Source organism: Mustelus asterias, chromosome 3, assembly GCF_964213995.1.
Source record: "Mustelus asterias chromosome 3, sMusAst1.hap1.1, whole genome shotgun sequence".
Taxonomy (NCBI): Eukaryota; Metazoa; Chordata; class Chondrichthyes; order Carcharhiniformes; family Triakidae; genus Mustelus; species Mustelus asterias.
In genome coordinates this window covers 159,508,054-159,785,915 of record NC_135803.1, presented here as the reverse complement: position 1 = coordinate 159,785,915, position 277,862 = coordinate 159,508,054, and the positions used below count along the sequence as shown (strand labels likewise).

The following is a 277,862-nucleotide window of genomic DNA, read 5'->3' as shown; positions in this document are numbered from 1 at the left end:
GCAGCTTGTTTGCGAGCTGTTGGCGGGCTTGCAGGCATCTTCCATGGTCATCAACCCTCAGATTGCTGTCGGTGACAGTGTCGGGCGGTGGGGGGTTGATCTGCAGCGGTCGGCGGGCTTGCAGGAGTCCTGCACGGGCATCAACGTTCAGATTAGTGTCGGTGACAGTGTCAGGCGGTGCGGGCATGACCAACAGCCACTGGCAGGGTTACAGGAACCTTCCACCAGCCTCGACGTTCAGATTAGTGTCGCTGATGGTGACAGGCAGTGCGGGCACGATCAGCAGCCATTGGCGGGCTTGCAGCAGTCGTCCTAGGGCATCAACTCTCAGAATAATGTCGCTGAAAGTGTCAGGCGGTGCGGGCTCGATTTGCAGCGGCTGGCGGGCTTGCAATCATCTTCCACGGGCATCAACGTTCAGATCGGTGTCTGTAACGGCGTCAGGCGGTGCGGGGAGAGCATTGACCGACGGGACCTAGTTCCTGGAGCAGCGGGGAGAACATTAACCAGTCGGAATTAGTCTCTGGTGGAGCAGGGAGAACATTAACCAACGGGACTTAGTCCCTGGAGCAGCAGGGAGAACATTAACCAACAGCGGGGAGAACATTAACCAGTCAGACATGGTCTCTGGAGGAGCAGGGAGAACATTAACCAATGGGACTTAGTCCCTGGAGCAGCGGGGAGAACATTAACCAACGGGACTTAGTCTCTGTAGCAGCGGGGAGAACATTCCTCAGGCTGTGCACACCATTTCTCTGGCAAGTCCGAGGGCGGCGGTGGCAGCACCACACACGTCTGGGCACTGTGGCAAACTCCTTCTGTGTGCGTGCCTGCCCCACCGCCAATTTTGTTAGTACCCGTTTGTTGCACCGAAATACAAAGAGCGGAACCGAGCACCGGCTTCCCTGTCAGGGGGGGAAGACCTGTGTGCAACACTTTACCCCTGAGGGTGACACAGCCCCGGCCGGCTTTGTCTACCGTGCCATTGGGGGAGTGGAGAGGGCCGCTCCCACCTACCCGATCGCAACCATACGGCTTCACTGACGCCGGCACGCCGCGTACTCGTCCTTCCTGCAAAGTCGCACGACCATGTTTAAGAACAAGGGCAATGAGCAAGGCCCACGACAAACCGCTCAGAAACAGGAAAGGTGCAATCACTATGCTGGGGGTGTACTACAGGCCACCCAACAGCCCACGGGAAGTGGAGGAATGGATATGTCAGGAGATTCTGGATATGTGCAGAAAAAATAGGGTTGTTGTAGTGGGAGACTTCAATTTCCCTGGTATAGACTGGAAAGTGCTTAGGGCTGGGGGTCTGGACGGGGAGGGATTTGTAAATTGCATACAGGAAGGATTTATGGAACAGTATGTAGATAGCCCAACTAGAGAGGGGGCTATACTGGATCTAGTTCTGGGAAATGAGCCCGGTCAGGTCGTCAAAGTTTCGGTAGGGGAACATGTGGCAAATAGTGACCACAACTCTGTTAACTTTAGGATAGTAATGGACAAGGACGAGTGTTGTCCTAAGGGTAGGGTGCTAAATTGGGGGAAGGCTAACTATAGCCGGATTAGGCAGGAATTGGTGGCCGTTGATTGGGAGAGGCTGTTTGGGGGTAAGTCCACGTCTGACATGTGGGAGTCTTTTAAGGAACAGTTGATAAGGCTGCAGGACAGGCATTTGCCTGTAAAAAGGAAGGATAGGAAAGGTAGGATTCGAGAGCCGTGGATAACCAGGGAAATTGAGGATCTGATCAAAAAGAAAAGAGAGGCGTACGTTAGGTCCAGGCAACTGAAAACAGATGGAGCTCTGGAGGAATACAGAGTAGGAAAGAACTCAAACGGGGAGTTAGAAGGGCAAAAAGTGGTCACAAAATGTTCTTGGCAGACAGGATTAAGGAGAATCCTAAGGCATTTTATTCATATGTTAGGAACAAAAGAGTTGTCAGGGAAAAAGTCGGACCTCTCAGGGACAAAGGAGGGGAATTATGCTTAGAACCCAAGGGAATAGAGGAGATCCTAAATGAATACTTTGCATCGGTATTCACAAAGGAGAGGGACTTGTTGACTGGGAGTGTCTCAGAGGGAGGTGTTGACCCATTAGAGAGAATCTCCATTACAAGGGAGGAAGTGTTAGGTTTTTTAGGTAACATTAAAACTGACAAATCCCCAGGGCCTGATGGCATCTATCCTAGACTGCTCAGGGAGACAAGAGATGTAATTGCTGGGCCTCTGATGGAAATCTTTGTCTCTTCATTGGACACAGGTGAGGTCCCTGAGGATTGGAGGATAGCGAATGTGGTACCGTTATTTAAGAAGGGTAGCAGGGATAACCCGGGTCATTATAGGCCAGTGAGCTTGACGTCCGTGGTAGGGAAGTTGTTGGAGAGGATTCTTAGAGACAGGATGTATGCGCATTTAGAACGGAACAATCTCATTAGTGACAGACAGCATGGTTTTGTAAGAGGGACGTCGTGCCTTACAAATTTGGTGGAGTTTTTTGAGGAAGTGACAAAAACGGTTGACGAAGGAAGGGCCGTGGATGTCGTCTATATGGATTTCAGTAAGGCATTTGACAAAGTCCCTCATGGCAGGTTGGTTAAGAAGGTTAAGGCTCATGGGATACAAGGAGACGTGGCTAGATGGGTGGAGAACTGGCTTGGCCATAGGAGACAGAGGGTAGTGGTCAAAGGATCTTTTTCCGGCTGGAGGTCTGGACCCTTACTCTTTGTGATTTTTATAAATGACCTGGATGGGGAAGTGGAGGGATGGGTTGGTAAGTTAGCTGATGACACAAAGGTTAGAGGTGTTGTGGATAGTGTGGAGGGATGTCAGAAGTTGCAGCGTGACATTGATAGGATGCAAGACTGGGCGGAGAAGTGGCAGATGGCGTTTAACCCAGATAAGTGTGAGGTGGTTCATTTTGGCAGGTCAAATAGGGTGGCGGAATATAATATTAATGGTAGGACTCTTGGCAGTGTGGAAGATCAGAAGGATCTTGGGGTCCGAGTTCATAGGACGCTCAAAGCAGCTGTGCAGTTTGAGGCTGTGGTTAAGAAGACATATGGTGTACTGGCCTTCATCAATCGAGGAATTGAATTTAGGAGTCGTGAGATAATGTTGCAGCTATATAGGGCCCTGGTCAGACCACACTTGGAGTACTGTGCTCAGTTCTGGTCGCCTCATTACAGAAAGGATGTGGAAGCCACAGAAAGAGTGCAGAGGAGAATTACAAGGATGTTGCCTGGGTTGGGGAGCATGCCTTATGAGGATAGGTTGAGTGAGCTCGGCCTTTTCTCCTTGGAGAGACGAAGGATGAGGGGTGACCTGATAGAGGTGTATAACATGTTGAGAGGTATTGATCGAGTGGACAGTCAGAGGCTTTTTCCTAGGGCTGAAATGGTTGCCACAAGAGGACACAGGTTTAAGGTGCTGGGTAGTAGGTACAGAGAAGATGTCAGGAGTAAGTTTTTCACTCAGAGGGTGGTGGGTGTGTGGAATGGGCTGCCAACAACGGTGGTGGAGGCGGATTCTAGAGGGTCTTTTAAGAGACTTTTAGATAAGTACATGGAACTTAGTAAGATAGAGGGTTATAGGTGGAACAAAGAAGAACAAAGAACAGTACAGCACAGGAAACAGGCCCTTCGGCCCTCCAGGCCTGTGCCGCTCATTGGTCCAATTAGACCATTCGTTTGTATCCCTCCATTCCCAGACTGCTCATGTGACTATCCAGGTAAGTCTTAAACAATGCCAGCGTGTCTGCCTCCACCACCCGACTTGGCAGCGCATTCCAGTCCCCCACCACTCTCTGTGTAAAAAACATCCCTCGATTGATGAAGGCCAGTACACCATATGTCTTCTTAACCACAGCCTCAAACTGCACAGCTGCTTTGAGCGTCCTATGAACTCGGACCCCAAGATCCTTCTGATCTTCCACACTGCCAAGAGTCCTACCATTAATATTATATTCCGCCACCCTATTTGACCTGCCAAAATGAACCACCTCACACTTATCTGGGTTAAACGCCATCTGCCACTTCTCCGCCCAGTCTTGCATCCTATCAATGTCACGCTGCAACTTCTGACATCCCTCCACACTATCCACAACACCTCTAACCTTTGTGTCATCAGCTAACTTACCAACCCATCCCTCCACTTCCCCATCCAGGTCATTTATAAAAATCACAAAGAGTAAGGGTCCCAGAACAGATCCCTGGGGCACTCCACTGGTGACCGACCTCCATGCAGAATATGACCCATCTATAACCACTCTTTGCCTTCTGTGGGCAAGCCAGTTCTGGATCCACAAAGCAATGCCCCCTTGGATCCCATGCCCCCTCACTTTCTCAATAAGCCTTGCATGGGACACCTTATCAAATGCCTTGCATATATACTACATCTACTGCTCTTCCTTCATCAATGTGTTTAGTCACATCCTCAAAAAATTCAACCAGGCTCGTAAGGCATGATCTGCCTTTGACAAAGCCATGCTGACTATTCTTAATCATATTATACCTCTCCAAATGTTCATAAATCCTGCCTCTCAGGATCTTCTCCATCAACTTACCAACCACTGAGGTTAGACTCATTGGTCTATAATTTCTAGGGCTATCTCTACTCTCTTTCTTGAATAAAGGAACAACATCCGCAATCCTCCAGTCCTCCGGAACCTCTTCTGTCTCCATTGATGATGCAAAGATCATCGCCAGAGGCTCAGCAATCTCCTCCCTTGCCTCCCACAGTAGCCTGGGGTACATCTCATCTGGTCCCGGTGACTTATCTAACTTGATGCTTTTCAAAAGCTCCAACACATCCTCTTTCTTAATATCTACATGCTCAAGCTTTTCAGTCCACTGCAAGTCTGCTCTACAACCACCAAGATCCTTTTCCATAGTGAATACTGAAGTAAAGTATTCATTAAGTACCTCTGCTATTTCTTCCGGTTCCATACAAACTTTCCCACCATCACACTTGATAGGTCCTAAGGTGGTGGTGAGCTGTTTTCTTGAATCGCTGCACTCCATGTGCTGTGGGTTGTCCCACAATGCCGTTAGGGAGGGAATTCCAGGATTTTGACCCAGTGACTGTGAAGGAACAGCGATATATTTCCAAGTCAGGATGGTGAGTGGCTCGGAGGGTGTTGGTAAGGTAACCGAGGTGGCAGATACTGCCTTAACTTTAGACAATACAAGACTCATGAAGCCAACATCTCATCTTAAAGACATAACTTTATTAGACCTGCAGCTGCTAGGAGACCATCAAAGGGTCAGGGCAGCTCTGAGATAGAGCAGTGAGACCTCTCTGATCAAAACCAAAAGCAAATCAAAAAAGACAAGAATGCCGACCTTTTAAAACAAAGGGAAAGGAAAGAATCCAAAACAAAATAAAGGAAATATCCCACCACTTAAGAAGCAAACAGCCTCGTAGACAGAGATGAACCTCTCCCCAACCCCCACAAACAAAAGGATTCAATAGATCCCCGAAAGCCCAACACAACCAATCCAGATGGTACGAGTTAACCCCCCCTTAATGGCCCCCCCATAACACTACACGTACCCAAACCTATCAAAAAGACCCCCTGTCCCAGAAATAAAACCTCTCTATCCAAGACCAACACCATTACCAAAGTCCCCCCACCAACCCCCTGCCTGACCCACCCTCGACCCTCCCACTGCCCCCCCCCTCCCCCCCAGATCAATAAAAAAAATCTGAAAGCCACTTCTTTCCCTTACTCCCCACGTGCCTCCCCATAACATACACAAGAACATAAGGCACCCAGACTTTAGTTGGGACTCAACCAGGGAGGAAAGGTAAGAATGGCCAGACACTATCCACAGCCAGCCGCAGACATGGGACAAACGGGAGCTAAATGAACCTCAGCTGGACCTGGTATCGACCTTCAGCAGCCCTAAGGTGAGTGAATCTTTTACATCCACAGAAAAATAAAGACATTTGACAGTGTCCCAGACACGGTCTGTGGGTTCACCTTAATCAATGGGGGTAATCCGAAACACATGGGATCCTATTAGAATGGTCGAAATAATCCACTCGGACAAGTGTAAACCCCTAAAACAAAAATTTAAACCTGTAAATTTTCAAACAAGATATAAAATAGAGGACACACTGGCCACATGGTGACTATGTACACTCCACAGGCAGGCCTCGGAAAAATATAAACCTTTAAGCATTCGATCACCAGAAACAATAGGAGAAACCTGGGCCAGGTTAATTCATTACAACTTTTGCAAATGTCTATACTCCCTGAATCACCTCGAGCAATGGAAAGAACCCTGGACACAGGGTAATTCGCCATCACTGACAAAATAAATTCTCCTAAGAAGCGCAGCAACTAATCCTCTGGATCACTTTAAAATAATATATGCGAAATCATTCATTTATGGGCCAGCATGGTGGCACAGTGGTTAGCACTGCTGCCTCACCGCATCAGGAACCTGGGCTGGACTTGGACCACTACCTGTGCGGAGTCTATATGTTCTCCCCGTGTCTGCGTGGGTTAACTCTGGGTGCTCCGGTTTCCTCCCACACTCCAGTTAGGTGGATTGGCCATGATAAATTCTCCCTCAGTGTACCCTTCCACCGTAACTTCATTACATTGCTAATGTAAGCCTACCTGGAACACTAATTAATTAATTATTTACTTAATGGTCAAAGAAGTCATCTTTATACTGCCGATAAAAGATTCTTGGCTCATGCCAAACTCATAAATCATCCTGATAAATGAGGATGTCCCTACATGCCCTCACTCCGTCAAGCAATGTCCCCATACCAATCAGCTCTTTTGTCCATGTTTGAACTAGTGTTGTGATGAGGTCAGGAGCTGAGTGGCCAAACTGAATGTCTGCAAACAGGTTATTGCTGAGTGAGTGCCACATGATAGCACTGTTGAAGACCCTTTCTATCACTTTACTGATGGACAATTCACTAATGGGACAGCAATTGGCTGTGTTGGATTTGTCCTGTTTCTTGAGTACAGGATACACCTGGGCAGTTTTTCAAATTGCCGGTAGATGCCAGTGTTGCAACTATACTGGAACAACTTGGCTAGGGTACTGCAAGTCCTAAAGCACAAGTCTTCATGACTATTTCTGGAATATTGTTAGTGCCCATAACCTTTGGGGTATCCAGTGCCTTCACCCATTTCTTAATATGAAGTGGAATGCATCAAATTAGAACATAGAACAGTACAGCACAGAACAGGCCCTTCGGCCCACGATGTTGTGCCGAGCTTTCTGAAACCAAGATCTAAGAACAAAGAACAGTACAGCACAGGAAACAGGCCCTTCGGCCCTCCAAGCCTGTGCCGCTCCTTGGTCCAACTAGACCAATCGTTTGTATCCCTCCATTCCCAGGCTGCTCATGTGACTATCCAGGTAAGTCTTAAACGATGTCAGCGTGCCTGCCTCCACCACCCTACTTGGCAGCGCATTCCAGGCCCCCACCACCCTCTGTGTAAAAAACATCCCTCTGATATCTGAGTTATACTTCGCCCCTCTCAGCTTGAGCCCCATGACCCCTCGTGATCGTCACCTCTGACCTGGGAAAAAGCTTCCCACTGTTCACCCTATCTATACCCTTCATAATCTTGTACACCTCTATTAGATCTCCCCTCATTCTCCGTCTTTCCAAGGAGAACAACCCCAGTCTACCCAATCTCTCCTCATAGCTAAGACCCTCCATACCAGGCAACATCCTGGTAAACCTAGGGGCGGCACGGTAGCACAGTGGTTAGCACTGCTGCTTCACAGCTCCAGGGTCCTGGGTTCGATTCCCGGCTCGGGTCACTGTCTGTGTGGAGTTTGCACATTCTCCTCGTGTCTGCGTGGGTTTCCTCCGGGTGCTCCGGTTTCCTCCCACAGTCCAAAGATGTGCAGGTTAGGTTGATTGGCCAGGTTAAAAATTGCCCCTTAGAGTCCTGAGATGCGTAGGTTAGAGGGATTAGCGGGTAAATGTGTGGGGGTGGGGCCTGGGTGGGATTGTGGTCGGTGCAGACTCGATGGGCCGGGTGGCCTCCTTCTGCACTGTAGGGTTTCTATGTTTCTATGTAAATGCGCATACATCCTGTCTCTAAGAATCCTCTCCAACAACTTCCCTACCACGGACGTCAAGCTCACCGGCCTATAATTTCCTGGGTTATCCCTGCTACCCTTCTTAAACAACGGGACCACATTCGCTATCCTCCAATCCTCAGGGACCTCACCCGTGTCCAAAGAAGCGACAAAGATTTCCGTCAGAGGCCCAGCAATTTCATCTCTCGTCTCCCTGAGCAGTCGAGGATAGATGCCATCAGGCCCTGGGGCTTTGACAGTTTTAATGTTCCCTAAAAAACCTAACACTTCCTCTCTTGGAATGGAGATTTTCTCTAACGGGTCAACACCTCCCTCCGAGACACTCCCGGTTAACAAGCCCCTCTCCTTCGTGAATACCGATGCAAAGTATTCATTTAGGATCTCCCCTATTCCCTTGGGTTCTAAGCATAATTCCCCTCCTTTGTCCCTGAGAGGTCCGATTTTCTCCCTGACAACTCTTTTGTTCCTAACGTATGAATAAAATGCCTTAGGATTCTCCTTAATCCTGCCTGCCAAGAACATCTCGTGACCTCTTTTTGCCCTTCTAACTCCCTGTTTGAGTTCTTTCCTACTCTCTCTGTATTCCTCCAGAGCTCCATCTGTTTTCAGTTGCCTGGACTTAACGTACGCCTCCCTTTTCATTTTAATCAGATCCTCAATTTCCCTGGTTATCCACGGCTCTCGAATCCTACCTTTCCTATCCTTCCTTTTTACAGGCAAATGCCTGTCCTGCAGCCTTATCAACTGTTCCTTAAAAGACTCCCACATGTCAGACGTGGACTTACCCCCAAACAGCCTCTCCCAATCAACGGCCACCAATTCCTGCCTAATCCGGCTATAGTTAGCCTTCCCCCAATTTAGCACCCTACCCTTAGGACAACACTCGTCCTTGTCCATTACTATCCTAAAGTTAACAGAGTTGTGGTCACTATTTGCCACATGTTCCCCTACCGAAACTTTGACGACCTGACCGGGCTCATTTCCCAGAACTAGATCCAGTATAGCCCCCTCTCTAGTCGGGCTATCTACAACTGTTCCAAAGAACCTTCCAGTACGCATTTTACAAATTCCTCCCCGTCCGGACCCCCAGCTCTCAGCACTTTCCAGTCTGTGCCAGGGAAATTAAAGTCCCCCACTACAACAACCCGATTTTTTCTGCACATATCCAGAATCTCCTGACATATCCTTTCCTCCACTTCCCGTGGGCTGTTGGGTGGTCTGTAGTGCACCCCCAGCATAGTGACTGCACCCTTCCTGTTTCTGAGTTCCACCCACAGCGACTCAGTACATGACCCCTCTAAGTTGTCTACCCTCTGCACCGCGGTAATATGCTCCTTAACTAATATCGCTACTCCCCCACCTTTTTTAGCCCCTCCTCTGTCTCGCCTAAAACACTTATACCCCGGAATATTCAGCTGCCAGTCCTGTCCTTCTTTTAACCAAGTTTCCGTCACCGCAACCACATCCAAATTCCGCATCAAGCTATCCCACTCCCTATCATCCTGGTGTGCTCCATGTGCCTATCCAATAACCGCTTAAATGTTCCTAAAGTGTCTGACTCCACTATCACTGCAGGCAGTCCATTCCACACCCCAACCACTCTCTGCGTAAAGAACCTACCTCTGATATCCTTCCTGTATCTCCCACCACGAACCCTATAGTTATGCCCCCTCGTAATAGCTCCATCCACCCGAGGAAATAGTCTTTGAACGTTCACTCTATCTATTCCCTTCATCATTTTATAAACCTCTATTAAGTCTCCCCTCAGCCTCCTCCGCTCCAGAGAGAACAGCCCTAGCTCCCTCAACCTTTCCTCATAAGACCTACCCTCCAAACCAGGCAGCATCCTGGTAAATCTCCTCTGCACTCTTTCCAGCGCTTCCACATCCTTCTTATAGTGAGGTGACCAGAACTGCACACAATATTCCAAATGTGGTCTCACCAAGGTCCTGTACAGTTGCAGCATAACCCCACGGCTCTTAAACTCCAACCCCCTGTTAATAAAAACTAACACACTATAGGCCTTCTTCACAGCTCTATCCACTTGAGTGGCAACCTTTAGAGATCTGTGGATATGAACCCCAAGATCTCTCTGTTCCTCCACAGTCTTCAGAACCCTACCTTTGACCCTGTAATCCACCTTTAAATTAGTCCTACCAAAATGAAACACCTCACATTTATCAGGGTTAAACTCCATTTGCCATTTTTCAGCCCAGCTTTGCATCCTATCAATGTCTGACAGGCGTTTCTGCGGAGGTAGGCGGGAGTCTCGCATGGTGGTCTGCCTCCCTGGGGCCGGGATCCAGGATGTCGCTAGTCGCATCCCGGAAATCCTGAGGTGGGAGGGAGAGGAGCCTGAGGTAGTGGTACATATTGGTACCGCTGATGTGGGTAGGAAGGGAGAAGGGGTCATGAAAAGGGAGTACAGGGAATTAGGGAGACAGCTGAGAAAGAGGAAAGCAAAGGTAGTAATCTCAGGATTACTGCCTGTGCCACGGGAAGGTGAGGGCAGGAATGGAGTGAGGTGGAAGATGAATGTGTGGCTGAGGGACTGGTGCAGGGGGCAGGGATTCAGGTTCCTGGACCATTGGGACCTCTTTAGGGGCAGGGGTGATCTGTATACAAAAAACGGGTGGAACTTGAATCACACGGGGACCAATATCCTGGCCGGTAGGTTGGCTAAGGCTACTGGGGAGAATTTAAACTAGATAGGTTGGGGGGAGGGGAGCTAGAAGAGTTGACTAGGATCAAGGAACTAATTGATGGGGGGGAGGATGCAGGGGTAAGGGGAATTACAAAATTAATGGTAGAGGAGAGGGTGCAAGTGAATGAAGACGGTAATTTAGATAAGGGAGTAGAGGGAGAGGGTGTTCGCGACTCATCAAAGCGGGTCCAGATAAAAGCTGGAATAAGGACACTTTGCCTGAATGCACGAAGCATTCGGAACAAGGTAAATGAGTTGATGGTGCAAATCAGCACAAGTGGGTACGATCTAGTGGTCATTACAGAAACGTGGCTGAAAGGTGACCAGGACTGGGAGATGAATATCCAGGGGTATCAGGCGTTTAGGAAGAATAGACAGGAAGGAAAAGGTGGTGGGGTCGCGCTATTAATAAGAGATAATATCAGGGTAGTACTGAGGGATGACATAGGCTCTGAGGAACAAAACGTGGAATCATTATGGGTAGAGATGAGGAATAGTAGAGGGAGAAAGACACTCGTAGGTGTGGTATATAGGCCCCCAAATAATAATGTTGAGGTAGGGAGGGCTATAAACAAGCAGATAAGGGATGCGTGTAAAAACGGAACGGCAATAATCATGGGGGACTTCAACATGCACATTGACTGGCAGACTCAAGTCGGTAAGGGTGGAATGGAGGAAGAGTTCTTAGAATGCTGTCGGGATAGTTTCCTTGAACAGCATGTTACGGAACCGACGAGGGAACGAGCTATTTTGGATCTGGTATTGTGTAACGAGGTAGGTAGAATTAAGGATCCTATTGTGAAGGACCCTCTTGGGTCTAGTGACCACAATATGGTCGAATTTCTGATTCAGATGGAAGAGGAGAAAGTTTGGTCCCAAACCAGTGTCCTCTGTTTGAACAGAGGGAAATATGATAGGATGAGGGATGAATTGGCTAAGGTAGACTGGGAGAGCAGGCTGGCAGGTAGGATAGCTGAGGAACAGTGGAGGATTTTAAAGGAGATCCTTTTCAGTTCTCAGCAAAAATATATTCCAGCAAAAAACAAGGATTGTAAGAAAAGGGAGAACCAGCCGTGGATAACGAAGGAAATAAAGGAGAGTATTAAAATAAAAACAGCTGCGTACAGAGTGGCCAAAAATAGTGGAGAAACAAGTGATTGGGAAAAAGTTAAGAAACAACAAAGAGAGACTAAGAAAGCGATAAAGAAAGGAAGGATAGACTATGAAGCTAGGCTAGCAATTAATATAAAAAATGATAGTAAAAGTTTTTATAAATATATAAAAAGGAATAGAGTGGCTAGAGTGAATGTTGGACCCTTGGAGGACGAGAGGGGGGAGTTAATAGTGGGAAATGAGGATATGGCTGAGTCTTTAAATAAGTTTTTTGTGTCGGTCTTCACGGTGGAGGACACAAATAGTTTGCCAAATATTAACGATAGAGGGTTGGCAGCAGGAGAAATACTTAATACAATTAATGTTACCAGAGAGGCAGTGCTGGGTAGACTAATGGGACTGAAGGTGGACAAGTCCCCGGGTCCGGATGGAATGCATCCCAGGGTATTGAAAGAAATGTCAGAGGTAATAGTGGATGCGTTAGTGATTATTTATCAAAACTCGTTGCATTCTGGGGTAGTGCCGGTTGATTGGAAAACGGCTAATGTTACGCCGCTGTTTAAAAAAGGAAGGAGACAAAAGGCGGGTAACTATAGGCCGGTCAGCTTAACGTCTGTAGTAGGGAAAATGCTGGAATCCATTATTAAAGAGGAGATAGCAGGGCATCTGGATAGAACATAGAACATAGAAAGCCACAGCACAAACAGGCCCTTCGGCCCACAAGTTGCGCCGATCACATCCCCACCTCTAGGTCTATCTATAGCCCTCAATCCCATTAAATCCCATGTACTCATCCAGAAGTCTCTTAAAAGACCCCAACGAGTTTGCCTCCACCACCACCGACGTCAGCCGATTCCACTCACCCACCACCCTCTGAGTGAAAAACTTACCCCTGACATCTCCTCTGTACCTACCCCCCAGCACCTTAAACCTGTGTCCTCTCGTAGCAACCATTTCAGCCCTTGGAAATAGCCTCTGAGAGTCTACCCTATCCAGACCTCTCAACATCTTGTAAACCTCTATCAGGTCACCTCTCATCCTTCGTCTCTCCAGGGAGAAGAGACCAAGCTCCCTCAACCTATCCTCATAAGGCATGCCCCCCAATCCAGGCAACATCCTTGTAAATCTCCTCTGCACCCTTTCAATGGCTTCAATATCTTTCCTGTAATGAGGTGACCAGAACTGCGCGCAGTACTCCAAGTGGGGTCTAACCAGGGTCCTATAAAGCTGCAGCATTATCTCCCGACTCCTAAACTCAATCCCTCGATTAATGAAGGCCAGTACGCCGTACGCCTTCTTGACCGCATCCTCCACCTGCGAGGCCGATTTAAGAGTCCTATGGACCCGGACCCCAAGGTCCTTCTGATCCTCTACACTGCTAAGAATGGTACCCTTCATATTATACTGCTGCTTCATCCCATTGGATCTGCCAAAATGGATCACTACACACTTATCCGGGTTGAAGTCCATCTGCCACTTCTCCGCCCAGTCTTGCATTCTATCTATGTCTCGCTGCAACTTCTGACATCCCTCCAAACTATCCACAACACCACCTACCTTGGTGTCGTCAGCAAACTTACCAACCCATCCCTCCACTTCCTCATCCAGGTCATTTATGAAAATGACAAACAGCAAGGGTCCCAGAACAGATCCCTGGGGCACTCCACTGGTCACTGACCTCCATGCAGAGAAAGACCCCTCCACAGCCACTCTCTGCCTTCTGCAGGCAAGCCAGTTCTGGATCCACAAGGCAACAGCCCCTTGGATCCCATGCCCTCTCACTTTCTCAAGAAGTCTTGCATGGGGGACCTTATCGAACGCCTTGCTGAAGTCCATATAGACCACATCCACCGCTCTTCCTTCGTCAATGTGTTTGGTCACATTTTCAAAGAACTCAACCAGGCTCGTAAGGCACGACCTGCCCTTGACAAAGCCGTGCTGACTACTTTTGATCATACTAAACTTCTCTAGATGATCATAAATCCTGTCTCTCAGGATCCTCTCCATCAACTTACCAACCACTGAGGTTAGACTCACCGGTCGGTAATTTCCCGGGCTGTCCCTGTTCCCTTTCTTGAATATAGGGACCACATCTGCAATCCTCCAATCCTCCGGAACCTCTCCCGTCTCCATCGACGATGCAAAGATCATCGCCAAAGGCTCCGCAATCTCCTCCCTTGCCTCCCACAGTAACCTGGGGTACATCCCATCCGGTCCCGGCGACTTACCAACCTTGATGCCATTCAATAGTTCCAACACATCCTCTTTCTTTATGTCCACATGCTCGATCTTTTCTGTCCACCGCAAACCAGCAGTACAACCACCCAGATCCCTTTCCACCGTGAATACCGAGGTAAAGTATTCATTAAGCAGCTCTGCCATCTCTAACGGTTCCGCACAAACTTTTCCCCCTTCACCTTTTAAGGGTCCTATGCCTTCACATCTCATCCTTTTACTCTTGACATATTTGTAGAAAGCCTTGGGATTCTCCTTAATCTTACCCGCCAAGGCCTTCTCATGACCCCTTCTCGCTCTCCTAATTTCCTTCTTAAGCTCCTTCCTACATCCCGTATACTCCTCTAAATCCTTAACACCTCCTAGCTCTCTGAACCTTCTGTACGCCTCTCTTTTCTTATTCACCAGGTTCATCACAACCTTCGTGCACCACGGTTCCCGTACCCTACCAACACCCCCCTGTCTCATCGGAACGTTGTCATGCAGAGCTCCAGACAAACATTCCTTGAAAATCCTCCACTTTCCTTCGGTACTTTTCCCCAAGAATGCCTCCTTCCAATTTACCCGTCTAATTTCCTCCCTGATGACACTGTATTTCCCTTTACTCCAGAGAAACACTTTCCTAGCCTGCCTGATCCTATCTCTTTCCAATGCTATCGTGAAGGAGATAGAATTATGATCGCTATCCCCAAGATGCTCACCCACCGAGAGATCCTCCACCTGTCCAGGTTCATTAGCCAGCACCAGATCAAGTACAGCCTCTCCTCTAGTAGGCTTATCCACATACTGTGTCAGGAAACTCTCCTGGACACACCTAACAAACTCCTCTCCATCCAAACCCCTAGCCCTAGGGATATTCCAATCTATGTTTGGGAAATTAAAATCTCCCATCACGACAACTCTGTTATTCCTACATCTCTCCAGGATCTGTTTCCCCATCTGCTCCTCAACATCTCTGTTACTATTGGGCGGCCTATAGAAAACACCCAGCAACGTTACCGACCCCTTCCTGTTCCTAACCTCCACCCACAGAGACTCCGTAGTCAATCCCTCCACGGCGTCCACCTTCTCTACAGCCGTGACACTATCCCTGATCAACAGTGCCACTCCCCCCCCTCTCTTGCCTCCCTCCCTGTCCTTCCTGAAACATCTAAAACCCGGCACCTGAAGCACCCAGTCCTGTCCCTGAGACATCCAAGTCTCCGTAATGGCCACCACATCACAATTCGAAGCAGCAATCCACGCTCTAAGCTCATCCACTTTATTCACTACACTCCTGGCATTAAAATAGACACATCTCAGACCTTCAGCCTGAGCACTTCCCTTCTCCATCACTCGTCTAACCTCCCTCTTACCCTGTTTACATTCCTTATCTATTTGTGAGCTAACCTCCTCGCTCTCAGTCCCCTCATTTCGATTCCCTCCCCCCAACCTTTCTAGTTTAAAGTCTCTCCAGTAGCCTTAGCCAACCTTCCCGCCAGGATATTGGTCCCCCTGGGATTCAAGTGCCACCCGTCTTTTTTAAACAGGTCACACCTGCCCCTAAAGAGGTCCCAATGATCCAAGTACCCAAATCCTTGTCCCTTGCTCCAGTCCCTCAGCCACGCATTCATTCTCCACCGATTCCTGTTCTCACTCTCCCGCGGCACAGGCAGCAATCCCGAGATTACTACCTTTGCATTCCTCTTTCTCAGCTGTCTACCTAACTCCCTATATTCTCTTTTCATGACCCCTTCCCTCTTCCTACCTATGTCAGCAGTACCTATATGCATCACGACCTTCGGCTCCTCTCCCTCCCCCTTCAGGATTTCTGGGACTCGACCAGAGACATCCCGGACCCCTGCACCAGGGAGGCAAACCACCATCCGAGAGTCCCATCTGTGTCCGCAAAAACGCCTATCTGACCCCCTCACCGTAGAGTCCCCAATTAGCACTACCCTCCTTTCTTTACCCTTTTGCACTACTGGGCCAGGCTCAGCTCCAGAGACACTGCCACCGCTGCTTCCCCCAGGTGGGCTGTCCACCCCAGTAGTACTCAGACAGGAGTACTTATTATTAAGGGGCACATCCACCGGGGTGCTCACCATCAACCGAGCTTTCTCCTTCCTCACTGTTACCCAGTTACCCTCCTCCCGTGGTCCCGGTGTGACCACCTGCCGATAGCTCCTGTCAATGACCTCCTCACTATCCCTAACCCGGCGAAGGTCCCCGAGCTGCAATTCCAGTTCCCTAACATGGTCCCTTAGGAATCGCAGCTCAACACACCCAGCACAGATATGGTCGTTCGGGAGGCGAGGAGCCTCCAGGACCTCCCACATCCTACATTGGGAACAACATACTGGCCTCACACTCATAATTGCCCCTTTAAACACACAGGGAAAAAAAAAAGTGAATGAAAATTTTTTAAACTTACCTTTCCTCCTCCTGTTTTCTCCAAAGCCCTGCTCTCACTGGGTCTTTTTTTTTAGGTTAGAGGAGGAGGGAGGGTGGGATACTCTACAAGTGTAGAGTATCGGGATTCCTCTCTGTTCCAATTTATTGGGGGAAAAAAAATCTCTCTCCCAGACCTCCCTGCGCGACCACTTCCGGGTTTAGATATTTTTTTTAAAAAACCCGCGAAAAAGTAAGTTAAAAAATAACAGCGCTTACCCGCAGCACTCCTCTCGCGAATCTCTCCCTCTCTGCTGCACTTCCAAGAAGCAATGAGTCCCTTACATGGTCCCTTAGGAACCGCAGCTCAACACACCCAGCACAGATATGGTCGTCCGGGAGGCTAGGAGCCTCCAGGACCTCCCACATCCTACATTGGGAACAACATACTGGCCTCACACTCATAATTGCCCCTTTAAACACACAGGGAAAAAAAAAGTGAATGAAAATTTTAAACTTACCTTTCCTCCTCCTGTTTTCTCCAAAGCCCTGCTCTCACTGGGTCTTTTTTTAGGTTAGAGGAGGAGGGAGGGTGGGATACTCTACAAGTGTAGAGTATTGGGATTCCTCTCTGTTCCAATTTATTGGGGAAAAAAAAAAATCTCTCTCTCCCAGACCTCCCTGCGCGACCACTTCCGGGTTTAGATATTTTTTAAGAAAAAACCCGCGAAAAAGTAAGTTAAAAAAATAACAGCGCTTACCCGCAGCACTCCTCTCGCGAATCTCTCCCTCTCTGCTGCACTTCCAAGAAGCAATGAGGTTAGAAATGGTTCGATCAATCAGACGCAGCATGGATTCATGAGGGGAAAGTCGTGCTTGACGAACATGTTGGATTTTTATTAAGATGTGACTAGGGCGGTTGATGGAGGAGAACCGGTGGATGCGGTGTTTTTGGATTTCCAAAAGGCGTTTGATAAGGTGCCCCATAAAAGGCTGCTGAAGAAGATTAGGGCACACGGAGTTGGGGGTAGTGTGTTAAAGTGGATTGGGGACTGGCTATCCGACAGGAAGCAAAGAGTCGGAATAAATGGGTGTTTTTCCGGTTGGAGGAAGGTAACTAGTGGCGTGCCGCAGGGATCGGTACTCGGGCCGCAACTGTTTACCATTTATATAGATGATCTGGAGGAGGGGACGGAGTGTAGGGTAACGAAGTTTGCAGACGACACAAAGATAAGTGGAAAAGTGAATCGTGTGGAGGACGGAGAAGATCTGCAGAGAGATTTGGACAGGCTGAGTGAGTGGGCGAGGATATGGCAAATGGAGTATAACGTTGATAAATGCGAGGTTATACACTTTGGAGGAAATAATAACAAATGGGATTACTATCTCAATGGAAACAAATTCAAACATGCTACCGTGCAAAGGGACCTGGGGGTCCTTGTGCATGAGACGCAAAAGCCCAGTCTGCAGGTACAACAAGTGATCAAGAAGGCAAATGGGATGTTGGCCTATATCGCGAGGGGGATAGAATATAAAAGCAGGGATGTCTTGATGCACCTGTACAGGGCATTGGTGAGGCCGCAGCTGGAATACTGTGTGCAGTATTGGTCCCCTTATATGAGGAAGGATATATTGGCATTGGAGGGAGTGCAGAGAAGGTTCACCAGGTTGATACCGGAGATGAGGGGTTTGGATTATGAGGAGAGGCTGAGGAGATTGGGTTTGTACTCGTTGGAGTTTAGAAGGATGAGGGGGGATCTTATGGAGACTTATAAGATAATGCGGGGGCTGGATAGGGTGGAGGCGGAGAGATTCTTTCCACTTAGTGAGGAAGTTAAAACTAGAGGACACAGCCTCAAAATAAAGGGGGGTCGGTTTAAGACAGAGTTGAGGAGGAACTTCTTCTCCCAGAGGGTGGTGAATCTCTGGAATTCTCTGCCCACTGAGGTGGTGGAGGCTACCTCGCTGAATATGTTTAAAGCGCGGATGGATGGATTCCTGATCGGTAAGGGAATTAAGGGTTATGGGGATCAGGCGGGTAAGTGGTACTGATCCACGTCAGATCAGCCATGATCTTATTGAATGGCGGGGCAGGCTCGAGGGGCTAGATGGCCAACTCCTGCTCCTATTTCTTATGTTCTTATGTTCTTATGTACAAGTACCCATAGTGCTAACCATCTATGGTTCAGTACCCATAGTGGTAACCATCTATGGTTCACCACATTCACCCCTCTTTTAAAACAAAGGCCAGTGGGGCAAAAAAAACAGTACTAACTGTCCATATATTCACAAGTTCAGTCGTATCGGAGGGCCGCACCGTCTCTGCGACCTCCTCAACACTGGCGGTAGCGCCGGTTCTGGTGACCGTGATGACCCTCTCTCCAAGGCGGTGTCCAGTGACTCCTCCAGTTCCTCACGGACAGATGGATCACGAGGTGGCGACAATCTCCTGGACGGCATGGTAGCGCAGTGGTTAGCGCTGCTGCTTCACAGCTCCAGGGTCCCGGGTTCGATTCCCAGCTCGGGTCACTGTCTGTGTGGAGTTTGCACATTCTTCTCGTGTCTGCGTGGGTTTCCTCCGGGTGCTCCGGTTTCCTCCCACAGTCCAAAGATGTGCGGGTTAGGTTGATTGGCCAGGTTAAAAATTGCCCCTTAGAGTCCTGGGATGCGTAGGTTAGAGGGATTAGCGGGTAAATATGTGGGGTGGGATTGTGGTCGGTGCAGACTCGATGGGCCGAATGGCCTCCTTCTGCACTGTAGGGTTTCTATGATTTCTATGACTCGAGCACGCCCCGAGGTGGCGACAATCTCCTGGACTCAGGCAAGCTGTACACGGGAGTAAGAGGATTAAGTGGTGGTCCCGATACTGCCCGCGGTCAGGAGGGGAGATAAAGGTCAAGGGGTCCCTAACCAGGGGTGCGGGAGCGACAGGGGTTTCCAAGTCCCCTGCAGGCGCCAGATCTCGAATAGAGACCGTGTCCTCTCGCCCGTCAGGATATGCCACATAGGCATATTGAGGGTTGGCGTGGAGGAGATGGACCTGTTCAACCAAAGGGTCGGACTTGCGGGTCCTAACATGCTGCCGCAGGAGGACAGGTCCTGAGTACATCAACCAAGACGGCAGTGAGGTCCCAGAGGAAGACTTCCTAGGGAAGGTAAACATCCGCTCATGTGGGGTAGCGTTAGTTGCCGTACACAGGAGGGACCGGATTGAATGGAGCGCATCAGAAAGTACCTCTTGCCAACGGGAGACTGGAAGACCCTTAGACCTCAACGCCAGTAAGACAGCCTTCCAGACTGTAGCGTTTTCTCTTTCAACCTGCCCGTTACCCCTGGGGTTGTAACTCGTAGTTCTACTTGAGGCAATTCCTTTTGAGAGCAGGTATTGCCTCAAGTCGTCACTCATAAACGACGAGCCCCTATCACTGGGGTAACCAAACAGGGTGAAAAGTTCCCGCAATGCTTTGATAACCGTGGCAGCGGTCATGTCTGAACAGGGAATGGCAAAAGGGAATTGGGAGTACTCGTCAACCACGTTGAGGAAGTACACATTCCGATCTGTCGAAGGAAGGGGGCCCTTGAAATCCACACTCAGTCTTTCAAAAGGGCGAGTGGCCTTAATGAGTTGTGCCCTGTCAGGTCGGTAGAAGTGCGGCTTGCATTCAGCACATACCTGGCAGCTTCGGGTTATTGACCTGACATCCTCTACTGAGTAGGGCAGATTCCGGGCCTTTACGAAATGGAAGAGCCGAGTGATCCCCGGATGGCAGAGATCATTGTGGAGGGCCTGTAACCGATCCTCCTGCACACTGGCACATGTTCCATGCGAGAGGGCGTCTGAGGGCTCATTGAGCTTCCCCGGACGGTACATGATATCATAGTTGTAGGTGGAAAGTTCGATTCTCCACCTCAAGATTTTATCATTTTTGATCTTACCCCGTAATGTGTTGTTGAACATGAACGCCACGGACCGCTGGTCCGTGAGCAGGGTGAATCGTTTTCCAGCCAAGTAATGGCGCCAATGCCGGACGGCCTCCACAATGGCCTGAGCCTCTTTTTCCACCGTGGAGTGCCGAATTTCAGGGCCTTGGAGGGTGCGAGAGAAAAAGGCGACGGGCCTGCCCGCCTGGTTAAGTGTGGCAGCAAGGGCGAAATCAGATGCATCACTCTCCACCTGAAAGGGGATGGACTCATCGACAGCATGCATCGTGGCCTTCACGATGTCAGCTTTTATCCCTTCAAAGGCTAAGCGAGCCTCTGCTGCCAGGGGAAAAGAGGTAGACTTTATGAGCGGACGGGCTTTGTCCGCATAATTGGGAACCCACTATGCGTAATATGAAAAGAAGCCTAAGCATCTTCTCAGTGCTTTGATGCTAGTGGGTAGGGGAAGTTCAAGGAGGGGACGCATACGGTCTGGATCAGGGCCAAGGACCCCGTTTTCCACCACGTATCCGATAATTGCTAGGCGGCGCTTGCTAAATACACACTTCTCCCTGTTGTAGGTCTGATTCAGGCGAGACGCAGTGCGTAAAAACTTTAGGAGATTGGCATCGTGGTCCTGCTGGTCATGGCCGCAGATAGTGATGTTGTCCAGGTACAGGAAGGTAGCCCGTAGCCCGTTTTGGTCCACCATTCGGTCCATTGCACGCTGGAAGACTGGGACCCCATTCGTGACGCCAAAGGGGACCCTTAAGAAGTGGTAGAGAACGACCATCCGCCTCGAAGGCCGTATGTTTTCGGTCCTCTGGGCGAATGGGGAGCTGGTGGTAAGCTGACTTCAAGTCAATGGTGGAGAACACCCGGTACTGCGCAATCTGGTTGACCATGTCAGATATGCGCGGGAGAGGATACACGTCCAGCTGCGTGTATCTATTAATGGTCTGACTATAGTCTATGACCATCCGGGGTTTGTCTCCAGTTTTAACCACCACGACTTGTGCTCTCCATGGGCTAGTGCTAGGTTGAATGATCCCTTCCCTGAGGAGCCGCTGAAGCTCAGATCGAATAAAGATCCGATCCTCAGCGCTGTAACGCCTGCTCTTAGTTGCGATGGGCTTGCAGCCTGGCACGAGATTCTCGAATAAAGATGGCGGGGTGATTCTGAGTGTCGAGAGACTGCACGTGGAGCGCGCTGGGCAATTTGGAGGCTGCTGTTCTCCCACTGAAAGTGGAGGGAGTGGCCCATCGTACTGCAGGGTTACACTCCTCAGGTGGACCATAAAGTCTAGTCCCAGGAGTATCGGAGCACAAAGGTGCGGTAACACGAGGAGCCTGAAGTTCTCATAAACTGTGCCCCGCACCGTTAGGTTGACCACGCAGCTCCCAAGAACGGTAACAGATCGGGACCTCGACGCCATAGAAATTGTCTGTCTGACAGTCTGTACTCGAAGACCGCACCGTTTCACGGTGTCAGGATGAATGAAACTCTCCGTGCTCCCGCTGTCAAACAGACAATGTATTAGGCGTCCATTTACCTCTATGCCCATCATGGACTTGTCGAGTCTGTGAGGCTTGGCCTGGTCCAGGATGATTGACGCCACCGTTGAGTCTTGAGTGCAACTGCAGGCAGCTGAGATGGTTGATGATGATGATCCCTGCTGGTCGTCTGCGGTCGGTGCCGACAAAACCGGCTGCGCCCATGGATCGCACGTGGTCGGTGGTGCTGAAAGTGGCGGCACCCGCAGGTCGCACGTGTCTTGCGTCGTCGTCGTCAGGAATGGTGGCGCTCGTGAACCGCACGTGGTGGAAGACCTCGATGAAGCCGGAGACAAGGAGACAGATTCTGGAGAATCACACGCCGCACTGCTTGGCTTCGAGGGTGGTTTAGCTCTGCACACTTTGGCATAGTGCCCTTTCTTCCCACACGCGGAGCAAAATACCGTTCTGGCCGGACATCGCTGCCGAGGGTGTTTCGCCAATCCACAGAAATAGCACCGCGGGCCTCCTGGAGCTGCCGCCGTCGTCAGGTCCGAGGTTGAAAGCACGATCGCGCAGTTTCTTGGAGCCGCTGGGTAGAGTTGAGTCGGTGGCTGTACTTGCCACGATGTTCCCACGTGGTCGGTGGGGTAAGTTTCTAGACTTCTGGAGGCCGTTTCCATCGTGTCAGCCAATTCCACCGTCTTAGCTAGGTCTAAGTTACCTTGCTCTAGCAGCCGCAGGCGAATATAGGATGAGCCGATTCCCGCCACGAACGCATCTCGGACCAAATCGTTAGTATACTGGGTCGCCGACACTGACTTGCAATTGCAGGCTCTGGCTAGCTGCTGAAGTTCGCGCAGGTACTGTCCTGTCGTTTCACCGGGCTGCCGCCATCGAGTGGCTAGAAGGTGTCGAGCATGAATCTCGTTTGGCGGTTTGTTGTACAGTTTCTTAAGTAGTTCGATGGCCCCTTTGTAGTCTTGGGCATCGCGGATTGATGAATATACAGTGTCGCTTACCCTTGCGTGGAGGACTCGCAGTCTATCGGCGTCGTTTTGAATGGCTGTTGAGGCATCGATATAGTCTTGAAAACACTTCAACCAATGGTCGAAAGTGTTCGACGCTCCAGCTGCACGCGGATCTAAGGTAAGCCGATCGGGTTTTAACATTTGCTCCATGTTTTTTTTTTAAAACCAAAATTGTTACTAATAAAACTGATGCGCGATTAAATCACTCGGGAGGCTGGATCGTACCCGGGAAATAAAGGCTTTTATTAGTAACAAGAATGGAGCATACTGCTTAACAATACAATCCCAGACTAAAGGGTCACCAGGCAGTGCAGTGACCTTTATACTCCTAGGTAGGCGGAGCCAACCGGAGTGTACCACAGAACAATACCAACAGGTAGAACACCCCAACCCTAACCCCAACAGTGACAACAGTAACATATGTACAAGTACCCATAGTGCTAACCATCTATGGTTCAGTACCCATAGTGGTAACCATCTATGGTTCACCACACTGCCCTCATCTACCTTCGTGGTTACCCCTTCAAAAAACTTAAATCAAATTTGTGAGACATGATATAGTGCCGAATGAACCCTAGATCATTCATCATTGGAATAGTGTAGATTAGAGGGGCTTTAGATTGGTTTCACTGGTTGGCACAACATTGAGGGCCGAAGGGCCTGTACTGCGCTGTAATGTTCTATGTTCTATGTTCTGTGATTTTCCACTCACAAAGCCTTTTGTGAAGTACTTTGTGTTATGCCTTCTGGAATCCATATACAACACAGCTACTGGTTCCTCCCTATCCACTCTGGTTGGGACTTCCTCGAAAAAGTTTAATTAGTAATACATGATTTCCCTTTCAATCAGCCATGCCGACTCTGCTTGATTAGATTATGATTTAGTATAGGGAATGCAGGGGGTATTTAACTGTGTACAGTTCTGGTCACCCTATTATAGAAAGGATATTATCAGACTAGAAAGAGTGCAGAAAAGATTTACAAGGATGCTACCAGGACTTAAGACCATAAGACATAGGAGCGGAAGTAAGGCCATTCGGCCCATCGAGTCCACTCCACCATTCAATCATGGTTGATTCCAACTCCATTTACCCGCTCTCTCCCCATAGCCCTTAATTCCTCGAGAAATCAAGAATTTATCAATTTCTGTCTTGAAGACGCTCAACGTCTCGGCCTCCACAGCCCTCTGTGGCAATGAATTCCACAGACCCACCACTCTCTGGCTGAAGAAATTTCTCCTCGTCTCTGTTCTAAAGTTGATGGTTAGTGTTATAAGGAGAGGCTGGATAGACTGGGACTTTTTTCTCTGGAGCGTAGAAGGCTGAGGGGTGATCTTATAGAGGTCTATAAAATAATGAGGGGTACAGATCAGCTAGATAGTCAACATCTTTTCCCAAAGGTAGGGGAGTCTAAAACTAGAGGGCATAGGTTTAAGGTGAGAGGGCAGAGATACAAAAGTGTCCAGAGGGACAATTCTTTCACACAGAGGGTGGTGAGTGTCTGGAACAAGCTGCCAGAGGCAGTAGTAGAGGCGGGTACAATTTTGTCTTTTAAAAAGCATTTAGACAGTTACACGGGTAAGATGGGTCTCGAGGGATATGGGCCAAATGTGGGCAATTGGGATTAGCTTAGGGTTTAAAAAAAAAAGGGCGGCATGGACAAATTGGGTCGAAGGGCCTGTTTCCATGCTGTAAACCTCTATGACTCTCAAAACAATTTTGGAGTGAAGAGGGGGGCATGAAAAAACACAGGCAGGCAAAATAAAGGAAAGTCCAGAAGTATTTTCTAAGTATATAAAGGGCATAAAGGAAACCAGAGAAAGAGTAGAACCCATTAGGAACCAAAGGGGCAACTTCTGTGTGATGCCAAAAGGCATTGGTGAGGTATTAGATGAGTATTTTGCATCTGTGTTCATTATGGAGAAGGACGATGTAGGTATAGAAAGCAGGGAGGGGGGGGGGGGGTTGTGATAAGGAAGCGGTGTTTGCGGTTTTTGGGAAAAAAATTCTGAGGGACAGAATTACTCTTCACTTGGAGAGGCAAGGATTGATCAAGGATAGTCAGAATGGCTTTGTCAAGGGGAGGTCATGTTTGACAAATTTGATTCAATCTTTGGAGGAGATGACTCGGGGTGTAGAAGAGGGCAGTGCAGTTGATATAACATAGATTTCAGTGAGGCCTTTCACAAGGCACTGAATGGGAGACTGATCAAGAGAGTAAGAGCCCATGGGATCCAGGAAAATTTGGCAGTTTAGATCCAAAATTGGTTTGAAGTTTAAAGTTTATTTATTAGTGTCACAAGTAGGCTTAGATTAACACTGCAATGAAGATACTTTGAAAAATTTCCTAATCACCACACTCCGGCGCCTGTTTGGGTACACTGAGGGAGAATGTAGCATGGCCAATCATGGAGTCACAGAATCCCGACAGTGCAGAAGGAGGCCATTTGGCCCATCGAGTCTACACTGACCACAATCTCACCCAGGCCCTATTCCCGTAACCCCACACATTTACCCTGCCAGTCCCCCTGACACAAGGATCAATTTAGCATGGCCAATCAACCTAACCTAAATGCGTAGTGGTACATTTTGGCAGATCAAAGAACAATACAGCACAGGAACAGGCCCTTCGGCCCTCCAAGCCCGCGCCGCTCCCTGGCCCAAACTAGACCATTCTTTTGTATCCCTCCATTCCCACTCTGTTCATGTACTAGATAAGTCTTAAACGTTCCCAGTGTGTCTGCCTCCACCACCTTGCCCGGCAGCGTATTCCAGGCCCCCAGCACCCTCTGTGTAAAATACATCCTTCTGATATCCGTGTTAAACCTCCCCCCCCCTCACCTTGAACCTATGACCCCTCGTGAACATCACCACCGATCTGGGAAAAAGCTTCCCACCGTTCACCCTATCTATGCCTTTCATAATTTTATACACCTCTATTAGGTCACCCCTCATCCTCCGTCTTTCCAGTGAGAACAACCCCAGTTTACCCAATCTCTCCTCATAACTAAGCCCTTCCATACCAGGCAACATCCTGGTAAACCTCCTCTGCACTCTCTCCAAAGCCTCCACGTCCTTCTGGTAGTGTGGCGACCAGAACGGGGCGCAGTATTCCAAATGCAGCCGAACCAACGTTCTATACAACTGCAACATCAGACCCCAACTTTTATACTCTATGCCCCGTCCTATAAAGGCAAGCATGCCATATGCCTTATTCACTACCTTCTCCACCTGTGACGTCACCTTCAAGGATCCCTCTGCGTATTTCATTTTGGTAGGACAAATTGGTGATTCATTTTGGTAGGACAAATTTAAATGTGGATTACAGGGTCAAAGGTAGGGTTCTGAAGACTGTGGAGGAACAGAGAGATCTTGGGGTCCATATCCACAGATCTCTAAAGGTTGCCACTCAAGTGGATAGAGCTGTGAAGAAGGCCTGTAGTGTATTAGCCTTTATTAACAGGGGGTTGGAGTTTAAGAGCCGTGGGGTTATGCTGCAACTGTACAGGACCTTGGTGAGACCACATTTGGAATATTGTGTGCAGTTCTGGTCACCTCACTATAGGAAGGATGTGGAAGCGCTGGAAGGAGTGCAGAGGAGATTTACCAGGATGCTGCCTGGTTTGGAGGGTAGGTCATATGAGGAAAGGTTGAGGGAGCTAGGGCTATTCTCTCTGGAGCGGAGGCGGCTGAGGGGAGACTTGATAGAGGTGTATAAAATGATGAAGGGGATAGATAGAGTGAACGTTCAAAGACTATTTCCTCGGGTGGATGGAGCTATTACAAGGGGGCATAACTATAGGGTTCGTGGTGGGAGATACAGGACGGATATCAGAGGTAGGTTCTTTACGCAGAGAGTGGTTGGGGTGTGGAATGGACTGCCTGCAGTGATAGTGGAGTCAGACACTTTAGAAACATTTAAGCGGTTATTGGATAGGCACATGGAGCACACCAGGATGATAGGGAGTGGGATAGCTTGATCTTGGTTTCAGATAAAGCTCGGCACAACATCGTGGGCCGAAGGGCCTGTTCTGTGCTGTACTGTTCTATGTTCTATGTTCTATGTATCTACACCCTTTATGGTTCTGCCATTTATCGTATAGCTCCCCCCTACGTTAGTTCTACCAAAATGCATCACTTCGCATTTATCTGGATTGAACTCCATCTGTCATTTCTTTGCCCAAATTACCAGCCTATCTATATCCTTCTGTAGCCTCTGACAATGTTCCTCACTATCTGCAAGTCCAGCCAATTTCGTGTCGTCCGCAAACTTACCGATCACCCCAGTTACACCTTCTTCCAGATCGTTTATATAAATCACAAACAGCAGAGGTCCCAATACAGAGCCCTGCGGAACACCACTAGTCACAGGCATCCAGCCGGATAAAGACCCTTCCACAACCACCCTCTGTCTTCTGTGACCAAGCCAGTTCTCCACCCATCTCGCCACCTCCCCCTTTATCCCATGAGATCCAACCTTTTCCACCAACCTACCATGAGGGACTTTGTCAAACGCTTTACTAAAGTCCATATAGACGACATCCACGGCCCTTCCCTCGTCAACCATTCTAGTCACTTCTTCAAAAAACTCCACCAGGTTAGTGAGGCATGACCTCCCTCTCACAAAACCATGCTGACTATCATTAATGAGTTTATTCCTTTCTAAATGCGCATACATCCTATCTCTAAGAATCCTCTCCAACAACTTCCCTACCACGGACGTCAAGTTCACCGGCCTATAATTTCCCGGGTTATCCTTCCTACCCTTCTTAAATAACGGGACCACATTAGCTATCCTCCAATCCTCTGGGTCCTCACCTGTGTCCAGTGACGAGACAAAGATTTGCATCAGAGGCCCAGCGATTTCATCTCTCGTCTCCCTGAGCAGCCTTGGATAGATTCCATCAGGCCCTGGGGATTTGTCAGTCTTTATATTCCCTAAAAAACCTAACACTTCCTCCCTTGTAATGGAGATTTTCTCTAACGGGTCAACACTCCCCTCCGAGACACTCCCAGTTAACACATCTCAAATGGGATGAAGGAGTATAATGGTCCTTCAGGTCAAATGGGATGAAGGAGTATAATATCAAGGGTAAGACTCTTAGCAGTGTAGAGGATCAGAAGGACCTCGGGGTCCGCGTCCATAGGACTCTTAAATCGGCCTCGCAGGTACAGGAGGTGGTTAAGAAGGTCTATGGTGTGCTGGCCTTCATCAATCGAGGGATTGAGTTTAGGAGTCGGGAGATAATGATGCAGCTTTATAAGACCCTCGTCAGACCCCACTTGGAGTACTGTGCTCAGTTCTGGTCGCCTCATTACAGGAAGGATGTAGAAATTATTGAAAGGGTGCAGAGAAGATTTACAAGGATGTTGCCCGGATTGGGTGGCATGCCTTATGAGGATAGGTTGAGGGAGCTCGGTCTTTTTTCCTTGGAGAGACGAAGGATGAGAGGTGACCTGATAGAGGTGTACAAGATGTTGAGAGGTATAGATCCGGTGGATTCTCAGAGGCTTTTTCCCAGGGCTGAAATGGCTGCTACAAGAGGACACAAGTTTAAGGTGCTGGGGAGTAGGTACAGAGGAGATGTCAGGGGTAAGTTTTTCACTCAGAGGGTGGTGGTTGAGTGGAATCGGCTGCCGTCAATGGTGGTGGAGGCAAACTCGATAGGGTCTTTTAAGAGACTTCTGGATGAGTACATGGGACTTAATAGGATTGAGGGTTGTAGGTAAGCCTATATATAGGCCTAGGTAGGTAGGGACATGACCGGTGCAACTTGTGGGCCGAAGGGCCTGTTTGTGCTGTAGTTTTTCTATGTTCTATGTTCTAACCCGCCCATCTTTGCAGTGTGGGCAGAAACCGGAGCACCTGGAGGAAACCCACGCAGACACAGGGAGAATGTGCAAACACCACACAGACAGTGACTTGAGGCTGGAATTGAACCTGGGTCCATGATGCTGTGAAGCAGCAGTGCTAACCACGGTGCCACTGTGCCACCCCAACATAACCAGCCTGTCTTTCGGACTTGTGGGAGAAAACCGGAGCACCTGAAGGAAATCCACTCGGGGAGAACCTACAGACTGCACAGTGACCCAAGATGGGAATCGAACCCGGGTCCCTGGCGCTGTGAGGCAGCAGTGCTAACCACTGTGCCACTGTGGCAGGAGGCAGAGGATGATGGTCAAAGGTTGCTTTTGTGACCGGAAGCCTATGATCAGTGGTGTGCCGGAGGGATTGGTGTTGAGTCTCTTGCTGCTTGTAGTTCATATTCATGATCTAGATGGAAATGTGCAGGGGTATGATCAGTAAGCTCGCAGATGACACACAAATTGGTGGTGTGGTAAATGGCGAAGAGGAAAGCCTTACATTATAGGGCAACATAGACAGGTTGGTCAGATGGGCAGAATAGTGGCAAATGGAATTTAACCCTGAAAAGTGTGAGGTGATGTATTTTGGGAGAAATAACAAGGCCAGGGAATACACCATGAATGGTAGGACGCTAGGAAGTACAGAGGAACAGAGGCAACTTGGGGTACATGTCCATAGGTTCCTGAAGGCAGCAGGACAGGTAGATAAAGTGGTTAAAATGACATTTGGGATTGTCACGATTGCAGTTGATGTTACAACTGGATGGGAAGATCTCAGAATGGAACCCTGGCTCAAAAGACCGTCACGATGTGGAGATGCCGGCGTTGGACTGGGGTAAACACAGTAAGAAGTTTAACAACACCAGGTTAAAGTCCAACAGGTTTATTTGGTAGCAAAAGCCACACAAGCTTTCGGAGCTCCAAGCCCCTTCTCACCTGAAGAAGGGGCTTGGAGCTCCGAAAGCTTGTGTGGCTTTTGCTACCAAATAAACCTGTTGGACTTTAACCTGGTGTTGTTAAACTTCTTACTGTCAAAAGACCGTAACATTTTTAAAAATCAAACATGGACGAACAGAGTTAAAGGACCACTAGTTATTTTCAACAGAAAAATGATTTAATTGGAACAATTGGATTATACCACAATATTCCTTTACTCCCCACTTAGTTTAACAAATACACAGGTTTTACGATTAATGCAGATGACAAAATACCTTTGAAGTTACAATGGTCTCATTGAAACCCAAAGTCACTTTGACGCACACTGTTGTCAAATACACACTCAGAATCATAAAATCTCTACAGTGCAGAAAGAGATAATTTGGCCCATTAAATTTGCATCAACCCACCAATTTATCTTACCCAGGCCCTATTCAAAGGTAAAGGAGAGGGTACGAGTGAAGGACATTCATCTAGTTAAAGGAGTCAAGGGCTCAGGCAGAGTAAAAAAGGTGACAAACACAAGAAGGGAGGTGGTCAACGCAGTGCAAGGAGATGGTCTGGGGAAGGATAACCAGTTTGCGACAGGTAGGGACAGAGCGTGCAATCAAAAGAATGCACTAACAAATCGGGTCCATATAAAGGCTAGCATAAAGACACTTTACCTGAATGCATGTAGCATTTGAAACAAAGTGAATGAGTTAGAACATAGAACATAGAATAGTATAGCACTTCGGCCCACGATGTTGTGCCGAGCTTTATCTGAAACCAAGATCAAGTTATCCCACTCCCTATCATCCTGGTGTGCTCCGTGTGCCTATCCAATAACCGCTTAAATGTTCCTAAAGTGTCTGACTCCTCTATCACTGCAGGCAGTCCATTCCACACCCCAACCACTCTCTGCGTAAAGAACCTATCTCTGATATCCTTCCTATATCTCCCACCATGAACCCTATAGTTATGCCCCCTTGTAATAGCTCCATCCACCCGAGGAAATAGTCTTTGAACGTTCACTCTATCTATCCCCTTCTTCATTTTATAAACCTCCATTAAGTCTCCCCTCAGCCTCCTCCGCTCCACAGAGAACAGCCCCAGCTCCCTCAACCTTTCCTCATAAGACCTACCCTCCAAACCAGGCAGCATCCTGGTAAATCTCCTCTGCACTCTTTCCAGCGCTTCCACATCCTTTATAGTGACACAATATTCCAAGTGTGGTCTCACCAATGTCCTGTACAGTTGCAGCATAACCCCACGGCTCCTAAACTCCAACCCCCTGTTAATAAAAGCCAACACACCATAGGCCTTCTTCACAGCTCTATCCACTTGAGTGGCAACCTTTAGAGATCTGTGGATATGGACCCCAAGATCTCTCTGTTCCTCCACAGTTGATGGCACAAATCAGTACAAATGGGTATGATCTAGTGGCCATTACAGAAACGTGGTTGCAGGGTGACCAGGACTGGGAACTGAATATCCAGGGGTATCAGACATTTCGGAAGGATGGACAGGAAGGAAAAGGAGGTGGGGTAGCTCTGTTAATTAAAGATAATATCAGGGCGGTAGTGAGAGACTATATAGGCTCTAAGGAGCAGAATGTGGAATCGTTGTGGGTGGAGATAAGGAATAGTAAGGGGAGAAAGTCACTGGTGGGCGTGGTCTATAGGCCCCCAAATAATAACTTTGAGGTGGGTCGGGCTATAAACAAGCAAATAATGGATGCGTGCAAAAACGGAACAGCAATAAGCATGGGGATTTTAACCTGCATGTTGATTGGTTAACTCAAGTCGGACGCGGTGGACTTGAGGAAGAGTTCTTAGAATGCTGTCGGGATAGTTTCCTCGAACAGTATGTTACAGAACCTACGAGGGAGCGAGCTATCTTGGATCTGGTCCTGTGTAATGAGACAGATAAAATTAATGATCTTCTTGTGAGGGATCCTCTTGGAATGAGTGATCACAATATGGTTGAATTTCTAATACAAATGGAGGGTGAGAAAGTAGGGTCCCAAACCAGCGTCCTCTGCTTGAACAGAGGGGAGTACAATAGGATGAGGGCAGAATTGGCTAATGTAGACTGGGAGCGCAGACTAGTTGGTAGGACAGCTGAGCAACAGTGGCGGATTTTTAAAGAGATTTTTCTCAGTACTCAGCAAACATATATTCCTGTGATAAAGGAGGAATGTAAGAAAAGGGATAACCAGCCGTGGATAACTAAGGAAATAAAGGAGAGTATTAAATTTAAAACCGATGTGTACAGAGTGGCCAAAACTAGTGGGGAATTAGAAGATTGGGAAAGCTTTAAAAAACAACAAAGAACTACTAAGAAAGCGATAAAGAAAGGAAAGATAGATTATGAAATTAAACTAGCACAAAATATAAAAACTGATAGTAAAAGTTTTTATAAATATATAAAAAGGAAAAGAGTAGCTAAAGTAAATGTTGGACGCTTAGAAGACAAGAATGGGGCATTTAATAATGGGAAACGAGGAAATGGCCGAGGCCTTAAACAAGTTTTTTGTGTCGGTCTTCACGGTAGAGGACACAAATAGCTTACCGAAAATTGATGGTCATGGGACTGTAGAGGGTGAGGTCCTTAAAAAGATTTCTATTACTAAAGAGGTAGTGCTTGGTAGGCTAATGGGACTAAAGGTAGACAAGTCCCCGGGCCCGGATGGAATGCATCCCAGGGTACTGAAAGAAATGGCAGAAGTAATAGCAGATGCGTTGGTTGTAATTTATCAAAATTTGCTGGACTCTGGGGAAGTGCCGGCTGATTGGAAAACAGCTAATGTGACACTACTGTTTAAAAAAGGAGGTAGACAAAAGGCGGGTAACTACAGGCCGGTTAGCTTAACGTCTGTAGTTGGGAAATTCCTGGAATCCATCATTAAAGAAGAAATAGCAGGACACCTGGAAAAAAATGGTTCGATCAAGCAGACGCAGCATGGATTCATGAAGGGAACGTCGTGTTTGACGAATTTACTGGATTTTTATGAAGATGTAATGAGTGCAGTTGACAGAGGGGAACCGGTGGATGTGGTGTTTTTGGATTTCCAGAAGGCGTTCGATAAGGTGCCTCACAAAAGGTTGCTGCAGAAGATTAGGGTACACGGGGTTGGGGGTAAAGTGTTAGCGTGGATTGAGGATTGGCTATCTAACAGGGAGCAGAGAGTTGGAATAAATGGGTGCTTTTCTGGTTGGCAGTTGGTGACTAGTGGCATGCCGCAGGGATCGGTGCTGGGGCCTCAACTGTTTACCATATACATGGACGATCTGGAGGAGGGGACCGAGTGTAGGGTAACAAAGTTTGCGGATGATACAAAGATGAGTGGGAAAGCGAATTGCGTGGAGGATGCGGAAAGTCTGCAGAGAGATTTGGATAGGCTATGTGAGTGGGCGAGGATCTGGCAGATGGAGTATAACATTGACAAGTGTGAGGTTATCCACTTTGGAAGGAATAATAGTAAAATGGACTTATATTTAAATGGTGAAAAATTACAACATGCTATTATGCAGAGGGACCTGGGGGTCCTTGTGCATGAATCGCAAAAACTCAGTTTGCAGGTGCAGCAGGTGATCAAGGCGGCAAATGGAATGTTGGCCTTTATCGTGAAGGGGATGGAGTATAAAAGCAGGGAGGTCTTGCTACAATTGTACAAGGTACTGGTGAGGCCGCAACTAGAGTACTGTGTGCAATTTTGGTCCAGTCTGAATCTAATTATAGGTCCTTCCATGCACAGAAACATTAAATTAAACCCAGTTAAAACTATACCTTATTTCTATTGCTTACCCATCCTCTGATACTGGTGTACCTTTAAGAAATTTCTTTTTTAAATCATGTTCTCTGCAGCTTGTAAACTGGCATTTTGGATTCATTGTGGCACCAACTATCTGTTAAACGCCCTTTTATTGCTGCTTCAATGGTTTAAATGGGATTTTGTTTACTTTTACTCTGAACCTCTGGTACTTTCTGGGATTTGCTTTGTGATCCTGCATCGTTAGGGGAAGACAGGGTGACAAGTCATGTGTTTTGAACAGATTTTTTTCAAGGTTTCACTTTCACCTTTCGGGCTGCGAGCTGCTGGTTTAGTTAAAAGCTGTCTTGGTTGTCAAGTGGAAAGCAGTGTTTTTCTCTCTCTCTTCCTGGTATTATAGATTCTGCTGGCTAGCTGGCAGCAGGTCTCCTGGCCTTTTTGGAGTGGAACATCTGTTGTTGATGGTTGGCTTGCCTAGAGTCTTTCTCTCTCTCTGGTGTTTTGGGAAGCTGTTCTGACTTTAGCTGTTCAGGGTGTATATCAAAAGAGCTGCTAGGAGTTACAAGGCTGGGAAGTCAGAGTTTTAATTCTCCACACAAAGGACTAAGTTCCAGCATCACATGGGCATTCGTATTTTCTGTGCTAAACCTGTGGCAAGGGTTTTGTATAGGGAAGTTTGTTTGATTGGAACATTTTGTATACTGGTTAAGGTTATACAATATCATGATTGTATTTTTTTGTTTGTAATTGGTAAAGGTTATTGCTCATTTTCTTTCTATACACGTTAACTGTAGACTTAAATAAACTTTGTTTGCTAAAAGCTCCTCAGTGGGTCATTTGAATCATACCTGAAGTGAAGTCATGTTCATCTCAGCCAAATTCAAAGTGCAAAACTTATGATCCAGGCAGACTTCAGAAAACGCTTTGGAGTTTCTGACCTGAATTATAACAATACAAATATAACTCCTTTAAAATTACCTTTGATTTCCTAGCAGGATACTTGTCTTTAATTGCCAAGCTTGGATTCAAGAGCAGGGAGATTATTATGGAGCTGTATAAAATGTTCATTCAGCCACTAGAAGACTGTGTGCAATCCTGGTCGTCACACCGTCAGAAGGATGTAATTGCACTAGAAAGGGTGCACAGAAGATTCACCAGGATGTTGCCCGTGCTGGAGCGTTTCAGCTATGAAGAGAGGCTGGTTAGATTGGGGTTGTACTCCTTAGAGCAGAGAAGGCTGAGGGGGACCTGATTGAGGTGTACAAAATAATGAAGGGCATAGATAGGGTAGATAAAAAGAAGCATTTTCCTTTAGTAGGGGATAACCAAGGCATAGATTTAAGGTAAGGGGCAAGTGATTTAGGGAGGATTCGAAGAAGGTTTTCCCACAAAAGCTGGTGGGAATCTGAAACTCACTACCTGAAAGGGTGGTAGAGGTGGGAACTCTCACAACATTTGGAAAGCATTTAGATGAGCACTTAGCATAGTATACAAGACTACGGACCAAGGGACCAAGTGCTGGAACAATGCATTAGATGTTTGATGGTCAGTGCAGACACATTGGGCCTATGGACCTCTTACTGTGCTGTAAAACTCTATAGGTGGGATTTTACGGCCTTACTTGACCCGAGACCAGAAAATCCCGCCCGCAGTCAACAGATCTTTCAATTGTCCGCCCCTCGCCCACTCCAATTTTTGTGACGGGCAAGGGGGTAAAATTAATAGAACATAGAACAGTACAGCACAGTACAGGCCCTTTGGCCCTCAATGTTGTGCCGAGCTTTGTCCGAAACCAAGATCAAGCTATCCCACTCCCTGTCATTCTGGTGTGCTCCATGTGCCTATCCAATAACCGCTTGAAAGTTCCTAAAGTGTCCGACTCCACTATCACAACAGGCAGTCCATTCCACACCCCAACCACTCTCTGAGTAAAGAACCTACATCGGACATCCCTCCTATATCTCCCACCATGAACCTTATAGCTATGCCCCCTAATAACAGCTACATCCATTCTGGATGTATGATTCTATTTCTCCAAGTAAGAAGTCTCACAACACCAGGTTAAAATCCAACAGGTTTATTTGGTAGCACGAGCTTTCGGAGCGCTGCTTCTTCATCAGGTGACTCACCAGCTGAAGGAGCAGCACTCCAAAAACTCATGCTACCAAATAAACCTGTTGGATTTTAACTTGGTGTTGTGAGACTTCTTACTGTGCCCACGCCAGTCCAACGCCAGCATCTCCACATCATGTCTGTTTCTCCTAATTTCTGCATTAAAAATACCTCTTATAGCCCCCAGAAGAGGAAACATCCTTTGATTACTCACCCTATCAAGTCCCTCAGCATCCCATATTTCTGGAAGATCTGGCTCTCTTACAGCTTTCAAAATCTACTCAATTCCGGCTAAATATTCCTGACATCATTTTCCGCTGGTCCAATAGCCATTTCATAGCAGTCAGAGACATATAGCAACCCACAGTGAACAATCGGCCTTCAATTTTATTTTAAGTATTTAGAGACGCGCTTTGGGAATATTTTATGTTAAAGGCGCTACATAAATGCAAGTTGCTGTTGTGCTCTGTTAGATGCCGTGGGGCACTATGGACGCTGCAGCTGCGCAGAACGGACCGGAAATAGCGCGTGCACAATCCACTGCGGCCGGAACTACAGCTCCCAGAATGCGTTGCGGGCGGACTTTCAGTAACTGAGGCCGCGGCTGGGCTGAGGCCTCAGGCCGGAGCCGAACCCATGGCCAGCAGTGAGCTCCGGCCGCCGGACACTGTCCAGCGGCTCTTCCGCGGTACCAGCGCCGCTTCCAACATGAGTGTTTCAGTCGACACGTCCGGCCACCCACGGCACGGATCTCGAGGGTGCGAGAACGGCGCCTTGATGGGAAACTTCGGGATGTTCATCCAGGCCCTGCTCGGGGTCGTGGCCTTCAGCCTCTTGATGCGTGAGTACCGGCGCTGGGTGGGGCGAGGCTGCCAAGAAACAGCGGTGCAGCCGCCAGGTGACTGTTCAGCCAGAGCTCGGAACAAAGAGTGAGATTCAGTGGAAGGCAGGGCGGCAGCTCAGACAAGTGTCGGTGCCGAGTGATTGGTTATTGACTGAGATAAAGGCCAAACACCGCGGATGCTGCAACCAGAAACAAACAGCACGCCTGACAGCCTTTAGAGAGAGAATAGAGACAACGTCTCGAGTCTGGGTGACCCTTCAGTGTGGTTATTCTCACTGGGTGTTCACAGCTGGGAGGGGCTGTCAGTATAAAAGTTTCCCATTGACAAATAAAACAACTGACCCAGAATGGGAGTAGCCTGGGAGCCAGTGTAGCTCACTGGGCACAGGGATGATGAGGGACATGCTTTTAAAGTTTATTTTTTAAAAGTTTATTATTAGTGTCGCAAGTAGGCTTACATTAACAGTGCAGTGAAGTTGCTGTGAAAATCCCATAGTCGCCACACTTTGGTGCCTGTTCGGGTACACTGAGGAAGAATTTAGAACGGCCAATGCACCTAACCAGCTCGCCTTTCGGAATGTGGCAGGAAACTGGAGCACCCTGAGGAAACCCGAGCAGGCACAGGGGGAACGTGCAAACTCCACACAGACAGTGACCCAAGCTGGGAATCGAACCTGGGTCCCTGATGCTGTGAGGCAGCAGTGCTAACCACTGTGCTGCCCCTGTGCCACCGTGGTGATGGGCAGCAGAATTTTGGATGAGCCGAAGTTGATGGAGTTTCAATTAATGCTCCATTTTCACTAATGTTTTGATTGTAAATTGCATTACGTGTAATATTTTGTGAGCCTGAATGAGTTTATCTTCCCCATCTCCATGTACTGTTGCCCTGTAGACTATCGATTTTCAGTTTAAACATTTTCATAAAAACAAAGTACTGTGGGATACTGGAAATCTGAGATCGAAAACAAATCTCAGCAGGTCTGGTGGCATCTGTGGAGAGAGAAACAGTTGCTGCTTTAAGTGCTCATACGAACTCAACACATTAACTGTTTTTCTCCCGACCTATAGTTTTTCCAGTATTTTCTGTTCTTGTTTATTGTAAATGTTTTGTAGTTTGTCACCTCTACACATCCTGGTGCCTTGTGAACCCAAATATAGGCTTTTCAGTGCAGTGACTAGAATTACTCTATACACCAAGTGATGCTTGACCCAAGCCTGTGCAGGCTCAGGGATGGACACTAGATTGGCCTTGTCCAGTTTTTGACAAGTTATGTGGGCAACACTGGCTAGGCTGGTATTTATTGTCCATCCCTAATTGCTCTTGAGAAGGTGGTGGCGAGCTGCTTTCTTGAACTTGAACTGGAGTCATGGAAATCATAGAAACCCTACAGTACAGAAAGAGGCCATTCGGCCCATCGAGTCTGCACCGACCACAATCCCACCCAGGCCCTACCCCCATATCCCTACATATTTCCCACTAATTCCTCTAACCTACACATCTCAGGACACTAAGGGCAATTTTTAGCATAGCCAATCAACCTAACCCGCACATCTTTGGACTGTGGGAGGAAACCGGAGCACCCGGAGGAAACTCACGCAGACACGAGGAGAATGTGCAAACTCCACACAGACAGTGACCCAAGCCGGGAATCGAACCCTGGTCCCTGGAGCTGTGAAGCAGCAGTGCTAACCACTGTGCTACCGTGCCGCCCCTGTGGTGTAGATACACCCAAAGTGCTCTTGGGGAGGGAGTTCCAGGATTTTGAGCCAGTGACAGTGAAGGACCAGTAACCTAACTGACGAAGTCAGGATGATGAGTGGCTTGTACCCTGTTGGGAGTTTTCTATAGGCCTCCGAAAAGTTCCAGAGATGTAGAGGTAAGGATTGCAAAGATGATTCTGGATAGGAGCGAAAGTAACAGGGTAGTTGTTATGGGAGACTTTAACTTTACAAATATTGACTGGAAAAGCTATAGTTCGAGTACTTTAGATGGGTCAGTTTTTGTCCAATGTGTGCAGGAGGGTTTCCTGACACAGTATGTAGGCATGGAGAGATGTAGTAATAACAGGTTGTCGTGATGGGAGACTTTAATTTCCCAAACATCGATTGGAATATCCCTAGGGTAAGGGGTTTGGATGGGGAGGAGTTTGTTAGTTGTGTTCAGGAGGGTTTCCTGACACAGCATGTGGATAAGCCTACAAGAGGAGAGGCTGTACTCGATCTGGTACTGGCTAATGAAAATCCCCTAGTCGCCACACTTTGGTGCCTGTTCGGGTACACTGAGGAAGAATTTAGAACGGCCAATGCACCTAACCAGCTCGTCTTTCGGAAGGTGTTGGATCTCTCAGTGGGGGAGCATCTTGGAGATGGTGATCGTAACTCTATCTCCTTTACGCTAGCATTGGAAAGAGATAGGATCAGGCAAGCTAGGAAAGTGTTTTATCTGGAGTAAGGGGAAATATGAAGCCATCAGGCAGGAGATTAGAGGCGTAAATTGGAAGGAGGCATTCTCGAGGAAAAGTACCAAAGTAAGGTGGCAGATTTTCAAGGAATGTTTGTCTGGAGTTCTGCATGACAACGTTCCGATGAGACAGGGAGGTGTTGGTAGGTTACGGGAACCGTGGTGCACGAAAGCTGCGCTGAACCTAGTCAAAAAGAAAAGGAAAGCAGACAAAAGGTTCAGAGAGCTAGGCGATGATAGGGATCTAGATGAGTATACGGCTTGTAGGAAGGGACTTAAGAAAGAAATTAGGAGAGCCAGAAGGGGTCATGAGAAGGCCTTGGCAGGTAAGATTAAGGAGAACCCTAAGGCGTTCTATAAATATGTGAAGAGTAAAAGGATGAGATGTGAAGGAATAGGACGTATAAAATGTGAAGATGAGAAAGTCTGTACAGAACCGGAAGAAATAGCAGAGGTGCTTAATGAATATTTTACCTCGGTATTCACGGTGGAAAAAGACCTGGGTGGTTGTACTACAGGATTGAGGCGGACTGAAAAGATTGAGTATGTGGACATTAAGAAAGAGGATGTGTTGGAAACTTTGAATAGCATCAAGATAGATAAGTCGCCGGGACCGGATGGGATGTACCCCAGGTGACTGTGGGAGGCGAGGGAAGAGATTGCAGAGCCTCTGGCAATGATCTTTGCGTCATCGATGGAGACAGGAGAGGTTCCGGAGGATTGCGGATGTGGTTCCTATTTTCAAGAAAGGGAACAGGGATAGCCCAGGAAATTACCGACCGCTGAGTCTAACCTCAGTGGTTGGTAAGTTGATGGAGAAGATCCTGAGAGACAGGATTTATGAACATTTAGAGAAGTTCAGTATGCTCAAAAGTAGTCAGCACGGCTTTGTCAAAGGCAAATCGTGCCTTACGAGCCTGGTGGAGTTCTTTGAAAATGTGACTAAACACATTGACGAAGGAAAAGCGGTAGATGTGGTTTACATGGACTTCAGCAAGGCGTTCGATAAGGTCCCCCATGCAAGACTTCTCGAGAAGGTGAGAGGGCATGGGATCCAAGGGGCTGTTGCCTTGTGGATCCAGAACTGGCTTGCCTGCAGAAGGCAGAGAATGGTTATAGATGGGTCTTTTTCTGAATGGAGGTCGGTCACCAGTGGAGTACCCCAGGGATCTGTTCTGGGACCTTTGCTGTTTGTCATTTTCATAAATGACCTGGATGAGGAAGTGGAGGGATGGGTTGGTAAGTTTGCCGACGACACGAAGGTTGGTGGTGTTGTGATAGGTTGGAGGGATGTCAGAAGCTGCAGCGTGACATAGATAGGATGCAACGCTGGACGGAGAAGTGGCAGATGGACATCAACCCGGATCAATGTGTAGTGGTACATTTTGGCAGGTCAAATGGGATGAAGGAATATAATATCAAGGGTAAGACTCTTCGCAGCGCAGAGGATCAGAAGGACCTTGGGGTCCGGGTCCATAGGACTCTTAAATCGGCCTTGCAGGTAGAGGAGGTGGTTAAGAAGGCGTATGGTGTGCTGGCCTTCATCAATTGAGGGATTGAGTTTAGGAGTCGGGAGATAATGATGCAGCTTTATAAGACCCTCGTCAGACCCCACTTGGAGTACTGTGCTCGGTTCTGGTCGCCTCATTACAGGAGGGATGTGGAAATGATTAAAGGGTGCAGATAAGATTTACAAGGATGTTAAGAACATAAGAACATAAGAACATAAGAAATAGGAGCAGGAGTAGGCCATCTAGCCCCTCGAGCCTGCCCCGCCATTCAATAAGATCATGGCTGATCTGACGTGGATCAGTACCACTTACCCGCCTGATCCCCATAACCCTTAATTCCCTTACCGATCAGGAATCCATCCATCCGCGCTTTAAACATATTCAGCGAGGTAGCCTCCACCACCTCAGTGGGCAGAGAATTCCAGAGATTCACCACCCTCTGGGAGAAGAAGTTCCTGGATTGGTTGGCATGCCTTACGAGGATAGGTTGAGGGAGCTCGGTCTTTTCTCCTTGGAGAGACGAAGGATGAGAGGTGACCTGATAAAGGTGTACAAGATGTTGAGAGGTATAGATCGGGTGGATTCTCGGAGGCTTTTTCCCAGGGCTGAAATGGCTGCTACGAGAGGACACAGGTTTAAGGTGCTGGGGAGTAGGTACAGAGGAGATGTCAGGGGTAAGTTTTTCGCTCAGAGGGTGGTGGGTGAGTGGAACCAGCTGCCATCAGTTGTGGTGGAGGCAAACTCGATAGGGTCTTTTAAGAGACTTCTGGATGAGTACATGGGACTTAATAGGATGGAGGGTTATAGGTAAGCCTATATATAAGCCTAGGTAGGTAGTACATGACCAGTGCAACTTGTGGGCCGAAGGGCCTGTTTGTGCTGTATCTTTTCTATGTTCTATAGGCCAACAAGAGGCGAGGCCACATTGGATTTGGTACTGGGTAATGAACCAGACCAGGTGTTAGATTTGGAGGTAGGGGAGCACTTTGGTGATAGTGACCACAATTCGGTTAGGTTTACTTTAGCGATGGAAAGGAAGAGGTATATACCGAAGGGCAAGAGTTATAGCTGGGGAAAAGGAAATTATGATGCGATTAGGAGAGATTTAGGATGCATAGGTTGGGGAAGGAAACTGCAGGGGATGGACACAATTGAAATGTGGAGCTTGTTCAAAGAACACCTACTGGGTGTCCTTGATAAGTATGTACCTGTCAGGCAGGGAGGAAGCAGTTGTGTGAGGGAACCGTGGTTTACTGAAGAGGTTGAATCTCTTGTGAAGAGGAAGAAGGAGACTTATGTTAAGTTGGAGTGTTATGGTAAGGTTATATAAGGCATTGGTGAGGCCGAATCTGGAGTATTGTGTACAGTTTTGGTCACCTAGTTACAGGAAGGATGTAAATAAGGTTGAAAGAGTGCAGAGAAGGTTCACAAGGATGTTGCCGGGACTTGAGAAGCTGAGTTACAGAGAGAGATTGAATAGGTTGGGACTTTATTCCCTGGAGCGTAGAAGATTGAGGGGAGATTTGATAGAGGTGTATAAGATTTTGATGGGTATAGATAGAGTGAATGCAAGCAGGCTTTTTCTGCTGAGGCTAGGGGAGAAAAAAACCAGAGGGCATGGGTTAAGGGTGAAAGGAGAAAAGTTTAAAGGGAATATTAGGGGGGGCTTCTTCACGCAGAGAGTGGTGGGAGTGTGGAATGAGCTGCCGGATAAAGTGATAAATGCGGGGTCACTTTTAACATTTAAGAAAAACTTGGACGGGTTCATGGATGAGAGGGGTGTGGAGGGATATGGTCCAAGTGCAGGTCAGTGGGACTAGGCATAAAATGGTTCGGCACAGACAAGAGGGGCCAAAAGGCCTGTTTCTGAGCTGTAATTTTCTATGGTTCTATGGTATGAGACGTGAAGGCTCAGTTAGGGCGCTTGAGAGTTACAAGTTAGCCAGGAAGGACCTAAAAGAGAGAGTTAAGAAGAGCCAGGAGGGGACATGAGATGTCTTTGGCAGGTAGGATCAAGGAAAACCCGAAAGCTTTCTATAGGTATGTCAGGAATAAAAGAATGACTAGGGTAAGATTAGGGCCAGGCAAGGACAGTAGTGGGAAGTTGTGCATGGAGCCTGAAGAGATAGGAGAGGCGCTAAATGAATGTTTTTCGTCAGTATTCACGCAGGAAAAAGATAATGTTGTCGAGGAGAACACTGAGATACAGGTGTTTAGACTAGACGGGATTGAGGTTAATAAGGAGGAGGTGTTAGCAATTCTGGAAAGTGTGAAAATAGATAAGTCCCCTGGGCCGGATGGGATTTATCCCAGGATTCTCTGGGAGGCTAGGGAGGAGATTGCTGAGCCTTTGGCTTTGATCTTTGTCGTCATTGTCTACAGGAATAGTGCCAGAAGATTGGAGGATAGCAAATGTTGTCCCCTTGTTCAAGAAGGGAAGTAGAGACAACCCAGTAATTATAGACCAGTGAGCCTTACTTCTGTTGTGGGCAAAGTTTTGGAAAGGATTATAAGAGATAGGATTTATAATCATCTCGAAAGGAATAATTTGATTAGGGATAGTCAACATGGTTTTGTGAAGGGTAGGTCATGTCTCACAAACCTTATTGAGTTCTTTGAGAAGGTGACCAAAGAGGTGGATGAGGGTAAAGCAGTCGATGTGGTGTATATGGATTTCAATAAAGCGTTTGATAAGGTTCCCCATGGTAAGCTATTGCAGAAGATATGGAGTCATGGGATTGAGGGTGATTTAGTGGTTTGGATCAGAAATTGGCTAGCTGTAAGAAGACAGAGGGTGGTGGTTGATGGGAAATGTTCATCCTGGAGTTCAGTTACTAGTGGTGTACTGCAAGGATCTGTTTTGGGGCCACTGCTGTTTGTCATTTTTATAAATGACCTGGATGAGGGCGTGGAAGGATGGGTTAGTAAATTTGCGGATGACACTAAAGTCGGTGGAGTTGTAGACAGTGCGGAAGGTTGTTGCAGTTTACAGAGGGACATAGATAAGCTGCAGAGCTGGGCTGAGAGGTGGCAAATGGAGTTCAATGCGGAAAAGTGTGAGGTGATTCACTTTGGAAGGAGTAACAGGATTACAGAGTACTGGGCTAATGGTAAGATACTTGGTAGTGTGGATGAACAGAGAGATCTCGGTGTCCATGTGCATAGATCCCTGAAAGTTGGCACCCAGGTTGATAGGGTTGTTAAGAAGACGTACGGAGTGTTAGCTTTTATTGGTAGAGGGATTGAGTTTCGGAGCCAGGAGGTCATGTTGCAGCTGTACAAAACTATGGTGCGGCTGCACTTGGAGTATTGCGTACAGTTCTGGTCGCCGCATTATAGGAAGGATGTGAAAGCATTCGAAAGGGTGCAGAGGAGATTTACCAGGATGTTGCCTGGTATGGTGGGAAAATCGTATGAGGAAAGGCTGAGGGGCTTGAGGTTGTTTTCGTTAGAGAGAAGAAGGTTAAGAGGTGACTTAATAGAGGCATACAAGATGATCAGAGGATTAGATAGGGTGGATAGTGAGAGCCTTTTTCCTTGGATGGTGATAGCTAGCATAAGAACATAAGAAATAGGAGCAGGAGTAGGCCATCTAGCCCCTCGAGCCTGCCCCGCCATTCTATAAGGTCATGGCTGATCTGAAGTGGATCAGTTCCACTTACCCGCCTGATCCCCATAACCCCTAATTCCCTTACCGATCAGGAATCCATCTATCCGTGATTTAAACATATTCAACGAGGTAGCCTCCACCACTTCAGTGGGCAGAGAATTCCAGAGATTCACCACCCTCTGAGAGAAGAAGTTCCTCCTCAACTCTGTCCAAAACTGGCCCCCCTTTATTTTGAGGCTGTGCCCTCTAGTTCTAGCTTCCTTTCTAAATGGAAAGAATCTCTCCACCTCTACCCTATCCAGCCCCTTCATTATCTTATAGGTCTCTATAGGATCCCCCCCCTCAGCCTTCTAAACTCCAACGAGTACAGACCCAATCTGTTCAATCTCTCCTCATAAGCTACACCCCTCATCTCCGGTATCAACCTGGTGAACCTTCTCTGCACTCCCTCCAAGGCCAATATATCCTTCCGCAAATAAGGGGACCAATACTGCACACAGTATTCCAGCTGCGGCCTCACCAATGCCCTGTACAGATGCAGCAATATTCTATCCCCCTTGCAATATTGGCCAACATCCCATTTGCCTTCTTGATCACCTGTTGCACCTGCAGACTAGGTTTTTGCATCTCAGGAACAAGGACCCCCAGGTCCCTTTGCACAGTAGCATGTTGTAATTTTTTTCCATTTAGATAATAATTCAATTTGCCATTATTTCCTCCAAAGTGAATAACCTCGCATTTGTTAACGTTATACTCCATCTGCCAGATCCTCGCCCACTCACTCAGCCTGTCCAAATCTCTCTGCAGACCTTCTACGCCCTCCACACGATTCACTTTTCCACTTATCTTTGTGTCGTCTGCAAACTTTGTTACCCTACACTCAGTCCCCTCCTCCAGATCATCTATATAAATGGTAAATAGTTGAGGCCCCAGTACTGATCCCTGCGGCACGCCACTAGTTACCATCCGCCAACCAGAAAAGCACCCATTTATTCCGACTCTCTGCTTCCTGTCGGATAGCCAATCCCCAATCCACGCTAACACCCTACCCCCAACTCCATGTGACCCAATCTTCTTCAGCAACCTTTTGTGAGGCACCTTATCAAACACCTTTTGGAAATCCAAAAACACCGCATCCACCGGTTCCCCTCCGTCAACCGCACTAGTCACATCTTCATAAAAATCCAACAAGTTCGTCAAGCACGATTTTCCCCTCATGAATCCATGCTGCGTCTGCTTAATCGAACCATTCTTATCTCGATGGCCTGCTATTTCTTCTTTAATGATGGATTCCAGCATTTTCCCAACTACAGACGTTAAGCTAACCGACCTGTAATTACCCGCCTTTTGTCTATTTCCTTTTTTAAACAGCGGCGTAACATTAGCCGTTTTCCAATCCGCCGGCACTACCCCAGAATCCAACAAATTTTGATAAATAACCACTAACGCATCCGCTATTACCTCTGACATTTCTTTCAGTACCCTGTGATGCATTCCATCCGGGCCCGGGGACTTGTCCACCTTCAGTCCCGTAAGTCTACCAAGCACTGCCTCCCTGGTAACATTAATTGTATTGAGTACCTCTCCTCCCACCAATCCTCTATCATTAATATTCGGTAAACTATTTGTGTCTTCCACCGTGAAGACCGACACAAAAAACTTATTTAAAGTTTCAGCCATTTCCTCATTTCCCACTATTAAATCCCCCCTCTCGTCCTCCAAGGGTCCAACATTCACTCTTGCCACTCTATTCCTTTTTATATATTTGTAAAAGTTTTTACTATCATTTTTTATATTTAGAGCTAGCCTCGCTTCATAACCTATCTTTCCTTTCTTTTTCGCTTTCTTAGTCATTCTTTGTTGTTTCTTAAAGTTTTCCCAATCTTCCGATTCTCCACTATTTTTGGCCACTCTGTACGCATCGGTCTTTAATTTAATACTCTCCTTAATTTCCTTCGTTATCCACGGCTGGCTATCCTATTCCTTTTCTTACAGTCCTTCTTTATCACCGGAATATATTGATGCTGAGTACTGAAAAAGATCTCCTTAAAAATGCTCCACTGTTCCTCAGCTGTCCTACCGACCAGTCTGCTCTCCCAGTCCACCTTAGCCAATTCAGTCCTCATCCCATCGTACTTCCCTCTGTTCAAACAGAGGACAGTGGTATGGGACCCTACTTTCTCCTCTTTCATTTGTATCAGAAATTCGACCATATTGTGATCACTTGACCCAAGAGGGTCCTTCACAAGAACATCCTTAATTCTACCTACCTCGTTACACATTACCAGATCTAAGATAACTTGTTCCCTCGTCGGTTCTGCAACATACTGTTTAAGGTAACTATCCCGACAGCATTCTAAGAACTCTTCCTCCATCCCACCCCTTCCAACTTGAGTCAGCCAATCAATATGCAGGTTGAAGTCCCCCATGATTATTGCCGTTCTGTTTTTGCACGCATCCATTATTTGCTTGTTCATAGCCCTCCCCACCTCAACATTATTATTTGGGGGCCTATAGACCACGCCTACTAGTGTCTTTCTCCCCTTACTATTCCTTATCTCTACCCATAACGATTCCACGTTTTGTTCCTTAGAGCCTATGTCATCCCTCAATACTACCCTGATATCTTTTATTAACAGAGCCACCCCACCACCTTTTCCTTCCTGTCTATTCTTCCTAAATGCCTGATACCCCTGGATATTCATCTCCCAGTCCTGGTCTCCCTGCAGCCACGTTTCTGTAATGGCCACTAGATCATACCCATTTGTGCTGATTTGCACCATCAACTCATTAACTTTGTTCCGAATGCTTCATGCATTCAGGCAAAGTGTCTTTATTCCAGCTTTTACCTGGACCAGATTTGATGAAACGCTATCAACCTCTCCCTCGCCCTCTACTCCTTTAACTACTTGAATGCCCTCATTCACTTGCACTCGCTCCCTCTCCTCTACCATTGATTTCGTAATTCCTCTTACCTCTGCACCCTCCCCCCCATAAATTAGTTTAAAGCCCTATCTGCAGCCCTAGTGATACGATTCGCTAGGACGGTTCAAACGGAGACCATCCCATCTATACAGGTCCCATCTGCCCAAATACTGGTGCCAATGCCCCATGAATTCGAACCCATTCCTCCCACACCAATCCTTGAGCCACGCATTCGTCTCCTTAATCCTATTAACCCTGCGCCAATTCGCGCGTGGCTCAGGTAGTAATCCAGAGATTACCACCTTGTTGGTTCTGCTTTTTAATTTGCACGAGGGGACATAGCTTTAAATTGAGGGGTGATAGATATAGGACAGATGTCAGAGGTAGGTTCTTCACTTGGAGAGTGGTAAGGGCGTGGAATGCCCTGCCTGCAGCAGTAGTGGACTCGCCAACATTAAGGGCATTTAAATGGTTATTGGATAATCATATAGATGATAGTGGAATAGTGTAGGTTAGATGGTCTTTAGATTGGTTTCACTGGTCGGCGCAACATCGAGGGCCGAAGGGCCTGTACTGTGCTGTAATGTTCTATGTTCTTGTACAGCAACTTTCAGATGGTGATGATCCCATGTGACCGCTGCCTTTGTCCTTCTAGAGCAGCAGTTCTGGGGTTTGAAGGTTCTGCCTAAGCTGCACATTACTGCCACTGTTCCTCTGTGGGGGAGGGAGTCCATGTTTGTGGAAGGCATTTAGAGATATATCACTGTTCCTTTACTGCCACTGGATCAAAATCCTGGAACTTCTTTCCCAACAGATGGTGTCAATCTTCTTGTACGTCCTTGGAGCTGCACTCATCCTAGCAAGTGGAGACTATTCCATCACACTCCTGATTTGTGCCTTGTAGATGGTGGACATGCATTGGGAAGTCAGGAGGTGACTCCTGCAAGATTCCTAGCCTCTTGTAACCACCATATTTATTTAGCTGGTCCAATTCAATTTCTGATCGAAGTTATAACTCCTCAGATGATGATGGTGGGAGAATAAGTGATGGTAATGCCGTTGAATGTCAATGGGCAATTAAGGGTTCGATTCGTGCTTGTTGCAGATTGTCACTGTCTGGCAACTTGGGTGGCATGAATGTTACTTGCCACTTGTCAGCCCAAGCCTGGATATTGCTGCACTTGCAAATGGACTGCTTCAATATCTGAGTAATATCTGGAGTACTGTGTACAGTTTTGGTGTCGTTATCTGAGGAAGGATGTTCCTGCAATGGAGGGAATGCAGCAAAGGTTTACCAGGCTGATTCCTGGGATGACTGGACTGTCATATGAGGGGATATAATAGAAACTTATAAAATTCTAACGGGATTCAACAGGATAGATTCAGAGAAAATGTTCCCAGTGATGGCGGTGTCCAGAGCTCGGGGTCATAGTTTGAGGATCAGGGGTAAACCTTTTAGGACTGAGGTGAGGAGAAATTTCTTCAACCAGAGTGCGGTGAATCTGTGGAATTCACTACAATAGAAAGTAATCAAGGCCAAAACATTGTGTGCTTTCAAGAAAGAATTAGATATAGCTCTTGGGACTAAAGCGATGAAGGGATATGGGGGGCAATCAGGAAATTTAATTTGATGATCAGCCATGATCATAATGAAGGGCTGAACAGCCTCCTCCTGCTTTTATTTTCTACGTATGTTTCTATGAATTTTGAATGCAGCTGAATATTGTGCAATCATCAGTGAACATCCCCATTCCTGACCTTATGATGGATTGATGAAGCCACGGAGGATGGTTAGGCCTAGGACACTACCCTGAGACACTCCTGCAGTGACAAGAACAAAGAAAATTACAGCACAGGAACAGGTCCTTCGGCCCGCTAAGCCTGCACCGACCATGCTGCCTGACTTAACTAAAACACTCTACCCTTCCGGGGATCATATCCCTCTATTCCCATCTCATTCATGTACTTGTCAAGACGCCCCTTAAAAGTCACCACCGTATTCGCTTCCACTACCTCCCCCGGCAATGAGTTCAGGCACCCACCACTCTGTGTAAAAAATCTGCCTCGTACATCTCTTTTAAACCTTGCCCCTTGCACCTTAAACCTATGCCCCCTAGTAATTGACTCTTCCACCCTGGGAAAAAGCTTCTGACTATCCACTCTGTCCTTGCCCCTCATAATCTTGTAGATTTCTATCAGGTCTCCCCTCAACCTCCATCGCTCCAGTGAGAACAAACCAAGTTTCTCCAACCTCTCCTCATAGCTAATGCCCTCCATACCAGGCAACATCCTGGTAATTCTTTTCTGTACCCTCTCCAAAGCCTCCACATCCTTCTGGTAGTGTGGTGACCAGAATTGAACACTGTATTCCAAGTGTGGCCTAACTAAGGTTCTATAAAGCTGCAACATGACTTGCCAATTTTTAAACTCAATACCCCGGCCGATGAAGGCAAGCATGCCGTATGCCTTCTTGACTACCTTCTCCACCTGCATTGCCACTTTCAGTGACCTGTGTACCTGTACACCCAGATCCCTTTGCCTATCAATACTCTTAAGGGTTCTGCCATTTACTGTGTATTTCCTATCTGTATTAGACCTTTCAAAGTGCATTACTTCACATTTGTCCGGATTAAACTCCATCTGCCATCTCTCCGCCCAAGTCTCCAACTGATCTATATCCTGCTGTATCCTCTGATGGTCCTCATCGCTATCCACGAATCCACCAACCTTGTGTCGTCCGCAAACTTACTAATCAATCCAGTTATGTTTTCCTTATATATATTACAAACAGCAAAGGTCCCAGCACTGATCCCTGAGGAACACCACTTGTCACAGCCCTCCATTCAGAAACGCACCCTTCCACTGCTACCCTCTGTCTTCTTTGACCAACAGTAAGAAGTCTCACAACACCAGGTCAAAATCCAACAGGTTTATTTGGTAGCAAATACCATAAGCTTTCGGAGCGCTGCTCCTTCGTCAGATGGAGTGGAAATCTGCTCTCAAACAGGGCACAGAGACACAAAAAATCAAGTTACAGAATACTGATTAGAATGCGAATCCCTACAACCAGCCAGGTCTTAAAGGGACAGACAATGTGGGTGGAGGGAGCATTAAACACAGGTTAAAGAGATGTGTATTGTCTCCAGACAGAACAGTTAGTGAGATTCTGCAAGTCCAGGGGACAAGCTGTGGGGGTTACTGATAATGTGACATAAATCCAACATCCCGGTTTAGGCCGTCCTCATGTGTGCGGAACTTGGCTATCAGTTTCTGCTCAGCGACTCTGCGCTGTCGTGTGTCGCGAAGGTCGCCTTGGAGAACGCTTACCTGAAGATCCGAGGCTGAATGCCCGTGACTGCTGAAGTGCTCCCCCACAGGAAGAGAACAGTCTTGCCTGGTGATTGTCGAGCGGTGTTCATTCATCCGTTGTTGTAGCGTCTGCACGGTTTCCCCAATGTACCATGCCTCGGGACATCCTTTCCTGCAGCGTATCAGGTAGATGATGTTGGCCGAGTTGCAAGAGTAGGTACCGTGAACCTGGTAGATGGTGTTCTCACGTGAGATGATGGCATCCGTGTCGATGATCCGGCACGTCTTGCAGAGGTTGCTGTGGCAGGGTTGTGTGGTGTCGTGGTCACTGTTCTCCTGAAGGCTGGGTAGTTTGCTGCGGACAATGGTCTGTTTGAGGTTGCGTGGTTGTTTGAAGGCAAGAAGTGGGGGTGTGGGGATGGCCTTGGCGAGATGTTTGTCTTCATGCAGAGAAGGTTCACCAGGTTGATACCGGAGATGAGGGGTGTGGCTTATGAGGAGAGATTGAACAGATTGGGTCTGTACTCGTTGGAGTTTAGAAGGATGAGGGGTGATCTTATAGAGACATATAAGATAATGAAGGGGCTGGATAGGGTAGAGGTGGAGAGATTCTTTCCACTTAGAAGGGAAACCAGAACTAGAGGGCACAGCCTCAAAATAAGGGGGGGCCGGTTCAGAACAGAGTTGAGGGGGAACTTCTTCTCTCAGAGGGTAGTGAATCTCTGGAATTCTCTGCCCATTGAAGTGGTGGAGGCTTCCTCGTTGAATATGTTTAAATCACGGGTAGATAGTTTTCTGATCGATAAGGGAATTAGGGGTTATGGGGAGCAGGCGGGTAAGTGGAACTGATTCGCTTCAGATCAGCCATGATCTTGTTGAATGGCGGGGCAGGCTCAAAGGGCCAGATGGCCTACTCCTCCTATTTCTTATGTTCATCAATGACATGTTGAAAGCTCCGGAGGAGATGCCGTAGCTTCTCCGCTCTGGGGAAGTACTGGACGACGAAGGGTACTCTGTCCACTGTGTCCCGTGTTTGTCTTCTGAGGAGGTCGGTGCGGTTTTTCACTGTGGCGCGTCGGAACTGTTGATCGATGAGTCGAGTGCCATATCCTGTTCTTATGAGGGCATCTTTCAGCGTCTGGAGGTGTCTGTTGCGATCCTCCTCATCCGAGCAGATCCTGTGTATTCGGAGGGCTTGTCCGTAGGGGATGGCTTCTTTAACGTGTTTAGGGTGGAAGCTGGAGAAGTGGAGCGTCATGAGGTTGCGGTACAGTGAGGTGCTGAGGTGACCGTCCTTAATGGAGATGCGTGTGTCCAAGAATGCAACCGATTCCGGAGAGTAGTCCATGCCAGTTTTTTATCCACTTGCCAGCTCACCTCTGATCCCATGCGACTTCACCTTCTGCACCAGTCTGCCATGAGGGACCTTGTCAAAGGCCTTACTGAAGTCCATGTCGACAACATCCACTGCCCTTCTTCATCAATCATCTTCGTCACTTCCTCGAAAAACTCGATCAAGTTCATGAGACACGATCTCCCCTTCATAAAACCATGTTGCCTCTCACTAATACGTCCACTTATTTCCAAGTGGGAATAAATCCTATCTCGAAGAATCCTCTCCAATAATTTCTCTACCACTGATGTAAGGCTCACCGGCCTGTAATTACCTGGATTATTCTTGCTACCCTTCTTAAACAAAGGAACAATATTAGCAAATCTCCAATCCTCTGGGACCTCCCCTGTAGCCAGTGAGGATACAAAGATTTCTCTCAAGGCCCCAGCAATTTCCTCTCTTTTTCTGGGGTATATCCCATCAGGCCCTGGAGGCTTGTCTACCTTAATGTTTCTCAAGAACCCCAATACCACCTCCTTTTTGATCTCAACATGACTTAAACTATCTAAACATCCTTTCCCAGACTCATCATCCACCAAGTCCTTCTCTTTGGTGAATACAACGCATAGGACTCATTTAATACCTCGCCCATTTCCTCTGGCTCCACACATAGATTCCCTCCCTTGTCCTTGAGTAGGCCAACCCTCTCCCTGCCTACCCTCTTGCTCTTTATATATGTATAAAAAGCCTTGGGATTTTCCCAAGGCTTTTGAACATCTTGGAACTGAGATGATTGACCTCCAAACATCACAACTATCTTGCTTTGTGCCTGTTATGATTCTAACAAGAAGAGAAATCTCTCCTGATTCCCATTGACTCCAGTTTTGCTGGGTATGTTGATAGTACACTTGGTCAACTGCTGTTTTGATGTCATGGAAAGTCAGTCTCACCTCTGGAGTTCAGCTCTTTTGTCCATGTTTGAACCTGTTAGCACGAGTGGGCGAACATGACCACTTCGGACTCAGAGTCAGGTTCAACAGCGGTACAGCTTTATTAACGTCGACGGAGGTGCAATCAGGACATACAAACAGCACTGTCCCGAAAGCACTCTGAAGGCCCGCCAAAACGGGTTATAGTTATTGTGGTATTCTGTAGTTGATGTGTAAATGGTTTGTTTATGGTTTTCTGCTATGGTCACCCTGTTTCATGGGTTTTTAGGTGCGGAGTTGATGTGTTAAGTCTGGTGATTGCCCAGTCTAGGGAGGTGAGAATTGTCTGAGATCTCCGGAGTTTCTTATACAATAGGTGTTTAATTGGATACCAGGAAGTCTTCCAGGTCTCAGAGACCTTCTGAAGTGTTTGATAAGGGCTTCCTGATATCCTTGGAGCCAATTTAATTAAATGGAAGCGTATGCTAATATGAGTTCCTGAGTTCTTTTGTCAGCCTTGTTTCTGCGTTTTAAAAGACCTGCTTGTCTGTGCACACTTTGTGCCTGGGTGCTGCTTTGTCCTGTTTCATTTATTTGATTTTATTCTAAGAAATATTTAGTCTAAGGAATCACAGAAATTTGTGTCCGCTTACAGTTCCCCCATGTCGGTCAGGAGTGGACTTGTTCCACCTCCCTCAGACCGATTTTCCACTTTCACATATTTTGTGTCCGGTGCTCCCTGCATTTGCACGCTGCAGTCATGCAGTTTAGGGGAGCCCCGAGGTTTGTCAGATTAGGTGTACGCAGGAGAAATCCTCCTGATTTGTTAACTGTCCGACCACGCCAATTGTCCTAACTAAGGTTTTACGTGATTTTGTTTTCTTCCGCTGGCGGTATGTGTAGCATGTCACTACTCCCCAGGAAAGTGCTAAGATGAGTTGGATGACAACCAATGTATGTGAAATGATTCGGATCCAGGGGTGAATGTTTACGTTTAGGCCCCAGTCCCATAACCTCTGTGCCCTGTTTGGCTCTGTAGGGCTGACTCTGTGTCGTGCTCTAGGGTTTTGATGTGTGACTGTAATTGGTGGTACAGCCGAACGGAGTGTCCCACTTTGAGGCGGAGCTCCCTCAGCACTTCGGCTAGGTGTGGGATGGGAGCCTGTTCTGGCTCTCGGTAGTATTTGAGGTCATCTCTCAGTGGGTCTGTGGCATTAAGTGTCAGAGTCTGCCTACTTCGAATGTTGGTGATGTGGGTGGGCCTGGCCAATGGTGACTGGTCTGCGGGGGGTGAAGCTAAAGTTTGGGCTGGGGATTGGACATGTCAGCCCGTTATATACAAAGGATGCCTTTGTTGTGGCTACGCAGTACCTGCCTCGTCCTCCATATCCTGCCCGGGCAAAGTGTGGATCTGTCGGTATGATTTCTAGAGTGCAGCCCTGTGTTTGATTAAACCCACATTCAGCTGCCTCTCCTTGTCCCAGTGGGTGAGGGCAAATGGTTATCTCTCCCCTTTGTTTGCATCCTGAGAGGGAGGCGCTTGACATCACGCCATGCCTTGAGATGGCCGTGACTTCGGTTAGGTGGTAGCGGAGGGAGGTATTGCCCCTGACAACGCCAGTGTTCTCGATCTGGAAGATGGGGAATGGTCCCGAGTCTGGTGTAACTATCGGAATCAATAGGACCATCCCTACTCCTGTGCCTTCGCTAACCTCGCAGTCGGGATTACTGGATACACCCACGTCATTCCTTTCAGGGTCCAGTTATCCAGCACCCCTTCTGATCTGCGAGTTGTGCTAGCTGGGCGCTGTGAATCCAGTCGGGCACCTCCCCCCTGTGTACCTGGTCCAAATTATGTTGTAATTGGGTTATCATCCACAGACCATACGCATGGCACAGCTGTCCCTGTTGTACCCGGGCCGTGTTCTCTCTCTCTCTCTCTCTCTATGAGGCGGTTAATGGTACAGGCGTGCGCTTCCAATATTGTGATCCCATCTAGTTGGATATGGGTGCCCTCCTCCCCTAAAAGAGCCTGCTCGGCCTGTTGGTCTAGTGACCGCTGCAGGATATCTTTCATCACCCCCTTTAATTGTTCGATCTTATCATTGAGGCTCTGTATGTCAATAGAGTTGACCACTGTGGATCCGGTGTTTATTCCTGTGAAGATGTCGTTGACTATGTCCCTTTTGTTTCTGTGTGTGTGTGTGTTGTCTCTATAGTGTGTTGCTCCCATTGCATCTATGGCCCGCTTTATGGTTTCCCCACCCAGCATCTGATACATATTTTGTGTCTGTTCTAAACAGTATCCCGGCACCCGGATCCCTGAGATATCGATCAGAACAGGCACGACCTCGTATCTTACATTGTCGTACACAATTTCCCCCTCGTTCCACAGCGCCAGTCCTCCCCCCGGCCCCCTGCTCTGCTAGGGGCAGGGTAAGATTTTGGGCACTGTGGTCGTGGGGGCCCGCGTTGTAGGAAGCGTAAAACATACATACAGTGAGACTGCAGAAGCCTCAGCTAGTCCATAATATCCGCAAATGTCAATGTCTGGTTTAAGAATGTCACTTTGTAGTGGGGTCTGTGGATCTTCAGGGAGGGCGCAGATGGTCCCGAAGGTGCAGCCAGTGTTGCTCAGAGAATCCGACCGTTGGATGCATGCTTGATGCATATCTAGTGTGCAGGTGAGGCAGATCACATCAATGCCTGGATAGACCTGCAGCCACGTGTTGAAATGCGTCCTACTGTCCTCGAGATATGGTGCGGCCGGCACGCACAACGCCTCGGATGTGTTGAACATTATTCTGTGGGATTGTTGATAGGCGGTGTAGCCCCGGAAGGCAACACTCATCAGGAAGGTCGCAGTGAGGATCATCCTCCAAGTGGTCCACATGGTCCTGGAGAGGGGGTTGGGGGAGGGTATATAAAACCTGGTGGCCACCAGACGTTAGATTGATATCAAATGACTAACTTAATCTATTTATCTAGTCATGTTTATATTCCTATATACATATATACATCCGTGCCATGGTTGGCGCACGACTCCTTTGTGCCAAAAATAAAAGTTGTTATTCCGACCTCCGCTGTATGGACAAAGATGGTTAGGGGCCAATACGTGGAGTGGTTGGAGCATCCCTGTCTTTACAGTCAGTCTGTCCTATCTCTTTCCCGTAGTGGTAGGATTTTAATTGTGACCAATGTTTCCAGCGGCCCTTTTCCTTAACATCGACACAGGCACATGTGTCGCTGGTAAGGATAATCTCGTGGGGTCCTATCCATTTTGGTACAAACCCGGGTCGGTCTGGGGCAACCCGAATTAAAACTTTATCCCCTACTTGGGTGGTGGTGTGACTGACATTTTGATCTCTAGCCTGGTCTCTAATGCCTTGCTGGTCTCTGGCTGCGTGGTGCAAATCTCAGAGCTGTAAGTCTAGTTGCTGTACATATCTCTTGATTTTGTCCCGAAGGGGTGCCATTTCTTCCCCCCCCCCCCACGGCAATGTTTTCTGGGAGTCGCATTGCCCTCCCGGTCATTAGCTCAAACAGGGTGAGCCCTACGGTATGACCTGGGGTGGCCCGTAGGCGCATCAAAATACAAGGAAGGACATCTACCCACCCCTGACCTGTCTCTGCGATGGATTTGGCTATCGCATTTTTGAGAGTGCGGTTCATCCGCTCTACCATTCCAGCACTTTGAGGGTGGTATGGGATGTGGAATCGCTGTCGGATTCCTAGGGCTTTGCAAGCGTGCTTCATCACCTTGCCTGTAAAGTGTGTCCCCTGGTCGGAGTCCAGTTGCAGCGGGACTCCCTACCTTGGTATTATTTCGTATGCCAGGATGCGGGCTACAGTGGTCGCCCCGCAATCCCGAGTTGGAAAGGCTTCTACCCACCGGGTGAACTGGTCAATGAGGACTAGGCAGTATTTCTTCCCGCGGCTGGTGGGTAGGGGGCCAATGAAATCAATTTGGAGGTTTTCCCAAGGTCCCTTTGGTCTGGGTTGGTGAGCTAATTTAACTTTCAGGGGCCGACCGGGGTTATGCTGAGCGCATATAATGCATCTTTGGCAGTGCTTAGCTACATCTCGCCCCATCCCTGGCCACCACCAATCAGCTGATATGCGGGCCAGGGTCCCATCCCGGCCAGAGTGGTCCGGTTCGTGGTGGAGTCGGAGTAGTTCAGCCTGTATGAATGAAGGGGCAACTACCTGGTGCCCTCTGTGCCATACCCCATTCTTATCTAGGGATGCCCCTGCCTGCTCCCACCGTGCCACCTCGCCCGGGTCAGCGCTACCCTGGAGTTTACAAATGTCCACCTCTTCCATGGGTGGAGTGGTGATGGCGGCTCCCTGCGGGAGGGCTTCCCCAGCTGCAGCTTTGGCAGCAGCATCTGCTAGTTGGTTTCCCTTTTACTCCGCAGTCCTCGCCTTCTGGTGGGCTTTTATTTTAATTACGGCTGCTTCCGAGGGTAACCTGGATGCCGTTGCCAAGTCTCGGATTATGTTTTCGTGTTTTATGTGCACCCCCCCCCCTCCGGTGATGAATCCGCGCCTTTTCCGTGCCATCATATAGTCATGGACCACCCCGAACGCATATTGGCTGTCTGTATATACATTTATCTGTTTGTCCCTTCCCGCTTTCAGGGCCTCTGTGAGGGCTATAAGTTCAGCCACCTGAGCGGAGGTATCCCCACTCAGGGTGTCCATTGCTATCAGTGTCCCTTCCTGATCTACCACTGCCCAGCCTGTGCGGTAATGTCCCTCTACTTGTCTTCGGGACCCGTCTACATATAGTGTGAGGTCGGGGTTGTCTAGGGGTTGGTCGTTAATCCCTTCCTCCGCTTCAGTGTCTGGGTTAATTGGACAGTGGTGCGGGCTGCTCTCTGGAAGGAACCCCTCTGCAGGGTTTCTTCCGGTATCTCGCACAATTTTAATGGACTGATCCCGGGGAAGGAGCACTGCCTCCCAGTTAGCCCTCCGAGCGTCCGAGACAGCTCGTAGTCGACCGGTATTCAGTAGCTCAACTATAGTGTGTTTTGTGTGCAAAATGATCTGCCCTAACATAGTGATGGGTTCACACACCCTGACTGCCCATGCGGCACAGTCCAGGGCTGCCACACATTTGTGCAGTCCTTTGGCTGCTGGGGACTGTCGGGCGGAGTAGTTTGCTACGGGTCGCATGGTGCCCCCACATTCTTGGGTCACCACGGAGCTGTAAAATCCGTCCTCCGAATTGTAAAAGAGGTGGAAGGGCTTCGTTATGTTGGGCAGGCACAAGGCTGAGGCTGCTAGTAGTTCTGATTTTAGGTGGGTGTATGCTGCCTCCTGTTCAGGTCCCTATGGTCTGGACGATATCATTTTTAAAGTCTGTCAGAGCCTGATCCTGCTCTGGGCGACTCTCATCCAGGTTTGCACACCAGGACCCATTCTGGTGCTCTGCCTGAAGCCAGGTCCAATAATTCTCGGGCATCTTGGCTCTTACCAGCCCTGCTCTGTCCCGGTTATGTAGGTTATGACACAGTTGTATTTCCTTAATCTTCTGCCAGAAGATCGCATTACTGTGTCTGGGCTGGAGGGTCGGGAGTTTCTCTAATAATTTCATTGTGTCTCCTGGTGTGAGTGACACATAGATCATTTTAATCTGGGTCTGCCGCCCTCGCCCATCTCTCCCTTGTCCCCCAGGAATGCATTCGATCTTTAAGGGAGCTGCCATAGCGTCCTGGGGCGGGGGGGGGGGGGGGGGGGGGGGTCGGTGGTCAACGGGAGGTCCCCCCCTGTCGGGCACAGTGAGCCCGTTTCATCCATTAAGCATTCCCAATCGGGACACTCCTCACTTGGAAATTCATGTGAGGAGTCGGACAGTGCTGGCAGCACGGGGTTAGCAGCCATCACAGCGGCGCGCTTTCGCTGTGCGGACTGTTCTTGCTTGTCCTGAACATATTTATGAACTCGCCCTGCTCGAGTGATGTGGGCTTTTAATATCAGGATCCAACCCTTATCATCTTTTTTCCTCTTTTCTTTCGCCCACCATTCCCGTTGGTTTTCAAGTGGGTCTTGGGGTTTCCACCCTGCTTGATCATGCTTTTAATTAGTGTCTTATTTTTGTCTGCTAGTTAGCGGGTGAGGGACCCTTCTGGTCCCCATTCGAAGGTGGTATCATTGCTATCCATGTCGGGTCTCTTAACTAGGACCAGTGGTATACTAATCCTGGCTCTGATGCTTCTCACGGATACTTGTGTGGGTATCTCTGAGGTTACTGGTTTGGTGTTCCCACTGTCAGTGTGTTGAAACTTTCAGCAGCAACACGCAGAGCCCGTCCTGCGTGTAGCGGGGATATTACCGCGCACAGAGGCAGGTGAGCTCTGACCACGACTACAGGGGCCGGGGCCACCCTTTCCTTGCCAACTCCTATCGCTAAGTCAATCCTCAGAGGCTCGCTGTTTTCCCTATCTCCTCGGGATCACCCTGACCTGGGTGTGGACAGGCGTGGAATTGACCGCAGATAGGAGTTCCCCAGGCTTATAGCCATTCTTTTGCACTACCAGAGGTCTCCTGCTTGTAGTGGTTGAGGCACTCACAGAGGCTCCGGACATGTAGCAGACTCCTCGCGGATTCTGCCCCCAGTGGCCCGAACCTTTCGCGCCTGCAGAGGCCTACCCGACTTGCAGCGTCCGGACTTGTACCGAACTCCGAGAGCCCGATCACAGTGGCCCAAACATAGACGTCCTCCCGGCTTCTACTATTCTCAAACTCTGTCCTGTCAGGTACCTATAGGTCAGTTAGTTTATGGTCGGGTTCATCGTCAGGGGTACACGGAATGTAATGGCAACACAATCAATCACAGTTCGCGACCCCACTCGCCCGCCCAAAAAGAAACTTAAACACTACTTTACCGCTGTACAGTTATCGAACGGACTCTGTTCGCAGGTTCAGATCGCGGCAGCCGTGAAACACCGCTCTGACACTGGGGATGCCCGTGGATTTAAATGAGTAAAGATACTCACCCAGTGCCCAGAGACTATGTTCCAGCGATGGTCACGATCCCGGACGAGCCCCCAATTGTTAGCGCGAGTGGGCGAACACGACCACTTCAGACTCAGAGTCAGGTTCAACAGTGGTACAGCTTTATTAACGTCGACGGAGGTGCAATCAGGACATACTAACAGCACTGTCCCGAAAGCACTCTGAAGGCCCGCCAAAACGGGTTATAGTTATAGTGGTATTCTGTAGTTGATGTGTAAATGGTTTGTTTGTGGTTTTCTGCTATGGTCATCCTGTTTAATGGGTTTTTAGGTACGGAGTTGATGTGTTAAGTCTGATGATTGCCCAGTCTAGGGAGGTGAGAATTGTCTGAGATCTCCGGAGTTTCTTATACAATAGGTGTTTAATTGGATACCAGGAAGTCTTCCAGGTCTCAGAGACCTTCTGAAGTGTTTGATAAGGGCTTCCTGATATCATAGAACCATAGAACCATGGAAAATTACAGCTCAGAAACAGGCCTTTTGGCCCCTCTTGTCTGTGCCGAACCATTTTTTGCTTAGTCCCACTGACCTGCACTTGGACCATATCCCTCCACACCCCTCTCATCCATGAACCCGTCCAAGTTTTTCTTAAATGTTAAAAGTGACCCCGCATTTACCACTTTATCCGGCAGCTCATTCCACACTCCCACCACTCTCTGCGCGAAGAAGCCCCCCCTAATATTCCCTTTAAACTTTTCTCCTTTCACCCTTAACCCATGCCCTCTGGTTTTTTTCTCCCCTAGCCTCAGCGGAAAAAGCCTGCTTGCATTCACTCTATCTATACCCATCAAAATCTTATACACCTCTATCAAATCTCCCCTCAATCTTCTACGCTCCAGGGAATAAAGTCCCAACCTATTCAATCTCTCTCTGTAACTCAGCTTCTCAAGTCCCGGCAACATCCTTGTGAACCTTCTCTGCACTCTTTCAACCTTATTTACATCCTTCCTGTAACTAGGTGACCAAAACTGTACACAATACTCCAAATTCGGCCTCACCAATGCCTTATATAACCTTACCATAACACTCCAACTTTTATACTCGATACTCCGATTTATCAAGGCCAATGTAGCAAAGGCACTCTTTACGACCCTATTCACCTGTGACGTCACTTTTAGGGAATTCTGTACCTGTATTCCCAGATCCCTCTGTTCAACTGCACTCTTCAGAGTCCTACCATTTACCCTGTACGTTCTACTTTGGTTTGTCCTTCCAAAGTGCAATATCTCACACTTGTCTGCGTTAAATTCCATTTGCCATTTTTCAGCCCATTTATCTAGTTGGTCCAAATCCCTCTGCAAGCTTTGAAAACCTTCCTCACTGTCCACTACACCTCCAATCTTTGTATCATCAGCAAACTTGCTGATCCAATTTACCACATTATCATCCAGATCATTGATATAGATGACAAACATCCTTGGACAAATATCCTTGGAGCCAATTTAATTAAATGGAAGCGTATGCTAATGTGAGTTCCTGAGTCCTTTTGTCAGCCTTGTTTCTGCGTTTTAAAAGACCTGCTTGTCTGTTCACACTTTGTGCCTGGGTGCTGCTTTGTCCTGTTTCATTTATTTGATTTTATTCTAAGAAATATTTAATCTAAGGAATCACAGAAATTTGTGTCCGCTTACAAACCAAAGCTGTAATGAGGTCAGGAGCCTGAATTTAACCAAGGCTATATTGAGGAGCTGAGGGATGCTGGTGGAACCCAAACTGAGCATCAGTAAGCAGCTACAAAAACTGAAAATGCTGGATAATCTCAGCAGGTCTGACAGCGTTTTGATTTGATTTATTATTGTCACATGTATTGATATACAGTGAATAGTATTGTTTTTTGCACACCGCACAGACAAAGCGTTCTGTTCATAGTGTACATGGGGAGAAGGAAAGGAGAGGGTGCAGAATGTAGTGTTGCAGTCATAGCTAGTGTATAGAGAAAGACCAACTTAATGTAAGGTAGATCCATTTGACAGTCTAATGGCAGTAGGGAAGAAGCTGTTCTTGAGCCTGTTGAGACGTGACCTCAGACTTTCATATCGTTTTCCCGACTGAGGAAGATGGAAGAGAGAATGTCCGGGGTGCGTGGGGTCTTTGATTATGCTGGCTGCTTTTCCAAGGCAAAGGGAAGTGTAGACAGAGTCAATGGATGGGAGGCTGGTTTGAGCAATGGACAGGGCTATGTTCACATCCCTTGTAGTTTCTTGCTGTCTTGGTCAGAGCAGGAGCCATACTAAGCTGTGATGCATCCGGAAAGAATGCTTTCTATGGTGCATCTGTAATAGTTGGTGAGAGTTGTAGCGAACATGCCAGATTTCCTGTGGACAAAAAATAAAACCAACATTTCTCTCTTCACAGATGCTGTCCCATCAGCTGAAATTTTCCAGCGCTTTCTATTTTTATTTCAGAATCCAGCATCCACAGTATTTTACATTTATATCACTAAGCAGCTTATTGCTGAGCAAATGCTGCTTGGTAGGCCTCGCGATGATCACTTTACTGTTGATCAAGAGTAGATTGATGAGCCAGTAATTGTCAGGGTTGGATTTTTCCTGCTTTTTGTGTACGGGCATGTCAGGACAATTTTCCACTTTGGGTAAATGCCAGTGGTGCAGCTGGACTGGGACAGCTTGACTAGGCGATGGGAAGTTCTATAGCACAAGTCTTCAGTACTATTTCTGGAATATTGTCATGACTTGTGTATGGAGTCAGTAGAGATAGGCGAGGTGATGAATGAATACTTTTCTTCAGTGTTCACCAAGGAGAGGGGCCATGTTTTTGAGGAAGAGAAGGTGTTACAGGCTAATAGGCTGGAGGAAATAGATGTTCGGAGGGAGATCTCCTGGCAGTTTTGAATAAACTGAAGGTCGATAAGTCCCCTGGGCCTGATGAAATGTATCCTAGGATTCTTTGGGAGGCAAGGGATGAGATTGCAGAGCCTTTGGCTTTGATCTTTGGGTCCTCGCTGTCCACGGGGATGGTGCCAGAGGACTGGAGAATGGCAAATGTTGTTCCTCTGTTTAAGAAAGAGAATAGAAATGACCCTGGTAATTATAGACCGGTTAGTCTTACTTGGGTGGTTGGTAAATTGATGGAAAAGGTCCTTCGAGATGGGATTTACGACCATTTAGAAAGATGCGGATTAATCCGGGATAGTCAGCACGGATTCGTGAAGGGCAAGTCGTGCCTCACAAATTTGATAGAATTTTCTGAGGAGGTAACTAAGTGTGTTGATGAAGGTAGGGCAGTTGATGTCATATACATGGATTTTAGTAAGGCGTTTGATAAGGTTCCCCATGGTCGGCTTATGATGAAAGTGAGGAGGTGTGGGATAGAGGGAAAGTTGGCCGATTGGATAGGTAACTGGCTGTCTGATCGAAGACAGAGGGTGGTGGTGGATGGAAAATTTTCGGATTGGAGGCAGGTTGCTAGCGGAGTGCCACAGGGATCAGTGCTTGGTCCTCTGCTCTTTGTGATTTTTATTAATGACTTAGAGGAGGGGGCTGAAGGGTGGATCAGTAAATTTGCTGATGACACCAAGATTGGTGGAGTAGTGGATGAGGTGGAGGGCTGTTGTAGGCTGCAAAGAGACATAGATAGGATGCAAAGCTGGGCTGAAAAATGGCAAATGGAGTTTAACCCTGATAAATGTGAGGTGATTCATTTTGGTAGGACTAATTTAAATGCGGATTACAGGGTCAAAGGTAGGGTTCTGAAGACTGTGGAGGAACAGAGAGACCTTGGGGTTCATATCCACAGATCTCTAAAGGTTGCCACTCAAGTGGATAGAGCTGTGAAGAAGGCCTATAGTGTGTTAGCTTTTATTAACAGGGGGTTGGAGTTTAAGAGCCGTGGGGTTATGCTGCAACTGTACAGGACCTTGGTGAGACCACATTTGGAATATTGTGTGCAGTTCTGGTCACCTCACTATAAGAAGGATGTGGAAGCGCTGGAAAGAGTGCAGAGGAGATTTACCAGGATGCTGCCTGGTTTGGAGGGTAGGTCTTATGAGGAAAGGTTGAGGGAGCTAGGGCTGTTCTCTCTGGAGCGGAGGAGGCTGAGGGGAGACTTAATAGAGGTTTATAAAATGATGAAGGGGATAGATAGAGTGAACGTTCAAAGACTATTTCCTCGGGTGGATGGAGCTATTACAAGGAGGCATAACTATAGGGTTTGTGGTGGGAGATACAGGAAGGATATCAGAGGTAGGTTCTTTACGCAGAGAGTGGTTGGGGTGTGGAATGGACTGCCTGCAGTGATAGTGGAGTCAGACACTTTAGGAACATTTAAGCGGTTATTGGATAGGCACATGGAGCACACCAGGATGACAGGGAGTGGGATAGCTTGATCTTGGTTTCAGATAAAGCTCGGCACAACATCGTGGGCCGAAGGGCCTGTTCTGTGCTGTACTGTTCTATGTTCTATGACTGTTGCAATGTGCAGTGCCTTCAGCCATTTCTTGATATCATGTAGTGTTCAGTAATAGAGAGTGTTTGTTTTAACTAAGATATTAAATAAAAGCGGACTATTAAATCTTCTATTAGTATATAAAAACAAAGAGATTAGTGAGAAAAATGTAGGCCCCTCACAGGAAGAAGCAGGAGAATTTATAATTGACAACAAGCAAATGGCAGAGCAATTAAACAACAATTTTACTTTTGTCTTCACGGAGGGAAGCACAAATAACTTCCTGGAAATGCTAAGGGTCTAGTGAGAAGGAGTAATTAAAGGAAATGAGCGTTATTGGAAAATTAATGGAATTGAAAGTTGATGAATTCTATGGGCCTGATAATCTCGAATGGAGGTGGCCATGGCAATAGTGGATGCATTGGTTGTCATTACAAGATTTTGGAATAGTCCCACCAGATTGGAGAGTGGCAAATATAACTCTGCTCTTTAAGAAAGGAGGGAGGGAGAAAACAGGGAATTACAGACCAGTTAGCTTAACATCAGTCATGGAGCAATGTTAGAGTCTATTAAAAAGGATGTGATAACGGGATTAGACAAAGTCGATATGAATTTACGTAGAGACTAGAAGCAGAAATAGGCCATTCAGCCCTTCGAGCCTGCCCCGCCATTCATTTTGACCATGGCTAATCATCAAATTCAATATCCTGATCCCTCCTTCCTCCCATATCCCTTGATCCCTTTAGCCCCAAGAGCTATACCTAATTTCTTCTTGAAATCAAACGATGTTTTGGCCTCAACTACGTTCTGTGGTGGTGAATTCCGCACATTCATCACACTCGGGATGAAGAACTTTCTCCTCACCTCAGTTCTAAAAGGTTTACTTACCCCTTATCCTCAAACTAAAACTCCTACTTCTGGACTCCCCCACCATTAGAAACATTCTTTCTGTGATTTTCTTTACAATTTTATAAGTTTTTATGAGATCCCCTCACTCTTCTAAACTTCAGTGAATATAATCCTAACCAATTTAGTCTCTTCTCATATGACAGAACTGCCATCCCAGGAATCTGCCTGGTAAACCTCTGTTGTCATGGACAGATGCATCTGCACCTGGCAGATTGGTAAGGATGAGGTCAAGTATGTTTTTCACTCTTGTTGATTCCTTCACCACCTGCTGCAGACTCATTTCCAATGGAGTCAAACACATTAGAACTGCACCCTATCAGCCATCATTGAATGGGTTGGCTGAATGATCGGTGCAGACTTTTAAACTCAGCCTGAAGAAGCAACCTGCAGTGTCCATAGAGACCAAAGTTGCGTGACTTTTAGTCAACTGCAGGACTACCACTCGCACAATGACAGGAATCGCCCCAGCGGAATTGTTAATGGAATGGAGGATTCGGACAAGATTAAGCCTACTGTTCCCAAACCTAGCAGGGACGTGGAGTCTCAACAAGAGAACCAGAAGAGGAACTATGATTCTGCAAGGACAGAAATAACGTTCAAAACCAATGACCCAGCCCATTGGGGACGGCCTCAGTTGGGTCCCTGGGATCATTATAAACAAGGCCTGTGTCTTGCAAGATTCATGTGCGGGGCAAAATTGTCAGGAAACATCTGAACCATCTCAGGAATAGGGAGCCTGTGCCAGTGCAGACCTCATTACCAGTCATGGGGACGACCACTGCCTGCGTCAAGCCACAACTGGAGGTCAACCGCATCTGCTCCTCTGGGTGATGAGGTCATGGATTCTAAGATAGAAGCGGAAGAGATTGCTGCCCTTACTGAAGTGAGACCTCAAAAAGGACCAGTGTCAATGGCTTTACGGCACTCCCTTCAGAAGCGAAGGTCTCCAGTCTGCTTCACACCCCCGTCCAGTCCTGCCTCCAATTGACCCCAGGCCGATCACAAAATGGTGGAGAAGGTCTCCTGTGGTCGGGGTGCAGTGCAAGAAACTGACTTGAGATAGGGTGATGTTCTGGTGGCCATGGGGGATCGGCAGTAGATCTCCCCCTGGGCCTCAGAATACAAAACTCCTCTATTCGGTGAGTGGAGACCCATTGAATAGGAAAGAAGCGGCGGGGATTTAAAACCAGCTGGCTGCACTCAGGCTGGCAGTCGAAAGACTCTGGATTTAGTGAGAGGGAAGAACTGAGGAAGATCAATATTAGTAGAGAAATGGTGCTGGGAAAATTGATGAGATTGAAGGTGGATAAATCCCCAGGGCCTGATAATCTACATCCCAGAGTACATAAGGAAGTAGCTCAAGAAATAGTGGATGCATTGGTGGTCATCTTCCAGGATTCTGTAGACTCTGGAACAGTTCCTGCCGATTGGAGGGTAGCTAATATCACTCCAATATTCAAAAAGGGAGGTAGAGAGAAAACAGGGAATTATAGACCAGTAAGCTGAACATCGATAGTGGGGAAAGTTCTTGAATCCATTATCAAGAACTTTATAGCAGAGCATTTAGAAAGCAGTGGCAAGATCAGACAGTCAGCATGGATTTATCAAGGGAAAATCATGCTTGACAAATCTGTTGGAATTCTTTGAAGATGTAACTTGAAGAGTTGACAAGGGGGAGCCAGTCGATGTTTGGACTTTCAGAAAGCGTTTGACAAAGTCCCACATAAGACATTATCTTGCACGATTAAAGCACATGGGATTGGGGGAAGTGTATTGAGATGGATAGAAAACTGATTGGCAGAGGGGAAACAAAGAGTAGGAATTAATGGATGCTTTTCAAACTGGCAGGCAGTAATTAGTGGGGTGCCACAGGGATCGGTGCTGGGACCCCAGCTATACGCAATATATATTAATGATTTGGATGGGGGAACAAAATGTAACATCTCAAAGTTTGCAGATGATACCAAGTTAGGTGGGAGGGTGCAAAGATCCTTCAGAATGATCTGGACAGGTTGGGTGAGTGGGCAAATCAATGGCAGATTCAGTATAATTTGGATAAATGTGAGGTTGTTCACTTTGGAAGCAAAAGCAAGAAGGCAGATTACTACCTGAATGGCTGTAAATTGGGAGGGGGAGTGTGCAGTGGGACCTGGGTGTCCTTGTGCACCAGTTACTGAAGGTAAGTACGCAGGTGCAGCAGGCAGTAAAGAAGGTAGATGCTGGCCTTCACTGCGAGAGGTTTTGAGTACAGGAGCAGGGATGTGTTGCAATTATACAGGGCCTTGGTGAGGCCACACCTGGAGTTTTATGTGCAGTTTTGTTCTCTGTTTCTGAGGAAGGATGTTCTTGCTCTCGAGGGAGTGCAGCGAAGGTTTACCAGGCTGATTCTGGGGATGGCGGGACTGATGTATGAGGAGAGATTTGACTAGGTTCGGATTGTTTTCGCTGGAGTTCCGATGAGTTCTTTGCTCTTTGAATGAGGGGGGATCTCATAGAGACTTATAAAATTCTAACATGTTTAGACTGGGTAAATGCAGGGAGGATATTCCCAATGGTGGGGGAGTCCAGAACCAGGGGTCAGCAGTATGAGGATTCAGGGTAGATCATTTGGGGCGGAGGTGAGGAGACATTTCTTCACCCAAAGAGTGGTGAGCCTGTGGAATTCATTACCACAGGAAGTAGTTGATGCCAATTCACCCATTCAAGAGGCGGCTGGATATCGCACTTGGGGCGAATGGAATCAAAGGTTATGGGGGGAAAAAAGCAGGATTAGGCTATTGAGTTGGATGATCAGCCATGATCGTAATGAATGGCGGAGCAGGTTCGAAGGGCCAAATGGCCGCCTCCTGCTCCTATCTTTTCTGTTTCTATGATCTACACTCTAGTTGCTGAATGGCGTTTCGAACACACTGTTAAAAAAGGGTGATCGGAGACGGAACACTGGTCTTGGTAAGATGATTGCCAACGTGGGCAAGTGCGAGGTCGTACACTTTGGAAAAAAGAATAGAGGCATGGACTATTTTCTAAACGGTGACAAAATTCATAATGCTAAAGTGCAAAGGGACTTGGGAGTCCTAGTCCAGGATTCTCTAAAGGTAAACTTGCAGGTTGAGTCCGTAATTAAGAAAGCAAATGTAATGTTGTCATTTATCTCAAGAGGCTTGGAATACAAAAGCAGGGATGTACTTCTGAGGCTTTATAAAGCACTGGTTAGGCCCCATTTGGAGTACTGTGAGCAATTTTGGGCCCCACACCTCAGGAAGGACATACTGGCACTGGAGCGGGTCCAGCGGAGATTCACACGGATGATCCCAGGAATGGTAGGCCTGACATACGATGAACGTCTGAGGATCGTGGGATTATATTCATTGGAGTTTAGGAGGTTGAGGGGAGATCTGATAGAAACTTACAAGATAATGAACGGCTTAGATAGGATGGACGTAGGGAAGTTGTTTCCATTAACAGGGGAGACTAGGACGCGGGGGCACAGCCTTAGAATAAAAGGGAGTCACTTTAGAACAGAGATGAGGAGAAATTTCTTCAGCCAGAGAGTGGTGGGTCTGTGGAATTCATTGCCACAGAGGGCTGTGGAGGCCGAGACGTTGAGCGTCTTCAAGACAGAAATTGATAAATTCTTGATTTCTCGAGGAATTAAGGGCTATGGGGAGAGAGCGGGTAAATGGAGTTGAAATCAACCATGATTGAATGGTGGAGTGGACTCGATGGGCCGAATGGCCTTACTTCCGCTCCTATGTCTTATGGTCTTATGGTCTTATTACAGCTAAAGTGGATTTTTGATCAGTAAGGAAATCGAGGGTTATAGGAACAGGAAAGTGGATGTGAGAAATGACAGATCAGCCATGATCCTATTGAATGGCGGGGCTGGCTCAAGAGGCTGAACAGCCTACTATTCCTATTTCTTTTGGTCTTGTACACCAGTCGCTAAAAGCAGGCATGCAGATACAGCAAGCTCTTAGGAAGGCAAATGGTATGTTGGTCTTAATTGCTAAAGAACTTGAGTACAGGTGCAAGGATGTCTTACTTCAGCTGTACAGGACCTTGGTGAGACCACAGCTGGAATATTGTGTACAGTTTTGGTCTCCTTATCTAATAAAGGATATACTTGCCATAGAGGGAATGCTACAAAGATTCACCAGACTGATTCCTGGCACAGAAGGACTGTTGTATGAGGAGAGATTGGACCAACTGAGCCTGTCTTCACTGGAATGTAAAAGAATGAGAGGGAATCTAATTGAAACATACAAAATTCTGCCAGAGCTGGACAGACTGGATGTAGGGATGTTGTTTCCTCTGGCTGGAGGATCAAAGACAAGGAGTCTCAGGGCACTGGGTAGGTCATTTAGGAGTGATATGAGGAGAAATATCTTCACATAGAGGTTGGTGAATTTATGGAATTCTCTGCCATAGACGGTTAGGTCACTAAATATACTTAAGAAGGAAATAGATTTCTCGACTCAAGGTATCAAGGAGAATGGGGAGAGTGCTGGAGTTTGGCGCTGAGCTAGAGGATCAACCATGTTTTTGTTGAATAGGGGAAGCAGGCTCAAGTTGCCAACTCCTCTTATTTTCTTTGTTTCTTTACATTTGTATGTTTGGGCATAACCTATAGCTTTAAGTTTTGGTTTCATTTAAAAAGTTGACTGCAAGTCTGTGGATTTGTTTACATTTCTTCGTTTTAATGCAAGTTTTACAACCGTAACCTAACACGGTATAAAAAAACTAGGCTGATGCATAGCAATAAGGTCCCACAGAAACAGCAAAACAGTTTTGAGTTCATTTGTAATGAGGTGACTGATAAGCCAGCAGCATTTCCCAGAAACTGCAAGAACGAAGACATAGAACCATAGAATATTACAGCACAGAAACAGGCCTTTTGGCCCTTCTTGGCTGTGCCAAACCATTTTTCTGCCTAGTCCCACTGACCTGCACCTGGACCATATCCCTCCACACCCCTCTCATCCATGTACCCGTCCAAGTTTTTCTTAAATGTTAAACCCGCATTCACCACTTCATCTGGCAGCTCATTCCACACTCCCACCACTCTCTGTGTGAAGAAGCCCCCCCTAATATTCCCTTTAAACTTTTCCCCCTTCACCCTTAACCCATGTCCTCTAGTTTTTTTCTCCCCTAGCCTCAGTGGAAAAAGCCTGCTTGCATTCACTCTATCTATACCCATCATAATTTTATACACCTCTATCAAATCTCCCCTCATTCTTCTACGCTCCAGGGAATAAAATCCTAACCTATTCAACCTTTCTCTGTACTCAGTTTCTCAAGTCCCGGCAACATCCTTGTAAACCTTCTCTGCACTCTTTCAACCTTATTAATATCCTTCCTGTGATTAGGTGACCAAAACTGCACACAATACTCTAAATTCGGCCTCACCAATGTTTTATACAACCTCACCATAACATTCCAACTCTTATACTCAATACTTTGATTAATAAAGGCCAATGTAACAAAAGCACTCTTTACGACCCTATCTACCAGTGACGCCACTTTTAGGGAATTATGTATCTGTATTTCCAGATCCCTCTGTTCTACTGCACTCTTCAGTGTCCTACCATTTACCTTGTATGTTCTACCTTGGTTTGTCCTTCCAAACTGCAATACCTCACACTTGTCTGCATTAAACTCCCTCTGCCATTTTTCAGCCCATTTTTCTAGCTGGTCCAAATCCCTCTGCAAGCTTTGAAAACCTTCCGCACTGTCCACTACACCTCCAATCTTTGTATCATCAGCAAATTTGCTGATCCAATTTACCACATTATCATCCAGATCATTGATATAGATGACAAACAACAATGGACCCAGCACTGATCCCTGTGGCACACCACTAGTCCAACGCCGGCATCTCCACATCATGCACACCACTAGTCACAGGCCTCCACTCAGAGAAGCAATCCTCTACTACCACTCTCTGGCTTCTTCCATTGAAAGAAGTTTAACAACACCAGGTTAAAGTCCAACAGGTTTATTTGGTAGCAAAAGCCACACAAGCTTTCGAGGCTCTGAGCCCCTTCTTCAGGTGAGTGGGAATTCTGTTCACAAACAGAACTTATAAGACACAGACTCAATTTACATGAATAATGGTTGGAATGCGAATACTTACAACTAATCCAGTCTTTAAGAAACAAAACAATGGGAGTGGAGAGAGCATCAAGACAGGCTAAAAAGATGTGTATTGTCTCCAGACAAGACAGCCAGTGAAACTCTGCAGGTCCACGCAACTGTGGGAGTTACAAATAGTGTGACATAAATTCTGATTCTAGGATCGCATGATAAAGACTCAGGAGGAAAAAAGCAGAAATATTTATGTGAAATAGTGTGACATAAACCCAATATCCCGGTTGAGGCCGTCCTTGTGTGTGCGGAACCTGGCTATCAGTTTCTGCTGACGCTGCGACACTGATGCAGACGCTGCGACAACGGATGAATGAACACCGCTCGACAATCACCAGGCAAGACTGTTCTCTTCCTGTTGGGGAGCACTTCAGCGGTCACGGGCATTCGGCCTCTGATATTCGGGTAAGCGTTCTCCAAGGCGGCCTTCGCGACACACGACAGCGCAGAGTCGCGGAGCAGAAACTGATAGCCAGGTTCCGCACACACAAGGACGGCCTCAACCGGGATATTGGGTTTATGTCACACTATTTCACATAAATATTTCTGCTTTTTTCCTCCTGAGTCTTTATCATGCGATCCTAGAATCAGAATTTATGTCACACTATTTGTAACTCCCACAGTTGCGTGGACCTGCAGAGTTTCACTGGCTGTCTTGTCTGGAGACAATACACATCTTTTTAGCCTGTCTTGATGCTCTCTCCACTCCCATTGTTTTGTTTCTTAAAGACTGGATTAGTTGTAAGTATTCGCATTCCAACCATTATTCATGTAAATTGAGTCTGTGTCTTATAAGTTCTGTTTGTGAACAGAATTCCCACTCACCTGAAGAAGGGGCTCAGAGCCTCGAAAGCTTGTGTGGCTTTTGCTACCAAATAAACCTGTTGGACTTTAACCTGGTGTTGTTAAACTTCTTACTGTGTTTACCCCAGTCCAACGCCGGCATCTCCACATCATTCTTCCATTGAGCCAATGTCTAATCCAATTTACTACTTCTCCATGTATACCGAGCGACTGAACCTTCCTAACTAACCTCCCATGCGGGACCTTGTCAAAGGCCTTACTGAAGTCCATGTAGACAACGTCCACCGCCTTCCCTTCATCCACTTTCCTGGTAACCTCCTTGAAAAACTCTAATAGATTGGTTAAACATGACCTCCCACGCACAAAGCCATGTTCACTCTCCCTAATAAGTCCCTGTCTATCCAAATATTTGTAGATCCTATCTCTTAGTACTCCTTCCAATAATTTACCTACTACTGACGTTAAACTTACCGGCCTATAATTTCCCGCATTACTTATTGAGCCTTTTTTGAACAACGGAGCAACATGAGCTATCCTCCAATCATCCGGCACCTCACCCGTGGATACCGACATTTTAAATATATCTGCCAGGGCCCCTGCAATTTCAACACTAGTCTCCTTCAAGGTCCGAGGGAATACCCTGTCCAGTCCTGGGGATTTATCTACTCTGATTTGCCTCAAGACAGCAAGCACCTCCTCCCCTTTAATCTGTATAGGTTCCATGACCTCCCTACTTGTTTGCCTTATTTCCATAGACTCCATGCCAGTTTCCTTAGTAAATACGGATGCAAAAAACCCATTTAATATCTCCCCCATTTCTTTTGGTTCCATACATAGCCGACCACTCTGATCTTCAAGAGGACCAATTTTATCCCTTACTATCCTTTTGCTCTTAATATACCTGTAGAAACTCTTGGGATTATCCTTCACCTTGTCTGCCAAAGCAACCTCATGTCTTCTTTTAGCCCTTCTGATTTCTTTCTTAAGTAGTTTCTTGCACTTTTTATACTCCTCAAGAACATAAGAACATACGAAATAGGAGCAGGAGTGGGCCATCTCGCCCTTCGAGCCTGCCCCGCCATTCAACAAGATCATGGCTGATCTGAAGCGAATCAGTTCCACTTACCCGCCTGCTCCCCATATCCCTTAATTCCCTTATCGATGAGAAATCTATCTACCCGTGATTTAAACATATTCAACGAGGTAACCTCCACCACTTCAATGGGCAGAGAATTCCAGAGATTCACCACCTTCTGAGAGAAGTAGTTCCCCCTCAACTCCGTTCTGAACCGGCCCCCACTTATTTTGTGCCCTCTAGTTCTGGTTTCCCTTCGAAGTGGAAAGAATCTCTCTACCTCTACCCTATCCAGCCCCTTCATTATCTTATATGTCTCTATAAGATCACCCCTCAGCCTTCTAAACTCCAACGAGTACAGACCCAATCTGTTCAATCTCTCCTCATAAGCTACACCCCTCATCTCCGGTATCAATCTGGTGAACCTTCTCTGCAGTCCCTCCAAGGCCAATATATCCTTTCGCAAATAAGGGGACCAAAACTGCACACAGTACTCCAGTTGCGGCCTCACCAGTGCCTTGTGTAGTTGCAGCAAGACCTCCCTGCTTTTATATTCTAACCCCCTTGCGATAAAGGCCAACATTCCATTCGCCTTCTTGAGCACCTGCTGCACCTGCAGTCTGAGTTTTTGCGATTCGTGCACAAGGACCCCCAGGTCCCTCTGCACAGTAGCATGAGTAATTTTTCTCCATTTAAATAATATTCCAATTTACTATTATTTCTTCCAAAGTGGATAACCTCACATTTGCCAACGTTATATTCCATCTGCCAGATCCTTGCCCACTTGCTCAGCCTATCCAAATCTCTCTGCAGACTTTCCGCGTCCTCCACACAATTCGCTTTCCCACTCATCTTCGTGTCATCAGCAAACTTTGATACCTACACTCAGTCCCCTCCTCCAGATCATCTATGTAAATGGTAAACAGTTGAGGCCCCAGCACCGATCCCTGCGGCACGCCACTGGTCACCAACTGCCAGTAAGAGCTTTAACAACACCAGGTTAAAGTCCAACAGGTTTATTTGTTAGCAAATACCATTAGCTTTCGGAGCGCTGCTCCTTCGTCAGATGGAGTGGAAATCTGCTCTCAAACGGCACAGAGACACAAAATCAAGTTACAGAATACTGATTAGAATGCGAATCCCTACAACCAACCAGATCTTAAAGATACAGACAATGTGGGTGGAGGGAGCATTAAGCACAGGTTAAAGAGATGTGTATTGTCTCCAGACAGGATACACATCTCCAGACAATTGTCTCCAGACAATACACATCTCTTTAACCTGTGCTTAATGCTCCCTCCACCCACATTGTCTGTATCTTTAAGATCTGGTTGGCTGTAGGGATTCGCATTCTAATCAGTATTCTGTAACTTGATTTTGTGTCTCTGTGCCCTGTTTGAGAGCAGATTTCCACTCCATCTGACGAAGGAGCAGCGCTCCGAAAGCTAATGGTATTTGCTACCAAATACACCTGTTGGACTTGCATAGAACATAGAACATTACAGCGCAGTACAGGCCCTTCGGCCCTCGATGTTGCGCCGACCAGTGAAACCAATCTAAAGACCATCTAACCTACACTATTCCAATATCATCCATATGATTATCCAATAACCATTTAAATGCCCTTAACGTTGGCGAGTCCACTACTGCTGCAGGCAGGGCATTCCACGCCCTTACCACTCTCCGAGTGAAGAACCTACCTCTGACATCTGTCCTATATCTATCACCCCTCAATTTAAAGCTATGTCCCCTCGTGCAAATTAAAAAGCAGAACCAACAAGGTGGTAATCTCTGGATTACTACCTGAGCCACGCGCGAATTGGCGCAGGGTTAATAGGATTAAGGAGACGAATGCGTGGCTCAAGGATTGGTGTGGGAGGAATGGGTTCGAATTCATGGGGCATTGGCACCAGTATTTGGGCAGATGGGACCTGTATAGATGGGATGGTCTCCGTTTGAACCGTGCTGGGACCAGAGTCCTAGCGAATCGTATCACTAGGGCTGCAGATAGGGCTTTAAACTAATTTATGGGGGGGAGGGTGCAGAGGTAAGAGGAATTACGAAATCAATGGTAGAGGAGAGGGAGCGAGTGCAAGTGAATGAGGGCATTCAAGTAGTTAAAGGAGTAGAGGGCGAGGGAGAGGTTGATAACGTTTCATCAAATCTGGTCCAGATAAAAGCTGGAGTAAAGACACTTTGCCTGAATGCACGAAGCATTCGGAACAAAGTTAATGAGTTGATGGTGCAAATCAGCACAAATGGGTATGATCTAGTGGCCATTACAGAAACGTGGCTGCAGGGAGACCAGGACTGGGAGATGAATATCCAGGGGTATCAGGCATTTAGGACTTTAACCTGGTGTTGTTAAAACTCTGACAGTGTTCACCCCAGTCCAACGCCGGCATCTCCACATCATGACTGCCAACCAGAAAAGCACCCATTTATTCCAACTAAAGAACAATACAGCACAGGAACAGGCCCTTCGGCCCTCCAAGCCCACGTCGCTCCCTGGTCCAAACTAGACCATTCTTTTGTATCCCTCCATTCCCACTCCGTTCATGTGGCTATCTAGATAAGTCTTAAATGTTCCCAGTGTGTCCGCCTCCACCACCTTGCCCGGCAGCGCATTCCAGGCCCCCACCACCCTCTGCGTAAAATACGTCCTTCTGATATCCGTGTTAAACCTCTCTTCTCTCTCTTCCCCCTATGACCCCTCGTGAACGTCACCATCGACCTGGGAAAAAGCTTCCCACCGTTCACCCTATCTATGCCTTTCATAATTTTATACACCAACTCTCTGCTTCCTGTTAGATAGCCAATCCCCAATCCACGCCAACACCTTACCCCCAACTCCGTGTACCCCAATCTTCTGCAGCAACCTTTTGTGAGGCACCTTATCGAATGCCTTCTGGAAATCTAAAAACACCACATCCACCGGTTCCCCTCTGTCAACCGCACTAGTCACATCTTCATAAAAATCCAGTAAATTCTTCAAACTCTACTTTCCCTTCATGAATCCATGCTGTGTCTGCTTGATCGAACCATTCTTATCCAGGTGCTCTGCTTTTTCCTCTTTAATGATGGACTCCAGCATCTTCCCAACTACGGATGTTAAGCTAACCGGCCTGTAGTTACCCGCCTTTTGTCTACTTCCTTTTTTAAACAGCGGTGTAACAGTAGCTGTTTTCCAATCAGCCGGCACTACCCCAGATTCCAGCGAATTTTGATAAATAACTACTAACGCATCTGCTATTACCTCAGCCATTTCTTTCAGTACCCTGGGATGCATTCCATCCGGGCCCGGGGACTTGTCTACCTTCAGTCCCATTAGTCTACCAAGCACTACCTCTTTAGTAACAGTAATTGTATTAAGGACCTCACCTCTCACCAACTCTCGATCTCTAATATTCGGTAAACTATTTGTGTCTTCCACCATGAAGACCGACACAAAGAACTTATTTAAAGTCTCAGCCATTTCCTCGTTTTCCACTATTAAATCCCCCCTCTCATCCTCCAAGAGTCCAACATTCACTCTAGCCACTCTATTCCTTTTTATATATTTGTAAAAACTTTTACTATCATTTTTTATATTTTGAGCTAGTTTAGTTTCATAATCTATCTTTCCTTTCTTAATCGCTTTCTTAGTCGTTCTTTGTTGTTTTTTAAAGCTTTCCCAATCCACTAATTCTTCACTATTTTTGGCCACTCTGTACGCATCTGTTTTTATTTTAATACTCTCCTTTATTTCCTTTGTTATCCACGTCTAGTTATCCCTTTTCTTACAGTCCTCCTTTATCACCGGAATATATTTTTGCTGAGTACTTAAAAAACTCTCCTTAAAAATCCTCCACTGTTCCTCAGCATCTTATTTGCTCCCTGTTGCCTATACATGTCATACATCTCTCTTCTTCTTTATCAGAGTTCCAATATCCCTCGAGAACCAAGGTTCCTTATTCTTATTCACTTTGCCTTTAATCCTGACAGGAACATACAAACTCTGCACTCTCAAAATTTCTCCTTTGAAGGCCTCCCACTTACTAATCACATCCTTGCCGATCAATCCATGCTTTTTAGATCCTTTCTCATTTCTTCAAATTTGGCCTTTTTCCAGTTTAGAACCTCAACCCGAGGACCAGATCTGTCTTTATCCATGATCAAGTTGAAACTAATGGCGTTATGATCACCGGAAGCAAAGTGTTCCCCTACACACTTCCGTCACTTGTCCTAACTCGTTTCCTAACAGGAGATCTAATATTGCATCCTCTCTAGTTGGTACCTCTATATATTGATTTAGAACATTTTCCTGAACACATTTTACAAACTCTAACCCGTCTAGACCTTTAACAGTATGGGAGTCCCAATCTATATGTGGAAAATTAAAATCCCCTACTATCGCAACTTTGTTTCCTGCAGTTGTCTGCTATCTCTCTGCAGATTTGCTCCTCCAATTCTCGCTGACTATTGGGTGGTCTATAATACACCCCCATTAATGTGGTCATACCTTTCCTGTTTCTCAGCTCCACCCATATGGCCTCGGTAGACAAGACCTCTAATCTGTCCTGCCTGAACACTGTTGTAACATTTTCCCTGACTAGCAATGCCACCCATCCCTCTGCCTCTATCATGTCTGAAACATCGGAACCCTGGAACATTGAGCTGCCAGTCCTGCCCCTCCTGTAGCCAAGTTTCACTAATGACGATAATGTCATAATTCCATGTGTCAATCCACGCCCTCAGCTCGTCTGCCTTCCCCACAATACTCCTGGCATTGAAATAGACACACCTCAGAAGATTATTACCACCACACACAACCCTTCTATTTGTGATTTTGCATGAACTATTAACATCATTTATTTTCACCCTCGCTCCACTATCTGCTCTGGCACTCTGGTTCCCATCCCACATGAAGGGAGCAGGTCCCAAACTAATGAACTGAATGTTCCAGAAACCAAGGAATGAAACAGGAGGAAATTTGAGGAAGAACGAAGTCTGGGAATAAAGGAACCGGAATCTGGGAAAAGGTCAGTCAGTTAAGTTGAGAGTGAGGAGCAATGAAGATCCCAGTTAAATCCACGGCTGTAAGGTAGACCTGGGATCATTGGCTTGCAAGCAGTCAGAGACACAAGGTTACCCAAAGGTTGGTGGCACCTTAATACAGCCTGTGTCTATTGGCATGTGGCAATCCAAGGCAGAGGAATACCGGAAAGAGATTGAAACCCTGGATGGAGATCCTTGATGAAAACAGAAAGGAATCATTTCAGCAGTTGTCTTTCAAGTGACTATAATAAAAAAGTTAGGGTTCCACCTTGGGGTCTGACTTGTCCAGTAGAAACATTCCAATCTGCAATTATCTTGCAATTATGTCTTTGCCTATATATGCTGTGTTTGTGAACCTACCTCCACTCACCTGATGAAGGAGCAGTGCTCCGAAAGCTCGTGATTCCAAATACACCTGTTGGACCTTAACAGGTGTTGTGAGACTTCTTACTATAAGGAAGAAAGTCATTTGGGGAAAGATTCTAAGGCGTGTTCTTCAAGAGCGGAGATGGGGAAACCTTCGTGTGGAAGACAAGACTTCCTAAGACCAATTGATTCAGTGCATTCACGGCCTATTGTTTTACACCAACTTTGTATCAATTAGAAAATAGACTTTTGTAATATGCATTATCCATACAAATCTGTACATATCTGTAAAGTACTGTCGGGGAGAAGGAGTTGTATGTTATGGTTCATCTTTTCTGATTTAATAAATATTTTCTTTTGTTAAAATTTGTTAGCTGTCTCCTGTAACTGTTCAGTAGTTGTCTTTCAAGTGACTAAAATTTAAAAGTTAGGGTTCCACTTCGGGGTCTTTCTTGTCCAGTAGAAACATTAGCTGGGATCATAAAACATGGAGTGAATTGAATTGGCTAAAGACTGCTGTCCATGAAGCTGGGGACCTTTGGAGGAGGCGAAAATGGATCATCCACCCGGCACTTCTAGCTGAAGGTTTGTGCAAATGCTTCAGTCTTGTCTTTTGCACCAATGCATAGGGATGACCCCAACCTCCCTCCAGTGAGTTGTTTAATTGTCCACCCCATTCACGGCTGGATGTGGCAGGACTGCAGAGCTTGGATCTGATCCTTTGGCTGTGGAATCTCTTAGTTCTGCCTATTGTTTGCTGCGCTGTTTAGCGTGCAAGTAGTCCTATGTTGTAGCTAAACATACCTCCAGCTGAGTCTATTCGTCGGTCAAAATACAGTGGTTTATTTGCACAATTGTGGGAGACCGACCGATGCCTAACTTGGCCTCAGACTTCTCGGCAAATACAGGTTAATAACATATATTTATACCCCCCCCCCCGCCCCGCGTCTTCCATCGTGTGAACCTTGCTGCCTTGGTGGTTTCTTCACGGTTGTCTCAAGGCCATGACTGTTGTTCTCTGAACACAGGTGGGGTATCTTACTAATGTACAAGGTTACAGTCCCGTACAAACAAATTAACTGGCATACCACAATTTATATATGTTCGTAGGTACTTGTATAATGTATATCGGTACAGGTTATGATGAATATATATGAATGTATCGTTGTAAAATCACAGAAGGCCTACATGTAGGCTTCTACTGTTACACAGCGGTACATATTAAAGAATACAAAATGGCGGGGTTAGCCACATTCCGGAACAGATTAGCCGGCACAACATATTCTTGTATACCACAGCTGCTGCCCTTATCTGTTCTTGGATACATGAGCATGAAAACACCCTAACGTAAACATGAGTTTTACAGTGTTTCTCTCTCAATCTCGAAATAGCACAGAATTCACTTTGACACTTTGAGTATTAGAATTCATTAATCCATTCCCGTCTTCACCCCCCCACTTTTGGTCGGGTGCCAGGTGGTCTGCACATGGCTCCATGACCAATTCAGAACCAAAGGTTACCAGCATATGGGCTCATCTCCTTTGTCAGGAGGTCTGCCCCCTCTGCCTGTACACTTGCACCCGGCATAATTCGGGCTGTTGCCATTTTGCAACAGGTGTTCAGTAATGCCATACAAACACAGCAAGCAATTACAATTAATACAATCAATCCATGCATCAGGTATGCACCCCACGACCCACACCATTGCCCCAACCATCCCGGAGGGTTATAATTGTGATACTGGCTCCCCTCATCCTGAATTGTTTGCGCCACGTGTTTAATATGCTTTGCTAAGTGAGTTATATTCTCCGAAGCATCGGGAATATCCGTACAGCATTCCGAGCTAACTATGGCACATGTTCCTCCCTGGGAGGCTAGCACATAATCGAGTGCCAATCGGTTCTGTAATGCCACAGTCCAAATAGCTACGACCTCTGCTGATATAGAAACATAGAAAAACTACAGCACAAAAACAGGCCCTTCGGCCCCACAAGTTGTGCCGAACATATCCCTACCTTTTTAGGCCTACCTATAACCCTCCATCCTATTAAGTCCCATGTACTCATCCAGGAGTCTCTTAAAAGACCCTATTGAGTTTGCCTCCACCACCACTGACGGCAGCCGATTCCACTCGCCCACCACCCTCTGTGTGAAAAACTTCCCCCGAACATTTCCCCTGTACCTACCCCCCAGCACCTTAAAGCTGCGCCCTCTCGTAGCAGCCATTTCCACCCTGGGAAAAAGCCTCAGAGTCCACCCGATCTATGCCTCTCAACATCTTATATACCTCTATTAGGTCTCCTCTCATCCTATGTCTCTCCAAGGAGAAAAGACCGAGCTCCCTCAGCCTATCCTCATAAGGCATGCCACTCAATCCAGGCAACATCCTTGTAAATCGCCTCTGCACCCTTTCAATCTTTTCCACATCCTTCCTGTAATGAGGCGACCAGAACTGAGCACAAGTACTCCAGACTGGTGGGGTCTGACGAGGGTCTTGTATAGCTGCATCATTATCCCCGGACTCCTAAACTCAATCCCTCAATTGATAAAGGCCAGCACACCATACGCCTTCTTAACCACCTGTCTGGCCAATTTTAGAGTCCTATGGACCTGGACCCCAAGGTCCTTCTGATCCTCTACAGTACGAAGAGTCTTTCCCTTAATATTGTACTCCTTCATGCAAGGCTTCTAGAAAAAGTGAGAGGGCATGGGATCCAAGGGGCTGCTGCCCTGTGGATCCAGAACTGGCTTGCCCAAAGGAGGCAGAGAGTGGGTATAGATGGGTCTTTTTCTAAATGGAGGTCGGTCACCAGTGGTGTGCCCCAGGGATCTGTTCTGGGACCCTTGCTGTTTGTCATTTTCATAAATGACCTGGATGAGGAAGCGGAGGGATGGGTTGGTAAGTTTGCCGACAGGGTTGTGGATAGTCTGGAGGGATGCCAGAAGTTACAGAGGGACATAGATAGGATGCAAGACTGGGCGGAGAAGTGGCAGATGGACTTCAACCCAGATGGCCTTGCATGGGGGACCTTATCGAATGCCTTGCTAAAATCCATATAAACTACATCTACCGCTTTCCCTTCGTCAATGTGTTTAGTCACATTTTCGAAGAACTCCACCAGGCTCGTAAGGCATGATCTGCCCTTGACAAAGCCATGCTGAGTATTCTTGAGCATACTAAACCTCTAAATGCTCATAAATCTTGTCCCTCAGGATCTTCTCCATCAGCTTACCAACCACTGACGTTAGACTCGCCGGTCGGTAATTTCCTGGGCTATCCCTATTCCCTTCTTGAAAATAGGAACCACATCCGCAATCCTCCGGCACCTCTCCCGTCTCCATCCACGACGCAAAGATCATCGCCAGAGGCTCTGCAATCTCCTCCCTTGCCTCCCACAGTAACCTGGGGTACATCCCATCCAGACCCAGCGACTTATCTATCTTGATGCCATTCAAAGATTCCAGCACAACCTCTTTGTTAAAGTCCACATACTCAATCTTTTCAGTCCACTGCAAGCCCACAGTACATCCACCCAGGTCCTTCTCCTCTGTGAAAACCGAGGCAAAATACTCATTAAGCACCTTGCCATTTCTACTGGTTCCATACAGACTTTTCGCGTTCACCTTTTATAGGCCCTATTCCTTCACGTCTCATCCTTTTACTCTTCACATATTTATAGAATGCCTTGGTGTTTTCCTTAATCCTATCTGCCGAGGCCTTCTTGTGACCCCTTCTGGCTCTCCTAATTTCCTTCTTTAGTCCCTTCCTACAAGTCGTATACTCATCTAGATCCCTATCTTTGCCAAGCTCTCTGAACCTTTTGTGTGCTTTCCTTTTCTTCTCGACTAGGTCCCCCACAGCTTTCGTGCACCACGGTTCCTTTCACCTACCGACTCCTCCCTGTCTGCTTGGAACGTTGTCCTGTAGAACTCTAGACAGACATTCCTTGAAAAACTGTCACCTCTTCAGTAGATTTCCCCGAGAATACCTCCTTCCAATTTGCTCCTCTAATTTGCTGCCTTATGTCTTCATATTTCCCCTTACTCCATATAAACGCTTTCCTAGCTTGCCTGATCCTCTCTTTTTCCAATGCAAGCCTAAAGGAGATAGAGTTATGATCGCTATCCCCAAGATGCTCTCCCACTGAGAGATCTGACACCTGTCCAGGTTCATTGGTCAGTATCAGATCAAGTACAGCCGCTCCTCTTGTAGGCTTGTCCACATGCTGTGTCAGGAAACTCTCCTGAACACACCTAACGAACTCCTCCCCATCCAATCCCCTTACTCTAGGGATATTCTAATCTATGTTTGGAATCTATATCTATATCTCGGAGACGGCCGTGCTCACCTCCTCGAACCTGTCCTTCGTCTCATTCGCAATTCTCTCTAGGGTCGAGGCCATCCGTATAAGTTCATGTGCTGCCTTTGCTGGCCCATAAAGTGGGTAGGCTATCATGAAGAACCGTTCTGTCTCACTAATGGCTCGCTTAGCCCTAAGCAAGTGTACCTCGGGGTGGTCCCGTAAGTCAGTGTAATGGTGAATATAAGGCACCACATATGCCTAACACGATCCTGCCCAATTCCAGGGAAGCCATGGATAGGCATTGCTTCCACAGATAAAATAGGTACCATTATATGCTGTCATCTCGTTTACATAAGTGGCGGAGAGGCTAACTGAGACGGTGGCTTTGGGGCACTGGATTGTTACATGTATCATGGCCCAAGCGTCATTAGTGATATCAATCTGTTGTATACAGTAGCTACGGCCAACAGGTATGGTTCCATTTCTTATCAGGCAGATAGATCCCCTTTGTTTATTTTTCACAACTAAGTAGGGTGGGGATCCTGATCTGTCATAGCTGGGCTGGTAATGTTTCTTAAAGGTCAATAAAGTGCACCCTCCGCCCCCTAGCTTTAACACAACATCACTGTTGCTAATATTAAACGTACCTTGCATAGTGGTACCCAATGGGGTTTTGAATGTCAGTTTCCTTGTCCCTTTCTGGGTTCCATCCTGATTTAAAACCCATTCAATTACTTCCGGAGCTGACAAAAGGATAGGGAATAAAGGTATTCCTCCCTTTCCTCCGTGCGTGGGAATGTGTGAACAGACCCAGCACTTGCTCAGATTCGATTGTGATGCATACAGATAAGACATATACACAAAGGTGTTCACACAATAGACAGAGTCATCATTACAGAGATGTTCACTGTGTCCCATCCCTAAATTCTCATAGTTCCATCTATACTTTCCCGCTATGGCTAACAGGGCCAGGGTCGTGAGAAGCAGCATGAAAAGCATCTTATCTCTTACTAATAACTCGCGCGACCGTTATACAATGGTCCAAAGGCTATACCGCCTGCGCGCAACGTTCCGCGAACCCGTTCAGCTTGCTTGGAGGTCAGTCGTTGTCTGTACATTCCTGCAATGGAATTATATCACATATTTTCCCAATTAGTTTCAGCATATTCTTTCAACTGAGTTTAATGCTTAATATTGCCATATACTTTTCCCTCTTATGTCTATACAGGCACAGGTATCTCCACTAATTATAACTTCATACGGCCCATCCCATTTCAGTACAAACCCTGATTTGTCAGGTAGTGTTTTCACTAGGACGTCCAGCTGATGGGACGTCAGGGAGCATTTCGAGCTCTCTCTCCGTCTGTTATTTCCTGATTATCTTTTACCTACATCGGTCCCACCTGTTATGATGCTGTCTGGTAATTGCATCGCCTGTCCTGTTATTAGCTCATAAGGGGTTAATCCGGTTGTTCGGTTTGTGGTAACCCTTAATCTCATTAGTATGGTGGGCAATACCTTTGGCCACAAAAGCCAGTGCATTATACATTTAACAACATACCCCCCCCCTTGCATAGAAAGCTCAACAACATACCCCCCCTTGCATAGAAAGCTCAGTGTAAATCACTTTGCACATCCATTCATTTGGATATAATTCTATCAAAAGACATCGCTTTCCTCATTACAATCACGTGCCACACAGCTCCCATCTTTATATGATGCATTCTTACATTATATCTAATTTGATCATTTGTTTGCCCACATTTGAAAGTGCGCTGTTTAAGCAGAAATGATCCTTCTATAGACAGACTGTCTCATAGGGTAAACAACAGTGTTTCGTGGTCACAGGTGTGTATGCTGCCAGACGCAGCTCTTTAAAAACACAGATAACCGAATGAGCTATCTGTTGTGTTCAGTCGAATGCTGCAAGATTTTTGAGTCTGGCTGCAAAGCCAGTCTCCAACTCTTTCTCTCTCTCTCTCTCAAGTAATCCGGTTTCACTTCCTGTCATGTTAATGTTAATTGTGCAAGTTATTACAAATTATGGCAAAGAATGGCTAGGTGTTTGGAATAAATAGCCTTTTCTCCTACAGAATTATGCTTTATCAATACACAATATGTATCAATATATGTATTATAAAATTGGTTGAGGCTCTTCAGGATTTAATTTTCTCGGGAATATCCAAACCCTCTTAATTTAAGCCGTTTCCATTTTTAAACTGCTCCAGATCAGAATCCCTGCATTTTAGAACAATAACAAGCGCAATACATATAACAATAACAATAGTTACTTGATTAGAAATGTTTTGGTTTGATTCCGAGCTGACTAGATGCTAAAACCTTGAACAATATGCACTCCCAACGTTAATATATAATTTGAACATCATACAAGCCTTGAATGCCATATTATTATCATGTTATTTAGAACTAACTGGCAACACAAGTTCAAACAATTCATGGTGTTCGATGGTTAGCAACTAATACAGATTAAAAATACTCAAGGACAACATCTGTATCTGTATTAACAACTGAGGTTTTAACTGATTAATCTCTGCTGTAACTTGGAGTAATCAGAACTACTATTCACTAATTTGATAGACTTTAAACTGACTCATAGACAGTGTATTCACCTCATTCTTTTGTTCCTGCTTTTCTATTTTTTTTCACAAAATTACTTATTTTTAACTTCTCGACCATACTCGTATACTTTCAACTTCAAGACAAGGAAAGAGCACATGGTCCTTCCAAGGTCTAACTCCTTTTTTAACATTGAAACAGTGAAGCGAATAATAACAAAACATTCACGTAACCACTTTGTTAAACACACAGATATGATGTGGAGATGTCGGCGTTGGACTGGGGTAAATACAGTAAGAGTTTTAACAACACCAGGTCAGAACATAGAACATAGAGAACATAGAACAGTACAGCACAGAACAGGCCCTTCGGCCCACGATGTTGTGCCGAGCTTTATCTGAAACCAAGATCAAGCTATCCCACTCCCTATCATCCTGGTGTGCTCCATGTGCCTATCCAATAACCGCTTAAATGTTCCTAAAGTGTCTGACTCCACTATCACTGCAGGCAGTCCATTCCACACCCCAACCACTCTCTGCGTAAAGAACCTACCTCTGATATCCTTCCTGTATCTCCCACCACGAACCCTATAGTTATGCCCCCTTGTAATAGCTCCATCCACCCGAGGAAATAGTCTTTGAACGTTCACTCTATCTATCCCCTTCATCATTTTATAAACCTCTATTAAGTCTCCCCTCAGCCTCCTCCGCTCCAGAGAGAACAGCCCTAGCTCCCTCAACCTTTCCTCATAAGACCTACCCTCCAAACCAGGCAGCATCCTGGTAAATCTCCTCTGCACTCTTTCCAGCGCTTCCACATCCTTCCTATAGTGAGGTGACCAGAACTGCACACAATACTCCAAATGTGGTCTCACCAAGGTCCTGTACAGTTGCAGCATAACCCCACGGCTCTTAAACTCCAACCCCCTGTTAATAAAAGCTAACACACTATAGGCCTTCTTCACAGCTCTATCCACTTGAGTGGCAACCTTTAGAGATCTGTGGATATGAACCCCAAGATCTCTCTGTTCCTCCACAGTCTTCAGAACCCTACCTTTGACCCTGTAATCCACATTTAAATTAGTCCTACCAAAATGAATCACCTCACATTTATCAGGGTTAAACTCCATTTGCCATTTTTCAGCCCAGCTTTGCATCCTATCTATGTCTCTTTGCAGCCTACAACAGCCCTCCACCTCATCCACTACTCCACCAATCTTGGTGTCATCAGCAAATTTACTGATCCACCCTTCAGCCCCCTCCTCTAAGTTAAAGTCCAACAGGTTTATTTGGTAGCAAATACCATTAGCTTTCGGAGTGCTGCATGAGGACGGCCTAAACCGGGATGTTGGGTTTATGTCACACTATCAGTAACCCCCACAGCTTGCCTTCCGGACTTGCAGAATCTCACTGGCTGTCCTGTCTGGAGACAATACACATCTCTCTTTAACCTGTGCTTAATGCTCCCTCCACTCACATTGTCTGTATCTTTAAGACCTGGTTGGCTGTAGAGACTCGCATTCTAATCAGTATTCTGTAACTTGATTTTGTGTCTCTGCCCTGTTTGAGAGCAGATTTCCACTCCATCTGACGAAGGAGCAGCGCTCCGAAAGCTAATGGTATTTGCTACCAAATAAACCTGTTGGACTTTAACCTGGTGTTGTTAAAACTCTTACTGTGTAAACACACAGATACACATGGAAGCTTTCAACATTTATTCAGACTTAACATCTTAAACTGGGATGAAAATAAAACGCTTGAGAATACAGAACGTTGATTAACAGTCGGTTTTATTTTGCTGTTTTCCAAACTGTAAATTCTGCAAAACTAAATTTTTGTAAAACAGTAAGTAAATTCAAGAAATCGTATCACTTTAAGCTCTAACAGTTTGTAACGAACACTTCCCCAGCCTTTTCTTATCTCATTTATTCCACTGCATTATTTCCCTCCTCTCTAATTATATTGATTTGTCAATTTGGTATTATAGGCGGGCACTCCCTTTTAGCCCGTCTGGCATTTAATACAGTTTCATGATTGATCCATGTAACACATTTTAATTAGAATGCGTATGGCAGTATAATAATTCCCAGCATGACACACGCACTCCCATTCTACCTTATATAACTCCGTTCCCTGTTAAAGTTTGACTCTATATCTCAAAATTACTGTAAGTCTTATAACATGAAGACCCATCCTGTCTAGGACAGGATGGATTAGTTCTCTGCTTGTTTCAGCAGAGAGGCGGAGGGATAAGTTCACTCAGCTGAACATAAACAAGTGATTAATCATCACTTCAAATACGCAGGAATGATTCTTTCCATTTATCTTTTCAGTTTCAGTTCTATCAAGAATACATTTTCAAATTTAACAAAAACGTTATCCAAATAATCCATTTATTTTTATCACTTTTAAATATCCCTACTAAATTAAGACATTTACACTGTCTTACAAACTCTCCGGTCTAAGCTCAAAAGGTGCATAATTAATTATTTCTACAGCTCTGCCTTTATAATCAACACAGGCAGATACAAGATCGAATCTACTGTGTGCTTAAATGGTTAACTCTCCTTACGGCTGTTCAGATGTAATGTAATGCTATTTTTCCCACATTCCCCAAATCTCTGTCCGATGCACTATTGTAAAATTTCAACTAATTTATTAAAACTCTCACTCAGAGCAAGCAGTTCACTTTGATCTGCTATACCCTATTCCACCAAATGAGGCTCTCGATCGCACACTTTGACCTCTCTCTCTCCTTTTCCTTTGTCAAGAGAGTGAGGGAGAGAAACTTACAGCCTCCTGGTGTTTAATCCTTTACTATCACGCTTCAAACTAACCAAGTGAGCCTGATTTGAGTTCCTTCTGTCTTTGCAGCGGCACCGGCGCTGGTGTCTGTCATATTTATCGGGGCAATGACGGCTACCTTAGATTTCTGGTGATTATCTACACAGGGTCGAGTCCGCCACTCCTGTTCACCCGTATCGGTATTGTGGAACAACATTGGCAAGCCAGATACCTCTTTATCTTTCCTGTGTTCGGCTTGCCGTACTAATCCTTTCCTCTCGGTCTCATCTTTCCTTTGCAGTCTTTCCTGTTCTGCTCTATCTCTTTTCTCTTTCTCATACCTCTCTCATTCCCACTTCAACCGTATCCAAGTCTTAGGGTTGCCCTCATTAGCACATACACTGATCCCTCTTCTGTGTGCATTCTTCCCCCTCTTAATTGTTTTGTTATGGTAATTCTGCTCCAATAAGTGGGAGCATTCCCTAATACTCTCTGAATCTCCCCTCTGAATCTCTGTTTTACACTGGGTGAAGGATTTATAATTAGCTTTTGGCCGCGCACCCCAGTTCCCCTCCGGGTTACTGGTGCTAAGTTGTATTCCAGTGCTTCCCACTCCTCTGGAGGAGCAGTTGGTCCCTGTTGTGTGGACTCATTAGGAGGTAGAGGAACAGTTTCCCCTCCCCATTGTTTTTCTTCTAAGACTTGGTTTCGTTTCTCCAATTCTCTTATTCTGGATTCTAACGCTCTAATTTTTTCGTTATCTTGCTCAATTAGTCCAGCTAACTGATGTATTAACACTACTCATATCTTCTTTGTCTTGTTTCCCTTTTCTTTATCTATCCATGTTTAAAAGCAGAGATGTCTTGCTGCATCTGTACAGGGCATTGGTGAGGCCGCAGTTGGAATACTGTGTGCAGTATTGGTCCCCTTATTTGCGGAAGGATATATTGGCCTTGGAGGGAGTGCAGAGAAGGTTCACCAAGTTGATACCAGAGATGAGGGGTGTTGATTATGAGGAGAGACTGAGCAGATTGGGTTTGTACTTGTTGGAATTTAGAAGGCTGAGGGGGGATCTTATAGAGACCTATAAGATAATGAAGGGGCTGGATCGGGTAGAGGTGGAGAGATTCTTTCCACTTAGAAAGGAAGCTGGAACTAGAGGGCACAGCCTCAAAGTAAAGGGGGGTCAGTTTAGGACAGAGTTGAGGAGGAACTTCTTCTCTCAGAGGGTGGTGAATCTCTGGAATTCTCTGCCCACTGAAGTGGTGGACGCTACCTCGTTGAATATGTTTAAATCACGGATTGATGGATTCCTGATCGGTAAGGGAATTAGGGGTTATGGGGATCAGGCGGGTAAGTGGAACTGATCCACTTCAGATCAGCCATGACCTTATTGAATGGCGGGGCAGGCTCGAGGGGCTAGATGGCCTACTCCTGCTCCTATTTCTTATGTTCTTATGTTTTCTGCTGCTCTAAGGTCTGGGTCGTATCCCAGCCATCCTTTTGCATCCTCTTTATTAATGTTTTTTTTCTTTGACATGTACACTTTAATGAGAGAATCTGCAGATTCCCCCATTACTTCATTATCTGCCATTTCGCAGACTTCACTACCCCCCTTCGGAGCCCTACAATCTCGGGCGAAGTGGCTTGGTTTCTCGCAATTGTAACAGGTACCTTTTGATTTAGTGGCCAATTGGTGAACTAAGAGAACTCCAATTTTCTCAGTTCTGTCTTTCTTTTCTTTTTCCAACCATTTTCGTTGTTGGTCTAGTGGGTGGTCTAAATTCCACCCCCCTTTGTTAATCTGTTTAATGAGTTTGTCCCTCTTAACCATATATTCATGTATCAGGGACCCCGGGTCCCACTGTCCTTGTCCCACCATAACATCGATAAGGTTATACTCACCACCTTGGGGTCTTCTAATCTCCTTTCTCGCTCTCCCCCTCCTAGGTTTCTCTTATCCGGGTTCGGTGATACCTGTCAGGGGTGATCAGATCCCTCCGTACCACCACTTACACAATATCTTTATTAAGCCGGCTTACACATAAAGGCTTGTCCTTCAACTTCGGCGCTCACTCAGACAGTCTCTATCATCACACCTCAGGCAACCCTGACACCCATTTCAAGTTCCTAACATCAGCGTGGGAGATTTCTCCTCTTAACAGTCAGTTTAAGGCAGGGTGCCAGAGTCAATTGCCTCCTTGTCCGTATGTGCTCAGTTCAGACGTCTTTCATCAGTTCAGACACTGATCACAGATGATCACCCACTACATTTTGACCCACTTCATCAAGTTCAGTAATCTATTCCGGTGTCCCTGTCGTGGCCATTCGACCGGACCCGTAATTAGATTTCCCGGGTTTCGGCACCATTTGTTGTCGGTAAAAATACCTTTGAGTCTATTCGTCGGTCAAAATACAGTGGTTTATTTGCACAATTGTGGGAGACCGTCCGATGCCTAACATGGCCTCAGACTTCTCAGCAAATACAGGTTAAAAACATATATTTATACCCCCCCCCGTCACGTTCGGTTTCCCGGGCCTCACAGGTTCCCAGGCTGTGGCTTGTCTTCCATCGTGTGAACCTTGCTGCCTTGGTGGTTTCTTCACGGTTGTCTCAAGGCCGTGACTGTTGTTCTCTGAACACAGGTGGGGTATCTTACTAACGTACAAGGTTACAGTCTCGCACAAACAAGTTAACTGGCATACCACAATTTGTATATGTTCGTAGGTACTTGTATAATGTATATCAGTACAGGTTATGATGAATATATATGAATGTATCATTATACAATCACAGAAGGCCTACATGTAGGCTTCTACTGTTACACAGCGGTACATATTAAAGAATACAAAATGGCGGGGTTAGCCACATTCTGGAACAGATTAGCCGGCACAACATATTCTTGTATACCACAGCTGCTACCCTTATCTGTTCTTGGATACATGAGCATGAAAACACCCTAACGTAAACATGAGTTCTACAGTGTTTCTCTCTCAATCTCGAAATAGCACAGAATTCACTTTGACACTTTGAGTATTAGAATTCATTAATCCATTCCCATCTTCAATAGGGATGACCCCAACCTCCCTCCAGTGAGTTGTTTAATTGTCCACCCCATTCATGGCTGGATGTGGCAGGACTGCAGAGCTTGGATCTGCTCCTTTGGCTGTGGAATCTCTTAGTTCTGCCTCTTGTTTGCTGCTTATGCTGTTTGGCGTGCAAGTAGTCCTATGTTGTAGCTTCACCAGGTTGATACTTTAATTTTAAGTATGCTTGGTGCTTTTCCAAGATGCCATCCTGCTCTTTTCATTGAACCAGGATTGTCCTATCGCTCACTTGCCCCCTCTGCCCCTCGTCTGCCAGACCAGGTATGGATGGCTGATTTCTGTCTCTAAAAAACATTAGTGAACGGATGAACTTTTGTGACAATTGCCAATTTCAGCTTTGCAGGCCTGGAATGGGATTGACTTTGTTGCTATACAGAGAGCTGATTTGACCGAGGCAGACTGAATGAGCTTCCATGTCGTGATGACTCTATGGGGACTTTCCCTTAACAAATCCATGCTGTCTGGCCTTGAGTAATTCTAAACAATGTGTGCTATACCTCAGTATTTTTGTAATAACTTCCACCACTATGGTTCAGCTAAGTGGCCTAAAATTCTTCTCCCACTTCCATCTCTGACTGCCGATGTCAGCATGGGGTGTATTGTGACTGTTAATAGTGGAAATGCAGTTCAAACGCATAGACGTTAAGAGCGTGGGCCTTAATGAACTGGGACTTTATTTGGGAATGTTCCATTAGTGTGTAGCTTCTCACATCTGATACTGACTGCGGCACTGGTCTTATTTTCATAATTAAAAATTGTCATTTAAGACAGTGGTGGATAGTGGGTTTGGTCCTACAATGTTTAATTGGAGGAAATTTCTACACTCCCAACACTCCATATCAGACAAGGGGGTAGTCTGATAATTAAGTGAATGTGGGGAACACAGTATTAGGCAATTGTCAATCAGCCAATCAATCAAACAAATTGGAGCCCCTGAATGGATCTTTACCTTTGAGGAGGTATTGTGGCGCAGTGGGTTAGCACCACTGCCTCTGAGCCAGAAGCTCTGGGTCAAGTGCAACCCCATGACTTGATGGCCAAGGGAGGTGCGTTTGTGACACAGCCAAACAGTCTGCAAATCTTTCCAAAGATGCCAACAACTGGCGGAAGGAGCAGGAGAAAGTCTTGGTCAGCCATGCTTGATGTGGAGTGGCACCCCTCAAGCAAACTAGCAAATCGATCTACCCCCTCAGCACTGATTACAAAATCTTTGCCAAGGTGTTGTCCTCTCACCTTGGTGCCCTGCTGGACCACATGATCTACCATGACCAGTCCTACACAGTCCCAGGCTGGACTATTATGACAATATCCATCTGGTCCAGGAAATGATCAACCATTCCTAGAGGGCTGGCCTGTCGAGCACCTTCCTGTTTCTTGACCAGGAGAAGGCATTCGACAGGGTGGATCACAAATGCTCGTTCGGAACTCTGGGCATTTGGGTTTGTCGCCCAGATCCGACTTCTGTATGCTGCCACAGAGTGTCTCGTTAAGGTTAATGAGTCCTCATAGAATCATAGAGGTTTACAGCATGGAAACAGGCCCTTTCGCCCAACTTGTCCATGCTGCCCTTTTTTTTAAACCCCTAAGCTAATCCCAATTGCCCACATTTGGCCCATATCCCTCTATACCCATCGTACCCATGTAACTATCTAAATGCTTTTTAAAAGACATAATTGTACTTGCCTCTACTACTACCTCTGGCAGCTTGTTCCAGATACTCTCCACCCTCTGTGTGAAAAAATTGTCCCTCTGGTCACTTTTGTATCTCTCCCCTCTCACCTATGCCTTTTAGTTTTTAGACTCCCCTACCTTTGGGAAAAGATATTGACTATCTAGCTGATCTGTGACCCTCATTATTTTATAGACCTCTATAAGATTACCCCTTGGTCTCCTACGCTCCAGAGAAAAAAGTCCCAGTCTATCCAGCCTCTCCTTATAACTCAATCCATCAAGTCCCGGTAACATCCGAGTAAATCTTTTCTGTACTCTTTCTAGTTTAATAATATCCTTTCTATAATAGGGTGACCAGAATTGCACACAGTATTCCAAGTGTGGCTTTACCAATGTCTTGTACAACTTCAACAAGGCGTCCCAATTCCTGTATTCAATGTTCTGATCGATGAAACCAAGCATGCCGAATGCCTTCTTCACCACTCTGTCCACCTGTGACTCCACTTTCAAGGAGCTATGAACATGTACCCCTAGATCTCTGTGCGAGTCCCTTCACTTTGGGAGAGGAGTGCGGCCAACACCATTCTATCTGCGTGGAGCCTTTTCTGCGCCTTTTGCAGAGGAAGTTGTCAAGATTGACTCTGCGCTGGCCGCGTGTTGGGGTGGTGCTGTCAGCTTACGCTAATGATGTGCTCCTCTTGTTCATGGACCTGGCTAACCTGCAGAGGCTGTGCGAGTGCTGGCGATGTACTCTGCCATGTTCTCTGCCAGGATCAATTGGGCCAAATGTTCTGGACTCCTGATTCGTCCTGCGGCAGATTCTCCCCCCCCCCCCCCCAAACAACCAGAGGAACTCAGGCATTTACCCTGGAGCAGGGCTTGCTTTCTCTCCATGGGAGTCCATCTTTAACTGGCTGAGGAATCCTGGCCAGAGAATTAGCGGGAGCTGAAGACCAAGGTCACCGCTCCCCGAAAACACTTCTCCGAATGCTGTCTTACAGGTGTCAAAGAACAAAGAACAGTACAGCACAGGAAACAGGCCCTTCGGCCCACCAAGCCTGTGCCGCTCCTTGGTCCAACTAGACCAATCGTTTGTATCCCTCCATTCCCAGGCTGCTCATGTGACTATCCAGGTAAGTCTTAAACGATGTCAGCGTGCCTGCCTCCACCACCCTACTTGGCAGCGCATTCCAGGCCCCCACCACCCTCTGTGTAAAAAACATCCCTCTAATATCTGAGTTATACTTCGCCCCTCTCACCTTGAGCCCGTGAACCCTCGTGAACATCACTTCTGATCTGGGAAAAAGCTTCCCACCGTTCACCCTATCTATACCCTTCATAATCTTGTACACCTCTATTAGATCTCCCCTCATTCTCCGTCTTTCCAGGAGAACAACCCCAGTTTACCCAATCTCTCCTCATAGCTAAGACCCTCCATACTAGGCAACATCCTGGTAAACCTTCTCTGCACTCTCTCTAATGCCTCCACGTCCTTCTGGTAGTGCGGCGACCAGAACTGGACGCAGTACTCCAAATGTGGCCTAACCAGCGTTCTATACAGCTGCATCATCAGACTCCAGCTTTTATACTCTATACCCCGTCCTATAAAGGCAAGCATACCATTTGCCTTCTTCACCACCTTCTCCACCTGTGTTGCCACCTTCAAGGATTTGTGGACTTGCACACCTAGGTCCCTCTGTGTTTCTATACTCCTGATGACTCTGCCATTTATTGTATAACTCCTCCCTACATTATTTCTTCCAAAATGCATCACTTCGCATTTATCCGGATTAAACTCCATCTGCCACCTCTCCGCCCAATTTTCCAGCCTATCTATATCCTGCTGTATTGCCCGACAATGCTCTTCGCTATCCGCAAGTCCAGCCATCTTCGTGTCATCCGCAAACTTGCTGATTACATCAGTTACACCTTCTTCCAAATCATTTATATATATCACAAATAGCAGAGGTCCCAGTACAGAGCCCTGCGGAACACCACTGGTCACAGACCTCCAGCCGGAAAAAGACCCTTCGACCACTACCCTCTGTCTCCTATGGCCAAGCCAGTTCTCCACCCATCTAGCCACTTCTCCTTGTCGCGTTCTGGCCATAAAGCAACTGATTGCCTTCATGTTGTGGTACTGGCTGGTCACTTTGACCCATCTCCCTGACTTTGTCACAAACATCCATAGGGTGCTTCTGTAGTTTTTCTGGGACAGAAGATTGCACTGGGTAGCCGCTGAAGTTCTGAGCCTCCTGCTTAGGGACAGCGGTCAGGCGCTGGTATGGTTTCACACCCAGGTGGCAACCTTCTGCCTTAATACCACGCAGTGATACCTCTAACTGGAACCGAGATGGTGTGTCCTGGCCCTTCGTTTCCTCTGCTAGGTGTATAGCCTGAATTATGATGTGCCACTCCTGTTTGTAGACTTGAGGGATCTTTGTAACACCTTGCAGACATTGCCTGTCTTTTACCAGGACCTACTCAGAGTCTGGGACACGGTTGTCTTGTGCCACATCTCCCCCATCTGGAGTAGCAGCTGTTGTCAGGGAGCCGCTGCTCAGGATTCTTCTCCTCCACCAATCCCATTTCAAGTGACCGGTGGAGGGATGGTCTGTAGCAGCTGGGGTGACCAGAGTCGGGGACGTGTTGGGTGGTGGGGAGAGTGGACTGGGTGGCGCCCCGTAAGACCATAAGACCATAAGACATAGGAGCGGAAGTAAGGCCATTCGGCCCATCGAGTCCACTCCACCATTCAATCATGGTTGATTTCAACTCCATTTACCCGCTCTCTCCCCATAGCCCTTAATTCCTCGAGAAATCAAGAATTTATCAATTTCTGTCTTGAAGACGCTCAACGTCTCGGCCTCCACAGCCCTCTGTGGCAATGAATTCCACAGACCCACCACTCTCTGGCTGAAGAAATTTCTCCTCATCTCTGTTCTAAAGTGACTCCCTTTTATTCTAAGGCTGTGCCCCCGCGTCCTAGTCTCCCCTGTTAATGGAAACAACTTCCCTACGTCCATCCTATCTAAGCCGTTCATTATCTTGTAAGTTTCTATCAGATCTCCCCTCAACCTCCTAAACTCCAATGAATATAATCCCACGATCCTCAGACGTTCATCGTATGTCAGGCCTACCATTCCTGGGATCATCCGTGTGAATCTCCGCTGGACCCGCTCCAGTGCCAGTATGTCCTTCCTGAGGTGTGGGGCCCAAAATTGCTCACAGTACTCCAAATGGGGCCTAACCAGTGCTTTATAAAGCCTCAGAAGTACATCCCTGCTTTTGTATTCCAAGCCTCTTGAGATAAATGACAACATTACATTTGCTTTCTTAATTACGGACTCAACCTGCAAGTTTACCTTTAGAGAATCCTGGACTAGGACTCCCAAGTCCCTTTGCACTTTAGCATTATGAATTTTGTCACCGTTTAGAAAATAGTCCATGCCTCTATTCTTTTTTCCAAAGTGTACGACCTCGCACTTGCCCACGTTGAATTTCATCAGCCACTTCTTGGACCACTCTCCTAAACTGTCTAAATCTTTCTGCAGCCTCCCCACCTCCTCAATACTACCTGCCCCTCCACCTATCTTTGTATCATCGGCAAACTTGGCCAGAATGCTCCCAGTCCCGTCATCTAGATCGTTAATATATAAAGAGAACAGCTGTGGCCCCAACACTGAACCCTGCGGGACACCACTTGTCACCGGTTGCCATTCTGAGAAAGAACCTTTTATCCCAACTCTCTGCCTTCTGTCTGACAGCCAATCGTCAATCCATGTTAGTACCTTGCCTCGAATACCATGGGCCCTTATTTTACTCAGCAGTCTCCCGTGAGGCACCTTGTCAAAGGCCTTTTGGAAGTCAAGATAGATAACATCCATTGGCTCTCCTTGGTCTAACCTATTTGTTATCTCTTCAAAGAACTCTAACAGGTTTGTCAGGCACGACCTCCCCTTACTAAATCCATGCTGACTTGTCTTAATCCGACCCTGCACTTCCAAGAATTTAGAAATCTCATCCTTAACGATGGATTCTAGAATTTTGCCAACAACTGAGGTTAGGCTAATTGGCCTATAATTTTCCATCTTTTTTCTTGTTCCCTTCTTGAACAGTGGGGTTACAACAGCGATTTTCCAATCCTCTGGGACTTTCCCTGACTCCAGTGACTTTTGAAAGATCATAACTAACGCCTCCACTATTTCTTCAGCTATCTCCTTTAGAACTCTAGGATGTAGCCCATCTGGGCCCGGAGTTGGCTCATCAGACGGCAGTGAGCTTCCAGCTCACAAACCAATGTCATCCATGACCTCAAAGCGGACATCTTTAACCTGAAGTCAGTCGTAGTCTTGAGGCGGTGGAGATGTGTGATGGACTCCTGTCTGAACGCACAACTGCTCGGATGAAATTTTATATTGGCCCCAAGCCCCAACGACCCACTCATAGAACATAGAACATTGCAGCGCAGTACAGGCCCTTCGGCCCTCGATGTTGCACCGACCAGTGAAACCAATCTAAAGCCCCTCTAATCTACACTATTCCAATATCATCCATATGTTTATCCAATAACCATTTGAATGCTCTTAATGTTGACGAGTCCACTACTGTTGCAGGCAAGGCATTCCATGCCCTTGCTACTCTGAGTAAAGAACCTACCTCTAACATCTGTTACCCTCCCTCTTGCACCATCCCTGTAACCATGTGTTCAACTGCTCTCTCTCCCTATTCCTCTCACTATCATGTGGCACGGGTAACAAACCAGAGATAACAACTTTGTTTGTTCTAGCCCTAAGCTTCCACCCTAATTCCCTGAATTTCAGCCTTACATCCCCATCCCTTTCCCTATCTATGTCTTGAGTGCCGATGTGAACCGCAACTTGGGGCTGGTCCCCCTCCCCCTTAAGGATTTCGAAAACACGATCCGAGACATCATGGACTCTGGCTCCTGGGAGGCAACACACCAACCGCGAGTCTCTCTCGTTCCCGCAGAATCTCCTATCCGTCCCTTTAACTATGGAGTCCCCAATGACTAATCCTCTACTCCTCTCCCCACTTCCCTTCTGAGCAACAAGGACAGACTCTGAGCCAGTGACCTGTACACCATGGCTTACCCCTGCTAAGTCGTACCCCCCAACAGCATCCAAAAGTGTACTATCCCCAATTTCTACTACATTTCTTTTTTCTCCCCCCACTTGAACGGCTCCCTGTGCCATGGTGCTGTGGTCAGTTTGCTCATCCTCCCTTTCCCTCCCCTTCTGAGCTGCCGGGCCGGACTCTGCGCCAAAGGCACGGCCACTGTTGCTTCCCCCAGGTAGGCTGCTCCCCCCAACAGCACTCAAACAGGAGTACTTATTTTTACGGGGCACAGCCACCGGGGTACTCTCTAGTACCTGACCTTTCCCCTTCCTAACTGTGACCCACGTGTCTTCCTCCTGTGGCCCCGGTGTGACCACCTGCCTGTAACTCCTATCTATCAGCTCCTCATTTTCCCTGACCAGACGAAGGTCATCGAGCTGCAGCTCCAGTACCGTAACGCGGTCCCTTAGGAGCTGCAGTTCGATGCAACCGGCGCAGATATGGACGTCCGGGAGGCTAGCTGACTCCAGGAACTCCCACATCCGACACCGAGAACAACAAACTGGACTTTCACTCATCATTCCCCTTTCTTCAAATACACTGGTAAAACTACGAGATGAACCTAACATGCCTTGCCCGTTTCCGACTAAGCCCGTTGAGCCAAAGCCCTTCAGCCCTCACTCCGCTGCCTGCTGGGTAGTGCGGCCTGCTCTTAACCCTCCCGCGCTGAAAACAAAACCTACACCCTTCCCACAATACCCCGCGGCTACTTCCCGTTTGTAGTTTAAAGTTTTTAAAAAATAAAGCCCGCAAAAAAAGTAATGTTAAAAGTCGATCTCTTACCCCAGACTCCTGCAACAAATCACTGCTCTTTGCCTCGCTATGGATGAACAATGAGCTCAGGGGCCGGAGCTCCACAGCCTAAGCCATGTCAGGGAAATGCCACTGCCCTTTAGCAATGCAGCGAGTGTGTTCCTGTAAGGGTTGTTGCTGCTGCACACCCTTCACTTCCTTGCCCTCATCTGTTGCCTGGACACACTTTGACATGCCTTGTTGTTGTCCGGTGACACAGGTCCCCAGTGGAGGTCTCTATGGAAGGGTCCTCCCCCTTAACATCAGGCAACTTGAGTGGAGAGTGTTAGACGCAGCAGTCCAATACAATCATAGAATTCATTAGTTCACCGACTCCCATGATACCTGTCCTTTTTGCGGTCTTGTGGAGTCCGTGGACAATGTGTACATAGGCTGTAGCCCCTTTATATTAGCTTAAGAATCTTTGAACTTTTGTTTGCACTTAACCATAGAATCCCTACAGACCCAAAGGAGGCCATTCCACCCATTGAATCTGCACTGACTCTCCAAAAGAGCACCCAGGCCCTCCCCTCAGTAGCCCTACACGTTTACCATGGCTAATACACCTAATCTACACATCTTGGGACACTAAAGAGCAATTTAGCATGGCCAATCCACCTAACCTGCACATCTTTGGACTGTAGGAGGAAACTGGAGCACCCGGAGGAAACCCATACAGACACTGGAAGGATGTGCAAACTCCACACAGACAGTGACCTAAAGCCGGAATCAAACCCAGGTTCCTGGCGCTGTGGAGCAGCAATGCTTACCACTATGTCATTGAGCTGCCCAATGGCATGGTGTAAGTCAGCCTACTTGGACCTGTTTAAGGAGATGGGCCGCTGTACCAAGAATAGACTGAGGATGAAATAGAACATAGAACAGTACAGCACAGAACAGGCCCTTCGGCCCACGATGTTGTGCCGAGCTTTATCTGAAACCAAGATCAAGCTATCCCACTCCCTATCATCCTGGTGTACTCCATGTGCCTATCCAATAACAGCTTAAATGTTCCTAAAGTGTCTGACTCCACTATCACTGCAGGCAGTCCATTCCACACCCCAACCACTCTCTGCGTAAAGAACCTACCTCTGATATCCTTCCTATATCTCCCACCATGAACCCTATAGTTATGCCCCCTTGTAATAGCTCCATCCACCCGAGGAAATAGTCTTTGAACGTTCACTCTATCTATCCCCTTCATCATTTTATAAACCTCTATTAAGTCTCCCCTCAGCCTCCTCCGCTCCAGAGAGAACAGCCCTAGCTCCCTCAACCTTTCCTCATAAGACCTACCCTCCAAACCAGGCAGCATCCTGGTAAATCTCCTCTGCACTCTTTCCAGCGCTTCCGCATCCTTCTTATAGTGAGGTGACCAGAACTGCACACAATATTCCAAATGAGGTCTCACCAAGTTGCAGCATAACCCCACGGCTCTTAAACTCCAACCCCCTGTTAATAAAAGCTAACACACTATAGGCCTTCTTCACAGCTCTATCCACTTGAGTGGCAACCTTTAGAGATCTGTGGATATGGACCCCAAGATCTCTCTGTTCCTTCACAGTCTTCAGAACCCTACCTTTGACCCTGTAATCCACCTTTAAATTAGTCCTACCAAAATGAATCACCTCACATTTATCAGGGTTAAACTCCATTTGCCATTTTTCAGCCCAGCTTTGCATCCTATCTATGTCTCTTTGCAGCCTACAACAGCCCTCCACCTCATCCACTACTCCACCAATCTTGGTGTCATCAGCAAATTTACTGATCCACCCTTCAGCCCCCTCCTCTAAGTCATTAATAAAAATCACAAAGAGCAGAGGACCAAGCACTGATTCCTGTGGCACTCCGCTAGCAACCTGCCTCCAGTCTGAAAATTTTCCATCCACCACCACCCTATGTCTTCGATCAGACAGCCAGTTACCTATCCAATCGGCCAACTTTCCCTCTATCCCACACCTCCTCACTTTCATCATAAGCCGACCATGGGGGACCTTATCAAACGCTTTACTAAAATTCATGTATATGACATCAACTGCCCTACCTTCATCAACACACTTAGTTACCTCCTCAAAAAATTCAATCAAATTTGTGAGGCACGACTTGCCCTTCACGAATCCGTGCTGACTATCCCGGATTAATCCGCATCTTTCTAAATGGTTGTAAATGTCTGGGATTATTCCTAAATTCCAAAACTCTTCTTTTCCGGGGTTATTACCACACAACAATAATGTTTACTTGGATATCTCCACAACAAAGAATAGGATTCTGATCAACCTTGGGAGGCCAGACAGAATAAACTCCACAAATGGCTAAGATATGGGTTTTAAAAGATACTTTGGAGAGGTAAAAAATTAAGTCGAGAGCCTACCCGTAACCAAAATGGGGGTAAGAAATGACTTCTCGCCCTAAGAAAATGATACAAATGTGCAGATTCCACGCACACATGCATGAGCACACACAATATCTCTCTCTAATGAAAAGTCCCAGCTTTACTGCCGGGGCAATTTCCCCATAAGCCAACAAAATACATAAAAACCTGGGCTTTGGCATTGTGGCAACTAGTGACCAAGCTTAAGTTACTGTGGAACTCATATGAACACCATTTGTTAAAAGTGGTGTTTACGTTTAATATACACATGTATCCTACATGCATTAGTGGCCTGAATATTAATCCTCTTGAACTCCAGATTGGTTCAAAATGGCCAAAGCAGAATTGCCTGGAGCTCGCTTTTACCGCTGTCACAGCTAGTTCAGACATTTTGTCCTCCCTGTCTGATGAATGCTCTTTGGTTTTTGTTTTCATTTGCTCAAAAGTGCATAGACATTGGTCATTTCATCAACACTTTAGGAAAAGAGTTCCTTTGTTTACCCAGGGATCTGGGCTAGCTACCCGGTTGAACCTCCACAAAAACTCAAATTATGGTAACGAGTGGAATGAGAATTATTTTATATCTTCTAGAAATCGTGGCAAACGAACTGCTGTACATACAGAGGGTTGGATATAAAACGCTCAAAATTCACACATTTGATTTGATTATTGTCACATATATCGGGATACAATGAAAACTATTCTTTCTTGCGATATACAGACAAAACATACCGTTCATAGAGTACATAAGGGAGAAGGAAAGGAGAGGGTGCAGAATGTAGTGTTACAGTCATAGCTAGGGTGTAGAGAAAGATCAACTTAATGTGAGGAAGGTCCATTCAAATGTCGGATGGCAGCAGGGAAGGCAGCATGTTCTTGAGTTGGTTGATACGTGATCTCTGACCTTTGTATCTTTCTCCCGATGGAAGAAGGTGGAAGAGAGTATGTCTGGGTGCGTGAGGTCCTTGATTATGCTGGCTGCTTTTCTGAGGCAGCAGGAAGTGTAGACGGAGTCAATGGATGGGAGACTGATTTGCGTGATTAGAACATAGAACATTACAGTGCAGTACAGGCCCTTCGGCCCTCGATGTTGCGCCGACCAGTGGTACCAATCTAAAGCCCCTCTAATCTACACTATTCCAATATCATCCATATGTTTATCCAATAACCACTTGAACGCTCTCAACGTTGACGAGTCCACCACTGCTGCAGGCAGGGCATTCCACGCCCTTACTACTCTCTGAGTAAAGAACCTACCTCTCACATCTGTCCTATATCTCTCACCCCTCAATTTAAAGCTATATCCCCTCGTGCTAGCCAACACCATCCGAGGAAAAAGGCTCTCACTATCCACCCTATCTAATCCTCTGATCATCTTGTATGCCTCTATTAAGTCACCTCTTAACCTTCTTCTCTCTAACGAAAACAACCTCAAGCCCCTCAGCCTTTCCTCATACGATTTTCCCACCATACCAAGCAACATCCTGGTAAATCTCCTCTGCACCCTTTCCAACACTTCCACATCTTTCCTATAATACGGCGACCAGAACTGTACGCAATACTCCAAATGCGGCCGCACCAGAGTTTTGTACAGTTGCAGCATGACCTCCTGGCTCCGAAACTCGATCCCTCTACCAATAAAAGCTAACACACCGTACGCCTTCTTAACAACCCTATCAACCTGTAGACAATGATGGACTGGGCTGTGTTCACAACCCTTTGTAGTTTCTTGCAGCCTTGGTCGATGTAGGAGCCGTACCAAGCTGTGATGCCACCAGAAAGAATGCTTTCTATGGTGCATCTGTAAAAATTGGTCAGAGTTGTAGCTGACATGCCAAATTTCCTTAACCTTCCAAGAAAGTAAAGGAGTTGGTGGACTGACTTAACTATAGCGCCAGCATGGAGAGAGCAGGACACGTTAGTGATCTGGACACCTAGAAACTTGAAGCTCTCAACCATTTCCACTTCGTCGCCCTTGATGTAGACAGGAGTATGTCCTCCACCCGTTTTTTGTGTACAGGTCACACCTGTCCTCCACTACGCTTCCTGAACAAAGAACAAACAAAGAACAGTACAGCACAGGAAACAGGCCCTTTGGCCCTCCAAGCCTGTGCCACTCCTTGGTCCAACTAGACCAATCGTTTGTATCCCTCCATTCCCAGGCTGCTCATGTGACTATCCAGGTAAGTCTTAAACGATGTCAGCGTGCCTGCCTCCACCACCTTACTTGGCAGCGCATTCCAGGCCCCCACCACCCTCTGTGTAAAAAACGTCCCTCTGATGTCTGAGATATACTTCGCCCCTCTCAGCTTGAGTCTGTGACCCCTCGTGATCGTCACCTCCGACCTGGGAAAAAGCTTCCCACTGTTCACCCTATCTATACCCTTCATAATCTTGTATACCTCTATTAGATCTCCCCTCATTCTCCGTCTTTCCAAGGAGAACAACCCCAGTCTACCCAATCTCTCCTCATAGCTAAGACACTCCATATCAGGCAACATCCTGGTAAACCTTCTCTGCACTCTCTCTAATGCCTCCACGTCCTTCTGGTAGTGTGGTGACCAGAACTGGACGCAGTACTCCAAATGTGGCCTAACCAGCGTTCTATACAGCTGCATCATCAGACTCCAGCTTTTATACTCTATACCCCGTCCTATAAAGGCAAGCATACCATATGCCTTCTTCACCACCTTCTCCACCTGTGTTGCCACCTTCAAGGATTTGTGGACTTGCACACCTAGGTCCCTCTGTGTTTCTATACTCCTGATGACTCTGCCATTTATTGTATAACTCCTCCCTACATTATTTCTCCCAAAATGCATCACTTCGCATTTATCCGGATTAAACTCCATCTGCCACCTCTCCGCCCAATTTTCCAGCCTATCTATATCCTGCTGTATTGCCCGACAATGCTCTTCGCTATCCGCAATTCCAGCCATCTTTGTGTCATCCGCAAACTTGCTGATTACACCAGTTACACCTTCTTCCAAATCATTTATATATATCACAAATAGCAGAGGTCCCAGTACAGAGCCCTGCGGAACACCACTGGTCACAGACCTCCAGCCGGAAAAAGACCCTTCGACCACTACCCTCTGTCTCCTATGGCCAAGCCAGTTCTCCACCCATCTAGCCACTTCTCCTTGTATCCCATGAGCCTTAACCTTCTTAACCAACCTGCCATGTGGGACTTTGTCAAATGCCTTACTGAAATCCATATAGACGACATCCACGGCCCTTCCTTCATCAACCGTTTTTGTCACTTCCTCAAAAAACTCCACCAAATTTGTAAGGCACGACCTCCCTCTTACAAAACCATGCTGTCTGTCACTAATGAGATTGTTTCGTTCTAAATGCACATACATCCTGTCTCTAAGAATCCTCTCCAACAACTTCCCTACCACGGACGTCAAGCTCACCGGCCTATAATTTCCTGGGTTATCCCTGCTACCCTTCTTAAACAAAGGGACCACATTCGCTATCCTCCAATCCTCAGGGACCTCACCCGTGTCCAAAGAAGCGACAAAGATTTCCGTCAGAAAATCGATGACTATCTCCTTGGGGCGGCACGGTAGCACAGTGGTTAGCACTGCTGCTTCACAGCTCCAGGAACCTGGATTCGATTCCCGGCTTGGGTCACTGTCTGTGTGGAGTTTGCACATTCTCCTCGTGTCTTCGTGGGTTTCCTCCGGGTGCTCCGGTTTCCTCCCACAGTCCAAAGATGTGCGGGTTAGGTTGATTGGCCATGCTAAAATTGCCCCTTAGTGTCCTGAGATGTGTAGGTTAAAGGGATTAGCGGGTAAACATGTAGGGATATGGGGACAGGGCCTGGGTGGGATTGTGATCGGTGCAGACTCGATGGGCCGTATGGCCTTTTTCTGCACTGTAGGGTTTCTATGATCCTACCTATGATCCTTCGTTTTACTGACATTGAGGGAGAAATTACTATCATACCAGTTCACCAGATTCTCTATCTCTTTCTTGTATTCCATCAAGATGATCAGAGGATTCGATAGGGTGGATAGTGAGAGCCTTTTTCCTCGGATGGTGATAGCTAGCACGAGGGGACATAGCTTTAAATTGAGGGGTGATAGATATCGGACAGATGTCAGAGGTAGGTTCTTCACTCAGAGAGTAGTAAGGGCGTGGAATGCCCTGCCTGCAGCAGTAGTGGACTCGCCAACATTAAGGGCATTTAAATGGTCATTGGATAAACATATGGATGATATTGGAATAGTGTAGGTTAGATGGGCTTTAGATTGGTTTCACAGGTCGGCGCAACATCAAGGGCCGAAGGGCCTGTACTGCGCTGTAATGTTCTATGTCCTATGTTCTATCATTATTTGAGATCTGATCCAGTGCGATGGTGTCATCAGCAAACTTGAAAATGGAGTTGGAGTGGGATTTGACCACACAGTCATAAGTGTATAAGAGGTATGGTAAGAGGCTGAGGATACAGCCTTGCGGGGCACTGGTGTCAGGGGAGAGGCAATGGCCTACTGGTATTATCGCGAGACTATTGATCGAGAAACTCAGCTAATGTTCTGGGGACCCAGTTTCAAATCCTGCCACAGCAGATGTGGAATTTGAATTCAGTTAGAAATATCTGGAATTAAGAATCTACTGATGACCATGAAACCATTGTTGATTGTCAGAAAAACCCATCTGGTTCACTGATGTCCTTCTGGGGAAGCAAATCTGCCAGAGCCACAGCAATGTGGTTGACCGTCAACTGCCATCAGGCAACTAGGGATGGGCAATAAATGCTGGCCAGCCCACGACGCCCATGTCCCACAAATGAATTAAAAAAGGATAATCATGGAGGAGATGTTGTGACTAACCTTTCGAAGCACTTCAGAATTATGGATGTCAGCGTTACTGGGCAGTAGTCATTAACGCACAATGCCTGGCTTTTCTTTGGTACAGTTAAGTTTCTTTATTAGTCACAAATAGACTTGTATTAACATGGCTATGAAATTACTGTGAAAGCCCCCCAGTCACCACACTCCGCTGCCTGTACACAGAGGGAGAATTTAGCATGGCCGATGCACCTAACCAGCACCTTTCAGACTGGGAGGAGACCGGAGCACCCAGAGGAAACCCACGCAGACACTGGGAGAACGTGCAGACTCCACACACACAGCCAACCAAGCTGGGAATCGAACTCCGGTCCGTGGCGTTGTGAGGCAGCAGTGCTAACCACTGTGCCACTGTGCAACCCACTGGATGATGGTCATCTTTTTGAAGCAGGTAGGGATCTCAAATTGGTGTAAGAAGAGGTTAAAGATGTCCGTGCATACCCCTGCCAGCTGGTCCGCACAGGATCTGAGTGCTCAACTGCGTTCCCCATGTGGGCCAGTCGCTTTCCACGATGACTTTCAAGAAGGCCGATCTGATGTCTGCATAGAATAGCTTCCTGAAAGCAGCATGTCTTGAATAGTTTTGCTTCAGTGCTGAAGTATCCCAATACCTCGAAAGCCTATTAATGATAGCAACTCTGTTGTAAGCAAATCGACTCGACCCGAGTCCCCCGAGAGTTCATTGAATTAGTGACTGCTATTGGATGTATTGCACCCTATCAAATAGCAAAAGAAAAATCATAGTGATACTGGTTTGTTATGATAGCAGACTTTGAAGCTCGTGCCTATGCAGGCCGTCCAAAATATTTGTATCAGTTTTGGCACAACTTTAAAAGAGGGCGACTTCAAACTCCTCCCACGTAAAAACTGCGGTCCTTAATATATTGCAATAGAGCTGTTGAGCCAATTAAAATCCTGTCTCCTGTCACCCATTGCTTCTCAGTAGGATTCTTGTGTTGAATTCTCACTTAATCTGTGCTGTACTGTTCTATGTTTAATCCTTAGTGAAGAGGTATTTTGGAATCACCTGAAACGGTGTTTCAGTCGATGCTAAAATTGGTATTTTTTTCATGACTAAAGCGCGGTACCTTTTATACTTAGAAAAATCAAGTATTGTGTGTGCCCTTTGTGAAATCTCACTACTTCAGCTTCTTCCCCAGCCTTTCAGTTCTTGTGGAATCCATTTGAGTGACGCGACTTTCAGAGCTGCTGATTACTTTGGCCCTAACTGCAGTCTGTGCGTTCTTGATGGTCACCATGAACTTGTGGCTGCCTCGCCTTTTAGTGCTGGTGACTTTGTTCTCCTGTGTGTCAGCCCCACGCTGCTGATCTACAGGTACCCAGTGCGGTGATGGATGGGGAAGGAGGAGGACCTCCTCATGAACCTGCTCCTGGGCCTGGCGAAACTTGCCATTAAGAGGACCTGGCAGCAGGCGATCGACATAGTCGTCCGACCTGACTGTCTGCCTCTCTACTATGGCTCCATTTGCTGCCGGATGTCCCTAGAGAGGGGCCATGCGGTGTCCATAGACACCATTGAGACCTGTGTCCATTGGGCACCGCAAAAACTAGGGTGCCTTATTGACTCTCTTAATCACATTTTGGTTTAACGCTTTCAGTTTCAATTTTTGTTTCGGGCAGTTCTCCTTTAAGGGGTTGCCCCTTTTATTTTATCCCTCATTTTGTTTAATTTAGTCTAATTGTTGAAACTCAAAAGCGTTGGATGTTTACCCATGAACTGCATTCTATCTTTGGAATTCAATGCTGCATGCATGTATGCACACTCTCCAACCAGGAGTTGTTGGAATAATTTCTGAACAAGGAACTGAAGTAGGCCATTTGAACCCTCAAGCCTGCTCTGCCATTTAATTGGATCATTGCTGATCTGATAGTAACCTCAAATCTGCATCCTACCTACCCACTTGGCAAACATTTATCCACCCCGACTTCAAATATTCAAAGGCACTGCTCCCATCACTTCAGGAAGAATTCCAAAGACTCACGACCCACAGAAAAACAATTTTGCCTTATCTCTTCTAAATGAACGACTCCTTATTTTTAAATAGTGACCCCTTGTTCTAGATTCACCCATGAGAGGAAATATCCTCTGCACATCCATCCTGTCAAGTCCCTCATGATCTCGGATAAAAGCAAATTACTGCGGATGCTGGAGCTTTGACAAAGGGTCATCTGGACTTGAAACATCAGCTCTTTTCTCTCCTTACTGCTGCCAGACCTGCTGAGATTTTCCAGCATTTTCTCTTTTGCTCTCAGGATCTTGTATCTGTCGCTTCTTCAAAAGGTCGCTTCTTAACTCTTATAAATTCCATTGAGTACAAGCCTAGCTTGTCCAATCTTGTCTCGCAAGACAACACTAAGTCTGGTAAACCATAGCAACATAGAAAAACTGCAGCACAAACAGGCCCTTCGGCCCACAAGTTGTGCCGAACACATCCCTACCTTCTAGACCTACCTATAACCCTCCATCCTATTACGCTCCATGTACTCATCCAGGAGTCTCTTAAAAGACCTTATTGAGTTCGCCTCCACCACCACCGACGGCAGCCGATTCCACTCGCCCACCACTCGCCCACCATTCGGCCGCATTTGGAATACTGCGTCCAGTTCTGGTCGCCACACTACCAGAAGGACGTGGAGGCTTTGGAGAGAGTACAGAGGAGGTTTACCAGGATGTTGCCTGGTATGGAGGGGCTTGGTTATGAGGAGAGATTGGGGAAACTGGGGTTGTTCTCCTTGGAAAGACGGAGGATGAGGGGAGACTTAATAGAGGTGTATAAAATTATGAAAGGCATAGATAGGGTGAACGGTGGGAAGCTTTTCCCCGGGTCGGTGGTGACGTTCACGAGGGGTCATAGGTTCAAGGTGAAGGGGGGGAGGTTTAACACAGATATCAGAAGGACATATTTCACACAGAGGGTCGTGGGGGCCTGGAATGTGTTGCCGGGCAAGGTGGTGGAGGCGGACACACTGGGAACGTTTAAGACTTATCTAGACAGCTATATGAACGGAGTGGGAATGGAGGGATACAAAAGAGTGGTCTAGTTTGGACCAGGGAGCGGCGCGGGCTAATTGTTCCTGGTTTCTCGTTTCAAGGCTTCATTCTACGATCATCTTGCTGGTGCCAGTACAGAGTGAGACTGCGGATAGTTGGGAACCTGTCTCGGGGGCAGGGAATTCATATGGTGTTCGTGGAAGTGGAAATGACTAGGGTTGGGAAGCATTTTCCGATCGGGGCCATTGTGATCTCCTGGACTCGTTTCGATCGCCTCAGGGGGTCGGAGAGGAATTTCCCAGATTTTTTTTTTTTTTCCCCATATTGGCCCTGGGGTTTTTCACTCTGGGTTTTCGCCTCTCCCTGGAGATCACATGGTCTGGAATGGGGGGGTGGGGGTAAGTTAATGGGTGTAATGAACAAAGCATCATAGCTGTGAGGGACAGCTCGGTGGATAGGATATTGGTATGTAGATAGGCTGGAAAATTGGGCGGGGATCCTGGATTCAGGATTCAATCCTGGACCGGGGAGCGGCGCGGGCTTGGAGGGCCGAAGGGCCTGTTCCTGTGCTGTATTGTTCTTTGTTCTTTGTTCACTCTCTGTGTGAAAAACTTACCCCTAACATCTCCCCTGTACCTACCTCCCAGCACCTTAAACCTGTGTCCTCTCGTAGCAGCCATTTCCACCCTGGGAAAAAGCCTCTGAGAGTCCACCCGATCCATGCCTCTCAACATCTTATACACCTCTATTAGGTCTCCTGTCATCCTTCGTCTCTCCAAGGAGAAAAGACCGAGCTCCCTCAGCCTATCCTCATAAGGCATGCTGCTCAATCCAGGCAACATCCTTGTAAATCTCCTCTGCACCCTTTCAATCTTTTCCACATCCTTCCTATAGTGAAGCGACCAGAACTGAGCACAGTACTCCAAGTGGGGTCTGACGAGGGTCTTATATAGCTGCATCATTAACCCCGGACTCCTAAACTCAATCCCTCGATTGATAAAGGCCAGCACACCATACGCCTTCTTAACCACTTCCTCCACCTGCGGGGCCGATTTTAGAGTCCTATGGACCCGGACCCCAAGGTCCTTCTGATCCTCCACAGTACTAAGAGTCTTTCCCTTTATATTGTACTCCTTCATCCCATTTGACCTACCAAAATGGACTATGACGCACTTATCTGGGTTGAAGTCCATCTGCCACTTGTCTGCCCAGCCTTGCATCCTATCAATGTCCCTCTGTAACTTCTGACATCCCTCCAGACCATCCACAACCCCACCAACCTTCGTGTCGTCGGCAAACTTACCAACCCATCCCTCCGCTTCCTCATCCAGGTCATTTATGAAAATGACAAACAGCAAGGGTCCCAGAACAGATCCCTGGGGCACACCACTGGTGACTGACCTCCATTTAGAAAAAGACCCATCTATACCCACTCTCTGCCTCCTTTGGGCAAGCCAGTTCTGGATCCACCGGGCAGCAGCCCCTTGGATCCCATGCCCTCTCACTTTTTCTAGAAGCCTTGCATGGGGGACCTTATCAAACGCCTTGCTAAAATCCATATAAACCACATCTACCGCCTTCCCTTCGTCAATGTGTTTAGTCACATTTTCGAAGAACTCCACCAGGCTCGTAAGGCACAATCTGCCCTTGACAAAGCCATGCTGAGTATTCTTGAGCATACTAAACCTCTCTAAATGCTCATATATCCTGTCCCTCAGGATCTTCTTCATCAGTTTACCAACCACTGAGGTTAGACTCACTGGTTGGTAATTACCTGGGCTATCCCTATTCCCCTTCTTGAAAATAGGAACCACATCCGCAATCCTCCAATCCTCTGGCACCTCTCCCGTCTCCATCGACGATGTAAAGATCATCGCCAGAGGCTCTGCAATCTCTTCCCTCGCCTCCCACAGTAACCTGGGGTACATCCCATCCGGACCCGGCGACTTATCTATCTTGATGTCATTCAAAGATTCCAGCACAACCTCTTTGTTAAAGTCCACATACTCAATCTTTCCAGTCCACCGCAAGCCCACAGTACATTCACCCATGTCCTTCTCCTCTGTGAAAACCGAGGCAAAATACTCATTAAGCACCTCTGCCATTTCTACTGGTTCCATACAGATTTTCCCGCCTTCACCTTTTATAGGCCCTATTCCTTCACGTCTCATTCTTTTACTCTTCACATATTTATAGAATGCCTTAGGGTTTTCCTTAATTCTACTTGCCAGGGCCTTCTCGTGACCCCTTCTGCCTCTCCTAATTTCCTTCATGCTTGCATTTATTGGACGGGGCATAGAATATGAAAGTTGGCATATGATGTTGCAGCTGTATAGAATGTTGGTTAGGCCACATTTGGAATGCAGCGTCCAGTTCTGGTCGCCACACTACCAGAAGGGCGTGGAGGCTTTGGAGAGAGTACAGAAAAGGTTTACCAGGATGTTGCCTGGTATGGAGGGTCTTAGCTATGAGGAGAGATTGGGTAAACTGGGGTTGTTCTCCCTGGAAAGACGGAGGATGAGGGGCGACCTAATAGAGGTGTATAAAATTATGAAGGGCATAGATAGGGTGAACAGTGGGAAGTTTTTTCCCAGGTCGGAGGTGACGAACACAAGGGGTCACGGGTTCAAGGTGAGCCACATGCCAGTGAGGGCAGGAGTAGGATGCTTGGGCGGATAAACACGTGGCTGAGGAACTGGTGCAGGGGGCAGGGTTTCCAATTCTTGGATCATTGGGACCTCTTCTGGGGCAGGTGGGACCTGTACAAGAGAGACGGGTTACACCTAAACTACAAGGGGACCAATATACTTGCAGGAAGATTTGCTAGTGTTATTGGGGAGCGTTTAAACTAGATTTGCAGGGGGGTGGGAACCAGAGTGCCAGAGCAGATAGTGGAGCAGGGGTAAAAAGACAGGTTAGTTCAAGCAAAATCACAAATGGAAGGCTAGAGTGTGGTGGAAATAATTTTTTGAGGTGTGTCTATTTCAATGCCAGGAGTATTGTGGGGAAGGCAGATGAGCTGAAGGCGTGGATAGACACGTGGAAATATGACATTATAGCCATTAGTGAAACTTGGCTACAGGAGGGGCAGGACTGGCAGCTCAATGTTCCAGGGTTCCAATGTTTCAGGCGGGATAGAGGCAGAGGGATAAAAGGTGGGGGGGTGGCATTGTTGGTCAGGGAAAATGTTACAGCGGTACTCGGGCAGGATAGATTAGGGAGCTTGTCTACAGAGGCCCTATGGGTGGAGCTGAGAAACAGGAAAGGTATGACCACATTAATGGGCTTGTATTATAGACCACCCAATAGTCAGCGAGAACTGGAGGAGCAAATCAGCGGAGAGATAGCTGACAACTGCAAGAAACACAAAGTTGTGATAGTAGGGGATTTTAATTTTCCACATATAGATTGGGACTCGCATACTGTTAAAGGTTTAGACGGGGTAGAGTTTGTAAAATGTGTTCAGGAGAATTTTCTACATCAGTATATAGAGGTGCCAACTAGAGAGGATGCGATATTGGATCTCCTATTGGGAAATGAGTTAGGGCAGGTGATGGATGTGAGTGTGAGGGAACACTTTGGATCCAGTGATCATAATGCCATTAGTTTCAACCTGATCGTGGATAAGGATAGATCTGGTCCTCGGGTTGAAGTTCTGAACTGGAAAAAGGCCAAATTTGATGAAATGAGAAGGGATCTGGGAAGTGTGGATTGGCACAGGCTGTTCTCTGGTAAGGATGTAAGTGGAAAGTGGGAGGCCTTCAAAGGAGGAATTTTGAGAGTGCAGAGTTTGTATGTTCCTGTCAGGATTAAAGGCAAAGTAAATCGGAATAAGGAACCTTGGTTCTCGAGGGAGAGTGTAACACTGATTAAGAGGAAGAGAGAGTTGTATGAAATGTACAGGCAGCAAGGAACAGATCAGATGCTCGAGGAGTATAAAAAGTGCAAGAAGCTACTTAAGAGGGAAATCAGGAGGGCTAAAAGAAGACATGAGGTTGCTTTGGCAGACAGAGTGAAGGAAAATCCAAAGAGCTTCTATAGGTATGTTAGGAGCAAAAGGATAGTGAGGGATAAAATTGGTCCTCTTGAAGACCAGAGTGGTAGACTGTGTATGGAACCAAAAGAGATGGGGGAGATACTAAATGGGTTTTTTGCATCCGTATTTACTGAGGAAACGGGCATGGAGTCTACGGAAATAGGGCAAACTGGTAGGGAGGCCATGGAACCGTTACAGATTAAAGGGGAGGAGGTGCTTGCTGTCTTGAGGCAAATCAGAGTGGATAAATCCCCAGGACCGGACAGGATATTCCCACGGACCTTGAGGGAAGCTAGTGTTGAACTTGCAGGGGCCCTGGCAGACATATTTAAAATGTCAGTATTCACGGGGGAGGTGCCGGATGATTGGAGGGTGGCTCATGTTGTTCCGTTGTTTAAAAAAGGTTCCAAAAGAAATCCGGGAAATTATCGGCCAGTAAGTTTGACGTCGGTGGTGGGCAAGTTATTGGAAGGTGTGATAAGGGATAGGATCTACAAATATTTGGATAGACAGGGACTTATTAGGGAGAGTCAACATGGCTTTGTGCGTGGTAGGTCATGTTTGACCAATCTATTAGAGTTTTTCGAGGAGGTTACCAGGAAAGTGGATGAAGGGAAGGCGGTGGATGTTGTCTACCTGGATTTCAGCAAGGCCTTTGACAAGGTCCCTCATGGGAGGTTAGTTAGGAAGGTTCAGTCGCTGGGTATACATGGGGAGGTAGTAAATTGGATAAGACACTGGCTCAATGGAAGAAGCCAGAGAGTGGTTGTGGAGGATTGCTTCTCTGAGTGGAAGCCTGTGACTAGTGGTGTGCCGCAGGGATCGGTGTTGGGTCCATTGTTGTTTGTCATCTATATCAATGATCTGGATGATAATGTGGTCAATTGGATCAGCAAGTTTGCTGATGATACAAAGATTGGAGGTGTCGTGGACAGTGAGGAAGGTTTTCAAAGCTTGCAGAGGGATTTGGACCAACTAGAAAAATGGGCTGAAAAATGGCAAATGGAATTTAACGCAGACAAGTGTGAGATATTGCACTTTGGAAGGACAAACCAAAGAAGAACGTACAGGGTAAATGGTAGGACTCTGAAGAGTGCAGTTGAACAGAGGGATCTGGGAATACAGGTTCAGAGTTCCCTAAAAGTGACGTCACAGGTGGATAGGGTCGTAAAGAGTGCCTTTGGTACACTGGCCTTTATAAATCGGCTAGGGGAGAAAAAAACCAGAGGGCATGGGTTAAGGGTGAAAGGAGAAAAGTTTAAAGGGAATATTAGGGGGGGACTTCTTCACGCAGAGAGTGGTGGGAGTGTGGAATGAGCTGCCGGATAGGGTGGTGGATGCGGGGTCACTTTTAACATTTAAGAAAAACTTGGACGGGTTCATGGATGAGAGGGGTGTGGAGGAATATGGTCCAAGTGCAGGTCAGTGGGACTAGGCATAAAATGGTTCGGCACAGACAAGAAGGGCCAAAAGGCCTGTTTCTGAGCTGTAATTTTCTATGGTTCTATGGGGCAAGGTTCAACACAGATGTCAGGGGGACGTATTTTACACAGAGGGTGGTAGGGGCCTGGAATGCACTGCCAAGCAAGGTGATTGAGGCGGACACACTGGGATCGTTTAAGACTTACCTAGATATCCACATGAACAGACTGGGAATAGAGGGATACAAAAGAATGGTCTCGTTGGCACATGAGCGGCGCAGGCTTGGAGGGCCGAAGGGCCTGTTCCTGTGCTGTATTGTTCTTTGTTCTTTGTTCTTTGTTGGACTTTAACCTGGTGTTGTGAGACTTCTTACTGTGTTTACCCCAGTCCAACGCCAGCATCTCCACATCATGTCCATTAAGAGATCAGAATATGTTAATGGCAGAACAAAGGTGCAGAATCACAAATGGGGGTGGGGGGGTGGGGAACAAGATGGAAAGCAAGATTTTAGAAGTGGACAAATGAAACAGTGGGAGAAATTAAAATGAAAAATACAGTGGAACCCCGTTGTAACGCGCCCCGATTTAGCGCGAAATCGGATATGACGCGATGAATCATTGGACCCTTTTTTTTTGCTCTTTCCGGTTTCGTGATTTAGCGTGACCCCGATAACATTTGCGATAACATTTTATGGACCCCAACCATCGCGTTACAACGGGGCTCCACTGTAATAAGAATATAAAATCATAAAAATTGATAAGATAAAAAATTAAATAAAATTAATTGAGTGGAGGTGGAAGAAACTGTTCGTGCTCTGAAGTTGTTGAACTCAATGTTAAGTCCAGAAGGCTGTAAAGTGCCCAATCGGAAGGAGGTGCTGTTTCTCCAATTTGCGTTGGGCTTCACTGGAACATTGTGACAGACCAAGGACAGATATGCACACAAGAGAGCAAGATGGTGTGTTGAAATGGCAAATGACAGGAAGGTCTGGGTCCTGCTTGCAGACAGACCGAAGGTATTCTGCTATGATAGCATTCTGTTCGCTTTTCGACACACCTGCATACTGGTCTTTTGCAATTCATGCATAAAGACATCCAGATTCCCTTGCACCTTCAGAGCTCTGCAATCTCTCATCATTCACTTTTATTCTTTTACTAATTCATAATCTGTCTTATTTTCTCAAATTTACTCAATGTCCCCATATCCACCACACCCTGGGGTAGAGCATTCCACAGATTCACAATCCTTGGGAAGTAATTTCTCCTCAGCTCTGTTTTAAATCTGCTTCCCTTTATCCAAAAATTATGAACTCTCATGCTGGATTGGCCTACATGAGGAAACATCTTTTCTACATCTACCCTGTCAATCCCCTTTTAACATCTTATGTGCCTCAATTAGATCACTGTCAATTCTTCTAAACTCTGGAGAGTATCGGCCTACTCTGCTCAATCTCTCTTCATCTCTGGAATCAGAATGGTGAACCTCCTCTGAGATATCATGTACTTTTAGAAAGTTTTTATTAAGGGAATGATGTACACCAGGACTACCACACAAAGGAACTTATTTATTAGCATCACAAGTAGGCTTACATTAACACTGCAAAGAAGTTGCTGTAAAAATCCCCTAGTCGCCACAATCCGGTACCTGTTCAGGTACACTGAGGGAGAATTTAGCATGGCCAACGCACCTAACCAGCATATCTTTAGACTGTGGGAGGAAACCCAAGCAGACACAGGGAGAACGTGCAGACTCCGTTCAGACAGTGACCGAAGCTGGGAATTGAGCCAGAGTCCCTGGCGCTGTGAGACAGCAGTACTAACCACTGTGCCACCATGCTGCCCGAACTTGCTTATTTGCAGCTTGGAAATGACATTACGTCTTTGTTGCAGCAAACAACAGCAAAACGAATGGTTATTTGACTTTATAACTAGCATGATTTAAATGAAACCAACTGGAGATGATTTGCTGCAAATCAGTCTTGACCAAGGGCTGCTCCATACCACTATAGCCAAGAGCAGCTTGTGAAGACCAACTGGGCCTAGCAGAGCACACTGTGGTAAACAATGAAGCTGACAATAGTCTTCAGGGGACTTGGATTGGTAAAATTGGTAGACACATAGATAAAATTTAATGCAAAGAATTGTGAAGGCATTCATTTTGCTCGGAGAAATGGAGCAGTGATATTTATAAACTGAGAATGAATCTTAAAACAAGCCTGTGTGCATTTTCCGCTTCTCCTGAGCTTCAAAAGTAGGAAAGTAGCAAAAATTAGGGCAGGCAATATAAACCAAAGGATACATTTTAATGAGGGGTTGAAGAACAGTAAGACATGGAGTATTTGTACACAAATCTTGCGTCGGGGAAAAAACTGGGGCATGTCTCCACTACGCTTCTGAAAGTCAATAACTATCTCCTTTGTTTTAATGACATTGTTGTCGCACCATTTCACCAGATTCTCTGTCTGTTTCCTGTACTCCATCTCGTCATTGTTTGAGATCCAACCCAGCGCGATGGTGTCATCAGCAAACTTGAAAATGGAGTTGAACCGAAATTTGGCTACAGTCATAAGTGTATAAAGAGTATAGTCAAAGGCTGAGGACACAGCCTTGCGGGGCACCGGTGTTGCGGATAGTCGTGGAGGAGGTGTCATTGCCTTTTCTTACTAAAATAGTAATAATAAAAGTTTATTTTATTAGTGTCACAAGTAGGCTTACATTAACATTGCAATGAAGTTACTGTGAAAATCCCCTAGTTGCCACACTCTGGCGCCTGTTCGGGCACACTGAGGGAGACTTTAGCATGGCCAATGCACCTAACCAGCATGTCGTTCGGACGGTGGGAGGAAACCGGACCAGGAGGACATTGGGAGAACGTGCAAACTCTTCACAGACAGTGACCCAAGCCGGGAATTGAGCCCAGATCCTTGGCGCTATGAGGCAGCAGTGCTAATCACTGTACCACCTTACTGATTGCGGTCTCTGGGTTAGGAAGTCTAGGATCCAGTTGATAGGGAGGAGCCGAGCCCTCGGTCATGGAGTTTGGAATTGGGTTTTGATGGGATTATGGTGTTGAAGGCTGAGCCATAGTCAATAAATAGAAGTCTGACATAAGTATCCTTGTTATCCAGGTGTTCCAGGCTTGAATGTAGGGCCAGGGAGATGGTGTCAGTTGTGGCGATAGGTGAACTGTAATGGATCCTGGCAATCTGGGATACCGGAGTTGATGTGTCATGACTAACCTTTTGAAGTACTTCATAATGATGGATGTCAGAGCCATTAGGCGGTAGGCATTAAGGCACGCTGCGTGGCTTTTCTTTGGTACAGGGATGATGGTTGTCATCTTGAAGCAGGTAGGGACCTCAGATCGGTGTAAGGAGAGATTAAAAATGTCTACGGATACCCTGCCAGCTGGTCTGCACAGGATCTGAGTGCTCGTCCAGGTACCCCACCTGGGATAGTCACTTTCCATGGGTTAACTTTAAGAAGGCTGATCTGACATCGGCAATGGTGACCTTGGATAGCAGTATGGCCAAGGCATCCGGGGTGGATGATGTCCTCTCGCTGACCTCTTGCTCAAAACAAGCAATGAATGCATTGAGCTCATCAGGGAGGGCTGCGTTGTTGCCAGCGATTCTACACACCTTCATCTTGTAGCCTGTTACGTCATGTAGACCCTGCCATAATCAGTGGTTCTTGTGGCTTGCCAGGGACTCTAGCTTGGTCCGGTACTGTCTCTTGGCATCTTTGGTTCTCCGTAGTTTGTATCTGGATTTCTTGTATAGGTCAGGGTCACCCAAGTTGAACGCCTCAGACCTGGACTTCAGTGAGCAGTGGATGTCCCGTATATTCATGGTTTCCAGTTGGGAAATGCATAGATTTGCTTCTTTGGCACATGGTCTTCTATGCACTTAATGAAGTATGTTACTGTAGTGGCATACACATTCAGGTTGGTCACTGAATTCTTAAATATTGACCAGTCCACTGACTTGAAGCAGTTCCATAGGAGATCATCTGATTCCTCAGACTAACATTGCACAACTTTCTTTATCGGATTCTCCCACTTGTAAGCCGGGAGCAGGAATACAGCCTTGTGGCATGATTTGCCCAAGTGTGGGCAGGCAATAGAGTGGTGATACAAAAAAAGCGTGGTTATGTATATTTTTTAAAAATCAACAGATTAGGTTTTTTTTTCTTGTAAAAGGCTGAGGGTTAACCTAGTGCGGATATTTAAAATGATGGAAGGTTTTGATAGAGTGGATATAAATAAACTGTTTTCTCTTGTGAGGAAGAGCAGAACAAAAGAATATATAAGCGTCACCAAGAAATCAAAAAACTTCCTTGCCCGGAGAATGAGAAAAATATGTAACTTGCTACCATAGAAAGTGAATAGTTTAATGTAGTTAAGAAACATAAAAACATAGAAGCCAGAAGCAGGAGTAGGCCATTCGGCCCTATGAGTCTGCTCCGCCATTCATTTGGATCATGGCTGATCATCAAATTCAATATCCTGATCCCGCCTACCCCCATACCCCTTGATCCCTTTAGCCCCAAAAGCTATATCTAATTTCTTTTTGAAATCACACAAGTTAGATGAACGAATGAGGGAAAAGGCAATAGAAGGTTACAATGGCATATTTAAAAGAGCAAGGATGAGAGGGGGATCAAGTAGAGCATACATGCCATCTTGGGCTGAATGACCTGTGTACCAAATTTCCTCGAGTCCTATGTAAGTGAGATTACATTTATACCTGCAAAACAATCAGCTTTTGTTGAATTAAATAGAGGAATTTAGAATACGTTTGAAATTGATACATTGCTTTGTTTCTTGCAGTGAAACGTTTCCGTGAGCCGCAGTATGAGAGACGACCGTGGAAGATATGGTAAGTATTGATGGAAAATCATGTCTCTCAAATTTGATTGAGTTTTTTGAAGGGGTAGATGAGGGCAGTGCAGTTAATTGTGTACATGGACTTTAGCAAGGTCTTTGACAAGGTACTGCATGGTAGGTTGTTGCATAAGGTGAAATCTCACAGGATCCAGGGTGAGGAAGCCAAATGGATACAAAATTGGCTGGATGACAGAAGAGGGTTGTTTTTCAAACTGGAGGCCTGTGACCAGCGGTGTGCCTCAGGGACCTCTCATCCAAATCATTAATATAAATGACAAATAACAGTGGACCCAGCACTGATCCCTGAGGCACATCGCTGGTCAGAGGCCTCCAGTTTGAAAAACAACCCGCTACAGCCACCCTCATCAATTTTGTCTTTTAAAAAGCACTTAGACAGTTACATGGGTAAGATGGGTATAGAGGGATGTGGGCCAGATGTGGGCAATTGGGATTAGCTTAGTGGTTTAAAAAAAGAAGGCGGTATGGACAAGTTGAGTAGAAGGGCCTCTTTCCATGCTGTTAAACCTCTGTGACTCTATGATAGGTTGTTAAAACAATCATTCCTGTTGATCTGTTCTTACCCCATTTAAATTGGCTTTCCCCCAGTTAAGTATTCTGACTCTGGATTGTTGTTCTTGTCCATAGCCAGCCTAAGCATTGTGATATAATGATAAATGTTGCCCTATTGCTATTTTGTCCAGTTGGCCCAACTCATTCCCAAGAACCAGGTCCAGCAGTGACCCCTTCCTAGTTAGACTGGAAACATTCTAGTGCAGAAAATTTTCTTGGACACAAATGTGACTAGCCACTTATTTTAATCCCACTTTCTAGCACCTGGTCCATAGCCTTGCAGGTTACAGCACTTCACATACAAATCCACATACCTTTTCAAGAATTTTAACATTTCAGCTTCAACCACCAACTTGGGCAGTGAATTCTAAAAGCTCGCTACCCTCTGGGTGAAAAGGTCTTATCTCATGTCCCCTATAATCTTATACGTTAAATCTATGCTTCTGATAATTGACACCTCAGTTTGGAGAAATATTTCTGCTTGTGGGAGAGATGAGAACTATAGGACATAGAACATTACAGCGCAGTACAGGCCCTTCGGCCATCGATGTTGCGCCGACCAGTGGAACCAATCTAAAGCCCCTCTAATCTACACTATTCCAATATCATCCATATGTTTATCTAATAACGATTTGAATGCTCTTAATGTTGACGAGTCCACTACTGCTGCAGGCAGGGCATTCCACGCCCTTACTACTCTCTGAGTAAAGAACCTACCTCTAACATCTGTCCTATATCTATCACCCCTCAATTTAAAGCTATGTCCCCTCGTGCTAGCCATCACCATCCGAGGAAAAAGGCTCTCACTATCCGCCCTATCTAATCCTCTGATCATCTTGTATGCCTCTATTAAGTCACCTCTTAACCTTCTTCTCTCTAACGAAAACAACCTCAAGCCCCTCAGCCTTTCCTCATACAATTTTCCCACCATACCAAGCAACATCCTGGTAAATCTCCTCTGCACCCTTTCCAACACTTCCACATCTTTCCTATAATACGGCGACCAGAACTGTACGCAATACTCCAAATGCGGCCGGACCAGAGTTTTGTACAGTTGCAGCATGACCTCCTGGCTCCGAAACTCAATCCCTCTACCAATAAAAGCTAACACACCGTATGCCTTCTTAACAACCCCATCAACCTGGGTGCCAACTTTCAGGGATCTATGCACATGGACACCCAGATCCCTCTGTTCATCCAGACTACCAAGTATCTTACCATTAGCCCAGTACTCTGTATTCCTGTTACTCCTTCCAAAGTGAATCACCTCACACTTTTCCGCATTAAACTCCATTTGCCACCTCTCAGCCCAGCTCTGCAGCTTATCTATGTCTCTTTGTAACCTGCCACTTCCCTCTGCACTGTCTACAACTCCACCGACTTTAGTGTCATCCGCAAATTTACTAATCCATCCTTCCACGCCCTCATCCAGGTCATTAATAAAAATGACAAACAGCAGTGGCCCCAAAACAGATCCTTGCGGTACACCACGAGTAACTGAACTCCAGGATGAATATTTCCCATCAACCACCACCCTTTGTTTTCTTACAGCTAGCCAATTCCTGATCCAAACCACTAAATCACCCTCAATCCCATGTGTCCATATTTTCTGCAAAAGCTTACCATGGGGAACCTTATCAAATGCTTTGCTGAAATCCATGTACACCACATCAACCGTTTTACCCTCATCCACCTCTTTGGTCACCTTCTCAAAGAACTCAATAAGGTTTGTGAGGCACGACCTACCCTTCACAAAACCGTGCTGACGATCCCTAATCAAATTATTCCTTTCTAGGTGATTATAAATCCTATCTCTTATAATCCTTTCCAATACTTTGCCCACAACAGAAGTAAGGCTCACCGGTCTATAATTACCAGGGTTGTCCCTACTCCCCTTCTTGAACAAGGGGACAACATTTGCTATCCTCCAGTCTTCTGGCACTGTTCCTGTAGACAATGACGACACAAAGATCAAAGCCAAAGTGCAATCTCCTCTCTAGCCTCCCAGAGAATCCTAGGATAAATCCCATCTGGCCCAGGGGACTTATCTATTTTTACCCTTTCCAGAATTGCTAACACCCCCTCCTTATGAACATCAATCCCGTCCAGTCCAACAGCCTGCATCTCAGTACTCCCCTCGACAACACTGTCCCTCTCCAGTGTGAATACCGACGAAAAATATTCATTTAGTGCCTCTCCTATCTCTTCAGACTCCACGCACAACTTCCTATTCCTGTCCTTGACTGTCCCTAATCTTACCCTAGTCATTCTTTTACTCCTGACATACCTATAGAAAGCTTTAGGGTTTTCCTTGATCCTACCCACCAAAGACTTCTCATGTCCCCTCCTGGCTCTTCTTAACTCTTTCTTTAGGTCCTTCCTGGCTAACTTGTAACTCTCAAGCGTCCTAACTGAGCCTTCACGTCTCATCTTAACATAAGTCTCCTTCTTCCTCTTCACAAGAGATTCAACCTCCTTAGTCAACCACGGTTCCCTCACACGTCTGCTTCCTCCCTGCCTGACAGGTACATATTTATCAAGGAGGAGCTGTTCCTTGAACAAGTTCCACATTACAATTGTGCCCATCCCCTGCAGTTTCCTTCCCCAACCTATGCCAGCTAAATCTCGCCTAATCGCATCATAACCCCCACGACTTGCCTGGACTTGCAAAATCTCACTAACTGTCCTGTCTGGAGACAATACACATCTCTTTAACCTCTGCTTAATGCTCTCTCCACTCACATTGTCTGTACCTTTAAGACTTGATTAGCTGTAAAGACTTGCATTCCAATTATTATTCTGTAAATTGAGTTTGTGTCTTTATATGCCCTGTTTGTGAACAGATCTCCCACTCACCTGACAAAGGAGCAGCACTCCGAAAGCTAGTGGCATTTGCTACCAAATAAACCTGTTGGACTTTAACCTGGTGTTGTGAGACTTCTTACTTCTTTGACAGAGCCAGTTTTGTATCCACCTTGCCAGCTCACCTCTGATCCCATGCGACTTCACCTTCTGCACCAGTCTGCCATGAAGGACCTTGTCAAAAGCCTTACTGAAGTCCATGTAGACAACATCCACTGCCCTACCCTCATCATTCATCTTCATCACTTCCTCTCAAAACCCGATCAAGTTAGTGAGACATGACCTCCCCTTCACAAAACGTCCTCTTCTGTCTCGTCTAAAACAGCGATATCCCAGAATGTTAAGCTGTCAATCCTGTCCCTCCTTTAACCACGTCTGTGATAGCAACAACATCATAATTCCATGCATACTCCAAGCTCTACATTCATTCGTTTTACCTGTTATACTTCTTGCATTGAAGTAAATATAGTCCAAGCCTCCAGTCCTCTTGAGCTCAGCAACCTCTCCCCGACTGCTCTTCCTCTTAGCTATATTTGCCTTAGTCTCAAGTTCTTTCCCCGGTCTTTGTGCTTACTGACCTGCTGTTCCGATTCCCACCCCCTTGCCAGACCAGTTTAAACCCTCCCAAACAATACTAGCAAAACTCCCGTGCAGGATATTGTTCCCCCTTCAGTTCAGGTGCAACCCATCCATCACTGTAGTATGTTATGGAAATTAATTTATGCTATAAATTAAGAACATAAGAACTAGGAGCAGGAGTAGGCCATCTGGCCCCTTGAGCCTGCTCCGCCATTCAATAAGATCATGGCTGATCTTTTTGTGGACTCAGCTCCACTTACCCGCCTGCTCACCATAACCCTTAATTCCTTTACTGTTCAAAAATTTATCCTTGCCTTAAAAACATTCAATGAGGTAGCCTCAACTGCTTCACTGGGCAGGGAATTCCACAGATTCACAACCCTTTGTGTGAAGAAGTTATTCCTCAACATAGTCCTAAATCTGCTTCCCCTTATTTTGAGGCTATGCCCCCTAGTTCTAGTTTCACCTGCCAGTGGAAACAACTTCCCTGCTTCTATCTTATCTGTTCCCATATTAAATTAATAGAATACTTTCCAGCAACTGTTTAAACTACTGCCCCAGTTTAAGGGGGGATATTTTAAAACTTACCAATTACCTACCTTCTCACACAATTAATACCTTTAGGTTTCAGCTCTCACTTGCTGTCTCTGGCTCACTCTCTTGGACGACTGCAGAACAGTACTTCATCCTTCACTTAGCAAATCCCTGGATTTAAGCACTCTGACTTGCTGAAAACACACTGGGTGGGATTTTACGAGATTTTATTCTCAGCGTCCAGCTAGTCTGAAAATGGGAGAGTTGCAGATCCGTTTTTTTCTCGCCCAGTCTTATGCACTCTGTCTCTGAAAAGATAGGCTAGTCAGTTTCTAGCCAGAGAGGCTGTGGGTGAGGCTTAAGTCACCAGCCAGCCTGCAGTGGGAGGTATTGCCATGTGCAGGCCTCTGATGCTGCACATGTGCATTAGCAGTAGCAGGGGTCTGACAGACAGAACGAACGCTGTCAGGCCCCTGCTACTGCAGGCAGCCCCCTCCCCTTGCAATCGCGAGGGCGCAGGGTGCAGTGCCCGCCGCCCAGACCGACTGTGGCCTCCCTCCCTCCCCCATCGATCACACTGCCCGGTGGACAGTGCCATGGTGCCCAGATGCCAGAGTGGCACTGCCAATTTGGCACTGCTCAAGGGGCATCCCTACTTGCACTATGCCTCTCCGGGGGGCCTCGATGGCCTTTCCGGTTCTACTGGCGAAGCCAACACGACTGTTCTCCTCCATTCATGGGGAGCAGGTGTTTTCCTTTCCTGGCGAGGCCATAAAGGCAAGCGAGCCTGGACGATTGAGTGGCGGGTTCGCGAAACACATTTAAATAAATTAATCAGTGCCTCGCCCGTTTCCGGTGATAATCTGATCGCGCCAGAAATCTGGGTGTCATAAAATCGTGATGGGCACCATTCCCGCTAGCCGCTTTATGCCCGATTTTACAACATTTTCCCGCCACAAAGGGGACGCAAAGAGATCCCACTCTCTTTCTGTCAGCCACTCCACCCAGCTTTCCCCACCTCCTTCCAGGCATAAAGCAGCCTTGTACCCACCCTGCAGAGTCACTGTTTTCTGCTTTTCTATCTTTGACCCCACCCTACCTGCTGAACCAAATAAACAGAATTGTTGTTGGATATTGTTGTATGAAATGTACAGGCAGCAAGGAACAGATCAGATGCTCGAGGAGTATAAAAAGTGCAAAAGCTACTTAAGAGGGAAATCAGGAGGGCTAAAAGAAGACATGAGGTTGCTTTGGCAGACAGAGTGAAGGAAAATCCAAAGAGCTTCTATAGGTATGTTAGGAGCAAAAGGATAGTGAGGGATATAATTGGTCCTCTTGAAGATCAGAGTGGTAGACTGTGTATGGAACCAAAAGAGATGGGGGAGATACTAAATGGTTTTTTTGCATCCGTATTTACTGAGGAAACGGACATGGAGTGAACGGAAATAGGGCAAACAGGTAGGGAGGTCATGGAACCTTTACAGATTAACGGGGAGGAGGTGCTCGCTGTCTTGAGGCAAATCAGAGTGGATAAATCCCCAGGACCGGACAGGGTATTCCCACGGACCTTGAGGGAAGCTAGTGTTGAACTTGCAGGGGCCCTGGCAGACATATTTAAAATGTCAGTATTTACGGGGGAGGTGCCGGAAGATTGGAGGGTGGCTCATGCTGTTCCGTTGTTTAAAAAAGGTTCCAAAAGAAATCCGGGAAATTATAGGCCAGTAAGTTTGACGTTGGTGGTGGGCAAGTTATTGGAAGGTGTGATAATGGATAGGATCTACAAATATTTGGATAGGCAGGGACTTATTAGGGAGAGTCAACATGGCTTTGTGCGTGGTACGTCATGTTTGACCAACCTATTCGAGTTTTTCAAGGAGGTTACCAGGAAAGTGGATGAAGGGAAGGCGGTGGATGTTGTCTACCTGGATTTCAGCAAGGCCTTTGACAAGGTCCCTCATGGGAGGTTAGTTAGGAAGGTTCAGTCGCTGGGTATACATGGGGAGGTAGTAAATTGGATTAGACACTGGCTCAATGGAAGAAGCCAGAGAGTGGTTGTGGAGGATTGCTTCTCTGAGTGGAGGCCTGTGACTAGTGGTGTGCCGCAGGGATCGGTGTTGGGTCCATTGTTGTTTGTCATCTATATCAATGATCTGGATGATAATGTGGTCAATTGGACCAGCAAGTTTGCTGATGATACAAAGATTGGAGGTGTAGTGGACAGTGAGGAAGGTTTTCAAAGCTTGCAGAGGGATTTGGACCAACTAGAAAAATGGGCTGAAAAATGGCAAATGGATTTTAATGATGTGGAGATGCCGGCGTTGAACTGGGGTAAGCACAGTAAGAAGTCTCACAACACCAGGTTAAACAACAGGTTTATTTGGTAGCAAATACCATAAGCTTTCAGAGCACAGCTCCTTCGTCAGATGGAGTGGATATCTGTTCTCCAACAGTGCACAGACACAGAAATCAAGTTACAGAATACTAATTAGAGTGCAAATCTCTACAGCCAGCCAGGTCTTAAAGGTACAGATAATGTGGGTGGAGGGAGCATTCAACACAGGTTAAAGAGATGTGTATTGTCTCCAGACAGAACAGCTAGTGAGATTCTACAAGCCCAGGAGGCAAGCTGTGGGGGTTACTGATAATGTGACATAAATCCAACATCCCGGTTTAGGCCGTCCTCATGTGTGTGGAACTTGGCTATCAGTTTCTGCTCAGCGACTCTGCGCTGTCGTGTGTCGTGAAGGCCGCCTTGGAGAACGCTTACCTGAAGATCCAAGGCTGAATGCCCGTGACTGCTGAAGTGCTCCCCCACAGGAAGAGAACAGTTTTGCCTGGTGATTGTCGAGCGGTGTTCATTCATCCGTTGTCGTAGCGTCTGCATGGTTTCCCCAATGTACCATGCCTCGGGACATCCTTTCCTGCAGCGTATGGATACGCTGCAGGAAAGGATGTCCCGAGGCATGGTACATTGGGGAAACCATGCAGACGCTACGACAACGGATGAATGAACACCGCTCGACAATCACCAGGCAAAACTGTTCTCTTCCTGTGGGGGAGCACTTCAGCAGTCACGGGCATTCAGCCTTGGATCTTCAGGTAAGCGTTCTCCAAGGCGGCCTTCACGACACACGACAGCGCAGAGTCGCTGAGCAGAAACTGATAGCCAAGTTCCGCACACATGAGGACGGCCTAAACCGGGATGTTGGATTTATGTCACATTATCAGTAACCCCCACAGCTTGCCTCCTGGGCTTGTAGAATCTCACTAGCTGTTCTGTCTGGAGACAATACACATCTCTTTAACCTGTGTTGAATGCTCCCTCCACCCACATTATCTGTACCTTTAAGACCTGGCTGGCTGTAGAGATTTGCACTCTAATTAGTATTCTGTAACTTGATTTCTGTGTCTGTGCACTGTTGGAGAACAGATATCCACTCCATCTGACGAAGGAGCTGTGCTTTGAAAGCTTATGGTATTTGCTACCAAATAAACCTGTTGGACTTTAATCTGGTGTTGTGAGACTTCTTAAAATGGAATTTAACGCAGACAAGTGTGAGATATTGCACATTGGAAGGACATAGAACATAGAACAGTACAGCACAGAACAGGCCCTTCGGCCCACGATGTTGTGCCGAGCTTTATCTGAAACCAAGATCAAGCTATCCCACTCCCTATCATCCTGGTGTGCTCCATGTGCCTATCCAATAACCGCTTAAATGTTCCTAAAGTGTCTGACTCCACTATCACTGCAGGCAGTCCATTCCACACCCCAACCACTCTCTGCGTAAAGAACCTACCTCTGATATCCGTCCTGTATCTCCCACCACGAACCCTATAGTTATGCCCCCTTGTAATAGCTCCATCCACCCGAGGAAATAGTCTTTGAACGTTCACTCTATCTATCCCCTTCATCATTTTATACACCTCTATTAAGTCTCCCCTCAGCCTCCTCCGCTCCAGAGAGAATAGCCCTAGCTCCCTCAACCTTTCCTCATATGACCTACCCTCCAAACCAGGCAGCATCCTGGTAAATCTCCTCTGCACTCCTTCCAGCGCTTCCACATCCTTCCTATAGTGAGGTGACCAGAACTGCACACAATATTCCAAATGTGGTCTCACCAAGGTCCTGTACAGTTGCAGCATAACCCCACGGCTCATAAACTCCAACCCCCTGTTAATAAAAGCTAACACACTACAGGCCTTCTTCACAGCTCTATCCACTTGACTGGCAACCTTTAGAGATCTGTGGATATGGACCCCAAGATCTCTCTGTTCCTCCACAGTCTTCAGAACCCTAAATGGTAAATGGTGGGACCCTGAAGAGTGCAGTTGAACAGAGGGATCTGGGAATACAGGTACAGAATTCCCTAAAAGTGACGTCACAGGTGGATAGGGTCATAAAGAGTGCCTTTGGTACATTGGCCTTTATAAATCGGAGTATCGAGTATAAAAGTTGGAGTGTTATGGTAAGGTTATATAAGGCATTGGTGAGGCCAAATTTGGAGTATTGTGTACAGTTTTGGTCACCTGGTTACAGGAAGGATGTAAATAAGGTTGAAAGAGTGCAGAGAAGGTTCACAAGCATGTTGCCGGGACTTGAGAAGCTGAGTTACAGAGAGAGATTGAATAGGTTTGGACTTTATTCCCTGGAGCGTAGAAGATTGAGGGGAGATTTGATAGAGGTGTATAAGATTTTGATGGGTATAGATAGAGTGAATGCAAGCAGGCTTTTTCCGCTGAGGCTAGGGGAGAAAAAAAACCAGAGGGCATGGGTTAAGGGTGAAAGGAGAAAAGTTTAAAGGGAATATTAGGGGGGGGCTTCTTCACGCAGAGAGTGGTGGGAGTGTGGAATGAGCTGCCGGATAAAGTGGTAAATGCGGGGTCACTTTTAACATTTAAGAAAAACTTGGACGGGTTCATGGATGAGAGGGGTGTGGAGGGATATGGTTCAAGTGCAGGTCAGTGGGACTAGGCAAAAAATGGTTCGGCACAGACAAGAAGGGCCAAAAGGCCTGTTTCTGAGCTGTAATTTTCTATGCTTCTATATTGCTGCCAGAATTTCTAATTATTGCAGTTATTAAAGATCTCCAAATCACTGTACATACAGGCTTCCGATCCTTGGCATGCTTGTGATTCTGCTGCAGTGTTTTTAACTACAGTGATCCTCAGTCTATTTTCTAAACATTAATCAATATTTAATAATTGAACTTGTTGCTTTTGCAGGTTCTTGGATACTTCCAAGCAGGCAATTGGGATGCTCTTTATCCACTTTGCCAATGTCTATTTATCTGACCTGACTGAAGAGGACCCGTGCTCACTGTGAGTTATATCATATATTTGCAATGTTGCAATTTTTCAAAAGCCTTAAATCTCGATTTTTGATTCAGATGTATTCAGAGACCCTGCTCAGAATAATCAACCATGAGTTTTAAAATTTACAAATACAAGTGGTGACCTTTATTTAGAGTAGGAGCAGGGTCACTGTTCACTACCCGTCACTCACTGCTGATTGTCATTTTCTGCTGCTCAAAGTTTATCCGTCGCCACTGCTCCTTACTCACTTTCACTTTGTTATTCACTGATTACCATTGATTATTGTCACTTCCTGCCATTTATAAATGCACATAACATGCCCAGGTGCTTTACAAGGTGTGAATCAAACAAAATTTGAACATTTTCATCACTGTTGTGGGCAGTGCATTAAAAGTAGTTTTTCCTCCCATCTCTGCACCCAAACTTTAGCCAAAACTTTAAATCTGTTTTCCATGGATCTTGCCCCATTAGCTAATGGGAATAGCTCATAGAATCCCTACAGTACAGAAGGAGGCCATTCGGCCCATCAAGTTTGTACCGACCACAATCCCACCCAGGCCTATTCCCGTAGCCCTAACATTTACCCTGCTAATCTCCCTGACACTAGAGTCAATTTAGCATGGCCAATCAATCTAACCTGCACATCTTTGAACTGTATCTTTGTCTACCTGTCATAATATTATACACCTCTTTTCAAATCTCCCTTCGATCTCCTTACTCAGAGGAACAGCCCAAGTCTTTCCAACCTTTATTCTTTCAATGTCGATGTTCCTGGCATTGTCCATCCCTAATTGCCCTTGAGAAAGTGGTGCTGAGTTGCCTTTTTGAACTACTACAGTTTAGGTGCACCAATGCTGTGAGGGAGCGAGTTCCAGGATTTTCACCCACTGACAGTGAAGGAGTGGCAATGTACATAGAACATAGAACATAGAAAGCCACAGCACAAACAGGCCCTTCGGCCCACAGGTTGCGCCGATCACATCCCCACCTCTAGGCCTATCTATAGCCCTCAATCCCATTAAATCCCATGTACTCATCCAGAAGTCTCTTAAAAGACCCCAACGAGTTTGCCTCCACCACCACCGACGTCAGCCGATTCCACTCACCCACCACCCTCTGAGTGAAAAACTTACCCCTGACATCTCCTCTGTACCTACCCCCCAGCACCTTAAACCTGTGTCCTCTCGTAGCAACCATTTCAGCCCTTGGAAATAGCCTCTGAGAGTCTACCCTATCCAGACCTCTCAACATCTTGTAAACCTCTATCAGGTCACCTCTCATCCTTCGTCTCTCCAGGGAGAAGAGACCAAGCTCCCTCAACCTATCCTCATAAGGCATGCCCCCCAATCCAGGCAACATCCTTGTAAATCTCCTCTGCACCCTTTCAATGGCTTCAATATCTTTCCTGTAATGAGGTGACCAGAACTGCGCGCAGTACTCCAAGTGGGGTCTAACCAGGGTCCTATAAAGCTGCAGCACAATGTAGTTCTAAGTCAAGATGGTATGTGGCTTGAAAGGGAACTTCTAATTTTTGTAATATATTAATGACATCGCTGGCTGGCCTAGCTATTACCGCCCATCCCTAATTGAACTCCAGGTCAAGATGTTGTGTGGCTTAAAAGGAAACTTCTAATTTTTTGTTTACATATTAGTTAATGGGATGTGGGCATTGCTGGCTGGGCTAGCTATTACTACCCATCCTTAATTGAACTGAATGGCTTGCGAGGCCATTTCAGAGGGCATTTTAGAGTGAACTACATTGCTATGGGTCTAGAGTCACTAACCAGGTAAAAACAATAGATTTCCTTCCCGAGTGAACAAAATGGATTGTCACAACAATCGACAATGGTTTCATGATCAATAGTTAATTCCATATTTTTGTAGATTTCAAATTTCATCATGCCATGATGGAATTACCCTGGAACTCTAGATTATAAACTCAGTGACAATACGACTATGCCGCCACCTTTGCAAGTGATGGTGTTCCCAGGTGTCTACTACCCATATTCTTATACCTGATAGGGAAGTTGTGTGTTACGTGGAAACATAGAAACTAGAAGCAGGAGTAGGCCATTCGGCTCTTTGAGCCTGCTCCGCCATTCGTTTTGATCATGGCTGATCATCAAATTCAATATCCTGATTCCCTCCTTCCCTCCATATCCCTTGATCCCTTTAGCCCCAAGAGCTATATCTAATTTCTTCTTGAAATCAAACAACGTTTTGACCTCAACTACTTTCTGTGGTAGTGAATTCCACACATTCATCACCCTCTGGGTGAAGAAATTTCCCTTCACCTTAGTCCTAAAATGTTTATCCCTTATCCTCAAACTATGACCCCTAGTTCTGGACTCCCCCACCATTGAGAACATTCTTTCTGAATCTACCCTGTCTAATCCTATTAGAATTTTATAAGTTTCTATGAGATCCCCTTACTCTTCTGATCTTCAATGAATACAGTCCTAACGCACTTGGTCTCTTCTCATAGGACAGACCAGTTTGGAAGGTGGTATCGAAGACTGCTTTTGAGTTGCCACTGTGCATCTTGTAGATAATACACACTGCTGCCACTATGAGTTGGCTGAATTGAAGCTTTGTGTTTCACAACTGACATTTTACTTTTCCTGTTTGAGGTATCTGATTAATTTCCTGCTGGATGCCACTCTGGGAATGCTTCTAATCTACGCTGGAGTGCGAATTGTGGGTGTCCTTGTGGAATGGCGACACTGGGAGTCTCTTCGTTTTGGAGAGTATGGTGAGAAGAATTAATTGCTTTTGTTTTTACCTTTCTGACCCTTAGCCTTTTTATTCCCCACATTGAAGGCACAGTCTGGGATTTTTGTACTTGTGTAGTGTCTGACGCAACACAATAGGAAACAGCTGCTGTTTGGCCTCCTGGTTGAAGGTAAGTTACTTGATGCAGTGTGTGATGGCTCAATGGTGTGTGTTAGAAGCGTCACACATTATGATACATCATTGGTCTAAATATGACTGATGACTATATCTACCAAAGTTTGTGATGGAGCTTGGATTAAATTGTTAAACAAATTCTGCACAATTTCAAAGAACAGCTGTGTGGTTCAGTTCAAAGAGACCGACTAAACCAGCAGTGAGATGGAATTCTTGATTGGAAAGATGCAGCTGAAACAACACTAAGCTCAATATTATCCTTGTAGCCTTTCAACCACATCCATTCCCTTCAGTGAACTCCTGGGACAGGTGAATCTTACACCGTGAATATCATGAGATACTGGGCCAGTTAAATATTGCACCCTGTGGACAGACGCCAATGGTGCATGCGAGTACATGCTGCAGTCGTGTTTTTGCTTTGAATTGAATCATTCCTTGCCAATCACGTAGAAGGCAAACCTGAAATGGATATGCTGAGGATTTGGTTATATCTATATATGGTGATAAAAGTCAGATCTACTTAGTCATAGAGGTTTACTAAGCTCGTCACAATTGCCTGCGTTTGGTCCATATTCCTCTATACCCATGTTACCTATGTAACTGTCTAAACACGTTTTAAGAGACAAAATTGTACCCGCCACTACTACTATCTCTGGCAGCTCGTTCCAGACACTCACCACCCTCTGTGAAAAAATTGCCCCTCTGGACACTTTTGTACCTCTCACCATAAACCAATGCCCTCTAGTTTTAGACTCCCCTACCTTTGGGAAAAGATGTTGACTATCAACATTATCTATGCCCCTCATTATTTTATAGATCTCTATAAGATCACCTCTAAGCCTCCTACGCTCCAGGGAAAAAAGCCCCAGTCTATCCAGCCTGTCCTTATAACTCAAACCATCAAGTGTCAGTAGCATCCGAGTAAATCTTTTCTGCACTCTTTCTGGTTTAATAATATCCTTTCTATAATAGGGTGACCAGAACTGTACACAGTATTCCAAATGTGGCCTTACCGATGTCTTGCACAACTTCAACAAGATGTCCTAACTCCTGTATTCAATGTTCTGACCAATGAAACCAAGCATGCTGAATTCTTTCTTCACCACTCTGTCCACCTGTGACTCCACTTTCAAGGCGCTATGAACTTGCACCCCTGGATCTCGTTGCTCTATAACTCTCCGCAGCGCCATACGATACTTGGGCGCAAGCACTTCACAAAATACATCAATGATTTGGATGTGGAGATTAAATGTAATATTTCCAAGTTTGCAGGTAACAAAAACTCTTACTGAGGTCTATAAAATAATGAGGGGCATAGATCAGTGAGATAGTCAACATCTTTTCCCAAAGATAGAGGAATCTAAAGCTAGAGGACATAGGTTTAAGGTGAGAGTCATAGTCACAGAGGTTTACAGCATGGAAACAGGCCCTCTGGCCCAACTTGTCCATGCCGCCCTTTTTTTTAAAAACCCCTAAGCGAGTCCCAATTGCCCGCAATTGGCCCATGTCCCTCTATACCCATCATACCCATGTAACGATCTAAATGCTTTTTAAAAGACAAAATTGTACTCGCCTCTACTACTACCTCTGGCAGCTTGTTCCAGACATTCACCACCCTCTGTGTGATCTCGCTGATCTGTGCCCCTCATTATTTTATAGACCTCTATAAGATCATCCCTCAGCCTCCTACGCTCCAGAGAAAAAAATCCCAGTCTCTCCATTCTCTCCTTATAACTCAATCCATCAAGTCCCGGTAGCATCCTAGTAAATCTTTTCTACACTCTTTCTAGTTTAATAATATCCTTTCTATAATAGGGTGACCAGAATTGCACACAGTATTCTAAGTGTGGCCTTACCAATGTCTTGTACAACTTCAACAAGACGTCCCAACTCCTGTATTCAATGTTCTGATCGATGAAACCAAGCATGCCAAATGCCACCTTCACCACACTGTCCACCTGTGACTCCACTTTCAAGGAGCTATGAACATGTACCCCTAGATCTCTTTGTTCTGTAACTCTCCCCAACGCCCTACCATTAACTGAGTAAGTCCTGCCCTGGTTCAATCTACCAAAATGCATCACCTCGCATTTGTCTAAATTAAACTCCATCTGCCATTCGTCAGCCCACTGGCCCAATTGATCAAGATCCCATTGCAATTGGAGATAACTTTCTTCACTGTCCACTATGCCACCCATCTTGGTTTCATCTGTAAACTTACTATCCATGCCTCCTATACTCGCATCCAAATCATTAATATAAATTACAAATAACAGTGGACCCAGCACTGATCCCTGAGGCACACCACTGGTCACAGGCCTATAGTTTGAAAAACAACTCTCTACAACCACCCTCAGGCTTCTGTCAAGAAGCCAATTTTTTATCCATATAGATACCTCACCCTGGACCCTGTGAGATTTAACCTTATGCAACAACCTATCGTGCGGTACCTTGTCAAAGGCCTTGCTAAAGTCCATGTAGACAACATCAACTGCACTGCCCTCATCTACCTTCTTTGTTACCCCTTCAAAAAACTCAATCAAATTTGTGAGACATGATTTTCCATTCACAAAGCCATGCTGACTGTCCCTAATCAGTCCTTGCGTCTCTAAATGCCTGCAGATTCCGTCTCTCAAAATACCTTCCAACAACTTACCCACCACAGATGTGAGGCTCACTGGCCTGTAGTTCCCAGGCTTTTCCTTGCAGTCCTTTTTAAACAAAGGCACAACATTTGCCACTCTCCAATCTTCAGGCACCTCAGCTGTGACTATTGTTGATTCAAATATCTCGGCTAGGGGACCCGCAATTTCCTCCCTAGCCTCCCACAACGTCCTGGGATGCACTTCATCAGGTCTCGGGGATTTCTCTACCTTGATGCGCTTTAAGACTTCCAGCACCTAACATCTATGCTTTCCTCAACAGTAAATACTGATGAGAAATATTCATTTAGGATCTCGCCCATCTCTTGTGGATCCGCACATAGATGACCCTGTTGATCCTTAAGAGGCCCTACTCTCTCCCTTGTTACTCTTTTGCCCTTTATATATTTGTAGAAGCTCTTTGGATTGTCCTTTGCCTTATCTGCCAAAACAATCTCGTGTCCCCTTTTTGCCCTCCTGATTTCTCTATTAACTCTACTCCTACACCCCCTATTCTCTTCAAGGGATTCACTTGATCCCAGCTGCCTATGCATGTCATGTGCCTCTTTCTTCTTCTTGACCAGGGCCTCAATATCTCAAGTCATCCAGGGTTCCCTACTCCTGTCAGCCTTGCCCTTCACTCTAAGAGGAATGTGTTTATCCTGAAACCTGGTTAACACACTTTTGAAAGCCTGCCACTTACCAGACGTCCATTTGCCTTCCCATAGACTCCCCCAATTAACTTTTGAAAGTTCCTGCCTGATATCATCAAAATTGAGAGGGGAGATACACAAAAGGGTCCAGAGGAGCAATTTTGTCACACAGGGTGGTGAATGTCTGGAACAAGCTGCCAGAGGTAGTAGTAGAGGTGGGTACAATTTTGTCTTTTAAAAAGCATTTAGACGTTACATGGATAAGAGGGACATTGTCCAAATGCGGGCAATTGAAACTGGTTTAGTGGTTAAAAACGAAAGGGCGACATGGACAAGTTGTGTCGAAGGGCCCGTTTCCATGCTGTAAACCTCTGACTCTAGGTGGATCTGAGGGTTGTGAGGAAGATGCAAAGATATTTCAAGGGGATTTGGAGGGGCAAAAACATGGTAAATGGAATACAATGGAGAAATGTGACATTTTCCACTTCTATAGGAAAAACAAAGATACACAAAATTTCTTAAATGATGAGAAGCTGGAAAGTGTTGAACTTCAAAGGGACTTGGGTGTGCCTGTTTATGAATCATTGAAAGTTAACATGCAGCCACAGTATGCAATTAAGAAGGGAAATGGTATGGTGGCCTTTATTACAAGAGGACCGAGTGTTGGAGTAAAGCTGTCTTCACAGAATCTCACAGTGCAGAGGAGGCCCTATGGCCCATCGAGTCTGCACTGACACGTGAGAACCACCTGACCTATCTACCTAATCCCAATTATCTGCACTTGACCCATTGCCTTGAATGTTATGACTTTCCAAGTGCTAATCCAGGATTAAAGGATGTGAGGCAACCCGCTTCTACCACCCTCCCAGGCAGCACATTCCAGACCATCACTACCCTCTGGGTAAAAATGTTTTTCTTCACATCCCCCCCCTAAACTTCCTGCCCCTCACCTTGAACTTGTGTTCCCTTGTGACTGACTCTTCAGCTAAGTGGCACAGCTGCTCTCTATGCACCTTGTCCATGCCCCGCATAAACTTGTACACCTCGATCAGGTCGCACCTCAGTCTTCTCTGCTCCAACAAAAACAACCCAAGTCTATCCTGCTTCATTCCAGGCAGCATCCTGGTAAATCTCGTCTGCACCCCCTCCTGTGCAATCGCATTCTTCCTGCGATGTGGTGGGCAGAACTGCACACAGTATTGCAGCACTATTACTGAAATTATATGGACCACACCTGGAATATTGTGTGCCGTTTTTTTCTCCTTACCTAAGGAAAAATGTACTTGCCACAGAGGGAACACAACAAAGGTTCATTAAGCTAATTACTGAGATGGAGGGATTGTCCTAATGAGGAAAAATTAAATGGATGTGCCCTTAATTTGCTAGAGTTTACAAGAATGAGAGGTGATCTCGTTCAAACATACAAAATTCTTACAGGGCCCAACTTGGTAGAAGGATGTTTCCCTTGGCTAGAGAGTGCTGGACGTGGTCTAGAACCAGGGGACACAGCCGGAGGATAAGGGCAGACCATTTAGGGCTGTGATGAGGAATTTCTTCATTCAGAGGATGGCGAATCTTTGGAATTCTGTGTCCTGGGGGCTGTGGAATCTGTTCAAGACTGAAATATATACATTTCTACATATGAAAAATGGGGATAGTGCAAGAAAATGTGTTGAGGTAGAAGATCAGCCAGGATGTCATTGAATGACAGTGGGCTCAAAGTGCTGAATGACCTACTCCTGCTCCTATATCTTATGTTTTATGTTTTTATGACCAGCCCTTCAGAAATCCATGATTTACTCTGTGCTCAGCTGTCATTGCCCATCTTCTCAGTCGCTCTGTTCCTTGATAATAAATTCCCACAACTGATGTCAGACTAACAGGTTTGTACTTTCCTAGTTTCTACTGCCTTTTTTTAAAAAGTGGAGTGACAGTTGGAAAATATAAAATCTGAATATTTGCCTTTTGAAAATAGGGATAGGAAATGCATCTTAAATGACCAGATTTTAAGTACAGTAGAGGATCTGAGCAACCCTAGCGCAGATGTGCAGGTCTTTAAATACAACAATGCCATAAAAATCAAACAGTCCTTGGCTTAGCACCTCGAGGCACAAAGTGAAAAAACGGGAGTTAATTTTAAATTTGTAAAGACAAATGTTAGGTGTGATAGCGTTTTGTAATTAGGCTATTGAGTTGGACAATCAGCCATGATCGTAATGAATGGCGGAGCAGGCTCGAAGGACCAAATGGCCTCTTCCTGCTCCTATCTTCTATGTTTCTATTTGTTCTGTGACAACATGGCTGCTGTGTCTGTTGGAGCTAAGCCATGATATAAGCCTGTTCAGTGTAACTTTGTAAAATGTTTGAATTTATATAAATAATTCCATTTCTGTAAAAGGTTTTATTGTCACTTTGTGCAGCTGGGGTCAGAGTGCAGTGGTGTAAGAACATAAGGCAAGCATCAACAGTGTTCTCCTAAATTTTACACACTGACATAATCGAGATTCCTGTCGGGAGTGGTGGCTGCCTCAAAGTGCGCACTGAATGTTAATATTTAGGATTATGCATTTAACACAATGTCAAACATCCCTTCATATTTGACTGCTGTTTAGTGTTTCGCTGTTGACATTTCCATGGAGCTTTCCTCAGTGATGTCAGAATCCACCAAGATTGTTTGCATAAACTCAACCATGAAGTTTTGCACATAATTTAAACTTCCAAATATTCCATTTATACAGTGGCAGCAGCAACTGTCATATTTACAGGGTTTATAATGTTTCCAAGTAGTATCACTAAACCTCAAAGGGGACATTCAAAGAACAAACAAAGAACAAAGAACAATAACAGCACAGGAACAGGCCCTTCGGCCCTCAAAGCCCGCGCCGCTCCCTGGTCCAAACTAGACCATTCTTTTGTATCCCTCCATTCCCACTCCGTTCATATGGCTGTCTAGATAAGTCTTAAACGTTCCCAGTGTGTCCGTCTCCACCACCTTGCCTGGCAGTGCATTCCAGGCCCCCACCACCCTCTGTGTAAAATATGTCCTTTTGATATCTGTGTTAAACCTCCCCCCCTTCACCTTGAACCTATGACCCCTCGTGAACGTCACCACCGACCCGGGGAAAAGCTTCCCACTGTTCACCCTATCTATGCCTTTCATAATTTTATACACCTCTATTAAGTCTCCCCTCATCCTCCGTCCTTCCAGGGAGAACAACCCCAGTTTACCCAATCTCTCCTCATAACTAAGCCCCTCCATACCAGGTAACATCCTGGTAAACCTCCTCTGTACTCTCTCCAAAGCCTCCACGTCCTTCTGGTAGTGTGGCGACCAGAACTGGACGCAGTATTCCAGATGCGGCCGAACCAACGTTCTATACATCTGCAACATCAGACCCCAACTTTTATACTCTATGCCCCGTCCTATAAAGGTAAGCATGCCATATGCCTTCTTCACCACCTTCTCCACCTGTGACGTCACTTTCAAGGATCTGTGGACTTGCACACCCAGGTCCCTCTGCGTATCTACACCCTTTATGGTTCTGCCATTTATCATATAGCTCCTCCCTACATTATTTCTACCAAAATGCATCACTTCGCATTCATCAGGATTGAACTCCATCTGCCATTTCTTTGCCCAAATTTCCAGCCTATCTATATCCTTCTGTAGCTTCTGACAATGCTCCTCACTATCTGCAAGTCCTGCCAATTTTGTGTCGTCCGCAAACTTACTGATCACCCCAGTTACACCTTCTTCCAGATCATTTATATAAATCACAAACAGCAGAGGTCCCAGTACAGAGCCCTGCGGAACACCACTAGTCACAGGCCTCCAGCCGGAAAAAGACCCTTCCACTACCACCCTTCCACTACCATTCGGAGAGATGACTGAAAACTTGATCAACAAAGTAGTTTGGAGGGGAACTTGCAGGTGGTCACAGAAACCCTACAGTGCAGAAAGAGGCCATTTGGCCCATCGAGTCTGCACCGACCAGAATCCCACCCAGGCCCTACCCCCATATCCCTACATATTTACCCGCTAATCCCTCTAACCTTCACATCTCAGGACACTAAGGGCAATTTTAGCATGGCCAATCAACCTAACCTGCACATCTTTGGACTGTGGGAGGAAACCCACGCAGACACGAGGAGAATGTGCAAACTCCACACAGACAGTGACCCAAGTCGGGAATCGAACCCAGGTCCCTGGAGCTGTGAAGCAGCTGTGCTAACCACTGTGCTACCGTGCCGCCCTGGTCTTAAAGGAGTAGAGAGAATTTGAGAGGTTTAAGGCAGGTGAATGTATGGCCACCAGTGATGAAGTGAAATGCACAAGGAAGAGTGCAAAGATTTTTTTAAAAATTCATGGGATGTGTAAGGCCAGCATTTATTGCCCATCCCTAATTGCCCTTGAAAAGATAGTGGTGAGCTGTCTTGTTGAATCGCTACAGTCCATCTGGTGTAGGTACACCGAGAGTGCTACTGGGAAGAGTTTTCCAGGAATTTGATCACGCAACAGGGAAGGAAAGCTTAATATCGTTCCAAATTTAGAAAACATCTTGTTCATGGGACATGGGCATCACTGGCTGGACCTGTATTTATTGCCCATCTCTAATTGTCCTGAACTGAGTGGCTTGCTAGGCCATTTCAGAGGGCATTTAGGAATTCCAGATAATTACTGAGTTTAAATTTCAACATCTGCTGTGGTCCCCAGAACATTACCCTAGGGACCATTACTATACCATTACTCCCCAATCAGGGTAGTGCGTAGTTTGGAGGGGAACTTGCTGGTAGTTTTTATGGAGGGTTTTAGGCCTGGAAGAGGCTACAGATATTTGAACATGATGAGTATTATGGACAGGATGGGGTTAATTTAAAGAACACTAATTTCTCCTCATCCCACCCATCCATAAACAGAGATGTTTTTTATTTGCTTCCCCTTAAAGAGCGCTGGCATATTTTCCAACCCGTTGGCCAGAGCCTCTTGTCTAAGATGCTGCTATTTAGATGGTAAAGTGGCAGACTGAGACTTTGTAGTTCCCCAAGGCAATGTTAGTGGTTCCACAAGCTAGGGATCTATGTCACATAACTCACACCTCTTTGCGCTGTCTTTGAAAAGGATGTGTATCCTTTGCCTGTGGCCCTGGGATCATTAAATACTGTCCCCCCCGCCCCCCCTCCCCCCCCAACTATGAATTGAAAGGAAGATTGCAGAGTGCTTTATCCTTGCAGACAAGTAGACTCTGGTTGGCCAGCCTAAGTTATGAAAAGCAGTTGACTTTTGTATAGTTCTGTTTGGATTTCGTATGCACAGTCCACAGTTAGTATCTATTCAGGGATAACAAGGTGCATGTTTCTTCGGTACTGTCAGCATTTTTGTTCGAGGGTCACAAGCAGACATAGATTCAGTCATTTTTGGGTCTTTGTCCAGTTTTCAATTTTTAGAGGTGGCAATGAGCATATCTCCATATATTTTGATAAATATATACAGGATCCTCTTACATGAGAATATTTTAGACTTTTAAGGAATGGGACTTAGTGTGAGATAAGATATGGGCAACAGAATTTTGGATGAGATGACTATATGGAGGGCAGAAGTTGGGAATCTGACGAAGAAAGCATTAGAATAGTCTGGTCTGGAGGTAACAGAGGCATGAATGAGAGTTTCAACAGCTGAAGAGCTGATGCAGGGGTGATAATGGGCAATGTTATGCAGGTGAAAGTAGGTAATCTATCTAGTGGAGCAGATGTGGAATTGGAAATTCAAACAGTGTCACATTGTTTGTAACCTCAGCATGTTACTGGCTTCAACCTTAAGTCAGAGGAGATGGTTAAAATGGAAGGTGGGTGCATGGAATTTGTGCAGTGGCTGAACATGAAAGCTTTGGTTTTCCCAACATTTGTAACTGGAAGAAACTCAAGTTCTTTTATGACTAGTAGTCGGGCAGGTAGTGTGGCAATTTAGTGACAATGGAAAGGTCAAAAGCAGTAGTGGTGAAGTAGAGCTGAGTGTCACCAGCTTGCATGTAGAACCCGCCGTCATATTTTCAGATATTTTGCCATTACATTTGAGAAATAGGAGGGGGCCAAGGACATATTCTTGAGTTTCAGAAGTAACGAGAAAGAATGGGAAGAGTCGCCTTTGAAAGTAATACCTTTGATTTGATTTATTATTATCACATATATTAACATACAGTGAAAAGTATTGTTTCTTGCGCGCTATACAGACAAAGCATACCGTTCAAAGAGAAGGAAACGCGAGAATGCAGAATGTAGTGTTACAGTCATAGCTAGGATGTAGAGAAAAATCAACTTAATACCTTGGCAGTGATGGAACAAGTCAAAGGTGCTGGACAACAGAGAAGAGGCATTTGAGGAGGATGGAGTGGTCCGCCTATTCAAAGGCTACAGCTGGACTGAGAAGACAAGGAAGGATAATGCACCACAGTCACATTTACCACGATGAACAATTGATAGACAGGATCAGTCATGTGGCAAAAAGTGGAAACCTCATTGGAGGAATTTAAACACGGAGACAGGGAGTCAAGAGGTTTACAGCATGGAAACAGGCCCTTCGGCCCAACTTGTCCATGCCACTTAGTTTTTAACCATTAAGCTAGTCCCAATTGCCCGCATTTGGCCCATAACCCTCTATACCCAGCTTACCCATGTAACTGTCTAAATGCTTTTTAAAAGATAAAATTGTACCCACCTCTACTACTAATGGCTAAGGGAGGAGTAGGACTTGCAGCTCAATGTTCTAGGGTACAGATGCTATAGGAAAGATAGAACAGGAGGTAAGAGAGGAGGGGGAGTTGTGTTTTTGATTTATGAGAACATCATGGCAGTACTGAGAGGGGATATATCCAAGGGTTTGCCCACTGAGTCTATATGGCTGGACTGAGAAATAAGAAGGGAGAGTTCACTTTGATAGGATTGTACAATAGGCCCCCAAATAATCAGCGGAGAATTGAGGTGCGAATATGTAAGGAGATTACAGATAGCTCCAAAATAAATGAAAAGTGGTTATAGTCGGAAACTTTAACTTTCCCAACATTGACTGGGACAGCCATACTATTAGGGGCTTGGGTGGAGAGAAATTTGTTGAGTGTATTCAGAAGGAATTTCTCATTCAGAATGTGGATGGCCCGACTAGAGAGGGGGCAAAACTTGACTTCCTCTTGGGAAATAAGGAAGGGCAAAGGAGAGAAGTGTTAATGAGGGCTTTCTTTGGGACCAATGACTATAATTCCATTAGTTTTAAATTGGCTATGGAGAATGATAGGTCTGGCCCAAAAGTTAAAATTCTAAATTGGGACAAGGCCAATTTTAATGGTATTAGACAGGAACTTTCAAAAGTTGATTGGAGAAGTCTGACAGGTAAAGGGACGCCTGGTAAGTGGGAGGCTTACAAAAGTGTGTTGACCAGGGTTCAGGGTAAGCACATTCCTTTTATGGTGAAGGACAAGGCTGGTAGAAGTAGGGATGACTGGATGACTCGGGATATTGAAGCCCTGGTGAAGAAGAAGAGGGAGGCATATGACATACATAAGCAGCTGGGATCAAGTGGATCCCTGAAGAGTATAGAGAGTGTCGGAGTAGAATTAAGAGAGAAATCAGGAAGGCAAAAAGGGGACACGAGATTTCTTTGGCAGATAAGGCAAAGGAGAATCCAAAGAGCTTTTACAAATACAAAAAGGGCAAAAGAGTAAGTAAAGAGAGAGTAGGGCCTCTTAAGGATCAACAAAGTCATCTATATGCAAATCCACAAGAGATGGGTGAGATACTAAATGAACATTACTCATTGGTATTTACTGTTGAAAAAGGCATGGATGTTGGGGAACTTAGAGTCATAGAGATTTACAGCATGGAAACGGGCCCTTCGGCCCAACATTTTTCATAAATGACCTGGATGAGGAAGTGGAGGGATGGGTTGGTAAGTTTGCTGACGACACCAAGGTAGGTGGTGTTGTGGATAGTTTGGAGGGATGTCAGAAGTTGCAGCGAGACATAGATAGAATGCAAGACTGGGCGGAGAAGTGGCAGATGGACTTCAACCCGGATAAGTGTGTGGTGATCCATTTTGGCAGATCCAATGGGATGAAGCAGCAGTATAATATGAAGGGTACCATTCTTAGCAGTGTAGAGGATCAGAAGGACCTTGGGGTCCGGGTCCATAGGACTCTTAAATCGGCCTCGCAGGTGGAGGTTGCGGTCAAGAAGGCGTACGGCGTACTGGCCTTCATTAATCGAGGGATTGAGTTTAGGAGTCGGGAGATAATGCTGCAGCTTTATAGGACCCTGGTTAGACCCCACTTGGAGTACTGCGCGCAGTTCTGGTCACCTCATTACAGGAAAGATGTTGAAGCCATTGAAAGGGTGCAGAGGAGATTTACAAGGATGTTGCCTGGATTGGGGGGCATGCCTTATGAGGATAGGTTGAGGGAGCTTGGTCTCTTCTCCCTGGAGAGACGAAGGATGAGAGGTGACCTGATAGAGGTTTACAAGATGTTGAGAGGTCTGGATAGGGTAGACTCTCAGAGGCTATTTCCAAGGGCTGAAATGGTTGCTACGAGAGGACACAGGTTTAAGGTGCTGGGGGGTAGGTACAGAGGAGATGTCAGGGGTAAGTTTTTCACTCAGAGGGTGGTGGGTGAGTGGAATCGGCTGACGTCGGTGGTGGTGGAGGCAAACTCGTTGGGGTCTTTTAAGAGACTTCTGGATGAGTACATGGGATTTAATGGGATTGAGGGCTATAGATAGGCCAAGAGGTGGGGATGTGATCGGCGCAACTTGTGGGCCGAAGGGCCTGTTTGTGCTGTGGCTTTCTATGTTCTATGTGCATGCTGCCCTTTTTTTTTAAACCCCTAAACTAGTCCCAATTGCCCGCATTTGGCCATATGCCTCTGTACCCATCTTACCCATGTAACTGTCTCAACAATTTTACAAGACAAAATTGTACCCGCCTCTACTACTGCCTCTGGCAGCTCGTTCCAGACACTCACCACCCTCTGTGTGAAATAATTGCCCCTCTGGACACTTTTGTATCCCTCCCCTCTCACCTTAAACCTATGCCCTTGAGTTTTGGATTCCCTTACCTTTGGGAAAAGATATTGACTATCTAGCTGATCTATGCCCCTCATTATTTTATAGACCCCTATAAGATCACCCCTCAGCCTTCTACACTCCAGAGGAAAAAGTCCCAGTCTCTCCAGCCTCCCCTTTTCATTCAAACTGTCAAGTCCCAGTAGCATCCGAGTAAATCTCTTCTGCACTCTTTCTAGTTTAATAATATCCTTTCTATAATCGGGTGAACAGAACTGTACACAGTATTCCAAGTGTGGCCTTACCAATGTCTTGTACAACTTCAACAAGACGTCCTAACTCCTGTATTCAATGTTCTGCCCAATGAAACCAAGCATGCTGAATGCCTTCTTCATCACTCTATCTACCTGTGACTCCACTTTCAAGGAGCTATGAACCCGTACCCCTAGATCTCTTTGTTCTGTAATGCTCTCCAATGCCCTACCATTAACTGAGTAAGTCCTGCCCTGGTTCAATCTACCAAAATGCATCACCTCGCATTTGTCTAAATTAAACTCCATCTGCCATTCGTCAGCTCACTGGCCCAATTGATCAAGATCCCATTGCAATTGGAGATAACTTTCTTCACTGTCCACTATGCCACCAATCTTGGTGTCATCTGCAAGCTTACTAACCATGCCCCCTATATTCTCATCCAAATCATTAATATAAATGACAAATAACAGTGGGCCCAGCACTGATCCCTGAGGCACACCGCTGGTCACAGGCCTCCAGTTTGAAAAACAACTCTCTACAACCACCCTCTGGCTTCGGTCAAATATATCTAATGTGTTCCAATCAAAACCTTCCAGCATCAAAACCCTTTAAACAAGTTCGACACAGCAAAGACTAATGATCAGGTGATACTGGAATTTGAGTCCCTTGGTTGGAGAATTGAAAACTCTGTCTTGATTCACTCAGAGCAGGCTAAAGTCAGAACAGCTTCCCAGAATATCAAGGACTTTAGGCAAACCACTAACATTAGATTCTTTCCTTCAGGAAGTCAGAACCTTGCTTTAGGATCACCAGCAGAATTTCCGAATAAAATAGGGAGGAAGAGACTTCTATTCAGCTTTCTATCCTTGTTAAAACCTAACTGCAGCTCAGAACTGAAAATTAAACCTTAAACTCACTGGAGAAAAACCTGTCTAAAAACACATAAGAACATAAGAAATAGGAGCAGGAGTAGGCCATCTAGCCCCTCGAGCCTGCCCCGCCATTCAAAAAGATCATGGCTGATCTGATAGTGATTTTGTTCCACTTACCCGCCCGCTCACCATAACCCTTAATTCTCTTATTGATCAGAAATCTATCTACCTGTGACTTAAACATATTTAACGAGGTAGCCTCCACTGCTTCAATGGGCAGAGAATTCCAGAGATTCACCACCCTCTGAGAGAAGAAGTTCCTCCTCAACTCTGTCCGAAACTGACTTCCCCCTTATTTTGAGACTGTGTCCTCTAGTTCTTGTTTCCTCTCTAAGTGGAAAGAATCTCTCTGCCTCTAGCCTGTCCAGCCCCTTCATTTATCTATAAGAGCTCCCCTCAGCCTTCTAAACTCCAACAAGTACAGGCCCAATCTACTCAATCTCTCCTCATAAGCTAACCCCCTCATCTCCGGTATCAACCTGGTGAACCTTCTCTGTACTCCCTCCAAGGCCAATACATCCTTCCGCAAATAAGGGGACCAAAATTGCACACAGTACTCTAGTTGCGGCCTCACCAGTACCTTGTACAATTGCAGCAAGACCTCCCTGCTTTTATACTCCATCCCCTTCGCGATAAAGGCCAACATTCCATTTGCCGCCTTGATCACCTGTTGCACCTGCAAACTGAGTTTTTGCGATTCATGCACAAGGACCCCCAAGTCCCTCTGCACAGTAGCATGTTGTAATTTTTCACCATTTAAATAATAGTCCATTTTACTATTATTCCTTCCAAAGTGGATAACCTCACACTTGTCAACATTATACTCCATCTGCCAGATCCTCGCCCACTCACTTAGCCTATCCAAATCTCTCTGCAGACTTTCCGCATCCTCCACGCAATTCGCTTTCCCACTCATCTTTGTATCATCTGCAAACTTTGTTACCCTACACTCAGTCCCCTCCTCCAGATCGTCCATGTATATGGTAAACAGTTGAGGCCCCAGCACCGATCCCTGCGGCACACCACTAGCCATCAACTGTCAACCAGAAAAGCACCCATTTATTCCAACTCTCTGCTTCCTGTTAGATAGCCAATCCTCAATCCACGCCAACACTTTACCCCCAACTCTGTGTACCCTAATCTTCTGCAGCAACCTTTTGTGAGGCACCTCATCGAACGCCTTCTGGAAATCCAAAAACACCACATCCACCGGTTCCCCTCTGTCAACTGCACTCGTTACATCTTCATAAAAATCCAGTAATTTCGTCAAACACGACTTTCCCTTCATGAATCCATGCTGCGTCTGCTTGATCGAACCATTTTTTTTCCAGGTGTCCTGCTATTTCTTCTTTAATGATGGATTCCAGGAATTTCCCAACTACGGACGTTAAGCTAACCGGCCTGTAGTTACCCGCCTTTTATCTACCTCCTTTTTTAAACAGTGGTGTCACATTAGCTGTTTTCCAATCAGCCGGCACTTCCCCAGAGTCCAGCGAATTTTGATAAATTACAACCAACGCATCTGCTATTACTTCTGCCATTTCTTTCAGAACCCTGGGATGCATTCCATCCGGGCCTGGGGACTACCTTTAGTCCCATTAGCCTACCAAGCACTACCTCTTTAGTAATAGTAATTGTTTTAAGGACCTCACCCCCTACAGTCCCATGACCATCAATTTTCGGTAAGCTATTTGTGTCCTCTACCGTGAAGACCGACACAAAAAACTTGTTTAAGGCCTCGGCCATTTCCTCGTTTCCCATTATTAAATCCCCCTTCTCGTCTTCCAAGGGTCCAACATTTACTTTAGCTACTCTTTTCCTTTTTATATATTTGTAAAAACTTTTACTATCAGTTTTTATATTTTGTGCTAGTTTAGTTTCATAATCTATCTTTCCTTTCTTTATCGCTTTCTTAGTAGTTCTTTGTTGTTTTTTAAAGCTTTCCCAATCTTCTAATTCCCCACTAGTTTTGGCCACTCTGTACGCATCGGTTTTTAATTTAATACTCTCCTTTATTTCCTTAGTTATCCACGGCCGGTTATCCCTTTTCTTACATTCCTCCTTTATCACAGGAATATATTTTTGCTGAGTACTGAGAAAAATCTTAAAAATCTGCCACTGTTGCTCAGCTGTCCTACCAACTAGTCTGCGCTCCCAGTCTACATTAGCCAATTCTGCCCTCATCCTATTGTACTCCCCTCTGTTCAAGCAGAGGACACTGGTTTGGGACCCTACTTTCTCACCCTTCATTTGTATTAGAAATTCAACCATATTGTGATCACTCATTCCAAGAGGATCCCTCACAAGAAGATCATTAATTTTACCTGTCTCATTACACAGGACCAGATCCAAGATAGCTTGCTCCCTTGTAGGTTCTGTAACATACTGTTCGAGGAAACTATCCCAACAGCATTCTAAGAATTCTTCCCCAAGTCCACCGCGTCCGATTTGAGTCAACCAATCAATATGCAGGTTAAAATCCCCATGATTATTGCTGTTCCGTTTTTGCACGCATCCATTATTTGCTTGTTTATAGCCCGACCCATCGCAAAGTTATTATTTGGGGGCCTATAGACCACGCCCACCAGTGACTTTCTCCCCTTACTATTCCTTATTTCCACCCACAACGATTCCACATTCTGCTCCTTAGAGCCTATATCGTCTCTCACTACCGCCCTGATGTTATCTTTAATTAACAGAGCTATCCCACCTCCTTTTCCTTCCTGTCCATCCTTCCAAAATGTCGGATACCCCTGGATATTCAGTTCCCAGTCCTGGTCACCCTGCAACCACGTTTCTGTAATGGCCACTAGGTCATACCCATATGTACTGATTTGTGCCATCAACTCATTCACTTTGTTTCGAATGCTACGTGCATTCAGGTAAAGTGTCTTTATGCTAGTCTTTATATGGACCCGATTTGTTAGTGCATTCTTTTGATTGCACGCTCTGTCCCTACCTGTCACAAACTGGTTATCCTTCCCCAGACCATCTCCTTGCACTGCGTCGACCACCTCCCTTCTTGTGTTTGTCACCTTTTTTACTCTGCCTGAGCCCTTGACTCCTTTAACTAGATGAATGTCCTCATCGTTAACCTGTACTCGTACCCTCTCCTTTACCTTTGATTTTGTAATTCCCCATATCCCTGAACCCTCCCCCCAACTATTTGGTTAAAAGCCCTATTTAGAGTCCTGGTTATACGATTCGCCAGGACTCTGGTCCCAGCACGATTCAGACAAAGACCATCCCATCTGAACAGGTCCCATCTTCCCCAATACTGGTGCCAATGTCCCATGAATTCAAACCCATTCCTCCCACACCAATCTTTGAGCCACGTATTTACCTCCTTAATCTTATTGACCCTGCGCCAATTTGCTTGTGGCTCAGGTAGTAATCCAGAGATTACCACCTTGTTGGTTCTGTTTTTTAATTTGGCTCCTAGCTTTTCATACTCCCTCTGCAGAACCTCTGTTCCTGTTCTGCCTATATCTATGGCACCCACGTGGACCACTACAACTGGATTCTTACCCTCCCACTCCAAGTTCCTCTGCAGCCCAGATGAGATATCCTGGACCTGAGCACCAGGCAGGCAACACAACCTTCGGGATTCTCGATCCTGGTCATAAAGAACAGTGTCAATACCCCTAACTACACTATCCCCAATTTACACTACATTTCTTTTTTCTTCCTCCACCTGAACGGCTCCCTGTACCACGGTGCCGTGGGCAGTTTGCTCGTCCTCCTTGCAGTCCCCGTTCCCGTCCACACTGGGAGCAAGAATTTCAAACCTGTTGTACAGATTCAGGGACTGAGGCTCTTGCAACTCTACCTTCTGGATCCCACTTCCTGCCTCACTCGCAGCCACACCCTCTTGTCCCTGACCCCCGGCTGAATTAGTTAGTCTAAGGGGTGTTTACTGCCTCCTGAAACAGTGTCCAGGTAACTCTCCCCCTCCCTGATATGTCGCAGTGTCTGAAGCTCAGACTCCAGCTCATCAACCCTGAGCCGGAGTTCCTCAAGCAACCAATACTTACTGCAGACATGCTCACTGGGAACACATGACCATCCTTCTAACAATGCGGGACTGTAAAACTTAATCCTAGAGTAAACACAAACAACCCCATTTCAAACACTTAAACAGCAATAAAATTGACTCATCATAGTCAGCCCAGCAACATATAATGACATCAGCTTAGGCTGTGAGCTGAGAAACACTAACTGTGAGAGCTGCAGAGATCATGATTTTTTTTTAAAATCTCTTAACGGTACACTAACGTCACAATTTAAAGTGGCATTTAAGTCCATAAGAGAAATGTTGCTTATTTGGAACTGAAAAAGTGATAAGTTAGAAACTAAACTTCTTTCCTTTTCATTTTAAGTATTGTTCAATGGTTAGGGAGTGGGATAGCTTGATCTTGGTTTCAGATAAAGCTCGGCACAACATCGTGGGCTGAAGGGCCTGTTCTGTGCTGTTATGTTCTAAATGTTTAACCATTGAATAGATTTTTCTCAGGATGGAAGAGTCAATTACTAGGGGGCAAAGGTTTAAGGTGCGAGGGGCAAGGTTTAAAGGAGATGTACGAGGCAGATTTTTTACACGGAGAGTAGTGGGTGCCTGGAACTCGTTGCCGAGGTAGGTAGTGGAAGCGGATACGGTAGTGACTTTTAAAGGGCGTCTTGACAAGTACGTGAATAGGATGGGAATAGAGGGATATGGTCCCTGGAAGGGTAGGGGGTTTTAGTTAAGTCGGGCAGCATGGTTGGTGCAGGCTTGGAGGGCCGAAGGGCCTGTTCCTGTGCTGTAAATTTCTTTGTTCTTTGTTTAAGCTGCTTAATTTGTGAGTTGTGTTTAAACCGTGTTATTAAATAAAGTTTCTTTTACCATAAAAGATCCCTAATTTGTCAGTGGGATTACCTCTGGAGAAAAACATCCTATCCTCACATTTATGCCAAAATAGAAAGGTTGTTGAGGTCTAGACTGGTGTCACAGAACCATAGAAAATTACAGCTCAGAAACAGGCCTTTTGGCCCTTCTTGTCTGTGCCGAACCATTTTTTGCCGAGTCCCACTGACCTGCACTTGGACCATATCCCCCCACACCCCTCTCATCCATGAACCCGTCCAAGTTTTTCTTAAATGTTAAAAGTGACCCCGCATTTACCACTTTATCCGGCAGCTCATTCCACACTCCCACCACTCTCTGCGTGAAGAGGCCCCCCCCCCCTAATATTCCCTTTAAACTTTTCTCCTTTCACCCTTAACCCATGCCCTCTGGTTTTTTTCTCCCCTAGCCTCAGCGGGAAAAGCCTGCTTGCATTCACTCTATCTATACCCATCAAAATCTTGTACACCTCTATCAAATCTCCCCTCATTCTTCTACGCTCCAGGGAATAAAGTCCAAACCTATTCAATCTCTCTCTGTAACTCAGCTTCTCAAGTCCCGGCAACATCCTTGTGAACCTTCTCTGCACTCTTTCAACCTTATTTACATCCTTCCTGTAACTAGGTGACCAAAACTGTACACAATACTCTAAATTCGGCCTCACCAATGCCTTATATAACCTTACCATAACACTCCAACTTTTATACTCGATACTCCGATTTATAAAGGCCAATGTACCAAAGGCACTCTTTACGACCCTATCCACCTGTGACGTCACTTTTAGGGAATTCTGTACCTGTATTCCCAGATCCCTCTGTTCAACTGCACTCTTCAGAGTCCTACCATTTACCCTGTACGTTCTACTTTGATTTGTCCTTCCAAAGTGCAATATCTCACACTTGTCTGCGTTAAATTCCATTTGCCATTTTTCAGCCCATTTTTCTAGTTGGTCCAAGTCCCTCTGCAAGCTTTGAAAACCTTCCTCACTGTCCACTACACCTCCAATCTTTGTATCATCAGCAAATTTGCTGACCCAATTTACCACATTATCATCCAGATCATTGATATAGATGACAAACAACAATGGACCCAACACCAATCCCTGCGGCACACCAGTAGTCACAGGCCTCCACTCAGAGAAGCAATCCTCCACAACCACTCTCTGGCTTCTTCCATTGAGCCAGTGTCTTATCCAATTTACTACCTCCCCATGTATACCCAGCGACTGAACCTTCCTAACTAACCTCCCATGAGGGACCTTGTCAAAGGCCTTGCTGAAAGACAACGTCCACCGCCTTCCCTTCATCCATTTTCCTGGTAACCTCCTTGAAAAACTCTAATAGATTGGTCAAACATGACCTACCACGCACAAAGCCATGTTGACTCTCCCTAATAAGTCCTTGTCTATCCAAATATTTGTAGATCCTATCCCTTATCACACCTTCCAATAACTTGCCCACCACCAACGTCAAACGTACTGGCCTATTATTTTCCAGATTTCTTTTGGAACCTTTTTTAAACAACAGAACAACGTGAGCCACCCTCCAATCATCCGGCACGTCCCCCGTGAATACTGACATTTTAAATATGTCTGCCAGGGCCCCTGCAAGTTCAACACTAGCTTCCCTCAAGGTCCGTGGGAATACCCTGTCCGGTCCTGGGGATTTATCCACTCTGATTTGCCTCAAGACAGCAAGCACCTCCTCCCCTTTAATCTGTGAAGGTTCCATGACCTCCCTACCTGTTTGCCCTATTTCCATAGACTCCATGCCCGTTTCCTCAGTAAATACGGATGCAAAAAAACCATTTAATATCCCCCCCATCTCTTTTGGTTCCATACACAGTCTACCACTCTGGTCTTCAAGAGGACCAATTATATCCCTCACTATCCTTTTGCTCCTAACATACCTATAGAAGCTCTTTGGATTTTCCTTCACTCTGTCTGCCAAAGCAACCTCATGTCTTCTTTTAGCCCTCCTGATTTCCCTCTTAAGTAGCTTCTTGCACTTTTTATACTCCTCGAGCATCTGATCTGTTCCTTGCTGCCTGTACATTTCATACAACCCTCTCTTCCTCTTAATCAGTGTTACAATCTCCCTCGAGAACCAAGGTTCCTTATTCCTATTTACTTTGCCTTTAATCCTGACAGGAACATACAAACTCTGCACTCTCAAAATTTCTCCTTTGAAGGCCTCCCACTTTCCATTTACATCCTTACCAGAGAACAGCCTGTGCCCAATCCACACTTCCCAGATCCCTTCTCATTTCATCAAATTTGGCCTTTTTCCAGTTCAGAACTTCAACCCAAGGACCAGATCTATCCTTATCCATGATCAGGTTGAAACTAATGGCATTATGATCGCTGGATTCAAAGTGTTCCCTCACACTCACATCCATCACTGCCCTAACTCATTTCCCAATAAGAGATCCAATATCGCATCCTCTCTAGTTGGCACCTCTATATACTGATGTAGGAAATTTTCCTGAACACATTTTACAAACTCTACCCCATCTAAACCTTTAACAGTATGCGAGTCCCAATCTATATGTGGAAAATTAAAATCCCCTACTATCACAACTTTGTGTTTCTTGCAGTTGTCAGCTATCTCTCTGCTGATTTGCTCCTCCAATTCTCGCTGACTATTGGGTGGTCTATAATACAACCCCGTTAATGTGGTCATACCTTTCCTGTTTCTCAGCTCCACCCATAGGGCCTCTGTAGACAAGCTCCCTAATCTATCCTGCCTGAGTACCGCTGTAACATTTTCCCTGACCAACAATGCCACCTTTTATCCCTCTGCCTCTATCCCGCCTGAAACATTGGAACCCTGGAACATTGAGCTGCCAGTCCTGCCCCTCCTCTTGCCAAGTTTCACTAATGGCTATAATGTCATATTTCCATGTGTCTATCCACGCCTTCAGCTCATCTGCCTTCCCCACAATACTCCTGGCATTGAAATAGACACACCTCAAAACATTATTTCCACCACACTCAACCCTTCCATTTGTCTTTTTACCTCTGCTCCACTGTCTGCTCTGGCACTCTGGTTCCCATCCCCCTGCAAATTTAGTTTAAACGCTCCCCAATAACACCAGCAAACCTCCCTGCAAGTATATTGGTCTCCTTGTAGTTTAGGTGTAACCCGTCTCTCTTGTACAGGTCCCACCTGCCCCAGAAGAGGTCCCAATGATCCAAGAATCGGAAACCCTGCCCCCTACACCAGTTCCTCAGCCACGTGTTCATCCACCCAAGCATCCTACTCCTACCCTCACTGGCACGTGGTACGGGTAGCAATCCTGAGATTACTACCCTCGGGGTCCTGCTTTTTAACTTCCTTCCAAGCTCTTTGTACTCACACTTTAGGACCTCCTCACTCTTCCTACCTACGTCATTTGTACCGATGTGTACCACGACATCTGGCTGATCACCTTCCCACTTTAGAACGCTGTGCTTCTTCCCTGTTGCCATCAGAATTTTAAATGGTCCTATTCATATTAAGCTGATCTTTCTCTTCACCCTATTGGTAACAGCAACACTATATTCTGCACCCTCCTTTCCTTCTCCCCTATGTACTCTTATGAATAGTATGTTTTATCCATATAGCTCGTAATGTTTCTCATTACATGTGACAATAATAAATCAATTAATTATCAGGCCCTGGAGATTTATTTGCCTTCGGTACCATTAATTTCCCCAAAACCATTTTTCTAGTAATATTGATTTCCTTCAGCTCCTCACTAAAACTTGTGCTTCTCAGAATGGGTTTGGAAAATGCTGTCAAAGGAACCTTGCTGATTATTTTCTGAGTGGAACCTTGGTGAGTTGCTGCACGGTATCTTATATTTAGTCAGCTGCTGTTGTGCGTCTTTGGTTGAGGGAGTGAATGTTGAATGTGGTAGATGGGATGCCGATCAAGTGGGCAACTTTATCCAATGTCAAGCAGCTTGAATGTTGTTGGAGCTCCGCACATTCTGGCGAGTGGGGATTATTCCATCACACTCCTGTCTTTAGCTTTGTGGACATGCTTTGGGGAATCAGGAGGGGAATTACCTCCCAAAGACTTCCCAGCATCAGACCTGCTCTTGTAGCACAATATTTATGTGGCTGGTAACACCGAGGATGTTGTAGTGGGAAGTCAGTGATGGTAATGCCGTTGAATGTCAAGAGGTGGCAGGGGTGTGGTTGAACTTCGTTTTTGAAGTTGATCTTATCCTCCCGACTTGCGTGACATGAATATTAATTGCCACTTATCAGTCCAAACTTGAATGTTGTCTAGTTCTTGCTGATTGTTTATTGAAATTGTAATGCAATAATCCAGTTGTTAACTAGTTGTATACAGCACTAACTCCATGTACTGAACTTTAATTGCAGGAGACCCTGTGGAATGCAGTGCCTGGGTTGGACAGTGTGCACTTTACCTACTAATTATGATGTTAGAGAAGACTGTGGTGATTGTAGTGCTGCTCTTACCTCAGTGGAAGAAGGTTTGTATCTTTTGTCCTCTTCCCTTCCAGCCTTGACTTAAATTTACATTGTATATTTCTGAATTCTTCATTTGTTTGCGTGACTCATGAGCTCATTGAAGTGCACAGATTGCGAGTTGGTTGGGTATGGACAGGCAAAGGGATGTAGTGTTTGATATGATCCGCTACCGCCAATCATTGGGATGTATGGCCTATATACCTAGCATTCATATACCATATAGGGCTCATCAAAGCCATTCTGTGGAATAATGACTACTCTGAACAGACCACTTGCTATATATCGCGCAAACTCACGAATGACCCTGAAAAATGCCCAGTCAACCTTGGAATACCCTGGAAGGCGAAGGTGTCTCAAACATTTGAGCAATAGTTTAAGCTACCTGTTGCATGTTACATAAGAGGACGTGAAAAAGGACTTGCGTACAGGATTAGAGAGAATCCCAACCGGCACTACCCCAGAATGCAACGAGTTTTGATAAATAATCACTAACGCATCCACTATTACCTCTGACATTTCTTTCAATACCCTGGGATGCATTCCATCCGGACCCGGGGACTTGTCCACCTTCAGTCCCATTAGTCTACCCAGCACTGCCTCTCTGGTAACATTAATTGTATTAAGTATTTCTCCTGCTGCCAACCCTCTATCGTTAATATTTGGCAAATTATTTGTGTCCTCCACCGTGAAGACCGACACAAAAAACTGATTTAAAGACTCAGCCATATCCTCATTTCCCACGATTAACTCCCCCTTCTCGTCCTCCAAGGGTCCAACATTCACTCTAGCCACTCTATTCCGTTTTATATATTTATAAAAACTTTTACTATCATTTTTTATATTAATTGCTAGCCTAGCTTCATAGTCTATCCTTCCTTTCTTTATCGCTTTCTTAGTCTCTCTTTGTTGTTTCTTAAATTTTTCCCAATCACTTGTTTCTCCACTATTTTTGGCCACTCTGTACGCAGCTGTTTTTATTTTAATACTCTCCTTTATTTCCTTCGTTATCCACGGCTGGTTCTCCCTTTTCTTACAATCCTTGTTTTTTGCTGGAATATATTTTTGCTGAGAACTGAAAAGGATCTCCTTAAAAATCCTCCACTGTTCCTCAGCTATCCTACCTGCCAGCCTGCTCTCCCAGTCTACCTTAGCCAATTCATCCCTCATCCTATCATATTTCCCTCTGTTCAAACAGAGGACACTGGTTTGAGACCAAACTTTCTCCTCTTCCATCTGAATCAGAAATTCAACCATATTGTGGTCACTAGACCCAAGAGGGTCCTTCACAATAAGATCCTTAATTCTACCTACCTCGTTACACAATACCAGATCCAAAATAGCTCGTTCCCTCGTCGGTTCCGTAACATGCTGTTCAAGGAAACTATCCCGACAGCATTCTAAGAACTCTTCCTCCATTCCACCCTTACCGACTTGAGTCTGCCAGTCAATGTGCATGTTGAAGTCCCCCATGATTATTGCCGTTCCGTTTTTACACGCATCCCTTATCTGCTTGTTTATAGCCCTCCCTACCTCAACATTATTATTCGGGGGCCTATATACCACACCTACTAGTGTCTTTCTCCCTCTACTATTCGTCATCTCTACCCATAACGATTCCACGTTTTGTTCCTCAGAGCCTATGTCATCCCTCAGTACTACCCTGATATTATCACTTATTAATAGCGCGACCCCACCACCTTTTCCTTCCTGTCTATTCTTCCTAAACGCCTGATACCCCTGGATATTCATCTCCCAGTCCTGGTCACCTTTCAGCCACGTTTCTGTAATGGCCACTAGATCGTACCCACTTGTGCTGATTTGCACCATCAACTCATTCACCTTGTTCCGAATGCTTCGTGCATTCAGGCAAAGTGTCCTTATTCCAGCTTTTATCTGGACCCGCTTTGACGAGTCGCGAACACCCTCTCCCTCTACTCCCTTATCTAAATTACCGCCTTCATTCACTTGCACCCTCTCCTCTACCATTAATTTTGTAATTCCCCTTACCCCTGCATCCTCCCCCCCATCAATTAGTTCCTTGATCCTAGTCAACTCTTCTAGCTCCCCTCCCCCCAACCTATCTAGTTTAAATTCTCCCCAGTAGCCTTAGCCAACCTACCGGCCAGGATATTGGTCCCCGTGTGATTCAAGTTCCACCCGCTTTTTGTATACAGATCACCCCTGCCCCTAAAGAGGTCCCAATGGTCCAGGAACCTGAATCCCTGCCCCCTGCACCAGTCCCTCAGCCACACATTCATCCTCCACCTCACTCCATTCCTGCCCTCACCTTCCCGTGGCACAGGCAGTAATCCTGAGATTACTACCTTTGCTTTCCTCTTTCTCAGCTGTCTCCCTAATTCCCTGTACTCCCTTTTCATGACCCCTTCTGCCTTCCTACCCACATCAGCGGTACCAATATGTACCGCTACCTCAGGCTCCTCTCCCTCCCACCTCAGGATTTCCGGGACACGACTAGCGACATCCTGGATCCCGGCCCCAGGGAGGCAGACCACCATGCGAGAATCCCGCCTACCTCCGCAGAAACGCCTGTCTGTCCCCTTCACCATCGAGTCCCCGATTAATACCGCCTTCCTCCTCTTCTCCTTAGCCCTCTGAGTTACAGGGCTGGACTCCACTGCGGAGACACGGCCACTGCTGCTTCCCCCAGGCGGGCTGTCCCCCCCAGCAGTACTCAAGCAGGAGTACTTGTTGTGCAGGGGCAAATCCACCGGGGTGCTCTCAACCACCCTAGCCTTACCCTTCCTGGCCGTCACCCACTTGGCCTCCTCCCGTGGCCCTGGTGTGACCACCTGATGATAGCTCTTGTCTATCACCTCCTCATTCTCCCTCATCAGCCTAAGATCCTCGAGCTGTAGTTCCAGCTCCCTAACACGGTCCCTCAGGAACCGCAGCTCGACACACCCTTCACAGATGTGGATGTCCGGGGGCACTGTGAGGAACTTTCACAGTTTGACATAGGAAATGGGGAGGTATTGGAGGATCTGACAGGCTTACAAATGGACAAATCCCCTGGCCCGGATTAATTAACATCCCAGGCTGCTGTGGGAGGTGAGGCAGGAAACTGCAGGGGCTCTGACACAAATATTTAATTCCTCTCTGGTCTTGGGGAAAGTACAGTAAGAAGTTTCACAACACCAGGTTAAAGTCCAAGCTGTTAGACTTTAACCTGGTGTTGTGAGACTTCTTACTGTGCTTACTCCAGTCCAACGCCGGCATCTCCGCATCTTGGGGGAAGTGCCAGAGAACTGGGGAATGGTTGATGTGGTTCCACTTTTCAAGAAGGGTGGTAGAAATGAACAGGAAATTATAGATCGGTGAATTTCACATCAGTGGTAGCAATTTGCTTTGATTCAAAGTGTGTCCGGGCAGAGGGATCCGGGTTCATGAATTGCAGAAAGTCGGTGTGCAAGTGTAATAAAAAAAGGCAAATGGGATGTTGGCATTTATTGCAAAGAGACTGGAGTAAAGAAGTAGAGAAGTGTTGTTGCAATTGTATAGGGTGTTGGTGAGACCACATCTGGAGTATTGTGTTCAGTTTTGGTCTCCTTATTTGAGGAAGAATGTGGTGGCACTGGAGGCAGTTCAGAAGAGGTTCACCAGATGAATCCAAGGATGAAAGGGTTAACGTATGAGGAGAGATTAAACAGTTGGGCATTTAGAAGGACGAGAGGGGATCTGATCAAGCTATGTAAAATTTTAAAAGGAATTGATAGAGTAAATGTAGACCAAATGTTTCCTCTTATGGGGCAATCTGGAACAAGAGGTCACAGGTATAGGCTGAGAGGCGGTAGATTTAAAACTGAGATGAAGAGGAATTACTTCTCGCAGAGGGTGGTGAATTTGTGGAACTCGCTGCCCCATAGCACGGTGGAGTCTGAATCATTGAATGGGTTCAAGAAGGAGTTAGATATATTTCTAATTTAAAAAAGGGATAAGGGGATATGGGGAACAGATGGGGAGGTGGATTTGAGACCAGGGAGAGATCAGCCATGATCTGATTGAATGGCAGAGCAGGCTCAAAGGGCTAAATTTGCCTACTTATGCTGCTAATTCCTATGTTGCAATGATTTGATTTATTATTGTCACATGCATTGGTATACAGTGAAAAGTATTGTTTCTTTTGCGCTATACAGCCAAAGCATACTGTTCATAGAGTACATGAGAGGAAAAGGAGAGAATGCAGAATGTAGTGTTACAGTCATAGCTAGCGAGTAGAGAAAGATCAACTTAGTGTGAGGTAGGTCCATTCGAAAGTCTGATGGCAGCAGAGAAGAAGCTGTTCTTGAGTTGGTTGGTACGTTATCTCAGACTTTTGGATCTTTTTCCTGATGGAAGAAGGTGGACACAAGAATGCCCGGGGTGCGTGGGGTCCTTGATTATGCTGGCTGCGTTGCCGAGGCAGCGGGATGTGTGGACAGAGTCAATGGGTGGGAGGCTGGCTTGCATGATAAACTGGGCTACATTCACAACCTTTCGTAGTTTCTTGCGGCCTTGCTCGGAGCAGGAGCCATACCAAGCTGTGATACATCCAGAAAGGATGCTTTCTATGTGGTGCATCTGAAAAGTTGGTGAGAGTCGTAGCGGGCGTGCTGAATTTCCTTAGCCTCCTCAGAAAGTAGAGGCATTGGTGGGTTTTCTTAACTCTAGTGAACTGGTGTGGCAGCAATAATCTCTCCCTCAATGTCAACAAAACAAAGGAGATTGTCATCAACTTCAGGAAGTGTAAAGGAGAACATCCCCCTGTCTACATCAACAGGGACGAAGTAGAAAGAGTTGAGAGCTTCAGGTTTTTTAGGTGTCCAGATCACCAACAACCTGTCCTGGTCCCCCCATACCGACACTATAGTTAAGAAAGCCCACCATTGCCTCTACTTTCTCAGAAGACGAAGGAAATTTGGCATGTCAGCTATGACTGTCATCTTTACAGATACACCATAGAAAGCATTCTTTCTAGTTATTATCACAGCTTGGTATGGCTCCTGCTCTGCCCAAGACCGCAAGGAACTACAAAAGGTTGTGAATATAGCCCAATCCATCATGCAAACCAGCCTCCCATCCATTGACTCTGTCTACACTTCCCGCTGCCTCGGCAAAGCAGCCAACATAATTGAGGACCCCACGTACCCCGGACATTCTCTCTTCCACCTTCTTCCATCAGGATAAAGATACAAAAGTCTGAGCTCACGTACCAACCGACTCAAGAACAGCTTCTTCCCTGCTGCTGTCAGATTTTTGAATGAACTTACCTTGCATAAAGTTGATCTTTCTCTACACCCTAGCTATGACTGTAACGCTACATTCTGCACCCTCTCGTTTCCTTCTCTATGAACGGTATGCTTTGTATAGCGCGCAAGAAACAATACTTTTCACTCTATGTTAATACATGTGACAATAATAAATCAAATCAAAATCTCTTGTCGGCATTGGTGAGCTGGACACCTAGAAACTTGATGTTCTCGACCATTTCCACTTTATCCCGTTGATGTAGACAGGGCCATGTCCTCCACTGTGCTTCCTGAGGTCGATGACTACCTCCTCCGTTTTACGGACATTGGAGGGAGAGATTATTGTTGTCGCACTAATTCACCAGATTCCCTATCTGCAGCCAGCAGATTGGTGAGGATGAGGTCCCTCTTATTGGTTCCCTCATCACCTGCTGCAAACCCAGTCTAGCAGTTTAGGACCCAACCAGCTTGATCAGTAGTGCTGCTGCTGAGCCACTCTCAGTGGTGGATATTGAAATCCCCCGTCCAGAGTACGTTTTGCACCCTTGCCACCCTCAGTGCTTCCTCCAAGTGTTGTACAACATGGAGGAGTACTAATTCATCAGCCGAAGGAAGACAGAACGTGGTAACCAGTAAGAGGTTTCCTTACCCATGTTTAACCTGAAACCATGAGACTTCATGGGGTCCGGAGTCCATGTTAAGGACTCCCAGGGCAACTCCCTCCCTACTATATACCACTGTGCCGCCACCTCTGCTGGGTCTGCCCTACCGGTGAGACAGGGCATATCAAGGGATGGTAATGGTGGTGTCTGGGGTGTTATCTGTTAGGTATGATTCTGTGAGAATGACTATGTCAGGCTGTTGCTTGATAGTCTGTGAGACAGCTCTTCCAATTTTGGCACGAGCCCCAGATATTAATAAGGAGGACTTTGCAGGGTTGACAGGACTGCTTGTTTTGCCGTTGTCTTTTCCGGTGTCTAGGTCGATGCCAGGTGGTCCGTCCGGTTTCATTCCTTTTTATTGGCTTCGTAGAGATTGATTAAACTAGGCCATTTCAGAGGACGGTTGAGAGTCAACCACATTGCTGTGGCTCTAGAGTCACATGTAGGCCGGTCAAGGTAAGAGAGGCAGATTTTCTTTCCTAAAGGATATTGGTGAACCAGATGGGCTTTTCCAACAATCGACAATGGTCATCAATAGGCTCTTAATTCCAGATCTTTTTTTAAAAATTGAATTCAAATTCCACCATCTGCCGTGGTGGGATTCGAACCTGGGTCCCCAGAGCATTAGCTGAGCTTCTGGATTAATAGTCTAGCAATAATACCACTAGGCCGCCACATCCCCTAACCCTCAAGTGTGAGGTGATGCACTTTGGAAGAAAAAAACAGGATGAGGGAATATTTAATGAATGGCAGGACATTGGGAAGCTCAAAGGAACAGGGCAGCATGGTGGCGTAGTGGTTAGCACTGCTGCATCTCAGTGCCAGGGACCCAGGTTCAATTCTGACCTTGGGTGACTGTCTGTGTGGAGTTTGCACGTTCTCCCCGTGTCTGTGTGGGTTTCCTCCGGGTGCTTTGGCTTCCTCCCACAGTCCAAAGATGTGCAGGTTAGGTTGATTGGCCGTGTTAAATTGCCCTTTAGCGTCAGAGCATTTGAAGGGTAAATTTGTGGGATTATGGGGATAGAACCTGGGTGCGATTGTGGTCGATGCAGACTTGATGGGCCAAATGGTCTCCTTCTATATTGTAGGGATTCTATGATTCTATAACAGATACTTATTCACAGATCCCTGAAGTCAGCAGCGCAGGTGAATAGGATAGTTAAGGCAGATGGGACACTAACTTTTATTGGCCGTTACATAGAGTATAAGCAGAGGTAATGTTGGAATTGTATAGAGCATTGGTTAGGCCACAGCTGGAGTACTGTGTGCAGTTCTGGTCACCTCACTATAGGAAGGACGTGATAGCACTAGAGGGGATACAGAGGAGGTTCACCAGGATGTTGCCTGGGATGGAGCATTTGAGCTATGAGAGACTGGATAGGCTTGGATTGTTTTCTTTAGAGTAGAGAAAGCTGGGGGGGACATGATTGATGTGTATAAGATTATGAAGGGTATGGACAGGGTGAATAGGAGCAGCTGTTCCCCTTGGTTGAGGGGTCAATCATGAGGGGGCATGGATTTTTGAGTAAGAAACATAAGAGCATAAGAAATAGGAGCAGGAGTAGGCCATCTAGCCCCTCGAGCCTGCCCCGCCATTCAACAAGATCATGGTGGATCTGAAGCGAATCAGTTTCACTTACCCGCCTGCTCCCCATATCCCTTAATTCCCTTAGCGATCAGAAATCTATAGAAACATAGAAAAACTACAGCACAAAACAGGCCCTTCGGCCCCACAAGTTGTGCCGAACATATCCCTACCTTTTAGGCCTACCTATAACCCTCCATCTTTTAAGTCCCATGTACTCATCCAGGAGTCTCTTAAAAGACCCTATTGAGTTTGCCTCCACCACCACTGATGGCAGCCGATTCCACTCGCCCACCACCCTCTGTGTGGAAAACTTCCCCCTAACATTTCCCCTGTACCTACACCCCAGCACCTTAAACCTGTGTCTTCTCGTAGCAGCCATTCCCACTCTGGGAAAAAGCCTCTGAGAGTCCACCCGATCTATGCCTCTCAACATCTTATATACCTCTATTAGGTCTCCTCTCATCCTACGTCACTCCAAGGAGAAAAGACCGAGCTCCCTCAGCCTATCCTCATAAGGCATACCACTCAATCCAGGCAACATCTTTGTAAATCTCCTCTGCACCCTTTCAATCTTTTCCACATCCTTCCTGTAATGAGGCGACCAGAACTGAGCACAGTACTCTAAGTGGGGTCTGACGAGGGTCTTGTATAGCTGCATCATTATCCCCGGACTCCTAACTCAATCCCTCGATTGATAAAGGCCAGCACACCATACGCCTTCTTAACCACCTCCTCCACCTGCGGGGCCGATTTTAGAGTCCTATGGACCCGGACCCCAAGGTCCTTCTGATCCTCTACAGTACTAAGAGTCTTTCCCTTTATATTGTACTCCTTCATCCCATCTATCTACCCGTGATTTAAACATATTCAACGAGGTAGCCTCCACCACTTCAATGGGCAGAGAATTCCAGAGATTCACTACCCTCTGAGAGAAGGGGTTCCCCCTCAACTCTGTTCTGAACCGGCCCCCACTTATTTTGAGGCTGTGCCCTCTAGTTCTGGTTTCCCTTCTAAGTGGAAAGAATCTCTCTACCTCTACCCTATCCAGCCCCTTCATTATCTTATATGTCTCTATAAGATCACCCCTTAGCCTTCTAAACTCCGAGTACAGACCCAATCTGTTCAATCTCTCCTCATAAGCTACACCCCTCATCTCCGGTATCAACCTGGTGAACCTTCTCTGCACTCCCTCCAAGGCCAATATATCCTTTCACAAATAAGGGGACCAAAACTGCACACACTACTCCAGTTGCGGCCTCACCAGTGCCTTGTGTAGTTGCAGCAAGACCTCCCTACTTTTATATTCTAACCCCCTTGCGATAAAGGCCAACATTCCATTCGCCTTCTTGAGCACCTGCTGACTGAGTTTTTGCGATTCGTGCACAAGGACCCCCAGGTCCCTCTGGACAGTAGCATGATGTAATTTTTCTCCATTTAAATAATATTCCAATTTACTATTATTTCTTCCAAAGTGGATAACCTCACATTTGCCAACGTTATATTCCATCTGCCAGATCCTCGTCCACTCGCTCAGCCTATCCAAATCTCTCTGCAGACTTTCTGCGTCCTCCACGCAATTCGCTTTCCCACTCATCTTCGTGTCATCAGCAAACTTTGTTACCCTACACTCAGTCCCCTCCTCCAGATCGTCCATGTAAATGGTAAACAGTTGAGGCCCCAGCACCGATCCCTGCGGCACGCCACTGGTCACCAACTGCCAACCAGAAAAGCACCCATTTATTCCAACTCTCTGCTTCATGTTAGATAGTCAACCCTCAATCCACGCTAACACTTTACCCCCAACTCCGTGTACCCCAATCTTCTGCAGCAACCTTTTGTGAGGCACCTTATCGAATGCCTTCTGGAAATCTAAAAACACCACATCCACCGGTTCCCCTCTGTCAACCGCACTAGTCACATCTTCATAAAAATCCAGTAAATTCGTCAAACACGACTTTCCCTTCATGAATGCATGCTGCGTCTGCTTGATCGAACCATTCTTATCCAGGTGCTCTGCTATTTCCTCTTTAATGATGGACTCCAGCATCTTCCCAATTACGGACGTTAAGCTAACCGGCCTGTAGTTACCCGCCTTTTGTCTACTTCCTTTTTTAAACAGCGGCGTAACAGTAGCTGTTTTCCAATCAGCCGGCACTACCCCAGAGTCCAGCGAATTTTGATAAATAACTACTAACGCATCTGCTATTACCTCAGCCATTTCTTTCAGTACCCTGGGATGCATTCCATCCGGGCCCGGGGACTTGTCTACCTTCAGTCCCATTAGTCTACCAAGCACCACCTCCTTAGTAACAGTAATTGTATTAAGGACCTCACCTCCCACCAACTCTCGATCTCTAATATTCGGTAAACTATTTGTGTCTTCCACCGTGAAGACCGACACAAAGAACTTATTTAAAGTCTCAGCCATTTCCTCGTTTTCCACTATTAAATCCCCCCTCTCGTCCTCCAAGGGTCCAACATTCACTCTAGCCACTCTATTCCTTTTTATATATTTGTAAAAACTTTTACTATCATTTTTTATGTTTTGAGCTAGTTTAGTTTCATAATCTATCTTTCCTTTCTTAATCGCTTTCTTAGTCGTTCTTTGTTGTTTTTAAAGCTTTCCCAATCCACTAATTCTCCACTATTTTTGGCCACTCTGTACGCATCTGTTTTTATTTTAATACTCTCCTTTATTTCCTCTGTTATCCACGTCTGGTTATCCCTTTTCTTACAGTCCTTCTTTATCACCGGAATATATTTTTGCTGAGTACTTTAAAAAATCTCCTTAAAAATCCTCAGCTGTCCTACCTACCTCGCCTCTCCCTGGAGATCACATGGTTTGGAATGGGGGGGTGGGGGTGAGTTAATAGGTTGTAATGAACAAAGCATCGTAGCTGTGAGGGACAGCTCGGTGGATAGGATATTGGTATGTAGATAGGCTGGAAAATTGGGCGGGGATCCTGGATTCAGGATTCAATCCTGGACCGGGGAGCGGCGCGGGCTTGGAGGGCCGAAGGGCCTGTTCCTGTGCTGTATTGTTCTTTGTACCAGTCTGCTCGCCCAGTCTACATTAGCCAATTCCGCCCTCATCCTATCGTACTCCCCTCTGTTCAAGCAGAGGACACTGGTTTGGGACCCTACTTTCTCACCTCCATCTGTATCAGAAATTCAACCATATTATGATCACTCAACCCAAGAGGGATCCCTCACAAGAAGATCCTTAATTCTAGCTGTCTCATTACACAGTACCAGATCTAAGATGACTCACTCTCTCGTAGGTTCTGTAACATACTGTTCAATGAAACTATCCCGACAGCATTCTAAGAACTCTTCCTCAAGCCCTCCACGTCCAATTTGAGTCGACCAATGAATATGCAGGTAATGCAGAAGAGAAATGAGAAAAACATTTTTCACTCCGAGGGTGGTGGGAATGTGGAATGCACTGCCTGGGAAGGAAGTGGAGGCTGAAAACCTTACAACCTTTTGAAAAATATTTGGATGAGCACTTGAAATATAACGTTTAAGGATATGGAACAAGTGCAGGAAAATGGGATTAGCACGCCTTTAGTGCTAGTTATCATCGGTGCAGACTTGATGGGCCAAAGGGCCTTTTCTGCATTGTATGACTCTTACTCTATTACATGTTGTATCCTGCAGTAGCAGCACAAGGGGTATTCTCCACTAACAGGATGCTGTCATCAATCCAGACAGATGCTATGCCTATTACATAAATAAGCAATATGCTATATAGGTTTGAGTGCATGTCTGATGTCAGGTATATAGCTTGTACGTCTCAAAAATTGGCGGATAGTATCAAGCAGTATGTCACTTTGACCGGTCACAGTGTGCAGAGTACTGACCATATACAACCAGTCCTTGATTGCAAAATTCAAAACAGTGTCCATCATTAGATGTGATTCCATGATTCGAGAAGACCTGCTAAATAATCCTAATTGTGCTTTGAATGACTGTGAAAACCAGTTGAAGATTATCAGTCGGGCTTGCAGTGTGCATCACCTATGCATGTTAGAAACCGTATATACAGGACCCCGTCCTTTGCAGACAAAAGGAACTTGTCCATACATTGCATATTTTCCAATTTAACAAAACCTTGAGGAACAGTCATTCCCCAGGGCAATGCCTTGACCAATCCAAGTCATCCTGCCAGTTCAGATTTGATCAAAACTGCTGTGTTCTCTGTGGGAATCCCTCCACCAATCAGTGTACGCTTACCAACCAGTCAGCACTTTCTTCTCATGTAGTATAAATCATTGTTCCCCTGTTACAGTTGGAAAACTTGTCAGCGATCTGATGAATACAAGGTGAAAAGCTTTGATTGCAAGACTTTTTTTTTTGGAAATTGTTTTTGTTTGTTGCTTCATGGATTGTGGGCACCTTATGTTGCTCATCCTTAATTGCCTGTGAAATGAGTGGCTTGCTAGGCCATTTCAAGAGTTGGCCACATTCTTGTGAGCTTGGAGTTATATGTAGGCCAGACCAGGTAAGGATGGCAGATTTATTTCCCTAAAGAATATAAGTGAATCACATCGGTTTTTACAGCAGTCAGCCATTGCATGGTCACCTATACCTGTGACTACTTGTTCTAGATTGCCCCACAAGAGGAAACATTTGGTCTATGTTTACTCTATCAATCCCTTTTAGAATTTTATATACTTCGATCAGGTCCCTTCTCATCCTTTAAACTCCAGCGAGTATAAGCCCAAACTGTTTACCTCTCCGCATATATCAACCCTTTCAAGACTGGAGTCAATCTGGTGAACCTTCTCCAAACTGCCTGCAATGCCACCACATCCTTCCTCAGATAAGGAGACCAATACTCCAGATTTGGTCTTACCAACACTATATACGTTTATGTTTATAAGTTTAGTTATTAGTGTCACATGTAGGCTCACATTAACACTGCAATGAAGTTACTGTGAAAATCCCCCAGTCACCACACTCCGGCGCCTCCGGGTACACTGAGGGAGAATTTAGCACAGCCAATGCACCTATCCTGCACGTCTTTCAGACTGAGGGACGAAACCGGAGCACCCAGAGGAAATCCATGCAGGGGAGAACATGCAAACTCCGCACAGACAGTGACTCAAGCCGGGAATCGAACTTTGGTTCCTGACACTGAGGCAGCAGTGCTAACTGCTGTGCCACCGTGCCACCACACTTCTCTACGTTTATGCTCCTGTCCTTTTGCAATAAATGCCAACATTCCATTTTCCTTTTTTGTTACATGCTATATCTGCATATCGACTTTCTGCTTTTCTTTTTCTTTCACTTGAACGTCAGAGGCTGAGGGGTGACCTGATAGAAGTTAACAAAATTGAGAGGCATAGATAGCATAGTCGGAGACTTTTTCCCAGAGTAGAAATCTCAATTACTGGAGGACGTAGATTTATGGTGAAAGGGGAAATGTTTAAGGGAGATGAGAGGCAAGTTTTTTTACACCGAGGCTGTTAAGTGCCTGGGATGTGCTGGCAGGGGAGGTGGTAGAAGCAGCTACAATACCAATGTTTAAGGCATCTTGACAGATACACAAATAGGCAGGGATTAAAGAAATACGGACCACTGAGAGACAAAATGTCTTTAGTTTAGAAAGGCATCATGTGTCAGCACAGACTTGGTAGGCCGAAGGACCTGTTCCTGTGCTGTATTGTTGTTTGTTCTTTGTTTCAGTGTTCTTTGTAATTAAGAAGGCCAGTGGAATGTTGGCCTTTACTTAAAAGGGAATGGAGTATAAAAATAGGGAAGTCTTACTAAAACTATACAAGATACTAGTCAGGCCAGCTTTAAGCTCTAAGGAAAGATATAATGGCATTGGAGGCAGTCCAGAGAAGGTTCACTAGGTTGGTCCCGAGTATGGAGGGAAGGTTAAGTACATTGGGCTTATACTCATTGGAGCTTAGAAGAATTCTAAGGAGATTTAGGATGGGGTGAAGTGTGCTGTGGCAGGAGATTGTGGGTGTGGTGGTCAGTAATGTTGGCCATAGAAGGCAATTGCAGGTTGGATGATCAGTGATGTCAGCATTCAAAGGAAATTTTTGATTTATTATTGTCACGTGTATTAGTATATAGTGAGATGTATTGTTTCCTGCGGCGATACAGATAAAGCATACCATTCATAGAGTACATAGGGGAGAAGGAAAGTCTATTCAATAGCATCACAAATAGGCTTCTATTAACACTGCAGTGAAGTTACTGTGAAAATCCATTGGTCGCCACACTCTGGCGCCTGTTCAGGTACACTGAGGGAGAATTTAGCATAACCAATGCACCTAACCAGCACGTCTTTCGGCCTGTGGGAGGAAACCTGAGCACCCAGAGGAAACCCACACTGACACGAACAGGTTGTTGGCCATCTGGACACCTAGAAACTTGAAGCTTTTGATCATTTGTGGTTGTATTGTGAAAGGAGGTTATGGGAGTAATTTTGCTTGGTGAAATAAGCTTTTCATCATTTGTGCACTGTCTTTCTTATTGTTTACAGGTGGCCTTGCTGAATCCAATCCAGAACCCACAGTTGGAATTGGCGATTGTGATGCTTATAGTTCCTTTTTTTGTCAATGTAAGTAGTCCTTACAAACTGACCTTTATTGAGAGGGTTGACTCTGAACTGAGCCATTTGAATAAGTTTATCATTTCTGCCAGAGACTGTTTTGACATAGAGAATAAGTTTTTTAAAATATCCATACACACTTTGAAGTAGAAATATTTAGTTGCTGGAAACTACTCTGCTCATTTTATATTTAATACCATGATCGCATGAAAAAACTTGAATGTTGGTCATTGGGTATAAAGGGCCCTTTATTTTGACAAGGTGCAGATATACTGAATGAGCAATTCCTCCTAAATACACTCATCAAATTTCTCTCCATCCAAGCCCCTAATACTATGGCTGTCCCAGTCAATGTTGGGAAAATTAACGTCCCCTATTATTACCACCCTATTTTTCTGGCACAATAGCAAAATGGGTAAGAGAGCCAATCCATGGTTTACAAAGGAAATTAGAGATAGTATCCGATCCAAGGAAGAAGCATACAGATTGGCCAAGAAAAATAATAGGTCTGAGGATTGGGAGCAGTTTAGAAATCAGCAAAGAAGGACCAAGGGATTGATTAAGAAGGGCAAAATATAGTACGAATGCAAGTTTGCAAGGAACATAAAGATTGACACTCAGAGTTTCTATAGATAAGTGGAGAGAAAGAGGTTGGTGAAGACAAATGTAGGTCCCCTACAGACAGAAACGGGGTTGTATAATAGGGGACAAAGAAAATGCTGAGCAACTGAATACGGACTTTGGTTCTGTCCTCACAAAAGTGGACACAAATCAGATGCCAGAAATGTTGGAGAATGCAAGATTTAGTGAGAGGGATGAACTGAGGGAGGTCAATATTAGTAGAGAAATGGTGCTGGGAAAATTGATGGGATTGAAGGTGGATAAATCCCCAGGGCCTGATAATCTACATCCCAGAGTACTTAAAGAAGTGGCTCTAGAAATAGTGGATGCATTGGTGGTCATCTTCCAGGATTCTATAGACTCTAGAACATTCCCTGCAAATTGGAGGCTACCTCGTTGAATATGTTTAAGTCACGGATAGATGGATTTCTGATGGGTTCAGCGCCAATATTAATTCCCATTGGTGTGACACAAGATTGGAAGGCTAGATTGGTTCATCAGGTTGATACCGGAGATGAGGGGTGTAGATTATGAGGAGAGATTGAGCAGATTAGGTTTGTACTCGTTGGAGTTTAGAAGGCTGAGGGGTGATCTTATAGAGGCATATAAGATAATGAAGGGGCTGGATAGGGTAGAAGTGGAGAGATTCTTTCCACTTAGAAAGGAAACCAGAACTAGAGGGCACAGCCTCAAAATAAAGGGGGGTCAGTTTAGGACAGAGTTGAGGAGGAACTTCTTCTCTCAGAGGGTGATGAATCTCTGGAATTCTCTGCCCACTGAAGTGATGGAATATGTTTAAGTCACGGATAGATGGATTTCTGATCGGTAAGGGAATTAAGGGTTATGGGGAGCAGGCGGGTAAGCGGAACTGATTCACTGATCAGCCATGATCTTATTGAATGGCGGGGCAGGCTCAAGGGGCTAGATGGCCTACTCCTGCTCCTATTTCTTATGTTCTTATGCTGGCAAGTAGCTGTTTTAATGATGGGTGAGTTTGCAAGCTCAATATAAATGAGACAATTCCGTTGCGCAATGCTTAGCGCGAAGGAGAAAGAGGGGAGTGACCATGAAATCCTGGGAGAGGGGGACCTTTCTGGCAGAGGTGGCTCAATTTTCTGCTGACTATTTGGGGGCCTATAGTACAATCCTATCAAAGTGATTTCCCCCTTCTCAGTTTTACCCATATAGGCTCAGTGGACGAACCCTCAGAAATGTCCCCTCTTAGTGCTGCCGTGATGTTTTCCCTCATCAAAAGTGCAACTCCCCTTCCTCTCTTATCTCCTGTTCTATTTTTCCAATAGCATTTGTACCCTGGAACATTGAACCTGACCTGTCCCTTCCTTAGCTATGTTTCAGTAATAGCTCTAATATCCCAGTCCCATGTACCCATCCATGTCCTGAGTTCATCTGCCTTGTCCGTCAGGCCTCTTGCATTGAAATAAATGCAGTTTAATCTGAACTTCCCCTGCTCTCTGCCCTGCTTTTGTCTGATCTGTCTAGTACTAGGATTACTGACGCTGCATTTATTATATAACATGCTCTCTTTAACTTCCGTGCTGCCCTCAACTTCCTCTTCTGTCTCCCTGCTGCTTTGGGTCCCACTCCCCTGCCAAATTAGTTGAAACACCCCCCCAGGTGGCTCCAGCAAATCTCCCCGCCAGGATATTAGTCCCCTCCAGTTCAAATGTAACCCGTCCCTCTTGGACAGGTCACCCCTGCCCCAGAAGAGATCCCAGTGATCCACAAATCTAAATCCTTGCCCCCTGTTCCAGGTCTCAAAGCCACACATTCATGTGCCTAATCTTCCTATTCCTACTCTCACTAGCCTCTCTTACTGAAATCTGATACTATCTCTAGTTTTCCTTGTAAGCCATGGTTTGGCCACAACTCCCTTCCCACTCTTGTGCCAAACAGAAATAAACAATTTCTGTAGCTCACCCATTCGGTCTTTAAATGCCTGCCATTGCCTGTCCACTGTCTTTCATTTCAGTAATGTTTCCCAGTCCATCATGGCCAATTCATGCCTCATATCATCATAGTTACCTTTATTGAGAATCAGGACCCTGGTCTCAGAATCAACTACATCACTATCCACCTTGACAAAGAATTCTACCATCTTATGGTCACTCGTGCACAAGGGTTTTCTCACAACTAGATTGCCAACTAATCCTTTCTCATTGCACAACACCTATCCAAGATGGCCTACTCCCTTGTTGGTTCCTCAACGTATTGCTCCAGAAAACCATCCCGTATGCAGTCCAGAAATTCCTCCTCTATCATACTGTGACTAATTTGATTCTCCCAATCTATGTGCAGATTAAAGTTGCCCATAATCACAGATGTTCCTTTAACACACACATCTCTGATTTCCTGTCCAATGCTTTTCCTAACGTTACCACTACCATTTGGTGGTCTGTATACCACCCCCACCTATGTTTTTTGCCCCTTATTGTTCTTAACTCGACCTATACAGATTCCTCATCATCTATACTAATGTCTTTCCTCAATATCATATCAGTATCATATTTTATTAACAATGCATCTCCACCACCTTTTCTTTCTTGTCTGTCCTATGTAAACGCTGAATAGCCCTCAATGTTTAGTTCCCATCCTTGGTCATCTTGGAGCCACGTCTCCATAATGCCTACAATATCATACCCCTATACATCTATCTGTGCAACAAATTCATCCATTTTTTTCCGAATGCTCTGACTATTCAGGCACTTTTAACATTTGTTTTCCATTTCCTACTATTCTTTACTCAGTCCTTATCTGACTCTGGCCCTTGATTTCTCTATCATTTTCCTTATTCTCCTTACTGTCTTTTCCTCCTGTTCTTATTTCCCCCTGCTCTGAATCCTTGCAAAGATTCCCATCCCCCTGCCATATTAGTTTAAACCTTCCCAACCACTCTACCAAGCACACACCCCCCCCCCCCGCCCCCCACAAGGACAGCAGTCCAGATCCTGCCCAGATGTAACCCGTCCAGTTTGTACAGGTCCCACCTCCTCTAGAACAGGTCCCAATGCCCTAGGAATCTGAAACCCTCCCCCTCCCACCATCTTTTCAGTCATGTATTCATCCTATATATCCTGCTTTTTCAATTCTGACTAGCACATGGCACAGGCAGTAATCCTGAGCTCACGACCTTTGAGATCCTACTTTTCAGCTTGCTTCCTAGCTCCCTATATTCTGCTTTTAGGACCTCATCCCTTTTTTTAACCTATGTCGTTTGTACCAATGTGTACACCGACCACTGGCTGTTCGCCCTACCCCTTCATAATGTCCTGCAGCTGCTCTGAGACATCCTTGACCCTAGCACCAGGGAGGCAACATACCATCCTGGAGTCTTGTTTGCGGCCACAGAAATGCCTGTCTATTCCCCTTGCAATTGAATCCCCCATAACTATTATTTATAATTCTCACAAAAGAGATATTCAGTTGAGAAAGAAAGACTCAATGTTAAGGATGGAACATTCATAGCTAACTATGTGAATTAAGGATAGTATCAAATTAAAAGAAAATGCATACAATACTGAAGATTATTGGTAGGTCAGGAAATTGGATCAGCAAGAATGACTAAAATAATGAGACAAAAATCTGAGAATGAAACAAAGTTAAAGGGGAGAAGATTGGGAAATTAATAATAGGAAACAAGGAAATGGTAGAAGACACAAAAGCATCCCAAGAATCATTGAAAGTCAAGAGGGAAAAGGGAGGGAAGTGGAAAATCATGTCTCACAAGTTTGAGTTTTTTGAAGGGGTAACCAAGAAGGTAGATGAGGGCAGTGCAGTTGATGTTTACATGGACTTTAGCAAGGCCTTTGACAAGGTACCACATGGGAGGTTGTTGCATAAGGTTAAATCTCACGGGATCCAGGGTGAGGTAGCCAAATGGATACAAAATTGGCTTGATGACAGAAGACAGAGGATGGCTGTGGAGAGTTGTTTTTCAAACAGGAGGCCTGTGACCAATGGTATGCCTCAGGGATTGGTGCTGGGTCCACTGTTATTTGTCATTTATGTTAATGATTTGGATGAGAACATCGGACACATGGTTAGTAAGTCTGCAGATGACACCAAGATTGATTGCATAGTGGACAGTAAAGGAGGTCATCTCGGATTGCAACGGGATCTTGATCAATTGGGCCAATGGGCTGATGAATGGCAGATGGAGTTTAATTTAGATAAATGCGAGGTGATACATTTTGGTAGATTGAACCAGGGCAGGACTTACTCAGTTAATGGTAAGGCACTGTGGAGAGTTATAGAACAAAGAGATCTAGGGGTACAGGTTCATAGCTCCTTGAAAGTGGAGTCACAGGTGGACAGAGTGGTGAAGAAGGCATTCGGCATACTTGGTTTCATTGGTCAGAACATTGAATACAGGAGTCGGGACATCTTGTTGAAGTTGTGCAAGACATTGGTAAGGCCACACTTGGAATACTGTGTACAGATCTGGTCACCCTATTATAAAAAGGATATTATTAAACTAGAAAGAGTGCAGAAGAGATTTACTAGGATGCTACCGGGACTTGGTGGTTTGAGTTATAAGAAGAGGCTGGATAGACTGGGACTTTTTTCTCTGGAGCGTAGGAGGCTGAGGGGTGACCTTATAGAGGTCTATAAAATAATGAGGGGCATAGATCAGCTAGATAGTCAATATCTTTTCCCAAAGTTAGGGGAATCCAAAACTAGAGGGCATAGGTTTAAGGTGAGAGGGGAGCGATACGAAAGTGTCCAGAAGGGAAATATTTTCACACAGAGGATGGTGAGGTCTGGAACAAGCAGCCAGAGGCAGTAGTAGAGGCAGGTACAATTTTGTCTTTTAAAAAGCAGTTAGACAGTTACATGGGTAAGGTGGGTATAGAGGGACATGGGCCAAATGCAGGCAATTGGGATTAGTTTAGGGGTTTAAAAGAAAAAGGGCAGCATGGACAAGTTGGGCCAAAGGGCCTGTTTCCATGCTGTAAATCTCTCTGACTTTATATGAAAAGATAAGGTATGGGGCAAAGGTAGGTATATAAAGTTAGGACACAAATCAGTCGTTATGTCATTGAATGGTGGTGGAACAGACTCGGGGTTATAGGCCTCCTTCCTGTTGCATCTTCTTCCGTCGGGAAAAAGATACAAAAGTCTGAGCTCACGTACCAACCGACTCGAGAACAGCTTCTTCCCTGCTGCTGTCAGACTTTTGAATGGACTTACCTCGCATAAAGTTGATCATTCTCTACACTCTAGCTGATTGTAACACTACATTCCACACTCTCTTGTTTCCTTCTCTATGGATGTATGCTTTGTTTGTATAGCGCACAAGAAGCAATACTTTTTATTTTATGTTAATACATGTGACAATAAATCAAATAATGCTTAACTCTGGTACATATTTTGTTTTCTCATTCTTCACAGGCATTAATGTTTTGGGTGGTAGATAATTTTCTAATGAGAAAAGGTAAAACTAAAGCTAAACTGGAAGGAGAAGCTGGGGAGGATGACTCTAGAAGCAGCAACAAGGTCAGATACAGAAGAGCAGCATCACATGAGGAGTCTGAGTCTGAGGTAAGCAATGGTCTCATGTCACACACTGGATCTCTCTGCATGACTAGAATTTATAGATTCCGTGGCACATATTCTCCCATCTCTCCCCCCCCACCCCCCTCCCCACACACACACACACACACACACACACACACCCTTCTCCCCCCCCCCCCTCTCTCTCGCATTTGGAACGAACAAAAAAGTGAGTGGTTAGAGTCATAGAATGTTACCGCACAGAAGGAAGCCAATTGACACATTGTGCAAGTGCTGGCTCTTTGAAGGTGCATTTCCTGTCAGCCCCACACTTTCCTGAAAAAGGTTTGTGTTAAATCTGCTTTGAACACCCTTTCAGGCTGTGCATTCCAGATCGTAATTCCTTGTGGATACCAAAATGTAATATTTAACAAGTAGACACACGCTACACAGTTCTGGGTGGGACAGTTAAAAGTTAGGAATAATGCAGAATTTTTTGGAATCATATTAAATATGAAGAGGACTGAGTTAAATTTGGTATTCCAGCCTGATCATGCACAGTATGGTTAATAAGGTTAGTGAGCTGCAGGTACAAACAGCTATGGGAAAATATGATGTAGTGGTGATTAGAGTCATTTATAACATAGAAAGTGGCTAATCAGCCCAGCGAGTCCATGGTAGCCCCCCACAGAACAATCCAGTCTGTCCCACAACCCTGTAACTCTGCATGTTTATTTCCTACAAGTATTTGTCCAATTTCCTTTTGAAATCATTGATTGTTTCTGCAGCTACCAAACTCGTGGACAAGAAGTTCCAGGTCATTCCCACTCAGTGTGTGTGTAAAAAAAAAAGTTGCTCTTCACAGTCCCTCAGCTCCTCTTGCTCAAAGTCTTAAACATGCATCCTCAGTCCTTGTACAATCAGCTAATCCCCAGTCCTTGTACGATCAGCTAAGGGGAACAGTTTTTCCTTGTCTGGCTTATTGGAGCCTGCCATAATCTTGGATACCTGTATACAATCGCTCCTCAATTTCCTTTGCTCCAAGGAAAACAACCTTTGTGACTAAAAACATCAATCCTGGAAGCATTTTGGTAAATCTCCTCTACTACCTTCTCAGTTGTACCAAAATGCTACAAAGTCAAGGAGATATGAAACCACCCAATATCGACCGAGGCACCAGAACTGACAATGGTGCACCTAGCCATGTCAACTCTGCAAAGTTCCCCTTACTAACATCTGGGGGCTTGTGCCAAAATTGGGAGAATTGTTCCACAGACTAGTCAAGCAACAGCATAATCTCTTACCTTACAACATCCCAATCACCACCATCCCTGGATATGCTGTGGGCACCTAGCACAGATCCATCAGAAGTAGCAACACAATGCTAAACAGTCAGGAGTCCTGAGAGTCTTCAAACATTGACTCCAGACCCCATGAAATCTCATAACATTAGGTTAAACATGGGCAAGGAGATCTCTTGCTGATCAGCCCGTTTGATTGCCACCCCACCCACATATATTCACTCCCTCCGCTATCGCCACACGTGGCAGCAGTATATACCATCTACAAGATGCACTGCAGCAACTCACCAACAGTACTCTTTCAACAGTACTCCACAAACCTGTGACCTCCACCACCTGGAAAGCAAGAACAGCAGTCACATGGGAACACCGCCACCTTCAAGTTCTAGCCCAAGCTACACACCAACCTGACTTGGAAATATATCACCTTTCCTCCACTGTCGCTGGGTTAAAATCCTGGAACTCCCTCCCTAACAGCACTGTGGATATACCTACCCCTCCCTAACAACACTGGATATACCTACACTACATGGACTGCAGCAGTTCAAGAAGGCAGCTCACTGTCACATTCTCAAGGACAGTTAGGAATGGACCATAAATACTGGCCTGGCCAGCGTTGCCCATATGCTATTAGTTAATTTAAAAAAAACACCAGAAACTGAGCTAGCCCAGTCATGTATGTATTTGGAAGGAAGAGCTGGTCTGTGCCTGGGAATTCTGTGACAGGAAACTCCTGTGCCAAGTAGCTCCTAACTCCTCAAAGCATATATACTAGAAGGTACACGTCAGAAATGTGCTGGAATACTCTCCACTTTCCCAAATACCTGTAGTTGCAACAACAACACAAGCTCAACATCATCCAGAACAAAGTAGTCCACTTGATCCTACCACCTTAAGCATTCATTCTCCATCACCAGTTCACAATGGCAGCAATGTGTACAGTATACAAGATGCACTGCAGCAGCTCACTGAGGCTTCTTCGACAGCACCTTCCAAACCCATGACACCGATTGCCTATAAGGACAAAGGCAGCAAATACATGGGAACACCATCACCTCCGAGCTCCTTTCCAGCCACACACCATCCTGACTTGGAACAATCTCTCTGTGCCTTCACTGTTGCTAAACTCTGGGTGTAGCTACAGCTTGTGGACTGAAATGTGACTAAACACATTGACGAAGGGAAAGCGGTAGATGTGGTTTATATGGATTTTAGCAAGGCGTTCGATAAGGTCCCCCATGCAAGGCTTCTAGAAAAAGTGAGAGGGCATGGGATCCAAGGGGCTGCTGCCCTGTGGATCCAGAACTGGCTTGCCCAAAGGAGGCAGAGAGTGGGTATAGATGGGTCTTTTTCTGAATGGAGGTCGGCCACCAGGAAGGTTGGTGAGGTTGTGGATAGTTTGGAGGGATGTCAGAAGTTACAGAGGGACATAGATAGGATGCAAGACTGGGCGGAGAAGTGGCAGATGGACTTCAACCCAGATAAATGCGTAGTGATCCATTTTGGCAGGTCAAATGGGATGAAGGAGTACAATATAAAGGGAAAGACTCTTAGTACTGTAGAGGATCAGAAGGACCTTGGGGTCCAGGTCCATAGGACTCTAAAACCGGCCCCGTAGGTGGAGGAGGTGGTTAAGAAGGCGTGTATGGTGTGCTGGCCTTTATCAATCGAGGGATTGAGTTTAGGAGTCCAGGGGTAATGATGCAGCTATATAAGACACTCGTCAGACCCCACTTGGAGTACTGTGCTCAGTTCTGGTCGCCTCACTATAGGAAGGATGTGGAAAAGATTGAAAGGGTGCAGAGGAGATTTACAAGGATGTTGCCTGGATTGAGTGGCATGCCTTATGAGGATAGGCTGAGGGAGCTTGGTCTTTTCTCCTTGGAGAGACGAAGGATGAGAGGAGATCTAATATAGGTATATAAGATGTTGAGAGGCATAGATCGAGTGGACTGGATGGAGGGTATGGAGGGTCTTAGCTATGAGGAGAGATTGGGTAAACTGGGATTGTTCTCCCTGGAAAGACGGAGAATAAGACACTCGTCAGACCCCACTTGGAGTACTGTGCTCAGTTCTGGTCGCCTCACTATAGGAAGGATGTGGAAAAGATTGAAAGGGTGCAGAGGAGATTTACAAGGATGTTGCCTGGATTGAGTGGCATGCCTTATGAGGATAGGGGAGATCTAATAGAGGTGTACAAGATTATGAAGGGGATAGATAGGGTGAACGGTGGGAAGCTTTTTCCCAGATCAGAAGTGACGTTCACGAGGGGTCACAGGCTCAAGGTGAGAGGGGCGAAGTATAACTCAGATATTAGAGGGACGTTTTTTACACAGAGGGTGGTGGGGGCCTGGAATGCGCTGCCAAGTAGGGTGGTGGAGGCAGGCACGCTGACATCGTTTAAGACTTACCTGGATAGTCACATGAGCAGCCTGGGAATGGAGGGATACAAACGATTGGTCTAGTTGGACCAAGGAGTGGCACAGGCTTGGAGGGCCGAAGGGCCTGTTTCCTGTGCTGTACTGTTCTTTGTTCTTTGACTCTCAGAGGCTTTTTCCCAGGGTGGAAATGGCTGCTACGAGAGGACACAGGTTTAAGGTGCTGGGGGGTAGGTACAGGGGAAATGTTAGGGGTAAGTTTTTCACACAGAGGGTGGTGGGCGAGTGGAATCGGCTGCCGTCAGTAGTGGTGGCGGCAAACTCAATAGGGTCTTTTAAGAGACTCCTGGATGAGTACATGGGACTCAATAGGATGGAGGGTTATAGGTAGGAATATGTTCGGCACAACTTGTGGGCCCGAAGGGCCTGTTTTGTGCTGTAGTTTTTCTATGTTTCTATGAAATGGTTCAGGAAGGTACTCGCCATTACCTTCTTAAGGGCAATTAGGGATGGGCAACAAATGCTGGCTTAGCCTGTGAGGCCCACATCCCATGAAAGAGTAAAAATAAAGTAACTGGATACAATAGTCTAGCTGAGGCCTATCTAAACTTAATGTTGCTTCAGCATAACTTCCCTACTTTTGTACTCAGTGCCTCTATTTATTAAGCCAAAGATTCCATAAACTTTTCTAACCACTCTCTTTGTATCCAGCCACCCTGAAAGATCGATGCACGTGCACCCTCAGGTCCCTCTATTCCTGCACACGCTTCACAGTAGTGCTATAAGTTTACATTTCCTCTCCTCATTACTTCTGCCAAAATGCATCATCTACTTAGAATCATAGAGTTTTACAACACAGAAGGAGGTTCTTGGGCCCATCTTTTTTGTTTGGAAGGATCCAACAATGAAAGGGGCTGTGCTGGACCCAATTCTGAGGAATGAAGCCAGACAGGTGGTTGAGGTAGTAGTAGAACATAGAACATTACAGCGCAGTACAGGCCCTTCGGCCATCGATGTTGCGCCGACCAGTGGAACCAATCTAAAGCCCCTCTAATCTACACTATTCCGATATCATCCATATGTTTATCCAATAACCATTTGAATGCTCTTAATGTTGACGAGTCCACTACTGCTGCAGGCAGGGCATTCCACGCCCTTACTACTCTCTGAGTAAAGAACCTACCTCTAACATCTGTCCTATATCTCTCGCCCCTCAATTTAAAGCTATGTCCCTTCGTGCTAGCCAACACCATCCGAGGGAAAAGGCTCTCACTATCCACCCTATCTAATCCTCTGATCATCTTGTATGCCTCTATTAAGTCACCTCTTAACCTTCTTCTCTCTAACGAAAACAACCTCAAGCCCCTCAGCCTTTCCTCATACGATTTTCCCACCGTACCAGGCAACATCCTGGTAAATCTCCTCTGCACCCTTTCCAACACTTCCACATCTTTCCTATAATACGGCGACCAAAACTGTACGCAATACTCCAAATGCGGCCGCACCAGAGTTTTGTACAGTTGTACAGATGGAAGAGAGAATGTCCGAGGTGCGTGGGGTTCTTAAATATGCTGGCTGCTTTCCCGAGGCAGCGGAAAGTGTTGACAGAGTCAATGGGGGTGGGAGATTGTAATCTGAACTCCCACTGAAAAAACCAGCGTGAATTACTCCAGTTTTCCTGCGAATTCAACACTTTCAATTTTTTGGGGGACAATCGCCCCCAAGATATTAGGGATCTAAAATCAGATTTTCAGGAACGAGGGAAGAAACTAAACAGTAAGACCTTGAGAATAGTAATCTCTGGATTACTCCCACCAATGCATAGCTTCAAGCATGGTGGAGGAGGGCGAGCTTCCGATTTTTGGGGCATCGGGACCAGTTCTGGGTCAGGAGCAGGCTGAGGGTAAGAGAGTGGGTTTTCTGACTGTAATTAATTATTTATTTTTTCAGTTAATTTTGGGTTTAAAATCGGAGGTTTTTTTCAAAACCGGAAGTCAGGCCAGGAGTGGCCAGGGGAAGTTTTTGGAGGGTTTAAAAGTGCACCAAAGTATACAGCGGGCAGCAGAGTGAGTGGGAAGTTGAGTGAGCTGTCAGGGCTTTGGCTCACAGGGCTTGGACGAGCAGGGGTGAGTTTTTGTTTCCTTACATTCTTATTAACTTTTCACTGTCTTACTTGACATAAAGTGTCCAGTATGAGTGTGAAACCAATGTGTTGTTCCCAGTGTAGGATGTGGGAGGTCCTGGAGGCATCTGGCCTCCCGGACATCCACATCTGTGAGGGGTGTGTCGAGCTGCGGTTCCTGAGAGACCGTGTTAGGGAGCTGGAACTACAGCTCGAGGATCTTAGGCTGATGAGGGAGAATGAGGAGGTGATAGACAAGAGCTATCATCAGGTGGTCACACCAGGGCCACGGGAAGAGGCCAAGTGGGTGACGGCCAGGAAGGGTAAGGCTAGGGTGGTTGAGAGCACCCCGGTGGATTTGCCCCTGCACAACAAGTACTCCTGCTTGAGTACTGCTGGGGGGGACAGCCCGCCTGGGGGAAGCAGCAGTGGCCGTGTCTCCGCAGTGGAGTCCAGCCCTGTAACTCAGAGGGCTAAGGAGAAGAGGAGGAAGGCGGTATTAATCGGGGACTCGATGGTGAAGTGGACAGACAGGCGTTTCTGCGGAGGTAGGCGGGATTCTCGCATGGTGGTCTGCCTCCCTGGGGCCGGGATCCAGGATGTCGCTAGTCGCGTCCCGGAAATCCTGAGGTGGGAGGGAGAGGAGCCTGAGGTAGCGGTACATATTGGTACCGCTGATGTGGGTAGGAAGGGAGAAGGGGTCATGAAAAGGGAGTACAGGGAATTAGGGAGACAGCTGAGAAAGAGGAAAGCAAAGGTAGTAATCTCAGGATTACTGCCTGTGCCACGGGAAGGTGAGGGCAGGAATGGAGTGAGGTGGAGGATGAATGTGTGGCTGAGGGACTGGTGCAGGGGGCAGGGATTCAGGTTCCTGGACCATTGGGACCTCTTTAGGGGCAGGGGTGATCTGTATACAAAAAACGGGTGGAACTTGAATCACACGGGGACCAATATCCTGGCCGGTAGGTTGGCTAAGGCTACTGGGGAGAATTTAAACTAGATAGGTTGGGGGGAGGGGAGCTAGAAGAGTTGACTAGGATCAAGGAACTAATTGATGGGGGGGGGAGGATGCAGGGGTAAGGGGAATTACAAAATTAATGGTAGAGGAGAGGGTGCAAGTGAATGAAGGCGGTAATTTAGATAAGGGAGTAGAGGGAGACGGTGTTCGCGACTCATCAAAGCGGGTTCAGATAAAAGCTGGAATAAGGACACTTTGCCTGAATGCACGAAGCATTCGGAACAAGGTGAATGAGTTGATGGTGCAAATCAGCACAAGTGGGTACGATCTAGTGGCCATTACAGAAACGTGGCTGAAAGGTGACCAGGACTGGGAGATGAATATCCAGGGGTATCAGGCGTTTAGGAAGAATAGACAGGAAGGAAAAGGTGGTGGGGTCGCGCTATTAATAAGAGATAACATCAGGGTAGTACTGAGGGATGACATAGGCTCTGAGGAACAAAACGTGGAATCGTTATGGGTAGAGATGAGGAATAGTAGAGGGAGAAAGACACTAGTAGGTGTGGTATATAGGCCCCCAAATAATAATGTTGAGGTAGGGAGGGCTGTAAACAAGCAGATAAGGGATGCGTGTAAAAACGGAACGGCAATAATCATGGGGGACTTCAACATGCACATTGACTGGCAGACTCAAGTCGGTAAGGGTGGAATGGAGGAAGAGTTCTTAGAATGCTGTCGGGATAGTTTCCTTGAACAGCATGTTACGGAACCGACGAGGGAACGAGCTATTTTGGATCTGGTATTGTGTAACGAGATAGGTAGAATTAAGGATCTTATTGTGAAGGACCCTCTTGGGTCTAGTGACCACAATATGGTTGAATTTCTGATTCAGATGGAAGAGGAGAAAGTTTGGTCTCAAACCAGTGTCCTCTGTTTGAACAGAGGGAAATATGATAGGATGAGGGATGAATTGGCTAAGGTAGACTGGGAGAGCAGGCTGGCAGGTAGGATAGCTGAGGAACAGTGGAGGATTTTTAAGGAGATCCTTTTCAGTTCTCAGCAAAAATATATTCCAGCAAAAAACAAGGATTGTAAGAAAAGGGAGAACCAGCCGTGGATAACGAAGGAAATAAAGGAGAGTATTAAAATAAAAACAGCTGCGTACAGAGTGGCCAAAAATAGTGGAGAAACAAGTGATTGGGAAAAATTTAAGAAACAACAAAGAGAGACTAAGAAAGCGATAAAGAAAGGAAGGATAGACTATGAAGCTAGGCTAGCAATTAATATAAAAAATGATAGTAAAAGTTTTTATAAATATATAAAAAGGAATAGAGTGGCTAGAGTGAATGTTGGACCCTTGGAGGACGAGAGGGGGGAGTTAATAGTGGGAAATGAGGATATGGCTGAGTCTTTAAATCAGTTTTTTGTGTCGGTCTTCACGGTGGAGGACACAAATAGTTTGCCAAATATTAACGATAGAGGGTTGGCAGCAGGAGAAATACTTAATACGATTAATGTTACCAGAGAGGCAGTGCTGGGTAGACTAATGGGACTGAAGGTGGACAAGTCCCCGGGTCCGGATGGAATGCATCCCAGGGTATTGAAAGAAATGTCAGAGGTAATAGTGGATGCGTTAGTGATTATTTATCAAAACTCGTTGCATTCTGGGGTAGTGCCGGTTGATTGGAAAACGGCTAATGTTACGCCGCTGTTTAAAAAAGGAAGGAGACAAAAGGCGGGTAACTATAGGCCGGTCAGCTTAACGTCTGTAGTAGGGAAAATGCTGGAATCCATTATTAAAGAGGAGGTAGCAGGGCACCTGGATAGAAATGGTTCGATCAATCAGACGCAGCATGGATTCATGAGGGGAAAGTCGTGCCTGACGAACATGTTGGATTTTTATGAAGATGTGACTAGGGCGGTTGATGGAGGAGAACCGGTGGATGCGGTGTTTTTGGATTTCCAAAAGGCGTTTGATAAGGTGCCCCATAAAAGGCTGCTGAAGAAGATTAGGGCACACGGAGTTGGGGGTAGTGTGTTAAAGTGTATTGGGGACTGGCTATCCGACAGGAAGCAAAGAGTCGGAATAAATGGGTGTTTTTCCGGTTGGAGGAAGGTAACTAGTGGCGTGCCGCAGGGATCGGTACTCGGGCCGCAACTGTTTACCATTTATATAGATGATCTGGAGGAGGGGACGGAGTGTAGGGTAACGAAGTTTGCAGACGACACAAAGATAAGTGGAAAAGTGAATCGTGTGGAGGACGGAGAAGATCTGCAGAGAGATTTGGACAGGCTGAGTGAGTGGGCGAGGATATGGCAAATGGAGTATAACGTTGAGAAATGCGAGGTTATACACTTTGGAGGAAATAATAACAAATGGGATTACTATCTCAATGGAAACAAATTAAAACATGCTACCGTGCAAAGGGACCTGGGGGTCCTTGTGCATGAGACGCAAAAGCCCAGTCTGCAGGTACAACAGGTGATCAAGAAGGCAAATGGGATGTTGGCCTATATTGCGAGGGGGATAGAATATAAAAGCAGGGATGTCTTGATGCACCTGTACAGGGCATTGGTGAGGCCGCAGCTGGAATACTGTGTGCAGTATTGGTCCCCTTATATGAGGAAGGATATATTGGCATTGGAGGGAGTGCAGAGAAGGTTCACCAGGTTGATACCGGAGATGAGGGGTTTGGATTATGAGGAGAGGCTGAGGAGATTGGGTTTGTACTCGTTGGAGTTTAGAAGGATGAGGGGGGATCTTATGGAGACTTATAAGATAATGCGGGGGCTGGATAGGGTGGAGGCGGAGAGATTCTTTCCACTTAGTAAGGAAGTTAAAACTAGAGGACACAGCCTCAAAATAAAGGGGGGTCGGTTTAAGACAGAGTTGAGGAGGAACTTCTTCTCCCAGAGGGTGGTGAATCTCTGGAATTCTCTGCCCACTGAGGTGGTGGAGGCTACCTCGCTGAATATGTTTAAAGCGCGGATGGATGGATTCCTGAGCGGTAAGGGAATTAAGGGTTATGGGGATCAGGCGGGTAAGTGGTACTGATCCACGTCAGATCAGCCATGATCTTATTGAATGGCGGGGCAGGCTCGAGGGGCTAGATGGCCTACTCCTGCTCCTATTTCTTATGTTCTTATGTTCTTATTTAGAAGGCACCTATTCAAAAGGGTCAGGTTGCAATACAATAGGACTGGAACCAATGTTCTTGCAGGGAGATTCACTAATGTGGTTGGGGAAGGTTTAAGCTCAACTGGCAGGCACCAAGCCTTTACCATACAAGTAAATAATAGGAATAAGGTGTTTGGAGTGGGAGCATTGCACAGTGGTAAAGAAGGAAGTAAGATGTTTTTATGATTGAAAGGCTGTTTCCAGTGGCTGGTTTGAGTGATGGACTGGGCTTCGTTCACGACCCTTTGTAGTTCCTTGCGGTCTTGGGCAGACCAGGAGCCATACATACCAAGCTGTGATACAACCAGAAAGAATGCTTTCTATGGTGCATTTGTAAAAGTTGGTGAGTGTCATAATGGACATAACAAATTTCCTTAGTCTTCTGAGAAAGTAGAGGCGTTGGTGAGCTTTCTTAACTATAGTGTCAGCATGGGGGACCAGGACAGGTTGTTGGTGATTTGGACACCTTATATTCTGTGCCTGAGCTAATAAATGAAAGGATTCCACATGCCTTCTTAATAACCTATCCTGCTACCTTTTATATACACTCCAAGGTGTCTCACTACCTCTACACCTCAATTTCCTCTTCCTCTGTAATCCTGTGTCTTTTTTGACCTCCCCAAACGTATCACCTCACTTTTTTGGGTTGAATTCCATTTGCCACTTTTCTGCCCACCTGACCAGTCCATTGATGTTGTCCTGCAATCTACAGGAGTCCTCCTTGCTATCAACTCCATGGCCAATTTCCATGCCGTCTGCAAACTTTTTGATAATTCCCCTACATTTACATCCAAACCTTTAAGAGCCACAAAAAACAGGGGACCTAATACTGAGCCCTGTGAACCCCCACTGGAAACAGCCTTCCAATCACAAAAATATCCTACTTCCTTCTTTACCACTGTCCAATGCTCCCACTCCATACACCTTATTCCTATTATTTACTTGTATGGTAAAGGCTTGGTGCCTGTACCCCTGTCAGTTGAGCTTAAACCGTCCCCAACCACATTAGTGAATCTCCCTGCAAGAACATTGGTTCCAGTCCTGTTGCATTGCAACCTGACCCTTTTGAATAGGTGCCTTTTGGCCCAGAACTGGTCCCGATGCCCCAAAAATCGGAAGCTCGCCCTCCTCCACCATGCTTGAAGCAATGCATTGGTGGGAGTAATCCAGAGATTACTATTCTCAAGGTCTTACTGTTTAGTTTCTTCCCTCGTTCCTGAAAATCTGATTTTAGATCCCTAATATATTGGGGGCGATTGTTCCCCCCAAAAATTGAAAGTGTTGAATTCGCAGGAAAACTGGAGTAATTCACGCTGGTTTTTTCAGTGGGAGTTCAGGATAGAATCTCCCACACACTGTGCAATGCAGAGCCCACCAATGTGAATATCATTAGATTTCAGGGGGCGGAGCCTATTCACACTGGAGAGGCTGAAACCAGTGGAACTCTGCACATGCATAGTGGCCCCGAACTTACAACCTTCCATTTGCAGGCCAGCTCAATCACTGGCCAGCCCAGGACCCCCACAGTGCTGCTCTCCCAACACCCCCCGGCCTGAACGCGGTCCCCCCGGCCCCGACTATTTCCAGGCCCAGCCCCTTCACCTCCGATCCCGGCCCGCCCCAATCTCCAGTCCCCCCTTGAACCCCCACCCCACCCTCACCGATCGCTGGCCTCCCTCTTGCCCCCATCGATCTCCATGCAGAGTGGCAGCGGGATCCCCCCACCCCCCTAAACCCTGCACCCCACCAGGCCCCACCCCTATATGCCCCGCCCCCTTAGCCATACCCCATGCCTGATGGGCAGTGCCAAGGTGCCCCATGGGCATTGACACTTTGCCCCTTGAGCAGTGCCAGGGTGCCCATGTCCAGGGTGCACCACCACCCTGCCGCTTGACCCCCTGGGGGGCCCTGATTGCCCCCCTTCACTCCAGTGGGGTCGCCCCGATAGTTCACTGAAAGTGGATATCCCGCTGGAATGAAACACCCTGGCTGGGGGAAGGGCTAGCGGACCCAGAGAATTCGGTCCTGGACCCGCTAATCACATTAAAATGACATTAAAACTAGATGTAAATGACTTAGTTGGTGTTCCCGCCGGTTTCCAACACAGATCTGACAGTGCTGGAAATCCAATGCTGGGAGATGCGTGCACAGCAGGAATGCATGCACGAGTTCCGTGCATGCCCGGACACTAGATTCTCCCTTCCACCTGTGCTCGAAAACTAGCGCGGTGGGCTGGGAGAATCGCTCCCCCTTGTCTTTCTATGTCATTGGTACCAACATGCACAATAAATTCTGCACCCTCTCCATAATGTCCTTTACTCTGGCACCAGAGAGACAGCACACCCTGCAGGACTCGCAATGACATGGTCATTGCCTGACTTCTGTGTTGTACGAATGTTATGAACACACAAACATATGAATTAGGAGCAGGATTAGGCCCTTCGCACGTACTGCACCATTCAGTAAGATCTTGGATGATTTGATTGTAACCTCCCACCTACCCCTAAAAGCTTTTAACCCTGTTGTTAATCAAGAAGCTATATAGCCCTGCCTTAAAAATATTCAAAGGCTCTGCTTCCACCACCTTTTGAAGAAGAAAGTTTCTCCTCTCCTATCTTAAAAGAATGATCCCTTTTTTTAAACAGTGACCCCATCCTTCCCCCTCTCCCCCCGCAGTCCTAGATTCTCCCACAAGAGGAAACATTCTCTCCGCATCCACCCTGTTAAAACCCTTCAGAATCTTAAAAGGTTTCCATCAACTCACCTCTTACTTTTCTAAACTTCAGTGACTACAAGCCTAACATGTCCAACCTTTCTTTATAAGACAACCCACCCTTTCCAGGTATTAATCTAGTAAACTTTCTCTAAACTGCTAATGCATTTACATCTTTCCTTAAAACAGAACATAAGAACTAGTAGCAGGAGTAGGCCATCTGGCCTCTCAAGCCTGCTCCACCATTCAATAAGATCATGGCTGATCTTTTCATGGACTCAGCTCCATTTACCCGCCCGCTCACCATAACCCTTAATTCCTTTATTGTTCAAAAATTTATCTATCCATGCCTTAGAAACATTCAATGAGGTAGCCTCAACTGGGCAGGGAATTCCACAGATTCGCAACCCTTTGTGTGAAGGAGTTCCTCCTCAACTCAGTCCTAAATAGTCCTAAATGGATAGTCAGAAGCTTTTTTCCCAGGGTGGAAGAGTCAATTACTAGAGAGCAATAGGTTTAAGGTGCGAGGGGCAAGTTTTAAAAGAGATGTACGAGGCAGATTTTTTACACAGAGAGTGGTGGGTGCCTGGAACTTGTTGCCGGGGGAGGTAGTGGAAGCGGATACGGTAGTGACTTTTAAGTGGCGTTTGACAAGTACATGAATGAGATGGGAATAGAGGGATGTGGTCCCTGGAAGTGTAGGGGGTTTTAGTTAAGTCGGACAGCATGGTCGGTGCAGGTTTGGAGGGCCGAAGGGCCTGTTCCTGTGCTGTAATTTTCTTTGTTCTAAATCTGTTCCCCCTTATTTTGAGGCCATGCCCCTTTGTTCTAGTTTCACCTGCCAGTGGAAACAACTTTCCTGCTTATCTATTCCCTTCATAATCTTATATGTTTCTATAAAATCTCCCCTCATTCTTCTGAATTCCAATGAGTATAGCTCCAGTCTACTCAGTCTCTCCTCAGAAGCCAACCCTCTCAGCCCTGGAATCAACCTCGTGAACCTCCTCTGCACCCCTCCAGTGCCATTACGTCGTTTCTCAAGTAAGGAGACCAAAACTGTACACAGTACTCCAGGTGTGGCCTCACCAGCACCTTTATACAGCTGCAACATAACCTCACTGTTTTTAAACTCCATCCCTCTAGCAATGAAGGACAAAATTCCATTTGAACATAAGAACATAAGAAATAGGAGCAGGAGTAGGCCATCTAGCCCCTCGAGCCTGCCCTGCCATTCAATAAGATCATGGCTGATCTCATAGTGGTTTAGTTCCACTTACCCGCTCGCTCCCCATAACCCTTAATTCCCTTATTGATCAGAAATCTATCTACCTGTGACTTAAACATATTTAACGAGGTAGCCTCCACTGCTTCAATGGGCAGAGAATTCCAGAGATTCACTACCCTCTGAGAGAAGAAGTTCCTCCTCAACTCTGTTCTAAACTGACTCCCCCCTTATTTTGAGGCTGTGTCCTCTAGTTCTTGTTTCCTTTCTAAGTGGAAAGAATCTCTCTGCCTCTACCCTGTCTGGCCCTTTCATTATCTTATATGTCTCCATAAGATCTCCCCTCAGCCTTCTAAACTCCCAACGAGTACAGGCCCAATGTACTCAATCTCTCCTCATAAGCTAACCCCCTCATCTCCAATATCAACCTGGTGAACCTTCTCTGTACTCCCTCCAAGGCCAATATATCCTTCCGCAAACAAGGGGACCAAAATTGCACACATTACTCTAGTTGCGGCCTCACCAGTACCTTGTACAATTGCAGCAAGACCTCCCTGCTTTTATACTCCATCCCCTTCGCGATAAAGGCCAACATTCCATTTGCCGCCTTGATCACCTGCTGCACTTGCAAACTGAGTTTTTGTGATTCATGCACAAGGACCCCCAAGTCCCTCTGCACAGTAGCATGTTGTAATTTTTCACCATTTAAATAATAGTCCATTTTACTATTATTCCTTCCAAAGTGGATAACCTCACACTTGTCAACATTATACTCCATCTGCCAGATCCTCGCCCACTCACTTAGCCTATCCAAATCTCTCTGCAGACTTTCCGCATCCTCCACGCAATTCGCTTTCCCACTCATCTTTGTATCATCCGCAAACTTTGTTACCCTACACTCGGTCCCCTCCTCCAGATCGTCTATGTATATGGTAAACAGACGAGGCCCCAGCACCGATCCCTGAGGCACGCCACTAGTCACCAACTGCCAACCAGAAAAGCACCCATTTATTCCGACTCTCTGCTTCCTGTTAAATAGCCAATCCTCAATCCACGCTAACACTTTACCCCCAACTCCGTGTACCTTAATCCTCTGCAGCAACCTTTTGTGAGGCACCTTATCGAACGCCTTCTGGAAATCCAAAAACACCACATCCACCGGTTCCCCTCTGTCAACGGCACTCATTACATCTTCATAAAAATCCAGTAATTTCGTCAAACACGACTTTCCCTTCATGAATCCATGCTGTGTCTGCTTGATCGAACCATTTTTTTCCAGGTGTCCTGCTATTTCTTCTTTAATGATGGATTCCAGCAATTTCCCAACTACGGACGTTAAGCTAACCGGCCTGTAGTTACCCGCCTTTTGTCTACCTCCTTTTTTAAACAGTGGTGTCACATTAGCTGTTTTCCAATCAGCCGCACTTCCCCAGAGTCCAGCAAATTTTGATAAATTACAACCAACGCATCTGCTATTACTTCTGCCATTTCTTTCAGTACCCTGGGATGCATTCCATCCGGGCCCGGGGACTTGTCTACCTTTAGTCCCATTAGCCTACCAAGCACTACCTCTTTAGTAATAGTAATTGTTTTAAGGACCTCACCCTCTACAGTCCCACAACCGTCAATTTTCGGTAAGCTATTTGTGTCCTCTACCGTGAAGACCGACACAAAAAACTTGTTTAAGGCCTCGGCCATTTCCTCGTTTCCCATTATTAAATCCCCCTTCTTGTCTTCTTAGCGTCCAACATTTACTTTAGCTACTCTTTTCCTTTTTATATATTTGTAAAAGCTTTTACTGTCAGTTTATATATTTTGTGCTAGTTTAGTTTCATAATCTATCTTTCCTTTCTTTATTGCTTTCTTAGTAGTTCTTTGTTGTTTTTTAAAGCTTTCCCAATCTTCTAATTCCCCACTAGTTTTGGCCACTCTGTATGCATCGGTTTTTAACTTAATACTCTCCTTTATTTCCTTAGTTATCCACGGCTGGTTATCCCTTTTCTTACATTCCTCCTTTATCACAGGAATATATTTTTGTTGAGTACTGAGAAAAATCTCCTTAAAAATCCGCCACTGTTGCTCAGCTGTCCTACCAATTAGTCTGCGCTCCCAGTCTACATTAGCCAATTCTGCCCTCATCCTATTGTACTCCCCTCTGTTCAAGCAGAGGACACTGGTTTGGGACCCTACTTTCTCACTCTCCATTTGTATTAGAAATTCAACCATATTGTGATCATTCATTCCAAGAGGATCCCTCACAAGAAGATCATTAATTTTACCTGTCTCATTACACAGGACCAGATCCAAGATAGCTTGCTCCCTCGTAGGTTCTGTAACATACTGTTCGAGGAAACTATCCCGACAGCATTCTAAGAACTCTTCCTCAAGTCCACCGCGTCCGACTTGAGTTAACCAATCAATATGCAGGTTAAAATCCCCATGATTATTGCTGTTCCGTTTTTGCACGCATCCATTATTTGCTTGTTTATAGCCCGACCCACCGCAAAGTTATTATTTGGGGGCCTATAGACCACGCCCACCAGTGACTTTCTCCCCTTACTATTCCTTATCTCCACCCACAACAATTCCACATTATGCTCCTTAGAGCCTTCATAAATATCTTCTAATTTGCCTTCTTAAATACCTGCTACACCTGCAAACCAACTCCTTGTGATTCTTGCACAAGGCCACCCAGGTCCCTCAGCACAGCAGCATGCTGCAATTTTTTACCATTTAATTAATAGTCCATTTTGCTGTTATTCCTACCAAAATGGATGACCTCACATTTACCAACATTGTACTCCACCTGTTTGACCCTTGCCCACTCAATTAGACTATCTATATCCCTTGCAGACTTTCAACGTACTCTGCATACTTTGCTATGCCACTCATCTTAGTGTCATCTGTGAATTTTGACACACTACCCTTGGTCCCCAGCTCCAAATCATCTATGTAAATCGTAAACAAGCAAATCATCTATGTAAATCGTAAACAAGCAAATCATCTATGTAAATCGTAAACAAGCAAATCATCTATGTAAATCGTAAACAAATAAGGAGACCAATGGTGCACATCGCGCTCCATATGTGGCCTCACCAGTATCCTGTACAACTGAAGCATAATCTATTACTTGTTGCTATTAGCTGAAACCTGAATGTTGTCCAGGTCATTGTGTATGCAGGCATGGACTGCTTCAGTGCCTGAGGAGCTGTGACTGGATCTAAACACTGTGCAATCCTCAGCCAACATTCCCACTTCTGAAGTTGTGATGAAGGGAAGATAATTGGTGAAGCAGTTGAAGATGTTTGAACCTTGGATAGTGCCCTGAGGAACTTCTGCAGCAATGTCATGGGGCTGGGATGATTGGTCTCCAACAACCACAGCCAACTCCCTTTGTGTTAGGTGACTCCGGCCGGTGAAGAATTTTCTCCTGATTCCCATTGACTCCAGTTTTACTCACACTTGTTAATGCCACACTCAATCTAGTGCAGTGATGACAAGGGCCGTCACTCTTACTTCACCTTTAGAATTCAGCTCTTTTGTCTTCTTTGGACCAAAGCAGTCATGAGCTCTGAGGCCATTTGTTCCTGGAGGAACTCAAATAGAGCATTGGTGTGTAAGTGCTGCTAGATATCACATCGATGACACCTTCCTTGCTTTGTTTACAGGTGCGAGTAGACAATAAGGGTGATAATTGATTTGGATTGGATTTGTCTTGCCTTTTGTGGACTGGAAAAGCCTGGGCAATTTTTAATTTTGTCAGGTAGATGAAAGTATCACAGCTGAACGAAAACAGCTTGGCTACAAATGAAACCAGTTCTAAAATACGTTTAGCATTGCGGACGAATGTGTTTGGGATCCGTGGTCTTTGCTGCATTCCATTCACACAGCCATTTCTTGATATCCAGTGTAATGCATCGAAATTGCTGAAGACAGGTAGAATCATAGAATTCATAGAATCATAGAAACGCTACAGTGCAGAAGGAGGCCATTCGGCCCATCGAGTCTGCACCGACCACAATCCCACCCAGGCCCTACCCCCACATATTTACCCACTAATCCCGCTAACCCACGCATCTCAGGACTCTAAGGGACAATTTTTAACCTGGCCAATCAACCTAACCCGCACATCTTTGGACTGTGGGAGGAAACCGGAGCACCCGGAGGAAACCCACGCAGACACGAGGAGAATGTGCAAACTCCACACAGACAATGACCCGAGCCGGGAATCGAACCCGGGACCCTGGAGCTGTGAAGCAGCAGTGCTAACCACTGTGCTACCGTGCCGGTATCTGATAATGGGGCCCTCATGAGGAGGCTGAGGTGGCACACCTACTTAAAGATGGCTCAACATTTACATTTGTGGGCTCCACCACCATTGAGGATTGAGATGTTCATTAAGCTGTCTCCTCCAGTTAATGGACCAGTAGTACAGAGAGACAATTTTTAATTTAATTAAATAAATCTTGAATAAAAAACTATTATCTGTAATGATGAAACATGTAACTTCAGAATTTTTGTAAAAATCTTTCTGGTTCATTACTGTTAGGAAGCTAAATCTGTCCTCATTCAATCGGGCCGCCATGTGACTCCAGATCCACAGCAAAGTGGGTGACTCTTAAATACCCTCGGAAACAATCTACCAAACCACTCAGTTGTATCCCACCAGCAAGACAAACCTAGGGGATTTTCACAGTACATTGCAGTGTTAATGTAAGCCTACTTGCAACACTAATAAATAAACTTTAAACAGTGGTATACCTTCAGGAGCAAGTGTCCTTGAGAGTCCAAAGCATTGATGCTGAACCTCATGACATCAGGTCAAACACGGGTAAAGAAACCTCCTGTTGATTACCACATACTGCTCTCCCTCAGCCATGTTGAACATATTTAAAAGTAATACTAAGGATAGTAAGGGTTCCGAATGTATCTCAGTGAGTGAATATCACCACTATTTATTAAATTGGAACGGTCCTGAAGAACATAGATGCAAGAATGGACTTCTCTCGGGTGTTGAAAAAGTAAGGGAATAGATCCTACTTGACTTTGTCCTTGCCAATCTACCTGTCACAGATACAGTCCATCATAGTACTGGTAGGGTTGACCATTGCCCAGTTTTGTGGAGACAAGGGCCACCCTCCATCATGTTGTGAAACGCTACTGCCTGTTAAATAATTGAGAATAGAGGTATGGGGAAGGAGCAGCAGAATGAGACTTTGAAAGAGCTGGCACTGATTTGATGGACCAAATGGTGTCCTCCTGTGCAGTGTCATTCTATGAACAGCCATAAGGTGAGCAAGCAGTTTGCTGTGTTTTAAATTCAGGGCGTCTTTAATGGTTGAAGGCAATCAGTAGCTGGAAATATTTTTATTCATTCACAGGACGTGGACACCGGCGAGGCCAGCGATTATTGGCTATTCCTAATTCCTCTGAGAAGGTGGTGGAAATAAATATTTGCTCGTATTTTGGACACTGTTTTAGCCTGAAATTGTCTTGTAAGCGGAGCACCAAGACTGTGTCCCTTCCTTTTATTGTTTCTGTGAATCAAAGCAACACTGCAATCTGTTATTTTATAAAATCAACCTGTTTTATTTGTTAACCAGTAAAAAAAAGCTTTACTGACTTACTCAAATAACTAACTTGAGTTTTACTTTTTTTAGTCTTGAGTTTGGATGAGTCGTAATTTTCTCTAGTTCACCATTAAAAAGACTGAAGTCATCATGTTCAGTGGCCGCATAAACTCTGTTCCTCTACCTCCCAACCCAGCACTCTTCCATATTGCACTTTCTGAATCAGTCTGTTCACATCTCCTAATGCATCAGATTCCATAACTTTTCCATCACAAACAACACATTTTTCCCACCTCCAGATCATCACCATACATCATCATGCGCAAGCCCTTCTCACCTTCTAACACCACCAGCCATCTTAACTGTTGAAATCCTTGTACATTCCTTTATCCCCTTCAGGTTTCATCCCACGCACTGGCTTTCCAGCTCCCATTCTCCATGAATTGCAGCTTTGTCAAAACTATACTGCCTGCATCCTGTGCCGACTCGCACATCACCCTTGTCCCCACTAACCCATCCTTCCTGTTTAAAACCCCCATTCCCATCTTCAAGTCACTCCATGGTCTTATACTATTCTATCTTGGCAAAATTCTCCACCCCTATCTTGCTGACTTTCTCTGACTTTAGCTTCTGCATTTCGACCTGCACTCCCCATCCTTCGCTCCACCATTAAGCTGAAGAACCTTTAGCTATATGAATCCAAACAATGACCAGCAAGCTCTCAGGAGGCATGTTGATTGTTATAACCTTTAAAGGAGGAGTACATTTCCATTTTGATATGTCCCATCATGATCTCCAATCTCTTACTGACATGGAGTGGTCACAAATAGAGTGCATTGCAAACAGAATGGAACAGAATGGACCTCTTTCGGAGCAGGTGTGAACTGTACAAAAAGACGGGTGGCACTTGAATCCCAGAGGGACCAATATCCTGGCAGGAAGGTTGGCTAAGGCTACTGGGGAGACTTTAAACTAGAAAGGTTGGGGGGAGGGAATCGTGATGAGGTGACTGAGAGCGAGGAGGTTAGCCCGCAAATAGAGAAGGATTGTAGACAGTGTAAGAGGGAGAATAGACGGGTGATGGAGAAGGGGAGAGCTCAGACCAAAGGTTTGAGATGTGTATTTTAACGCCAGGAGTGTAGTGAATAAAGTGGATGAGCTTAGAGTGTGGATCGATGCTTGGAGGTGTGATGTGGTGGCCATTACGGAGACTTGGGGACAGGGACAGGACTGGATACTTCAGGTGCCGGGTTTCAGATGTTTCAGAAAAGACAGAGAGGGAGGCAAAAGAGGGGGGGGGAGTGGCACTGCTGATCAGGGATAGTGTCACAGCTGTAGAGAAGGTGGAAACCATGGAGGGATTGTCTACGGAGTCTCTGTGGGTGGAAGTTCGGAGCGGGAAGGGGTCGATAACTTTGCTGGGTGTTTTCTACAGGCCGCCCAATAGTGACAGGGATGTTGAGGAGCAGATAGGGAAACAGATCCTGGAGCGATGTAGGAATAACAGGTTTGTCGTGATGGGAGACTTTAATTTCCCAAACATCGATTGGAATATCCCGAGGGTAAGGGGTTTGGATGGGGAGGAGTTTGTTAGGTGTGTTCAGGAGGGTTTCCTGACACAGCATGTGGATAAGCCTACAAGAGGAGAGGCTGTACTCGATCTGGTACTGGCTAATGAGCCAGGACAGGTGTCGGATCTCTCAGTGGGGGAGCATCTTTGGGATAGTGATCATAACTTTATCTCCTTTACGCTAGCATTGGAAAGAGATAGGATCAGGCAAGCTAGGAAAGTGTTTATCTGGAGTAAGGGGAAATATGAAGCCATCAGGCAGGAGATTAGAGGCGTAAATTGGAAGGAGGTATTCTCGAGGAAAAGTAAGGTGGCAGATTTTCAAGGTATGTTTGTCTGGAGTTCTGCATGACAGCGTTCCGATGAGACAGGGAGGTTTTGGTAGGTTACGGGAACCGTGGTGCACGAAAGCTGCGCTGAACCTAGTCAAAAAGAAAAGAAAAGCGTACAAAAGGTTCAAAGAGCTAGGCGATGATAGGGATCTAGATGAGTATACGGCTTGTAGGAAGGGACTTAAAAAAGAAATTAGGAGAGCCAGAAGGGGTCATGAGAAGGCCTTGGCAGGTAAGATTAAGGAGAACCCTAAGGCATTCTATAAATATGTGAAGAGTAAAAGGATGAGATGTGAAGGAATAGGATGTATAAAATGTGACGGTGAGGAAGTCTGTACAGAACCAGAAGAAATAGCAGAGGTGCTGAATGAATATTTTACCTCTGTATTCACAGTGGTAAAAGAACTGGGTGGTTGTACTACAGGATTGAGGTGGACTGAAAAGATCGAGTATGTGGACATTAAGAAAGAGGATCTGTTGGAAATTTTGAATAGCATCAAGATAGATAAGTAGCCGGAACCGGATGGGATGTACCCCAGGTTACCGTGGGAGGCGAGGGAAGAGATTGCAGAGCCTCTGGCAATGATCTTTGCGTCATCGATGGAGACGGGAGAGGTTCCGGAGGATTGGGGGATTGCGGATATGGTTCCTATATTCAAGAAAGGGAATAGGGATAGCCCAGGAAATTACCGACCGCTGAGTCTAACCTCAGTGGTTGATAAGTTGATGGAGAAGAACCTGAGGGACAGGATTTATGAACATTTAGAGAAGTTTAGTATGCTCAAAAGTAGTCAGCACGGCTTTGTCAAAGGCAAATCGTGCCTTACGAGCCTGGTGGAGTTCTTTGAAAATGTGACTAAACACGTTGACGAAGGAAAAGCGGTAGATGTGGTTTACATGGACTTCAGCAAGGCGTTCGATAAGGTCCCCCATGCAAGATTTCGCGAGAAAGTGAGAGGGCATGGGATCCAAGGGCTGTTGCCCTGTAGATCCAGAACTGGCTTGCCTGCAGAAGGCAGAGAGTGGTTGTAGATGGGTCTTTTTCTGAATGGAGGTCGGTCACCAGTGGAGTGCCCCAGGGATCTGTTCTGGGACCCTTGCTGTTTGTCATTTTCATAAATGACCTGGATGAGGAAGTGGAGGGATGGGTTGGTAAGTTTGCCGACAACACGAAGGTTGGTGGTGTTGTGGATAGTTTGGAGGGATGTCAGAAGCTGCAGCGTGACATCGATAGAACAAAGAACAAAGAACAGTACAGCACAGGAAACAGGCCCTTCGGCCCTCCAAGCCTGTGCCGCTCCTTTGTCCAACTAGACCAATCGTTTGTATCCCTCCATTCCCAGGCTGCTCATGTCACTATCCAGGTAAGTCTTAAATGATGTCAGCGTGCCTGCCTCCACCACCCTACTTGGCAGCGCATTCCAGGCCCCCACCACCCTCTGTGTAAAAAACGTCCCTCTGATATCTGAGTTATACTTCGCCCCTCTCACCTTGAGCCTGTGACCCCTCGTGATCGTCACCTCCGACCTGGGAAAAAGCTTCCCACTGTTCACCCCATCTATACCCCTCATAATCTTGTCCATCTCTATTAGATCTCCCCTCATTCTCCGTCTTTCCAAGGAGAACAACCCCAGTCTACCCAATCTCTCCTCATAGCTAAGACCCTCCATACCAGGCAACATGGTTGCATAGGATGCAAGACTGGGCGGAGAAGTGGCAGATGGACTTCAACCCGGATCAATGTGTAGTGGTACATTTTGGAAGGTCAAATGGGATGAAGGAGTATAATATCAAGGGTAAGACTCTTAGCAGTGTAGAGGATCAGAAGGACCTTGGGGTCCGGGTCCATAGGACTCTTAAATCGGCCTTGCAGGTAGAGGAGGTGGTTAAGAAGGCGTATGGTGTGCTGGCCTTCATCAATCGAGGGATTGAGTTTAGGAGTCGGGAGATAATGATGCAGCTTTATAAGACCCTCGTCAGACCCCACTTAGAGTACTGTGCTCAGTTCTGGTCGCCTCATTACAGGAGGGATGTGGAAATTATTGAAAGGGTGCAGAGGAGATTTACAAGGATGTTGCCTGGATTGGGTGGCATGCCTCCTGAAGATAGGCTGAGGGAGCTCGGTCTTTTCTCCTTGGAGAGACGAAGGATGAGAGATGACCTGATAGAGGTGTACAAGATGTTGAGAGGTATAGATCGGGTGGATTCTCGGAGGCTTTTTCCCAGGGCTGAAATGGCTGCTACGAGAGGACACAGGTTTAAGGTGCTGGGGAGTAGGTACAGAGATGTCAGGGGTAAGTTTTTCACTCAGAGGGTGGTGGGTGAGTGGAATCGGCTGCCGTCAGTGGTGGTGGAGGCAAACTCGATAGGGTCTTTTAAGAGACTTCTGGATGAGTACATGGGACTTAATAGGATGGAGGGTTATAGGTAGGCCTAAAAGGTAGGGATATGTTCGGCACAACTTGTGGGGCCGAAGGGCCTGTTTTTGTGCTGTAGTTTTTCTATGTTTCTACAAACAGGCCCTTCGGCCCACAAGTTGCGCCGAGCAATTTCCTTACCTTCTGGGCTCATCTATAACCCTCTATCTTACTAACCTCCATGAACCGATCCAAAAGTTTCTGAAAAGACTCCATCGAATCCACTTCCACCACCACTACCGGCAGCCGATTCCACGCACCCACCACCCTCTGAGTGAAAAACCTACCCCTAACATCTCCTCTCCACCTTCTCCCCAGCACCCTAAACCTGTGGCCTCTCGTGACAACCATTTCAGCCCTGGGTAAAAGCCTCTGAGAATCCACTCTATCAATACCTCTCAACATCTTATACACCTCTATCAGGTCACCTCTCATCCTTCGCCTCTCCAAGGAGAATAGACCGAGCTCTCTCAACCTATCCTCATAAGGCATACCACTTAATCCCGACAACATCCTTGTAAATCTCCTCTGTACCTGTTCTATGGCTTCCACATCCTTCCTGTAATGAGGGGACCAGAACTGGGCACAGTACTCCAGGTGGGGTCTGACCAGGGTCCTATACAGCTGCAACATTATCTCCCGATTTCTAAACTCAATTCCTCTATTGATGAAGGCCAGTATTCCATACGCCTTCTTAACCACAGCCTCTACCTGCGATGCCGCTTTGAGCGTCCTATGAACTGGGGCCCCAAGATCCCTCTGTTCTTCCACATTGCCAAGCGTCTTACCCTTAATATTATATTCTTTATAATATTTATACCACCAGAGGGTGGTAGTGGAAGGGTCTTTTTCCGGCTGGAGGCCTGTGACTAGTGGTGTTCCGCAGGGCTCTGTATTGGGACCTTTGCTGTTTGTGATTTATATAAATGATCTGGAAGAAGGTGTAACTGGGGTGATCAGTAAGTTTGCGGACGACACAAAATTGGCAGGACTTGCAGATAGTGAGGAGCATTGTCAGAAGCTACAGAAGGATATAGATAGGCTGGAAATTTGGGCAAAGAAATGGCAGATGGAGTTCAATCCTGATAAATGCGAAGTGATGCATTTTGGTAGAAATGATGTAGGGAGGAGCTATACGATAAGTGGCAGAACCATAAAGGGTGTAGATACGCAGAGGGACCTGGGTGTGCAAGTCCACAGATCCTTGAAAGTGACGTCACAGGTGGAGAAGGTGGTGAAGAAGGCATATGGCATGCTTGCCTTTATAGGACGGGGCATAGAGTATAAAAGTTGGAGTCTGATGTTGCAGATGTATAGAACGTTGGTTCGGCCGCATTTGGAATACTGCGTCCAGTTCTGGTCGCCACACTACCAGAAGGACGTGGAGGCTTTGGAGAGAGTACAGAGGAGGTTTACCAGGATGTTGCCTGGTATGGAGGGGCTTAGTTATGAGGAGAGATTGGGTAAACTGGGGTTGTTCTCCCTGGAAAGACGGAGGATGAGGGGAGACTTAATAGAGGTGTATAAAATTATGAAAGGCATAGATAGGGTGAACGGTGGGAATCTTTTCCCCAGGTCGGTGGTGACGTTCACGAGGGGTCATAGGTTCAAGGTGAAGGGGGGGAGGTTTAACACAGATATCAAAAGGACATATTTTACACAGAGGGTGGTGGGGGCCTGGAATGCGCTGCCAGGCAAGGTGGTGGAGGCGGACACACTGGGAACGTTTAAGACTTATCTAGACAGCCATATGAACGGAGTGGGAATGGAGGGATACAAAAGAATGGTCTAGTTTGGACCAGGGAGCAGCGCGGGCTTGGAGGGCCGAAGGGCCTGTTCCTGTGCTGTATTGTTCTTTGTTCTTCCATCCTATTCGACCTGCCAAAATGAACCATCACACACTTATCTGGGTTGAAGTCCATCTGCCACTCTCCGCCCAGTCTTGCATCTTACCTGTGCCTCGTTGCAACTGCTGACATCCCTCTACACTATCCACAACACCTCCAACCTTTGTGTCATCAGCAAACTTGCCAACCCATCCTTCCACTTCCTCATCCAGGTCATTTATAAAAATGTTCTTCCAGGACACACTTGTGGTGGTTAGTCTCCGAGTTTTTGCTGAAAACAAAAGGCTGAAACACGCCTTTATTACCAAACTGTCCCAATCTTCCAGAAAGTTTCCTGGCACTCAGCCTTTTCTTTTATTCATTCGTGGGATATGGGTGTCGCTGGCTGGCCAGTATCTATTGCCCATCCCTAGTTGCCCGAGGGCAGTTGAGAGTCAACCCCATTGTTGTGGCTCTGGAGTCACATGTAAGCTAGACCAAGTAAGATTGGCAGATTTCCTTTCCTAAAGGACATTAGTGAACCAGATGGGTTTTTCCGACAATCAACAATGGTTTCATGGTCATCAGTAGATTCTTAATTCCAGGTATTTTTATTGAATTCAAATTCCACCATCTGCCGTGATGGGATTCGAACCCGGGTCCCCAGAACATTAGGCCTGCTGCAATGTTCCAATGAAGCTCAATGCAAACTGGAGGAATAGCATCTCATCTTCCAGCTAGGCACTTTACAGCCTTCCGGTCTCAACATCGAATTCAACAACTTCAGATGATTAGCTCTGCCCCACCTCCACCCCTTTGTTTTCACTTTATTTTTACTGTTCTCTATCTTTTATTTAGAACATAGAACAGTACAGCACAGAACAGGCCCTTCAGCCCACGATGTTGTGCCGAGCTTTATCTGAAACCAAGATCAAGCTATCCCATTCCCTATCATCCTGGTGTGCTCCATGTGCCTATCCAATAACCGCTTAAATGTTCCTAAAGTGTCTGACTCCACTATCACTGCAGGCAGTCCATTCCACACCCCAACCACTCTCTGCGTAAAGAAGTCCATTCCACACCCCAACCACTCTCTCTGCGTAAAGACAATTTCTTTATTGTCTGCTTTATTTTTCTTTTCCCCCTAGTTTATCCCCCCTTACCTTTTCTTCCCCTTCCCCCCCCCCCCCCGCCCTTTGCTTCCCCTTTCCCGAATTTAACCTCTCTCCCAACCACTCCCTCCCCCCCCCCCCTCCCCCCCCATCTTCATCTGTCACAGCTTATCCTCTGATTTCAGCTTCTCTGCCATTTGGCCATTCACACCTTTTATTCTCTCTATGGAATGCCATTAGCAGCCTTTCCCTTTGCTCTTGTGGCTATGACTCATCTTTCATTCCCTCACCCTACAGTATAAATATCTCCCACTTTCTATGCCTTTTAGCTTTGACAAAGGATTATCTGGACTCGAAACGTCAGCTCTTTTCTCTCCTTACAGATGCTGCCAGACCTCCTGAGATTTTACAGCATTTTCTCTTCTGCTCCTCCAGAACATTAGCTGAGTTTCTGGATTAATCGTCTAGCAATAATACCACTAGGCCATCACCTCCCCATCACATTCTTCAATCAGACCAGTGGAGTTACTCACAAACAACTCCACAATGCTGAGTTCAAATGGCATGTAGCTCACATAGCCTTAATCCATATATGAGTATGGTTCCGAAGTGTCTAGCTTGGTTCAAACAACTATCCTTATTTGGTCAACACAGGGAGTGTCAGGTTACTGCTCACAAGCCCGATCACAGCAACTTTATGACCTGTTTTTGATAACTTGACCAAAAGTCCCAGCAAACTTGCCTCTCATTGTCCCAATTGTTTTTGCAACTAATATTGCCATTATTATTGCTGCAATCGTTGTTGTAGTTGGTTCACCGACCACAAGACACAGTCGTACAGTGCAGTAAAAGCATTTCGGCCTATCGAGTCTGAACCAACAATAACTACCACTAAAGTTGTGCCAATCCCTTTTCCAGCACTTGTTCTATATCCTTGATGGTAATGATGTTTCAAGTGCTCATTCAGATACTTTTTAAAGGCTGTAAGGTTTCCGGCCTCAACTACATTCTCAGGCAGTGCATTCCGGAATCTTCCTACACTTTGAGTGAATTTTTCCTTTACTTAAATCCCCCCTGAATCTCCTGCCCCTCACCCTAAAACTATGATTCACCCCTCAATCAAGGAAACAGCTTCCTATTCACCTTGTCCATACCCCTCATAATCTTATGCATCTCAATCATGTCCCCTCTCAGCCTTCTCTGCTCTAAAGAAAACAATCCAAGCCTATCCAGTCTCTCCTTATAGCTCAAATGCTCCATCCCAGGCAACATCCTGGAGAATCTCCTCTGTACCCCCTCTCGTGCAAACACATCCTTCGAATAGTGAGGTGACCAGAAGTGCACACAATACTCCAGCTGTGGTCTAACCAATGTTCTATACAGCTCCAATATAACCTACCTGCTGTTATACTCTGTGCAATGCAATTGACCCATATGCCTTCTTAACCATCCTATTCACCTACTCTGCTGCCTTCAGGAATCTGTGAATAAGTACCCTATGATCCCTCTGTTCCTCTAAGCTTCCTAATGTCCTGTCATTCATTAAATACTCCCTTGTCTTGTTACTTCTTCCAAATTGCATCACTTCGCACTTACCAGGCTTAAATACCATCTGCCACTGCTCTGCCCACCTGACCAACCCATCTATATCTTCCTGTGACCTACGACCACCTTCTTCGTTATTAACCACCCTACCAATCTTGCTGTTATCTGCAAATTTACTTATCATTCCCCCCACATTATCATCTATATCATTTATGTATATAACAAACAATAAGGGTCCCAGCACTGAACCTTGTGGTACGCCACTGGACATCAGCCTCCAGTCACTCAAACAACCTTCTACCAACCCCCTTTGCATTCTATTACTGTTGTGGGAAAAATCCACTAGTAGTCAGACTTCGAGATTCAGAAAATACGATTTATTTAACGGAGCTCCGGGAGATAAGGCTAGAATGTCGGGAGCGGTCCATCTTTATACTTTTTACACAATGGATGGACCGGTGATTCGAACATTATCACATCGTTTAGGCAGGTACAAACAGATATAGACATTTAACATAGTATTGTTCTTATGAATGGGTACATTTCCTTATGTCTGTATCTATCAATGGTTGGTTTCGGCTCATTCAGGTGTTAATTGGTTTCCTCGCATTCATATTTTCCCGCCCTTCCTATGGCTAATCTATTCCCTTTGTTTCGGTTTTCCTTATCTTAAAAGATGTCTTAACCCTTGGCTTGGCTTCCTGAGGTGTTTGTTTACTATGAGTCACTTTCTGTGATTAAGAAATGGCTTGTCCGTTAAGGTTTGATTTAAAGTGATTTCTGATAAGTGGGAGCCGGTGTCTGCTTTTTGGCTCCTTTCCCAGTTAACTCTTTATGTGCCAAGCAGCCATTTTAAAGTGTGTTCTCCTTGTATTTTCCCCTTACAGTCCCTCCTGTTTGGTCGGATTATAGCTTTAACAATCCCCAGACCAACAATCATACATTCACATATACAATTTTTCGTTCTTCTCTCCTTCTTTGTTTCTTTCGATGTCTTCATTTCTTCCAGTATCTTCATTTCTTCCGATGTCTTCAGGGATCTTCATTAGGGGCTCTTCTTCGATGTACACACTGGCTCCTGGCACAATTCTTGTCAACATTATTTTAAAACAGACTTTAAGGCATCCCACAGTCAGACAACAGACAATTATAATGACAATGAGTATGACCAATCCATGTAACAGGTACGACTCCCAGGACTCCCCCACCAGCCATGCCAGCCAACTACTTCCTCTCTTGGGTCCCTGTTCCTGTGCTGTATTGTTCTTTGTTCTTTGTCTAAAGTTATCAAGTTGTTTCCTGATGTCATTGATGACCTGTGTAATGTTGTAAGACTCATCTGTGACATGGGTTATGCACTTGTTGCCTATGATTGCACATACTCCCCCTTTTTGTGCTAACTGGTAGTCCACTGCGTATCGTGTCTGCTGTGCATACAATCTCAGTTCAGCCATTTCTTGGTTAACAGCCTCCAGTGCTTTTGAAGTGCTGTTTCCCAGGATTGTTAGTCCACAAACAATATGGTTTCTATTCATTGCTCCAATTACCCCGGCTGACCCCCCCAGAGATAAAGCTCCAAGGAACCCATACCCCAGTGAGGATCCCAGTGTACCCGGGGCTTCCCAGTCAGCGCAGAATTCCCTGCTAATAGCCCGAGTCACTATTCTCCTCCGAATGTACCCCTTCTGAGGGCATGGAACAGTCAGTGGCCCGATTGTTCCTACCGCAAAACGGTTTGGGAGGTTTGGTGTTTCTGTCATGTAGGTACCATTGAAGAGGAATACATATCCCTTCTTAGCCCGGTAACATTTAGTGTCCCGATTATGAGCTTGCTCATACTGCCAATGGTTCAGTTTATTTGGCTTCCCGTTTGATCCCACCACCTGGTAAGTATCAAAGGGGTATGTCCATTTGGCTGAGCTTACGTGAGTTCCATTACATTGCCCGCAAATAAGCTGTCTTCCCGCGGTTATATTTAAACATTTCCGTTCGTCACAAATACAAGTAATCTGTCCCTTGTTAATCCGACAATGTTGACGGACACACTGTGTCTGTACACAAGAATCATTCTTAGGGACTAAGGCATAGGCACATCCCCATCCCTGCCCCGTAAAACAAAGCGGATAGCTTGCAGTATCTGGACAAGCTTTTCCTCCCACCTGTTGGGACACCCGCATGTAGGATCTGTGGGGTTTACAAGTCCCACACATCTCCCCTGTAAACCTCTTTTATATTTGCCAATTTGTCCCTTACAGGGTGTTTCTGATGTATCTACATTATATAAGTCATGAGGCGTCCACCCAGGGGTGGCTACAAATAGGGCTTCTACAGATTGGGTTAACGGGTAACATACAGTTCGATTCCCGTGTAAATGTATGTGAGCTTTGTAAAACAAATTATCTTCCAGCCCAGTCAAATTTACAGTTGCCACAACGCAAAATAATACAGTTACATACGCGATTACATACATATCCGCAACAGTCATAAAACTTAACACTATAATTCAATCTTTACAAGTTATTTTATTTATTAACCCGCGCACGCCGGCTCTTGCTTGCAGTCTTTGCCTGTGTTGAGGAAAGCAGTTCTGTTAGTTCATCAATTTAGCTACTTATCTCCTTTGTATAATTTCAGCTGTGTCCAGTGCTTCCAAACACCTTTCCCTCTTATGTCTATACAGGCACAGGTGTCCCCACTAATTATAATTTCATATGGCCCATTCCACTTTGGTGCAAACCCTGGTTTGTCGGGTAACGTTTTCACTAGGACACGACTTCCCGCTGTTGAGATGTCAGGGAGCATTTCAAGCACTCGCTCTGTGTATTTTATTTCCTGATTGTCTTTTACCAATTTGCGCAACCCTTTTAGTTGGTGCTCAGGTCCAGAATGTATCTCTTGATTTTATCTTTTAGTGGACCGACATCGGTCCCACCTGTTATGATGCTTTCTGGTAATTGCATCGCCCGTCCTGTCATTAGCTCATAAGGGGTTAATCCGGTTGTCCGGTTTGTGGTAGCTCTTAATTTCTTTAAAATAGTGGGCAATACCTCTGTCCACCTTCTCCCTGATGTTTGTATGTCTTTAGTTAGTGCATTATACATTTTAACTATATATCCCCCTTCCATAGAAAGTTTAGTGTGAATTAAATAACACTTTGTACTGGCCTTTTTTGGCTGCAGTTGGACATCCATTCATTTGTATGTAATCTTATCAAAAGACATCGCTTTCCCCATTAAAATCACATGCCATACAGTTCCGATCTTTATATGATGTACTCTTACATTATCTCTAATTTGATCATTCGTTTGCGTGCAAGCGCTGCACCATAGTACTTCACAAAATAATTATGTTTTTATCAATACACAATATATAGTATATGAATATATCATACAAAGTTGGTTAAGGCTTTTCAGGATTTGATGTTATTCTTGTGTCTATATGGCAGTGCTATACTGTATAATAAAAATAATCAAGCGGCAGTTGTATCATACCACATTACACATCGTAACCGTGATATCCAAACCCTTTTAATTTAAGCCGTTTCCATTTTTAAACTGAGCTCCAGATCAAAACCCCCGCACTCTAGGAAAAATAACAGGCGCCGAATCAAAATCAAAGTAGGTACTATACATACCAGTTATTTGATTAGGAACATTTTGGTTTCTTAACTCGCTAGATGTTAAGCTTTGCAGTGTTTTTATATTTGGCAAACCTTGAACAATAGATGGCACATGAAATTCCGACGGCAGTACATAATTTTAACCAGTTCAGAATACTAAACTATCTGACGTTCGTAAATCGCGATATTCTGCGATTAATACTGTATTTCACTGACTTGATATACTTTAAACTGACTCATAGACAATATATTTAACTCAGTCTTTTGGTCCTGCTTTTCTACCTTTCCACAAAATTACTTATTTTCTTCTCTTAACTTCTCAACTCACTCTTGTAATTTCTACTTCAAGACGAAGGAAAGAGCACATGATTCCTTCCAAGGTTTAAATCCTTTCTTAACATTAAAACATTAAAGCAAACAACAACAAAACATCCACGCAACCACTTTGTTTAAACACACACAGACACACATGGAAGCTTCCAACAGTCATTCCACAGCACATCCTTTTTCATTCAAACTGGGATGTAAGTAAAACATTCAAAGAGAATACAGAACGTTGATTAAGACGGTCGCTTTTATTCTTCTTTCTTCCAAACTGTAATTAACTCAAAACAGAAGTAAATTCAAGAAATCTTATCACTTTAATCTTTAACAGTTTTAACACTCCCCCAGCCCCCCTGAGGCTAAACCAATGTGCAATGCACTGCACCCACTGCCTGCAACAAACATTCCACAGGAACAAACAGGCTTTCCAGCTCCTTGCTCTCAATCTAATACAACAACAACCACCTACATTCGACAAGCTACCAGATCTCACAAACACACTGAAATACAAAAACTAAGATCTCTCCTATCCACCTCCAGGTATGCCACTAGCCCATTCTACCCATTCATCGTAATCTTGGGACATAATCACTCCCATTTTTAGGATGACCTGGTGAGAACTAGAGAGTCCATCCTTAAAAGCCTGGATGAACGCTCGATCTCCTCGCACTGGATTCCCTTGTCCTGAGCACTCTTGGTATATCCGGAACAGTCGTTCCCCATACTCAGAGGCTCCTTCTCCTTTTAGCTGCTTTGTGGTGGTAATTCTGCTCCAGTTCGTGGGAGCATTCCCTAAGACCCTCTGAATTTCTTCTTTAAACTGTAAGAAGGGTGCCTGTTGGGCATCTAACTCTGCTGTTAGGGGAATTACATGTGTCCACCGTCCCCCATTATAATCCTGTGCTATAGGGGCAGCGGGTCCACCTGCTACCTGCCTCCACTTATCCGCTGGACAGGCTGCCCTTACCAGCTGGTGTACGTCTCTTAGGTGTAATTGGTGTCCTACCCAGATCGTGTCTAATTCTTCCCAGAATTTAGTGTTTGCGCTTCTAGGTTGTAATTTACCCAGGGAAGCCATTATCTGCTGTCTCTCACCTGGGGTAAAGGGTTTATAATTTGCTTTTGGTCACGCTGCTGTTCCCTCTCGGGTTATGGGCGCTAAGTTGTGTTCCAGCTCTTCCCATTCCTCTGAGGGAGTGGTTGGTCCTTGCTGGGTAGACTCATAAGAAGGTAGAGGATCAGTTTCCCCTCCCCACTGCCTTTCTAAAACCTGATTTTGCTTTTCCAGTTCCCTCACTCGGGATTCTAGTTCTCTAATTCTTTCTTTATCTTCCCTCCATTTCCTAGTAGAGGCAACTACTTGTTCAATTAGACCTGCTAACTGATGTGTTAACATTACTCTTATCTTCTTCGTTTTGTTTCTTTTTTCTTTATCTATCCACTCTCTCCTCTCTGCTGCTCTAAGGTTTGAGAAGTATCCCAGCCATCCTTTTGCATTCTCTTTATTAACTCCTTCCTGTCTGTCATGTAGATTTCAATCAGGGAACCTGCAGATCCCCTTTTAACTCCACTATCTGCCATTTCGCAGATTTCACTAACCCCGGCCACGATTATTCTTTAGTAAAGTGTGCTCTCTACCGTAGGGACTTCACTACCCCCGGCCACTATTGCTATTCTCACACCGTGTTTCACTGCCGTTACAGGGTTTCAAGTTATACTCACGACTTCCACGATTACCACTTCGGCAATGTGCTTCTCCACCGGAGTCCGGTTTAGATCAGAGTTGATCAAACTCCTGTTCCGCCCCGCTTTTCACAACATTGACAGTACAGTTCCCAACTTTTCAATACTTTCATGCAATCAGATGGCAACTCGGTGTCTGTTCAGAGTTTGATGTTAAACCGACTTCTGCCCCCTTGTGCTTCGCAATCCTTTAGTGCCCTTGGTGTCTCTCACTCACTTCAATTCCTGACCTTCACGTGGCAGATTTCTGCTCTTAATCCTTTTGTCGATCAGCACAAATCACAGTCACTTATTACTATCAGCAGTTAGTACTTATCACTATAACAAATACTATCACAAATACACAGTACAAATATTTCCCCCTTATAAACCGTATTTTCTGATCCAGTCCGACTCTCACAGATTCCGCGATCTCTACCCCAGTTGCGATCGTGGCCAATCGATCTCACCAGTAATAGGATCCTAGCCGACTACGCCAATTTGTTGTGGGAAAAATCCACTAGTAGTCAGACTTCGAGATTCAGAAAATACGATTTATTTAACGGAGCTCTGGGAGATAAGGCACAAGTTAGTAGAATACCTTTTCTCGCTAGAATGTCGGGAGCGGTCCATCTTTATACTTTTTACACAATGGATGGACCGGTGATTCGAACATTATCACATCGTTTAGGCAGGTACAAACAGATATAGACATTTAACATAGTATTGTTCTTATGAATGGGTACATTTCCTCATGTCTGTATCTATCAATGGTTGGTTTCGGCTCATTCAGGGGTTAATTGGTTTCCTCGCATTCATATTTTCTCGCCCTTCCTATGGCTAATCTATTCCCTTTGTTTCGGGTTTTCCTTATCTTAAAAGATGTCTTGACCCTTGGCTTGGCTTCCTGAGGTGTTTGTTTACTATGAGTCACTGTCTGTGATTAAGAAATGGCTTGTCTGTTAAGTTTTGATTTAAAGTGATTTCTGATAAGTGGGAGCCGGTGTCTGCTTTTTGGCTCCTTTCCCAGTTAACTCTTTATGTGCCAGGCAGCCATTTTAAAGTGTGTTCTCCTTGTATTTTCCCCTTACAATTACTAAGCCAGTTTTGGATCCATCTCGCCAAGTTTCCCTGAATTGTATGTGCTTCAACCTTCTCAATCGGTCTCCCATTTGTCTGAGCTTCTCAAAGGCTTTGCTGAAATCATATAAACTACATCAATTGCACTTCCCTCATCCGCACACACACCATCACTTTTTCAAAAAATTCTATCAAATTTAACATGACCTCCCTCTGACAAAGCTATTCTGACTATCCCTAATCAACCCATGGCTTTCTAAGCGGAGATTAATTCTCGCTCAGAAATTTCTCCGTTCTGTAATTCCCTGGTTCATCTCTACCACCCTTCTTGAAAAGTGGAACCACATTAGCCATCCTCCAGTCCGCTAGCATTTCCCCTGTAGCCAGAGTGAAATTAAAGATATGCATCAGAGCCCATGCAATTACCTACCTCGCCTCCCAAAGCAGCCTGGGATGCAATTCATCAGGGCCATTTTTAAGCCTGTCAAAGCCACCAGTACCTTCTCACTTATTATGTCAAACTGCTCAAGGTCCTTGGTCCCTTTTCCTGAATTCTGTATTTATGTCCTCCTCCTGAGTGAAGACCAATGAAAAGTATCCATTCAACACCCATCCAATGTCCTGCGGCTTCCCACACAGATTGCCTATTTGTATCTAATGGGCCCTACTGTTTCCCTGGTTAACCTTTTCCCTTTAGTGTATTTATAGTATATCTTGGGATTCTATCTAATCTTGTTTGCAATTCCTTTGTTATGCCCTCTTTTTGCTCTTCTAATTGCTTCCTTAAGTTCCTTCTTGTACTTCCTGTATTCCTCTGGGGGCACAGCTGAATTGCTCTCTTTGGATCTGCTAAAAGCCTTTCGCCTCTTCCTCATCCAGTCCTGAATTGTCCTTGACATCCAGGGTTCCCGGAACCTATTGCTCCTACATTTAGCCCTCTCAGGAACATGTTGAACCTGTACTCTCCCCTGCTCCTTTTTGAATGCCCCCTTGCTCCACTGTAGACTTTCCCGCAAGAAGCTGTTCCCAGTCAACTTTGGCCAGATCCTGCTTTATTTTAATAAAATCTGCCTTCCCCCAATCCAATATGTTTTTTGCAGGCCATCATCTTGTCCATAACAAATTTGAACTGTACCGTGTTGTGGTCTCTATCTCTAAAATACTCCCCCACTGCCACATTGAACACGTGTCCGGCTTCAATCCCCAGAACCAGATCCAGCACTGCGCCATCCCTTGTGGGGCCTTCTACATATTGATACAAAAAACTCCCCTGATAACATTTCCATGAGGCAGAACTAGAGCTAGGAGACACATTGTAAGAATAAGAGGTCTCCCTTTGAAAACAGATAAGAATTGTTTATTCTGAGAGTTGTTTGTGCCATTCTCTTCCCCAAAAAGCACTGGAGCCTGGTCATTGCATTTATTCAAGGTAGAGTTAGACAGAGTTTTAATTGACGAGGAAATCAAGGGTTTTGGGTACAGCCAGGAAAGTGGACTTGAGACCACAGTCCCATCAACCATGATCTTACTGAATGGTGGAGCAATCTCCAAGGGCTGCTTGACAGGCTCCTGTACCTATGCCCTATGTTCCCAAGAGGCAGTACCTGAGGCCATTCAAGTGGAAGGGGATGAAAAGGAAAGCGGCCATGATAAGAGACAATATAGTTGGGGGATAGATACTGTTCTTCATGGCCACAACTGGGAATTCTGTTGGTTGTGCTGCCTGCTTGGTGCCAAGGGTAATGTCACTGTCACCAACTTGGAGGGGTAGGATCCAGTTGTCACATTCAATGTAGAAATGCTGTTCCGCTAAGAGAATTTGAGGAGCTAAAATTCAAATAAATTCATTTCAAATTAACAAACAGAACTTCAATCTCTGGATTACAAGCTGTCCAAATTGAAACAGGATCAGAAAGTTGAATATGTGATTGAAAGAAGATGGCGATGTCGATTTATGAAGCATTAACACCAATACTGGGAAAGAGAGAGTTGTTCCATTGGGATATCCTACTTAAATCAGATGTGGACCAGTGTCCTGGCAAATCAACTGCCTATGGTTACAGATGGGGCTTTAAAATGCTAGGGGAAAATTTCGAACTCTCAAGAGAAAATTCAAGGTCACAAAAGTATGGTGATATAGGTAAAGAAAAGTCATTAAAAGTGTAACAATAATAGTACATCAATGAATAAGTTCAAATTTGAGGAAATAGTAAAACAGTTGAAATTAAAGGCAAAAGCAAACTTTTCCAGCATTTTCCGCTGAAATGAAAGATCCTTTTCTCTGAATGCAGGAAGAATTTTTAACAGAACAGGCAGATTAATACGGCAAGTAAAGATAAACAGGTTTGATCTAATAGCCATAGTTGCATTGTGACCAAGGTGAGAAAATACATATTCAGTGTAATTGAATTTTGAAAAGACAGGCAGAATGACAAAAGGAAAGGAGTAGCACTTATCGCAAACGTTATAGGCCATGACAATATTCTTGCAACAGTACTGAAGACCTGAGCTCCAGAACTTGCTGTGTCCCTGGCGAAGTTGTTCCAGTACAGGTACAACACTGACATCTACCCGACAATGTGGAAAATTGCCCAGGTACACAAAAAGTGGGACAAATCCAACCCGGCCAATTACTGTTCAATCAGTCTATTTTCGATCATCAGTAAAGTGATGGAAGGGATCATCAACACTGCTATTTATAGGCATTTACTCAGCAATAACCTGCTCACTGATGTTCAGTTTGGGTTCCGCCAGGGTCACTCAGCACCTGACCTTATGGACAAAAGAACTGAACTCCAGAAGTGAGGTGACATTGACTTCCCTTTATATGAAGGCCACATTTGACTGGCTGTTACATCAAGGAGCCCTGACAAAACTTGAATCAATGGGAATCCAGGAAAACCCTCTCCTGGTTGGAGTCACACTTAGCACAAAAGAAGATGGTTGTGGTTGTTGGAGCCCAGTTATTTCAACTTCATGACATCACTGGAGGAGTTCCTCAGGAGAATGTAGCAGACCTAACCATCTTCAGCTGCATCCTCAATAACCTTTCTTCCATCATAAGGTCAGAAGTAAGGATGTTCGTTGATGATTGCACAATGTTCAGCACCATTCGCGACTCCTCAGATATTGAAGCAGTCCATGTTCAAATGCAGGAAGACCTGGACAATATCCAGGCTTGGGCTGGTAAATAAGTGGCAAGTAACATTTGTGCCATGCAATTCCCAGTCATTGGCCATCCCCAACAAGAAAGAATCTAACCATCACCTCTTGATGTTCAATGGCATTACCATCACTGAATCCCCCACTATCAACATTCTGAGGATTACCATTGACTAGCCATATACGTACTGTGGCTTGAAGAACAGGTCAGAGGCTGGGATTCCTGTGGTGAGTAAATCACCACCTGACTTCCCAAAAGCCTGTCCACAACTATAGACACAAGTCAGGAGTGTGATGGAATACTTCCCACTTCCCTAGATGAGTGCAGATCCAACAATACTCAAGAAGCTTGACATCCAGGACAAAGCAGCCTACTTGATTGATATTGCTCCCACAAACGTTCACTCCCTCCACCACCAACGCAGAGCAGCAGTGTGTACATCTACAAGTTGCACTGTAGTAACTCACCAAACCTCCTTAGATCTACCAAATGCAAAGAACAAAGAAGATCATGCCCTTCGGTCCTCCGAGCCTGAGCTGATTATGATGCCCTAACTAAACTAAAAAAACCTTCTGCCCTTAGTCGGTCTGTATCCCTCTATTCCCTCCCTATCCATATACCCATCCAGATGCCTCTTAAATGTTGCTAATGTACCTGCTTCCACCGCGTCCTCTGGCAGCACATTCCAGGCAGTCACCAGTCTGTGTGAAAAACTTTCCCTACACTTCTCCCAGTGTAGGATGTGGGAGGTCCTGGAGGCATCTGGCCTCCCGGACATCCACATCTGTGAGGGGTGTGTCGAGCTGCGGTTCCTGAGAGACCGTGTTAGGGAGCTGGAACTACAACTCGAGGATCTTAGGCTGATGAGGGAGAATGAGGAGGTGATAGACAAGAGCTATCATCAGGTGGTCACACCAGGGCCACGGGAAGAGGCCAAGTGGGTGACGGCCAGGAAGGGTAAGGCTAGGGTGGTTGAGAGCACCCCGGTGGATTTGCCCCTGCACAACAAGTACTCCTGCTTGAGTACTGCTGGGGGGGACAGCCCGCCTGGGGGAAGCAGCAGTGGCCGTGTCTCCGCAGTGGAGTCCAGCCCTGTAACTCAGAGGGCTAAGGAAAAGAGGAGGAAGGCGGTATTAATCGGGGACTCGATGGTGAAGGGGACAGACAGGCGTTTCTGCGGAGGTAGGCGGGATTCTCGCATGGTGGTCTGCCTCCCTGGGGCCGGGATCCAGGATGTCGCTAGTCGCGTCCCGGAAATCCTGAGGTGGGAGGGAGAGGAGCCTGAGGTAGCGGTACATATTGGTACCGCTGATGTGGGTAGGAAAGGAGAAGGGGTCATGAAAAGGGAGTACAGGGAATTAGGGAGACAGCTGAGAAAGAGGAAAGCAAAGGTAGTAATCTCAGGATTACTGCCTGTGCCACGGGAAGGTGAGGGCAGGAATGGAGTGAGGTGGAGGATGAATGTGTGGCTGAGGGACTGGTGCAGGGGGCAGGGATTCAGGTTCCTGGACCATTGGGACCTCTTTAGGGGCAGGGGTGATCTGTATACAAAAAACGGGTGGAACTTGAATCACACGGTGACCAATATCCTGGCCGGTAGGTTGGCTAAGGCTACTGGGGAGAATTTAAACTAGATAGGTTGGGGGGAGGGGAGCTAGAAGAGTTGACTAGGATCAAGGAACTAATTGATGGGGGGGAGGATGCAGGGGTAAGGGGAATTACAAAATTAATGGTAGAGGAGAGGGTGCAAGTGAATGAAGGCGGTAATTTAGATAAGGGAGTAGAGGGAGAGGGTGTTCGCGACTCATCAAAGCGGGTCCAGATAAAAGCTGGAATAAGGACACTTTGCCTGAATGCACGAAGCATTCGGAACAAGGTGAATGAGTTGATGGTGCAAATCAGCACAAGTGGGTACGATCTAGTGGCCATTACAGAAACGTGGCTGAAAGGTGACCAGGACTGGGAGATGAATATCCAGGGGTATCAGGCGTTTAGGAAGAATAGACAGGAAGGAAAAGGTGGTGGGGTCGCGCTATTAATAAGAGATAATATCAGGGTAGTACTGAGGGATGACATAGGCTCTGAGGAACAAAACGTGGAATCGTTATGGGTAGAGATGAGGAATAGTAGAGGGAGAAAGACACTAGTAGGTGTGGTATATAGGCCCCCAAATAATAATGTTGAGGTAGGGAGGGCTGTAAACAAGCAGATAAGGGATGCGTGTAAAAACGGAACGGCAATAATCATGGGGGACTTCAACATGCACATTGACTGGCAGACTCAAGTCGGTAAGGGTGGAATGGAGGAAGAGTTCTTAGAATGCTGTCGGGATAGTTTCCTTGAACAGCATGTTACGGAACCGACGAGGGAACGAGCTATTTTGGATCTGGTATTGTGTAACGAGATAGGTAGAATTAAGGATCTTATTGTGAAGGACCCTCTTGGGTCTAGTGACCACAATATGGTTGAATTTCTGATTCAGATGGAAGAGGAGAAAGTTTGGTCTCAAACCAGTGTCCTCTGTTTGAACAGAGGGAAATATGATAGGATGAGGGATGAATTGGCTAAGGTAGACTGGGAGAGCAGGCTGGCAGGTAGGATAGCTGAGGAACAGTGGAGGATTTTTAAGGAGATCCTTTTCAGTTCTCAGCAAAAATATATTCCAGCAAAAAACAAGGATTGTAAGAAAAGGGAGAACCAGCCGTGGATAACGAAGGAAATAAAGGAGAGTATTAAAATAAAAACAGCTGCGTACAGAGTGGCCAAAAATAGTGGAGAAACAAGTGATTGGGAAAAATTTAAGAAACAACAAAGAGAGACTAAGAAAGCGATAAAGAAAGGAAGGATAGACTATGAAGCTAGGCTAGCAATTAATATAAAAAATGATAGTAAAAGTTTTTATAAATATATAAAAAGGAATAGAGTGGCTAGAGTGAATGTTGGACCCTTGGAGGACGAGAGGGGGGAGTTAATAGTGGGAAATGAGGATATGGCTGAGTCTTTAAATCAGTTTTTTGTGTCGGTCTTCACGGTGGAGGACACAAATAGTTTGCCAAATATTAACGATAGAGGGTTGGCAGCAGGAGAAATACTTAATACGATTAATGTTACCAGAGAGGCAGTGCTGGGTAGACTAATGGGACTGAAGGTGGACAAGTCCCCGGGTCCGGATGGAATGCATCCCAGGGTATTGAAAGAAATGTCAGAGGTAATAGTGGATGCGTTAGTGATTATTTATCAAAACTCGTTGCATTCTGGGGTAGTGCCGGTTGATTGGAAAACGGCTAATGTTACGCCGCTGTTTAAAAAAGGAAGGAGACAAAAGGCGGGTAACTATAGGCCGGTCAGCTTAACGTCTGTAGTAGGGAAAATGCTGGAATCCATTATTAAAGAGGAGATAGCAGGGCATCTGGATAGAAATGGTTCGATCAATCAGACGCAGCATGGATTCATGAGGGGAAAGTCGTGCTTGACGAACATGTTGGATTTTTATGAAGATGTGACGAGGGCGGTTGATGGAGGAGAACCGGTGGATGCGGTGTTTTTGGATTTCCAAAAGGCGTTTGATAAGGTGCCCCATAAAAGGCTGCTGAAGAAGATTAGGGCACACGGAGTTGGGGGTAGTGTGTTAAAGTGGATTGGGGACTGGCTATCCGACAGGAAGCAAAGAGTCGGAATAAATGGGTGTTTTTCCGGTTGGAGGAAGGTAACTAGTGGCGTGCCGCAGGGATCGGTACTCGGGCCGCAACTGTTTACCATTTATATAGATGATCTGGAGGAGGGGACGGAGTGTAGGGTAACGAAGTTTGCAGACGACACAAAGATAAGTGGAAAAGTGAATCGTGTGGAGGACGGAGAAGATCTGCAGAGAGATTTGGACAGGCTGAGTGAGTGGGCGAGGATATGGCAAATGGAGTATAACGTTGAGAAATGCGAGGTTATACACTTTGGAGGAAATAATAACAAATGGGATTACTATCTCAATGGAAACAAATTAAAACATGCTACCGTGCAAAGGGACCTGGGGGTCCTTGTGCATGAGACGCAAAAGCCCAGTCTGCAGGTACAACAGGTGATCAAGAAGGCAAATGGGATGTTGGCCTATATTGCGAGGGGGATAGAATATAAAAGCAGGGATGTCTTGATGCACCTGTACAGGGCATTGGTGAGGCCGCAGCTGGAATACTGTGTGCAGTATTGGTCCCCTTATATGAGGAAGGATATATTGGCATTGGAGGGAGTGCAGAGAAGGTTCACCAGGTTGATACCGGAGATGAGGGGTTTGGATTATGAGGAGAGGCTGAGGAGATTGGGTTTGTACTCGTTGGAGTTTAGAAGGATGAGGGGGGATCTTATGGAGACTTATAAGATAATGCGGGGGCTGGATAGGGTGGAGGCGGAGAGATTCTTTCCACTTAGTAAGGAAGTTAAAACTAGAGGACACAGCCTCAAAATAAAGGGGGGTCGGTTTAAGACAGAGTTGAGGAGGAACTTCTTCTCCCAGAGGGTGGTGAATCTCTGGAATTCTCTGCCCACTGAGGTGGTGGAGGCTACCTCGCTGAACATGTTTAAAGCGCGGATGGATGGATTCCTGATCGGTAAGGGAATTAAGGGTTATGGGGATCAGGCGGGTAAGTGGTACTGATCCACGTCAGATCAGCCATGATCTTATTGAATGGCGGGGCAGGCTCGAGGGGCTAGATGGCCTACTCCTGCTCCTATTTCTTATGTTCTTATGAAACGTTGCCCCTTTCACCTTGAAATTTTCCCCTTTTGTAATTGACACTTCCACCGTGGGGAACAAGCCTCTCATGATTTTGCAGACCTCTATCTGGTCTCCCCTCAGCCTCTGCCTTTCCAGTGAAAATAATCCTGATTTATTATTCAACCTCTCCTCATAGTCAACACCCTCGAGACCAAGCAACATCCTAGTGAACCTTCTTTGCACTCTCTCTAAAGCTTCCACGTCCTTCCGGTAGTGTGGTGACCAGAACCGCACGCAATACTCCAAATGCGGCCTAACCAAGGTTTTATATAGCTGCAATATGATTTCCCAACTCCTGTACTCAATGCTCCGGCTGATGAAAACAAACATGCCATATGCTTTCTTAATCACCTTGGCCACCTGTGTTTCCACATTAAAGGAACTGTGGACCTTCACGCCCAGATCCCTCTGTATGTTAATGTTCCTAAGGGTTCTGCTATTTACAGTATAATCCATACCTAAATTTGATTCTACAAATTGCATCACCTCACATTTGTCCAGATTAACTCCATCTGCCATTTCTGTGCCCAAGTCTCCAATCTATCTACATCCTGTTGCATCCTCTGACAATCCCCACACTATCAGAAATTCCTCCAATCTTCGTGTCATCCACAAAAAGCAGAGTACGCAGGGAGCAGAGTGAGAGCTGTAAGGGCTTTGGCTCTAAGGGCTTAGGCAGAAAGGGTGAGGCGGGGTAAGTTTAATTCATTTTGTTGTCTCTTCAATTGCAAATCTTAAGTTCAGTCTGTGTGGATTCCGAGGAAAAGTGGGGGGAAATAGCTCATTGTTCCATTGGAGCAACTCTATCTGCTAGTGGTATAGGCAAGGTATCTAGAGGGGATGGGTGTGAAGGCAATGTTCCTCTTGCAGTATGTTTGAGGTGAGGGACGCCATCAGTGTCCCTGCTGATTACACCTGTGGGAAGTGCACCCATCTGCAGCTCCTCCAAAACCGTGTTAGGGAACTGGAGCTGGAGTTGGATGAACTTAGGATCATTAGGGAGGCAGAGGTGGCCATAGACAGAAGCTTCATGGATATAGTTACTCCAGGAAAGGAAAATAGATGGGTGACAGTGAGAGGGGCTGGGAGGAAGCAGTCAGTGCAGGGATCCCCTGTGGTCGTTCCCCTTAGCAACAAGTATTCCGCTTTGGATGCAGTTGTGGGGGACGACATACCAGTGGTGAGCCGCAGTGAGCGGATCTCCAGCACTAAGTCTGTCCCTGTGGCTCGGGAGGGTGAGGGGGAGAACGGGAGGGCAATAGTTATTGGGGACTCGTTAGTTAGAGGGATAGATAGGAGGTTCTGTGGCAGCAAAATAAACTCACGGATGATATGTTGCCTACCAGATGCCAGGGTCCATGACGTCTCGGACCGTGTTTTCTGGATTCTTAAGGGGGAGGGGGAACAGTCACAAGTTGTGGTACACATTGGTACCAACGACATAGGTAAGAGAAGGGACGGGGATTTAAAACAGGAATTTAGGGAGCTGGGCTGGAAGCTGAGAGCCAAGACAAAACATGTGGTCATCTCTGGTACGTTGCCGGTGCCACGTGATAGCAAGTTGAGGAACAGGGAGAGAGTGCAGTTAAACGTGGTTGCAGGGATGGTGTAGGAGGGAGAGTTTCAGCTACGTGGATAATTGGAACACATTCTGGGGAAGGTGGGACCTGTACAAACAGGACGGGGTGCACCTGAACCAGAGGGGCACCAATATCCTGGGAGGGAAATTTGCTACGGCTCTTCAGGGGTGTTTAAACTAATTTGTCAGGGGGGTGGGAAAAGGAGTTGGAGTCCGGAAGTCAGTGTTGAGGGTAGTGAGGTATTGGGGAAGGTATCAAAGTCAAGGGTGGGTACCAGTAGACAGGAAGGTGGTTGAAGTGTGTCTATTTCAATGCAAGGACCATCCAGAACAAGGTAGATGAACTTGGGGCGTGGATTGGTACTTGGGACTACGATGTTGTGGCCATTACAGAGACATGGGTAGAATAAGAACAGGAATGGTTGTTGGACGTTCCGGAGTATAGATGTTTCAGTAAGTGTAGGGAAGCTGGTAAAAGAGGTGGAGGAGTAGCATTGTTAATCAAGGATAGTTTAATGGCTGCGGAAAGGCACTTCGAGGGGGATCTGCACACTGAGGTAATATGGGCTGAAGTTAGAAACAGGAAAGGAGCGGTCACGTTGTTAGGAGTTTACTATAGGCCCCCAAATAGTAATAGAGATGTGGAGGAAGAAATTGTTAAGCAGATTATGGATAGGTGTGGGGGTCACGGGGTAGTTGTCATGGGGGACTTTAACATTCCAAATATTGATTGGAACCTTTATAGGTCGAATAGTTCGGATGGGGCAGTTTTTGTGCAGTGTGTGCAGGAGGGTTTCCTGACACAATATGTGGATAGGCCGACGAGGAGGGGCCACATTGGATTTGGTACTGGGAAATGAACCGGGCCAAGTGTTAGATTTGGTTGTGGGAGAGCACTTTGGAGATAGTGACCACAATTCGGTGTCTTTTGTTATTGCAATGGAGAGGGATAGGGCCGTACTGCAGGGCAAGGTTTATAATTGGGGGAGAGGTAATTATGATGCGATTAGGCAAGAATTAGGAGGCATAAGATGGGAACAGAAACTGTCAGGAAAAGGCACTCATGAAAAGTGGAACTTTTTCAAGGAACAAATACTGTGTGTCCTTAATAGGTATGTCCCTGTCAGGCAGGGAGGAAATGGCCGAGTGAGGGAACCATGGTTCACAAAAGAGGTGGAATGTCTTGCAAAAAGGAAGAGGGAAGCTTATGTAAGGATGAGGAAACAAGGTTCAGGTGGCTCGATTGAGGCTTACAAGTTAGCAAGGAACGAGTTGAAAAAGGGGCTTAGGAGAGCTAGGAGGCGGCATGAGAAGTCCTTGGCGGGTCGGATCAAGGAAAACCCCAAGGCTTTTTACTCTTATGTGAGGAATAAAAGAATGACCAGGGTAAGGTTAAGGTCAGTCAAGGACAGGAGTGGGAACTTGTGTATGGAGTCAATAGAGATAGGAGAGGTGATGAATACTTTTCTTCAGTGTTCACCAAGGAGAGGGGCCATGTTTTTGAGGAAGAGAAGGTGTTACAGGCTAATAGGCTGGAGGAAGTAGATGTTCGGAGGGAGGATGTACTAGCAGTTTTGAATAAACTGAAGGTCGATAGGTCCCCTGGGCCTGATGAAATATATCCTAGGATTCTTTGGGAGGCAAGGGATGAGATAGCAGAGCATTTGGCTTTGATCTTTGGGTCCTCACTGTCCACAGGGATGGTGCCAGAGGACTGGAGAGTGGCGAATGTTGTTCCTCTGTTTAAGAAAGGGAATAGAAATGACCCTGGTAATTATAGGCCGGATAGTCTTACTTCGGTGGTTGGTAAGTTGATGGAAAAGATCCTTAGGGATGGGATTTACGACCATTTAGAAAGATGCGGATTAATCCGGGATAGTCAGCACGGATTCGTGAAGGGCAAGTCGTGCCTCACAAATTTGATGGAATTTTTTGAGGAGGTAATTAAGTGTGTTGATGAAGGTAGGGCAATTGATGTCATATACATGGATTTTAGTAAGGCATTTGAGAAAGTCCCCCATGGTCGGCTTATGATGAAAGTAAGGAGGTGTGGGATAGAGGGAAAGTTGGTCGATTGGATAAGTAACTGGCTATCTGATCGAAGACAGAGGGTGGTGGTGGGTAGAATATTTTCAGACTGGAGGCAGGTTGCTAGCGGAGTGCCACAGGGATCAGTGCTTGGTCCTCTGCTCTTTGTGATTTTTATTAATGACTTGGAGGAGGGGGCTGAAGGGTGGATCAGTAAATTTGCTGATGACTCCAAGATTGGTGGAGTAGTGGATGAGGTGGAGGGCTGTTGTAGACTGCAAAGAGACATAGATAGGATGCAAAGATGGGCTGAAAAATGGCAGATGGAGTCTAACCCTGATAAATGTGAGTTGATTCATTTTGGTAGGACTAATTTAAATGTGGATTACAGGGTCAAAGGTAGGGTTCTGAAGACTGTGGAGGAACAGAGATCTTGGGGTTCATATCCACAGATCTCTGAAGGTTGCCACTCAAGTGGATAGAGCTGTGAAGAAGGCCTATAGTGTGTTAGCTTTTATTAACAGGGGGTTGGAGTTTAAGAGCCGTGGGGTTATGCTGCAACTGTACAGGACCTTGGTGAGACCACATTTGGAGTATTGTGTGCACTTCTGGTCACCTCACTATAAGAAGGATGTGGAAGCGCTGGAAAGAGTGCAAAGGAAATTTACCAGGATGCTGCCTGGTTTGGAGGGTAGGTCTTATGAGGAAAGGTTGAGGGAGGAAAGTGGATGAAGGGAAGGCGGTGGATGTTGTCTACCTGGATTTCAGCAAGGCCTTTGACAAGGTCCCTCATGGGAGGTTAGTTAGGAAGGTTCAGTCGCTCGGTATACATGGGGAGGTAGTAAATTGGATAAGACACTGGCTCAATGGAAGAAGCCAGAGAGTGGTTGTGGAGGATTGCTTCTCTGAGTGGAGGCCTGTGACTAGTGGTGTGCCGCAGGGATCGGTGTTGGGTCCATTGTTGTTTGTCATCTATATCAATGATCTGGATGATAATGTGGTCAATTGGATCAGCAAGTTTGCTGATGATACAAAGATTGGAGGTGTAGTGGACAGTGAGGAAGGTTTTCAAAGCTTGCAGAGGGATTTGGACCTACTAGAAAAATGGGCTGAAAAATGGCAAATGGAGTTTAACGCGGACAAGTGTGAGGTATTGCACTTTGGAGGGACAAACCAAAGTAGAACGTACAGGGTAAATGGTAGGACTCTGAAGAGTGCAGTTGAACAGAGGGATCTGGGAATACAGGTACAGAATTCCCTAAAAGTGACGTCACAGGTGGATAGGGTCGTAAAGAGTGCCTTTGGTATATTGGCCTTTATAAATCGGAGTATCGAGTATAACAGTTGGAGTATTATGGTAAGGTTATATAAGGCATTGGTGAGGCCAAATTTGGAGTATTGTGTACAGTTTTGGTCACCTAGTTACAGGAAGGATGTAAATAAGATTGAAAGAGTGCAGAGAAGGTTCACAAGGATGTTGCCGGGACTTGAGAAGCTGAGTTACAGAGAGAGATTGAATAGGTTGGGACTTTATTCCCTGGAGCGTAGAAGATTGAGGGGAGATTTGATAGAGGTGTATAAGATTTTGATGGGTATAGATAGAGTGAATGCAAGCAGGCTTTTTCCGCTGAGGCTAGGGGAGAAAAAAACCAGAGGGCATGGGTTAAGGGTGAAAGGAGAAAAGTTTAAAGGGAATATTAGGGGGGGCTTCTTCACGCAGAGAGTGGTGGGAGTGTGGAATGAGCTGCCGGATCAAGTGGTAAATGCGGGGTCACTTTTAACATTTAAGAAAAACTTGGACGGGTTCATGGATGAGAGGGGTGTGGAGGGATATGGTCCAAGTGCAGGTCAGTGGGACTAGGCATAAAATGGTTTGGCACAGACAAGAAGGGCCAAAAGGCCTGTTTCTGAGCTGTAATTTTCTATGGTTCTATGGAGCTAGGGCTGTTCTCCCTGGAGGAGAAGAGATTGAGAGGAGACTTAATAGAGGTTTATAAAATGATGAAGGGGATAGATAGAGTGAACGTTCAAAGACTATTTCCTCGGGTGGATGGAGCTATTACAAGGGGGCATAATTATAGGGTTCATGGAACTGTTCTATGTTCTATGTTCATTACTAATAAGACCCCCCGCACATTTTCCTCCAGATCATTTATAAATACTACAAACAACAGAGGTGCCAGCACTGATGGACATAGACATAGAACAGTACAGCACAGAACAGGCCCTTCGGCCCACGATGTTGTGCCGAGCTTTATCTGAAAACAAGATCAAGCTATCCCACTCCCTATCATCCTGGTGTGCTCCATGTGCCTATCCAATAACCGCTTAAATGTTCCTAAAGTGCCTGACTCCTCTATCACTGCAGGCAGTCCATTCCACACCCCAACCACTCTCTGCGTAAAGAACCTACCTCTGATATCCTTCCTATATCTCCCACCACGAACCCTATAGTTATGCCCCCTTGTAATAGCTCCATCCACCCGAGGAAATAGTCTTTGAATGTTCACTCTATCTATCCCCTTCATCATTTTACAAACCTCTATTAAGTCTCCCCTCAGCCTCCTCCACTCCAGAGAGAACAGCCCTAGCTCCCTCAACCTTTCCTCATAAGACCTACCCTCCAAACCAGGCAGCATCCTGGTAAATCTCCTCTCCACTCTTTCCAGCGCTTCCACATCCTTCTTATAGTGAGATGACCAGAAGTGCACACAATATTCCAAATGTGGTCTCACCAAGGTCCTGTACAGTTGCAGCATAACCCCACGGCTCTTAAACTCCAACCCCCTGTTAATAAAAGCTAACACACTATAGGCCTTCTTCACAGCTCTATCCATTTGAGTGGCAACCTTTAGAGATCTGTGGATATGAACCCCAAGATCTCTCTGTTCCTCCACAGTCTTCAGAACCCTACCTTTGACCCTGTAATCCACCTTTAAATTAGTTCTACCAAAATGAATCACCTCACATTTATCAGGGTTAAACTCCATCTGCCATTTTTCAGCCCAGCTTTGCATCCTATCTATGTCTCTTTGCAGCCTACAGCAGCCCTCCACCTCAACCACTACTCCACCAATCTTGGTGTCATCAGCAAATTTACTGATCCACCCTTCAGCCCCCTCCTCTAGGTCATTAATAAAAATCACAAAGAGCAGAGGACCAAGCACTGATCCCTGTGGCACTCCGCTTGCAACCTGCCTCCAGTCCGAAAATCTTCCATCCACCACCACCCTCTGTCTTCGATCAGATAGCCAGTTACCTATCCAATCGGCCAACTTTCCCTCTATCCCACACCTCCTTACTTTCATCATAAGCCGACCATGATCCCTGCGGAACATCACTAGCTACAGATTTCAATTTGGAAAACGCTTCCACTGCTACTCTCTGTCTTCTATAACCAAGCCAGTTCTGTATCCATCCAGCCAGCCCACCCCAAATCCCATGTGACTTTAGTTTTTGAACCAGTCTGCCATGTGGGACCTTGCCAAACACCTTACTAAAGTCCATATAAACTTCCCTCATCAATTATCTTTGCCACCTCTTCAAAAATCTCAATCAAGTTGGTGAGATATGACCTTCCTTGTACAAAACCATGCTGACTGTCACTAACTAGTCCATTTTCTTCAAATGTACATATATCCTGTCCTTCAGTATCTTCTCCAAAAGCTTCCCCACCACTGATGTCAAGCAGACCGGCCTATAATTTTCTGGATTATCCCTGCTTCCTTTCTTAAGCAAGAGAACAACATTGGCTATTCTCCAGTTCTCTGGAACCTCATCTGTGGTCAAAGAGGATGCGAAGATATCTGTTAAAGCCCCAGCTATTTCTTCCCTTGCCTCCCATAGTAACCTGGGAAAGATCCCATCCAGCCCCGGGACCTGTCTATCATAATGCAATTTAGGATACTCAACACTTCCTCCTTCGATATATTGACATTCTCGAGAGCATTCACACCTATCCCTGACCTCAATATCCATCATGTCCTTCTCCTTGGTGAATACCGATACGAAGTACTCATTAAGGATCTCAACCACTTCGTGTGGCTCCATGCATAACTTCCATTGTCGTTAAATGGGCCTACTCTTTCTCTTGCTAGCCTCTCGCTCCTAATATATGCATAAAAAGTCTTGGGATTCTCCTTGACACTGTTTGCTCACGACATTTCACGGCCCCTTTTAGCCTTGCTAAGTTCACAGTTCCTCCCTACTTTCACTCAAGGGCTTCGTCAGTTTTTAGATGCTTAGACCTATTGCATGCTTCCTTTTTCCTTTTGACTAAGCTTACAATTTCCCTTGTCATCCATTGTTTCCGAATCCTGCCATTTCTATCCTTCATTTTTATGGGGATATGCCTGTCCTGCACTTCAATCAACGGGCCTATAAAAGCCTCCCACATGCCAAACATGGATTTGCCCTCAAATAGCCGCTCCCAATCCACATTCCCCAGTTCCTGTCTAATTAGGATGTAATTGGCCCTCGTCCAATTAAGCACCCTCACCCGGGGGCCACTCTTATCCTTATCCACGATTACTCGAAAATCTTATGGAGTTATGGTCGCTAACTGAAACAGTGATCACCTGACCTGGCTCATTCCCCAATATCCAGTCTAGTTTGGCCCCCTCCCTGGTTGGATTGTCAACATACTGTATCAAAAAGCCCTCCTGGACACATCTAACAAATTGCTCTCCATCTGAGCCCCTGGTTGTAAGGGATTCCCTGTCGCTATGGGGAAAGTTAAAGTCACCCACCGCAACTACCCTGCTTTTTTCACACCTCTCCAGTATCTGACTACAAACTGCTTCTCTGTCTCTTGCGGGCTGTTGGGAGGTCTATAGTACATTCCCAACATTGATTTCACCCTTCCTATTCCTGAGGTCCACCCATAATGCCTCACTACAAGATCTTCCAATGGCTCCTCCCTCAACACAGCTAAGATGTGCTCCCTAATTAGCAATGCAATTCCCTCATCCCTTTTGTTTCCCCTTCTGTCCTGTCTAAAATGACAATATCCCAGAATGTTAAGCTGCAGTCCTGTCCCACCTTCAACCATGCCTCCAGAATTTCAATAACATCATAATTTCACGCAGTAATCCAGGCTCTCAGTTCATCTGTAATACCTGTTATACTTCTTGAATTGAAGCAAACACACTCCAGACCCCCAGTCCCGCTGAGCCTCGCGGCTTCCCTCTGCCTGCTCTTACTCTGCACTATGTTTATCTCAATCTCACTTTTCTCTCCAGTCCCCACACTTACTGGCCTGCTGTTCTGGTTCCACCCCCTGCCGCACTAGTTTAAACTCTCCCAAACAGCAGTAGCAAACCTCCTGCCCAGGATATTGGTGCCCCTCCAGTTCAGGTGCAACCCATCCTTCTTGTACAGGTCCTACCTTCCTCAGAAGACATCCCAGTGATCCATATATCTAAAGCCCTCCCTCTGACATCAGCTCTTTAGCCACGTGTTCAACTGTACTATCTCTCTGTTCCAAGCATGTGGCACGGGGAGTAATCCTGAGATTACTACCCTGGAGGTCCTGCTTTTTAAGGTGTGGAGTGGGCCTGGATAAGATGCTCTGTTGGAGAGTTGGTGCAGGCTCAATGAGCAAAATGGCCTCCTTCTGCACTGTAGGCATTCTATGATTCTACATCAATCAGATTACTCTCATCAACCCTATCTGTAGCTCATTAAAAACAAATTAAGTTAGTGAAAAACAATTGCCCTATAAAAATCCTTGCTGGATTTCCTTAATTAATCATTTTATTTCAAAGTGACATTAATTTCATCGCGTTATCTCTTCTAAGAGCTTTTCCACCACCGAAGTGTAAATTGCTGAGCTTATCCTTACACCCGTTTTGAACAATGTGTAACATTGCAATTCTTCTTTTCCAATGCTCCAAGTAATATCCTCAAAAGACTCCAAACTTTGTCAAACATGATTTCCCTCTCTTAAATCTACATTAAGTGAGCCCAATTTTACCATTCTTTCCTAAATATCTAGTCATCACATCCTTTATAAGAGATTCTAACATTTTCCCTAATACTATTGTCAGGCGAATAGGTCTGTAGTTCTCCATTCTCCCTCTTATTCCCTTCTTAAATAGTGGGGTTATATTTGCCACTTTCCAGTCCGTAGGAACCTTTCCAGAATCTATAGAATTTAGATAGATTATCACCAGTTCATTCACGACCTCTCTAACCACCTCTTTCAACACTCTCTGGTATGAGCCAGATCTGCTCCAGGACTTTATCAATCTTCAATCCAGTTAATATTTCAAGTACTACCTCTTTACCAATACTTATTTCTTTCAGTTCTTCAGTTTAACAAGTCATTTGGTTGCTTAGTATTTCTGGGAAACTTTCTGTGAAGACCGATTCAAGGTAATGGTTTAGTTTCTCTGGCATTTCTCTGTTCTCCATTATAAATTCTCTTCTCCCCACTTCATAGAATCGCTACAGTGCAGAAGAGGCCATTTGACCCATCGAGTCTGCAACAACTCTCTGACAGAGCACCTTATCCAGGTCCTCTCCCCTGCCCAATCCCCGTTAGCTATACATTAGGATATAGGTTGGCGACTTGGGCACAGAAATGGCAGATGGAGTTTAATCCGGACAAATGCGAGGTGATGCATTTTTAGGTGTGAATTATACTGTGAATGGCAGAACCATTAGGAGCATTTACAGAAGGATCTGAGTATGCAGGTCCATAGTTCCCTAAAAGTGGCAACACAGGTGGCCAAGGTAATTAAGAAGGCATATGGCATGCTTGCCTTCGGCCAGGACATTGAGCACAAGAGTTGGCAAGTCATGTTGCAACAATATAAAACCTATAAGGCCGCATTTGGAGTATTGCGTGCAGTTCTGGTCACCACACTACCAAAAGGACGTGGAAGCTTTGGAGAGAGTGCAAAGAAGGTTCACTTGGTTGTTGCCTGGTCTCGAGGAGATTAACTATGTAGATTTTGAAGATAAAGGAGCAAAATATTCACCAACAAATTACTTATCAGTTGTCTGTGGTGGCAAATTGCAATATCTCTCAGTATGCGACCACTGTGCTCTGGAGCCGCAGATTGGACTACATCGAATAGCTCTTCAAGCTGGTTTCCTGCCTCCAGGTCCTTTTTCTAACCCTCTCTTCAAAAGTCACACGAGATCAGAGGTGAGCTGGCAAGTTCGATACAGAACTGGTTCAGTCATAGAAGACAGAGGGTAGCAGTGGAAGGGTGTGTTTCTGAATGGAGGCTGTGACCAGTGGCATTCCTCAGGGATCAGTGCTGGGACCTTTGCTGTTTGTAACATATATAAATGATTTGGAGGAAAATGTAACTGGTTTGATCAGTAAGTTTGCAGATGGCACAAAGGTTGGTGGAATTGCAGATGAGGACCATCAGAGGATATAGCAGGATATAGATCGATTGGAGACTTGGGTGGAGAGCTGGCAGATGGAGTTTAATCCGGACAAATGTGAGTTAATGCATTTTGGAAGATCTGATACAAATAGGAAATATACAGTAAATGGCAGAACCCTTAAGTGTATTAATAGGCAAATGGATCTGGGTGTACAGGTACACAGGTCACTGAAAGTAGCAACGCAGGTGGAAGGTTGTCAAGAAGGCATAGGGCATTCTTGCCTTCATTGGCCGGGGCATTGAGTTTAAAAATTGGAAAGTCATGTTGACGCTTTATAGAACCTTAGTTAGGCCGCACTTGGAATATGATGTTCAATTCTGGTCACCGCACTACTACAAGGATGTGGAGGCTTTGGAGAAAGTACAGAAAGATTTACCAGGATGTTGCCTGGTATGGAGTGCATTAGCTATGATGAAAGGTTGGAGAAACTTGTTTTGTTCTCACTGGAACAACAGAGGTTGAGGGACGCCCTGATAGAAGTCCACAGGATTATGAGGGGCATGGACAGAATGGATAGTCCGAAGTTTTTTCCCAGGGTGGAAGAGTCAATTACTAGGGGGCACAGGTTTAAGGTGCGAGGGACAAGGTTTAAAGGAGACGTACGAGGCATGTTTTCTATACAGAGGGTGGTGGGTGCCTGGAACACGTTGCCGGGGGAGGTCGTGGAAGCAGATACGATAGTGACTTTTAAGGGGCATCTGGACAAATACATGACCACAAATCGGTGTCTTTCATTATTGCAATGGAGAGGAATAGGGCCATACGGCAGGGCATAGTTTACAATTGGGGGAGAGGTAATTATGATGCGATTAGGCAGGAATTAGGAAGCATAGAATGGGAACAGAAATTGTCAGGGAAAGGCACTAATGATAAGTGGAATTTTTTCAAGGAACAAATACTGCGTGTCCTCGATAGGTATGTCCCTGTCAAGCAGGGAGGAAATGGCCGAGTGAGGGAACCATGGTTCACAAAAGAGATTGAATGTCTTGTCACGAGGAAGAAGGAAGCGTATGTAAGGTTGAGAAAACAAGGTTCAGTTGGCTCGATTGAGGGTTACAAGTTAGCAAGAAATGAGCTGAAAAAGGGGCTTAGGAGAGCTAGGAGGGGACATGAGAAGTCCTTGGCGGGTCGGATCAAGGAAAACCCCAAGACTTTTTACTCTTATGTGAGGAATAAAGGAATGACCAGGGTGGGGTTGGGGCCGGTCAAGGACGGCAGTGGGAATTTGTGCATGGAGTCAGAAGAGATAGGCGAGGTGATGAATGAATACTTTTCTTCGGTGTTCACCAAGGAGAGGGGCCATGTTTTTCAGGAAGAGAGGGTGTCACAGGCTGAAAGGCTGGAGGAAGTAGATGTTCGGAGGGAAGATGTACTAGTAAATTTGAATAAACTGATGGTTGATAAGTCCCCTGGGCCTGATGAAATATACCCTAGGATTCTTTGGGAGGCAAGGGATGAGATAGCAGAGCCTTTGGCATTGATCTTTGCGTCCTCACTGTCCACGGGGGTGGTGCCATAGGACTGGAGAGTGGCGAATGTGGTTCCTCTGTTTAAGAAAGGGAATAGAAATGACCCTGGTAATTATAGGCCGGTTAGTCTTACTTCGGTGGTTGGTAAGTTGATGGAAAAGGTCCTTAGGGATGGGATTTACGACCATTTAGAAAGATGCAGCTTAATCCGGGATTAGCCAGCACGGATTCGTGAAGGGCAGGTCTTGCCTCACAAATTTGATAGAATTTTTTGAGGAGGTAACTAAGTGTGTTGATGAAGGTAGTGCAGTTGATGTCATATACATGGATTTTAGTAAGGCGTTTGATAAAGTCCCCCATGGTCGGCTTATGAAGAAAGTAAGAATGCGTGGGATAGAGGGAAGTTTGGCTGATTGGATAGTAACTGGCTATCTAACAGAAGACAGAGGGTGCTGGTGGATGGAAAATTTTCAGACTGGAAACCGGTTACCAGCGGAGTGCCACAGGGATCAGTGCTTGGTCCTCTGCTATTTGTAATTTTTATAAATGACTTGGAGGAGGAGGCTGAAGGGTGGATCAGTAAATTTGCTGATGACACCAAAATTGGTGGAGTAGTGGATGAGGTGGAGGGCTGTTGTAGGCTGCAAAGAGATATAGATAGGATGCAGAGCTGGGCTGAAAAATGGCAAATGGAGTTTAACCCTGATAAATGCGAGGCGATTCATTTTGGTAGGACAAATTTGAATGTGGATTACAGGGTCAAAGGTAGTGTTCTGAAGAATGTGGAGGAACAGAGAAATCTGGGGGATCATATCCACAGATCTCTGAAGGTTGCCACTCAAGTGGATAGAGCCGTGAAGAAGGCCTATACTGTGTTGGTATTCATTAACAGGGGGTTTGAGTTTAAGAGCCATGGGGTTATGCTGCAACTGTATATGACCTTGGTGAGACCACATTTGGAATATTGTGTGCAGTTCTGGTCACCTCACTATAAGAAGGATGTGGAGGCACTGGAAAGAATGCAAAGGAGATTTACCAGGATGCTGCCTGGTTTGGAGGGTAGGTCTTATGAGGAAAGGTTGAGGGAACTTGGGCTTTTCTCTTTGGAGCGGAGGAGGTTGAGAGGAGACTTGATAGAGGTTTATAAGATGATGAGGGGGATAGATAGAGTGAACGTTCAAAGACTATTTCCTTGGGTGAATGAAACGGTAACCGCATTACTATAGGGTTCATGGTGGGAGATATAGGAAGGATGTCCGAGGTAGGTTTTTTACTCAGAGTGGTTGGGGTGTGGAATGGACTGCCTTCAGGGATAGTGGAGTCAGAAACTTTAGGAACATTTAAGAAACTATTGGATAGGCACATGGAGCACTTCGGGATGATAAGGAGGAAATAGCTTGATCTGGGTTTCAGACAAAGCTCGGCACAACATCGTGGGCCGAAGGGCCTGTTCTGTGCTGTACTGTTCTATGTTCTATGAATAGGATGGGAATAGAGGGATATAGTCCCCAGAAGGGGTAGTGGGTTTTAGTTCAGACGGGCAGCATGGTCGGTACAGGCTTGGAGGCTCTGTTGTAATATTTTTTGTTCTTTGTGGTGGTTACTGCCTCTGTAATGTTCTAATTATATTTGGGTTGTGGGTTTTAAACAAAAAGAAAAAGATGCGTTTTGCACACACAGACTCAAAACAACAACAGATTTAATGTAGGACACAAAATGCTCAATAATCTCAGCAGGTCTGACAGCATCTGCGGAGAAAGAATAGAGCCAACGTTTTGAGTCTGGCTGACCCTTCATCAGAGGAGCTGTCAGAGGAGGAATATAGGAGCAGTTGCCTGTGCAGAGTCGAAAATGAAACTAAAACAGGAGCCAGTAAAACACCCCAATGACATCACCATCACATTTGAAAGCAAACATGCAACCACTGAAATGTATAACACCCTTCCCCCTTTCCTTCTGTCATAATGAAAACAAATTACTACAATGTTATACATTGGGTCAGTAAAACTCGAGGCACAGTAACATTCACCATTATTCATTATACACAGTTAATAATAAAGTCCATCAGGGGGACGTCTATTCCTCCTTGGTTGTATACGATGTACTGGAATTTGGCAGTCCTTGACCCAATAGTATGACTTGGAACTTCAGTATTCACTTCTTCTCTTGGAACTAATTGTGCATCATTCTCGCGCCATGCAGTAGCAAAGACACAATCATCAGGCAACTCCGATTCAACTAAATCTTTCGCAGTAGTATTCACAACACTGGGACTAAAGATGTTGGTACTTTTGGAGATGATTCTGAGAAATCATTTCGAGATGACAGCAATTAGTCAGCATGGTGTCACGAAACTAGCTCATCTTCAGTTTGAACCGTGTCAGAAATTGGACCTGTGTTTGCTAACACTTTGGCTCATACCCATTTCTCCCTCTAGGCATAATATGCTGACACTCAATCTCCTTGTTGAAATGAGCATTGTTTGACCTTCCTTCTCATCCAGTAGCTTGAGATTGTTGTTGATGCTACTGCCTCTGAAGTTTCTGGGGGTAATAACAAATCAAATGTAGTTCTCAACTTTCTCTTTAAGAATAATAATGCAGGTGAACTTTAGATAGTCACATGAGCAGTGTTTCTATAAGATGCCAAAAAGTTATTCACACGACTTGATACTGAATCTTGTTGTCTTGAAGCTTTCAAAGAATGTTTCAAGGATTGTACGGATCTTTCAACTAATCAATTGGTTGATGGATGATAAGGTGCGGATTTTATATGCTGAATACCATTTACTTTTGAGATAATTCTCGAACATCTGTAAAGTAAACTGGGAACCATTATCACTAACAATCTGTTCTGGTTTGACAAATCTTGCAAAATTTTGTCAAGTTTTTCAATGGTTTGTTTAGTTGCAGCAGATCTCATGATAACTTCTGTCCACTTTGAGTGTGCATCAATTATGACTAAGGACATGTAACCATCAAATGAACCAGCAAAATCTACATACAATCATTGCTATGGCATTTTAGGCAACTCCCAAGGGGGTAAAGGAGACAGAGGTGGTGTATTTCTTATTCGTGCACAGGATTGACACTGTCCCACTTTTTCTTCAATCTGAGCATCCAGACCTGGCTACCAAAAATAACTATGAGCTAATTCCTTCATCCGGACTATACCAGGATGTCCTTCATACAGTTGTTCAAGAACACTTCCATGCAGGCTAGGAGAAATAATCACCCAGAATCCCCACAATAGGCACCCACGTTGGACGGTCAACTCAAGCTTTCTTGACACACATGGTTTCAAATCAGGATGCATACGATGCATTCCAGCTGTTTTTACTTTCAATACCATACCATCACGGGATCACTTCTGGTATGAATCTGAACTTGAGAAACTGTCTCAGGCAAATGAACTACTAGAGAAAAATAAAAGTATTCGTAAAACTAGTTGGTGGCATCTGCTTAATTGGTAAAGGTAGGTGTGATAATGCATCAGCATTAGCATGACACTCTGACAATATTTTATATCATAAGAATGTGAAGATAAGATTAGTGACCATCTTTGCAATCAGCCAGCGGATAGCACAGGTGGTATCCTGACTCGTCGCCAGTTTTATTTTTGTAATGTTCTAAAAATATGAATTGTTGTGGCTTTTAAATAAAAAGAAAAAGATGCTCTTTGCATATGTAAGCCCTAATTCTCCGCTCAGCCAAATCTCCATTCACTGCAGCAAGACCAGAGAATCTCGTGAATAGCCAGAGAATTCCGGCCATAAATTCAAAATAACAACATCGCATTTAATGTAGGAGCTGTTGCCTATACAGAGTAGAAAATGAAACTAAAACAGGAGTCTGTGAAACATCCCAATTACATCACCATCAAATCACGTGGCAGGCACTTAAAGCAATCATACATTCACTTAAATAAAGAACAGCCTCCCGCACCTCTTTTTCATCTGTTCGCTGCCTCCAGTTCCTCTCTTTGGCCTCCTGTCCTAGGTGATCATTACTACCTCTGGGTCCATTCCCGACCACTTTGCCCCTTAGAAAAGTAAATCTGCCATCCTTAACTGGTCAGGCCTATATGTGACTCCAGACCCACAGAAATGTCATTGACTGGTTAATGCCTTAGTTCAATGCAATTAGGGAATGGGACAACAAATTCTGGCTTTGCCAGTAACATTGATGTCCCATCAAAAAAATAAAAATACTAGTATCCTTTTGTTTTACTCATTCAGGAATGTGGGCGTTGCTGGCTGGGCCAGCATTTATTACCCATCCCTAATTGCCCTTGAACTTAGTGGTAGGCCATTTCAGAGGGCCTTTAAGAGTTAACCATATTGCTGCTCGAGCTCCAAAACCCAGGGCTTGACCTGCTGCAGCTGACGACACTTCCTGCACATATGATTTTCTAATGTCCTGCAGTGCCCATGAGGAACTGGATGCAAATTCCACAAGACCCAGGTGTCTGCCCTGCCTTTATTTATTAGATTTTTTAAACTTAAAACTTAACTAAATTTCCAAGGATGTTGCCTGGATTGAGTGGCATGCCTTATGAGGATAGGCTGAGGGAGCTCGGTCTTTTCTCCTTGGAGAGACGTAGGATGAGAGGAGACCTAATAGAGGTATATAAGATGTTGAGAGGCATAGATCGGGTGGACTCTCAGATACTTTTTCCCAGGGTGGAAATGGCTGCTACGAGAGGACACAGGTTTAAGGTGCTGGGGTGTAGGTACAGGGGAAATGTTAGGGGGAAGTTTTTCACACAGAGGGTGGTGGGTGAGTGGAATCGGCTGCCGTCAGTGGTGGTGGAGGCAAACTCAGTAGGGTCTTTTAAGAGACTCCTGGATGAGTACATGGGACTTAATAGGATGGAGGGTTATAGGTAGGCCTAAAAGGTAGGGATATGTTCGGCACAACTTGTGGGGCCGAAGGGCCTGTTTTGTGCTGTAGTTTTCTATGTTTCTATGTTTAAACACTCATCAGCTACTCACCAACCAACTACTGCTCTTGTGCTGGTGTCATTTCATTTCATAGGGAGGTTAACTGAACAAAGAACAATACAGCCCAGGAACAGGCCCTTTGGCCCTCCAAGCCTGCACCGCTCATGTGCCCAACTAGACCATTCGTTTGTATCCCTCTATTCCCAGTCTGTTCATGTGGCTATCTAGATAAGTCTTAAACGATCCTAGCGTGTCCGCCTCAATCACCTTGCTTGGCAGTGCATTCCAGGCCCCCACCACCCTCTGTGTAAAATACGTCCCCCTGACATCTGTGTTGAACCTTGCCCCCCTCACCTTGAACCTGTGACCCCTTGTGTTCATCACCTCCGACCTGGGAAAAAGCTTCCCACTGTTCACCCTATCTATGCCCTTCATAATTTTATACACCTCTATTAGGTCGCCCCTCATCCTCCGTCTTTCCAGGGAGAACATCCCCAGTTTACCCAATCTCTCCTCATAGCTGAGACCCCCCATACCAGGCAACATCCTGGTAAACCTTTTCTGTACTCTCTCCAAAGCCTCCACGTCCTTCTGGTAGTGTGGTGACCAGAACTGGACGCAGTATTCCAAATGTGGCCTAACCAACGTTCTACACAGCCGCAACATCATATGCCAACTTTTATATTCTATGCCCCGTCCAATAAAGGCAAGCATGCCATATGCCTTCTTCACCACCCTCTCCACCTGTGCTGCCACCTTTAAGGATCTGTGGACTTGTACACCCAGGTCCCTCTGTGTGTCTATACTCCTGATGGTTCTGCCATTTATTGTATAGCTCCCCCTTACATTAGATCGACCGAAATGCATCACTTCGCATTTATCTGGATTAAATTCCATCTGCCATTTCTCCGCCCAATGTTCCAGCCTATCTATATCCTGCTGTATTCTCTGACAATGTTCATCACTATCCGCAACTCCAGCAATCTTTGTGTCGTCCGCAAATTTACTGATCACACCAGCTACATCTTCCTCCAAATCATTTATATATATTCACAAACAGCAGAGGTCCCAGTACAGAGCCCTGCGGAACACCACTAGTCACAGACCTCCAACCGGAAAAAGACCCCTCCACTGTTACCCTCTGTCTTCTATGGCTAAGCCAGTTCTTCACCCATCTAGCTAGCTCACCTTTTATCCCGTGAGATTTAACCTTTTGCACCAGCCTACCATGAGGGACCTTGTCAAACGCTTTACTAAAATCCATATAGACGACATCCACGGCCCTTCCCTCGTCAATCGTTTTTGTCACCTCCTCAAAAAACTCAACTAAATTTGTGAGGCATGACCTCCCTCGTACAAAACCATGCTGTCTATCGCTAATGAGATTCTTCAGTTCTAAATGTGCATATATCCTATCTCTAAGAATCGTCTCCAACAATTTCCCTACCACGGACGTCAAGTTCACCGGCCTATAATTACCCGGGTTATCCTTGCTACCCTTCTTAAATAACGGGACCACATTTGCTATCCTCCAATCCTCTGGGACCTCACCTGTGTCCAGCGAAGAGACAGAGATTTCTGTTAGAGGCCCAGCAATTTAATCTCTTGCCTCCCTGAGGAGTCGAGGATAGATGGGGCGGCACGGTAGCACAGTGGTTAGCACTGCTGCTTCACAGCTCCAGGGTCCCGGGTTCGATTCACGGCTCGGGTCGCTGTCTGTGTGGAGTTTGCACATTCTCCTCGTGTCTGCGTGGGTTTCCTCCGGGTGCTCCGGTTTCCTCCCACAGTCCAAAGATGTGCGGGTTAGGTTGATTGGCCAGGTTAAAAATTGCCCCTTAGAGTCCTGAGATGCGTAGGTTAGAGGGATTAGCAGGTAAATATGTGGGGGTAGGGTCTGGGTGGGATTGTGCTCAGTGCAGACTCGACGGGCCGAATGGCCTCCTTCTGCACTATAGGGTTTCTATGAGATGCCATCCGGCCCTGGGGATTTGTCTGTCTTAATGTTTCCTAAAAAACATAACACTTCCTCCCTTGTAATTGAGATTTTTTTCTAACGGGTCAACACATCTCTCTAAGACACTACCAGTCAACATGTCCCTCTCCTTTGTGAATACTGATGCAAAGTATTTGTTTAGGATCTCACCTACTTCCTTTGTTCTAAGCATAATTCCCCTCCTTTGTCCCTGAGAGGTCCGATTCTTTGCCTAACAACCCTCTTGTTCCTAACGTATGTATAAAATGCCTTAGGATTCTCCTTAATCCTGTCTGCCAAGGACATTTCGTGACCCCTTTTTGCCCTTCTAACTCCCTGTTTGAGTTCTTTTCTACTTTCTCTGTATTCCTCCAGTTCTCCATCTGTTTTTAGCTGCCTGGACCTCATGTATGCCTCTTTTTTTCTTTTTGATTAGACCCGCAATTTCACTGGTTATCCACGGCTCTCGAATCCTACCTTTCCTATCCTTCCTCTTTACAGGCACATGCCTGTCCTGCAGTCCTATCAACTGTTCCTTAAAAGACTTGCACATGCCAGATGTGGATTTACCCTCGAACAGCCTCTCCCAATCAACAGCCACCAAATCCTGCCTCATCCGGCTGTAGTTAGCCTTCCTTCATTTCAGCACCTGACCCATAGGACAACGCTCATCCTTTTCCATTACTATCCTAAAGTTTACAGAATTGTGGCCACTATTTGCCACATGTTCCCCCACTGAAACTTTGATGACCTGACCGGGCTCATTCCCCTGTACTAGGTCCAGTATAGCCCCCTCTCTAGTTGGACTGTCAACATATTGTTCCAAAGAACCTTCCTGTACGCATTTTATAAATTCTTCCCCGTCCAGGCCCCCAGCCCTAAATGATTTCCAGTCTTTGAGGGAAATTAAAGTCTCCCACTACAACAACCCTATTTTTTCTGCACCTGTCCAGAATCTCCTTACATATCCGTTCCTCAACATCCCCTGGGCTGTTGGGAGGCCTGTAGTATACCCCCAGCATAGTGACTGCGCTGGGATGAAATCTCCTATTTTCTAAATACTTTAGATTTTAGTTTGCTGAAAAACTCAGGACTCTTTAGTTTACTATTTCTTACACAATTTCAAAGTTAGAACTGATTACTTGTATGATAAATTATGAAATTGGTGTTAGCTTTTAATTATACTAATTAATCAATCAAGTCTTACTTTATAATTGATTAATTTAGATTAAATTAAAAGCTTGGTACTATACGTAACTCATGTGATTGCTTGTCCTCTGACATCATTTTGCAATTCCTCCCCTGTCCCCACTCCTATTCAGTTCAAGTCCCCAATGTCTGCCAGCTCCATTTCCAACCTAACCCCAACCCTAACCCCTAGTCTGAAGAGATAGGAGAGGCACTAAATAAATATTTTTCGTCGGTATTCACACTGGAGAGGAACAGTGTTGTCGAGGGGAGTTCTGAGATGCAGGCTGTTGGACTGGATGGGATTGATGTTCATAAGGAGGAGGTGTTAGCAAATCTGGAAAGAGTAAAAATAGATAAGTCCCCTGGGCCGGATGGGATTTATCCTAGGATTCACTGGGAGGCTAGAGAGGAGATTGCAGAGCCTTTGGCTTTGATCTTTGTGTCGTCATTGTCCACAGGAACAGTGCCAGAAGACTGGAAGATAGCAAATGTTGTCCCCTTGTTCAAGAAGGGGAGTAGGGACAACCCTGCTAATTATAGACCGGTGAGCCTTACTTCTCTTGTGGGCAAAGTATTGGAAAGGATTATAAGAGATAGGATTTATAATCACCCAGAAAGGAATAATTTGATTAGGGATAGTCAGCACGGTTTTGTGAAGGGTAGGTCGTGCCTCACAAACCTTATTGAGTTCTTTGAGAAGGTGACCAAAGAGGTGGATGAGGGTAAAGCGGTTGATGTGGTGTATATGGATTTCAGCAAAGCGTTTGAGAAGGTTCCCCATGGTAAGCTTTTGCAGAAAATACGGACACATGGGATTGAGGGTGATTTAGTGGTTTGGATCAGGAATTGGCTAGCTGTAAGAAAACAAAGGGTGGTGGTTGATGGGAAATATTCATCCTGGAGTTCAGTTACTAGTGGTGTACCGCAAGGATCTGTTTTGGGGCCACTGCTGTTTGTCATTTTTATTAATGACCTGGATGAGGGCGTGGAAGGATGGATTAGTAAATTTGCGGATGACATTAAAGTCGGTGGAGTTGTAGACAGTGCGGAGGGAAATGGCAGGTTACAGAGGGACATAGATAAGCTGCAGAGCTGGGCTGAGAGGTGGCAAATGGAGTTTAATGCGGAAAAGTGTGAGGTGGTTCACTTTGGAAGGAGTAACAGGAATACAGAGTACTGGGCTAATGGTAAGATACTTGGTAGTGTGGATGAACAGAGGGATCTGGGTGTCCATGTGCATAAATCCCTGAAAGTTGGCACCCAGGTTGATAGGGTTGTTAAGAAGGCGTATGGTGTGTTAGCTTTTATTGGTAGAGGGATTGAGTTTCGGAGCCAGGAGGTCATGCTGCAACTGTACAAAACTCTGGTGCGGCCGCATTTGGAGTATTGCGTACAGTTTTGGTCGCCGTATTATAGGAAAGATGTGGAAGTGTTGGAAAGGGTGCAGAGGAGATTTACCAGGATGTTGCCTGGTATGGTGGGAAAATCGTATGAGGAAAGGCTGAGGGGCTTGAGGTTGTTTTCGTTAGAGAGAAGAAGGTTAAGAAGTGACTTAATAGAGGCATACAAGATGATCAGAGGATCAATAGGGTGGATAGTGAGAGCCTTTTTCCTCGGATGGTGTTGGCTAGCACGAGGGGACATAGCTTTAAATTGAGGGGTAAGAGATATAGGACAGATGTTAGAGGTAGGTTCTTTACTCAGAGAGTAGTAAGGGCTTGGAATGCCCTGCCTGCAGCAGTAGTGGACTCGTCAACATTAAGAGCATCCAAATGGTTATTGAACATAGAACATAGTACAGTACAGCACAGAACAGACCCACGATGTTGTGCCGAGCTTTATCTGAAACCAAGATCAAGCTATCCCACTCCCTATCATCCTGGTGTGCTCCATGTGCCTATCCAATAACCGCTTAAATGTTCCTGAAGTGTCTGACTCCACTATCACTGCAGGCAGTCCATTCCACACCCCAACCACTCTCTGCGTAAAGAACCTACCTCGGATATCCTTCCTATATCTCCCACCATGAACCCTATAGTTATGCCCCCTTGTAATAGCTCCATCCACCCGAGGAAATAGTCTTTGAACGTTCACTCTATCTATCCCCTTCATCATTTTATAAACCTCTATTAAGTCTCCCCTCAGCCTCCTCCGCTCCAGAGAGAACAGCCCTAGCTCCCTCAACCTTTCCTCATAAGACCTACCCTCCAAACCAGGCAGCATCCTGGTAAATCTCCTCTGCACTCTTTCCAGCGCTTCCACATCCTTCTTATAGTGAGGCGACCAGAACTGCACACAATATTCCAAATGTGGTCTCACCAAGGACCTGTACAGTTGCAGCATAACCCCACGGCTCTTAAACTCCAACCCCCTGTTAATAAAAGCTAACACACTATAGGCCTTCTTCACAGCTCTATCCACTTGAGTGGATAAACATATGGATAAGATTGGAATAGTGTAGATTAGAGGGGCTTTAGATTGGTACCACTGGTCGGCGCAACATCGAAGGCCGAAGGGCCTGTACTGCCCTGTAATATTCTATGTTCTATGTTCTAACCTTCCAGCCTACTTCACTCCACTCTGCTCCCGGCTCATACTACCCTACCTGGATCTTGCCCCACTTCACTCCCAATTTCTGAACTCTGAAGGGAATCGTGGGTTTTTGAGATTGGGTGGAAAAATAGTGGTGATGCCAAGATCAGTCATCAACCTTTTGAGTGACGGAGTAGGTTCGAGGGGCTATATGGTCCACTCCAGGTCTTTCTTTATGTTCTTAAGCTATTTCAAACCCTGTAAAAGATGTAGGAAGCTGAAAGATTGAAGTAAATTCCGATTTTTGATAAATATGTGCTGTGTGCAGATATTGATGTGATTTCCAGATCTCACTAATAAATGCGGTTTACAGATTCTCATTTCAGCAGATGACGAGATGGATGAATCTGAAGGTGATGAGGACCTTAGGAGACTGATGAACTTAAAGCCTGTTAAAAAGAAGCTGCGATTTGGGGGCCTTCCAGTATGACACAGGGCCATGCTCTTGCCCTTCAGAGTTAGCAGGAAGGATCGTGCCATCACTTTCCTGCTCTAAGCTGCAATATGAAAATGGGCTGCGTAAAATGGTGGAGTGAATCTGGAAGATTAAAAAAAAGATGAGATTGCAATGATTGTGAATTTATGATCTCAACTCTCCTCTTTACAATGATACCAAGCAGTCCCTGAAACGCAAAATGTACAGGACCACTGGGTGCTGCAGAACATTTTTCTTTTTGCAGCAATCAGCTTTTTGTTCCTTTTGTTTTAAATTATTAAATCTGTCACTCAGTTTGTTTATATGTTTTGTATATTGCCCAAGAACTGTGAATCCTAAAGGTTACAGCCAGCAGCTGTAATTACTGCACAATGTGGTTACGTGTTGGAGATCAGGTGAGTGTGTGAGACCTCAGCAATTACCAAAGTGATAATGCGGCCACAGCTTAGAAATCCAGAATGGTGAAAGGGCATGGGACAGCTCCAGGGATCTGGGTTCGAATCCTGGCTTGGGTCGCTGTCTGTGTGGAGTTTGCACATTCTCCCTGTGTCTGCGTGGGTTTCCTCAGGGTGAACAAAGAACAATACAACACAGGAACAGGCCCTTCGGCCCTCCAACCCCGCGCCGCTCCCTGGTCCAAACTAGACCATTCTTTTGTATCCCTCCATTCCCACTCCGTTCATGTGGCTATCTAGATAAGTCTTAAATGTTCCCACTGTGTCCGCTTCCACCACCTTGCCCGGCAGCGCATTCCAGGCTCCCACCACCCTCTGTGTAAAATACGTCCTTCTGATATCCGTGTTAAACCTCTCCCGCCTCACCTTGAACCTGTGACCCCTCGTGAACGTCACCACCGACCTAGGAAAAAGCTTCCCACCGTTCACCCTATCTATGCCTTTCATAATTTTATACATCTCTATTAGGTCACCCCTCATCCTCCGTCTTTCCAGTGAGAACAACCCCAGTTTACCCAATCTCTCCTCATAGCTAAGCCCTTCCATACCAGGCAACATCCTGGTAAACCTCCTCTGCACTCTCTCTAAAGCCTCCACGTCCTTCTGGTAGTGTGGCGACCAGAACTGGGCGCAGTATTCCAAATGCGGCCGAACCAACGTTCTATACAACCGCAACATCAGACCCCAACTTTTATACTCTATGCCCCGTCCTATAAAGGCAAGCATGCCATATGCCTTATTCACTACTTTCTCCACCTGTGACGTCACCTTCAAGGATCTGTGGACTTGCACACCCAGGTCCCTCTGCGTATCTACACCCTTTATGGTTCTGCCATTTATCGTATAGCTCCTCCCTACGTTAATTCTACCAAAATGCATCACTTCGCATTTATCTGGATTGAACTCCATCTGCCATTTCCTTGCCCAAATTTCCAGCCTATCTATATCCTTCTGTAGCCTCTGACAATGTTCCTCACTATCTGCAAGTCCAGCCATTTTCGTGTCGTCCGCAAACTTACTGATCACCCAGTTACACCTTCTTCCAGATCGTTTATATAAATCACAAACAGCAGAGGTTACAGAGCCCTGCGGAACACCACTAGTCACAGGCATCCAGCCGGAAAAAGGACCCTTCCACTACCACCCTCTGTCTTCTGTGACCAAGCCAGTTCTCCACCCACCTAGCCACTTCCCCCTTTATCCCATGAGATCCAACCTTTTGCACCAACCTACCATGAGGGACTTTGTCAAACACTTTACTAAAGTCCATATAGGCGACATCCACGGCCCTTCCCTCGTCAACCATTCTAGTCACTTCTTCAAAAAACTCCACCAGGTTAGTGAGGCATGACCTCCCTCTCACAAAACCACGCTGACTATCGTTAATGAGCTTATTCCTTTCTAAATGCGCATTCATCCTATCTCTAAGAATCCTCTCCAACAACTTCCCCACCACGGACGTCAAGCTCACCGGCCTATAATTACCCGGGTTATCCTTCCTACCCTTCTTAAATAACGGGACCACATTAGCTATCCTCCAAACCTCTGGGACCTCACCTGTGTCCAGTGACGAGACAAAGATTTGCGTCAGAGGCCCAGCGATTTCATCTCTCGTCTCCCTGAGCAGCCTTGGATAGATTCCATCAGGCCCTGGGGATTTGTCAGTCTTTATATTCCCGAAAAAACCTAACACTTCCTCCCTTGTAATGGAGATTTTCTCTCACAGGTCAACACTCCCCTCCGAGACACTCCCAGTCAACACATCCATCTCCTTTGTGAATACCGATGCAAAGTATTCATTTAGGATCTCCCCTACTTCTTTGGGCTCTAAGCATAATTCCCCACTTTTGTCCCTGAGAGGTCCAATTTTTTCCCTGACAACCCTTTTGTTCCTAAAGTATGAATAAAATGCCTTGGGATTCTCCTTAATCCTGTCTGCCAAGGACATTTCGTGACCCCTTTTTGCCCTTCTAATTCCTCGTTTGAGTTCTTTCCTACTTTCTTTGTATTCCTCCAGAGCTCCCTCCGTTTTTAGCTGCCTGGACCTAACGTACGCCTCTCTTTTCTTTTTGACCAATCCTTCAATTTCCCTGGTTATCCACGGTTCTCGAATCCTACCCTTCCGATCCTTTTTTACAGGCACATGCCTATCCTGCAGCCCTAACAACTGTTCCGGGTGCTCCGGTTTCGTCCCACAGTCCAAAGATCTGCGGGCTAGGTTAATTGGCCATTCTAAATTGCCCCTTAGTGTCCCGGGATGCATAGGTTAGAGGGGTTAGCGGGTAAATATGTAGGGATATGTGGATAGGGCCTGGGTGGGATTGTGGTTGGTGCAGACTCGATGGGCCGAATGGCCTCTTTTCTGCACTGTAGCTAATTCCATCCTTTTCTGACCCTGTCTCTCCCCATCTTCTCTGACCCGGTCTCCTTTTTCCTTGTCCTCTTTGATTGTGACATGACAGTAGGTAAAAAGTATTGCTTTATTTATGTTATATTTACCTGGATCAGTTGGAACCTAATGGCAGCTGAGTTTGATAACTGATTAAAGGTGACAGCACAATATAGCAACACAGTCCTCAATGGGCTGTAACCAAAAGAGAAAATGCTGGAGAATCTCAGCAGGTCTGGCAGCATCTGTAAGGAGAGAAAAGAGCTGACGTTTCGAATCCAAATGACCCTTTGTCAAAGCTCTGACTTTTTCTAGCATTTTCTCTTTTGGTTTCAGATTCCAGCATCCACAGTAATTTGCTTTTACCTCAATGGGCTGTGATGGTCAAATTTCCAACTTTTTTCTTCATTTGTGGGATGTGGGCATCACTAGCTAGACCACCATTTATTGCCCATCCTTAGATGACCCTATCCCAATTCAGCAACAAAGCATTCAATTTCTAATCCAGGTCTTGTACTCAGGCTTTACTTTGCAAGTTTCACTAACAAAGCACTAAAAATATATGTTGCTGATCTGTTCTGTCCAAAAGCATTCAACCATCCAAAATTATTTCATAATGGTATCCCTGTTGCTAACCCATGTCTGCTTTGGCAGAATAAATATTAATTAATTGGTGACATTAACCTTCATGGTTTAATGTGATCATCCTATTTGAAAGGATTTTGGCAACGGTAATCCTATTAATATTTGGCATGGGCTGCTGAAGGAAATACACATGTCCAGGTCTTGCTGCTTCTGGGCATGGACTGCTTCAGTATCTGATTCTTAGAATCATAGAATCCCTACAGTGCAGAAGGAGGCCTTTCGGCCCATCGAGCCTGCACTGACCACAATCCCACCCAGGCTCTATTCCCATCACCCCACGTATTTACCTTGCTAATCCCCTGACACTAGGGTCAATTTAGCATAGCCAATCAACCTAACCTGTGCATCTTTGGACTGTAGGAGAAAACCGGAGCACCTGGAGGAAATCCACACAGACATGGGGAGAACACGCAAACTCCACACAGTGACCCAAGCCAGGAATCGAACCCGAATTCCTGACGCTGTGAGGCAGGGTAACCACTGTGCCACCATGCCACCCCATAGCTGCTTTTGGGATGTTACTTGTATCCTCTATAGTGAAGACTGATGATAATACTTGTTCAACCTACCTGCGATCTCCTTGTTTTAAAAGGACATTGGGATATATCTGATGTTGTGCAAGGTCCATGTCCTGGACATTGGGATAGAGTTCATGTTGTCGTCAGCAGCGATTGTCCCTCAATTCGAGGATGATGTCTAATCAGAGTAGCTAGTTTCTACCATAGGTCTTCATAGAAATAAAGAAATTAGGAGCAGGAGTAAGCAATTTGGCCCTTCGAAGCTGCTCTGCCATTCAATATGATCATGGCTGATCCTCTATCTAATGTCATATTTCCACTTTCTTCCCATTCCCCTTAATGCCATTAAAATCTAAAAATGTATCTATCTTTCATGAACACATTCAGTGATTTGGTCTCCACAGCCTTCTATGATAGAGAGTTTCACAGCTTCACTATCCTTTCAATGAATAAATCTTTCCTCACCTCAGTCCTAAACGGTCTATCCCATATCCTGAGACTGTGTCCCTGGCTCTAGATTCCCCATGATGTGGAGATGCCGGCGTTGGACTGGGGTAAACACAGTAAGGAGTTTAACAACACCAGGTTAAAGTCCAACAGGTTTATTTGGTAGCAAAAGCCACACAAAGCTTGTGTGGCTTTTGCTACCAAATAAACCTGTTGGACTTTAACCTGGTGTTGTTAAACTTCGAGATTCCCCAACCAGAGAAAACGCCCTCCCTGCATCTAGTCTGTCCGGCCCCATTAGAATTTTATACGTTCCAATCAGATCTCTTCTCATCCTTCTAAACTCTAGGGAACACAGTCCCCGTCGAACCAATCTCTCCTTATAGGACAGTCCCATCAACCCCCATATCAGCCGAGTGATCCTCCGCTGCACTCCCCTATGACAAGTATACACTTTCTTAAATAGGGAGACCAAAACTGCACGCAATACTCCAGGTGTGGCCCTGTATAACTGCAGTAATGTGGAGATGCCGGCATTGGAACTGGGGTAAGCACCGGCATTGGAACTGGGGTAAGAAGTCTCACAACACCAGGTTAAAGTCCAACAGGTTTATTTGGTAGCAAAGTCACAAGCTTTCGGAGCACTGCTCCTTCATCAGGTGAGTCACCTGATGAAGGGGCAGTGCTTCAAAAGCTTGTGGCTTTACTACCAAATAAACCTGTCGGACTTTAACCTAGTGTTGTGAAACTTCTTACTGAACTGCAATAAGACGTCTCTACTTCTGAATTCAAACCTCTTGCAATGAAGGCCAACATACTATTTGTCTTCCTAATTGCTTGCTGCATCTGCCTCTCCTCTTTCATTGACTGGTGTACAAGGACACCCAGATCATGTAACAAAACAGGCTGATTCTTGACCCATAGATGTTTGGGTACATGTGGTAGTATTGTCCCATGAGGTAGTGGGATTTGCTACCTTTTCTTTCTCAGTTGCCATTCTGCTTCACCATTAAGATGATGGGACGTGAAACATAGATTCATACAGCACAGATGAGGCCCATCGAATCCGCACAGGCAAAACTACACTAAATTTCCTTTAATCCCACTTTCCATCACTTGGCCCATAGCCATGAATGTTGTGACATTTCAAGTACTCATCCACATACTTATTAAAAGTTGAAGTTTCCTGCTTCTAATACCTTCCCAAGAATTACATTCTAGACTACCATCACCCTCCGGGTGAAAAACCTGTTCCTCAAATCCCCTCTAAGCCTCCTGTCCCTCACCTTAAAATTATACCTCTTTATTGACCCATCAACTACAGGGAACATGCATAGAATCATAGAATCCCTACAGTGCAGAAGAAGGCCATTCGGCCCATCAAGTCTGCATCTACAACAACCCAGGCCCTATCCCCCTCACTCCACACATTTGCCTCACTAATCCCTCTAACCTACACATCCCAAGACACTAAGGGGCAATTTAACTTGGCACATCTTTGTTTCCTATCCACCCTGTCCATACCCCTCATAATCTTATACACTTCAATCATGTCCCCCCTCAGCCTTCTCTGCTCTAAGGAAAACAATCCAACCCTATCCAGTCTCTCCTTATAGCTCAATAGCTCCATCCCAGGCAACATCCTGGTTAAAGTCCTCTGCTCCCTCTCCAGTGCAATCACATCCTTATAGTGAGGTGACCAGATCCACACACACCACTCCAGCTGTGGCCTAACATAACTTCTCTGCTCTTATAATCTATGCCACTGACTGATAAAAGCAAGTGTCCTGAATGCTGCCTTAACTTCCCTATTTCCCTTTGTTGCCGTCTTCAGGTACCTGTGGACAAGCACCCCAAAATCCCTCTGTTCCACTGAACTTCCTAGTGTCTTGCCATTCATTAAATACTCCCTTGTCTTGTTACCTCTTCCAAAGTGCATCACCTCGCACTTTTCAGGATTGAATTCCATCTGCCACCGATCTGACCAACCGTTTATATCTTCCTGGAACCTAAGATCTTCTTCCTCACTAACTACCCTGCCTATCTCTGTGTCCCCTGCACACTTATTTATCATGATAAAAGCAAATTACTGCAGATGCTGGAATCTGAAACCAAAAGAAAAAATGCTGGAAAATCTCAGCAGGTCTGGCAGCATCTGTAAGGAGAGAAAAGAGCTGTGACAAGGTTTTGACAAAAGGGTCATCTGGACTTGAAACGTCAGCTCTTTTCTCTCCTTACGGATGCTGCCAGACCTGCTGAGATTTTCCAGTGTTTTCTCTTTTGGTTATTTATCATGATGTAGCTGGATGGAGAAGCTGGTAAATCCTAAATGATTGGCAACAAGCTCCTCTGGGTCATTCATTTCAATACTGCTGCACTTCAAGGAACGTTGAGAGTGGCTTACCAATCTGGTGCACAGCGGGAAACCACACTGCAGTCATCTGTAAATGGTAGATCATTTGTGCCTGTGGTCATACAGTGCAATACAGTGCAGAAAAGGCTTTTCGGCCCATCAAGTCTGCACCAACAATACCTATCACTAAAGGCACGCTAATCCCATTTTGCTGCATTTGTCGCACATCCTTGAATATTATGATATTTCAAGTGTTCGTCCAAATATTTTTTAAAAGGTTGTAAGGATTCCGGCCTCGACTACCTTCCCAGGCAGTTCATTCCAAAATCTCCCTACCCCTTAAGTGAAAATGTTTTTTCTCAAATCCCTCTGAATTTCCTGTCCCTTACCCTAAAACTATGCCCACTCCTGATTGACTCCTCAACCAAGGGGAACAGTTGCTCCCTATGCAGCCATACTTCTCATAATCGTATACACCTCAATCATGTCCCCCCCTCTGCTCTAAAGAAAACAATCCAAGCCTATCCAGTCTTGCTTTATAGCTCAAATGCTCCATCCGAGGCAGCATCCTGGTGAATCTCCTCTATACCCCCTCTATTGCTATCTCATCCTTCCTAAAGTGAGGTGACCAGAACTGCGCACACTACTCCAGCTATGGCCTAACCAACACTCTGTACAACTCCAACATTATCTTTGCACTCTACAACACGACTGATGAAATCAAGTGTCCCATATGCCTTCTTGACCATCCTATTCACCTGCTCTGCTGACATCAGGGATCTGTGAACAGTTAGCCTAAGATCCCTCTGTTCCTCTGAGCTTCCCAGTGTCCTGCCATTCGTTAAATACTCCCTTGTCTTGTTTCTTCTAACAAAGTGCATCACCTCGAGGGTTAAATAGCATCTGCCACTGCTCTGCCCATCTGACCAACCCATCAATATCATCTTGTAACCTATAACCATCTTCTTCACCATTAACCACCCTACCAATCTTGGTGTCACCTACAAACTTAGAGTCACAGAGGTTTACAGCATGGAAACAGGCCCTTCGGCCCAATTTGTCCAAGCAGCCCAGTTTTTAACCACTAAGCTAGTCCCAATTGCCTGCATTTGGCCCATATCCTTCTATACCCACCTTACCCATGTAACTGACTAAATACTTTTTAAAAGACAAAATTGTACCTGCCTCTGCTACTATCTCTGGCAGCTTATTCCAGAGAGTCACCACCCTCTGGACCCTTTTGTATCTCTCCTCTCTCACCTTAAACCTATGCCCTCTAGCTTTAGACTCCCCTACCTTTGGGAAAAGAAGTTGACTATCTACCTGGTCTATGCCCCTCACTATTTTAGAACATAGAAAAGCTACAGCACAAACAGGCCCTTCGGCCCACAAGTTGCGCTGAACATGTCCCTACCTACTAGGCTTACCTATAACCCTCTATCTTACTAACTTCCATGAACTTATCCAAAAGTCTCTTAAAAGACCCTATCGAATCCGCCTCCACCACCACTACCGGCAGCCGATTCCACGCATCCACCACCCTCTGAGTGAAAAACTTACCCCGAACATCTCCGCTGTACCTACTCCCCAGCACCCTAAACCTGTGACCTCTTGTGGCAACTATTTCAGCCCTGGGTAAAAGCCTCTGAGAATCCACTCTATCAATACCTCTCAACATCTTATACACCTCTATCAGGTCACCTCTCATCCTTCGCTTCTCCAAGGAGAAAAGACCTAGCTCTCTCAATCTATCCTCATTAGGCATGCCACCTAATCCAGGCAACATCCTTGTAAATCTCCTCTGCACCCTTTCTATGGCTTCCACATCCTTTCTGTAATGAGGCGACCAGAACTGGGCACAGTACTCCAGGTGGGGTCTGACCAGGGTCCTATACAGCTGCAGCATTATCTCCCGATTTCTAAACTCAATTCCTCTATTGGTGAAGGCCAGTATTCCATACGCCTTCTTAACCACAGCCTCTACCTGCGACGCTGCTTTGAGCGTCCTATGAACCCGGACCCCAAGATCCTTCTGATCTTCCACACTGCCAAGCGTCTTACCCTTAATATTATATTCTTTCATCCTATTCGACCTGCCAAAATGAACCACCACACACTTATCTGGGTTGAAGTCCATCTGCCACTTCTCCGCCCAGTCTTGCATCTTATCTATGTCTCGTTGCAACTGCTGACATCCCTCTACACTATCCACAACACCACCAACCTTTGTGTCATCAGCAAACTTGCCAACCCATCCTTCCACTTCCTCATCCAGGTCATTTATAAAAATCCCAGAACAGATCCCTGGGTCACTCCACTGGTGACCGACCTCCATGCTGAAAAAGACCCATCTACAACCACTCTTCGCCTTCTGTGGGCAAGCCAGTTCTTAATCCACAAGGCAATGTCCCCTTGTATCCCATGCCCCTTCACTTTCTCAATAAGCCTTGCATGGGGCACCTTATCAAACGCCTTACTGAAATCCATATAAACTACATCTACTGCTCTTCCCTCATCTATGTGTCTAGTTACATCTTCAAAAAATTCAATTAGGCTCGTAAGGCATGATCTGCCTTGGACAAAGCCGTGCTGGCTATTTCTGATCATACTTCATAGACTTCATAGAATCCCTACAGTGCAGAAGGAGGCCATTCGGCCCATCGAGTCTGCACCGACCACAATCCCACCCAGGCCCTACCCCCACATATTTTACCCGCTAATCCCTCTAACCTACGCATCTCGGGGGCAATTTTTAACCTGGCCAATCAACCTAACCCGCACATCTTTGGACTGTGGGAGGAAACCGGAGCACCCGGAGGAAACCCACGCAGACACGAGGAGAATGTGCAAACTCCACACAGACAGTGACCCGAGCCGGGAATCGAACCCGGGACCCTGGAGCTGTGAAGCAGCAGTGCTAACCACTGTGCTACTGTGCCACCTATCTCCAGATGTTTATAAACATCTCCAGATGTTTATAAATCCTGCCTCTCAGGATCTTTTCCATCAACTTACCAACCTCTGAGGTTAGACTCACTGGTCTATAATTTCCCGGGCTATCTCTTCTCCCTTTCTTGAATAACGGAACCACATCCGCAATCCTCCGGAACCTCTCCCGTCTCCATTGATGACGCAAAGATCATCGCCAGAGGCTCAGCAATCTCTTCCCTTGCCCCACACAGTAACCTGGGGTACATCCCATCCGGTCCCGGCGATTTATCTAACTTGATGCTTTTCAAAAGCTCCAACAAATCCGCTTTCCTAATGTCCACATGCTGAATCTTCTCAGTCCACTGCAAGTCTGCACTGCAACTACCAAGATCCTTTTCCACTGTGAATACTGAAGCAAAGTATTCATTGAGTACCTCTGCCATTTCTACCGGTTCTATGCAGACTTTCCCACCGTCACATTTGATAGGTCTTACTCCTTCACATCTTATCTTCTTGCTCTTAACATACTTGTAGAATGCCTTGGGGTTTTCCTTTATCCTGTCTGCCAAGGCCTTCTCATGACCCCTTCTTGCTCTTCTAATTTCCCTCTTAAGTTCCTTCCTACTAGTCGTATACTCTTCTAGATTTCTAACATTACCTAGCTCCCTGAACCTTTTGTCGGCTTTTCTTCTTGACTAAATTCGTTACAGCTTTCGTGCACCATGGTTCCTGTAACCTACCATAACTCCCCTGTCTCATTGGAATGTTGCTGTGCAGAGCTCTAGACAAATTTTCCTTGAAAATTTGCCACATTTCTTCTGTACATTTCCCTGAGAAAACCTCCTTCCAATTTATGCTTCTAATTTCCTGCCTAATAGCCTCATAATTGCCCTTACTCCAAATAAACACTTTCCTCGCTTGACTGATCCTATCTCTCTCCAATGCTAATGTAAAGGAGATAGAGTTCTGATCACTATCCCCAAAATGCTCTCCCACTGAGAGATCTGACACCTGCCCAGGTTCATTCCCTAATACAAAAGTGTCCAGAGGGGCAATTTTTTCTCACAGAGGGTGGTGAGTGTCTGGAACAAGCTGCCAGAGGTAGTAGTAGACACGGGTACAATTTTATCTTTTAAATGGATACGATGGGTATATAGGGATATGGGCCAAATGCGGGCAACTGGGATTAGCTTTGGGGTTTTTTTAAAAAAATAAGGGCGGCATGGACAAGTTGGGCCGAAGGGCCTGTTTCCATGCTGTAAACCTCTATGACTCTATAATGTCTCAACTCCTGTATTCAATGTTCTGACCATTGAAACCAAGCATGCCGAATGCCTTCTTCACCACCCTGTCCACATGTGACTCCGCTTTCAAGGAGCTATGAACCTGCACCCCTTGATGTCTTTGTTCTATAACTCTCCCCAATCCCCTACCATTAACTGAGTAAGTCCTGCCTGGTTCGATCTACCAAAGTGCATCACCTCTCATTTATCTAAATTAAACTCCATCTGCCATTCATCAGTCCACTGGCCCAATTGATCAAGATGCTGTTGCAATCCTAGATAACCTTCACTGTCCACTATGCCACCAATCTTGTGTCATCTGCAAATTTATTAACCTCTTAAATTCTCATTCAAATCATTAATATAAATGACAAATGACATTGGACCCAGCACCGATACCTGAGGCACACCGCTGGCCACAGGCTTCCAGTTTGAAAAATAACCCTCTACACCACCCTCTGTCTTCTGTCATAAAGCCAATTTTGTATCCATTTGGCTACCTCACCCCGGATCCCGTGCTTACCATTCCCCCCACATTTCCATCTGTATCGTTTATGTGGTATTCAGTTTAGTTTTGGCACAAAGGTGACAGAGGCTAAAGGGTTTTCTATTTTGACAGTATTTAATACTGACACCAGTCAGCAGTTGATCATTCACGTGAATGACTACAGTCAGGTAGATTGTAAATAGTAAGGGGGCTATCACACAATCTTGTTTGACACCTATCTGGAAGGGATTTGTTTATAATCTCCCACTCTGGACAGTTACAGTCATTTCATCATAAGACAATTGTAGAATTGTGATGAAATTTCTGAGACATCCAAATCTTTGGAGCAGAGTCCACATGGAGGTTCTCCCAGACAACCTAAAGGCACATTGTGTTTCTGGGCAGATTTCCTCAGCCACAAGGCGTGGATAATTCAGGAGAAGGTGTCTCAGGATTTTCTGTGGAATGGTTCTACAATAGTTCCACAGCACAGTTTATCTTGCTGCTTGATGATGATGTATTCCTGAAGTTGGAGCTGTGAGGGGTGGGGGGGCAGGATGTGGATGCTGCAGTTTATTTTCATCTGGTGAGTGCATATAGTTTTGATGTGAGCAAAAGTCCGTCCACATTAAAGACTTCAGCTGGAATACCATCAGGAACACAGGTTTTGTTGTTTTTCATCCATTTAATTGCATGTTGCAGCTCTACCTGCTGGTGGTTCACATATGGATTCCACTACAGGGTGCTGGAGGATAGCTTGGAGATTACCAGCTGCCACTGGATTCACATTTGATGAGTTGTTGAAAATGGTCTTTTCGGCATTGATGGACTATATTGTAATCCTTCAGAAGAGATACTGTTCTGTGAGTAAAGGGAATTTTGTCTATTTGACCTTGGTCTTTTGATGGCTCTGGTGACTTCAAAAAAAACTTTGAATGCCGCAGTGCTCAGGATTAGTTCGACCTCTCAGGTGCTCTCTAATCACCACCTGTACCTTCTCTTCCAGACATGTCTTTGAACATCAACCTTGAGCTGTTGGAATGCTGCCTCCTTGAGTTGTTCTTTCAGGTAGTAATGCTCCAGGAGGTCACATGTTTTCACATTGTTTTGGTCGAAGCAGCCTTGGTGACAACAGTGTTGAATCCAATGGTCTGGACATCAGAGTCTAGTAGAGCTCACTTTATTTGATCTCACTGTTCTGGAATTCATTTCCTAAATTGTCATGGGCTGCACTTGGAATCCTTCTCTTTGGGCTGCTTTAGGGCTTAGGTCCTGATCTTCCACTATGACTTTTGGGTCTTGTGATGTCTTTGTGCCAGGTGGATGTTCATCTTTGATCGAACAATCAATTATTTGTTTAGTGGGCATCATTCCTCTCGATGGACTGAACTATGCAAAAGAGGAGAAAGTGGGGCAGTTCTAATGCCACTGTCTAGTAATCTAGAGGACCAACTTAATGCCAGGGAACATGGATTCAAATCCCACCATGGCAGTTGATGGAATTTAAATTTAATTAATAAAATCTGGAATTGAATGTTAGTCTCAGTAATGGTGACCACAAAACTATCTTTGATTTTCATAAATGCCCATCTGTTCACTAATATCCTTTTGGGACATCCTCATTAGTCTGGCCTATAGCAATGTGGTTGACCCTTAACCGATCTCTGAAATAGCCTAGCAAGCCACTTAGTACAAGGGTAGTTAGGGATGGATAACAAAATGCTGGTCTTGCCAATGACACCCACATCCAGTGAAAGAAAAACAAAAAAAAACAACCATCATAATTCAGGTAGTGCCAATACTTTGATCCAGGAAACCATGTGGTTTTGTACTTTTTCTTCTGGTGGAAAATAGTTTGTTATAATGAGGTCAAATTGTGCACACTTATACAAGGACACCATTTCTACTGGCTTTTCCCACCAATGTTTTTCCAATAGTCATGCTCCAAACATTGAAGTCACCCAATAGAACAATCCCTTTTTGTAGTGGCAGGGGGATCATTATCAAGATCAGAATATAACTTTACCATAACATCTTCATCAGAGTCATGGCAAAGGCATAGATGCTGGTAGTGGTGTCATATTAGCCACGGGTGAGCTGTAGGGCCACGCGTGGCAGTTGGTGTTGTACAGTGTCACTCTCCCGGACATTGGGAAAGAGATGGTGAAGTACAGTGTCACTGCCTGGACACTGGGATAGAGGAAATGTTCTACAGTGTCACTGTACAGGAAATGGGATAGAGCTGGTGTTGTACATCACATAGAGCAGATGTTATACAGTGTCTTTATTCTGGAGATTGCATAGAGCTGATATTAAACAGTGTCTCCATCCTGGACACTGAAGAAAGCTGATGTTGTACAGTATTATCCTGGTTACTAGGAGGGAGCTGGTGGTGTATAGTGTCATTGTCCTGGGCACCGGATTTAGCTAGTGTTTTGACGGTGTGATTATGCTGGACCCTGGGAGAGAGCTAATCTTGTACAGTGTCGCTACCCCAGACACTTGAAGAAAGCTGTGTTGTGCCGCGGGCGAAATTTGGGCGAAATTTTCCCCAAACATTTTTCACTGTCATTAGAGCGAGAAATATGGGGTGAAACACCCTGGGGTCTCACACGCGCACGACCCCTAGACATAGCCCCTTGCGTAGTCACACACCGGTGGTGTCTGATGTCCACTGCCAGGGTGACTGGTGGGCACTGCCAGGTGGGCAATGCCCGACAGACACTCTGACCATGCTCCCCACCACCTTGCGTGAAATCTTTGTATTCTCACTGGCTACAGGGGAGGTCCCAGAGGATTGGAGAATAGCCAATGTTGTCCCTTTGTTTAAGAAGGGTAGCAAGAATAATCCAGGTAATTACAGGTCGGTGAACCTTACGTCAGTGGTAGGGAAATTATTGGAGAGGATTCTTCGAGACGAGATTTACTCCCACTTGGAAATAAGTGGACGTATCAGCGAGAGGCAACATGGTTTTGTGAAGGGGAGGTCATGTTTCACTAACTTGGTCGAGTTTTTCGAGGAAGTGACGAAGATGATTGATGAGGGTAGGGCAGTGGATGTTGTCTACATGGACTTCAGTAAGGCCTTTGACAAGGCAGACTGGTGCAGAAGGTGAAGTCGCATGGGATCAGACGTGAGCTGGCAAGGTGGATACAGAGCTGGCTCGGTCAAAGAAGACAGGGTAGCAGTGGAAGGGTGTGTTTCTGAATGGAGGGCTGTGACAAGGGGCGTTCCTCAGGGATCAGGGCTGGGACCTTTGCTGTTCGTAATCTATATAAATGATTTGGAGGAAAATGTAATTGGTTTGACTAGTAAGTTTGCGGATGACACAAAGGTTGGTGGATTTGCGGATAGCGGTGAGGATCATAAGAGGATACAGCAGGATATAGATCGGTTGGAGGCTTGGGCGGAGAGACAGCAGATGGAGTATAATCCGGACAAATGTGAGGTAGTGCATTTTGGAAGGTCTAATAAAGATAGGAAATATACAGTAAATGGCAGAACCCTTAAGTGTATTGATAGGCAGAGGGATCTGGGTGTACAGGTACACAGGTCACTGAAAGTGGCAATGCAGGTGGAGAAGGTCGCCAAGAAGGCATACGGCATGCTTGCCTTCATCGGCCAGGACATTGAGTTTAAAAATTGGCAGGTCATGTTGCAGCTTTATAGAACCTTAGCTGGGCCACACTTGGAATATAGTGTTCAATTCTGGTCGCCACACTACCAGAAGGATGTGGAGGCTTTAGAGAGGGTACAGAAAAGATTTACCAGGATGTTGTCTGGCATGGTGGGCATTAGCTACGAGGAGAGGTTGGAGGAACTTGGTTTGTTCTCACTGGAACGACGGAGGTTGAGGGGCGACCTGATAGAAGTCTACAAGATTATGAGGGGCGTGGACAGAGTGGATAATCAGAAGCTTTTTCCCCAGGGTGGAAGAGTCAATTACTAGGGGGCACAGGTTTAAGATGCGAGGGGCAAGGTTTAAAGGAGATGTACGAGGCAAGTTTTTTACACAGAGGGTGGTGGGTGCCTGGAACTCGTTGCCAGGGGTGGTAGTGGAAGCAGATACGATAGTGAGTTTTGACAAATACATGAATAGGGTGGGAATGGAGGGATACGGTCCCCGGAAGGGTAGGGGGTTTTAGTTCAGTCGGGCAGCACGGTCGGTGCAGGCCTGGAGGGCCAAAAGGCCTGTTCCTGTGCTGTAATCTTTTTTGTTCTTTGTTCACCTGGAGGATTAGATTACTTCCAGGCCCCTGGCATGACCAGCTCTCCAGACATGCACTAGTGCAGTGATTCGTGCTGCAATGACATATAGTTGGAGACATAGGAAACGACCAGAAGACATAGGAGCAGAATTAGGCCACTTGACCCATCAAGTCTGCTCCACCATTCAATCATGGCTGATATTTTTCTCATCCCCATTCTCCTGCCTTTTCCCCATAACCCCTGATCCCCTTATATTAAACAAGAACCTATCTATCTCTGTCTTAAAGACACTCAATGACCTGACTCCCACAGCCTTCTGTGGCAAAGAGTTCCACAGATTCACCACTCTCTGGCTGAAGAAATTCCTCCTCATCTCTGTTTTAAAGGATCGTCCCTTTAGCCTGAGGTTGTGCCCTCTGGTTCTAGTTTTTCCTACTAGTGGAAACATCCTCTCCACATCCAGTCTATCCAGGCCTGGCAGTATCCTGTAAGTTTCAATAAGATCCCCCCTCATCCTTCTAAATTCCAATGAGTACAGACCCAGAATCCTCAACCGTTCCTCATACAACAGGAGGGGGGGTGGGGTGAAGAATGTGTGCTGGATTCCCTAATGATATTGAAATCCAGTCAATTTCATGCTGGTTCACGCCACTCGTAAGGGGCTGGGAAAAAGCAGACCAGAGTGAAATGGATTTTTGGCTTTGTACGCTATTTTCCCAGCTCACCACACTGAATGCCAAGTGCGGTGAGGCAGTAAAATCGCACCTATTGTTTTTATCGCATTTCTCCTGTTCATATTCCATGAACCTCGTGGTTTATGAACAGTTGTAAACAATTGCCTGATTGGTGGATGTATGCTAGATTAGTTTACCCAATTGTGTTAACATCAATATCCTGGACTCAGAAATGACATGGAACCTAAATTTAAAATGTGTGTGGGACCTGATACTCAGTCACTCATGTTTTGTGTATGAATGGGAGAGAAAGGTAGGAATGTACCTCACCACACTAATTGGGCATAGAATTAGATTTTCCTGCATAGAAATGCTCCCAGTGGCGGCACGGTGGCACAGTGGTTAGCACTGCTGCCTCACAGTGCCAGGGACCCAGGTTCAATTCCGGCCTCGGGTCACTGTCTGTGTGGAGTTTGCACATTCTCTGTGTGTCTGCGTGGGTTTCCTCCGGGTGCTCCGGTTTCCTCCCACAGTCCAAAGATGTGCAGGTTAGGCGGATTGGCCATGCTAAATTGACCCTAGTGTCGGGGGGACTATCTAGGGTAAATATGTGGGGTCATGGGAATAGGGCCTGGCTGGGATTGTGGTCAGTGCAGACTTGATGGGCCAAATGGCCTCCTTCTGCACTGTAAGGATTCAGTGCTGGGGAACCTCCCTGAATGCAGATCAATTTAAGTGCAATGGTGTGATAGCCTGGGAGATTGAATGCTTGGTTCAGTCCTTTCGGGCTGACGGTTGCAGCTGTGTTTATGCCTTTGTCCATTGTTTGTTTCCATGGATTAGATTACGGAGAAATGTATTGCGAAAACACTCGGGGCCTTTTCACAGCCAAATAATCACTTCCTATTGGCTACTGATTAAAGTGGTGAGTTTTGATGGTGAAATAACACTTTTTAACTTTCTGATCACTAAATTTTGTTTCACTTTCCCTCTTGTCATTGGGTGAAAGAATTGAACAAGTAAAAGAATAAAAAACTTCCTGATTTAAAAAAATCAAGTTTAAGCTGTGTGTTGTAAGTGAGAACTGCTTGTGGAAAGGTATAATGATGTTTGAAATAAGTCAGTCTAATTACTAACTATTCAAATTACCACAGAAGCTGTATACGGCTGTGACTAAGTTGGATGCTTTAACAATGTCTCGATAGGTACCAATGTATTGAAATCAGTCTGTACGTCTGTCATACCTTTTCGTGTAGTTTAAATGTTACAGTAATTCCTACATCAGCCAAATCAGCAGAAGACTTGTGCAGATTCACAGATGCTGCTCGGAGGCTGGGCCAAGCTCATCATGTTGCAATGTGTACAGCAATGAGTATATGATGTATATACTTTGTATATCACTTTATATTAAAGTATTGGAAATTTTAAAACAAAGCTGTTTTTTGTAATGCCTTTTTTAATGCTCTGAATTATAGGAAGAGGTTAAACTTTTTGAAAGAGAACAGTACCTTTCCATAAATTGCACAGACAAGGATCTCACCTCAAACATGGTTTTGTGTCCAGACCAAATTTTCCTTCTGGAGAAGAGTCATTTAGGTCGGCAACATTAACTCTGTTTCCACAGATACTGCCAGACCCGCTGAGTTCATCCTGCATTTTCTGTTTTTATTCCAAATTTTCTTTCTGTATTAAATTCAGGCCATTCCAATCCAGTTTAGAATTAATGCAAATGCACTAGAACATAGAACATAGAACATAGAACATTACAGCGCAGAACAGGCCCTTCGGCCCACGATGTTGCACCGACCAGTTAAAAAAAAAAACTGTGACCCTCCAACCTAAACCAATTTCTTTTCGTCCATGAACCTATCTACGGATCTCTTAAACGCCCCCAAACTAGGCGCATTTACTACTGATGCTGGCAGGGCATTCCAATCCCTCACCACCCTCTGGGTAAAGAACCTACCCCTGACATCGGTTCTATAACTACCCCCCCTCAATTTAAAGCCATGCCCCCTCGTGCTGGATTTCTCCATCAGAGGAAAAAGGCTATCACTATCCACCCTATCTAAACCTCTAATCATCTTATATGTTTCAATAAGATCCCCTCTTAGCCGCCGCCTTTCCAGCGAAAACAATCCCAAATCCCTCAGCCTCTCCTCATAGGATCTCCCCTCCATACCAGGCAACATCCTGGTAAACCTCCTCTGCACCCTCTCCAAAGCCTCCACATCCTTCCTGTAATGTGGGGACCAGAACTGCACACAGTACTCCAAGTGCGGCCGCACCAGAGTTGTGTACAGTTGCAACATAACGCTACGACTCCTAAATTCAATCCCCCTACCAATAAACGCCAAGACACCATATGCCTTCTTAACAACCTTATCTACTCGATTCCCAACTTTCAGGGATCTATGCACACATACACCTAGATCCCTCTGCTCCTCCACACTATTCAAAGTCCTCCCGTTAGCCCTATACTCAACACATCTGTTATTCCTACCAAAGTGAATTACCTCACACTTCTCCGCATTAAACTCCATCCGCCACCTCTCGGCCCAACTTTGCAACCTGTCTAAGTCTTCCTGCAAACTACGACACCCTTCCTCACTGTCTACCACACCACCGACTTTGGTGTCATCAGCAAATTTGCTAATCCACCCAACTATACCCTCATCCAGATCATTAATAAATATTACAAACAGCAGTGGCCCCAAAACAGATCCCTGAGGTACACCACTTGTAACCGCACTCCATGATGAATATTTACTATCAACCACCACCCTCTGTTTCCTATCCGCTAGCCAATTCCTGATCCAATTTCCTAGATCACCCCCAATCCCATACATCTGCATTTTCTGCAGAAGCCTACCATGGTGAACCTTATCAAACGCCTTACTAAAATCCATATATACCACGTCCACTGCCTTGCCCCCATCCACCTCCTTGGTCACTTTCTCAAAAAACTCAATAAGGTTAGTAAGGCACGACCTACCTGCCACAAAACCATGCTGACTATCACCTATCAATTCATTACTCTCCAAATAACTATAAATCCTATCCCTTATAATTTTTTCCAACATCTTGCCGACAACAGAAGTGAGACTCACCGGTCTATAATTCCCGGGGAAGTCTCTGTTCCCCTTCTTAAACAATGGGACAACATTCGCTAACCTCCAATCTTCTGGTACTATACCAGAGGCCAACGACGACCTGAAGATCAGAGCCAGAGGCTCTGCAATCACTTCTCTTGCCTCACAGAGAATCCTTGGATAAATCCCATCCGGACCAGGGGATTTATCTATTTTCAGACCCTCCAGAATATCCTGCACATCCTCCTTATCAACTGTAATACTGTCTATTCTACTCCCCTGCAACCCAGTGTCCTCCTCAGCTATATTCATGTCCCCTTGCACAGAATTGACCCTAATTAGCAAGTCAGCAGCATCAAGCTAGTAATTGGACTCGAACACTGAATGGCAGTTGTGAAAATATTCTTACTGCATCATACAGATATTCAAAAAGATAAAACTTTAGAGTCATAGAGGTTTACAGCATGGAAACAGGCCCTTCGGCCCAACTTGTCCATACCACCCAGTTTTTCCCAGTAACCTAGTCCCAATTGCCCACGTTTGGCCCATATCCTTCTATACCCATCTTACCCATGTAACTGTCTAAATGCTTTTTAAAAGACAAAATTGTACCCGCCTCTACTACTACCTCTGGCAGCTCGTTCCAGACAATCGCCACCCTCTGGACCCTTTTGTATCTCTGCCCTTTCACCTTAAACCTATGCCCTCTAGTTTTAGACTCCCCGACCTTTGGGAAAAGATGTTGACTATCGAGCCGATCTGTGCCCCTCATTATTTTATAGACCTCTATAAGATCACCCCTAAGCCTCCTACGCTCCAAGGAAAAATGTCCCAGTCTATCCAGCCTCTGCTTATAACTCAAACTGTCAAGTCCTGGTAGCATCCTAGTAAATCTCTTCTGCACTCCAGTTTAATAACATCCTTTCTATAATAGGGTGACTAGAACTGTACACAGTATTCCAAGTGTAGCCTTACCACTGTCTTGCACAACTTCAACAAGATGTCCTAACTCCTAATGTTCTAACCCATGAAACTAAGCATGCCGAATGCCTTCTTCACCACTCTGTCCACCTATGACTCCACTTTCAAGGAGCTATGAACCTGCGCCCCTAGATCTCTTTGCTCTGTAACTCTCCCCAACACCCTACCACTAACTGAGTATGCCCTGCCCTGGTTCGATCTACCAAAATGCATCACCTTCAATTTATCCAAATTAAACTCGTTCTGCCATTCATCAGCTCACTGGCCCAATTGATCAAGATCCCATTGCAATCCTGGATAACCTTCTTCACTTTCCACTGTGCCACCAATCTCGGTGTCATCTGCAAACTTACTAACCATGCCTCCTAAATTCTTGTCTAATCATTAATTATAAATGACAAATAACAGTGGACCCAGCACCGATCCGTGAGGCACACCGCTGGTCACAGGCCTCCAGTTTGAAAAACAACCCTCTACAACCACTCTCTGTCTTCAGTCATCAAGCAAATTTTGTATCCATTTGGCTACCTCATCCTGGATCCTGTGCAATTTAACCTTATGCAACAACCTATCATGCGGTACAAAGAACAAAGAAAATTGCAGCTTAGGAACAGGCCTTTGGCCTTCCAAGCCTGCACTGACCATGCTGCCCGACTTAACTAAAACCCCTGACCTCTCTGGGGACCATATCTGTCCATTCCAATCCTATTCATGTATTTGTCAAGATGCCACTTAAAAGTCACTATCGTATCTGCTTCCTCTACCTCCCCCGAGTTCCAGACACCCACCAACCTCTGTGTAAAAAAACAAGTGCCTCGTACATCTCCTTTAAACTTTGCGCCTCGCATCTTAAACCTATGCCCCCGAGTAATTGACTCTTCACCCTGGGAAAAAGCTTCTGACTATCCACTCTGCCCATGCCTCTGATAATCTTGTAGACTTCAGGTCGCCCCTCAACCTCCGTCATTCCAGCGAGAACAAACCAAGTTTCTCCAACCTCTCCTCATAGCCAGTGCCCTCCATACGAAGCAACATCCTGGTAAATCTTTTCTGTACCCTCTCCAAAGCCTCCACATCCTTATGGTAGTGTGGCGACCAGAATTGAACACTGTATTCCAAGTGCGGCCTAACTAAGGTTCTCTCAAGCTGCAAAATGACTTGCCAATTTTTAAACTCAATGCCCCTGCTGATGAAGGCAAGCATGCCGTATGCCTTCTTGACTACCTGTGCTGTACTGTTCTTTGTTCTTTGTTCTCTTTGTACCTTCTCCACCTGCGTTGCCACTTTCAATTACCTGTGTACTTGCACACCCAGATCCCTCTGCCTATCAATACTCTTAAGGGATCTGCCATTTACCGTTTATTTCCTATCTCTATTAGACCTTCAGAAGCTACAGAAGGATATAGATAGGCTGGAAATTTGGGCAAAGAAATGGCAGATGGAGTTCAATCCTGATGAATGCAAAGTGATGCATTTTGGTAGAAATAATGTAGGGAGGAGCTATATGATAAATGGCAGAACCATAAAGGGTGTAGATACGCAGAGGGACCTGGGTGTGCAAGTCCACAGATCCTTGAAGGTGACGTCACAGGTGGAGAAGGTGGTGAAGAAGGCACATAAGAACATAAGAACATAAGAAATAGGAGCAGGAGTAGGCCATCTAGCCCCTCGAGCCTGCCCCGCCATTCAATAAGATCATGGCTGATCTGACGTGGATCAGTACCACTTACCCGCCTGATCCCCATAACCCTTAATTCCCTTACCGATCAGGAATCCATCCATCCGCGCTTTAAACATATTCAGCGAGGTAGCCTCCACCACCTCAGTGGGCAGAGAATTCCAGAGATTCACCACCCTCTGGGAGAAGAAGTTCCTCCTCAACTCTGTCTTAAACCGACCCCCCTTTATTTTGAGGCTGTGTCCTCTAGTTTTAACTTCCTTACTAAGTGGAAAGAATCTCTCCGCCTCCACCCTATCCAGCCCCCGCATTATCTTATAAGTCTCCATAAGATCCCCCCTCGGCACGGTAGCACAGTGGTTAGCACTGCTGCTTCACAGCTCCAGGGTCCCGGGTTCGATTCCCGGCTCGGGTCACTGTCTGTGTGGAGTTTGCACATTCTTCTCGTGTCTGCGTGGGTTTCCTCCGGGTGCTCCGGTTTCCTCCCACAGTCCAAAGATGTGCGGGTTAGGTTGATTGGCCAGGTTAAAAATTGCCCCTTAGAGTCCTGGGATGCGTAGGTTAGAGGGATTAGCGGGTAAATATGTGGGGTGGGATTGTGGTCGGTGCAGACTCGATGGGCCGAATGGCCTCCTTCTGCACTGTAGGGTTTCTATGATTCTATGATTCATCCTTCTAAACTCCAACGAGTACAAACCCAATCTCCTCAGCCTCTCCTCATAATCCAAACCCCTCATCTCCGGTATCAACCTGGTGAACCTTCTCTGCACTCCCTCCAATGCCAATATATCCTTCCTCATATAAGGGGACCAATACTGCACACAGTATTCCAGCTGCGGCCTCACCAATGCCCTGTACAGGTGCATCAAGACATCCCTGCTTTTATATTCTATCCCCCTCGCAATATAGGCCAACATCCCATTTGCCTTCTTGATCACCTGTTGTACCTGCAGACTGGGCTTTTGCGTCTCATGCACAAGGACCCCCAGGTCCCTTTGCACGGTAGCATGTTTTAATTTGTTTCCATTGAGATAGTAATCCCATTTGTTATTATTTCCTCCAAAGTGTATAACCTCGCATTTCTCAACGTTATACTCCATTTGCCATATCCTCGCCCACTCACTCAGCCTGTCCAAATCTCTCTGCAGATCTTCTCCGTCCTCCACACGATTCACTTTTCCACTTATCTTTGTGTCGTCTGCAAACTTCGTTACCCTACACTCCGTCCCCTCCTCCAGATCATCTATATAAATGGTAAACAGTTGCGGCCCGAGTACCGATCCCTGCGGCACGCCACTAGTTACCTTCCTCCAACCGGAAAAACACCCATTTATTCCGACTCTTTGCTTCCTGTCGGATAGCCAGTCCCCAATCCACTTTAACACACTACCCCCAACTCCGTGTGCCCTAATCTTCTTCAGCAGCCTTTTATGGGGCACCTTATCAAACGCCTTTTGGAAATCCAAAAACACCGCATCCACCGGTTCTCCTCCATCAACCGCCCTCGTCACATCTTCATAAAAATCCAACATGTTCGTCAAGCACGACTTTCCCCTCATGAATCCATGCTGCGTCTGATTGATCGAACCATTTCTATCCAGATGCCCTGCTATCTCCTCTTTAATAATGGATTCCAGCATTTTCCCTACTACAGACGTTAAGCTGACCGGCCTATAGTTACCCGCCTTTTGTCTCCTTCCTTTTTTAAACAGCGGCGTAACATTAGCCGTTTTCCAATCAACCGGCACTACCCCAGAATGCAACGAGTTTTGATAAATAATCACTAACGCATCCATAGAACATAGAACATAGAACAGTACAGCACAGAACAGGCCCTTCGGCCCACGATGTTGTGCCGAGCTTTATCTGAAACCAAGATCAAGCTATCCCACTCCCTATCATCCTGGTGTGCTCCATGTGCCTATCCAATAACCGCTTAAATGTTTCTAAAGTGTCTGACTCCACTATCACTGCAGGCAGTCCATTCCACACCCCAACCACTCTCTGCGTAAAGAACCTACCTCTGATATCCGTCCTGTATCTCCCACCACGAACCCTATAGTTATGCCCCATTGTAATAGCTCCATCCACCCGAGGAAATAGTCTTTGAACGTTCACTCTATCTATCCCCTTCATCATTTTATACACCTCTATTAAGTCTCCCCTCAGCCTCCTCCGCTCCAGAGAGAACAGCCCTAGCTCCCTCAACCTTTCCTCATATGACCTACCCTCCAAACCAGGCAGCATCCTGGTAAATCTCCTCTGCACTCTTTCCAGCGCTTCCACATCCTTCTTATAGTGAGGCGACCAGAACTGCACACAATATTCCAAATGTGGTCTCACCAAGGTCCTGTACAGTTGCAGCATAACCCCACGGCTCTTAAACTCCAACCCCCTGTTAATAAAAGCTAACACACTATAGGCCTTCTTCACAGCTCTATCCAGTTGACTGGCAACCTTTAGAGATCTGTGGATATGGACCCCAAGATCTCTCTGTTCCTCCACAGTCTTCAGAACCCTACCTTTGACCCTGTAATCCACCTTTAAATTAGTCCTACCAAAATGAATCACCTCACATTTATCAGGGTTAAACTCCATTTGCCATTTTTCAGCCCAGCTTTGCATCCTATCTATGTCTCTTTGCAGCCTACAACAGCCCTCCACCTCATCCACTACTCCACCAATCTTGGTGTCATCAGCAAATTTACTGATCCACCCTTCAGCCCCCTCCTCTAAGTCATTAATAAAAATCACAAAGAGCAGAGGACCAAGCACTGATCCCTGCGGCACACCGCTAGCAACCTGCCTCCAATCCGAAAATTTTCCATCGACCACCACCCTCTGTCTTCGGTCAGACAGCCAGTTACCTATCCAATCGGCCAACTTTCCCTCTATCCCACACCTCACTTTCATCATAAGCCGACCATGGGGGACCTTATCAAACGCCTTACTAAAATCCATGTATATGACATCAACTGCCCTACCTTCATCAACACACTTATCATCCACTATTACCTCTGACATTTCTTTCAATACCCTGGGATGCATTCCATCCGGACCCGGGGACTTGTCCACCTTCAGTCCCATTAGTCTACCCAGCACTGCCTCTCTGGTAACATTAATTGTATTAAGTATTTCTCCTGCTGCCAACCCTCTATCGTTAATATTTGGCAAACTATTTGTATCCTCCACCGTGAAGACCGACACAAAAAACTTATTTAAAGACTCAGCCATATCCTCATTTCCCACTATTAACTCCCCCCTCTCGTCCTCCAAGGGTCCAACATTCACTCTAGCCACTCTATTCCTTTTTATATATTTATAAAAACTTTTAGAACATAGAACAGTACAGCACAGAACAGGCCCTTCGGCCCACGATGTTGTGCCGACCTTCATCTGAAACCAAGATCAAGCTATCCCACTCCCTACCATCCTGGTGTGCTCCATGTGCCTATCCAATAACCGCTTAAATGATCCTAAAGTGTCTGACTCCACTATCACTGCAGGCAGTCCATTCCACACCCCAACCACTCTCTGCGTGAAGAACCTACCTCTGATATCCTTCCTATATCTCCCACCATGAACCCTATAGTTATGCCCCCTTGTAATAGCTCCATCCACCCGAGGAAATAGTCTTTGAACGTTCACTCTATCTATCCCCTTCATCATTTTATAAACCTCTATTAAGTCTCCCCTCAATCTCCTCCGCTCCAGAGAGAACAACCCCAGCTCCCTCAACCTTTCCTCATAAGACCGACACTCCAAACCAGGCAGCATCCTGGTAAATCTCCTCTGCACTCTTTCCAGCGCTTCCACATCCTTCTTATAGTGAGGTGACCAGAACTGCACACAATATTCCAAATGCGGTCTCACCAAGGTCCTGTACAGTTGCAGCATAACCCCACGGCTCTTAAACTCCAACCCCCTGTTAATAAAAGCTAACACACTATATGCCTTCTTCACAGCTCTATCCACTTGAGTGGCAACCTTTAGAAATCTGTGGATATGGACCCCAAGATCTCTCTGTTCCTCCACAGTCTTCAGAACCCTACCTTTGACCCTGTAATCCACATTTAAATTTGTCCTACCAAAATGAATCACCTCACATTTATCAGGGTTAAACTCCATTTGCCATTTTTCAGCCCAGCTTTGCATCCTATCTATGTCTCTTTGCAGCCTACAACAGCCCTCCACCTCATCCACTACTCCACCAATCTTGGTGTCATCAGCAAATTTACTGATCCACCCTTCAGCCCCCTCCTCTAAGTCATTACTAAAAATCACAAAGAGCAGAGGACCAAGCACCGATCCCTAGGGCACTCCGCTAGCAACCTGCCTCCAGTCCGAAAATTTTCCATCCACCACCACCCTCTGTCTTCGATCAGATAGCCAGTTACCTATCCAATCGGCCAACTTTCCCTCTATCCCACACCTCCTCACTTTCATCATAAGCCGACCATGGGGGACCTTATCAAACGCCTTACTAAAATCCATGTATATGACATCAACCGCCCTACCTTCATCAACACACCTAGTTACCTCCTCAAAAAATTCTATCAAATTTGTGAGGCACGACTTGCCCTTCACAAATCCGTGCTGACTATCCCGGATTAATCCGCATCTTTCTAAATGGTCGTAAATCCCATCCCTAAGGACCTTTTCCATCAATTTACCAACCACCGAAGTCAGACTAACCGGTCTATAATTACCAGGGTCATTTCTATTCCCTTTCTTAAACAGAGGAACAACATTTGCCACTCTCCAGTCCTCTGGCACCATCCCCGTTAATTGCTAGCCTAGCTTCATAGTCTATCCTTCCTTTCTTTATCGCTTTCTTAGTCTCTCTTTGTTGTTTCTTAAATTTTTCCCAATCACTTGTTTCTCCACTATTTTTGGCCACTCTGTACGCAGCTGTTTTTATTTTAATACTCTCCTTTATTTCCTTCGTTATCCACGGCTGGTTCTCCCTTTTCTTACAATCCTTGTTTTTTGCTGGAATATATTTTTGCTGAGAACTGAAAAGGATCTCCTTAAAAATCCTCCACTGTTCCTCAGCTATCCTACCTGCCAGCCTGCTCTCCCAGTCTACCTTAGCCAATTCATCCCTCATCCTATCATATTTCCCTCTGTTCAAACAGAGGACACTGGTTTGGGACCAAACTTTCTCCTCTTCCATCTGAATCAGAAATTCGACCATATTGTGGTCACTAGACCCAAGAGGGTCCTTCACAATAAGATCCTTAATTCTACCTACCTCGTTACACAATACCAGATCCAAAATAGCTCGTTCCCTCGTCGGTTCCGTAACATGCTGTTCAAGGAAACTATCCCGACAGCATTCTAAGAACTCTTCCTCCATTCCACCCTTACCGACTTGAGTCTGCCAGTCAATGTGCATGTTGAAGTCCCCCATGATTATTGCCGTTCCGTTTTTACACGCATCCCTTATCTGCTTGTTTATAGCCCTCCCTACCTCAACATTATTATTTGGGGGCCTATATACCACACCTACTAGTGTCTTTCTCCCTCTACTATTCCTCATCTCTACCCATAACGATTCCACGTTTTGTTCCTCAGAGCCTATGTCATCCCTCAGTACTACCCTGATATTATCTCTTATTAATAGCGCGACCCCACCACCTTTTCCTTCCTGTCTATTCTTCCTAAACGCCTGATACCCCTGGATATTCATCTCCCAGTCCTGGTCACCTTTCAGCCACGTTTCTGTAATGGCCACTAGATCGTACCCACTTGTGCTGATTTGCACCATCAACTCATTTACCTTGTTCTGAATGCTTCGTGCATTCAGGCAAAGTGTCCTTATTCCAGCTTTTATCTGGACCCGCTTTGATGAGTCGCGAACACCCTCTCCCTCTACTCCCTTATCTAAATTACCGCCTTCATTCACTTGCACCCTCCTCTACCATTAATTTTGTAATTCCTTATCCCTGCATCCCCCCCCCCATCAATTAGTTCCTTGAACCTGGTCAACTCTTCTAGCTCCCCTCCCCCCAACCTATCTAGTTTAAATTCTCCCCAGTAGCCTTAGCCAACCTACCGGCCAGGATATTGGTCCCCGTGTGATTCAAGTTCCACCCATTTTTTGTATACAGATCACCCCTGCCCCTAAAGAGGTCCCAATGGTCCAGGAACCTGAATCCCTGCCCCCTGCCCCCTGCACCAGTCCCTCAGCCACACATTCATCCTCCACCTCACTCCATTCCTGCCCTCACCTTCCCGTGGCACAGGCAGTAATCCTGAGATTACTACCTTTGCTTTCCTCTTTCTCAGCTGTCTCCCTAATTCCCTGTACTCCTTTTTCATGACCCCTTCTCCCTTCCTACCCACATCAGCGGTACCAATATGTACCGCTACCTCAGGCTCCTCTCCCTCCCACCTCAGGATTTCCGGGACGCGACTAGCGACATCCTGGATCCCGGCCCCAGGGAGGCAGACCACCATGCGAGAATCCCGCCTACCTCCGCAGAAACGCCAGTCTGTCCCCTTCACCATCGAGTCCCCGATTAATACCGCCTTCCTCCTCTTTTCCTTAGCCCTCTGAGTTACAGGGCTGGACTCCACTGCGGAGACACGGCCACTGCTGCTTCCCCCAGGCGGGCTGTCCCCCCCAGCAGTACTCAAGCAGGAGTACTTGTTGTGCAGGGGCAAATCCACCGGGGTGCTCTCAACCACCCTAGCCTTACCCTTCCTGGCCGTCACCCACTTGGCCTCCTCCCGTGGCCCTGGTGTGACCACCTGATGATAGCTCTTGTCTATCACCTCCTCATTCTCCCTCATCAGCCTAAGATCCTCGAGCTGCAGTTCCAGCTCCCTAACACGGTCCCTCAGGAACCGCAGCTCGACACACCCCTCACAGATGTGGATGTCCGGGAGGCCAGATGCCTCCAGGACCTCCCACATCCTACACTGGGAACAACACACTGGTTTCACACTCATACTGGACACTTTATGTCAAGTAAGACAGTGAAAAGTTAATAAGAGTGTAAGGAAACAAAAACTCACCCCTGCTCGTCCAAGCCCTGTGAGCCAAAGCCCTGACAGCTCACTCAACTTCCCACTCACTCTGCTGCCCGCTGTATACTTTGGTGCACTTTTAAACCCTCCAAAAACTTCCCCTGGCCTCTCCTGGCCCGACTTCCGGTTTTGAAAAAAACCTCCGATTTTAAACCCAAAATTAACTGAAAAAATAAATAATTAATTACAGTCAGAAAACCCACTCTCTTACCCTCAGCCTGCTCCTGGGAACAATGAAGCTGAACCTCCGAGGTAAGCCCTTTTTAAACCCTCCAAAAACTTCCCCTGGCCTCTCCTGGCCCGACTTCCGGTTTTGAAAAAAACCTCCGATTTTAAACCCAAAATTAACTGAAAAAATAAATAATTAATTACAGTCAGAAAACCCACTCTCACCCTCAGCCTGCTCCTGGGAACAATGAAATGGCATGCTTGCCTTTATAGGACGGGGCATAGAGTATAAAAGTTGGGGTCTGATGTTGCGGCTGTATAGAATGTTGGTTCGGCTGCATTTGCAATACTGCGTCCAGCTCTGGTCGCCACACTACCAGAAGGACGTGGAGGCTTTGGAGAGAGTACAGAGGAGGTTTACCAGGATGTTGCCTGGTATGGAGGGGCTTAGTTATGAGGAGAGATTGGGTAAACTGGGGTTGTTCTCCTTGGAAAGACGGAGGATGAGGGGAGACTTAATAGAGGTGTATAAAATTATGAAAGGCATAGATAGAGTGAACAGTGGGAAGCTTTTCCCCAGGTCGGTGGTGACGTTCACGAGGGGTCATAGGTTCAAGGTGAAGGGGAGGATTAACACAGATATCAGAAGGACGTACTTTACACAGAGGGTGGTGGGGGCCTGGAATGCGCTGCCAGGCAAGGTGGTGGAGGCAGACACACTGGGAACGTTTAAGACTTATCTAGACAGCCATATGAACGGAGTGGGCATGGAGGGATACAAAAGGATGGTCTAGTTTGGACCAGGGAGCGGCACGGGCTTGGAGGGCCGAAGGGCCTGTTCCTGTGCTGTATTGTTCTTTGTTCTTTGTTCCAAAATGCATTACCTCACATTTGTCCGGATTAAACGCCAGCTGCCATCTCTCCGCCCAAGTCTCCAACTGATCTATATCCTGCTGTATCCTCTGATGGTCCTCATCACTATCTGCAAATCCACCAACCTTTGTGTCGTCCGCAAACTTACCAATCAAACCACTTACATTTTCCTCCAAATCATTTATATATATATTACAAACAGCAAAGGTCCTAGCACTGATCCCTGAGGAACGCCACTTGTCACAGCCCTCCATTCAGAAATGCACCCTTCTGCTGCTACCCTCTGTCTTCTATGACTGAGCCAGTTTTGTATCCACCTCGCCAGCTCACCTGTGATCCCATGCGACTTCGCCTTCTGCACCAGTCTGCCACGAGGGACCTTGTCAAAGGCCTTACTGAAGTCCATGTAGACAACATCCACTGCCCTACCCTCATCAATCATCTTCATCACTTCCTGGAAAAACTCGATCAAGTTAGTGAGACACAACCTCCCCTTCACAAAACCATTTGCTTCTCGCTAATATGTCCACTTCCAAGTGGGAATAAATCCTGTCTCGAAGAATCCTCTCCAATAATTTCCCTACCACTGATGTAAGGCTCACCGGCCTGTAATTACCTGGATTATTCTTGCTACCCTTCTTAAACAAAGGAACAACATTGGCTATTCTCCAATCCTCTGGGACCTCCCCTGTAGCCAGTGAGGATACAAAGATTTCTTTCAAGGCCCCAGCAATTTCCTCCCTTTCCTCGCTCAGTATTCTGGGGTATATCCTATCAGGCCCTGGGGACTTGTCTACCTTGATGTTTCTCAAGAACCCCAATAGCACCTCCTTTTTGATCTCAACATGACTCAAACTACACACTCTTTCCCAGACTCATCATCCACCCAGTCCTTCGCTTTGGTGAATATTGGCACAAAATACTCATTTAATACCTCACCCATTTCCTCTGGCTCCATGCATAGATTCCCTCCTTTGTCCTTGAGTGGGCCACCCTCTCCCTGGCTACCCTCTTGCTCTTTATATATGTATAAAAAGCCTTGGGATTTTTCTTAGTCCTGCTGGCCAATGCTTTTTCGTGACGCCTTTTAGCCCTCCTTACTCCTTGTTTAACTTTCTTTCTACTTTCCTTGTATTCCACACTTGTTTTGTGTGTTCCCAGCTTCCTAGCCTTTTTCTCTTTGTCTAAGCTCACAATATCTCTCGATATCCAAGGTTCCCAAAACTTGCCATACTTATCCTTCATCTTTACAGGAATGTGCCGGTCCTGAATCCCTATCAACTTACACTTGAAAGCCTCCCACATGCCAGATGTTGATTTGCCCTCAAACATCTGCCCCCAATCTACATTCTTCAGTTTCTGCCTAATATTGTCGTAATTAGCCTTCTCCCAATTTAGCACCTAAACTTGAGGACTACACATATCTTTATCCATCAGTACCTTAAAGCTTACTGAATTGTGGTCACTGTTCCCAAACTGCTCCCCTACTGAAACATTGACCACCTGGCCGGGCTCATTCCCCAATACTAGGTCCTTGTCAAAGGCCTTGCTAAAGTCCATGTAGACAACATCAACTGCACTGGCCTCATCTATCTTCTTGGTTACCACTTCAAAAAACTCAATCAAAGTTGTGAGACATGATTTTCCACTCACAAAGCCATGCTGACTGTCCCTAATCAATCCTTGCCTTTCTAAATGCCTGTAGATCCTGTCTCTCAGAATTCCTTCTAACAACTTACCCACTACAGATGTGAGGCTCACTGGTCTGTAGTTCCCAGGCTTTTCCCTGCAGCCCTTTTCAAACAAAGGCCCAACATTTGCCACCCTCCAATAGAACAAAGAACAATACAGCACAGGAACAGGCCCTTCGGCCCTCCAAGCCCGCGTCGCTCCCTGGTCCAAACTAGACCATTCTTTTGTATCCCTCCATTCCCACTCCATTCATGTGGCTATCTAGATAAGTCTTAAACGTTCCCAGTGTGTCCGCCTCCACCACCTTGCCTGGCAGCGCATTCCAGGCCCCCACCACCCTCTGTGTAAAATACGTCCTTCTGATATCCGTGTTAAACCTCCCCCCACCCCCCTCACCTTGAACCTATGACCCCTCGTGAACGTCACCACCGATCTGGGAAAAAGCTTCCCACCGTTCACCCTATTTATGCCTTTCATAATTTTATACACCTCTATTAGGTCACCCCTCATCTCCGTCTTTCCAGTGAGAACAACCCCAGTTTACCCAATCTCTCCTCATAACTAAGCCCTTCCATACCAGGCAACATCCTGGTAAACCTCCTCTGCACTCTCTCTAAAGCCTCCACGTCCTTCTGGTAGTGTGACAACCAGAACTGGGTGCAGTATTCCAAATGTGGCCGAACCAACGTTCTATACAACTGCAACATCAGACCCCAACTTTTTTACTCTATGCCCCGTCCTATAAAAGCAAGCATGCCATATGCCTTCTTCACTACTGTCTCCACCTGAGACGTCACCTTCAAGGATCTGTGGAATTGCACACCCTGGTCCCTCTGCGTATCTACACCCTTTATGGTTCTGCCATTTATCGTATAGCTCCTCCCTACATTATTTCTACCAAAATGCATCACTTTGCATTCATCTGGATTGAACTCCATCTGCCATTTCTTTGCCCAAATTTCCAGCCTATCTATATCCTTCTGCAGCCTCTGACAATGTTCCTCAATATCTGCACGTCCAGCCATTTTCGTGTCGTCCGCAAACTTACTGATCACCCCAGTTACACCTTCTTCCAGATCGTTTATGTAAATCACAAACAGCAGAGGTCCCAATACAGAGCCCTGCGGAACACCACTAGTCACAGGCCTCCAGCTGGAAAAAGACCCTTCCAATCTTCAGGAACCTTACCTGTGGCTGTCGATGATTCAAATATCTCTGCCAGGGGACCTGCAATTTCATCCCTAGCCTCTCACAATGTCCTGGGATACACTTAATCAGGTCCTGGGGATTTATCTACCTTGATGCGCTTTAAAACTTCCAGCACCTCCTTTGTAATATGTACATTTTGCAGCCTTTTATGCTATACTGCCAGACCTCCTAGTTTTTCCAACACTTTTTGTTTTTATTGCTGGAAGAGACAGATATTTTCACTTGTCTGCTGTCAGCAGTTTGGGAGAAACTTCTGTAGGAAGGTGTAGTCTTTAACAAAGGTTGGTAGGCTCATTCACGTTTCTAGTAGAGATGTCTTTCACGATGGGATAGGCACTTGGAAATGAATTATTCTTGTGGGTGAAATTTGAAAGGAAGTTGTGAGGGTCTTCATCCTAGCAGACTAATAGACTCGGTAGGTCAAACCTAGCTTAGGAAATGTAGATAGTTTTTAAATAATTCCCTTTGAATTTGGTTTCTGCTGCTCACAGGGTCATTAGAGTTTCTTCAGAGAAAATGAGGTGTCAGCTTCTCTGATGCTGTCAAAAAGTTTCCTTTCATTTGAAAGTCACAGCCAGACATGGCTGCAATCATTTTAAAGTCTTTGTCCAGTTTTTTTTAAATTTTAGGAAGTAGCCATGATATATATGTATGTTATAAAAATATAGTGCAAGGTCTTAGCTCTGTTACAATTTACAAGGCACAAGTCAGAAGTGTGATGGAGTACTCCCCACTTACTTGGATGAGTGCACCTCCAAAAACACTCAAGAAGCTCAACGCTATCTAGCGTGAAACTGCCCACTTGATCAGCACGCCATCCACTACCTTAAATATTCACTCCTTACCCACCGGTGCACAATTCCCCTTTTACAGCACTTTCTAAACTTGCAGCCGCTACCACCTAGAAGCGAAAGGGTCTCAGGTGCATGGGAATGCATTAGATAGGGTGAACAGTGGGAAGCTTTTTCCCAGGTCGGAGGTGACGATCACGAGAGGTCACGGGCTCAAGCTGAGAGGGGCGAAGTGTAACTCGGATATCAGAGGGACGTTTTTTACACAGAGGGTGGTAGGGGCCTGGAATGCGCTGCCAAGTAGGGTGGTGGAGGCAGGCACGCTGACATCGTTTAAGACTTACCTGGATAGTCACATGAGCAGCCTGGGAATGGAGGGATACAAACGATTGGTCTAGTTGGACCAAGGAGCAGCACCGGCTTGGAGGGCCGAAGGGCCTGTTTCCTGTGCTGTACTGTTCTTTGTTCTTTGTTCTTTGAAGGAGGCTAGTGTTGAAATTGCAGGGGCCCTGGCAGATATATTTAAAATGTCGGTATCCACGGGTGAGGTGCCGGATGATTGGAGGATAGCTCATGTTGCTCCGTTGTTTAAAAAAGGCTCAAAAAGTAATGTGGGAAATTATAGGCCGGTAAGTTTGACGTCAGTAGTCGGTAAATTATTGGAAGGAGTACTAAGAGATAGGATCTACAAATATTTGGATAGACAGGGACGTATTAGGGAGAGTCAACATGGCTTTGTGCGTGGTAGGTCATGTTTGACCAATCTATTAGAGTTTTTCGAGGACGTTACCAGGAAAGTGGATGAAGGGAAGGCAGTGGATGTTGTCTACATGGACTTCAGTAAGGCCTTTGACAAGGTCCCGCATGGGAGGTTATTTAGGAAGGTTCAGTCGCATGGAGAGGTAGTAAATTGGATTAGACTTTGGTTCAATGGAAGAAGCCAGAGAGTGGTAGTGGAGGATTGCTTCTCTGAGTGGAGCCTGTGACTAGTGGTGTGCCACAGGGATCAGTCCACTGTTGTTTGTCATCTATATCAATGATCTGGATGATAATGTGGTAAATTGGATCAGCAAATTTGCTGATGATACAAAGATTGGAGGTGTAGTTGACAGTGAGGAAGGTTTTCAAAGCTTGCAGAGGGATTTGGACCAGCTAGAAAAATAGGCTGAAAAATGGCAGATGGAGTTTAATGCAGACAAGTGTGAGATATTGCAGTTTGGAAGGACAAACCAAGGTAGAACATACAAGGTAAATGGTAGGACACTGAAGAGTGCAGTAGAACAGAGGGATCTGGGAATACAGATACATAATTCCCTAAAAGTGGCGTCACTGGTAGATAGGGTCGTAAAGAGTGCTTTTGGTCCATTGGCCTTTATAAATCAAAGTATTGAGTATAAGAATTGGAATGTTATGGTGAGGTTGTATAAGACATTGGTGAGGCCGAATTTAGAGCATTGTGTGCAGTTTTGGTCACCTAAGTACAGGAAGGATGTAAATAAGGTTGAAAGAGTGCAGAGAAGGTTTACAAGGATGTTGCCGGGGCTTGAGAAACTGAGTTACTGAGAAAGGTTGAATAGGTTAGGACTTTATTCCCTGGAGCGTAGAAGAATGAGGGGAGATTTGATAGAGGTGTATAAAATTATGATGGGTATAGATAGAGTGAATGCAAGCAGGCTTTTTCCACTGAGGCTAGGGGAGAAAATAATTAGAGGACATGGGTTAAGGGTGAGAGGGGAAAAGTTTAAAGGGAATATTAGGGGGGGGGGCTTCTTCACACAGAGAGTGGTGGGAGTGTGGAATGAGCTGCCAGATGAAGTGGTGAATGCGGGCTCACTTTTAACATTTAAGAAAAGCTTGGACAGGTACATGGATGAGAGAGGTGTGGAGGGATATGGTCCAGGTGCAGGTGAGTGGGACGAGGCAGAAAAATGGTTCGGCACAGCCAAGAAGGGCCACAAGGCCTGTTTCTGTGCTGTAATGTTCTATGGTTCTAATTGTGAAAATAAACTACTGTACTTTGACTGACGACTAGTCTCAGAGGTATTATTTACCTACAACAATTGGTGCCGAAACCCGGGATCTGTTTACGGGTCTAGTCGAATGGCCACAACCGGGACACCAGAATAGATTACCGAACTTTAAATAGAATGGGTCAAACTACAGTAGGTGATCATCTGTGATGAGAGAGTGAAAGACGTCTGAACTGAGCACATACGGACAAGGAGGCAATTGACTCTAACACCCAGCCTTAGACCGGTTGTTAAGAGGGGAAATCCCCCACACGATGGTCAGGAAATTGAAA

At 45.9% G+C, this 277,862-nt stretch overlaps 1 protein-coding gene across 1 annotated transcript; it reads left to right on the top strand.

Moving 5' to 3' along the window:
* Positions 1-36,172: 36,172 nt before the first annotated feature.
* On the top strand, positions 36,173-251,305 carry stimate (STIM activating enhance). Its single transcript, XM_078210079.1, has 8 exons — positions 36,173-36,459; positions 119,204-119,252; positions 129,032-129,127; positions 131,752-131,873; positions 154,810-154,922; positions 168,919-168,996; positions 175,018-175,167; positions 241,527-251,305. The coding sequence occupies exons 1-8, from the start codon at positions 36,255-36,257 to the stop codon at positions 241,641-241,643; spliced, it is 930 nt and encodes a 309-aa protein (XP_078066205.1). The 5' UTR covers positions 36,173-36,254; the 3' UTR covers positions 241,644-251,305.
* The last annotated feature ends 26,557 nt before the right edge of the window (positions 251,306-277,862 follow it).

What these genes read in the sequence shown, in the direction of transcription:
- stimate (XM_078210079.1), top strand. Translation starts at nt 36,255, where the DNA reads ATGGCCAGCAGTGAGCTCCGGCCGCCGGACACTGTCCAGCGGCTCTTC. An exon ending in AGACGACCGTGGAAGATATG is followed by an intron (nt 119,253 to 129,031) that starts GTAAGTATTGAT and finishes TTGCTTTTGCAG; the next exon opens with GTTCTTGGATACTTCCAAGC. An exon ending in TAGTTCCTTTTTTTGTCAAT is followed by an intron (nt 168,997 to 175,017) that starts GTAAGTAGTCCT and finishes CATTCTTCACAG; the next exon opens with GCATTAATGTTTTGGGTGGT.